This window comes from Pinus tabuliformis, chromosome 2_2 (assembly GCF_031772625.1).
Source record: "Pinus tabuliformis cultivar Carrire ecotype Pingquan chromosome 2_2, CPIR1, whole genome shotgun sequence".
NCBI classification, from domain to species: Eukaryota; Viridiplantae; Streptophyta; class Pinopsida; order Pinales; family Pinaceae; genus Pinus; species Pinus tabuliformis.
Window position 1 is genome coordinate 1,045,371,145 of NC_142300.1, and position 288,358 is coordinate 1,045,659,502.

The 288,358-nt window shown below is 39.3% G+C and overlaps 3 protein-coding genes across 3 annotated transcripts; all 3 read left to right on the plus strand.

Annotated features, from left to right (window-relative positions):
* The first annotated feature begins 31,332 nt into the window (after positions 1–31,332).
* LOC149196946 (uncharacterized) lies at positions 31,333–32,130 on the plus strand. Its single transcript, XM_089408503.1, has one exon. It carries the CDS (start codon positions 31,333–31,335, stop codon positions 32,128–32,130), a length of 798 nt encoding a protein of 265 aa, XP_089264629.1.
* Positions 32,131–105,006: 72,876 nt separating this feature from the next.
* Positions 105,007–108,562, plus strand: LOC149196947 (putative nucleoredoxin 1). The gene is made up of 4 exons (XM_089408504.1): positions 105,007–105,333; positions 105,868–106,015; positions 106,633–106,780; positions 108,169–108,562. The coding sequence occupies exons 1-4, from the start codon at positions 105,007–105,009 to the stop codon at positions 108,560–108,562; spliced, it is 1,017 nt and encodes a 338-aa protein (XP_089264630.1).
* An 8,018-nt stretch (positions 108,563–116,580) lies between these two features.
* LOC149196948 (cysteine synthase-like) lies at positions 116,581–225,181 on the plus strand. Its single transcript, XM_089405691.1, has 10 exons — positions 116,581–117,173; positions 129,445–129,554; positions 129,646–129,703; positions 129,989–130,252; positions 130,604–130,741; positions 167,112–167,163; positions 167,318–167,397; positions 174,979–175,038; positions 175,137–175,217; positions 224,759–225,181. Exons 1-10 carry the CDS (start codon positions 116,904–116,906, stop codon positions 224,849–224,851), a joined length of 1,206 nt encoding a protein of 401 aa, XP_089261817.1. The 5' UTR covers positions 116,581–116,903; the 3' UTR covers positions 224,852–225,181.
* Positions 225,182–288,358: the final 63,177 nt, after the last annotated feature.

Below are 288,358 nucleotides of genomic sequence, written 5' to 3' on the forward strand. Positions count from 1 at the left end.
AGGATGTCGTCTCCGCAGATTCGTAGGGCTTTTATCTGTTCCCTCGAGACCTGAGCCTTGACCAATCTGCCTAGACCTTCTGCAGCTAGGATGAAGAGGAAGGGAGACAGGGGCTCTCCCTGCCTGAGCCCATGGGAGGGAGTGAAGGCTTCAGAGGGGCAACCATTTAGCAGAATTGACATGACTGGAGTGCCAACCATATACAGGATCCAATTTATCCATCTTTGGTCAAATCCATAGGCTTTAAGGATGCCTGCTAGATATTTCCAGCTAAGCCGGTCAAACGCCTTGGCCAGGTCCAGTTTGATAAGCATGCCAGGGGCACGGGAGCTTTTCAAGGAGTGGATCACTTCCTGGGCCACTATGATGCCATCGGTGATCTGTCGTCCTTTGACAAAGCCAGTTTGCTCTGGGGAAATGAGATCTGGCAGGATCGGCTTGAGCCTGTTTACCATGATAGTTGCAAGGATTTTGTAGACAACGTTACAAAGGAAAATGGGCCTGAAACCCTGCGGTTCATCCGAACAGCCATTCTTCGGGATCAGAGCCAGGAAGGTGGCATTCAAGCCCTGGTGCATGCGCTTGGAGCACTTGGATTCCTCCACAAGATCTAGCAGATCATTCCCCATGAAGCTCCAAGTCGCCTGATAAAATTCAATGGTGAAGCCGTCGGGGCCCGGGGCCTTATTTTTTGACATTTTGCTAATTGTCTCCTCAAGTTCCTCCTTGGTGATTACCCTGAGAAGGGCCAGGTTTTGATCTCTAGAGACTTTCTTAGGAATAAGGTGGCAGATTTTATCTATGTCCTTAGATCGGTTGACATTTGGTTCGGAGAGAATTCCTTTGAAGTGCTCCACCAAGAGATGTTCTATTTCATCCTGCTGAGTCACTCTGTTTCCCTCCTTGTCTTTCAAGGAGAAGATTTTGTTGTGTTGGCGATGGTTCAGCATGGCCTTGTGGAAGAACTTGGAGATTTTGTCTCCTTCTTTTAGCCATTGGATCCGGGATTTCTGCTTCCACGGGATTTCCTCTTGTTTTCGCCTTTCCTCCAATTGGATGATTACTCTGCCTTCCTCCTCGTCCAGATCTTGACTTCGTCCATCCGAGATGATTTGCTGCTGGATTCTTTCTAATCTGGACTGGAGTTTGCCTTGCTCCTGCTGGATGTTGCTGAATTCTTCCCTGTTCCACTTCTTGATTTTGCTCTTGATTTCTTTGAGTCTTAGCTGGAATGAGTGCATTTTACTGCGGCCTTCCTTTCCATTTTTGTTGTCCTGCCACCAACCTCTTATTTTGTCTAGGAAGTCAGGGGCACGAAGCCAAAAGGACTCGAACCGGAAGGGTCTCTTTTTGTTTTGGTCATTTAAGGCTATTTCCAGTTTTATTGGCCAGTGGTCCGACCCTGTTGAGGGTAGGATAGAGGCCTCATAGAAGATATCCAGCCCAATGATGTGCTCTGAGATGAGGAATCTGTCTAATCTTGAAGCGATCTGTTTAGATCCGCCTCTTCTGTTATTCCAGGTGAATTTCCCGTTTATGGTTGGGATATCAACCACCCTTAATTCTGTCTGCACTTCTCTGAATCTTTCCATTTCCGGGTCTTCTCTGCTTATTCCACCTCTTTTCTCTTCTCGAGAAGTGATTAGGTTGAAGTCGCCTGCTAGGATCCATCTCTGCTCCTGGTGCATACTTCAAAGCTTGGTCAGCTGATTGAGAAACAGGTCTCTATCTGCACGGGTGTGGGGTCCATAGACAGCCGAGATTACCACCCCTTCGATTTGTCCTATTAGTCTGAATCTCCCCGTGAGGATTCGAGGCATTCCTATCCACCAGTCAATTAGGACTTTTGCTGGGTTCCAGAGAATTGCTATCCCTCCTGCACTCCCTTTGGCATCTATAGTTACTTGTTCGTATCTCGGTTTTATTTTATTGAGAATTTCCTCCATTTTATGACCTGGGATTTTAGTTTCTTGGAGTAGCATAATCTGAGGTTTGTCTTTTTTGAGTCTTGCTGCCAAATGTCTCTGTTTTCCTTTGCTATTTAAGCCTCTAATATTCCACGATGTCAAAATCATTGGTTAACTTGGGATAGGTTTTGAAACACCGCTGATAGTGGGACCACTCTCCCAGTATTGACTAACATTTCTCCCATGAGTTGGATGGAATCCTTGAGGTTTTTTCTTCCTCTTTTTTTCCCCCCTTTTGCTATGTCCATTCTGATCTGGTCTACTTTCCTTTTGAGTCTCTTGTTCTTCTTCTGGTGATGCTTTGCCTTTTTCTAGTTTGGTTTTATATTGTTGGAAGGTTTCAGTATACAGCCTCTTTTGTTCTTCTGGAATAAACCTCTCATCCAGGTTCTTCCATTCGTTCAGCAGTTTTCTCAATACTTCCTCTTCCTGGCTTAGGTCCTCCCTACTGGTCTCCTGTTCTGTCTCCATCTGTTCAGTTTGTTCGTCTGTTTCCTTATCTTTTTCTGGTGTCTCACTCAGGGCTTTCCTTTTATCTAGGTTTCTTTCGCGGGTCTCACTGCAGTCCGAGCCTTTATCCTCCCGATTTTCCATGGGTTGATCTTCCTCATCTTCCTCTACCTCCAGTATTGCAAAACTGTTTGTATTCACTGTGACAGATTGTTTTCCGTTCTAATATTTCTGGGGGGGGTCCTTGTTGGCTTTCCTTTTGTTTCTCACCTCTTGGAATTCCTCCTGGTCTTGCTCTTTCTTTTTTCAGGGGCCCTCTACTTTCTTCTTCCTCCCTGGTTATCAGACATTCCCTTGCTAGGTGGCCGTGGGTATGGCACCGGCGACACCTAAATGGGATGTGTTCATAATCTATGTTCTGCTACCAAACTTCTTCATGCTATTCAAGCTCTATTGTGTCAGGGATGGGGTTTGCAAGGTTCATGTAAACACAGATCTTGGCATACGAGGTGTATCTACCTTTCTTTGTTGTTTCTGCTATTTTCACGAAGCTTCCTATTGAGTTTCCTATCCCTTCTAAGGTGTCCGGGTCCCAAAAGTCTATGGGGAGCCCAAATAAGCAGACCCAGACAGGCGCAGCCAGAAAGGTTTATTTGTCAGGGTTATAGCAATCTTCCCAGAAACGCATGAACAGAACAACATTATAATAGAAATACGAGCCATTTTCAAATACCTTTTCTCTATCTTGCAGGTTAAAGAAGATTACCGTAAAGAAGCCTTTCGCTCCCAGCTTGAGCTCGATGTGGCCTTGGGGCTGCCATTTTTGCTGAATCCACTTGGTGAGGTCTCTTTCCGACAGCCAGACTCCTACGAACTTGCAGATGAGGGCGTGATCCCCCATATAGCTTCTGTACTTTTCCAGTTTGTTCGCTGGGATCACATATCTGGGTTTCTCCACTATACATGGCAGGCACTTTCCTCTGCGTCCTGTTTGCCAGGTAGTTCCTAGCACCGGGCCCGTGTTCTTCCGTTCCTCTGTCTCCTGACTGCGCTGTCCGTCTCCTGCCACCGTATCTCGGTAGGAGGCGATCTCTCCCCTCCTGACATTTTCTCTCATACTTTGTTGCTTTGGCCGCTGACAGTTCCTGCTGGACTGGGTTGTTGATGGTCTTCCTCACTTCCTTCGCTTTGCTCCTAGGTTTTCACCTCCTTGCCGCCATTAGGGTTTGAGTTGCAGAACTTCCAAGTCATTTTTGAAAAATCAAGGCTTTTTGGAGATAAAGCTCCAAAATGGTCTTCAACATTTAAAAATAATTATAATTCTTCGCTTGTAAATATTCTTAGCTTATTTAATTATTATAGAATGGTTTTAGAAAAGATATGGATAGGAGAGATATTTTCCATAAGGAAAAAGTTAATTCACTGAGAGATTTCGTGAATAAATCATGAGAGCTTTGTGGAATAAATCATGAGAGATTTAGGGAATAAATCATGGAGTGATTTATGGATGTAGAAAAATCTATTTTTCTTGGAACTTTGTATTTAATCATTTAAGCCTACGGGCAAATCTAATGGCCAAATGAATGTGAAATCGGGCCACAGAGAGTGAATAGAGAGAAACTATGTTTTTTAGTATTCACATGTACAGGATTTGTTGAATGAAGTGGATCAAAAGCATCCTTATGTTCATGATTATCTTTGTGTGCTTGCGAATGAAGAATTCCATCATCTGTGTATAATCTGGAATTAAGGGAGAGGAAAATGTTTTGTGCATGTGTATTTGTTTTGCAGGACAGATGGGAGAAATATTTGTATAAGAAGAGTGGGAATTAACTCAAGTCAAATTATTTGAGGAAGGCTCTTATGAGTAAAAGAACCCTATAGGACAAGGAGAAGATGCCTTATCAAAATAGGCATATGAATATGTCCATAAGATAGTAAATGTTATGAGGCTTCACAAATTTATTAATGAAGCATTCTACGTTGCGACTTATATGAATGAGAATATACATGATCCTAAGATTGAAATTGTATTGTACATGGAGTGGCTTGAAATCTTGGTATAGAATTAACCTGGATTTTTATTAACATAAGTAAATTAATGTGAAGCACTAGTTTGTTAATGATTGGTCATGTGTGTAATATGATCATAAATAAATTTAAGGTTTGTTGGGTTTTGAACATATGTTTATTATATAATATGTTGTGTGAGTGAACTATGCATGAAAAGTTAGATTTTCCTGCTATCAAGTGGTATCAGAGCTAGAAAACTCTTGGTGGGAGGATTAGAGAATGACATAGCTTGCAAAACTTACATAGTATCAGATTTGGTAAAATCTGATAGGTGAAGCTTTAATGTTTTAATTAATTTGAGCAGGGAGGAATATTTGCAAGTTTAGCTCTTTGGAGGATAAATTCAAATATTGCAGCATCAAAGGTTTGAAAAATCTAATTGAGGTAAATTGTTTTGTTTACAATTTCTATTGACGACTATATGAATCAAAATTTTATGCAAAAAGAACACTGAAGTTATTTGGAAGGAAATATACTTGGATAAAAGTAGAATGGATTTGAATTTGAAATAAATATGGAGAAGAATGTTCTTTGGATGATGAATAACAGTGAAGGACTGCAACAAATGAGACAACATAAGGATTGAATATTGCAAGAGTAGCATGCATGTTCGAATGAGCTCAATAAACAGGTAAAGTGGTCCTATATTTTCAATGAATTTGTGAGGTATATTGTTGATTACATATCGCAGTGATGAGGATGATTACAGCAGGAGCACTCTAACCAAGAATGGAGGAAGTTCTTAAAGAATTGTGGCAAAGAACCTTTATAATTTCCAGCTGAGGTTGGAAGGAGAAGGACAAAGAAGGATAGTTGGATGTTCTCAGACGAAGTGAAGATTTGCATAAGCCAAAAAAGAGAGGAGAGGCTCAAGAGATTCTAGAGGAGACAACCAAGTATACAAAGAGGCTAGGCTCAGAGATAGATTTTTGAGTTATTGTAACAGATTAAGGAGTAACTTGTTATTGTATAGGTTAGGGTGCAGTCTATTAGTGGACAAGGTAAAGTTAACAAAGGAAGAAGGAAGATGACTATTGATAGCCATGTCATGGGTTCAGAGAGAAGCCACAATAGAAGAAAGAAAGATTCCAAAACAAATGGCATAAAGAGAAGAATCAGTCAAGAGAAAGTTGATTGAGAAATTGTTGAGATAAAAGTACAATTGAATGTACTAATGGAACTGCTACAAGAAGGTGAGGAAGACCAAAGATGCAGATGGATTATGTGGAAGAAATTAAAGTGGCACAAGTTGTATGTGGAACTGAAGCACAAGTTTTGTGCGTGGTTGAAGAGATAACTTAGGGCAGCAAAGATGAAATTTCACTATTGTTTACCTGAATAAGGACCTATCCTTGGTGAAGACAATGATGAAGGAGCTAACGAGATCCAAGGATCTCATGATTTTAAAACTAATGAAATGTTTATGAATACAAGTCATCTAGTTGTAGATGATGGAGAGTTTCCTCGTGAGGGAAATATTGAATAAATTCCAATTAATGGAATTGTGGATGAAATTCTTACACCAAAACAAGGAGACATCCTTGGAGAGGAGGATGAAGAGAATGAGAGACTTATTGCAAGTATCATGAACTATTTGGGAAGTTCAAATCAACATGAGAATTTGATGCCTAAGGCATCAAATAAGGCCAAAAATCCTTATGATTTTAAAGCTAATGATTTTTGTATGTTTGTAGGTTGAAAAGATAGGGGAGAAAGATAGTCATCTTAAGTTGTCATGAAGATTAATGAGGATGATAGAAATATTCTTTGAAAAAGCATAACTGAAGAACATAATCATAATTTTATTACTAGAGGATATGAAGCAAAATCTTCTGTTAAAGACAATTAGATTGAATATCGTGTACAATTCATAAATGAAATTGTTGATAAGCAATTGCAAGGACCTATCAGTGCAGGTAACAGGGAAAATTTGACTAGTGAAGATAGTCAAAGGAGAAAGAAGAAAAATCATTAAGATGCAATGCTTGAGAGACATGAAAAAGAATTAGAGTTGTTGGAAAATTTGTTAAGAGGACCTGATCCAAGAGAAGATATTACAACCAGAGATGAAACATGTTCACAAGTGCCTAGCAATGAAAGGATGCTTACAACATCTAAAGAACCAAAGGTAAATTTTAATTTTAAAATTGATTATGAGGTTGTAGGAAGTGTTGATGAACATGAAAATGTGGTTAAAGAAATAGAACCTGAACTATTTCTAGAAGGTTAAATTGAGCCTCAAATACAACATTTAAAGTAAATGTTTAGAGATTTTGAGGAAGAGATGAGAATTTTAGAGAAATTGTTGGTAAGAGATACAAGTAATGAGGGTTGTGTTAACACCCAGGTTGTTCCCTTTGACTCCCAAGGGAATACGGCCGGGGTAACCACTAACCAATCTTTGAATTACAGCTTCTAGCCAAACTGTAATCAGAGAGGGCTCTCTCTTTAAGGTTTGTCTATGTTTTGTGAAAATTTTAGGCTAGTTATGATGTTCAAGGTTTTGTTTTTAGAATGTGTTTGGTGATGACTCCAGTCAATATATATGTGTGCTTACTAGTGTGTTCTAGTCCATTGGGCATGGAGTCAGTGGTCCTTTAGCTTGTCTGATATGCTGTGTTGATACAGTAGTGATGCTGCAGAGCCAGATTAGTGTCTGAGAAACAATGTTCTGAAATTGTGATTGAGTGTGGTGTATCCAGTCTATGGAAGGCAATTAAGAATCTTCCAATAAACTGCTGAAGAAAACAGTGAGAGTATTATTCTAGAAGCAGTGAAGAATTTCTAGATAACATTCATATTTATAGAATTAATAGAAACATGAGCAATTAAGAATTCATGTCCATGGTTAATTCTGAAGACTAACATTTACAGCAGTAAAAATTGAGCACAAGGTGTAACAAAACAAATCCTGCACTATTCTTTTTCTCTACTGCTAGTTTAGTGAAACATGAGTATGATTTAATAAACATAAGAAGACAAAACAGAGATTGAGGGAAAACTTGTTATTTCATCAGACAGCACAGGAATTCTGCATCAGCACGCATAGCATCATCCAGACATCAAAGTTTCAGGAAATCACTGAGCTGGTCCAGCTCTTTGTATTAGATAAACTGAAAGTATACAATAGATTTGCCTTAGAGTCAAAATTACCAACCCCTCATACGTTATTAGGGGAGGTATATATACAAAATTTACATAAGAAAATATCTGGATGAAGAGTAAATGTTTCATTGATGTCATGCCAACTCCTGGAGCGTAGTAGCTGAGGGAGTGAATGCTGCAATAACTCTTTAGTGCCTTAGCTGTCAAAAATGGTCAGAAGATATTGACTTTATGGCTGTTGGAGTCGGCTGAGGATGCGCTGTCCAAAACTTGCATAATTTTTATCCTTTGGGCTAGCTGTCGTTGTCCATGTGCTGAGTCACCTTTCAGCTGCTTTTAATACTGACTTTATTCTGCTGTTTGTCTTGTAGTGAGTTGGAGCTGGCAGTGACCGAGCAGCTGAGGCTACCGTGGCAAAATTTGAAGCATTGCTTGCCACCAATCCTCCTTAGGCATTTGATGTCTCCGAATCTTTATCAAAGTCTCATCGGCCTCTGTATATCTATAAAAGTTAGGAGGAGTTTCAAAAAGATGATTTACCTCATTTTCAATAAAGAACAGGCCTTCAAGTTTATCATATAAGCTCTGTCCTGTGGGAGGCCCTGTTTGCTCAGATATACTGCCAGATGCAGTAATCTGATTTTCAATGTAGGTTGCCATTCTGTTGGCAAATTGATCTCGGGAGATCAGTCTTCCTGCACCGCTTAGGAGGCTGGGCAGGCCTTTTGCTTGCAGCACTGCCATCTTGACTTTATATTCCTCCACATCAGCTTGTATCTCATAGCACTTCCTCTCCACAGTTTGTACATAGTTCCTGAGAGTTAGTACCTTCTTGGCAGTGAGGACAGCCTCTGTTCTGTTGGCAATGCCTATGGCTGCCAGTTCCTCCTTTTCTTGCCTGTTCAGGAAGTCTATCATTCTGTTGGCCTGTTCAGGTCTGTCTCCCAGTAATGTTTTGGCCTTATGGATTTCTGCTTGTGCTTGGCCCATTAAGTCCATCTGCTCATGTATTGTTTTGATTGACCTCCATTGTTGAGTGATGGATTGGCCAATTTTGGCCCATAGAATCCTTTTTATGTCGGCCATGGCAGTCTCTAGATTCAGCTCTTTCTCTAAGGCCTTTATCTTTTCTTTTAGGGCCTTTATTTCTCTGCTTTGCTCTGCCACAGTCACTTTTGATTTATCATACTTGGCATCCAGTTCTGCCAATTTTTCCTTGGCCTTCCTTATTTCATTTGCCTGGAGCTCCATTTCTTTGATGGCTTTAGTCAATTCTTCTACGCTTGTGCTGGAATCTGGAGCTGTTGTTGTTGCTGCTGCTTCTGTTGTGGGGGCCACTGCTGCCTCTGTAGTTGTTGCTGTTGTTGAAGTAGTTGGAGGAGCTTGGGATGTGGACTCTCCCTGTTTATCTTGTAATTCTCCTTCCATCTCTTTCTCCAAATCCAGGACCTTCTGGTTTTGCTGCATTATGAGGTCCAGTTGGTCATCAACCTGCTTTTCCTTTTGTAGCTCTGTTGTTTGAGGGTGCTCTATGGGCAGTAGCTTTAACCTCTTCTTTAATGCATTGAGGTCATCTTCTTTTTTCTTCATAAGGGCCTTTACTCCCTTTGGATCACTAGGATCATGCCCTAGATCAATTATGATGTCCTCAAGTGATTTTATTCTGTTGTCTTTGGCTAGGGAGGACATCCTCTCGAAATCCAACTGAGTGTTGGTATTCTTCAGTGACTCTTTTAGTTCATGGGCCATGGTTGCCTTGTCCACCAAGGTTGCATAAACCATCTCTCCAGCTTGCTTGTGGAGTTCAATTTGGTCCATGGGATGGATGTCTTTGGCCATGACCTCCACCCTTGTCCTCACAAAATCTGCAGCTGACTTAGGCTGCGGCACTGTAGGCTTAAAGTGACTGAGGATCATTTTTTCCTCTTTAATGTCATACACAAACATTAGGCTTTCTTGCTGGGCTGGTGTTGCATCTAGAAATTGTTTGTAGACCTCTACCCTCAGCAGATCATTCTGAGCCTTTATTTGTTTGAAAGAAGCCTTAGTGCTCTTGGGCTTCTTGCTCTGCTGGGAGGAGGAGTACACCTCCAAACCAAGTTGTAATCCTTGCTCCTGCTGAAAGGAGCTTGTACCTGTATGCTGGTTTCCCTCCCTGTCTTTCCTTGCACTGTCAAGGACGTCTTCAGTGATGTCTTCAACCTCTGGGGAGTCTACCCTTTGCCTTTTGGCTCCTGGTTGTTGGGAGGATCCACTAACAGGAGTGGACTCTTCTCTATCCCTTTTCATGCCCCTCTCCTCATGTGCTGGGGTCTGCAAAATTGGAGCTATGAGTGGCTCAGTCTGTGGAGGGGGAGTCTGCATTACTGGAGCTGCTGGTAGCTCAGTCTGTGGAAGGACAGTTTGCCCTTGTTGCTGCTCATTTGAAGGGGCAGGCTTTTCTTTCACTGTTTCTTCTTCTGCACCCATTATCCCTTTGCCTTTGTCCGTGCCTGGTGCTGTTGTAGAGGGTATCCGTGTAGTTGGTGCAGCTGTTGAGGCTGAGGTCCCTTCTCCTGCTGAGTGCGGTCGTTTGAAGGGTACCTGAAAAACGAGCACGGAATGCCTTCGGGCTGAACAATGGGAGCTTACTGCAACTGAATTGCCAAGTTACGGTGGTCGCAGCTTCGAATTTGATGGCTGGAGGCAGTTTCGCGGCAAGCAGGTTGACAACGGCTTCGTCTTCTTCGCGCGAAAATGACCGCAAACGGCTAGTTTGGGCGTTTTTAACGACAAATTTGGTCGAAAAGGGTCATTGGCGCTTTTTCCACCAATGACGTCAGCATGACGTCATGGCAGGCCCGGGTACGGAGGGTGACGTGGAGGACACGGTGGCAGGCGAATGCAGTGGCAGGGCGACGTGGAGGGCCACGGGGCGCGGGGGCGGACGGAATGGCGCGACGTCAGTGTGACATGGGCGCTGACGTAGGAGGGGTGGTAACGGGGAGGCGGTAAGCGGTCTCCCCGCACCGCTTTTGGCGAGAGGCGGTATCGGGGAGGGGGGCTCCGAACAACCCCCGCGCCTGCCACGCATCCCGGGTACGGCGCCCAATACCACCCTTCCCCGGACGTTAAAGGGAGGCAGGTCTGGGAGTGAAAACGACCGCCCACCGTTGGATCGGGGCAGCGGAGATCGGACGGCTGGCGGGTACTGCCGTCGGTCGCGCAGGTTGGGTTGGGTCCCGCCCGACCATTAAAATATTTAATTTAATAATTGGTCGCGGAACTTAGGATTTAAGGGTTTTGTGGGTTTTTTCGGGGTTTTTTTTTTTGGATTAATCTACAGGAAAAGGGGTTAAGAGTGGGTTTTGGTAGAGGGAAAAGGGGTTTTTTGTGGAATTTTTGGAACAGAGGAAAGGTGAGGGCTTAGAGGGAGGTTATTACCCCAACCAGAGGTCAGAGCAATCCCATGACAGGGTTGACCATAGTCCCTGGTGGACTAATGTCTCCCTTAACAAACTTATTTAGCTATAGTGCTAAGAAAGGAGGATATTTATACATTACTTGGGATTTTAGACACCATGGTGTTATAGTAGTAGGGGGAAGGGAAACATAAGGGATTTAGATAATAAGAAGTTAGGGGTTAATATGAGTGAGAAAAGTGAATGAGGAGTGATATCACTAAGTTTATATGAAAACAACTTAGATTAGGGAGTAGATCAAAATGAAAAGAATTTTAGACAAGAAATGTGGCTTTTACAGGAACAAGAACCAACATAAAACCTTGAATTCTTTCATGAATACAACTGATGAAGGGATGTTAATAATGAATGTGAAAAAGGGGGAAAAAGGAAGTTAGTCATGCTCCTTTGCTTTGCTGCAACATGATGGAGAAGAGGAGCTTCTCCATTCACTGATATTCCTTTGCAAACATGTTATCAAACACTCACTTGAAAGGAATGACATTTCTGCAACCCCATTTACTTACCCATCTATTTCCTAGCATTTTTTGTTACTTCCTGGAGGGTGCACTTAGACTTGCAAACCCTTAGATGCCTTTTCTTTTCTTTGGCTTTTCCCTTTGATCTTCTATCTAAGGCTACCCTTATTGCTTCCAAGGTCCCAGATTAAACAGTTGGGAACCTTACTTCTCTACCTAGCTACTGGTCTGCCAAGATTGAACAGTTTGGTCAGACTTCTTTTTCTCTATTCTACAACAAAAAATTGAAACATGGCATGATCCAGATTAGGCTATTGGACCATCCATCAAAATTAAGTCAACATCAAGCTATGTACACATGTTTTCTCTTGGAAATATGGGATCTTTGCATCACCAAAGCAGAGCATATTTGGACCTTTCTTTGCCAATCATGAAATATGAAACCTATTGGTATAGGTAGCTAACAGTGGCTCCACTTGGGGATGGTTTTTCCATTTGAAAGACCAAGAACAACAGGTCAGAGTGCCCTGGCCCTGGGTCTGTTTTCACCAACATTTGGAAATTCTCTCTTGTATTTCAAAACTAGAGGCTATTACTTCTGTGGAATTTCTGGCATGTAAAGCCCCTTTCTACTGATTTACAGTGACTTCTCAAACTGAACTATTTATCTGCTGAAAGAAAATATATACAGCTGATTATGTACAAGGGAAAATTAGGCTGCACTCATGGATGGTAGTCAAAATAGTGCTTTAGCATCCTGCCATTCACAGGACCTTCACCTAAGTCAGTGCCCTCCAAATTTTCCAAAAAATAAGTGTTATTTCCCTGTATTGCTTGTATGACAAAAGGCCCTCTCCAAAGGGAGTCAAATTTGCCATGCTTACCCTTGTCTTCTCTTCTTGAATCCCACTTGAGGACTTTGTCTCCAATGTTGAAATCTTCTGCCTTAGTTCTTCTGTCAAAGGCCTTTTTTAGCTTTTCTTGTAGGATTTGAACTCTGTTGTACACTTGATCCCTAGTTTGCTGCAAACATATTATCTGATTGATCCTTCTTTGCATATCATTTGGCTCAGCTTGGATTTCTTGAAGTAGTCTCATCACAGGAACTCCTAGTGATGAAGGGAATTTGGCTTCTAATCCATAGACTAACTCATATGGGCTGACCCCAATTGATCTCTTAGTTGTTAGTCTATCTGCCCATACGGCATTCACAAGTTTCTTGTGCCAATTCTTCTTATTTTCTTCTAACACCTTCTTTATGATGTTTACTAGGCTTTTATTTGATGATTCAGCCAGGCCATTACCTTGGGGATAGTATGCAGTAGAATGGCCCAAAGTAATATGAAATTTGTGGCAGAAGTTTACCATCTTCTTGGATCTAAAAGCAGCAGCATTGTCTGTTATTATTTTGTTGGGGCAGCCAAATCTAGACAATATGTTAATCTCCAAAAACTGAATGATTGTTGAATCATTTGCCTGTCTACATGGGATGGCTTCAATCCATTTAGTAAAGTAATCTGTAGCTGTTAGAATCCATCTATGCTGGCCTGAGGATGAGGGATGAATTTCCCCAATGAAATCCAAGCCCCATTGCTGAAAAGGTGTCTCTGTTGCAATAGGCCTCAAAGGGAGTGGCAGTAACTTTTTCTTTCCCTCAAATATTTGACATTTGTGGCATGAGGTAGAAAATTTTTTAACATCAAAGAACAAGGTGGGCCAATAGTAACCAGCCCTCAGTATTTTATCTACAGTGGACTTCCAATACAAGTGTCCACCACAGTCACCTGCATGTAATTCTTTCATGATATTGTTAGTCTCATTCTCCATCAAGCAGTTTAACAATATACCTTCATGGTTTTTCCAAAGCAAATTACCATCCATAACACAAAATCTTGAGGCTTTCATTTTTAAGAACCTACATTTAGTTCTGAACAATCCTGGGGGAGCACACAGGTTTTGTAACACATAACAGATGTCAGAGTACCAAGGGGATTGTTCAAAGGCTACATTGATCTTTGGAGTTGCCAGCTCCGGTTCATTGTCCAGCTGGTTGATGTCTAAGGCTTGGAAGTTTGCTTCTGTCATTAATTTAGCCAAACCTTGCCCTTTTGTCAGTTTTGTAGGTTTGATTTCAATATCAAATTCCAAAATGTTGGCAATCCATTTTCCTCTTCTGCCCTCCAAGTTTTCTTGAGTGAGTATGTCTTTTACAATAGGACTTGGCACATAGGCTATAACATGGGAATAATGTAAATCCTAAAGTCTTTAATGGCCTTGACCAAAGCATAAGCTTGCTTTTCCATGATTTGATATTTCAGAGGTGCATCTCTAAGAGCTCTACTAAAGAAAGCAATGGGCTTCTCATTCCCTTGGTCATCTTTCTGTAACAAGACAGCAGCAATAGTATGCTAGGAGGCAAAAGAGAAAATGATAAATTCTCTATCAAATTGAGGATTTGTTAAGACCGGGCTTTGGGTAAGGGCCAATTTTATACCCTCAAAGGCTTGATTTGCTTCAACTGTCCATTTCACTTTTGAATCCTTCTTCAGCATGTTATTCAGTAATCTGATCAGTTCTGCTAAGTTTGGGATAAACCTTCTCAAGAAGTTGATTTTTCCCAAGAATGCTTGCAATTCTTTGATATTTCTTGGGTGGGGCATTTGTAAGATAGCTTGTATTCTATCTGGGTCAATTCTTATGCCATCCTTTGAAATGATGTGTCCTAACAGCTTACCTTCTTCCAAACCAAACAGAGACTTCTTGGGATTCAAGGAAATTCCATATTTCCTGCATGTTAAGAAGATCTGCCTTAGATGTTTCAAATGTTCTTGATCAGATTTTGAGAAAGGTGTAAGGTCATCTAAATAGATGACTAGAAAGTCATGAATCTCCTTGGCAAAAGCAATATCCATTGCTCTTTGAAATGTTGCCCCTGCATTTTTCAATCCAAAAGGCATTTTTACATATTTGAAAGTTCCCCATGGGGTTGTGAATGCAGTTTTGTCTTGATCATCAGGGTGTACTAGGATTTGATTAAAGCCTGAGAATCCATCAAGTAGTGAGATCCTTGAGGCTCCTACCACTCTTTGGAGAATGTGATCCATCTTAGGTAAGGGATAGTTATCTTTCAGGGACACTTGATTTAGATTTCTTAGATCCACACAAAGCCTTATTTCACCAGTTTTCTTTCTTGTAGGGACCAAATTTGAAATCCAATCAGAAAACCTGATTGGTGCTATGATGCCAGCTTTAAACATTTTTTGCAGCTCTTTTTCAATTGAAGGGAGAAGCATGGGATTGATCCTTCTCAATTTCTGCTTGAATGGCTTTTGATTAGGCTTGAGAGGGATAGTATGCTGGATAACAGAGGTATCATAGGATTTTAGATCCTCATAGCCCCATGCAAAGACATCCTGAAACTCTTTGAAAAGGTCAATGTATTTGGGTTTTTGATCAGGAGGTAAAGATGCAGACAACTTTATTATTTTGGGCTTGTCAATAGTACCAATGTTGCATTCTTCAATGGCCACATTTAAGGGTTGCATTTTTGGTTTTCTAGGGATATCATTTGAATCAAAGATGTCCTCTAATGGAGTTAGGCCTGTTGGAAGAAAATTGTCTTTCAGCTCTATGATTTCAGCCTCTGTAACAGGCATTTCTTCATAATTGGTTTGTTGAATTTGTTGTATGTTTTCCTTGTTGAAAATGGTTGGATGAAGCATTTGTTTTGCTATTCTGGGTGATATTGGGTGGTCATTCTGTTCGAACTGTATTTGTGATTGACTTGCTCTATCAGTGTCAATGTTTAATCCTGCAAATTATTGCTGCAAAGTCAAAAAATTGTTTATTTGTGTATCATCCTCAAATACTTGCCAATCTTTAACATTGTTTGGAATGGAGGGTCTGTGTTTTATCTCGGCTGTGAAACAATTGTTAGGTTCCAAAGGTAATTTGCAGGTACTTGCAAATGTGGCCAAACTATGAGCATGAAGATTATGGGTCCTAGAAATTTTAGTGATTTGGAATTCAGTGAAGGAGTTTAGTATTTCAGCAACAGCAGACCTATAAGACCTCAATCTTTTGTCATTGGTGACAAAATTTCCCTTTACTTGTTGGATGACTAAATCTGAATCTCCCATAATTGAGACTTTTGTGGCTTGTAAGAACTTTACTAGCTTTAGGTCTAGTAAGAGAGCTTCATACTCTGCCATGTTATTAGTGCACCTGAAATTTAGTCTATAGGCTCGGCCTTCTGTGTGACTGTTTTGTCTATTGTGTATCCAAACTCCAGCTCCTACCCCTAATTTGTTGACTGACCCATCAAATTCAAGGAACCATAGGATCTCTTGTTCTAGGGGAGACTTAATGACCTCTCTGTGTGATGGAATTGTAAGTTGAAGTTCTGGTTTTTCATTTAGTTTGTCTTTTAGGACAGTCTCATCACTTGATTGGATCAATTTGACTTCTAGGGCAGCAGTTTTGTTTAATGATTGCTTAACCATTCTTTCTGGGGTAGCAGTTTGTTCATTAATGTCCTGCTCTTGTTTGAGTGTCTTGGTTTCAACATCATTATTTGTAAGACCTGTATTATCATTGAAAAGAATGTATGAGTCTATGTCCGAATGGATAGCATATATGGGAAAATTTTGAGGTTTTTCTTCACTGCTGACCATGTACTTCATTAATGTTTCTCTGTATAGTCTCTTTGGTTGTCCAAAGACAGATATAGTGGCATATGACATGTCTAACTGCAGTGAACCTTGAAGTTTAGCCCCCCATGATCTAGATAACAACATTCCATACTTAGGTGGGATATCAGCAACAACAACATCCATGAGGATTGTTTTATTGGGGTATTGGACCAGTGACACACACAAGTCTTTTATTAACCCTAGACACTTAACTTGGCTGGAGTCAAACGAAAATAGGTCCTTATATGGTCTTGTAATATCCAGATTCAATCTTTCCATGACTGCTTTTGGCATGAGGTTGTGAGAGGCACCTGAGTCAAACATTGCATTGTGTAATATCTTATCATGAACATGTAAACTGACATAAAAAGGTAAGATCCTTGTGACTACTGTTTTTCCATCAACTTCTGGACCGAACAACAATTCTGGGGTATCATCCAACACATTGACATCATCTTTGTTATTAGTAAGTTGAAGGGACTTCTTGATTTGTTGTTTATAAATGTCATGCTTGGCTAGTTCTGAAAGAGGAATAGCTACCTTCAATTTGCCAATTTCAGTTTCTAGGTCAAAGGGTTTTTCAGATTGGGTCTTAGGGTTGTGGATGACAATCCTTTCCTTGTTCACTAACTCTTCTTCTTGATTCTTATCTTGATCTTGAGGCTTGTCCTTCTTACTCATCTCTTGAAGTGTGATACTTGGATGAGGGTGCAAGGATGATGTAGCCATGGGCTGCTGTTTTGAAGAAAATGGTTCAGTGACTTCTTCAATGGTTACTTCTTTTGCAAGTGAATCCGTTGTGTCATTTGGCTCTGTGACTATGGCTCTTTTGGGCTGCTGGTTATCCTTTATCTTTTCAGGCTGTGTTACATTTACAGTTCTGCTCCTTAGCTTGTATTGTTTATGGACTTCATAAACAGCTGTGTCATAGCCTTGTTTAAAGTCAAATGACTCACCTGATTTGGTTTGGAATAGCTTGATTTCATCATCCTCATGATCTTCTTGTGTTAAAAAGACTTGACTTTCACCATCCAAACCCATTAAATTAATGTGAGGATCTTCATTGGGTTCGCTTGATGTGGAAGTTTCAGCATAATTCTCTTGGAAAGGGGGTCTTATGTCTGGGTCAAAACTGGCCTTGCCAACATTTGGGTTTTGAGTTCTCCTAAAATTTGGATTCCTAGGAGGGTTATTTTGGGGTGCTTCCCATGATGACTTTCTCTCAACTAATTCCACTCTATCACCCAATCTCTTCATCCCAGTGAGTATTGCATCCAGTTTTTGGTCAAAGGCTGAGGGTTCTTCTTTGAAGGTGGTTCTCTTTTCCAACCTTGCTCTGTTTCTTTTGGCAATCAGGTTAGCTTCCACTGTGACAGCAACCTTTTGGGCATCTGCAAGGGTTTCAGGAGCTCTCTCCTTCAACTGATAGGCCATATCAGGGTCAAAACCATCAGGAAATTTGTATAAGGCTAAATCAGGAGGGGGTCTTAAATTTTGTGGGATTGCGTTATATACATTGTTGAATCTAGCACAATACTCCAGAACGGTCTCTTGAGGACCTCGCTTGATAGTGTCATATTCACCAAGTATGTGCAGAGGATATTTCTTTTTCTCCCATCTGTTAGTAAAGGCTTGATAAAGCTCATCGGGAGTTGTGATGGAATTTGCATTCAGGGATCTAAACCAAGTTCTCACATCCCCAGTCAGACTTTGAACAAACATCCTCATTCTCACACTGTCATCATCTATTTCATAGTTCTCAAAATGGTCTTGCATCTTTTTGGCGTGCTGAATAGCTGTGAAAGGGCCAGTGGAGTCAAAATATGAGATCTTAGATTGGTAGTCTTGGGGTAGAGCTGCAGCATTGGCAGGTAACTGCAAGGGTGCATACCTATTGGCCATACTTGCAGGGCTTATGGGATTGACAGGGATAAATGGGATAACAGGGACGATGGGTATTACAGGGTTGATGGGACCGGCAGAAACTAGAGTGTTGGTCAAGGGAATATGTGCAGTGGATGAAGGTGTGAAAGGAGGGGTTTGAGATGTAGAGGGGGAACTGGGGGAAACAGGGGTAGACCGAAATAGAACTTTGATTGGAGTTGGAACTGGTTCAGGGTGAGCTGTCTCAGGACTGAAATCACTAGGATTTTCCTGCCTTTGCTGTTTCCTGACAATTTTAGGGATTGTATTAGGATTTTCAAAAACAGCTAGTGGATCTGGGTCAGGGTTTGACCTAGTGTGTCTAGTTTTCCTTTTAGGAGCCAGCTTCTAAAGTTCTTTTTGGTATTTTTCAGGATATTTTAGGGCTGTTTCAAGGGACTGCTCAAGCTTTTAGAACCACTGTCTTAGGACAGACAACAGTTGAAAAATAGTATGCTTTTTCCCCAGCGGAGTCGCCAATTATGTTAACACCCAGGTTGTTCCCTTTGACTCCCAAGGGAATACAGCTGGGGTAACCACTAACCAATCTTTGGATTACAGCTTCTAGCCAAACTGTAATCAGAGAGGGCTCTCTCTTTAAGGTTTGTCTCTGTTTTGTGAAAATTTTAGGCTAGTTATGATGTTCAAGGTTTTTTTTTTAGAATGTGTTTGGTGATGACTCCAATCAATATATATGTGTGCTTACTAGTGTGTTCTTGTCCATTGGGGATGGAGTCAGTGGTCCTTTAGCTTGTCTAATATGCTGTGTTGATACAGTAGTGATGCTGCAGAGCCAGGTTAGTGTCTGAGAAACAATGTTCTGAAATTGTGATTGAGTGTGATGTATCCAGTCTATGGAAGGCAATTAAGAATCTTCCAATAAACTGCTGAAGAAAACAGTGAGAGTATACCTTGCTCTGTTTCTTTTGGCAATCAGGTTAGCTTCCACTGTGACAGCAACCTTTTGGGCATCTGCAAGGGTTTCAGGAGCTCTCTCCTTCAACTGATAGGCCATATCAGGGTCAAAACCATCAGGAAATTTGTATAAGGCTAAATCAGGAGGGGGTCTTAAATTTTGTGGGATTGCGTTATATACATTGTTGAATCTAGCACAATACTCCAGAACGGTCTCTTGAGGACCTCGCTTGATAGTGTCATATTCACCAAGTATGTGCAGAGGATCTTTCTTTTTCTCCCATCTGTTAGTAAAGGCTTGATAAAGCTCATCAGGAGTTGTGATGGAATTTGCATTCAGGGATCTAAACCAAGTTCTCACATCCCCAGTCAGACTTTGAACAAACATCCTCATTCTCACACTGTCATCATCTATTTCATAGTTCTCAAAATGGTCTTGCATCTTTTTGGCGTGCTGAATAGCTGTGAAAGGGCCAGTGGAGTCAAAATATGAGATCTTAGATTGGTAGTCTTGGGGTAGAGCTGCAGCATTGGCAGGTAACTGCAAGGGTGCATACCTATTGGCCATACTTGCAGGGCTTATGGGATTGACAGGGATAAATGGGATAACAGGGACGATGGGTATTACAGGGTTGATGGGACCGGCAGAAACTAGAGTGTTGGTCAAGGGAATATGTGCAGTGGATGAAGGTGTGAAAGGAGGGGTTTGAGATGTAGAGGGGGAACTGGGGGAAACAGGGGTAGACCGAAATAGAACTTTGATTGGAGTTGGAACTGGTTCAGGGTGAGCTGTCTCAGGACTGAAATCACTAGGATTTTCCTGCCTTTGCTGTTTCCTGACAATTTTAGGGATTGTATTAGGATTTTCAAAAACAGCTAGTGGATCTGGGTCAGGGTTTGACCTAGTGTGTCTAGTTTTCCTTTTAGGAGCCAGCTTCTAAAGTTCTTTTTGGTATTTTTCAGGATATTTTAGGGTTGTTTCAAGGGACTGCTCAAGCTTTTAGAACCACTGTCTTAGGACAGACAACAATTGAAAAATAGTATGCTTTTTCCCAGTGGAGTCGCCAATTATGTTAACACCCAGGTTGTTCCCTTTGACTCCCAAGGGAATACGGCCGGGGTAACCACTAACCAATCTTTGGATTACAGCTTCTAGCCAAACTGTAATCAGAGAGGGCTCTCTCTTTAAGGTTTGTCTCTGTTTTGTGAAAATTTTAGGCTAGTTATGATGTTCAAGGTTTTTTTTTTAGAATGTGTTTGGTGATGACTCCAGTCAATATATATGTGTGCTTACTAGTGTGTTCTAGTCCATTGGGGATGGAGTCAGTGGTCCTTTAGCTTGTCTAATATGCTGTGTTGATACAGTAGTGATGCTGCAGAGCCAGGTTAGTGTCTGAGAAACAATGTTCTGAAATTGTGATTGAGTGTGATGTATCCAGTCTATGGAAGGCAATTAAGAATCTTCCAATAAACTGCTGAAGAAAACAGTGAGAGTATTATTCTAGAAGCAGTGAAGAATTTCTAGATAACCTCCATATTTATAGAATTAGTAGAAACATGAGCAATTAAGAATTCATGTCCATGGTTGATTCTGAAGAATAACATTTACAGCAGTAAAAATTGAGCACAAGGTGTAACAAAACAAATCTTGCGCTATTCTTTTTCTCTGCTGCTAGTTTAGTGAAACATGAGTATGGTTTAATAAACATAAGAAGACAAAACAGAGATTGAGGGAAAACTTGTTATTTCATCAGACAGCACAGGAATTCTGCATCAGCACGTGTAGCATCATCCAGACATCAAAGTTTCAAGAAATCACTGAGCTGGTCTAGCTCTTTGTATTAGATAAACTGAAAGTATACAATAGATTTGCCTTTGAGTCAAAATTACCAACCCCTTATACGTTATTAGGGGAGGTATATATACAAAATTTACATAAGAAAATATCTGGATGAAGAGTAAAAGTTTCATTAATGTCATGCCAACTCCTGGAGCGTAGTAGCTGAGGGAGTGAATGCTGCAATAACTCTTTAGTGCCTTAGCTATCAAAAATGGTCAGAAGATATTGACTTTATGGCTGTTGGAGTTGGCTGAGGATGCGCTGTCCAAAACTTGCATAATTTTTATCCTTTGGGCTAGCTGTCGTTGTCCATGTGCTAAGTCACCTTTCAGCTGCTTTTAATACTGACTTTATTCTGCTGTTTGTCTTGTAGTGAGTTGGAGCTGGCAGTGACCGAGCAGCTGAGGCTACCGTGGCAAAATTTGAAGCATTGCTTGCCACCAATCCTCCTTAGGCATTTGATGTCTCCGAATCTTTATCAAAGTCTCCTCGGCCTCTGTATATCTATAAAAGTTAGGAGGAGTTTCAAAAAGATGATTTACCTCATTTTCAATAAAGAACAGGCCTTCAAGTTTATCATAGAAGCTCTGTCCTATGGGAGGCCCTGTTTGCTCAGATATACTGCCAGATGCAGTAATTTGATTTTCAATGTAGGTTGCCATTCTGTTGGAAAATTGATCTTGGGAGATCAGTCTTCCTACACCGCTTAGGAGGCTGGGGATGCCTTTTGCTTGCAGCACTGCCATCTTGACTTTATATTCCTCCACATCAGCTTGTATCTCATAGCACTTCCTCTCCACAGTTTGTACATAGTTCCTGAGAGTTAGTACCTTCTTGGCAGTGAGGACAGCCTCTGTTCTGTTGGCAATGCCTATGGCTGCTAGTTCCTCCTTTTCTTGCCTGTTCAGGAAGTCTATCATTCTGTTGGCCTGTTCAGGTCTGTCTCCCAGTAATGTTTTGGCCTTATGGATTTATGCTTGTGCTTGGCCCATTAAGTCCATCTGCTCATGTATTGTTTTGATTGACCTCCATTGTTGAGTGATGGATTGGCCAATTTTGGCCCATAGAATCCTTTTTATGTCGGCCATGGCAGTCTCTAGATTCAGCTCTTTCTCTAAGGCCTTTATCTTTTCTTTTAGGGCCTTTATTTCTCTGCTTTGCTCTGCCACAGTCACTTTTGATTTATCATACTTGGCATCCAGTTCTGCCAATTTTTCCTTGGCCTTCCTTATTTCATTTGCCTGGAGCTCCATTTCTTTGATGGCTTTAGTCAATTCTTCCGCGCTTGTGCTGGAATCTGGAGCTGTTGTTGTTGCTGCTGCTTCTGTTGTGGGGGCCACTGCTGCCTCTGTAGTTGTTGTTGTTGTTGAAGTAGTTGGAGGAGCTTGGGATGTGGACTCTCCCTGTTTATCTTGTAATGCTCCTTCCAGCTCTTTCTCCAAATCCAGGACCTTCTGGTTTAGCCGCATTATGAGGTCCAGTTGGTCATCAACCTGCTTTTCCTTTTGTAGCTCTGTTGTTTGAGGGTGCTCTGTGGGCAGCAGCTTTAACCTCTTCTTTAATGCATTGAGGTCATCTTCTTTTTTCTTCATAAGGGCCTTTACTCCCTTTGGATCACTAGGATCATGCCCTAGATCAATTATGATGTCCTCAAGTGATTTTATTCTGTTGTCTTTGGCTAGGGAGGACATCCTCTCGAAATCCAACTGAGTGTTGGTATTCTTCAGTGACTCTTTTAGTTCATGGGCCATGGTTGCCCTGTCCACCAAGGTTGCATAAACCATCTCTCCAGCTTGCTTGTGGAGTTCAATTTGGTCCATGGGATGGATGTCTTTGGCCATGACCTCCACCCTTGTCCTCACAAAATCTGCAGCTGACTTAGGCTGCGGCACTGTAGGCTTAAAGTGACTGAGGATCATTTTTTCCTCTTTAATGTCATACACAGACATTAGCCTTTCTTGCTGGGCTGGTGTTGCATCTAGAAATTGTTTGTAGACCTCTACCCTCAGCAGATCATTCTGAGCCTTTATTTGTTTGAAAGAAGCCTTAGTGCTCTTGGGCTTCTTGCTCTGCTGGGAGGAGGAGGACACCTCCAAACCAAGTTGTAATCCTTGCTCCTGCTGAAAGGAGCTTGTACCTGTATGCTGGCTGCCCTCCCTGTCTTTCCTTGCACTGTCAAGGACGTCTTCAGTGATGTCTTCAACCTCTGGGGAGTCTACCCTTTGCCTTTTGGCTCCTGGTTGTTGGGAGGATCCACTAACAGGAGTGGACTCTTCTCTATCCCTTTTCATGCCCCTCTCCTCATGTGCTGGGGTCTGCAAAATTGGAGCTATGAGTGGCTCAGTTTGTGGAGGGGGAGTCTGCATTGCTGGAGCTGCTGGTAGCTCAGTCTGTGGAAGGACAGTTTTCCCTTGTTGCTGTTCTGGTTGCTGCCCTTGTTGCTGCTCATTTGAAGGGGCAGGCTTTTCTTTCACTGTTTCTTCTTCTGCACCCATTATCCCTTTGCCTTTATCCGTGCCTGGGACTGTTGTAGAGGGTATCCGTGTAGTTGGTGCAGCTGTTGAGGCTGAGGTCCCTTCTCCTGCTGAGTGCGGTCGTTTGAAGGGTACCTGAAAAACGAGCTCGGAATGCCTTCGGGCTGAACAATGGGAGCTTACTGCAGCTGAATTGCCAAGTTACGGCGGTCGCAGCTTCGAATTTGATGGCTGGAGGCAGTTTCGCGGCAAGCAGGTTGACAACGGCTTCGTCTTCTTCGCGCGAAAATGACCGCAAACGGCTAGTTTGGGCGTTTTTAACGACAAATTTGGTCGAAAAGGGTCATTGGCGCTTTTTCTGCCAATGACGTCAGCATGACGTCATGGCGGGCCCGGGTACGGAGGGTGACGTGGAGGACACGGTGGCGGGCAAATGCAGTGGCAGGGCGACGTGGAGGGCCACGGGGCGCGGGGGCGGGCGGAATGACGCGACGTCAGTGTGACGTGGGCGCTGACGTAGGAGGGGTGGTAACGGGGAGGCGGTAAGCGGTCTCCCCGCACCGCTTTTGGCGACAGGCGGTATCGGGGAGGGGGGCTCCGAACAACCCCCGCGCCTGCCACGCGTCCCGGGTACGGCGCCCAATACCGCCCTTCCCCGGACGTTAAAGGGAGGCAGGTCGGGGAGTGAAAACGACCGCCCACCGTTAGATCGGGGCAGCGGAGATCGGACGGCTGGCGGGTACTGCCGTCGGTCGCGCAGCTTGGGTTGGGTCCCGCCCGACCATTAAAATATTTAATTTAATAATTGGTCGCGGAACTTAGGATTTAAGGGTTTTGTGGGTTTTTTCGGGGTTTTTTGGATTAATCTGCAGGAAAAGGGGGTTAAGAGTGGGTTTGGCAGAGGGAAAAGGGGTTTTTTGTGGAATTTTTGGAACAGAGGAAAGGTGAGGGCTTAGAGGGAGGTTATTACCCCAACCAGAGGTTAGAGCAATCCCATGACAGGGTTGACCATAGTCCCTGGTGGACTAATGTCTCCCTTAACAAACTTATTTAGCTATAGTGCTAAGAAAGGAGGATATTTATACATTACTTGGGATTTAGACACCATGGTGTTATAGTAGTAGGGGGAAGGGAAACATAAGGGATTTAGATAATAAGAAGTTAGGGGTTAATATGAGTGAGAAAAGTGAATGAGGAGTGATATCACTAAGTATATATGAAAACAACTTAGATTAGGGAGTAGATCAAAATGAAAATAATTTTAGACAAGAAATGTGGCTTTTACAGGAGCAAGAACCAACATAAAACCTTGAATTCTTTCATGCATACAACTGATGAAGGGATGTTAATAATGAATGTGAGAAAGGAGAAAAAGGAATTTAGTCATGCTCCTTTGCTTTGCTGCAACATGATGGAGAAGAGGAGCTTCTCCATTCACTGACATTCCTTTGCAAACATGTTATCACACACTCACTTGAAAGGAATGAGATTTCTGCAACCTCATTTACTTACCCATCTATTTCCTAGCATTTTTTGTTACTTCCTGGAGGGTGCACTTGGACTTGCAAACCCTTAGGTGCCTTTTCTTTTCTTTGGCTTTTCCCTTTGATCTTCTATCTAAGGCTACCCTTATTGCTTCCAAGGTCCTAGATTAAACAGTTGGGAACCTTACTTCTCTACCTAGCTGCTGGTCTGCCAAGATTGAACAGTTTGGTCAGACTTCTTTTTCTCTATTCTACAACAAAAAATTGAAACATGGCATGATCCAGATTAGGCTATTGGACCATCCACCAAAATTGAGTCAACATCAAGCTATGTACACATGTTTTTTTCTTGGAAATATGGGATCTTTGCATCACCAAAGCAGAGCATATTTGGACCTTTCTTTGCCAATCATGAAATATGAAACCTATTGGTATAGGTAGCTAACAGGTTACATAGAGTTTGCAAACTCTGATTTTGAGGAACAACATAGAGTGCCATATAATAGTGGCATGCATGTAAATAAAATGCAACAGTTGGTGAGCAACAACACATTTCAGCGAGAAGACAACAATATTTCTATTGTAAGACAACAAGGATGAATATGTTCAATTGTATTAAACGTATGTGGAAAGATGTATGCTAGGGAGGAGGAACAAGATAATAATTCTGAAATTCTTATGCAAAAGTTGAGAGAGGACAACAATGAATTTCCACTAACATCCAGATTGGATGTTGAAATAGAGAGGTTGCAGAAACTTATGATGAAAGTGTCAAAACAAGTGCACTTTGATGTAAGAAACGAAGTTAGAAGTAGGTGCTAAATGAATATACAAGAGTGCATCAATAAGGTTAACAGAAAGTTGCAAAACAAAGTTTGGAAGCCTGGGAATTAGAAGGTAACAACAAAATTATTAATTGAATAGGAGCATACAGAAACAGAAGATCAAATACAGTACAAGATTTTGGGTTGGTTATATTAAAGGCTTATGAGCAGGAGGTCATAAATTTTCTACCTTGGGGGTCTGATGTAGGAGCGTCTAAACTTCCAAGTCATTTTCGAAAAATCAAAGCTTTTAAAGATAAAGCTCCAAAAGGAGCTTCAACATTTAAAAAGAATTCTAATTCTTTGTTTGTAAATATTCTTAGTTTCTTTAATTATTATAGAATAGTTTTAGAAAAGTTATGGATAATACATATTTTTTCCATAACGCAAAAGCTAATTTACCTTGAAAAGCATGAGAGGTTTAGGGAATAAATCATGAGAGCTTCATGGAATAAATCATGATAGCTTTATGGAATAAATCATGGAGTGATTTATGGATGTAGAAAAAACTATTTTTCTTGTAAATTTGTATTTAATCATTATAAGCCTACAATGAAAACTAATGGCCAATTGAATGTGAAATCAGGCCATAAAGAGTGAATAGAGAGAAAACAATGTTTTTTAGTATTCACGTGTATAGGATTTGTTGAATGAAAGTGATTGAAAGCATCCTTATGCTTATGATTGTCTCTATGTATTTGTGAATGAAGAATTCCAGCATCTGTGTATAATGTGGAATTAAGTGAGAGGAAAATGTTTTGTGCTAGTGTATTTGTTTTGCAAGACAAGAGAAATATTTGTATAAACAAAGTTGGAAAAAATTAAAGTCAAAGAATTAAAAGAAGGCTCTGATGAGTAAATGAACCCTGTAAAAATAGGCATATGAATATATCCATAAGATAGTAAATTTTATGAGGCTTCACAAATTTGTTAATGAATTGTTCTTTGTTGTGACTTATCTGAATGAGAATATACTTGATCTCAAGATTGAAATTGTAATGTACATGGAGTGGCTTGAAATCTTGGTATAGAATTAACTTGGAGTTTTATTTACGGAAGTAAATTAATGGGAAAGCACCAGTATCTTAATGATTGGTCATGTGTGTAATATGATCATTTATGGTCAGTTGGATTTTGACCATATGATAATATGTTGTGTGAGTGAACTATGAATTTTTTTGTTATCAAAAAAATTTTACCAAATTTTGGACAAAATTGACTAGAAAAAGTGTTTGGATAAGAGTTATTTTGTCTATTAATTAGACTACAGGATTTACATATAGTTAAAATGCATTTGAATTTACATATTTTAAAATATCTCTCTCTCTCTCTCTCTCGATATATATATATATATATATACATATATATATACATATATATATATATATATATATATATATATATATATATATATATATATATATATATATATATATATATATATATATATATATATATGCTGAAGATATTGTTCTTTTCGCAAGGTGCCCATCTGATCTTGATAAGTAACTCAGGCTTCTTAAGGATTTCTGCTCTACCATGGGTATGACTGTTAACACTGACAAAACATAAATCCAAGAAGGACACTTACGCTAATTTTATTTATGACAATAATAACTTGGAGGAAGTGTATTCTTACAAGTACCTAGGAATTGACATTCATCACAAGCTCAACTAGAACCATAGCATTGAGAAAAGGATTAATGGGAGGTGGAAAGCTTATTTTGGTCTTGAAAATAATTGTAAAACTGCAAACCTAGTAATGTGGGATAAAAAGAAGTTCCTCTTCGAAGCTTTAGTCACTCCTGTTATCTTATATGGTTGTGAGGTTTTGGGTTGCAGCATCTCTAGAGAATTGTGGAGAAAGATTAAGCAAATCCAAAAGCGTTTTATAACGTATAACCTGAAAATTAAAAGTAATACACCCTATCCTATTCTCCTTATAGAAGCAGGTCTTTCCCCTATTGAGAGCCTAGCTATGAATAGGTTTCTGTTGTACAAGCACAAACTCAATAACATAGGCGATCATAGACTTCCTAAGCTAGCATTAAATTCCAACCAAAACCACCTAAGGCTCAAACGAGGGTGGCATAAAGACACAAGGGCCTAGTTAAACTATTGGGAGATCAATGAGAATGATGCATTGCAAAACATTAATAACATTAAAGATATTGTTACTTCTAAGTTCAAAAAAAAAAATGTGGTGTGAGAAATATTTAGCAGCTAAAAAAAAATTAAGTTATTATAAGAAGGTCATCAACCCCGCCCTAGAAGATCAAAAGTATCTCTCTACTTTAACTAGCTCAAAGAGGAAAATTAATATAGCAAAGATTAGAACAAATTCTCATGAGCTCCATAATGAAACAAGTCGTTGGGCAGTTCCTAAAACACCATGGATGGAAAGGATCTGCCATCTATGTAAGAATGGGAACGTCGAGGATGAAAACCACTTCCTCTTAGAGTGTCCCACATATAACCATATTAGATCTCAGTTTCACAATCTTTGTTACAATACTAACCTTCCTAGCCTTTTACAATGTCAAAATTATAGTGAGCTTGGGAGGCTTCTCTCCAAACTTTTTGAGCATAGGAATAAAATCTTAAATCAAAATAAATAATTTGTTTCTTTAGGTTCGATAGACCAATGTTTTGTCTCAGCGGACGTTAACCATCATCATCATCATCATCATCATCATATATATATATATACACACACACACACACACACAATCAATAAAAAAGTTTTTAGCATGAGTAAAAGGCACAAAAAAATAATAATAATAACGTAGAAATTTTCTTTTTATTATTTTAGTTTGGAGTTATTTTTATTTAACATAGGGTGGAGTTAATATGGATCTAGATTGGTTTTCCCCCTTTCAATAGGCTATATTCCACATGAATATATTGGGTCAATACCATGGGTTCTCATAAACCTAAAGCTCAAAATCCACTAGTAATCAAGTTTAACTAAACTACCCAACAAAAAATAATAAAAATACTAATAATAACTTAGAAATTTTCTTTTTATTATTTTAGTTTGGAGTTATTTTTATTTTAACATAGGGTGGAGTTAATATGGATCTAGATTGGTTTTCCCCCTTTAAATAGGTTATATGCCACATGAATATCTTGGGTCAATACCATGGGTTCTCATAAACCTAGAGCTCAAAATCCACTAGTAATCAAGTTTAACTTAACTACCCAACAAAAAAAATAAAAATACTAATAATAACGTAGAAATTTTCTTTTTATTATTTTAGTTTGGAGTTATTTTTATGTTTATTTAATTTTAACCAAGACAAAATATGTATGAGACATTACAACATTTCTACCATGTTGGTATTTACAAGACATTACTAGATTGAAACCTAAATAAAAAAATAACCAAATATTATTATTACTTCATAATTAAACATTATAGTCATGTGTATATAACTATATAAAAATAAAATATCATAATAATAAGGAAGGAATATATGTATATATATATATATATATATATATATATGAAATTTCAAGATTAAAGAAATAAAATTGAAATGGTAAATAAATAAAAAGATTAATAATAAAAATCAAAGAGAAAGGAAGGGATAAGAGAGAGAAATTGAAGTATTCATAAAAATAAACGCTCAACATAAATTAAAAAATGGATAACATATCAAATCAACAAAGAGTTGTAAAGATAAATGAAAGGACCAATGAGAGAGAATAAGAATCAAAAGAAGCTAGGAAGCAAATCTCGAAGTAAGGCTAAGAATGCAGTTATTGTTGATTTTCCAACCGTCATCTCTATTTAGATTGCTCGTTCCTTGTGAATCTCAAAGGCTTATGTGGATTTCTTATGATGGTAGTGACTAATTTTGCCAAGGACCTTGGAGTTTTCGATGCAAATGTTATGTTTAGTTTTCTTAGAGTGGTCTACTAGAGCTAAAGAACGAGATGACGATATTTGATGTCATCCACTTGTTCTTGAATTCTCAGCTTAATCATTACATATTTTTTTTAATTTATATATGTTTAACTCATATATTAACTCTTGTTATTATTATTATTATTATTTAATTTTTATGGTTTTTTATAAGTTTAATGGTGTGAGATATATCATGAGCTAAGTGCTTTGATGCCTATTAATGTTTACTAGTTATATAAATAATATGGTTGCACTTGTATGAATATTAATATTATTAATAATATAAACAAGTGCAACTTAATCCCAAGAAGTTAGAAAATACACAATGAATAGTGAAACTTAATATTATTAAATACAAATGCATATTCTTAGTCAAAATATGACTAAAATATATTTTTTTTCCCCAGCGCGCGCGGCCGGCTCCTCTACTCTCACGCTAGGGTTCTGCGATCTACAGCGCCGCCCAGGCTGCTGCGCCCCTGCGCACAGCCTCGCCCTCCACTCTGCAGCCAGATGGAGACTCCTGAGACCTCTGCCCCCCCAGCGGATCCGCCTCCTGAAGTCGCAGCTTTCAGAAATTTGATTGCAAATGGGACAAATCGCCCCCCTTCTGCATCTCAGCAGAAATTTATTAAAAGAATGGAGATGATACCCTCTGTTGCCCTGCCAGAGGAGGACACTTGCAAAGCTGCTCTGAACTTGGCAGAAAGAGGCCTCATAGGCCAGTTTACAGGCCTATGGCCCTCCCCCAAATCCGTGGAGGAATGGACCCAAAGAAACTGGAAACCTCTGATAAAAGACGGAGTGAAGAGTTATTTTGTTGGCAAAGGGTACTTCGTATTTGTATTTGAAAACAAGGAAGACAGAAGTTTAATATTTAGAAACGGTCCCTACTTCATGGGGCCACAGGGACTGTATCTAAATCAATGGAACCCAGACTTTGACCCCTCGCAAGACGTCCCATCTACTGTGCCGGTGTGGGTAAGGCTCCCTCACCTGCCCCTGCATTGCTGGAATCAAAAATCGTTTCAGACCATCGGGAACGCACTAGGTAAATATATTGATCAGGCTGTTAGAAAAGACCAATATTCTTGTGCGCATATCTGCGTCGAAGTGGACCTTGAAGAAGGATTGCCTGAAGCGATCAAGATCTCGGTGGCAGGGTGGACGCACATCCAAGAGCTCGACTATGAACAGCTCCCCTTTAAGTGCAGACATTGCCACGGTTACGGTCACTTTGCCAAGCATTGCAAGAAGAAAGCGGAGGAGCAGACCGAAAAACAGAATGGAGATCAATGGACCTTAGTCCAGAGAACAGTCCAAGCAAAGAAGGACGCAGGTAAAAGTGCAGCATCAGGGGACAGAAACATCAACATTCCAACTCAGGAAGAGGGAGAAAAAGCAAAAGGAACCGAGGAGACACAACCTGATCCACCGAACAAAGACCAGGACAAAGAGAACCATGAGGAAACCCCACATGCAAGCAAAAAGGGAGGGGGCGATCAAGGCAGCCCCTCTAACCCAACCTATGCAGAAATCATAAAGAAAAAGCTAGTGGAAAGCTCTGAGTCCTCAGAGGAAGAACTCTACGAGAGACCATTAAAAAGACCTGGAAGGAAATCCCGCAAGGAAAAAAGAGAAGAAGAAGCAGAAAGGCTCAAAACCCAAGGGAGCCAATCCACGATAGAAATGACAATCGGAAGAAGTAGCAGGCCCAGGTCATCCAAGGGCGGCTCCACCCCTATCATAGGTAAATAATGAAACTAGTCTCTTGGAATTGCAGAGGATTGGGGAACCCCGCAAAAATAGAAGCAGTAAAGGATCTTTTAAAGACGGAACCTACTGACATCCTCATGCTCCAAGAGACTAAGATAGCAGGACAAGCTCTGCTAGAAACCAGCAAATCAAAATGGAAGAAAAGTTCAGGCATAGCTGTCAGCGCTCGGGGCTCCTCGGGAGGTCTGGCAACTCTCTGGAACGAAGATCAATTTCAGCTGATCAACTCTCATGAGACCCTGCATTGGATATACACAGAAATAACCCACATTTCAAGTAAGTTATCTTTCTCTCTAGTCAATCTTTATGCACCTGTCAATTACTCTGAAAAAAGAGACTGTTGGAACTCTCTGGCAGAGTTTCTTGAGCAGGAATCCCCCACCAATATCATTCTCGCAAGGGATCTCAATATAGTTTTGAAAGCCAAAGAAAAAAGAGGAGGTACCAACACCAAGGACCCTATGGTGGGTGTTGTGGAGGAGCTTTCCCAGCAATGGGATCTGCAAGATTTCAACCCTATCCAAGGCTTATTCACTTGGTCAAACAACAGAACAGGAACAGAACATATCGTTGCTCGACTGGACCGATTTCTCGTGCAAACCTCCCTTCTCATGAACAAGAAAATCATAACAACAAAAATTCTGCCCAAGTTGTCCTCTGACCACAAGCCAATACAGCTCTGTTTAGAAGACGAGGAGGATTTGGGCCCCATCCCTTTTCGTTTTTCTCCTCAATGGATCGAAAGGGAAGGCTTTCTGGAGACTGTGAAAGCAGCTTAGGACACCACCATTTCAGGCTCCCCAAGCTTCGTTTGGGAGCAAAAACTGAAGCTCACCAAAAAAGCTTTGAAGGAGTGGATCAAGAAACCAGCTCCCAACCCCATCTCTCATAGAGTCGCAGCAGTCCAGGCTTTGCATTCACTGCAAAATGATATGGAAATCAAAAATATTAATGGAGAACTCTTGGATAAGGAAACAAAGGCGCAGAGAGAAGCCTACCAATCTTTTAGAAAAGAGGAAGAATATTGGAGATTAAAGTCCAGGAGCCTGTGGCTAAAAGCTGGGGATCGCAACACCTCTTTCTTCCACCGACAGTACAGGGCTAGACTGTCAAGGAATCATATAGCTGAAATAAAGACTTCGACGGGCCAAATCTGCAAAGGCTTTCAACAAGTCAAAGAAGCAGCAGAATTACACTTCCAAAATCTCTACAACCTGGATGCTCAAGGTGAAGAAGTGGACGAAGCAGATTTCCTCAATCACATTCCCTCCTTAATCTCTCCGGATGACAACATAGATCTATGCAAACCAGCTTCAGAGGAGGAAATAATCAAAGTTATTTGGTCTATGGACTCCGACAAGGCCCCCGGGCCGGACGGATTCACCATTCATTTCTACAAAGTATGCTGGGATATCATAAAATTCGATCTGCAAAAGATGATAAGGGGATTCATGACAAAAGCTAAAGTAGGTGGTAGCACCAACTCAACCTACTTAGCGCTGATTCCCAAAGACTCTAATCCGGAAACCTTTGCCAGATTCAGACCAATTTCGTTGTGCAATGCCTCCTATAAGATTTTGGCAAAGTTGTTAGCCAGCAGAATAAAGCCCTTGCTTCCCAGAATTATCTCTAACTCCCAAGGAGGCTTTGTGGAAGGTAGACACATTCTGAACAACGTCATCCAATTGCAGGAGACTATACACTCAAGCAAGCAGAGGAAAGAGAAAGGTATGCTCATAAAGTTAGATATGGCGAATGCGTTTGACAGAGTCAACAAAGCATTCCTCAGCAAAGTTTTTCTCTCCTTTGGTTTTTCAACTCAGTTTGTAAACTTATTAAAAGCCTGCATGAATAACCCATGGATTGCTCCCCTCATAAATGGCAGGCCTGCCAATTTCTTTAAAGCCAAGAGAGGCATCAGGCAGGGATGCCCGCTCTCCCCTTATCTTTACATCATATTGGCTGAAGCATTAAGCCGAAAACTTGAAGCTAAAAGATTGTCAGGATCCATTCCGGGCCTCAAACCCTCCAATAGAGTAAATCCCCTGAATCACGCTTTATTTGCAGATGACTCAATCCTGTTGGGGGGTGCCTCAACCAGAATAGCAAAAGCCTTCGACACGGTCATCAGGAACTATTGCAAAGTCTCAGGAGCTTTGGTAAACGAAAGAAAAAGCGAAGTCTACAGCTGGAATACAGATCAACAGGAGCTCAATAATATAGCCAATACACTCGGATTCAAAGGGCATTCCCAATGGGATAGAATCCAATACCTTGGGCTCCCCATAATCTCTGGGGTGAATAAGAGATCGCTATGGAGCGACATAATATGCAAATTCAAAACCAAGATCTCGAAATGGGGAGGATACTGGTTGACAAAAGGAGGCAAGGTCATTTTAATTAAATCTCATCTTTCATCCTTAATTATTTACCAAGCAGCCTTTCTGCTCGCTCCCAGAAATGTCATGGATCAAATCTCCTCTTTCCTCAGAGATTTTCTTTGGCAAGGAGGCAGGGGCAATGATAAGAAACAACATCTTGTAAATTGGGACACTGTCAAGAAGCCCATTGCTGAAGGAGGACTGCAAATTCGCGATCCTTCTCTGGTCAACCTCGCCTTAGGCAGCAAAATTCTGTGGAAAATGATTGAAGAACCAGGTCATCTTGTAAGTGCCATATTGCGGTCAAAGTACACAAATAAAATCGACTTGAGAAATCTCAAACTGGGATGCACAGCCAACAGCACGCTGTTGTGGAAGCTCTGTTATAAGAGCTGCAAATTCTTCAAACGACATGTCTATAGAATCCCAGGAAATGGCAAACAAACTCGTCTTTGGCAGGATCGCATTATGGGACAAAATCCTCTAAGCGAAAATGAGGAAATCACTGATCTAAGAGAATGGCTAATTTCTGTAGGGAAACTAAGCTTATTCGACATCTCCTCATGGGATCAGAGAGATGATTGGGCCGGTTGGGCAATCCCCGTGCCCCCTGCCCACCTGCGACTTCAAATGAACACATTTCTGAATCTGATCGAAGATGCTACACCGATACATCGTTCACTGCAAGATCGGTGGGGCTGGGGTCAATCAGGAGAATATTCAGCAACAGAAGGATACAAAGCATTTCAGACTTCGGGAAATAGTAAGTACAACGCCGAGTTCTGGAAAAACGTTTGGGAACCTCTAGCTCTCCCGAAAGTCAATTTTTTTTTCTGGACTCTGATCCATAACAAGATCTTAACCGGAGACAATCTTGCTAAAAGAAATTTCGCTGGCCCTCACCAGTGCGCACTTTGCAGAAGCAACGCCGAGACAGCCCAACATCTCTTCATCGACTGCCAGTTTGCAAAGGAAGTATGGGAATTAACGCTCCAAGATTTAAAAATAAGCTCTCCCGCTCAGATATCTGTCCCAGACCTCTTCGCAGATTGGAGACATCGCTACTCTCAACGCATTCCTCAAAAATCGACTTGGTTCAAAATCTGGAACGCCCTGCCCAAATTTGTCTGTTGGAAGATTTGGCTGGCCCGGAACCAGAAGATTTTTAAAGACCTCCATCTCAAGCCCTTGCAAGTAGCAGCTAAGGCCAGATCTCTTCTCCTAGAAGCGGCGCAGCAGCAGAACTATAAAGAGGACACATCGCTCCAGCAGGTAGAGAAGAGATGGCTGGGAAAGTTTGAATTTCAAAACAGGAAAAATCTCCTTGCTCCTCAAGCAGAGCCCCCAACCTGGAAAAAGAGAGACACAGATGAAACATTCCAGCGCTGGTGGAGAGCTCAAAAATCCCACACAATCTTCTTTGATGGGGCTTCCAAAGGAAACCCCGGCCCCTCGGGCGCCGGTGGGATCATCTATTCCCCTGAAGGGCTCTCCCGAGATTCTTTCTATTGGGGTCTTGGCCTGAAGACTAACAATCAAGCAGAGCTGCTCAGTCTTCTTAAAGCATGTCAAATAGCCAGAGAAAAAGGGATCAGAGACATTCAGGTTTTTGGAGATTCGGAGATCCTTATAAAGAAGCTGAATGCTGGAGAACTATTCAGAAATGCATGTCTTAATAGATCGCTGGAAAGACTGAAAAGAGTACTCTCCTCCTTTGCTTCCTACAGATTCTACCATATATTTAGAAGCTCAAACAGTGAAGCGGATTTGATGGCCAACAAAGGGGCTGCACTGGATAAAGGGTTGCTGTTCATAAATAAGGACAGATCTGTAGAAATTCCTTGCTAATTATTTAGATAGAACAGTCGATTTAGAAGTGCAAGCACGATGTAATCAGGGCTGCTTTTGCAAAGCCCCACTCTTTTTCCACTATAAATAATAAAAAAAAAAACATATCCGTTAAAGTTTAAAAAAAAAAAAAAATGACTAAAATAAGAAAAATAGTATTTACTTATAAAACTTTGTAAAAAAAAATTGAATCATTTATCTTAAGAGTAAAAGAAAATTTGAATTTTCACTAAATCGCAAATTGAAGGAGAAAAAAAAATAATTGAAAGGGAATTCCCCATTATGTTCTCAACAATTAGAAGCCCTGCATCTCACAAACATAGACCTGAAGTGGAAATGAACACATTTATCTTTCTCATGGATGAAATTCGGTCACTCAAAAATAAATTAACTCATTAGGATGATGAACTCTATGCATTGCCTAGGCAACTAAATGGATTGCAATTGCAAATGGAGACAAAAGATAAACTCCATACATTAATATAATGATGAATATAATTCTAACATATTATTAAACTCCATATATTATATATTTATTTTTAAATAAAGTTTCCGTATTTACATTATTTTTATTTTTTATATTATTAATTCTCTTAAAATTTTATATTATTATTATTATTTTAATAGAAATGAGAATTTTGTATTAATTTGCAAGTCTATGCCTAGATTGCAACAAATACATCAATAATCATAGAGATGTGTCTTCCATATTTCTTCTTGAGCCCTCTTAACTGTCAGAGTTTCAAGATCTTCCACAAAAAGTATATATTTTAAGACAAAAGTTAGGGTGTTGTAGTTATAAACCTTACAAAACTAACGCCTCCAAAAGGCAAATTTTACATATCATAATTTACTAATTAGTTACAAATATTTGATGACAATGGACATGTTCATATCTTGAGTAGGATCATTTAGATCCAGACATTTGACAGCAATAAGAATGCTTCAGTTGATTGTGTCATACACATTATTTGTCAATTTGTTGACTTACACCTTCAACTCCTTTAGCTATTGTCGAAGGGCTTCCACTTCATCATCTTGCCTACCTTTTTTATCCTTGATTTTCCAAAGTTTATCCATCGCATAAGAGGTTGTCGCCATATGTTCATTATGTTTCAAATTAACGGTAATCATATCTAATTCCAATTGCAGAGATTCTAACCTCTATGACAAATGGGTCAACAAGGCTTTGGGTGGCAGAGTTGTAGGTGGTTCTCTGTGAAGTTCTAGGTGATTGTTGAAGGTGACGTAATACATGGTGAAATCAATGTTTTGTTAAGTTAGATCACCTCCTCTCAAGTGTGAAGACAATAGAATTATGTTTGGTGGTGGGGGTTGTGCTCTTGCAGCCTCACTCTGAAGCTGAGTGGAGCTAAGTGGTGGCCTTTTTGTATGGTTTATTTTGTGGATTGTTGTTTGGTTTGAGTACTATGTAAAGGGAAAGGGAAACATGAGCTTTAGCCATAAAACATTATATTATTATTAAATTTTATCTAATATATATTTATTTTTGAATAGAGTTTTAGCATTTGCATTGTTTTATATTTTTACGAGTTAGATGTTGAAAAGTGTTAAAACACTTATTTATTTTTTAAAAATAATATTTAAATAAATTTATTTTTTTTAAATATAAGGTTAAGTTAATAATTTATAAATAGATTATACATATTCTATCAATTATCAATTCATTAAGGACAAATATATTGTAGAATTTGAATTTGAATGAAAAGGGTAACAATATTACTCACAACTATTTAAATTATAGTTCACTAACACATTTTTTTTATGATATACTTTGAAAAGCCCTAATCATTTTCCCTCCTTCCAAGGATGATATCTACTCCTAATTGCTAGTTTTTTATTGTTATTTAATGCCATGGTGAATCAGTAACTTGTTGGAGTAATTTGGACAATGCCCAAGATCAAACTTGGTTGTTGTCACTATAACACCAAGAACATGTCCAATAACTCATAAGCAAGATATACCAAGAATATATGACTTAGCAAAAGTCAAAACTCCACGAGAATAAGGGATCCTACTCTTTAAACCTTATCACAATAGCCAAAAATATCTCTCATAAAATTCGAAATCAAACAGAAAAAATAATATTAATTAATATCGTAAAACCATTAAACATATCCCTTTATTTTAAGAATAGCATTTGCCCAATTGACAAAAAAAAATTTAAAATATACATATCAAAAGTCTCTTCACACTGATAAATATGATTCTCTGCAATTCAAAACCATATCAATATGTTAGGCAAAATAAATTTAAATAAAATGAATAATAATCATTCGTTTTATTCATTTCAATTAAATCCAATTAAGCATTATTAATTTGCTTTTTACTCATTTCAATTATTTTCTGAAAACTACGTATTACGTATTCATATTTAAAAAGACAAACTCACTTCATTTCTTTGGAAACACGACGAAAGCAAACCTTTCGGAACCAATTCTATCAAAACATAATATATGATATCAAATAGAGGTCACCCATCAAGAACGTGGGCAACATCCAACAAATTTGTTCTTTATAGTGCACTTGATAAACATCGTGTAAGGTAAAGATCAAGTCAATATATTTTGCAAAGATACATTGAATCAAGACAACATATCTAACAAAGACGGACTTAGATGAGTTAATTTTTACTTTTCAAATACATGTTAAGGTGTCTATTTTTAATATTTGTATTGAGGCAAGATCAGATTTGGAAAGAATGCATTGAATTTAGACAATATATTGAATAAAAATGCATTGAATCTGAACAACATATTGAATAAAGATATTGGTGGAGTGAGATTATAATGAATTGAGATTTATTTTAAATTATTAAAAGATTATATTATTTAATAATTTTTTATGTTAATTTGATTGAGTAGAGACATTAGTGGACTGAGATTGAGATTGATTTTAAATGATTAAAAGATTATATTATTTAATAATTTTTTATATTTGATTTGAGTAGTTTGATAAGAGATAATTTTAGTTTGAAAATATGGATTTTTTTAATGTGTTTTGGAAAAAATTGGTTTTTTTTTTGGAAATTTAGGTTAAGTTGTCAAACTATAGAATTTTAGGTGCATGGGGTTGTTGAGAGTGTTGAATCTATTTCTACTTTTAAAATTTGGATTGGAACACATCTAAATCAAAATTTTACAAAATGAAAAATATTTGATTTCTAGTGAAAAAGTTATTGTCTAGGCAAAATTGTCGTCTCGTTAGACAAGGTCATTTGATATTAATTTACACTAATTTTGATATGTGTGTGTATTAGAGGAATCGATATTTGGGTTGATTTTTTACTCTCATGACAGGGAGTTGGTTCCGACCACTACCACTAGAATCTCTAGGTGAGTCCAGCGTGTCCTTAGCAAGCGACCATGAGCTAGAAAACCGAGGGATTTGAACATGGGACCTTGTACTCGCATTTACTCCAAGTAAACTCCCTAAAGGGGTCTTTATAACGGAAGGAAATAGGGATGAGCTTAATCCACTTATGTGTGCATAGATCACGAGATCATTTAATATAATCTCACTGGGTGAGATTCATTTAATTCTTAATTTTAATATGTGAGGAGTTTTTCACCATGGGTCAAGGTTCAATTCTCATGAGGGTCTCTTACTATATAAGTCATGGGACATCTTGAATTAGTGGTTGAATGTGTGGTTGCAACTTGCACAATATATATATATATATATATATATATATATATATATATGATCTCTTGACTTATACACAAATAAGTAGATCAAAACCTGTTATACGTCTTCCTTTTTTATGAAACTCGTATAATGTAGAACATTTGGTGATATATTATAATGTCAAGCCATTATAATAGTGGAAGGTTCAATTCTCATGAGGGTCGCTTACTATATAAGCCATGGGACATCTTGAAATAGTGGTTGAATGTGTGATTGCAACTTGCACACAAAAAAAAAAATTATATTAATGATCTCTTGACTTATGCACAAATAATTAGATCAAAGTCTGCTACACGTCTTCCTTTTTTATGAAACTTGTAGAATGTAGAACATTTGCTAATATATTATAATGTAAAGCCAGTATGTATTAAGAGTGTTGGTTCAAACTCTATAAATCTAAAAAATAAAATAAACAAAAAACTAATTTTAATAAATATTGTAAAGTTAACGGAGCAAGTCCACACAAGTTTAGGGTTGGTGTCCCCTCTTTGGAAGTTGGTTTGTTGTCAATTCCAGGTCATTCGATGTCTTTGCTTTTCTATGGACTTTGCTTTTCATTTTTGTTTTACTGTAGTTGGCTTTGATAAACAAAGTCAACATTTTTGTCACAGCTATCACAATAGCCTAAACACTAAGCATACTTTTGTTTTGATCAACATGCTTGTAAAGAAAAACCTATGTAATCTAAAACAACTAAGCTTGTGTTATTAAGTCAGTTTTTTATCTAGACAGCACATAACACAAAGCCATACTTTATATATCATTTTGCATCAATAATATAATGTCAAATATTACAAAAATATATATATATATATATATATATTAAATTTACCAATAACATAATTTATATTTATGTTTTTGTAACATGTTATATGCATAATATCAATAAAATATATTAATTTTTAATTATATTTATTGAAATTGGATTAAATTTCATTAATGTATTTTGAAAAAAACAATTATATATATATATATATATATATAAATTAAAATATGAAAAAAACAATTATATATATATATATATATATTAAAATGCAAATGGTTTAAGAAAGATACGTTGTTGATTTCACTTTTATATAAATTTATCTTTTAAATTTTAATGTATTAAAATTATATTTGGGTATGTGTTTGTTCGCTAAGTGAAGGATGTGAAATTTTGATTATTTTTTTTTGGTTAATGAGTAGAATTTATATTATTAAGATATTGCATAATATATAAAAAATTGTTAGTTTTATTGGTTTACCATAAGGGAAATTAGATTAATAAAAAAATAAGAGAGTTTTTGATATAATAAATTGTTTGAACTTGAAAATAAAATTGACAATATAATATAACTTTAATCTGTATGCTTTGATGTTAATAGAGGTACTAGCGTTCATCGCTAAACTTGCAGTCTTGCTATTGATATAAAGAAACGCAAAACTTAACTAAGAGACCATTTACTTGGACCACAAGTCAACCTCTATTGTATCAGGATGAGCCTTCCTTTCATCTGAAGTTGAGAACTCCAACTCAACTAGATTTTTTGTCATATTTGATATTCTACCATCGAGATTCTTTGTTTTCCTTTGAAGCTCATCTATACATAATAGAATTTCTTATTGTGTCTTGCCTCCATTTTAGCTTCTTGAATTTAAGCCTTGATAGTATGATCTGAAAAATGAAAACTTTGATCGTCCTCTGACACTTTGCAAGCCTGATAAACTTGGGTCTTTAAAAGTAAAATTAGTTTTACAACCTCTTCAAAGATGAGGGGTTAAGTTTTCACATAAACTTAAAAGTGAAAAAAAAATCATATGCAACTCAATATGATAATCATGTAGAGGAGAAAGCAACAAGTGATCATTGAGTTCACCCCTCATGGGCTATGTCTCCAAGCCCTACTCCAATGGCTAGGTCGCTTTATTGATCTCAACAACAAATGAGCACATTTCAAATTGTTGACTCTGGAGTGGCATTGTTTCTCCTACAAAGAAACATTCTTCTATAAGAATTCTCACTCAAAAATATGGCTTCCTACAGCAAGTCATGATTATGTCAATAGAAAAAAGGACTCTCTAACAATATGTCCTTGTACTCCTCCTGAAATCAAAAAGAATAAACATACAACTACTTCACAATGAAGTGTTGAAAAGGGCTTTTCCCATAACCACACTAAGAAAATATTGACTATAGTTCATCTATTGATGCAATAGTTGTTGTACATGCATCTAGAAAGTTTCAAAACCCCTGGCTAGGCTCTTTCCATGCTCAACAAAGTCTCCATATGCACCGAAAACAATCTTTGTCTATAACACTAAAGGACCTAACTATGCAAAAATTCCATCATACATTGCTTAAATCAAGAGTTTGATGCTATCATTGAGTTCTGGACACTCAAAAACCCCTATCTAGGCTCTTCTTCAGCTCAAAAAGGTTAAAAAATGAGCAAGATATGCTTCTTGGAACTAAGCTTTGTTATTTGTCCTGCAAATTGGCAAAAAAACTTCCTAATTGTGCAATGAATTCACCCTTTTGACAAACCTCCAGGCAACAATTTCGTCTGAGACCAGTGATGATTATGCCACAATCAGTGCAATTTTCCACCTCTTTAACCGTGCCCATAAGGCCTTAAGCACCGAGTTTTTAGCCCCGCTCTTGGGCATGTGGGCACCATGTGGCCAGGCCATGTGCCCTCCCCTCCGGCTTTAGCTCCCTCCTCTTCTGGTGATGGTCATATCGTGGCATGTAAGATTGGGGATCGAGGCTAATTACCCACCCCTGCTAGTTGAGCTCCTATTCTAGAGGTCGTGGTCATGTCATTAACAATATGGTCAAGGACTGGGGCTAACCACCCATCCCCGTCGGCTAAGCTCCTCCCTATTTTTCGGTGGTCACACATGTTTTGAGAACGGAGGGCTAGGTCTTATCTGCCCGCCCCCATCGGTTGAGCTCCCATCATGTTTGTGTTGAGGTAATGTGGTTTTTCCATGGAACTAGGGGCCAAGGCCTATTTGTCCACCCCCTCCACCATGCCCTCTGTTATGGTCACATTGGCCTTAATAGGATCGGGATCCAAGGCTAACTGCCCAACCCTGTCACTTCCACCTGTAGGTCGTATGGTGGCAACAAGACGAGGGGCTAGGGCTAATCGCCCAACCCCTTCCCCCAATCGAGCTCGAACATCAGTTCAAATATAATCGGAATTCACCATAGTTTAAGAAACAATGTTGCAGTGTGGAAATAGGTTGTGGTGTTGTTATGCAGGTGGTCTAAGAGTTGAACCCCCACCGAGGTCATTCGCTTATAAAAAAAAAAATCCAAACATAGAGGGCCACATGGCGCCCTCTCACTAGGCCATGTGGCGCCTCACCATTGGCTCAGTTCAAGCCAAACCAACCAATCAAATGTCACCACCTCAACTTGTATGACACTACCACATGTTAAACATGCATTGGTCCTCATGCCTATCATACACCCAATAAACATGTTGATGTCAGTTGTACGGTCTTCCCAATCAACAGCCCAGTCAACCCTATTGTTTGACTTTTTAGTTGTTTAGCCAAAACTTCATAACATTATAACTCTCTCATATGACGTTGTATTGAGGTGATTCAAGTGGAATTGGAATCAGGACAACAAACAATACAATATACCATTGGTTTTGGGAGATTGCGAGCACTTTCATTTTTGACCCTATTTTTTGATCTTTGGATCATACCTCCCCACTAGGAACTTTTGGACCTCCAAAATTATATCTACACTCAACAAATAAGTAAGGATATGGCTCCTTCATTTTCTTGATCTCAATCCTTCCTATTTTGTTTGAATTGGTGCCTTTGAGCCTCGTTCAAGGTACTTTGCGTTGTCTCAACATGAATTCCTTATCCTCTTGTCAAGGATTGTGGCTTGTTGTAATTCTTCTAAACATTAGCATAATCTTCAATGGATGGAATCTAAACATTCTCTTCATAATCATATTTCCTTGGCAGCTCATACGATCTTCATCTTGAAATTTATCCTTGTTGATACACAATCAAACTTGATCTTCCACATGGAAATCATGATCAAACTTATGCTTGATATGCCTTGCTTTGTGCATGGCCTTGCTTTTCTTAAGTTGTACTTGTACTCTTCGATGCACATCACTATGTTCATCTTCTCCAAAATATTTACCAGAGATAAAATCCAAAAAGTCTTTGGCAAATAGCACAAACTAGCTTCACACGAAAATACTTGTATAGATGAGTGCTTGACACAATTGTAGACACGTTGGATGAAATGAAAATGCTCATCCCAAAGTTCCATACAAATTCACTTAACAAAAATCAAAAATAGCATAACATGTCAAAGACATTTTTGCATATAAGTGATTTATACATGACATCACTTCAAAAATTACCCAAATGTTAATATACAACAAGTAATTACAATTTTACAAAGCAGTCTAATTGTACAAAATAGTCTACCCACTCTTTTCCTAACTAGGCTTATGGGTTCTCTTTCTGCACCCACTCTACTTCAAAGGTTGCTTTGATAACTACATCAGTTTCCACTTTGCCACATGTCACTTCCCTTGTAGGGGATCACATGACCTCTTTTTCCTTCTTGGGATGAAGTTCGAATGGAGTTTCCAATACTTTTCAATCTGGTGCCCATTCATGCTACAATGGGTACAAAAATGTTTGTGCTTGCCCATCGACAAGGAAGTCTTCATTCCTAGGATAGGTTCCTCATGTGTTGTCCCAATTATTTGCTCCATTTTTTTTACCATTACCTTACGTTTCTCACACTCAGCCACACAATGGTTAGATTCATCACAGAATGTACAAGGAAATATTTCCCATAAATTACCATAAGCACGAACATTTCTGGAATCCCCATGATGCTTATATATGTATTTTGGGTTGTGACTTTGACAAGGATAACTGGACTTGGCATTTCCTTTGGAATGTTCATCTCTCTATAGAGATAATTTTTCATTATCACTACCATCATGGTGTGTTGTATCGTCACTTCGTAGGAGCCCCTTTGGCATGAACTCCATACCTGATGATTTCTTTGCCTCGGTAATTTTGGAGCACCCTCCAATTTCTTCATGGCCATAACCCAATCCTTCATACTGTGGTCATTCCTTTACTTCGATAAGGTTAATGATGCCTTAGCCATTAAATCTAGGGCCCCTTCCATCATAACCCGTCTAAGTTAAAAGCTTCATACCAATACCCTTAGTATGCTTTTCAAAAGCTTCAAAAGATGTGTTATCAACATTAATTGAAGGAGTAGAACTAGAAATACTAATTACCTCCTTTGGCAAACAACCCATATTTTTCATTTCAGATGTTGATGAAGAAGTGGATGATATCTCTAGCCAACCACTTTTACCAACCAGAACATGGGGAGAATATTTCAGATGCTCGCAAAAATCGTAAGCACCATTCTCATCATATGATCCATTTCTTGTGTACTGACCATGCCCACAAATTGGTTTCACATTTGAGGGACTCTTTACTGCTTCCAGGATGGAACACTCACCAATTTGTTCCTCCACTATATGTTGCAACTACAAGTGCATTTTCCTTTTCTCCTCCTCTGCAGCTTCGAGTAATCTCCTTAGCTTGACATCCTCCATTCAAAGAGATATATTAATCTCCTTCAACTCTTTGAGTCTTTCACACTTTATTTTCTTACCCATACTTGAAATCTGGTCAGAACTTACTCTGATGCCACATGATCTTAAAAATGAAAACATTGATCATCCTCTGAAACTTTGCAAGTCTAATAAACTTGGGTCTTTAAATGTAAAATTAGTTTTACAACCTCTTTAAAGATGAGTGGTTAAGTTTTCACATGAACTTAAAGGTGAAACAAATTCATATACAACTCGATATGATAAACATGTATAGAAGAAACCAGTAAGGGATAACGGACTTCACCCCTCCTAGGCTATGTCTATGGGCCCTGCTCCAATGGCTAGGTTGCTTTATTTATCTCAGTAGCAAATGAGCATATTACAAATTGTTGACTCTAGAGTGGCATTGTTTCTCCTACAAATAATTATCACTCAAAAATATGACTCCCTACAGCAAGTCATGATTATGTCAATAGAAAAAGGACTCTCTCACAATAGGTCCTTGTACTCCACCTAAAATAAAAAATCATAAACATACAACTACTTCACAATGAAGTGTTGAAAAGGGATTTTCCTATAAGCACGCTAAGAAAATACTGAAGATACTTGCTCTACTGAAGTAACAGTTGTTGTAGATGCATCTGGAAAGTTTCAAAACCCCTGGCTAGGCTCTTTCCATGCTCAACAAAGTCTCCATATGGACTCAAAAAAATATATGTCTATAACATTAAAGGACTTTCTCCAAAAATTCCATCATACAGTGCTCAAATCAGAAATTTGATGCTACCATTGAGTTTGGGACACTCAAAAACCCCTATCTAGGCTCTTCTTGAGCTCAAAAAGGTTAAAAAATGAGCAATATATGCTTCTTGGAACCAAGCTCTGTTATATGTATTACAAATTGGCAAAAAAGCATCCTAATTGTGCGATGTGAATTTTCCCTTTTGACAGACCGCAAGGCGACAATTTCGCCTAGGACCAGTTCCAATTCTGCCATAATCAATGCAATTTGTCACCTCTTTAACCGCGCCCATAAGGCCTTAAGCACTGAGTTTTTAGCTCTGCTCTTGGGCATGTGGGCATCATGTGGCCATGGACTGGACCACGCACCTGCCCCTCTGGATTTAGCTCCCTCCTCTTCGGGTGTTGGTCATATTGTGGCATATTAGACCGAAGGTCGAGGTTAACGCCCGCTGTCGTTGGTTGAGCTCCCGCTACGGAGGTCATGGTCACGTTTTTAACAATATGGTCAAGGACTAGGGCTAACTGTTTTCCCCCACCAGCTAAGTTCCTCCTTGTTCTCCAGTGGTCAAAGTTGTTCCATGAACCAAAGGCTAAGGCTTATCCACCCACCCCCGTCAGTTGGGCTCTCGTTGTGTTTGCAATGTGGTCATGTGGTTTTTCCATGGAACTAGGGGTCAAGGCCTATCCAACTGCCCCCTCTATCATACCTTGTTTTATGGTCACGTTGGCCTCAATAGGACCGAGGTCCAATGATAACCAATCGGCCCCATCACTTCTGCCTATAAGTCATATGGTGGAAACAAGACCAAGGGCTAGGGCTAACCGCCTGACCCCTTCCCCCAAACGCGCCCGAACTTCAATTCAAATATAATCAGACTTCACCATAGATTAAGAAACAATAGTGTGGTGTGGTAATAGGTCGTGGTGTTGTCTTGCAGGTGCTCTAAGGGTTGAACCCCACCGAAGCCAGCTGGCCGTTATAAAAAAAATTGGCCAATCAGAGAGGGCCACATGGCACCCTCTCACTGGGCCAAGAGGCACCTCACCATTGGCTCAATTTAAACAAAACCAACCAATCAAAATTTTCCACCTCAACATGTACGGTACTGTCATGTGTCAAGCTCAGATTGGTCCTCCTGTCTTCCATATGCCCAGTCAGCATGCTAACATCAGCATGATGTCAAATGTACGGTATGCCTAGTCAACCATGTTGTTTGACATTTTAGTTGTTTAGCCAAAACTTGAGAACATCGTAACTCTCTCATATGATGTTGGATTGAGGTGATTCAAGCAGCATTGGAATCACGATGACCAACAATACAATCTAGTGTTAGTTTTAGGAGATTTCAAGCACTTTCATTTTTTAGCCTATTTTTTTACCTTTGGATCATAGTAGGGGGAATAGAATGAAGATATATCATTGTTAAATGCTTCACAAAGAACTATGCTCTAGAACTAGAGTAGAGAGGCCTATTTCATCTTCCCTCACAACCTCCATGATGCCTGAATCTAGGCATAGTGAAACAGTACAAATTGAAGTTGGGATTATAGGAAGCAAAGTGAAACAAAAGGGAGGGAGGTTATTTTTTATGCACAAGGTAGAGTGATATGGAGCCTAGAGGCAGGGAGAACAAAACCAAGGTTCCATGAGAAATTAAACACTTAGGACAGAGGGACAAAAATATCAAATAACTAGGAGAGAAACCTAGCCAAAGAGAGAACTAGGAACCTTTGTTAAAATGAATAGCCTCTAAATGAGAGAAGACATGAAAGAACAAGAAAAAAGAAGTCATAAAAAAGAGATGAAAAAAGCCCAACTTTCGAATTAACTAAGAAATTTCCACTTATCCTAAGGAAAAATCAAGGATAAACTTCGTTGTGAAAGAGGAAAAGGAGTGAATACAAACCTACAGAAGGGAGTACCATAACTATCCACCAAATCTGCCACGGTCAAGACTGACTCACGGCCCACTAGCACACTTAGAGAATGAACCCATCGCCAATAAACCCAAGTAATAATTTTGACCTAGAGGAACCAATTGCTAACAACAATTGAAAACTCAAACTCGTGCTTGAGTGGAAAGTTGGCATAATAATACCAAAGGGGCATTTTAAACCCAAAAAATAGGCATAACAAAAGACAATTGGAAACACAAAATTCTACCAATCTACCATTGTGAAGACACATGGAACCAATTACCCATAACCTAAAAATATTTCATGCAAAATTTATCCTGATCATATCTTGTTTTCTCATACTATTCCCATGAAATTCCATGAAGGTTTTTGTGTCTCTCATGAGTCTATTTTGAATACCAAACCAAATCTGACCTCTCACCATCTAGCTTCACCACCTTGAGTTATGCTTACTTCATTGTGCATTATTAAATACCATACCTTATTGATCACGTTGATGCTAGATGGGGGTTGTCGTTGTCTCCCAACTGCACATTGTCTTTCATCACCACTCACTCGAATTATTACCTTTCATGTTCACTCCCAGTGGGGGAAATTTTTTAACTAAATCATTGGGGGATAAAGGAGGAGATTCTTTTGCAAAATGAGGATATTATTAAAATATTATTATTTCAAAATCATGGAGAAATCGTGGGGTAATAAAGAGTTAGATGAAAAGAGGAAATTAAGATATTATAAGGAGGTGATCTGCCCCAATCTCAAAAATAAAAATATCTCTATGTCTTGACTAATGTTAAGAGGAAAATTAACATTGTTAAAATAAGAAAAAAGTATAATTATCTTTATAGTGAAACTAGGCATTGGTCAATTCCCAAAACACCATGGGATGAAAGAGTCTGTCACCTTTGCAACACTAAGAGGGTTGAAGATGAAAAACATTTTCTCTTAGATTTTTCCTCTTATACTCACATTCGATCTAAAATATTTGTCACACTACCAACCTTATTGACCTTTTGAGTTAGAAAAACTATGATGATCTTGGAACTTCATGCTTTTTGAGTATAGAAACAAAATGTTAAAGAATTACGAATAATGTCTTACTTTATTAAGGTCGAATAGATCATATCGATCTCAATGGATGTTTTTTTAAGAAGAACATGTATGTTGTATTAATCCAAAAAAGGAGTGAGGCTTGGAAGCCTGAGTACATAGATACAAAAGAGGGAGATGGATCCTAAGATAGAGTTTTTTTTTTGTAAGTCAATAGTAAATATTTATATTACTTCAACATAATCGCAATACAAAATGGCAATTGGTCTGTCATATTGGAAACCAGGTCAGCTATAGAAATAGATTGTTTTGATACATCCATTGTCTAATAAAGACAGTAAATTCTTTAGTCTCTTGTTCAACCCAAAATGCTTACTATTATTGCTAAAATCCCCACTAGGTCTGCCTAGATAATAATCAGTTTTACCAGACCTAAGATAAACAAAAAAATTGATTGTCGTCATACTAAAACTTATATCTAAGTATTCAACTAAGAAAAAAAACCCTACGAATAGAGTTATTGCATTCTCGGACCTCATTTAACTGGATCCTCACCAAGAAAAGTGCCCACAGGAGCTGCCATATGAGCCATCGTCGTTGAGTTGTTGTTGTAGGAGCCTGAGCCTCCAACCCCTCTTGCCTTAAAATTCCTTAGACACGTTGGTTCCCCTTTCACTTCCCCCAGATTAATGTCAATGTTATGGACATACTTCAAATAAATATTGAACATGTTATGAAAGTCACCTATGCGACCATCCTGAAGCTTCTCAATATTTACTAGCATCTTCACAATTGTTTCGATCCCTTCAAACTACTAACCAACTTGCAATCTTTGGCCCGGCTAATAGGAGAAGCAAAGTGGATCTTGGGAGGTGACTTTAACATGATCAGGTCTCTAACTAAAAGAAAAGGGAGGTGACAGAAGACTCAATGAAGAAGCCACTCAATTCAACTCCTTCATAGAGGATCACAAGTTGGTGGATATCCCTACTCCAAATGGCTCCCATACCTAGAACAATCGAAGGAGATGGGAAAATCAAGTGGCTTGTAGATTGGACCACTTCTTGGCATCAGAATCCCTATATTTGAAAAACTTAGGTGCATAAGCAATCATTCTTCCTAGCCACGGCTCTGACCATTGGCCAATTAGACTTATACTAAAATGGTCTTGCACACCCCCCAACAAGCCTTTTAGGTTTGAAGCATTCTGGCTTCGGCATCCAGAATTTACTTCAAACATGGAAAATTTGTGGTTGGAATCTTCAGCCCTGCAGGGAGGAATAATGTTCCGCTTTCAACAAAGGTTAAAATTCATCAAGAAAAAATTGAAAGCATGGAACATTGCAGACTTTGGGAACATCCAAGAAGCAAAAAGGAATATTGAGAATGACATGGAACAGGTGCAGCAAAGAATGATAGTAGAGAGAGGTACAAAAGAGCTTAAAGAAAAGGAAAAGGAATTAGCAGAGCAACATGGGGAAAGGCTACAGTAGGAGGAAATTCTGTATAAGCAAAAATCTAGAATAAAATGGCTACAAGAAGGTGAAAAAAATACAAAATTATTTCGTAGATCTATGATACAATATAGGCGGCAAAATAAGATCCATTTCATTCAAGATGAGTCTCAACAAATATTGGAAGAGCAGGATGAAATCTCAATAATGATGCACAATCACTTCCAAACTCTACTTATGGAACTGGTTAATGACAGAAGGACTGCAATTAATTAAATTCTTCAGCCTATCCCTAAATTGGTGTCGGAAGAGCAGAATGCACTCTTATCTCATGAAGTGTCCTTCAAGGAAGTAGAATATATTGTTATGATCATGCCAAAAAACAAGGCACCCGACCCTGATGGCTTAACAATTGAATTCTATCAGGCTTGTTGGCACATTTTGGGGTATGATGTATGGCAAATTGTGGAAAACTCTCATTGTACCTCTTATGTTCTCTCGGAATTCGATGCCACCTTCATCTCTCTTATGCCTAAATCTCATAAAGCAGCCTCTCCAGCAGATTATAGACCAATTTCTCTATGTAATGTAATCTATAAAATCATTTCTAAAACTATTGCAAATAGGTTGAAGTTGGTCTTGCCTACCATAATTTCCCCATAGAATACTGGATATGTGGAGGGGCATTAGATCTTAGGCAACTTAATTTTGGTTCAAGAGAATCGTCATACTCTAAAGGCCATGAAAACACTAGGGATGTTAATTAAAATTGACATGTCGAAAGCATTGGACAAAATTAGTTGGCAATTTATCTATCATATTCTCTCTGCTTTTGGATTTAATGAGTTTTAGATCCACTTGGTCATGTCTCTAATAGCCAAGGTCTTCTTATCTGTCCTTATAAATGGTGCTCCCTCCCCCACCTTCTTACCCACTAGAGGGATCCGGCAAGGGGATCATATCTCTTCTTATATCTTCCTTTTAGTTGCAGAAGGGATAGGTCAGTCTCTCAACCATGCCTTAGCCTCTAGTAAACTTTGAGGTCTCCTTCTGGGTTCTGATGCGGTTTGTTCCACCCATCAGCAAATTGTAGATGACACAATGTTAATTGGAAAACCCTCCCTTAAAGAAGAACTAGAATTCAAAAAACTTTTATATCTCTTCTTTGTAGCCTCTGGCACCTCTATCAATGGAACCAAATCCCAAATTTTCTTTTTCAATACCCCACTGGTAGTGCAAACCCATATTTCCCACCTTATGGGCTTCAAAATAGGTTCCATGCCTTCTACTTATCTGGGAGCTCCCTTAACTGCCAACCCCCTGAAACTTTCTATCTGGGAAAACCTTATCCTGAAATTTGAATCAAAACTCTCATCTTGGACCTTTAGGGCTCTTAATTTGGTAGGCAGGTTGACTATTATGGATTCAGTTTTGCAATCGATGCCCACTTATTTGCTCTTCACCTTGGCTTCTCCAAATGTAGTTGTCAACAAACTCTGAAGAAACCAACATTCATTCCTTTGGGGAGGTCTCAGCAGGGGAAAAAAATGGGCCTAAGTGGCTTGGGATAAGATATGTTTTCCCAAACACTACAGAGGATTGGGCCTTAGAGATCCACAAATTATGAGTCAAATGGTCTCTACCAAAATTTGGTGGAGATAAATAAAAGTCCCATCTTCTCAATGGGGGCAGTATTGGTCTAACAAGTATGCTCCTGGAATTACTTCTAATCAATTAGTTAAATTCTCCAATATAATTCCAGGCTCGCACATCTAGAACTCAGCATGTAACAACAGAACTCTGGTAGAGGAACACAGCTTCTTGGAGACATGCAATGGAAAATCAACCATTTTGGGAGGATTCCTGGAACCAGTGGCCAAAATCCTCTTCTTTTGCCCATATAAACTCTCTAAAAGATAATCTCACCAGCAGGGGAGCTATAGCATTGTGTGATTATTGGACTGAGTAGGACCCTCCCACTGAGTGGATAAAATGGAGTTATTTCACCCCACTCCTATGACCAGACCTCGTAGAGGCTTATAAATTGATCTCAGAACATTTAACCAATCGCAACATCAAGTTGCATGAGGGAAATGATGTGCTCAAGTGGAGATATCAACCTTCATGAAACTTCATCATTAAGGAAGCAAGCCAACTATTAATTAGAAATCTTCTCCCACAGGCTAGATATAAGTGGAAGCACTTGTGGAAACTCAATTATTGACCAAAAATTTCTATATTTCTTTGGCTTCTTATCAAACAAAAAATGCTCACCTGGATAGGTTGCAGAAGCGAGGATTCATAGGACCCTTGGTTTTCCATCTCTGCTTCTTTAAAGAGGAGAATTATTATCATCTATTTCTTGACTATGATTACGCAAAAGAAATTTGGATGCTTCTACACCGTGCCTTCGGCATTCCTCCTCAAGGTTGGGTGGGAATTAAGGAGCTTCTTGTCAATTGGTCAGTGCCTTCTTTCTCCACTCCTATTTTAAACAAGGCCTGGGCTTTGATGCCGAGTTTTATCCTTTCGTCCCTTTGGAAGGAAACGAACTACGGGATCTTCAAGGACTCCTCCAAAGGGCTAGGAGTATTTTGGGATCAAAATCTACAGATGTTGAATGAAACGATTTATCTTACCCTCTGGGATTCCAATCATTAGGAGTGTGCTGAGTCTTAAAAATTCATCTTATCCAACCTTGGGTTGAAGGCTTCAGAGACAAGGAAAACTAACAAGAAAGGTCAGGTAAGGAAGACAAGGCATGTTGATTGGTCCCTACCACCCCTTTGTTTTGTTAAACTGAATTTCGATGGAGCTTCTAAGGGCAACTGCGGGCCGGCTAGCTATGGATGTGCCTTCAGGAATGAGCAAGGAGCCATTTGTCATATTTATATGGGAAAATTAGGAGTTACTACAAAAAACACAGTGGAGCTCTAGGGATTATAACAAGGATTAAAATTAACCAACTAGCTTCACTTCAACTAGCTTGTAATCAAGGGGGACTCAAAGCTCATCATCACAATCCTAAAAAAAATCAATCTAGCACTCCTCTTCAAAAAATTGTCAATGGCTGGAGGCTTGAATGCAAGCTCAAGTGAGTGGTCAAGGCACTAGTGCAAATAGAGGGAACTCTTATGCTACATATTAAGCGTGAAGGGAACAAGTTGGCATATCTGCTGGCAAACAGAGGATTGGCCTTCAATACACCTTTCTGGGGAACTCAATGATCAAGGAACATCTCGAACCTGCTAAGGGCAGCGTGTGATGAAATCGTAGCTAATGATTGTCTCCCAATATCAAGGGAAGGAGAAGAAATTGAACCTCACCACCTATTGGAGGATTTGAGAGCTCTCACGTTCTCTTCTAATTGTTGAGTTGTTAATGCTTCAGGGTTGGGAAAGCCTGGACTGATGGTTTATAATTATACCAATTCGGAATCTGGAATGTTCTACATCAAATATTAGAGACTGGAAGGAGAGACGGGAATGTTCTTCATGTCAGATGGTCTTCTTAGGCTGATTTTGTATAATTTAAAGACAATACAAATGTACACATAGTCGGGATTCCCTGTTGACAGGCCAACTGTATCATCCCAAAGAATGTATCCTATCACTCTTCAATAATATCAAGACGAACTTTATACAAAAAAAAAGGTTTCTTCCTAGGTTTTCGCCCTCTCCTTAGATCCCTCCAAGGTTTGATGTGTCAGGTCATTTCCAGAGTTCGATCGTAAAGGGTCGCTCTTGTCTCTTTAGTACCCATGCAATAATCCATTCAAACTTCTCCTCAATTTTCCCATACCTTAACCACTTATTTTTCTTTTGGTGGGACAGTGGTGTGGAAATCCCATGTTGCTTCCTTTGTATCTATTTCCTTACGGGTTCATTTACAGCTACCCTCCCTATATTCCTTTGCCCTAGATCTCCCTTTAGGCCTCCCCCCAAAATATCTTTCTCTTCCCATCTTCCAATCTATTGCAGTAACTAACCTCTCACACTCAAAATCAACTCTTATCAACACTCTCTTGCTTCTGTAATGCGCATCTGCCTAACATAGCATGAAAGAAAGGAAATCAAGCCAATAATTTAAAGCCCTGATGGCTCAACTGCTCTATTTTTCGTGTTTTTTAGTAAATGCCATCGTAACCTTTGATGTTGTGGAGCTTATTTTTTATCTGTATGCAATAACATCATCTCCTCTTGTGAGCCTACCCCATACCTTCCTTTAATTATGATTTTTCTACAAATTTGACATAATCAACAAATGTGGTTTCCACCCCTCATACGTATCCCCTACAACTATCATACCATCCCACCTCTCATTCTCCTCTTCATCATTTATTACCCACCTTGCATACCAAACATCGATTTGGTTGTTCATATCAGCACATTCCTTAGTTGACACCTTTTCCATGTGATTAGTCATGTGTCCCTCCTTCTGTCTCTTTTCCTTATATAATATATGCATTAACTGATCATATGAGTAGGTGGTTCTTTGCCTGATCCCTGGCCCACCTCTACACTATGCTCCATTTCATCTATCATGGAGAAGTATTTTTCCACCATCTTCTGGCAATCGTCTTTTTGTTGTCCCTCCCTGAGCTTTGACCATAGCATGTCCTCATACATTTGCGAGCTAGTGGCCCCTTCATTGGTCATCTTGTTAGCCAATGTGTTTGTAAACCTATGGACTAAGCTCAATTCCACTGTCATTAAAATAGCGAGGTGTTGTTCAATTCACTAGGTTTATTATGCCAAGTGACAGTTTCTTATTACCTTACTTAACTACGTGCCACATTACAGCATCCTCATTGCTTGGATGGTAATCATTGAGTCCCCCTCTACTATAACATTTATCATCCTCTCTCACACCAAAATCTCCAGCCCTTGTTCCAGGGCATGAAATTATGCAGCATTGTTGGAAGCATTCCCAAGGTTGATGAAGAATACCTTGCAAATTTTCCCTTTCCAGTTTCTTATGTCTCCTCTTGCTCCCACATTCACAGGGTTTCCTTTTGAAGCTCCATCAAAGTTCAACTTAAAGAAACCTTGAGGGGTAGGAACCCAGATTGTTGAGTCCATTTGTATACAAGGTTCCCTGACTCGAGTTACTAGCATACTAGGATTTTCCAAATTTAGCAGTTTTAGGATTATCACCTCCTGCAGTGATGGTTGCTCATTAGAATTATTTATTATTTTGTTGATTACCATCTCCTTCATTTTTCCCTTAATTATTTCAACCAAAAAATCTATAGAGAGCTTCTCATTCTGGAAAATTCGTTGGTTTTGTTCCTTCCAAACATCCCAAATGACAAACCCGGGGCCAAGTGCCAAGTAAGATTTACCACCTCATTCTTTTTGTATTTCTCTCATAATTTTTTAATTGTGTCTTTTATATTATCCTTGTTCCTATCAGTTTTTCAAAAGACAAAGGTTACCCAATCCCATATACTAGAAGCATAGTTGTAGGTGTTGAGTAAATGGTCTATATTCTCCTCCTCGCATTCACAAAGGTAACACCATGAGGCCCAAATAAATCCCCTCTTCACCATATTTTCCCATGTCATGACTTTCTGATGAAGAACCAACCAAAGGAAAGTTTTTATCTTGGGCCATTGAGGTGATGACAATATTTTTTTTCTGTTCTAAGTTTGTTGCCTCACTCTGATGACCTTCAATATAAGTTATAGCCTCTTTGAGGTTAAATTATCCACATTATTTTTTCCCCATCTCAATTGGTCAATGTCATTTGCACAAAGAATTCTTCTCTTGCTCAATTCTCCTATTATTTCTTGGAACACTGCATCATTCTGATTAGGGCCCCGAATGATATTAATATTCCATCTTCTCGATTTCTTGCCTTTGATTTCTTGTTGTTAGTATTGGTGCACCTTTATTTTTCCTTGGCCCTTTGTTCACATTTGAATCGAGCGCCAACCTTACTTGCTTAGGTTGGGTTGTTGCTACAAGGTGTCTTCCCAAAACAAAGTCGATCTTCCATTTCTAATCTCCCAAAAGCAATGTTTTTGTATGATTTGCCTGTTGCTTTGGGCCAAATTCCAAATTGTCGATCCTTTAATTGTCCCCGACATATGGACAATGTCTTGCGGGTGCCAATTATGGGTGTATTTTGCCTTCCATAGCAGGGTCCAAGATGATGAACTTTCCTTTAACCAATGCCACCAAAGTTTAGCTCAACATGCTTTGCTGACATTCTTTGGGTCCTGTAAACCTAGGCCACTTAAAATTTTTGGTTTGCATACCTTGTCCTAGGCTACTAACACCCATTTCATAATTTATTCAACTCCTATCCATAGGAAATTCCTTTGGATCTCCCTTAGATTTTTCAAGACCCCTTTAGGAGTCGAGAGTATTGACAACATATACCTTGGAATCACTTGCAGCACTACCTTAGTCCAAACTAGCCTTCCCTCTAAGTTTAAGGCTTTATAGGTCTAGCATTTAACTTTATCCTCCAGATTTGACATTATCTTCTCCAAATTAGATTTCTTCCGAGCCCTAACTGTCAGAGGGATACCTAGATATTTTGAAGGAAGGTTCTTCCTTTGGAACCCTAAGATGGTTATCAAATTCCTATGTATAGAAATGTGTGTATTAAAAAAGAAAATAATGTATTTAGATTAGTTGATCTCCATACTTGATGCTTCAACAAAAGTGTCCAAGATAGTCTTGAATGTTCTAGCTTCCTTCACTGTAAAATACTATGTAACATGGTATCATCTACAAATTGTTGGTGTGTTGTTGTTGGGCACCCTTCATGTGGTTACAGGACCCTTATATTCCCTTTCCTGAAAACAACCTTGATCGCTCTACCTAGACCTTCCATCATTATAACAAACAAAAAAGGGGACATAGGGTCCCCTTAACAAATTCCTTGAGAAGGAAAAAAGGGTTTAGCAAGAGTCCCATTTAGTAAAATTGAAAAACTAGGAGAGGTGACCAGTGACATGATCCAACTGATCCACCGATTATCAAAACCAAAGGCCTTTAAAACTACTTCCATATACTCCTAGTTGGAATTATCTTATGCCTTAGATAGGTCTAGTTGTATTATCATTCCTGCCTCTCCCATACTTTTAAGTGAATGGGCTATCTCATGGGCATGGATAATATTATCCAATATTTGTATGCCTTCAACAAATCCACATTGTTCTTCTAACATCAAAATAGGAAGAACCATTTTAATGTGGTTGGCTACAACTTTCAATATAATCTTATATAAAACATTACATAGGGTTATCAGCCAAAACTTCTCTAGAGTACTAGCTTATTCCTCCTTCGGAATTAGAGGGATAAATGTGGAGTTCAAAGATTTAAGGATAGTGGTCGATTCACAGGAGTCTGCAACAACTTCAAAAACATCTTGTTTGACCACTTCCCAACAGGCTTTAAAAAAATCAATGGTAATCCATTAGGGTCAGGTGCCTTACCATTAGGCATCTCTTGGACAACTTGAGAAACTTCCCCCATGGAGATAGGTTTATTTAGATTTTGATTATTCTCCTTTGTTATCAGTCTTGGAATATGCCTAACAATTTTTTGAATGGCTTCTGATGTATTAATCAGGGGCTCCTTTGTCATTTTCTGGAACTATTGCACCAACACCTCCTCAATGTCCTGGTGAGATTCATAAGATTGTCCATATACATCCTTAATTATGAGGATTTTATTTGAGTTCTTGTGCTCGATTGTAGACCTGTGAAATAATTTGGTATTTTTTTCTCCTTCTTGAAGCCACAGGATTCTCGATTTCTACTTCCATAAAATTTCCTCTTATAATCATTTTTCGTCCCATTTCTTCAATGCCTCATGTTCCTCCTTCCTTCTCGCATCTGTATACCCCTCTTCCATAAGAAATTTTTGTAGTGCCTCCATTTTTAGCTCCAATTCTTTTTTTTCCTAAAAGATGTTACCAAACTTTGTTTATTCCAATTGTTTAGTTGGGTTTTAATATATCTCAACCTAGCCTGCATTTTGAAAATCTTGGTACCCCATATTGGGAGAGGATCCTTCCACCATTTCTTTATGTTCTCCATAAAGTAGGGGTGATTTATCCAAAAGGCCTCAAATCTAAATGGTCTATTTTTAGGAGTTCCCAACAATGCAACCATTAAAACCAGACCCCCGTAGGGGAGAATATTTTCCTCTATGTCCAAACCTTGCAGTAGCAGATCCTCACAAATTAGGAATCTATTTAATTTAGAAACTAATTGATGCTCCCCTCCTCTCTTATTATTCCAGGTAAAAATTCCATTACCTGTCTCCATATCTATCAAATTTTCCTCATCAATGAAAATATTAAAGGTCTTAGAGTCTCTATCTATTCATATTAGCCCCCCCTTCTTTTTTGCCGAGGAGGTGAGCATATTAAAATATCCCCCTAGAATCCAAGGGAGATTTTTCTTTCTTCCCCTAACGTCCTTCAAGTCCTGAATGAAGCCTAGTTTTTCATCAATCCTCTGCGGTCCATAGACATTAGTAAATAGAATGGACCCAGGAACACCTATTATCTTCATCTCTATAGAGAGGAAAAATCTAGTGGCTTCTGCAGTGAGCAGGTGCACTACCTGTGGATTCCACCAGGTGGCAAGTCCTCCTGCACTACTTTGAGCTTCAACTTATAAGTAACTAATTATTCTACCTAACTTCCTATCAACTTCCTTAATCTTATTTGTTGTACACTTCGTTTCCTGTAAAAAAATAGATATGATTTTTCCATTTTAATCTTCTTCTTCAACAATATTTGTTTCCTGAGGTTATTCATGCCTCTTGCATTCCAAGTTATAATTTTGATGATTAACTAAGGGGATTAGGGGGCGAGCTTAGAGTTTTCATCTTACCTAAGTTTATTAGCACTGTGCCAAGCTCTGGAAGGGCCACATTGTTCGACTTCGTTCCCCATTTCCTTATTGTTTTCTTCGGTACTGAAGGGATTTGGGATTTAGAAACCCTGGTACCCATGTCCACAAATTTCCACATGATCACTTCAACCCAGGAAGTTTTACATCCTCCCTCATTAGGTGGAGGTATTTAATCTAATCCAGCTGTTCAACTGGAATTGCATTTAGACCCTTCTTTCTCCATTGTTTTACCATATTCTGCAGGTTGATCCCTTCCCTCTCCACTATCTCCTTAAGATCGGGGTCCTTAGTACCCATCTAACTTGGTACCATTTTGAAATCCCCTTCAAAGTATTTCACCACATCCGGAATTTCCATGCCTTTCACAAGTTCTTCTGGTTCCTCCAATATGCCTTCCACTCTATTATCCTTCGAGTTTCCTATTTTATCTAATTCATTTCGATTTTCCTCTGGTGCCATTTCTAAGAGAACCTAGAAACTATTCTTTGATGTCGCTCCCCCTCCTTGATTTCCTTGTTGTTGTCTCCTATTGATGTGTCCTCTCGGATTTGGCTTTACAAAGCCCTCGTCATCTTTTTGCTCGTGTTCCTCGTGTTGATCCTCATATCTATTCAAAAGGTATTACCTAATCAAATGTCCATGCTCATGGCATCGCCTACACCTAAAGGGAATTTTTTCGTAGTCGACGGCCTATAGTTAGACTTCATCTCTGGATTCCAACCAAATCGCTTCCGGTAAGGCTCTAGAAATATCCATCTCCACACAAATCCTTACATACAAGATATATTTTCCCTGCAAAGTCTCATCTGAAATCCTTTCAAACTTCCCTAGGTTATCATCTATGAGCTTATGAGTCGATGGTAACCAATAATCCAAGGGTAAAGAGTATAACCTAACCCACATATGAACATTGGTTAATGTCTCTTTCTCTAATGTGAAATTCTCCTTCCAAAGCTGCATGTATAGTCCAGCAAAGGCAAAGAAATATGGGCCCCCATCAAACACTTGGTATCTGTCTTCAAAATTAGCAAATACCACTGTGAAAAAACCTTTTGACCCTAAGTGCAATTCTATCTCACAGTGCGGCTTCCAATGATGCTTTATCCAATCACATAAAGCTTTCTTTGTAGGCCACAATCCCATGAATTTGCATATGACCACATAAGTATGCTTACGGTCTCTGAACACCTCGGTTTCGGGGTCTATAATTACAACCTTTAGGATTATTATTGTTCTAGGCTCGCATGGGCCATTCCCATTAGCCCCCTTTGTCTTTTGATACTAATCTGATTGGTCCATTGTACTACCTATATCTCCACCTTTTTCCTAACCATTCAAGCCATGTTTACTTGCCTCACCTACTCCTTGACTCATACCTTCTGACCCTTCTACTAAAATTTTGAATCCTCCCTTGAAACCTTTCCCTTTGTCTACTACCACATTTTTATAGGAGGGAGCCTCGCTCCCTCCCTCTTGGGATGCCATTCGTATCAGAACCTTCCTGCAAGTTTTATGAAAACCCTAGCTTCTCTCTCCCTCTTTTTGAGAAGGAAATGTGTATTTGCATACAAAAAAGAATAATTTTCTACTACTTAGGTAGAGTTTTAACTTAACTACTACTATTCTCTATTAGACTATAATTTGTTTCTTCTATGTTGCTTGTGTAGAAGTATACATACTAAGACAACAAAAGTACATATTTTCATTTCATGACTAGAACCAAAATTGTTTTAAGAACTAGTTGTGAATTCTTACGATTTTTGTTTGTTCATCCTCATTCGGCATGATTGATGGACCTATCTTCTCTTATAGCATGATATTGATCTCTATTGTTTGATTCACTCGCATTTATGGTCTTCCACTCCAACACAATAATCATGTGTTCCATGGAAGCAATTTGATGGTGATGTGCAAAGACATTCTCTTGCAGTGAAGAGATTGCCTTCTTAAGATGCCTAAAGTTTTGTATGTTCATGTTGAGTGCCTCCCTGAGTGAGGTTGATTCTGCTTGGAGGCTCCCAGTTTTTGAAGTAAAGTCTTATTCACATTGGGAATTCAATTGTTGTTGGAGGTCTTTGGTTTGATCCATGTCTGCATAGAGGCCTTCGTATCATTTGCAAGAGCAGTCAGAGAATCCAGAGCGACCCATTCCAAAGGGAGAATGAATAGGGGGGAATAGGGGAATGAGGAGAAGTGAAAGGACATAGAGCGAATGTAAGAATGCCACCATGGAAGGGGGGATATGTAGCTCAACTTGATCAGCTTGTGCATGAACAGTGGGAACCTAAAGAGATTATAATCAGAATTTGAGATGATGTGAATCAAGGAGGAGGATTTCCTTGAGGATTTGATCTGAGCATATCGTCCTTTTGAATTTTTGGAGGAGATTTTTTGGACTCCTAAACATCATTTATTGAGAATGAAGCCTATAGATGCCAGATATGTATGTGATGATGTTTGGATTTTGTAAGGATAGAACAAGTTGCAACACAATGTTGACATTGAAACTCATAATCATGGAATAGGAATGAACTTTGTTTCAGCGTTTATCTAAGCTTTAACATGAAGTTTTTGGGATGCTCTATCTGACTATCTATTTTTTTCTTTCTTATTCCCTCTTAAAATGTTATAAAAGGAGACCCCATTGAGTCGAGTTAGGTGGTAACAGATGCGGATTAAAATTTTCTCTATCTATGCATTGCTGGAACTAGATCCTTTGATTAATTGACTTATAAGCAAGGTTGAATCGCCCAAAATTATACGGTGGGTCGCTTACTACTTTCAAATAATTATAACACCCAGAAGGAGGGCATAAGCCTATGCACATTTGTTTGTTTCTTTCCCAAGACCCAACTCAAAGGAAATTTATTCTTCCCCTCTAGAATTGGTGATGATCCCCCCTACTCAAGCCTTCCCTAGGTTATTTTTGGATGCTACGTCGAGGAAGAGGCAAGGTTTGCTTTGAGCTTTGATCTAGTTCTAAAATTCTTGTTTTTTAAACCAAATTTTCCACTTTGGCAGAGTAGATGATTCTTTTGGTTGACTAAGAATGTCATGGCTGAGTTTTGGTAGAACAAAGTGGAACCAATGTATATATGTTCTTGAATAATTTTTTAGTCCATCTATTTATTCCCTTTTGATAGTATAGCTTCGATTGTTAGGCCCCAGGCTTTGGCCGTGATCTTCCTTTGTTATTGCTTCCTTGACTCAAATATATTGTGTAGAAAATCCTTGAAACCTTGCAATTGCTAATGAGATCAAACTGATAACAAAAGACACAAGATTTCTCTACCAAAAAATTGAAAAAACAAAATACTGAATAAGAACACAATCACACAGAGAACACAAAATTTATCTGAGGAACCCAACTGGGGAAATCCCCTCTTGATTGTATTAAATCAACTAAGAAATCTGATCTATTACATAAAATCTACTTCAAGCTTGAAGCTCCCTGTAATATTGATCAACTCTCTACAAGACTTTTCCAACACTTAGGAAAATAAGGCTTGCTAGGAGTTCTTATTTCCTAGCATAATTATGTCCTTAAAAAATAGGAATCTCTCCTATTTCCTAGCACAATTATGTAACAACCCCACTTTAAAGTTTCATGTAATAAATGATAATAAAAGAAAAATAAGACCAAGGTCACGAGACATGTATTCCAAGTTGAATGTTGGCAAAACACTATAGTGGGCATCACTTTGGTTTATTTATGGCTATGGAAATTGGCAAAGGCAAAGATGCAATAATTGGCATTTATTTATGAAAATTAAAGAAAATAGGAGAAAGGAAGGTGAAGAGAAACAAGTATGCATGCAAAGGAAATTAGAGGAAAAATGAAGGAAAATGAAGAAAAGAGAGACATCAATGATAAAAAGGCATCAGAGACATTGTTCACAACTTTTTGTCAGTTTTGGCTTGGATTAGTTTGAGAGAGAGAGAGAGCTCCAAGAGGAGAAAGCAAGCAAGAAATCAAAGACAAGTAAAGGAAATAAAAGGAAGGAAAATGACAAGTAAATGAAGGAAAAGGACAAGAAAAGGAAAGCAAGGAGAAGGTTAGATCAACAGCTTCAGCAGGAGGATTTTGCAGTAACCAGATGCATGTGTAATTTCCTTGCTGAGGTGTGATTGCATGGTACATGCATTTGTTTACTTTGTTCATTTGTTGTAATTGGCATGGGTTTTTCCTGGTTTGACAGTGGTTTTAGCCTTGCCTTGCAATTTCCTAGATAGCCATGGTGTGATAGGATTCATTCTTGGTTGAGCTTTGGATTTCCGAAAGGTTTTAGAAATGGGTGAGGTGGTTTTAGGAAAATTCCCAAGGGTTGGGGGTGGAGATGGTTTTCTCTGAGAAGCCCTTGACATGTGGGTGTAGACAAGAAAATTCCTCAAGGTATGGTGAAGAAATTTTGAGGCATCCAAGCTCAGTTTTTTCTTGTGATCTTGGGACTGGTTTAGGTGAAATCACAGTAGCTTGAGGGTAGAGGTGGTTTAACCTCTGGAGTCCCTGGTTGATTATGTTTTGGTTTATCCCATGAGATCCCACATTCATGCTTGGAATATGGCATGGGGGTGATTGGATGAAAGAAAGATTTGGTTCAACTTAATCTATAGTTGGGTGGTACATGGAAGTCCCTGGCTTGGTTGGATTTTTCATAAAGTTAATAAGATTTATTTTCCTATTGCTATCTATGAGCACTTGCACTTGTTATTGTGTTTGATTTGATGGTTGATTTTTCATAGTTAATATTACGGTTATATGTTGTTTATAAGATCGATTCTATGATGTCCTATAGTTATGGTTCTTTCTCATGATTTGATAAGTATTTGAATGGTTGATGAATGCATGGGCTAACAAGTGTTGTTGCGGCTACTTGAGAGGGCATTATACCTTCTTGGTGATGCTCAAATGAAGTTCATAAATTAATGATCAAATACACATTCACGGCCTATAGCTTACATGTTTACCAAATGTTTGACAAAATGTCTATCATGTTCTAGGAAGTCTAGTTCAAGTTATGGCTTCAAGTTTGAATGTTTGGCATTTTCTTCATGTTAATAATGATTCTAGAAACTTACAGGGAATTCTGGGTAGTGGTCTAGAAGATATCCAGAAAAATTTGCTTAGATCTCAGAACTGCAAGCACTGAACTGGGGATTTTAGGTCATAACTGCTTGGAAGAAGGCTTGTGCATGAGGTTGGGGCCTCATAATCACACTCTTTCCTTATTGTGTGTGTTTTTAGGCTGTTAGGTCAGTGAAAAAAGGTTTCATCTCAAGGATTGATCACTATGAGTGGTTGTTTAGCTCTTGAGTGATTTGTAGTCCCTATAGGATGTCAATGAGTGATCATATGTAAGACCCACTTCCTCAATGTTGATGGTGATATACCTGCCAACATTCAAGGGATATCCCCGGTATGAAGTCCCAATTAGACCTCACACTGTTTGGTGTAGGATTCCCATCTAGAATACATCCTAGTTGTCGATACAATGGGTTTTAATGATGTGCCTTGGCTGCAATAACACGTAGAGTGGCATATGGTGACTTTGGTGGCAACAAGTGTGTGTGACTCTATGGAAAGTAAAGTGTAATGCATGAAGGTTCTAACATGTGAAGGGAAAGTGAGTGATTCCCTTAGAAGCCTATAATAGTATGCAGCTTGAAAGGAACACACGAGCATAAGTACATCACAAGCTATCATGCAAAATAGTTCACAAGTTAACCGTGATGGAAAAATACAATAGCATGCATTCAACAAGATTCGTACCAATGCAAACTAAATAGTTCATAAGCATAAGCGTAAGTGAAATAACATACATTGCAAACATAATAGTAATATTCCTACTATATTCACAACAAATGCATGAAAATGTGTCGGCTCTGAGATTTTATTAAAGTGAAAGTTCCAATCATACATATACCGTTAACGAGCCACTAGCCCCAATAGTGTAACATGAAGTCTACACCTAATCCTCCAAAGAAAGATACTCCCTCTATGCTACGGAGAATCCAAGGCTCTCACAAACTCCCAAGCTCTTGATTCTAAGCCTAAGCCTAGCCAAAAGCTTGACTCCCCAAAAACCTTTACATGAGTTATGAGGGTATATTTATAATAAAATGGGTGACTATTCACTTCCCCTTGTGACTCTTGGACTTCCCTCATGACTCTTAAACTTCTTTACAAGATGAATCTTCAACTTCATTACATCATGACTCTTCACATTCCACAATTGACACTTGGAATTCCACTTATAAATTAATTACAAAATAATATTATAATACACTCATACCCATATAGGAAAAAATTGGGTAGAGCCAACTAGACAGCCTAATAAGACAAAACAGTTAAGCTTGAGTTTGGGGAAACTCCAGCTCAGCAACTTCCACTTGATGTTTCTCAGTCATGTAACGATGCCAATCCTTGTACTGTGCAATGACATCCCCAAACTATGTGATGGTGTAAGGCTGGAAGTGAACTATAGCCTCCATGGAATCCGGGTACACCAATTTGGAACCGGTATGTGTTTCCTTCTTAAGCAGGAGCAACATTGTATTGATTTGGACAGGGCCACCAATGTACTTCTACATATTTTATCTGTTTACTTCAAGATCTTCCTTAATGGTGATCTATCTCTACTACTCTAAGTATTCTTCAATCTCTTGTCTGGCCTATTTTTTGTGCTTGGTCTCAGTGAGTTAGCCAACTGATGGGATCTCGTGCGATTTCACCAAGAAGTCCAAGTTGTTGTGCAATCATGCATATGACGCCTGAGTGTTGGAAATAAATGAGGTGAGCTATTTTTTATTCTGGATGAGTATTCGAGCCTTTGCTTTCTCCAACTCAGCCTCTTGCCTTATCTTCTTTCCTTCAAGTAGTGCCCCTTTGTATTGCATTGATCATTCATGCATGGTAGGAATAACTGATTATACATTAGGCTTGAGATTTTTGACATGATCTTTAGACTTTTGTTGCAACCCATGCAAGTGGTAATATTCCTTATGCACGATAACAAGCTCCTCATAAATATTTTGCAAGGTCTTTCCTAGTGTGGCCAACCATCTTGCTTGCCTAGCATCCAATTTGGGTTGCCCAAACAAGTACTTGAGATCACTATGGTCTATCATGAGTGTAAATTTTCTGCAAAGGAGGTAGTGCCTTCACATTTTCAAAGCATGAATGATGGCAACTAACTCTAAATCATGAGTTGCATAATTCACCTCATGTTCATTTAATTTCCTCGAATCATAGCATATTACCTGTCCTTCCTGGATTAATAATCCACCTAGCCCTTCCTTGCAAGAATCTGTGCATACCACAAAATCTTTGTTTGGATCTGTGATCCTCAACGCTGGTGCATTGTTGAGAAATTGTTTTAATTTCTCAAATATTTTTGCACATTGAATAGTCCACTCAATTCTCTTTGTTGTGATAGGATGGCCTATCTTGGAGAAATTTATGCTAAATCTCCTGCAATAACCTACCAATCCCATCAATGATTTGATCTCATCCACTTTCTTTGGGGTTGGCCACTCCATTATGGCCTTGATCTTCTTAGTTCAATGGATCAACTGATGTCCCTTCCTTGGAAACAATATGACCCAAAAAATGTATTTGTAACTTGAAAAAGTCACATTTGTTGAGCTTTGCATAGAGCTTATGCTCCCTCAACAATTGTAGCATTGCAACTAGATGCTTCTCATGCTCTTTCTCTATCCTTGAGTACACCAATATATCATCAACAAACACAATGACAAACTTGTCCAAATAAGGATGCAATACACTGGTCATTAAGCACATGAATGTGGAAGGGGCATTAGTAATCCCAAAGGGTAGCACTACAAACTCATTTTTCCCATATATTGTCTTCAAAGCAGTCTTGTGAATGTCCTCCTCCTTGATCCTTACTTGGTGATATCCTGATCTCAAGTCAATCTTGGAGAACATTCTTGCTTCCCTCATCTGATCAAAGAGATCATCAATCCTTGGCAATGGGTACTTGTTCTTTATGGTTAGATTTTTTAATCGCATGTAATCAATGTGTAATCTAAGGGTTCCATCCTTTTTTACAATAAATACAAGTTCTCCCCATGGAGACACACTCAACCTTATGTAGCCCTTGTCCAACATCTCCTTTAGCTTCAATTTCAGCTCCACCAATAATCATCCTGTATGTTGCTTTGGATGTTGGAGTTGCTTCAGGTAACAACTCAATGGATAAATATACTTCTCTATGAGGAGGTAATCCAAGAACCTCCATTGGAAATATGTCTGCATACTGCTACAAAACTGGTTATCATTTAAGCCGTCCACCTTCCTCATCCTTAATATCACTGCCAACTTTCTTATCACTAGAAACTTGTACTACAAACAATGTTCATCCCTTCCTACTGCTGCACTTGGCTTGCATATCAGTGAGCTACCTTAATGATGTAGGATTTCTCTTCCCCTATAGGACTCTTCTTCCTCCCTGCTCATCCAAGCATTCAATTTCCCTTTTAGAGCTATCCAACTTGATTCTATGCAAGTACAACAAGTTCATGCCCAATAAAATATTGCATGCACCCAATGGAAATACGTTAAGATGAGATTTTGTAGGCATGCCACTGAGCTCAAACGTGCATGATCTTACCTAGTGATCAATTTCTCTTTTGGTCCTAGTTGTGAATCGAACCATCCATGGTTCTTCATGCAACACCTTGACCAAATTGCATTATTCAACAAGTTCTGGGCTTATATAATTGTAAAGAACCTAGATCAATTAAAATAGAAATAATTTGGTTATGCAACTTACCTTCCACCTCAATGATGGATGCCTGGTGGTCTTCCTAGTGGTTTTTTACAGTTGCATAAATCATGGGCAAAATTTTAGCTAAATCACCCACAATGTGAGCCTCTTGGGAAATGTAAATATTTGGTCCAACATTTTGCTGATGTGGACAATCTCTTTTCCTATGGTTTTCACAACGTGTCCAACACTTTAGTGGCTCTCAGCCTTCAAGCTTAAACTTCCCTGCTACTGGTTGTTGCATATTTATTTTAACAACAATATTAGACATCTAATGAAATTGATTTGCAGGGGTAGGATGCTTACCTTCCCTCTTTTCTGACCTTTTCTTGGGACGACTCTTCTTATTTCTAGTGTTATTCCTCGCCTTCCAGTCACCCTTGATTTACGGTATGCATTTTGCTTTTTCATAGCAATGTTTTAGCTTCTTGATAGCATCTTTCAAATTCTAAGGTTCCAACAACTCAATTTTATATATGAATGTCATAGGTAGTCCACTAATAAATCTTTGGATCGTAGCTTTCTCATCTTTGAGATATGACACATAACTCAATAATTCTAGGAACTTGGTGACATATTCATCATATGATAATTGCCCCGTATTGAGTTCATAAAACTCTTTTCCCTTGCCATCATAATAACGTTCAGACAAATATTGGTCTCTAAAGAGCTTTTCAAATTTTGTCGAAGTCAATTCCTTCTCAACAATGCCTCTAACATTCTTCAAGTCTTCCCACCCTATGTTTGTTTTCCCTTCAAGTTGTATGTGGCAATTTTGGCTTTCATATTTTCAAAATAATCATGAATTCTGAAAAACTTCTTCATGCCAAGAAACCAAGCTTCTACCTCTTCTAATTTCTTCATATCCCCATCAAATGTGGGTGGCTTTCCTTTCTTAAACTCCTTAGGCGTGTATTGTTCCCTTACTTCCTGAGTGATGATGATGATAATAGTGACAGTGATGGTGGTGCCTCTTGGTAGCATAACTAGATGGTCTGCTAGAATGATGCACATGAGTGTTGGTTCGTCCTATTGGGATGCCTCATGGTATATTTCCTAGCACATTGTCCTCACTTTCAGGCCTATGCCTCCTCCTAGACCTACTACCATCTGGCCCATTTGTATTTTCTTCTGATTCGTGAAGGCTCTTTCTGTCTTTATGACTAGCCCTCATCCCAGGTCACCTCTATCTCTACAAATTTGAGAGACTTTTCACGATGAATGCATTTATCTCATCTTGTCTCTCTTGAGCTCTTACCAACCTCTCATTGTTTTCCTTGAAGATTCTAACTTGAGCCCTTAGGATCCTCAAAGTGTCCATCCAATCTAGAGAGTGATTCCCTCCCCCTTGGTCAATTAATATTTCCTCTTCATGAACCCTTATCCCTTCACTTCCAGGTTGTGTCTGATTTGAGCTATATTGCACCATTCCAGTCACCATTTCTATGTTATCTTTTTCTTATGTTGCATGTGATGTGTTTTCAATTACACACATAGTTAGATACCTTAGATAAATAAATAAATAAACACAATTATGACCATGAATTTCATACCTGTGGATTTGCCATGGTGATCCGCCTTGTGACAAGACAACCATATTAAAATACTCATAATTCAAGAAATTTACATAGTTAGTACATAATCAATAAAATAACAACTAATTAAACATAGGGTCCTCCTCTTACAAAGCTGCCATAACATTTTACCTACAACAAGATAACCATATTAGCACATAATTATAGCAAAACAACAATTTACCAACTGTAATATACATGCTTGTGGAATTCATAATTTATTACAGTGGTTAATCAATTAAGTCATGCCAACTGTTCAATTTTCTGCAAATTTTAATATATCACGAAGTGAATAATGCCAATTAGGTATATTATTAATTTATTTATACCTCGTTTTAACACCTAAACATTTGTTTTAGGTAATTTCTACAAATCAATGAGGCTTTTCCATGAGGATATCTCTCTCCTCACTTGATCATCATATAACCCATTCAGTCTAAGTGTTGAACCATGCTCTAATACCACCTATAACAACCACACCCAACTTACCCCATTGGAGTGGTTGCTCTGTTAATCCAACTCCTCTTGTACCTGGTGGGCTCCAGTATTGTAGCAATAATGCTACAACTCCTGGGGCTTCCTATCTCTAATTTTATCAACCCAGTAGTTCGTACAAACTTGGAAGCGACGGTGCTGTATGCACAAGTACTAGCTCTTGTCGCAGCTGTCACTTGGTCAGCTGGCACAAGTCCGCTAGGGCTCAAGCCAACTTCTATATGTTCTCAGAAGAAGCTTTCTAATTGATGAACGAACACTAGTTGAAAGGAAATGAAACTACTTTGCAAGAACGAACTGAAAAATAACCACGCATGGAAACCCTAGTAAACCCTAATCTGACTAGTCTAGTCCCTATAATGCAATGGTGCGAATGTAACTCTCTAAAAATGATGTCATTACTTCTAGTGATGTGAAATGCATGAACTTAAACTATTTTTATTGAAAAGAACATTGTTTTTGTGTTTTTGCTTAAGTGGTTGGAGTTGTTATGACCTTCTTTCTTATTAGGGTTTGGTTGTGCAGAGGTGGTGCAAAGGGAAGGAAAGCTTGGGAAAGGTCAGGGGGGCTAGGAGAGGTCCCAGGGGATCTCTAACAGCATCCCACCGAAGTTCCTCACGTTCAGATGCTCAGCAACCGAGTGTGCAGGCTTCTAGAGGATGTCTGCAGGGGATCCTACAGGAAGTCTCAGGAATTCTACAGGATGTTCTGAAACGAGGATTTTGGAGAATGGATGGAGGGAAAAAGGTGGACGAATGAGTATGGAGGTGAAATAGGGGTGTGAAGAGGCCTAGGACTTGGTGGATGAGGCTAAGGAGCGATTGGATTTGTTCAAGGATGGAGGAAGCGATGATGCACAAGAATGTAGTAATTAGGGCAAGGTGGGGAAAGTATGGCAAATGAAGGGTACGAATCATGGACTAAGGGTTGGAGCAGATTATCAGATGGATTATGGGTAGATAGAGAAGGATAACAGGTACTCTGCAAGTGGTTTTTCAAACTGGACAAACAAAGACATGCAAGAAAACAAAGATCTAGTTATGCTACCCTAATATGACCTAGCTAACAGTAACAAGAATGGACAGCAGCTTATTCAAAATGAAATGCATGAACTAACTTATGCCACTAAGAAATCATCAACTGAAGCATTTAACACTACTAATATTAGCATCTACAAATGAGGATTCCAACACTAAGAATTGCATGGCAAAGCAAAACAGCGTTTTTGTTGGCAGCAAAGTCACATTGGTCCCAGCTCATGATTCCACAAAGGGGGAGGTGAGATCCAAGGTGTTTGGCAGCCTTTTTCTGAAGATCTTCCCTGTGATTAACCTATCAAGCAAATCTGAACATTAAAAACCTTTTCTAATCATCAAAAGCAACCTAAACAACAACACAACATTTAAATCTAAATAGCAGATTTTATTATGAGAATGCAGCAAAGACACATAAAGATAAACAAAGGAGGTACTGGGCGCTTGAGATGGGCCCAAACCCAAGAGCTACAGCCTCCTAAGAAAGATTTAGAGCTGGTGCAAAGCTGGATTCATCCTTATTGATCAATAAATGAAAAGTTACATCAAAACTGTCCACAAGGAGAGTTTGAACATGAGCTGAAAGCAAAGCTAAGCTATTGCATAAAAATCGACCTACAAACTAGCTAACTAATGGCTAAAACAAAATGACTAACTGGCTACAAAATGACTAACCACTAGCTAACCCAAAATGAGGCCCCAAGCCTTCTTATTTATACAATTTGAGGACCCAACAGTCCTCCTAAAAGTTAGGGACTTGGCTGCCCAAGACTTGTAGTTAACAGCAGTCCTACTTGACTTGCTTGGCTGCCCTTGTGCTCATTTATTTGGTGGCCTTTGAACTCCGAGCTGATGGTGGAGAATTCGAGGTAAGGGCCCATAAATGAGGGGGACACCTTCCTACAAATCCTCTAGCTTGTTCTCCCACGAATTTGGCTACCAAGTGCTCATTAAGACCTTCCATTTTGTCTCCAAGTTGACCAAAAAGGCTACACAAAGCACCCATTAGACTTGTTGGCATAATTAATAACCAAATTCACTCTATTAACATAAAAATAATCAAAAACATGCAATAAACAAATGAGAATGGTGGACTAAGCCAAATTAGGAGGTTCAATGAGCCCAAATAATTGTACATTCTTGGGGCTCATCATCACCCCCCTACTGAAAGTGTTGCTCATCCTCTGAGCAACCAATCTCTCTCCTCGTCTTTGATGGCCCTGGTGGCTTCCTTGGCTAGCATCTCGGCCGATTTCTCCTTTGGCTTCCCTCTTTTCAAACTTTCCTGTAGAAACTGTTCGCTGGCTTCCTGTAGAAACAGTCCTCTGTTTTCCTGTAGAAACAGTCCTCTGTCTTCCTGTAGAAACAGACAGCACCACTGTATCTTGCTTGGCTGTGGGCGATTTTCCTTTCAGCTGGGTTGTGGCAGCCTTCATCTTCTCCTCCTTCCTGCTCTTCTTCCTCACTGCCTGTTGCTTGTAACTCTGAGCTAGTGTGATTTGATGGAGTAATATTTGAATGAGTGAGGATTTAATGAGGAGGATCTATCTCCTATAATCTCTCCTCCTTGTCTCATTCAAGTTTCTGCTCTGAATTACAATGGGTGAACAAGGAATCTGGATGGACTTGGATTGTGCTAGAGATCAAGAGGCGTGCATTTATCATAGCAGATATATAACACCAAGAACCCAAGATAATCTATGTAGCGTTGGGGACGTTAACTGGACAGGTGAAGGTGGCCAGCGATAATCATGAGTCCTCACACAAATTTTTTCTGCATGATGTGGACGAACAAAATAACCATCATGCCATATCAATTGGAAGCTAATTATTGCTACTGATTTGACCACATTTCAAATAGATTCATCACAAACCTTCATCTATGTGAGACTGGAGATTTGCTTATTTGTAAACAGAAAGGTATCTTGACCTTAAAGACCTAATTGCAGTGAGGATTTGATGAAGCCAAAACTTGTAACAATTTTGCTTTTGCTGCAGAGGATGACATAAATTGCACAAGTTAACAAACACTCTACGAAATCAAGCCTTCACGCCCATGTCTAGGTTCACCAGGCATTGCTGACTTCTAAGTTTTCTGCATGCATTGCTAACTTCTAAGTTTTCAGCTAGCATCTATTTTCACTCACATGGCATGAAAGAGTGGAAACTGAGAACACGGAAGTTATATGTTCTCCATATGTTCTCCATATGGTATATGCTCTCCAGACCATAGCAGATTTATGAATTGCCAATGTTTAAATTCAAAGCTGCTAGTTTGTTCTGCTATACATCTGTAAGTATCCCAATTCGTTTCCCCGAAGTTTGAACCCAATTATCAGATACCACTGTTGAAATCGGAAGATACCCAATGGGGACTTAAGCCTTCTTAATTGCTTGCATGAAGAGACTCTTCCCAAACCTTGGGCAGTAGACCATATGAGACAAGAAAAGTTGCAATCTCCTGACCACCAGTGAACTCTAGAGTTTTCGTTTCTGACTCCATGGCCTGCTATTGCTACTGGATTTATTCCACAATGGTGTCGGATCTCAGAGCTTCCTTCAAGCTTCAAACTGGATGAAGAACCTTAGGCCTCTCTGCTCTTGGAAGACTCTGTTGCGCTTTCCTGTAGAAGACCCCACCCGTTTCCTGTAGAACGTGATTCTGCCTTTGAGTGAGCCCGATGCACGAGTGAAATTCGAACCAGGTAGAAAACTCAGCGGAGGACAATAGGTTAAGTCGCTTGTGGAAGCAGAGGATGTATACTTCGAGTTAAACATGATGCAAGTGCAAGTTGACCAACCGCTGAGCGCTCAGATTTCTGCGTGATTTTTGGAGTGAGGTGGCACATACGTGTGCTGGCTTATGTGACTGTTTTGCAATCATGAACTGCAGTGGTCACTATTTGTTCTCTGCTTGAAATCTCATTGATTCAGTTGCACTGGAGTTAGACTGCCAATACTGTCCGTCTTTTTTACTTTCACGTGCATGGCTGACCCATGCATGCTGCGTGACTTGCTAGAGAACTGGACATCAAGTGAACCTTCCTAAATTCGTGGCTTAATTCCATCGCTCCATTCGTTCATGCAATTCTTGAATTAGATTCATGCAATAGAGGAATAGGTTTTGTCACGTACCTGAAGCCAAACGGCTGCTTGGGAAGCTTCTTGCTGTTGCATGCTCAGATTTTGCTTCTGCATGCTTGGATCCTTTGATTGCATGAGGCTTGGCTAATAATTTTTGATTGCTTTTCCTTGTGCAGGTGTCCTCTGGTCGGATCTGAGCTGCATGCAATCGTTTCCATGTTCAACTCTGCCCGTTCAAGCTGCTGCTGCTGCATGGTCACAAAACCAGAACTTCTTTTTGCCATTTCTCCCAAACGGTAGATCGGATTGATCTGAAACTTGGTGAGCATGTTCCCACCATCATTATGCATCTCCCATAGCAAAATCGTGATCAATGGATGCACGGATTTCGAGAAAAATGGAAAATGGCTGAATATTTCAGAGGTCGATTTCTTGGAAACTGTGCATCGGAATCGGCTGAAACTGCTTGGGTAGGCTACTATCACCCATGTGCATCTCCCCATGAAACAGGTTTTAAAACGGATGCACGGATATGGAGAAAATGCAAAAATGGCTGATGGTGATGGAGGCTGATTTCTTGGAAACCGTGCATCGGAATTGCATGAAACTGCTCAGGCATGTTGTCATCAACCTTGTACAATTCCCCATAAAACGGTTTGTCAAATGGATGCATGGTTTTCAAGTTATGGCATAAACAAATTCTGCTCTATGTGTTTTTGCTTCAAGGCACTTTGCATTTTGGTTGCATGGTATGACAAAATGAATTTTGGCTGTGATGCAGGTATGGAGATGATGGAGGAGGAGTTGGAAGATTGCATGAGGGCTTCTGAACCCTTGAGGAAGCTACCATGCTCGCCAAACCACTTTTTGAAATGCATGCCTAGTTTCCCACAATTTCTACAGGAAGTTCCTGTAGAAGCACAATGAGAAGCACAAGGAGGTGAAAAAAATGATGAAGAAAGGCAAGGGATGGACACACAAGTGCTTGTAGGCCTAATCAACAGATTCCCACCATTAGATTCACTTTTGAAATTGGATTTGGCTCGTCCAAAGGTTCTACAGGATGTTTCCTGTAGAATACAGAGCTTCCTGTAGAAGGCACACGAAAAATTACTTTGACCTTGATTTGAGTGCTCCTCCTGTCATGAAACGTCCTTCTTGCAACCTGCAATTAGCCAATGGAGATTAGTTTTATTTTTCTTTTCTTTTTCTCTTTTTTTTTTTTTGAAAAACAACTAGAGCGCCTCATGGAGGTTTTCACCCTAATTGCCTGCCTTGGGCGCCTCCAAGGGAGGTTTTCACCCAAAGATCTTATTGCCTTTTTATTTTATTTTCTTTCCAACCCATTGACCGCTTCATGGAGGTTTTCAATCAATGAGCCAATCTAAGGCACCTCCAAGGAGGTTTTCACCTTAGATTTTTATTTTTCTCTTATTTTCATTTTTTTTTTTTCTACCCTACCCTACTTGAAAAACAAAATCATTTTCAAGTATAAGAATACTTCCAATGGAGCCATGTGCACATCGAGATTAGAGAAAAAATGATGTGAAGGCTCGAAATGCATGCTTGGACAAGTATCCAGATCTCAGAGACCAAATGATCTGGCATTGAAGGGATCAAACAAAACTGAGGAAGAAAGTACTGCTGCAACTTAGTGACCTTCTGAAACCATATCTCAATATAGCTTTGATATCCTTGGTTCTTTTGCTGATCTGGATCATTCTTCATGTCACCTTCTATCATGACCTTCTGATCTTCCTCTTTTTGTTGATCTTTCTCTTGAATACATGGAAGATTTGATGGTAACCATGAATGAACTCTCTCGATCTCTGATTCTGATCTCTTCTCTTCATTAAGTGCAGCCCATGGTTCTTTGATCTCCTCTTTGGAATCTTCTTTTGCTTTTGGTCCTTCAATGTTGTCAATAGATTCTCTCTTTTGCAACACTCTTCCTGAGCTTTGGTGAACATCATTGAGCTCAAAAGGAGTCATTTGCACATGTTGTGCCTCAGCTTTGTAATTGGGTTGAGCTGCTCCATTGCATGGTTTTGGAAATGGAGGTACGGGTAGCTGAGTGGAGGTGTGAAATTGAGATGGAGATGGATGGCATTGTGGTTGGGTAGGCATTTGGGGTTGCCTTGGTGGAGGAGGAGGCGATGGTTGTGGATGAGCAGGTGGTGGAGGAAAATAAGCGGGATGAGAGTTGTACTGGGGCCTCCACTCCTGATAAGGTGCATTCCACTGAGGCTGTGGCTGAGCATAAGAGTGAAATGAATGAGCAGCTGGTTGGGCGTAATATGGATCTGTGAAGGAACAAGGAGGAGGTGTGAACCATGATGGGTGAGCAGGGGAACCCCAAGAGGGTATGAAGGTGGCTTGATAAGGGTCATAATAGGTCTCGGGTGCCCCTTGCAGCTCCTGCTGGTAAGATCTAGGTCCATGCGGCCAACTTTGGTTCATGTAATAGAGTGATTCAGTGGCTCCCTTGGCTCTTTGATATGCAGCTTTGATTCTGGGCAAGGAAGGGCACTGATCTGTAGGATGGTATTCTTCACAGATGAAACACACTTCTAGGGAGTGCATTGGACATTCGTTCCTAGGATGCTTTCTAGTGCACCTAGGACAAAAAATGGCCAAAGCCCTCTTGGCTTTTTCTTGCTTCTTTTGGATCCGCAAGGTATCCAGTTGCATGGCAAGAAACTGCCTCATATCGCTCATGAAATCTTCGATCTGATTTGCAAATTCATCTTTGGACAAGGGACTGCTCCCAACATTTCTGCTTGTAGCCATTTGCTTCAGAGGAATGTTTCTTCTTCTTCTCCCCTAGAGGTTCTTCAGATATGTCTTGATGTCCACCCAGGGGTTCTTTCATCACAGCCATCGAAGAAGAACGTTGGCTGTGTGAAGCAGTGGGGGCGTTGTGCAATCATTTTTCTAACTTATCTCTACTCCTACAAAGCATGAAATGAAATTTTTTTGGTTGATTTTTGTTCTTTTTTCTACTTCTACTTGCAAAACTGAAATAGATTGAACTGCAACTAACTATCTTGCTGAAATGAAAATGCGGAATTGAAATGAAAGCAGGAAAGGACTAATCTATTTTGCTCAAATGAAATTGCAAGAATGAAATGCTAGGCTACGCTTGCGAAATTGAAAGGCTAATCTACGCTTGCAGAAATGAAATTGCGGAATTGAAATGCTAATCTACGCTTGCAGAAATGAAATTGCGGAATTGAAATGCTAATCTACGCTTGTAGGAATGAAATTGCGGAATTGAAATGCTAATCTATGAAAGCAAGAAATGCTAATCTACTTTTGCATAAATGAAATTGCATAATGGAAATGAAATAAACTACTTAGCAGAAGGTTGTAGTAGAAAATAGAAGAATAGCAACAATCACCAATACTCTGCCGCTTCCCCGGCAACGGCGCCAAAAATATGGTGGGCTCCAGTATTGTAGCAATAATGCTACAACTTCTGGGGCTTCCTATCTCTAATTTTATCAACCCGGTAGTTTGTACAAACTTGGAAGCGACGGTACTGTATGCACAAGTACTAGCTCTTGTCGCAGCTGTCACTTGGTCAGCTGGCACAAGTCCGCTAGGGCTCAAGCCAACTTCTATATGTTCTCAGAAGAAGCTTTCTAATTGATGAACGAATACTAGTTGAAAGGAAATGAAACTACTTTGCAAGAACGAACTGAAAAACAACCACGCATGGAAACCCTAGTAAACCCTAATCTGACTAGTCTAGTCCCTATAATGCAATGGTGCGAATGTAACTCTCTAAAAATGATGTCATTACTTCTAGTGATGTGAAATGCATGAACTTAAGCTATTTTTATTGAAAAGAACATTGTTTTTTTGTTTTTGCTTAAGTGGTTGGAGTTGTTATGACCTTGTTTCTTATTAGGGTTTGGTTGTGCAGAGGTGGTGCAAAGGGAAGGAAAGCTTGGGAAAGGTCAGGGGGGCTAGGAGAGGTCCCAGGGGATCTCTAACATCATCCCACCGAAGTTCCTCACGTTCAGATGCTCAGCAACCGAGTGTGCAGGCTTCTACAGGATGTCTGCAGGGGATCCTACAGGAAGTCTCAGGAATTCTACAGGATGTTCTGAAACGAGGATTTTGGAGAATGGATGGAGGGAAAAAGGTGGATGAATGAGTATGGAGGTGAAATAGGGGTGTGAAGAGGCCTAGGACTTGGTGGATGAGGCTAAGGAGCGATTGGATTTGTTCAAGGATGGAGGAAGCGATGATGCACAAGAATGTAGTAATTAGGGCAAGGTGGGGAAAGTATGGCAAATGAAGGGTACGAATCATGGACTAAGGGTTGGAGCAGATTATCAGATGGATTATGGGTAGATAGAGAAGGATAACAGGTACTCTACAAGTGGTTTTTCAAACTGGACAAACAAAGACATGCAAGAAAACAAATATCTAGTTATGCTACCCTAATATGACCTAGCTAACAGTAACAAGAATGGACAGCAGCTTATTCAAAATGAAATGCATGAACTGACTTATGCCACTAAGAAATCATCAACTGAAGCATTTAACACTACTAATATTAACATCAACAAACGAGGATTCCAACACTAAGAATTGCATGGCAAAGCAAAACAGCGTTTTTGTTGGCAGCAAAGTCACATTGGTCCCAGCTCATGATTCCACAAAGGGGGAGGTGAGATCCAAGGTGTTTGGCAGCCTTTTTCTGAAGATCTTCCCTGTGATTAACCTATCAAGCAAATCTGAACATTAAAAACCTTTTCTAATCATCAAAAGCAACCTAAACAACAACACAACATTTAAATCTAAATAGCAGATTTTATTATGAAAATGGAGCAAAGACACATAAAGATAAACAAAGGAGGTACTGGGCGCTTGAGATGGGCCCAAACCCAAGAGCTACAGCCTCCTAAGAAAGATTTAGAGCTGGTGCAAAGCTGGATTCATCTTTATTGATCAAGAAATGAAAAGTTACATCAAAACTGTCCACAAGGAGAGTTTGAACATGAGCTGAAAGCAAAGCTAAGCTATTGCATAAAAATTGACCTACAAACTAGCTAACTAATGGCTAAAACAAAATGACTAACTGGCTACAAAATGACTAACCACTAGCTAACCCAAAATGAGGCCCCAAGCCTTCTTATTTATACAATTTGAGGACCCAACAGTCCTCCTAAAAGTTAGGGACTTGGCTGCCCAAGACTTGTAGTTAATAGCAGTCCTACTTGACTTGCTTGGCTGCCCTTGTGCTCATTGATTTGGTGGCCTTTGAACTCCGAGCTGATGGTGGAGAATTCGAGGTAAGGGCCCATAAATGAGGGGGACACCTTCCTACAAATCCTCTAGCTTGTTCTCCCACGAATTTGGCTGCCAAGTGCTCATTAAGACCTTCCATTTTGTCTCCAAGTTGACCAAAAAGGCTACACAAAGCACCCATTAGACTTGTTGGCATAATGACTAACCAAATTCACTCTATTAACATAAAAATAATCAAAAACATGCAATAAAAAAATGAGAATGGTGGACTAAGCCAAATTAGGAGGTTGAATGAGCCCAAATAATTGTACATTCTTGGGGCTCATCAGTACCATTAGAAGAATGGGACTTAATACTTTTTTTTGTCCTTTGTGTTCTATGCACTCTCCTATCCTCCTCTTCCTTTGTGAGGATTAAATAAATTTGATTCGGCTTATGGCTTCTCCTTTTTTTTCCCGAGTACAATGGCTCAACCTTGATGGCTTCCTTTGGTTTAATATAAGTGGTTATGCTACCATCTTTACACACATATATGTGTAATCATACACAAATCTTCATACGCGACATAACCATAGGCCGCTGGAAACATATACATGTAAACACAACCTATGTCATATTCGATAGGTCCCACCCATATATATATATATATATATATATATATATATATATATAAACATAAACATTTCTTTTTCTCATAGGAAAGAACTGAGCTGATCAACCCTGAAGGGGATCAAGCCCCGCGGCCTACTAGCTGAGCCTAACCCCAAGGGCGTAGAGGAGAATTGACCCTGTAACCTCCCAATCGGCAAGGTACTTTAATAATGGGGATTTGACCGGTCGAGCTAACCCTTGGGGCTTATATATATATATAAACATTTCTTCTTGGAACCACTAATAATTCTCCATGTCAACTCGCCCTGGCGAATTATTAGTGGTTCCTAAAAGTAATGTGTGTGTATACACACACACACACACACACACATTACTTTCAAGAACCACTACTAATTCGCCAAGTCACCCCACCCTGGTGGTCCCCACCATCCACCCGCTAGATCCAACGGCCATAATTGATCGGGGAGAATCGATAGTTTGCGTGGGGGGTGACCCTCCCGCTGACTTCACAAGAGGGGGAGCTCCACCAAGATCTAAATCATCCATGCCAACTCCTAAATCGACGGTAGCTACGATGGGTGCCCTCCTTTCTGACATCATAGGAGTAGGGTCACGCATGTCAATGATCTAAAGGTGATATATATCCATTATCCGATCAAGCGAGGTCCCACCATACACCAATCTGCTACCACGTCGCATAAAGGTCATGCAGGTCTCAGGCAGATTCCCACACATTTAAACGGTGGAGCCATCACACACTTATTCTGACAGGGTAACGTGCACGAGGGTTACAAGGGACGTCACCCCTTGGAATTGGGGGGGGTAAGGGAATACCATCGATCGTCAGATCAATGGCTCACAATCATTTCGGCACCCTCTCTCATGCTTTTTGGAACCACCTCAGGGGGTGTCGAAGTTAGTGGTATCGAGTTTTCAAACTCATTGATGGTTTTCACTAACAAATGTGTGACGTTAGGAGTGGACCCCTCTCCCCGACCGCCACATCATCCCACTCTGCCTCATCCCGACGCTCCCATCCACATTCTCCCTTACAACTCCAAGATGGGGCCTCCAGGACATGTCATCTCAATGCCTTCATCCCAATGACTCCTTTTTCTCCTTCTATGTGTGCCTCCGGGATGGAACCTCTAGGCCACGTCGCTAATGTGAGTCATTTCCTTCTGCATGCCATCGCTTCTGATTAACTCACATGGTTGCAGCACCACCTCATCCCTGTACATATCATCCTGATGTGCTCCTCTTTCATGCATCTCTTGAGCTTCTGGGGCAACCCTCCAGGACACCTGGGTCGGTAGGCCACACCCTCACACAACCCTTTCTCCCAATTGGTGCACAATGTGGCATTGCCACATCATCCTGTGCCAACTCACCCCACTCCCTTCCGCATGCACTCTTATGTATGCTTTGGGGTTAATCTACCGTGCAGACTTGTCAAATGTGTCCTCTCCGCACTAATCCTATTGTAGCTAGGGCTATGTGGAGGCCAACCTATCCCATCCCCACATTACCCGTGCCACGGTATAGTTCCTCTCATGAAACTTATGAGTATTTTAGCTGAAGGGATGAACTATCCTATGGGAACCACTTCCAACTAATATCGTAACTGCAGGGCCTGCATGTCTACCAACGCATCCTAGATGTCGTCACCCCGCCTACCCTTAGCACTACTAAACATGAACTCCCAAGATATTGCCCCCAGGCCACGTCAGCTCCCTTCGTCCTATAATGATAAGGGGAAAATCTTGACAACCAATATTTGACTACCACAACTAGGTTTTTCGTCCAACCTATCAGATAGGTTTATCCAAAAATATAATAAGTTGCCCCCCCTCCTGCCCAATTTTTCCACAATGCAAATCTGTGTAGAACTTCGTCATGGCTCGCTTTAAGAGGTCTTACGACATCATGAGTACACTACTCTATCTTAATTCCATGGGGAGGTTACCATGAATTTACAAATGTCTAGATCTGTGATAGCATTCTGTCGTGGTCACTATGGATTGCTAAGGCCCTCATCGAGGCTACCCCTCCTAAGCTTAAGATAGGGCCACTCCAATGAGTTCCTGGCCTTCAGACATTCCCCGCATCAAGATAGGGAATTCCAGGCATGCCCTCGCTAGTAAACTTGTGGCCGCCCTCTCCCAAGGAGTTATAGTGAACTCTTGAAGGACCTTCACCTCTCCCGCCACATGCCAGGAGCTCCATACTTCTGTGCAAGCCTAAAAGCAGCACTATGGTGCCACTCAAGAGTTACAAGGGAATTTGGATATTAGCAGGGACGCTCTAACATTCCCTTCTAGACAAAATACTGCTCATTAGACACCATGGATACTATTAGCCATCGAGGCAATAAATAGTCACATTCTCTTGTGTCTGAAATGCTAACTAGAATACACACAAATCCATTGGACTAGACCCAGGTCAGCGAATAATGTAGCCCACACCAGGCATTTAACCTAGTCACTAAGAGTCCCCCTAATGTAAAATCTCAACTTATGCACGATAAGGAGAAAGGATTTACCCAACATTATTCTGATGCTTCACAACGACACAAGGGGCTGCTAACCAACACCTTCAATACATTATCTATAGACCCTATCCAATAGGCAGTCTCCAATGTAATCTATTAACTGTAACAAAAGGGTTCTTATGTTAAACATTGTCATAGTTGGTTAGGTCCCCATGGGCTCTTTCAATTCTTTCATACTTTTCACATTATGTTCTTCATTCATGTGCTATTGGCAACACAGTCAAGCATTTCACATAGAACATTAATTCATTCCAAGAATGTAACTTAATCTTTGTTATCATGTAAGGTTTCGCATAGTATATCATGCAATAACATGATATTTGAATGTAAGCATAAAATTTTGCTCTGCAATGCCATTTTAACTAGAAATGAAACATAGATTAAATGCATTCATAATCACCACTTCAATTAAAAAATGCAACACCATTTCAACCAAAAATGCAACATAGATTCATTAACAGTTAAAACAAATACATAAGATTACTTATCTTATAATTTTCTAGGGAAACTGAGTCTGGTACAAGGACTCTCCACCCAACAACAGATAACTATAGCTAGCTTACTTGTAGTTATGAACCTCGAGCCAGATTCCAAAGACTAAGGGGCTTGCTTCAGGGATTAAAACACCAACTATAGCTAAAACAGGCACTCTAAAGGATCTCCTTCCTCCACCCACCAGCCACTTAGCAATCATGTAAACATAGGGAATCCAAATGCCAGATGCCTCCACCCAAAAATGCCAAGGGAATCCAGAGAGTAAATCTCCACCCATAAACTAAAACCCAATGGTTCCACCCTCTTTGGGAAATCCAAAACTCATTGTAATTTAACAATAAGAAGGTTTCAGAGGTTCTCCCTCGAGGAATTGTTAAATTGGAAACTATGGATAAACTCCATGTGGTTCAGCTTATTTATGGCAGTTGATATCTTTATTGGATCCCTCTCATCGAGAGGTGTAGGATTGATCTAAAGATCATCCGATTCCGATAAGTATTTATGAAGTTATGAATTTATTTATGTTATGGACAAATTGTTAAGTTAGGCAGCATCTCACGTAGGCCCAGAAGCCCAATAGACGTGTCTATTCATCATCTACGTTTTTAGTATAAATAAGTGTGGACTTGAAGTCATTTACACACACTCTTCATGTGATCTCCTCCTCACCACGTCTTGGGTTTTTGGTGAAGGAGACACACACAAGAAGATACATTGGATGATGCCCCAACTTATATGTGGATGATGCCCTAGCTTATACATTGTTCAAGAAGCCCTAACATCTGAACGCAGTCCTATAATGAAGTCACCTAGACTAAGGGAAGACATTCTTACATTGGAGATTATACACAGTTCACACATTGTCCATGATGGATTACATGTTGTACATGATGAGGAACGCAAACATGGAGACATTCATGCGATGTAATGGGATACGCTGTAACATACGCATATATATATGCGCAACACCTCACTCGCTAACATAAAGACACTAAGCAACGTAGCATAATGAAGGGGTCGCAGTTATATATGAAGCCACAGCCAAGAGCCGCAGTCATGGAAACTCAAAGTTGTTATGCATACGTTGTTATGTATACGCAAATACTGATATATAACGCAGTCATGGCATATGCTGTTATGTATACGCAGAGACTGATATCTAACGCAGTCATGGCATACGTTGTTATGTATACGCAGAGACTGATATCTAACACAATCATGGCATTAACATATACGTTGTTATGTATACGCAGAGACTGAAATATAACGCAGTCATGGCATACGCTATTATGTATACACAAAGACTGATATCTAACGCAGTCATGGCATACACTGTTATGTATACGCAGAGACTGATATCTAACACAGTCATGGCATTAACATTTACGATGCTATGTATACGCAAAGATTGATATATAACGCAATCATGGCATTAACATATATGCTGTTATGTATACGCAGAGACCGATATACGCATCATGGTATACGCACAACATGGATACTATACATGATATACGCGCAGACATAAACCCTAATCCGTTGTTAAAGATGACTGATATCTGCACCATGGTATAAGCACGGCATGGAGACTCTATACATGATGCATGATGTATATGGGCAGCATGATGTATGAGATCATGTGCATGGGCAGCACAATGATACATGAAGCATGGACAGCATCATGATGAATGTAATCATAAGCAAGGGTAGCTTGATGATGAATGAGATCATGGACATAAAGGGCAACATGACGATGAATGAGATCATGGACATAAAGGGTAGCATGATGATGCACTAGATCATGGTCATGGGCAGCATGATGATAATCATGATTAGTGCAGCATGGTGCAGTATGCAGTGGTGCAGCAAGTGGACCAGATGCAGCACTACGATAGGTGAAGTCGTCACCTTGGAGAATCAGTTGCAGTAGAATGTCTTCAACTGATCTCATCATTATACGAAATGATCTATGCTAGATCTAGATAAGTCAAAGTGTTGACTTCTATTGTAAATGTACTATCTCCCTCTCTCTCTTTCTCTGCTAAACTTTGAAGAACATAAAAGAAGAATTGATCAAGGGTTTCCCCACATTGTGGGGTTTGTCCCTGGCTGGCGCCACATCTTGTGTTCTCTTGTCTTGGCTTGTCTTCTGCAATTTATATTTATGTTCTATCTGCAGTTTACTTTAATGCTGATGCGATTGCTAACTGTGAAAATTTAAATAAATTGCTCTAGCATAGAACATACCTAAACTTGACAGGGTATCAGAGCTGAGGTGAAGACAATGCCCAAGCAAGAGTGAAAGAGAAATCACCAAAGACAATTGGGAAAGGACAAAAGGATCAATGGGATCATTATCCCTCTTCTCATTCACTAAGGTTGAAGTGGAAGTAGAGAATATTATCAGAATGGCGCAGCAGAATTTCTGATGGCCTACCTAAAGATCACTTCATTAGGAAGTTATAATCTAAGGGTGGAATGAAAGGCAGATGTCTTGGTTATAAGTTCGGCCCTTATGTGAAGGAGTGTCCGAATGGCAAAGATGCAGGTCATCAAGGACACGACCGACTCTTCAAAGAAAGCAAGGAACCCCAGAATCTCTTTTATGTACCTGATCACAAGAAGAACCTAGTGTCCATCTCGGAAATGGAAGTCAAAGGTTTCAGGATGGCACTCATCGATGGAAAGGTACGTGTTTGAAAATAGATTTTTCAAATATGTTTTTGAGTTCAGGGTTGTATCAAGTTGCAGGAAGTCCACTAGGGGACCATGTCCACTGACACAGAGCACCGGAGGTCTGTGAGTCAGATGGTGACAGGGATGCCTGAATTCAAAAAGAGCATGAAGGTACATGTCTGAGATGTACCGAAGGAAAATCTTATAAGGGGACCATCCCCCTCATGCCATACGTCCACGGGTTTGGAACAACCCGAGGAGTTTGAGATTCATGATCGGGAATCTCATGTATGCAGGTGGTAGAAAGCCCTCTATGGCTTGAAGCAAAACACCCTGGGCATAGTATAAGAGGATCAACAGCTGTTTGATGAAGCTGAGATTCACTAGGAGTGAAATCGATCCAAACCATTTGAAGGTTGTGAATGATAGACCTCTCATACCGGCACCTATGTCTGACAGGTGCAGACCCTCTCATTCGTAGAAGACAGAGGGAGTTGGATTCTGAATGTGGAAAGATAAACTGCAAGCCTATGACTACCTCGAGGATCTTAACTTTCAGAAGTTATACAGTAGTGATGTCGGACCAGATTTGGGAAAGTTCTTAGTGAACTTCCGTCCGGACATATGTTTTGCAGTTAGCACGGGGAGCTCATATTTGGTTGAACCTCACTAGATTGGTGCCAAGAATCTTCTAAGATGTCATCAGGGCGCAATCTCTCATGGATTGAGATACACTGCCGGAAATATGAAACTGCATGATTATTCGAATTCTGATTGGGCAGGCAGTGTGGAGGATCACTAGAGCTCTTTTCAGTGTTGGTTCTCCTTGGATTCTACTTCGATATCATGGATGAGCAGGAAGCAGAATTCAGTTGTTATAAGTACCACCGAGACCGGATACATAACTACAAGTATGACCTCGTATGAAGTTGCCTGGTTGTGGAAACTCTTCAGTGAGTACACATGGTGAATACCACTGTGATTCTCTATGACAACCAGACGTGGGATTCGATTATTGAGGAATCTTGTATTCAATGATTGCTCCAGCAGATAGACATCAGATACCACCTTATCTAGGATATGGTAAGTCGATGAGCAAGGAGGCTCCATCACACTGAGATGATGTACAGGTTGCTACACTTTGTCAGAACCCCGGGGAAAGATCAAATTTGTGATTTTCCTGAACGACTTGGAGTCGTTGAGAGACCATTGTAAAAGGGTCTTGCATGTTGCATACATTGAGCTCTGGGAGCTCTGGGGGCTTGCGGTTCTTACTAGAGACCACAAGGTGACTCACCCTCCCCTGGTGGTGCACATTGGGACAAGATGATTCGCTCTCTTGTGAGACAGGATGATTTGCTTTCCTATGGACAAGATGATTCGCTCTCCTATGAAACAAGATGATTTGTTCTCTTGTGGGACAAGATGATTCGCTCTCCTGTGGGACAGGATGATTCGCTCTCCTGTGTAGCAGGATGATTAGTTCTCTTGTGAGCTCTGGATGACGTGTTCTCCATGATGATTGTGTAGCAGGATGATTAGTTCTTCTGTGAGCTCTGGATGATGTGTTCTCCATGACGACTATGTAGTAGGATGATTAGTTCTCCTGTGAGGTCTGGATGATGTGTTCTCCATGATGATTATGTAGAAGGATGATTAGCTCTCCTATGAGGCCTGGATGATGTGTTCTCCATGGCGATTGTGTAGCAGGATGATGAGTTCTCCTGTGAGGACAGGATTGATTAAGTTCTCCTTTCGAGGCATCCTACCCATACAGTTTGGGACTCATGGGAAGTACCTCTCATCTGATCAATGAGTAGGGAAATGAGGATAGGGACCATAGTAGTACCGATGGACACATCGCTGTATCTACCATACTCCTTATGCTAGGATGACCTTCATTGATCTGGGATCAATGATACTGGTATGAGACCAGTTGTAGGAGTTGTACCTACTATGACGCTGACTTCAAGTTAGTTGAGACTAGTCTAGGACCAATGGTACATACTGTGAGACTGACTTCGGGTCAGTATAGGACTGGTCTAGGACTAGTGAGAGTGGTACGTACTATGACGCTAACTTCGGGTCAGTTGAGACTGGTCTGGGACTAGTGGTACACACTATGAGACTGATGATACTGGTCTAGGACTAGTGGAAGAGTGGTACCCACTATGATGATGACTTTGGGTCAGTTGAGACTGGTCTGGGACCAGTGGTACGCACTCTGAGACTGACTTTGGGTCAGTGGAGAATGGTATGAGACATTCTCAATCAATTCTTCTTCTTCATAGTACAGTAGAGTTGAGCAGAGCTAAGCGGAGCCAAGAGAGCCAGCAGAGCAGAGCTGAGCAGAGCAGAGTAGAGCCAATAGAGCTGAGCAGAGCAGAGTAGAGCCAGGAGAAACAGCAGAGCAAAGCAGAGCTGGGCAGAGCAGTGCAGGGCACTGATGGCAGAGATAGTACAGTCGGACATATGGATCAGTGGATGGAGCTCTCCCTAGTTGAGAGGGAGTGTTAAATTGGCAACTAGGGCCAAAATCCATGTGGGTCAGCTTATTTATGGTAGTTGATATTTTTATTGGATCCCTCTCATCGAGAGGTGTAGGATTGATCTAAAGATCATCCGATTCCGATAAGTATTTATGAAGTTATGAATTTATTTATGTTATGGACAAATTGTTAAGTCGGCCAGCATCTTACGTAGGCTCAGAAGCCCAATAAACGTGTCTATTCATCATCTACATTTTTAGTATAATTAAGTGTGGACTTGAAGTCATTTACACACACTTTTCATGTGATCTCCTCCTCACCACGTCTTGGGTTTTTGGTGAAGGAGAGACACACAAGAAGATACATTGGATGATGCCCCAGCTTATACGTCGATGATTCCCTAGCTTATACGTTGTTCAAGAAGCCCTAACATCTGAATGTAGTCCTGTAATGAAGTCACCTAGAGTAAGGGAAGACATTCTTACGTTGGAGATTATACACAATTCACACGTTGTCCATGATGGATTACACGTTGTACATGATGAGGAATGCAGACATGGAGACATTCATGCGATGTAATGGGATAAGCTGTAACATACGCATATATATACGCACAGCACCTCAGTCGCTGACATAAAGACACTAAGCAACGTAGCATAATGAAGGAACCGCAGTTATATATGAAGCCATAGCCAAGAGCTGTAGTCATGGAAACTCAATGCTATTATGCATACGATGTTATGTATACGCAGAGACTGATATATAATGTAGTCATGGCATACACTATTATGTATACGCAGAGACTGATATCTAATGCAGTCATGGCATACGCTATTATGTATACGCAGAGACTGATATCTAACGCAGTCATGGCATTAACATATACGTTGTTATGTACACGCATAGACTAATATATAACATAGTCATGGCATACGTTGTTATGTATACGCAGAGACTGATATCTAACGTAGTCATGGCATACGCTGTTATGTATACACAAAGACTGGTATCTAATGCAGTCATGGCATTAACATATATGTTGTTATGTATACGCAGAGATTGATATATAACGCAGTCATGGCATTAACATATACGCTATTATGTATATGCAGAGACTGATATACGCATCATGGTATACGCACAACATGGATACTAGACATGATATATGCACAGACATAAACCCTAATCTGTTTTCAAAGATGACTGATATCTGCACCATGGTATAAGCACAACATGGAGACTCTATACATGATGCATGACGTATATGGGCAGCATGATGTATGAGATCATGTGCATGGACATCACAATGATACATGGAGCATGGACAGCATCATGATGAATGTAATCATAAGCAAGGGCAAATTGATGATGAATGAGATCATGGACATAAAGGGCAACATGATGACGAATGAGATCATGGACATAAAGGGCAGCATGATGATGAACCAGATCATGGCCATGGGCAACATGATGATAATCATGATTAGTGCAACATGGTGCAATATGCAGTGGTGCAACAAGTGGACTAGATGCAACACTACGATAGGTGAAGCCATCACCTTGGAGAATCAGTTGAAGTAGAATGTCTTCAACTGATCTCATCGTTATACGAAATGATCTATGCTAGACCTAGATAAGTCAAAGTGTTGACTTCTGTTGTAAATGTACTATCTCTCTCTCTCTCTTTCTCTGTTGAACTTTGAAGAACATAAAAGAAGAATTGATCAAGGGTTTCCCCACATTGTGGGGTTTATCCCTAGCTGGCACCACATCTTGTGTCCTCTTGTCTTGGCTTGTCTTCTACGATTTATATTTATGTTCTATCTGCAGTTTACTTTAATGTTGATGTGATTGCTAACTATGGAAATTTAAATAAATTGCTCTAGCATAGAACATACCTAAACTTAACAGGAATCCAAGGACACAATCCTCCATCCACACCACTAAGGGAATCTAAAGAAATCCCATCTCCGCCCTCTGGCTTTACAAGGACTTGAGAGGCATTGCTCCTCGCCAAGGAGAAATCATCTGCATACCAACCTTGCCAATCAAATTTAGTTCAACGTTTTCCCTTCTCTTCAACAATACTTTCTCTTCTCTTCCCCTCTTATGCGATGTTCTCTACTGAATCTTGCTCGAATGGATCGATTTTCTTAAATGTATGAGTGAGAGATTCCCCCGCTCCTGAGGTCGAACCCCTTCTTTTTTGCTATGTTGTTGTCTCTTTCTACGATACATTTACTTCCCTATCCTTACTGCCTTGAAAAGTCTAATCTTCATAAATTTCTTGTCATTTTTTTTTCCTTATTGTGGTTCTCCAAAAACATGGGCCTGTGTACTTCTCCTTGCAACCCATTTAATTTAGGAACCAATTTCTATTAAAAACATGTACCAACTAGCGTTTAGTAGCTATTAAAAATAGTTCATATTTCCTACATAAGGAAAACTCACACATCCTAAGAAATCCACCTCCTCAGCCCTAGAATCAGTGTCCCTTTGATTCATCCCATCTTAATATATTTTTTGTAAAAAACATTTACCTTACATTTTCATCATGAAACCTAGGTTGGGGTTGTCACAACAATGGTCTAAGATAGGAAGAGTGAAGGGGAATCATCCTTCGTGTTGGTTGAGGGAGATGAAAAGCCCTAGAGTTGCATGCCTAAGAGGTTACGAATTAAATGATTGGCATATTTGGCATGGTGTAGGTGAAACTCCATATCCAACACGTTGCCCTCCAACATCACATTGATGTCCTCATGGTCCTTGAAGTGTGATCCAGGTGGATATTGGCGGGCACCTGCCAAGTCCACTTGGACCCCCACCATTGTTTCTTTCAGCTTTTTAGTTTCCTTAATTGTAGCCCAGTATACTAATTTTAGCAGTTTTTCAGGTCCTAAACTTCCGAAGCCGTTTTGAGGCCCTAAACGACATTTTTTGGGAAAACTAGGAGCAACATTGGTACATGGATCGATGTTGCTCTTCCCAAAGTTGTATTTATTGTATAGATCTTTCTAACGAGATACTAGGCATGTCAAATAGAGATTGTATGCCAAAGTTACAACCTCGGGAAGTTGATGTACCAATTTACCCAAACGGGGCCCACAGTTTGGCGTTTCATCTTCTAGGGTTAGGTTTTGGGATGTGAAGGGTTTTCCATTGTTTCTCAACAATAAAGAGGCCTTCGAGCCTCATTGTCACACAGTTCAAAGGCATGTAGCCGCCACATCTCTTCTTAGAGATAAGCTACCATCGCCCTAGCTGGTTTATTTCCAATTCTGTTTGTAATCATATTTCAGTATTTTACATTAATGAAATGAAGTATTATTTCCATTGCATCTCTGTGTTTATGGTTATCTATGTAATTTGTTGTGTTCCTGTTTAAATTTGAATCAGTGGTATCCGAGCGGTTTTCTTTTTCTTTGTTTTTCTTTGCATGTCCCAACGAGGTCGGGATATAAGGAGTTAGGGCTTGAGCTGGTCAAACCTTTGCAAGACCGGCCTCGCAAATCCCGATGGCCTCCCATGGAGGATGAAAAGAAAGACAACGGGGCAGGAGATCCTATCAAAATCTTACTCGAAGAATCCCTCGAGCGTCAAAGGAATGCGATGATGGACAGCTTTGCCCATATCCTTCAGCAGCTACCCAGGGGCGACGCATCGGCTTCCAACAGCTACTCTGGAAACACCACACCATTTAAGGTACAAGTAATGAAATCCCCATATTCGAGGATCAAATAGACACAGATGCCATCGATAAATGGTTAAATCCGTTAGAGGGTTACTTTTCTGTTCATGATTTTTCCAGTCGGGAAAAGATTATTTTCACTCTTCTCAAAGAAGCCCCCCACATCAATCACTGGTGGGAAACCTACTGCGAGCAGAAGGATGAAAGTACAAGCTCACTATTTTCAGCCGCACCTACTTGGGATTCATTCTGAGATGCCATCAAGGAGCAGTACTACCCTGTCGGAAGCTATGAAGATCAATACATAAAGTGGACCACGCTGCGGCAGGGAAGGGACCAAGATGTGCCGGAGTTTACCAATATTTTATGTACCCTTCGCATAAAGTTAGGTATCAAGGATTCGGAGCACCATTTGGTACTCAAATACCGTGGTTGCCTGCACAAGTACATCCAGGAAGAAATAGAATTTCTAAACATCTCCTCGCTCGGCACGGCATACTGATATGCCGTCAAGGTCGAACAAAAGTTTAAATAGAAGAAGTGAGACTTTGGATCTGCGAATCCAAAGCAAGGGAAAGGTGCCCCCAAACCATAGAACAAAGTACAAAGCCAAGGCGGAGCAGCCCAAGACAACCCACCAAAGCTGCAAGCAAAGAACAACGTCGTGAAGCCGAAAAAGGACACAGGAAAGTGGTGTGAGTTCCATAAGAGCTCCATTCACAACACCAGTGAGTGTCGGGCCAAGCAGTTACTGGTGGCCGAGCTAAAGGTTTCAAAATCATATGCATGTTTTGACTCTGAGTCAGAACCCGACAAGGGGAATGACAAAGGAAAACAAATTATCGATGCGGAGCCCAACGCCACCGTTGCCACCACGAAGATCCAGAAAGAGGAACCTAAAGATCCAGAGGAGGAGGAGCGTCTCTTCCACTCCCAAATGTGGGTAAAGGGCTCCCCACTATAGTTCATTGTCGACAGCGAGAGCCAAAAGAACCTCATTTCGGCAAAGGTCATGAAGCGGTTGGGCTTACCGACCACAACACATCCACAACCGTACACCATCGGGTTGGTTCACCAAGGACGGGATCTTCGCGTGAGCCAGTAATGTCACCTTCCATACAACATTAAGCCCTTCACGTATGAGGTATTGTGTGACATTGCTCCCCTTGAAGTTTGTGATTTATTAATAGGACAACCATACTTGTGGAAGCAACATGTTGTGTATGAATCAAGGCCCCATGCTATTATTGTTACTTTGGGAAATAAGTTGTACAGGATACCAGAGGTAGCACCGCCTACCACCATCTCTTTGATTACTACAAAACAATGCAATAAGCTTGTTTCCAAAACTAGGAAATTTGTTTTCCTGATCATACGCCCTCAAGGAAAGAAGAAGACAGTGGCCACAACCTCCAAACAGGGCCCCTCTGCACGACAACTACAGATGGACAAGGTCGTGGAGGAGTAAAAGGACATCTTCACCTCCCCCGCAGGGGTTCCTCTGCATTATCAGGTCAAGCACTCCATCGATCTGACCCCAGGTGCGCCACTACCCAATGGACCAATCTATCGGCGCTCCGTTTTGGAGAATGATGAAATCAAGAGGCAGATTCAGGAGCTGCTACAGAAAGGTCACATCCATCAAAGTTCATCGCCCTGTGGGAGCCCGATCGTGTTGGTACAGAAGAAGGATGGGACTTGGAGACTCTTTATTGACTATTAGGCGCTGAACAAGATCACTGTTCGTAATCGGTACCCCATCCCACAGATTGATGACCTCTTGGACCAACTGAAGGGGGCAAAATATTTCAGCAAGATCGATTTGAAGTTAGGATATCACCAGGTAGCAATCGAATCCTCCAATGTTTGGAAGACTGCCTTCAAAGCCAAGAAGGGCCTTTTCGAATGGTTGGTTATGCCTTTCAGATTGACGAATGCTCCTGCAACCTTCATGAGGCTAATGGATGACATCTTGCGGCCATTCACCAACTCATTTGTAGTGGTATATTTGGATGACATCCTGATCTTCAACCAGAGTTGGGAAGAGCACCTCCACCACATCCGACAGGTTCTCCAAACAGTGTGGCAACACAAGTTATGTGCCAATTTGGAGAAATGCACTTTTGGCATGATGCAGGTTCAGTATCTAGGATACATTATTGATGAACAGGGGGTGCATGTGGATCCATCCAAGATCCAAGTCATTTGAGATTTTCCATCTCTAACCACTCTGACAGAGCTCCACGGATTTCTAAGTCTTGCCAACTTCTACCGCAGGTTCGTGTTGGTATTTTCTCATATCACTTGGCCCTTGAGTCAAGTCACCAAGGGAGGAGCGAAAACAAAATTCTTTTGGTCTGAATCTCAACATAAGGCATTCACAGAGTTGAAAGATCGCCTTTGCACGGCACCAGTGCTCACATTACTAGACTTGCAACAACCATTTGAGGTCGAGATAGATGCCTTTGACTATGCTATTGGAGCAGTCCTTACTCAACACGGGCATCCAGTGGCATATCACAGTGAGACACTTTCAAACACAGTCCGGAAGTATCCCACTTATGACAAAGAGATGTATTCCATTGTGTAGGCTTACTGACAATGGAAGCATTACATTTTGGGGAAGGAAACGGTCATCCACACTGACCACCGACCCCTGCAGTTCATACAGAGCCAAGGGAAATTACAAAATGATCGCCATCAGAAATGGTCCACATACCTGCAATAATTCCATTTGAATATCAAGTATAAGAAGGACAGCACCAATAATGTTGCAGATTGCCTCAGTCGACCACCGATCATGGCGTTAACCACTGTGCTCAACTCGTGTGGGCACGAGACTTCTAACTGGCCACTTCTCTACAAAAGCGACCCAAAATTCAGCCACACATATTAGACACTCTTGGAGGGTCATCATGTTCCAGATTTTCACCTCCATGATGCCCTGTTATGCCACGTGGGTCGCCTTTGTGTTTCTTCAAGTGAGCATGCCAAGATGATTTGGGAAGCACACTACAGTCGAGCTGTTAGACATTTCGGGGTCGAGAAAACGATGGCAGTACTGCAGAAGTATTTCTATTGGCCGAATTTTCAACAGGATGTCGAGAAGTACATCAGATCATGCACTGCCTGTGCTATTGCCAAACCGACCATCAATAAGCAAGGCCTCTATACCCCACTACCTACCCCTAGTCAACCTTGGGAATCCATCTCCATGGATTACATGTCAGGCCTTACTTCCACCAAGCATGGAAATGACTGTGTTTTTTTGGTCATCAATAGGTTCTTGAAGATGGCCATTATGGCTACTTGAAAGAAGGAATATCACAACAAAAGCCACTACTAAACTCTTCTTTGAACGAGTGTGGGTACACTTTGAGATCCCACAGTCTATCATCTCAGATTGGGACAGCAGGTTCCTCAGTACATTTTGGTCCAGTCTCTGGTCGATGCTCGACACCAAACTGACTAAGTCCACAGCCTTCCATCCTCAAACTGATGGCTAGACAGAGGTTGTCAACATGACGATCGTACACATTCTGCGCATGTACAACTCAAAGCATCCACGCACATGGGACGAGAGCGTCCCCTATGTTCAGCACAGCTACAATCGGGCTCTCCACAGCTCGACTTGCCACAACCCTTTTCAGGTGGGCTTTGGATTCCAGCCACTATGTCCCATTGATGTGGCCATGCCATTTGCAGCTACTCACGCAGATTCGACTCATATCTAGTCTGAAACAGATAAGGCAAACAACTTCACTGAGCACATCCAACATATTCGCCAGCACGTCCATGACATTCTGGAGAAATCAAATGCCAAGTACAAGCAGCGACATGATCAACATCGAGTGCAACACAAGTTTCAGGTGGGCGACAAATTCTGGTTGCATTTGCAAAAGGAACGCCTTACCGAAGCCTATCGGAAACTCAGACCACTTCGATATGGTCCTTACACCATTACCAAGGATGTGGGAGACAATGCATTTTATCTCAGCATTCCCCCATTCCTTGGCCTGCACAGAGTGTTCAATGTGAATCGCCTTCGGCCATACTTTCCACCATTACTAAACACATTCGACATTGCAGAACAACTCACGCCCACAGAATTAAATCTAGATTTCATGGAACAAGCTGCAACTGATCGAATCATGGACACACAGATCAAGCACACTTGCCAACAGAATATCCAATTGTATCGAGTTGTCAAAGCAGGCCAACTCCTTCACCAGGGCAAGTGGCTCACCAAGGACCAAGTTCAGCAAAAGTTTCCTCATCTCGTGGAGGAACTCAACGTAGTGGGGACCATTGCTTCCTAAGGAGGGAGGAATGATCCAGGTGGATATTGGTGGCCACTTTCCAAGTCCACTTGGACCCCACCATTGTTTCTTTCAGCTTTTTAGTTTCCTTAATTGTAGCCCAGTTTACTATTTTTAGCAGTTTTTCGGGTCCTGAACTTCCGGAGCCGTTTTGAGGCCCTAAACGACGTTTTTTTGGGAAAAATAGGAGCAAGATAGGTCAATGGACCAATGTTTCTCTTCCCAAAGTTGTAATTCTCGGATAGATCTTTTTAACGAGATAATATGCACGTCAAACGAAGATCGTATGCCAAAGTTACGACCCCGGGAAGTTGATGTACCAATTTACCCAAACGGGGCCCACAGTTTGGCGTTTCATCTTCTAGGGTTAGGTTTTGGGATGTGAAGGGTTTTCCATTGTTTCTCAATAATAAATAGGCCTTCGAGCCTCATTGTAACATAGTTCAGAGGCATGTAGCCACCACATCTCTTCTCAGAGATAAGCTACCATCGCCCTAGCTGGTTTATTTCCAATTCTGTTTGTAAGCATATTTCAGTATTTTACATTAACGAAATGTATTATTTCCGCTGCATCTCTGTGTTTATGGTTATCTTTGTAATTTTTTGTGTTCCTGTTTAAATCTGGATCAAAGTGGTGGTCAAGGAGATTACATAATTCCCATAAGTAGTGTCCCATGACCCAAAGCTCCTGAGCTTTTGTGTCAACAACCATTATGCGGTAGTAATGGGGGATAATGCAATCAAAATGCTCGTCACCCTATTCATGGCAGGTTGGGAGGGGAGACCTTCCCCTTCACCTACCTCCTTTGTGGGAGTGACCTCGATCAATCACCATGTATGCACTTAGCTCTGTCTCAATCCCTATCACCTTAATTCCATCTCCATCTGCAAATTGCTATGGAAATGAATGACTTGTGCTCCTGGAGCCGAGCCTTGTAGTGTAGTGCTCATCTCACTAGATGATGGGACGAGTGTAACAAATCTACATGAACCATAAACACTGAGGGAGGGTAGGTTCTTTCTATCTCTATGACTAGCCCTCATCTCACGTTGCCTATATCTATGCAAATCTAGGAGACTTTGCAGGATGACTACATTTATCTCAACTTGTCTCTCTTGGGCTCTTACCAACCTCTCAATGTTTGCCTTGAAGCTTCTAACTTCAGCCCTTAGGCTCCTCAAAATGTCCATCCAATCTAGAGAGCGATTCCCTACCCCTTGGTCAACGAATATTTCCTCTTCATGAACCCTTATGTCTTCACTTCCATGTCGTCACTGATTCGAGCTATATTGCACCATTCCAGTCACCATTTATATGTTATCTTTGTCTTATGTTGCTTGTGATGTGTTGTCAATCACACACATAGCTAGATAACTCAGATAAATAAATAAATAAACACAATTATGACCATGAATTTCATACTCATGGAGTTGTCATGGTGATCCCTGTTGTGACAAGACAACCACATTAGCATACTCATAATGTTCAATATCTCACATGCATTAATTACAATTCAAGCAATCTAAAATGTTAGTACATAATCAATAAAATAACAACCAATTAAACATAGGGTCCCGCACTTACAGAGATGCCATAACATTTTGCCTGCAACAATATAAACATATTAGCACATAATTATAACAAAACAACAATTTACCAATTATAATATACATGTATGCATAATTCATAATTTATTACAGTGGTTAATCTATTAAGTCATGCCAACTGTTCAATTTTCTGCAAATTTTAATATATCACAAAGTGAATAATGCCAATTAGGGTTGTTATTAATTTATTTATACTTGATTTTAACACCTAAACATTTGTTTTAGGTAATTTATAAAAACCAATGAGGCTTTTCCATGAGGATACCTTTGTCCTCACTTGTTCATGATATAACCCATTCAGTCCAAGTGTTGAACCATGCTCTGATACCACCTGTAACAACCACACCCAACTTACCCCGTTGGGGTGGCTACTACTGCTAATCCAACTCCTCTTGTACTATTAGAAGAATGGGATTTAATACTTTTTTTTACTTTGTTTGGTATGCACACTCATATCCTCCTCTTCCTTTGCTAGGATTAAACAAATTTGATTAGGCTTATGGCTTCTCCTCCTTTTTTCCTGAGTACAATGGCTCGGCCTTGATGGTTTCCTTTGGTTTACTATAAGTGGTTATGCTACCATCTTTACACACATATGTGTAATCACACACACACACACATCTTCATTCACAGGATAACCATAAGGCGCTAACAACATATACATGTAAACACAACTTTCGGGAACCACTAATAATTCTCCAAGTCACCTCACCCTAGCAGTCCCCACCATCGACCCACTTGAACCGAAAACCATAGTTGATCAAGGAGAATCGTTAGTTTGCGCTGGGGGTGAACCTCCCACTGATGTCACAAGAGTGGGGGCTCCATTGAGATCTCAACCATCCATGCCAAATCCTAAATTGACGATAGGTGCGGGGGGTGCCCTCCTTTTTGACATCACAGGGGTAGGGTAGCGAAGGTTGTTGATATAAAGGTGATAGATCTCCATTGTCTTGACCAAGCAAGGTCCCACCTTACACCAATATGCTGCCACATCGCATAAAGGTCATGTAGATCCCGGTCAGATCCTTGCACATTTAAACGGTGGAGTCATCGCATGCTTATTCTGACAGGGTAACATGCACGAGGGTTATGAAGGGGGTCACCCCTTAAAATGGGTGGTAAGGGAATATCGTTGATCACCGAATCGATGACTCACAAGCATTTCAACACCCTCTCTCATTATTTTTGGATCCACCATAGGGGGTGCCGAAGTTAGTGGTATCATGTTTCCAAACATGTTGATGGTTTTCATTGATAGGTGCATGATGTTAAGAGTGGACCCTCTCCCCGACTGCCATGTCATCCCAATGCGCCTCATCCCGATGCTTCCATCCACATTCTCCCTTACAAATCCAAGATGGGGCCTCCAAGACATGTCATCTCGAAGCCTTCATCCTGACGACTCATCTTTTCCCTCCTAAGCGTACCTCCGAGATGGAACCTCTGGGCCACGTCACTAATGTGGATCATTCCCTTCCACATGCCAACACTTCTGATTGACCCATGTGGTTGTAATGCCACCTCATATAGGTACATATCATCCATGTGTGCTCCTTTATCATGCATCTCTTTAGCTTTCAGGGTGACCCTCCAAGACACCTGGGTCGGTAGGCCACACCCTCACACAACCCTTTCTCCCGGTTGGCACACAATGTGGCTCTGTTGCATCATCTTGTGCCAACTCACCCCACTCCCTTCCACATGCACTCTTATGTATGCTCTGGGGTTGATCTACCGTGAAAACGTGTCAAGTGGGTCCTCTCCGCACCAATCCCATTGCAGTCAGGGCTATCTGGAGGCCAAACTGTCCTAGCCCCACGTCATCCTGTGCCCCGCTATAGTTCCTCTTGTTAAACTTATGAGATTTTTAGCTGAAGGGATGAGTTGTCCTATGGGCACCACTTCCAACTAATAGAGGAACTGTGAGGCCTGTGTGTCTACCAATGCATCCTGATTGACGTCACCCTGCCTACCCTTAGCACTGCTAAACATGAACTCCCAAGATATTTCCCCCAAGCCATGTCATCTCCCTTTGTCGTGTAGCGATAAGGGGGCAATCTTGACAACCAATCCTTGATGACCACGACTAGGTCTTTCGTCCGACCTATCAGATAAATTTATCCAATTAGATTATAAGTTGGGCCTGTTGAAAAGTGTGCAACAAGAAATGCTAAATTTACAATGTGCTAAAAATAGGACTCCTAAAAATAGCATGTCTAAAAATAGCAGTTTGGCCAAGGAGGTCATTGGCCAACTTGGGTGAGAGGTGAAACTGCTAAAAATAGAAAGTTCTAAAAATAGCATTTATGGGTCCCTTCCTATTTTTAGCAATCCCTGGTCTAACTATAGGAAGTAAAAACGAATTTGGTCTTACGGGCAGTTTAAAATATTAATTAATTAATCTCCATGAGTTAATTAGTTATGGAAAATTAAACTTGAAGCCTTTGTGATCATGCAATTATTTTCTCTCTTGATTTAGGAATTTATCCCTTGATTAAAGGAGATAAGGTTCAGTTCTATATTGAGAGGATTAGTTGACTTAGTCTAACTTAGTCAAGTCCAGTTAGATTATTTAACAAGTTGTTAAATTTTCTATATTCAGTTTGTTAATGCTTGCATGCATGTGACAACTGATAACTGAGTATTTTCTCATGAATAACTGATGCATGGCAGTTTAGACAAAGATCCAGTTGAGATTAGATGAGGGACAGTGTACTATCAGATGCTAGGATATTTCTAGTAACTTTTCCTTGCATGAGGAAGAAATATATTTTCTTCTATGACTACGTGGGTGGACCTGAGGTGACAACAGGTATGATTAGGCCAATTTTCAACTTCTATATTGAGGCCTAGGTAGTCCATGATTTTCATCTTCTGATTGAAGATCATCAAGATCTTCTGATTACAGAGAGAGCTAGATAGCTATTGAGCTGATTCTTTTTGTATGTTTTTGAGGATCTACACTTGATTGATAATACAGAGTTGGGGTTTTATGCTGGTGCTTTCCCCAGTGATATATTATGTGTTATGTGATTGATTCCTTCTTATCACTTATATGTGTTCATGCTTGATGTTGCTCATGGTTGATTAGCTTTCGCAAAGTTTATGGTAGATGTAGATCTAGTATTATGCTTTAGTACATTGCATATATCAGTTTGATTTGCAGGTGAAATTTATACATGATATCAGTGAGCTAGCTGATTTGTAGAGAAAATTCTATTAGGATTTCGCCCAACTTCACCGCAAAGCAACTCTATGTAGGACTTCATCATGGATCACTTTAAGAGGTCCTGCAATATCATGAGTACGTCGCTTTGTCTTAAATCCATGGGGAGGCTACCATGGATTTACAAATGTCTGGGTCTGTGACAACATTTCACCATGGCCACTATGTTTTTCTAAGGCCCTCATCGATGCTACCCCTCCTGAGCTTAAGCTAGCGCCACTCCAACGAGTTCATGGAATTCGTACATTCCCTGCATCGGGATAGGGAATTCCAGGCATGTCCCCGCTAGTGAAAATTTGGCCTTCCTCTGCGAAGGACTTACAATGGACTCCTGAAGGGCCTTCACCTCTCCCGCCACATGCTGGGAGCTACATACTTCCGCGCGAGCCTACAAGCAACTCTATGGCACCACTCAAGAGTTCCAAGTGAATTTGGCTATTATTAGGGATGCTCTAACTTTCCCTTTTGGGAGAAATACTGCTCATCAAACGCCATAGCTACTATTAGCCATCAAGGCAATACATATGCATTCTCTTGTGTTCGAAATGCTAACCAGAATACACACAAATCCATTGGACTAGACCCAGGTCCGTGAATATTGTAGCCCACACTAGGGCATTTAGCCTAGTCACTAAGAGTCACCCTTATGTAAAATCTCAACTTATGCACGATAAGGAGAAAGGATTTACCCAACATTATTCTGACGCTTCAATACGACACAAGGGCTGATGACAAACACCTTCAATACATTATCTACATACCCTTTCCAATAAGCGGTCTCCATTGTAATCTATTGATTGTAACAAAAGGGTTCTTATGTTAAACATTATCATAGTTGTTTAGGTCCTCATGGACTCTTTCAATGCTTTCATACTTTGCACATTATGTTCTTCATTCATGTGTTATTAGCAACACAATCAAGCATTTCACACAAAACATTAATTCAGTCCAGGAATGTAACATAATCTTTGTTATCATGTAAGGCTTTGCACAATATATCATGCATTGCCATGATATTTGAATGTAAGCATAAAATGTTGCTCCACAATTCCATTTCAACCATAAATGCAACATAGATTCAATGCATTCACAATCACCACTTCAATTAAAAAATGCAACATCATTTCAACAAAAAATGCAACACCATTTCAACCAGAAATGCAACATAGATTCATAAACATTTAAAACAAATACATAAGAGTACTTATCTTATAGTTTTCCAGGGCAATTGGTTCTGGTACAAGGACTCTCCACCCAACCATAGATAATTATAGCTAGCTTACTTGCAGTTGTCAACACCGAGCTAGATTCCAGAGACCGAGGGGCTTACTTTAGGGATTAAAACACCAACTGCAGCTAAAATAAGCACTCTATAGGATCTCCTTTAGCAGTCAAGTAAACATAGGGAGTCCAGAGGCTAGTTGCCTCCACCCAAAAATGCCAAGGGCATCCATAGATTAAATCTCCACCATTAAACTAAAACCTAGTGGTTCCACCCTCTTTGGGGAATCCAAAACTCACTGTAATTTAAAAGTATGAAGGTTTAAGAGGTTCTCCCTCCAGGAATATAAGGATAGAGAAAGCCCATCTCCACCCTTTGGCTTTACAAGGACTCGAGAGGCATTGTTCCTCGCCAAGGAGAAACCATCTGCATACCAACCTTGCCAATCTAATTCAATTCAAATTTTTATCTTCTCTTCAACAATACTTGTTCTTCTCTTCCTCTCTTCTGCAGTGTTCTCTGTTGAATCCTGCTTGAATGGATCAATTTGCTTAAATGCATGAGTGAGAGATCCCCTGCCCTGAGGTCGAACCCCCTTCTTTTTTCCTATGTTGTTGTCTCTTTCTGCGTTGCATTTACTTCCCTATCCTTGTTGCCTTGTAAAGTCTAGTCTTCATAAATTTCTTGTCCTTTTTTTCCCTTGTTGCAGTTCTCAAGCAACATGGGCCTGTGTACTTCTCCTTGTAACCCATTTAATTCAAAAACCAATTCTTATTAAAAACATGTACCAACTAACCTTTAGTAGCTATTAAAAATAGTTCATATTTCCTACACAAGGAAACCTTACACATCCCAAGCAAGCCAATATTACGAATATAAAAATATAAAAAATAAATAAATATAAATATTGAATAATAAAAAATAATGATTATTCAAATAGTCATTAGTTAACTGAAAAGGCATGTCTAAAAGACATGCCCAATCATGAAAGGACACCTGCCTAGGTATATAAGCAGTTCCTCATTGTAACATTCAATCATCCTTGTACATTTCTTATATTAATAAAATATTATTTATAAATATATTTGAGTATTTTATATTAAAAGCACAACACTCTTAAGTTTTGTCTCTTCAATGGTATAAGAGCCATGCAAGCCTTTGGACGTTATCCGTTACACAATATTCCATTAAGTTTACGTCCTGAATTGATTGAGTAGTTAAGTGAAATTCAAGAATCGTTTCAACAATTAAAAAATCATGTGCATAAATTACAACATGTCTAAAGGAAGAATACATTGACATAAAAGGGACTAATGGTAAAGAATGTTTGAACCAAGGAAATGTTGTTGAACATGTTCCTCAAGGTGACATAGATAAGACCGTTGAAGAAGGTGATGAATCTACATAAATTATTCATGAAAAATCACTACATTTTGCATAAAATCAGAAAGAGGTTATGGAAATATGGATAATGAAAATGATAAAGATGACATTCCAAGCTTAGGAGAAACTATTAATGAACATGTTGATGACACTTTGATGGAGGTTGATATGCCAGATCTAGTGCAAAGTACAACAAATAGTAAGGTTGGGGATCATGTTGATGTTGAAACAGTTAACCAAAAGAATATTGGGTAACAAGAACAAATATAGGATTTGATGAGGGCTGAAATTGGCCAGTGTAATGTAGAGAAGCATGCTGAAAATGTTTCTTGCAAGAACATTATGTTAGTAGAAAAGCAAGGAATTTCATATTCCTAATTGGAGGAAGGTAATGAGCATGGTGGAGGGAAACATTTCATTGAGGCATCACCTGAGAGTCTTTCATAGACTTGTGATGATGAGCAAGAAAGAAATGGAGGTGTGGAAAGCATGCAGGACAGTGATAAAGATCTATAGGAAACTAGTGTGCCTTTACAAGAAAAGATCCATGCGCAGAAAAAAAAAAAAAAAAAAAGGACCAAAGACTGAAGGAAAGTGTTCAAGTGAGACTTTAATTAGAACTTGTAGTAAAAAGCATTATATTCAAGCGAAAAGGAGGGTTGCAAATTCTACCAAGTGTGCCATCGAGATGAAGATGAGGAAAAAGGAGGAAAGTAGTAAGCCAGTGTTTGAAAACAAGCAGAATGAAGTTGAAAAGCCACATATTTCTGCCACTGTTGGGTGGGAATTCTCTTGCATCCCAATGAATAAGAATTCAAAAGACAAGGTTCTAAAAAGAAAGCTTATGTATCAATTAGGAACATTTGTTAGACACTCCCAATTGATCAGTAGTGAAGAAGCAAAGGTGGATATCTTAAGAAATCGTTGAATTGAAAGAGAGATTGATTTTCCACATTATCAACCCTACACACCTTTTGCTAAAACCAAAACTACAAAAAACTTGATAAACAAGCCTCTTTTTTATTCCTCTAGCCAGAGGATTGGTACCTTGGGTGAGGCAGAAAGTGCAATATGTCATCAATGTCAGAAGAATGACAAAGTGAAGTTAGTTTGTTCTTTAAAATGCAAAAGAAAGTGTTACTCTTCTCCTGTATTGCTAACTGGTACCTTGAATATTCAAAAGTAGATATTGAAAAGGCTTGTCCATTTTGTCATGGGAATTGCAGTTGCAAGGCATGTTTACGTGGGAATGGCCAGGTACCAGTAGCAGAGCTTGTGGGGAAGACAATGTGTCTGTTTTTATCAAACCTCTATTGTGACTATCCTAGAGTTTTCATTTCAGACCTTGTGGAGATTTATAATAAGCTTTTGAGTAAAGGGGAGGCCTTTGAGATTGTGTTTCTCTTGTGTGATGACTCGAAGGGAGAATATAAAATGAGTTATGCAGAGATGCCATGGCTGGCTTTGCCATATGGAGACAAGATTGAAAGGAAATTGTCTCGCTACTTCAAAGTGAAGGGTATCCCAACCTTGGTTATTTTAGGTCTAGATGGGAAAATATTTACAAACTGATGTGGTGCCCTATATACGAGAATATGTAGACAAAGCTTACCCATTTACAAAAGAGTGGATGTATGAGCTTGAAGCTGAGGATAGAGTGAAACGAGAAGCACAAACCTTGGCATCACTCTTGGTTTTAGATGAGCGCAACTTTGTGATCAAACATGGAAGTGCCAAGGTCCTTGTATCTGAGCTTGTGGGCAAGACAATTGCCTTTTATTTCTCTACCCATGCTTGTGACTCTTGCGAAGAATTCACTGTAGAGCTTGTCGATGCATACAACAAACTAAAGGAAAGAGGAGAAGCATTTGAGATTGTTTTCATCTCCAGTGACAAAGATCAAGAGGCTTTTGAAAATTCCTACAAAAGCATGCCATGGTTGGATCTTCCATTTGGAGATAAAACTTAGAAGGATCTATTTTATCATTTCTGTGCCAGACACCTCGACCTCCCATAATTGGTTGTTGTTGTTCAAGATGGAAAAACTCTAACTGATCAAAGCGTGAGTGTAGTGAGGGCCCATGGAGTCGAGTCTTATCTCTTCACTGATTCTCATCTTGCAATAATCAGCGAGGAATTGAGAATAAGGGGGCACACACAATTGTGGAAGAAAATGTGAGAACCAGAGAAGAAGAAGAAGGAAAAGGAAGAAAGGCGGAAGAGGGAAATGAAAGAGCTTCTTAAGAAATCACCCAAGAAGTTAACATACAACCAATATGAACACCCCCTTGTATTGTCATGGATAGGTGCATTCAACAACTATGGTAGTTTCTCCGGGCATGGCAATGAGTGGTACTATTGTTACGAATTAGGTTGTTAGTACTATTTTCATGTGACTTGTGCTTTCAAGGATACACAGGATGTGAAGCAGGATGAGGGACAAGAAACACGGGGTGAGATTGATGACAGAGAGGGACATGACGAAGATGGTGAGATTAATGATGAAGATGTTTGTAATAGGGACGAAACAAAAACTCGAAATGATTGGGACTCGGAACGTCTGCCATAGTCGACTACCTCTGATTTATCATTGAAAGGTTCATCAGGTTTGTTATAAAGATGTGGAGATTTAGTGGAATTAATTTTATGAGTGAACATACAACAAAGGACACGACAATATGGATGTGTACGATGAACCTTGGGAAAACAATATATATATATATATATATAATATACATCAAAACCAAATAACTTTTATAATTGACATAACTTTGTAAATCTATTATTAAGTAACTTTATTAAAATTATAAAGTTATTTGTAATAAAAAATTTATAAAGTGATTTTAAATATAAATATTTAGAAATTAATATATATAATTAATTAAATTTTATAATAAATAAGTAAACCCAAAATTCCAAGGGAGTATCATTGATGAATTATACATGTCCCGATGACTGTCGAATTATACATGTCGAGATCACAAACTCAAGGTGAAGGAAATTGTCAGTGTTAAAGATTTAAGGACAAAGCTTTTTGAAGGAAGGGGCAATGTTACAAATATAAAATTATATAAAATAAATAAATATAAATAATGATTATTTAAATAGTCATTAGTTAACTGAAAAGGTGATGAATCTACAAAAATTATTCATGAATAATCATTACATTCTATAGAAAATCAGAAAGAGGTTATGCCAATTAAGGATAATGAAAATGATAAAGATGACATTCCAAGATTAGGAGAAATTGTTAAAGAATATGTTGCAGACGCTTCGATGGAGGTTGATATGCCAAATCCATTGCAAAGTACAAAAAAAATAAGGTTTGGGATCCTGTTGATGTTGAAACAATTAACCAAAAGAATATTGGGAAACTAAAACAAATATCATATTTGATGAGGGCTAAAATTGGTCAGTGTAATGTAGAGAAGCATGTTGAAAATGTTTCTTACAAGAACATTATGTTAGTAGAAAAGCAAGGAATTCTAGATTCCTCATTGGGGGAAGGTAATGAGCATGATGGAGGGAAACATTTCATTGAGGCATCATCTAAGATTCTTTCATAGACCTGTGATGATGAACAAGCAAAAAACGGTGGTGTGGAAAGCATGTAGGACAGTGATAAAGATATACAGGAAACTAGTGTGTCTTTACAAGAAAAGATCCATGCCCAGAAAGAAAATGGGCCAAAGACTGAAGGAAATTGTTCAGTTGAGAATTTAATTAGAACTTGTAGTAAAAATCATTATATTCAAGCGAAAAGGAGGGCTACAAATTTTGCGAAGCATGTCAGCAAGAAGATGATGAGGAAAAAGGAGGAAAGCAATGAGCCAATGTCTGAAAATAAGCAGAATGAAGTTGAAAAGCCACATATTTCTGCCACTACTAGTCGGGTGTTCTCAAGCATCCCAATGAATAAGAAATCAAAAGACAAGGTTCCAAAAAGCCAGCTTATGTGTCAGTCAAACACATCTATTCGACACTCCCAACTGATCAGTAGTGAAGAAGCCGAAGTGGATACCTTAAGAAACTGTGGAATTGAAAGAGAGATTGATTTTCCACAGTATCAATCCCACACAGCTTTTTCTAAAACCAAAACTGCAAAAAACTTGATAAACAAGCCTCTTTTTTATTCCTCTAGCAAGAGGACTGGTACCTTGGGTGAGGCAGAAAGTGGAATATGTCATAAATGTCAGAAGAATGACAAAGTGAAGTTAGTCTATTGTTTAAAATGCAAAAGAAAGTGTTACTGCTTCTCCTGTATTGTTAACTGGTACCCCGAATATTCAGAAGCATATATTGAAAAGGCTTGTCCATTTTGTCGTGGGAATTGGAGTTGCAAGGCATGTGTTGCATGGGAATGGTCAGGTACCAGTAGCAGAGCTTATGGGGAAGACAATGGGTCTATTTTTCTCAAGCCCCTATTGTGATTATCTTAGAGTTTTCATTTGAGACCTTGTGGAGATTTATAATAAGCCTTTGAGTAAAGGGGAGGCCTTTGAGATTGTGTTTCTCTCGCGTGGTGACTCGGAAGGAGAATATAAAATGAGTTATGCAGAGATGCCATGGTTGGCTTTGCCATATGGAGACAACACTGAAAGGAAATTGTCTCGCTACTTCCAAGTGAAGGGTATCCCAATCTTGGTTATTTTAGGTCTAGATGGGAAAACATTACAGATTGATGTGTTTCCCTATATACGAGAATATGCAGATGGAGCTCACCCATTTATGAAAGAGTGGAAGATGAGCTTGAAGTTGAGGATAGGGCGAAACGAGAAGCACAAACCCTGGCGTCACTCTTGGTTTCAGATGAGCACAACTTTGTGATCAAACGTGGAGGTTCCAAGGTCCTTGTATTTGAGCTTGTGGGCAAGACAGTTGCCTTTTATTTCTCTACCCATGCTTGCGACTCTTGTGAAGAATTCACTATAGAGCTTGTCGAGGCATACAACAAACTAAAGGAAAGGGAAGAAGCATTTGAGGTTGTTTTCATCTCCAATGACAAAGATCAAGAGGCTTTTGAAAATTCCTACAAAAGCATGCCATGGTTGGCTCTTCCATTTGGAGAAAACTTAAAAGGATCTCTTTTATCATTTTTGTGCTAGACACCTCGAGCTCCCATAATTGGTTGTTGTTGTTCAAGATGGAAAAACTCTAACCGATCAAGGCGTGAGTGTAGTGAGGGCCCATGGAGTCGAGGCTTATCCCTTCACTGATCCCCATCTTGCAATAATCGATGAGGAATTGAGAATAAGGGGTCACACACAATTGTGGAAGAAAATGCGAGAATCAGAGAAGAAGGAGAAGGAAAAGGAAGAAAGGCGGAAGAGGGAAATGAAAGAGCTTCTTAAGAAATCAGCCAAGAAGTTAACGGACAACCAACATGAACACCCCCTTGTATTATCACAGATAGGTGCATTTAACAACTGTGGTAGTTGCTCTGGGCATGGCAGTGAGTGGTACTATTGTTGAGAATTAGGTTGTCAGTATTATCTTCATGTGACTTGTGCTTTGAAGGATACACATGATGTGAAGTAGGACGAGGGACAAGAAACAAGGGGTGAGATTGATGATAGAGAGGGACATGATGGAGATGTTGAGATTCATGATGAAGATGTTTGTTACAGGGACAAAACAAAAACTCGAAGATGATTGGGACTCATAACGCCTGCCATAGTCGACTACCACTACTTTATCATGGAAGGTTCATTAGGTTTGTTGTCAAGATGTGGAGATTTAGTGGAATTAATTTTATGAGTGAACATACAACAAAGGACACGATCGTATGGATGTGTATGATGAATCTTGAGAAAACAATACACACACACACATCAAAACCAAATAACTTTTATAGATAACATAACTTTATAAATATATTATTAAGTAACTTTATTATAATTATAAAGTTATTTATAATAATAAAAATTGTAAATTGATTTTAGTTAATTAAATATAAATATATACAAATTAATATATATAATTAATTAAATTTTATAAAAAAAATAAATAATAAATAATTAAACCCAAAATTTGAAGGGAGTACCACTGAAGAATTATACATGTCCCGATGATTGACGAATTATACACGTTAAGATGACAAACAAAAGGTGAAGGAAATTGTGAGTGTTAACTCTTTGAAGATAAAGCTTTTTGAAGGAAGAGGCAATGTTACGAAAATAAAATTATATTAAATAAATAAATATACATAATGAATAATAAAAAATAATGATTATTTAAATAGTCATTAGTTAACTGAAAATGCATGTCTAAAAGACATGCCCAATCGTGAAAGGACACCTGCCTAGGTATATAAGTAAGTCCTCATTGTAACATTCGATCATCCTTGTACATTTCTTATATTAATAAAATATTATTTATAAATACATTTTAATATTTTATATTAAAAGCACAAACACTCTTAAGTTTTGTCGCTTCAACTACCTCCTCAGCCCTGGAATTCATGTCCCTTTGACTCAACCCATTTTAATATATTTTTTGTAAAAACATTTACATTGCATTTTCATTAAGAAACCTGGGTTGGGGTTGTCACAACAACGGTCTAAGCTAGGGAGAGTGAAGGGGAACCATCCGCCGTGTTGGTTTAGGGAGATGCAAAGCCCTAAAGCTGCATGCCCAAGAGGTTAGGAATTCAACGATTGGTAGCTTTGGTATGGTGTAAGTGAAACTCCATATCCAACACGTTGCCCTCCAACAACACATTGACGTCCTTCTGGTCCCTGAAGTGGCGGTCGAGGAGATTACACAATGCCCATAGGTGGTCTCCGGTGACCTAAAGCTCCTGAGCTTTCATGTCAACAACCATTTTGCGGTAGAAATGGGGGATATTGCTATCAAAATGCTCATCACCTTGTCCATGCCAGGGTAGGAGGGGAGGCCTACCCCTTCCCCTACCTCCTTTAGGGGGGCAACCTCGATCCCTCACAATGTCTGCACTTAGCTTTGTCTCAATGCCTGTCACCATAATTCCATCTCCGTCTGCAAGCTGCTATGGTAATGAAAGACTTGTGCTCTTGGAGCCAAGCCTTATAACGTGGTGCTCATCTTACTAGATGACATGACGAGTGTACCAAATCTCCATGAAACATAAACACAGAGGGAGGGTGGGCTTGCCATCGCATCCTTGTCTTAGACCCAACACACTGTGGAAGGTGTGCCAATAGCACCGCCCAATTCCCACGACATATGATCTATGGGTATCATTCATGAGGGCATTTATTGCCTCAGTTTTGCAATCCAACACCTGAATCTGAGGATAAAATAAAATTTAATTGTCTTTAAAAATAATTCAATTTGCTAAATGGTTTCTGAGTATTACTTAAATAATTCTTAAATTTAATACTATTACTACAACAAACTAAATCATTAATAACAATAACTTATTTAAGTAATATTCAATAAAATAAATTTTAAATATGCTACATGTTTTTTTAAATATAAATTTTAATTATCTTAAAAATAATTTAATTCTCACATAGTTATCTTAATATTTATTTAGATAATTTTTATATTTAACATTATTTTTATGATGATAATAATAATAATAGTAATAATCTAATTTGTGTAGGAGATTTTTTGTTAGTAGAATAAGGGATTAGACATTTACCTTCTTACAAAGATTTGACTATTAAAATCTACAAAGGCATATATTGTTTGTGTTTTTTAATTTAAACCTATATTTTTTCATGAAAAAACAAATATTTTCTGTATTCAAGCTTCTATGGTCCATAATGAATTAAAGAAACTCTTTCGGTAGAAATCACATGAGAGAATTTTTTGGCTGACGCGTTTCGAACCAACAAGTGTGGTTTATCATGAGGACCAGATGAAGAAGTAGACCATGGCAAAGGCTTAAATAGAGAGCAATGTAGAGACATAATAATTTCAAGTAACGACTATATTTGAACAATAATGTTTAAATTATAATATTAATTTATTAATATATTAAAAACAAATATTATTAAGTAACGACTATATTAAATGACTATTTTTTGGAAAAAATATTTAAATAATGATATTATTTCATTAATTTATTAAAAATATTATTAGGTAACGACTATATTAACAGTTAGTTTTTGAAAAATAATATTTAAATTAATTTATTAAAACCAAATATTACTAGTTCTTGAAAAATAATATTTAAATAATGATATTAGTTTATTAATTTATTAAAATATTAATATGTAACGACTATATTAAATGGCTAGTTTTTGAAAAATAATATTTAAATTAATTTATTAAAACCAAATATTACTAGTTTTTGAAAAATAATATTTAAACTGTGATATTAGTTTATTAATTTATTAAAAACAAATATTAATAAGTAACTGCTATTTCATATTTTTTTTTTAATCGGCTCGAAGAAAAAATCGAACTTTTTATTAAACAAAAATAAAAAGTTACATAGTATATGCAATAAAGCATTCATTTTAGCTGTATGATTGCAGATCATAGAGCCCACATGATGTAAAATATACAATCTTGCCAAAAAGAAAAAAAGCAAAATGAGCTGTTCCTGAAATCAGGAAAGCAAGAAGAAAAGAACCAAAACAGCTAGTTTTGAAAAATAATATTTAAACTATGAAATTAGTTTATTAATTTTTGAAAAAAAATATTAATAAGTAACTGTTTATATATAAATATATATATAATATAATTTTTATTTTTATTTTTATTTTTATTTTATTTTTTATTTTTTTTAGAGAAAAAATCGAACTTTTTATTAGACAAAAATAAAAAGCTAAAGCATTCATTTTAGCTGTATGATTGCAGATCATAGAGCCCACATGATGTAAAATATACAATCCTGCCAAAAAGAAAAAAAGCAAAATGGGTTGTTCCTGAAATCGGGAAAGCAAGAAGAAAAGAACCAAATAATCCAGTTGGCCTAAGCTTTCCTGCTCTTCTTCTTCTCCACTCTTCGCCAACCGTCAGTGTTGGGAGTGGAATCGATAGTGGCAAGCTAGTTTTCCATTGTGTTCGTTGGTTGTTCCTTGTCTGAGTCCGATCCTTCGGAGCCGTGAGTTCGTTTGATGCCACTTACTTCCAGTTGAAGTTCTTGTTCCTGTTCCAAATTGTTCTCTTTTTTCCTATTGTCCTGAATTTTTTGTTCATCTTCTTCTGCATTGTGTTCTACTTTCTCTGCTGTGGCTACCTTCATTACCGGAGTTTCTATATTTTGCCATCCTTTCGGCTTCCTTTGTTGCTGCTTACTCCTATTGGGGCTGGCACGTGGGCATGCACTGTGCAGGTGACCTGTTTGTTGACATCCACGACATCAAAATGTTGTGTTTTCATAGTCCAAGGGTTGTGTCCACTGTGTATTATTGAAATTCAGGATTATACTTTCTGGTAAGCCTTGGTTGAGGTCTAATTTAACACGTATTCTGGCAAAAGTAAATATTCCTTTTAGGTGTCTCTCTGCATTGTTCTTTATGTGTTTGCCCAAAGTATTTCCAATAGCAGTTAAAGCCTTTTGATGCCAAAAATGTAAAGGGAGGTTATGCAACCTAACCCAGACTGGCATCTTTGATACCACCATTGTATTGGCATCGAAATCTGGAAACCATGGGGTGATGAACAATCCAGCACTGCCTCAGAACCATGGCCCTTGGTTGAGGATTATGTCCATTTCCTCTTCTCTGTGAAATCTTACTATGAAAAACCCCTTGGGGTATAAGTAGATTTCGCATTTTTTTGTCCAGACTGTATGGATCCATTGATGCAATACGTCAAATCTGGGCCAAAAACCATTAAATCTGCAAATAACAACAGATGTGTGTAGATCTGAGTATATAGATTTTACCTCTGGTATATCGATGGTGAGAGATGGGCTCTCAAGTGTTTGATCTACAATGTAAGGCCCTAGGGGTTCAGTGGTTGCTGTGGGATTTGTATTCCCTTTGCCCTTGACTGCGTCCTTAAAAGACCCTGTGTTCTTCGAGCTAGTTCCATAACATCTCGCACCTCGTCGTAGTCTCATATTGAGTATGATTGTAGATCCTGGCTTGATATTGTAATCCTTCATGGTTCTGTAGTCCTGTAGCGATCTGCCCCCAGTTAATAGGTGTTGTTTCCCAGCCGGTAACCAATCTGAGTGGCAATGTTATTCTTCAAGTCTATAACACTATCATTATCATAAGTCCAGATCATGGTTTTTTTCCCCGTGGGCGATTTGACAAAGATTTGAAATCGATTGGGTATTATCCCATTGGAGCCAGAACTGGTAATCTAGGGCCGGGCACCAATCTAGAGGCCTTCCCTTTCTGCAAGAGTTCCTTCGACTGCGCCTACCCCAGTGGTCTTGCAGCGAACGGGTATGATCTTTACGATCAGAAACCTCTGCTTCCGGAATACGTATTCAGCCATCATCCAGAGATCCAATGCCTTGACTGCCTTTTGGTCTTCGTCGTGCTTCAATCCATCTGTCAAAATCCTGACTGGTTTCTCCAAATCTACAATGGCGATCCCCTCGACCCAAAAAAGAGTCTTTTTGATTGATTCCGCATCTTTCCTGTTGGCCAGATCCGAGCGAGACAACTCTGCAGCCGATCTAAGGAATAAGACCCGTCCTCGGCTCCATACCCTGGCTGTCGACAACTCTCCCTCATACCCTGTGCTGTTACAGCCTAGTTCTGCCTTGATCTCAAAATCGAGGCTGTGGTAATGCCATGCCTTGAGAAATCTAGCCACTTCTGGCCTGTAGAAAAAACGATCTGCGGCAGAAAAGTCAGATCTTATTCCAGGTTCAATCCATAGCACTGCCCGTGGGTTGTGAACAACTCTCCCTATTGCATGAGGGCTTCGATCTAATTCCGGGTAGTTCCCCTCCTCAGTTTGCAGAGTGTCGGCAGCAATGATCACAATTCTTGAAACCCTAGCCATGGCGCCTCCCTTCGAATTCCTCTTGTAAAACTTAATTGTTCTCCAAGTTCAGCTCAAGTAACTGCTATATTAAACAACTAGTTTTGAGAAATAATATTTAAAATAAATAAATAAATAAATAAATAAATAATCAAAGTCAAACTTTAAAGGAGGGGAGTCAAAAATTATAAAAACGAGGGAAGACCCTAATCGAGATAGGATCATTTGATAAATAAAATAACTAATGGAAATAAAATAAAATAAAAAAATAATTAATGGAAAAATAAATAAAATAAAACAAAAATATACACAAGTCAAAATAAATAAATAAATAAATATATATAATATAAATAAAATAAAAATAAATAAATAAAAACAGAAACATATATATATATATATCCAAAGAAAAAATAACCAATAAATAAAATGGGGTCAACAATAAAATATGGGCTAAGGCCCATTAAACAAATAACAAAAATTCTAAACGCAGTTAAGAACGAATAGGATGATAAAATACATAAAAAACACGAAGGATCAAGAAAATACTCTCTAATGAAGAATAAATCAACAACAAATACTATAAAAAGGATGCTAATACCTACATAGATAAACAAACAAACAAAATAAATCCCAAAATTTTATTTTTTAATAAAATTTTAAAAACTCATATTACTTAAATAATATACTAAATATTTTTGAAATTTAAATAAATAATTTGTATAATCTATTTTTAAAGCTTTAAAAGTGACATTGGAGTCCAACAAGATTGTATTTATCCCGTGTTCTTTTTGGTTTATATATTTATAAATTGGAAGAGTGGCTAAATCTACAAGGTGGGGATGGTGTTCAGTTGGGGGTGCTTGTGATAAAACTTCTTTTATATGCTAATGACATTGTATTGATTGCTAAATCGGCCCAAGGATTGCAAATGCACCTATATGACCTTGAGCATTTTTCTAAAGTAGCGGGGATGCAAGTCAATACTAGCAAGACCAAAATAATGATTTTCTCAAATAAAAGGAAGCAAAGCGAGCATACGTTCTTCTTTGAAGGCAACATTCTTGAAGAAGTAAATCAATACAAGTACCTCGAGATTGATTTCAACAATAAGTGTAATTGGGAGGACTGCAAAAAGGAGAATTTTAGGAGGGTGGAAAGCACTATATGCTCTTCAAAAAAGATGTAGAGAGGTAGAGTTATGAGATTGGAAAATGATTCAAGTGTTTTTTGGGCTCCTAGTTTGTCCAGTGATATTATATAGGTGTGAATTGTGGGCTAGCAACATCCTTATCTCAAAATGGAGGCAAATTGAGAAAATCCAAAAACTCTTGATCATGAGCAAGTTTAAAATAAAAAGTTTGGTTCCTTACGAGATAATGTTGAGTGGAACAGGAGTAGCTCCCATCGAAGCAATTGCTATGGTGCGTCTCATAAGGCATCTAAAAGGAATTGAGCAAATGGGAGAAGGTAGATGGCCTAAAGTTATCTTCAATGAAGGCATGAGTGAAAGAAAGAAATCATGGATGAGACAAAACAACAAATGGATGCAAAAATGAAATATTTACCTCAATGTCTGTCCCACAAGTAACAACGAGTTAAATATTTTGTTATGGAGGAGTTTCGTAAGTGTATATGGGGAAAAGAGTTGGGTAGAAAGAAGTACTATGTTCAGGGATTCAATCCCGCTTGTGATCTCCAGCAAAAAGAGTACATTGAAGGTAGCATTCCATGGAGAGCAAAGAACTAACTTGCATCAACTTCGGTGTGAAACGGGTCACTGGAAAAGACCTAAAGAAGCTTGGGAAGAACGGGTGTGTACTTTTTGCACATATAGGCCAGTGAAATCCGGAAAACCTTTCATTTTGGAATGTGATGCTTTCAGAGACATCAAAAAGAGTTACAACAGTTTGTTAACATGGATTCCTTGGCATTGTTTTTCAGTGAGGGGACTATTAAAATGTTGGTTTGACTCATCATCAATTTGAGTAATAAAAAGATTGAAGATCCCATAAACTATTTTTAATCTCGTAAATGTTAAAAATTTCATTTATCCATATATCAACTATCACAATAAATTTATTTTAAATTCACCAAAAAAAATCCATATAATTATTTTTCCCAATAACATAAATTTATTTCTATTCAATCTTTTTAAATAATCAAAATTTGTATATCAAATATAATGTTATTAAAATGTAAATAAATATATTCCGTTGTTTGCCTGAATTCTGAATTCAGGATATGCCAACCCGCCCTAATCAGCTTTTGTCCGCCTGAATTCTGAATTCAAGAAATGCCAACCCAGCCTTATCAGCTTTTGTCCGCAAATAAAACCCGATTGATTGATGAATATGTTAGTATAGTAGGGTTACAACTATAAACGGAATCTCGCCATATGAGTAATGATTAATCTCGCGAAATAAAAAAGAACGGTTTCCTCTCACGATCTCATCTCCAAGTCAACCACAAGCTCAGCATTGATCGGTTACCGTAGGCTCGTATTTTAGCATGCACAAATAGGATACTACAGAAAGAAGTTTGGGACCGGAGACATAGAGTGAGCAAATGACGACGATGAGCATGCAAACCCAATTTCAGTCCATTACTTCAGTCAGGCTTGGCCTTGGGATAGCCGAAGCTGCCCCAATTTCTAAGCGCAGCCCTATTGTTAACGGCTATCCAACCTACAAACCGGAGGCCAGGAAACAGCTGAGGCTGAAGGCAGCAGTGGGTGAAAATGGGAGGAAAAGGTTCACTATCCTGTGCAAGGCGGTTTCTTCTGTGGAACCTCAGATTGATGTGCAACCCCTCAATATTGCAGAAGATGTTACTCAGGTATGCAATTATGCCTCCTGATATTTTCATCTGATAAAAATAAGATACAATACCATCCTCTGCCTTCCACACATTGGGCTCAGCGAGAATTATATGTACTTAGAGGGCTGGAATAGGGTTTCCTGAATTGAGCTGTGATAATGGTATTTGAGAATTGAACTGTGAAATCTTATTGTGAAACAATAGGAACCTAAATATGAAATTTTTCGAGTCTATTGAATGTCATGCCAATTCATTAAAACCTCTTACCTTATGATCTATTAACAGCAATGCCATTGCAAAGAAAAAATTTCTATATGATTTAATTAATGTCCTCAATCTTCTTACTCTACGAGTCTTTAGATTTCGCATGAGAGGTCCATCTGTAAGTTACACAGAAAAGTTGGAAGAGACCCTGTGGTTAAATGGCGAAGTGGAGAATTTGCCAGTTGCAGATCTCATGCTCCGTCCTTGTCTGGCAAAATGACACTCTTGCGATGGCCAATAATGTGTTTTGTTATCATTTGGATCTCATTCTCGGAGGGTAATTGTAATTTTCAAGGCTAACCACCGTCCGGATTTCTGCGTGGATGGCTGCTATCGTCTTTCTTCTCAGCTACTTGTCATTGCTGTAGTTGCACCGAAAAATGCCAAGCAATCAATATCAACTTTGCAAGAGTTAACTTAGATAATTGTTTCTGTGTGAGATACCTAATCCTCAGCGATTGGATGAATAATTGTAAATATGTAAATAAAGGAAAAATGAACAGTTAGAATAGTAACTGATCCTGGAAGTTGAATCTCGAAGGTCGCACCTTGATGTTATAAATTCTGTTCATATTAATGCAATATCATCCAATTTTCAGGGGTTATCTCCTTTGCCTGACATGGTATCAGAGACAAAATTAGGCATTTCTGCGTGGCTTAACTCATTTGCCAATTCTTTGCCATCTTCGGCCTTGCGACGCCATTCTCCACTCCCTGTCTGCGGCCTAACAAGGCAGGCGTTATTTTGACATGCTCACTTGGAAGCTGAAATTCATAGTACGATGTTACTCTGACGGGCTAGTCGAAATTCACAGTATGACGTTACTCTAACGTGCTCAACTCTTTATACCTAGTCTCGTGGTTTATGCCATAGTCTTTCTGATAATGTATGACCAACGAAGAATCACCTTTGGCACTTTTCCTTAGCAGCTTGGGCAATCTTCATCAGTACCGTGCGTGATTATGCCTTGTTTTGATTGTTGTGTCATTCCTAAGGCTCACCTCCCATTTAGAGCAACACAACGGAAGGTGTGGGATTGTGCTCTTCATGAAATCATTCAGAAGATAGAGATCGAAAGGCATTCTTGATGGAAATTGAAGGATTATCTTCATTATTGAACTCTTGTGATTCTTTACCACTTTACCCTGACCTCATTTGATGTGGTTGTCTGGTAGATCACGCTTGTTGATATTTTTGTAGCATCTGGCAGACATTTTGCCATGGGGTCTTGCTGATTTGACTAGGGGAGAATGATACATTCACCCATGGGGCCATGTTGATTTGGCTAGGGGTAAATGGCCCAGGGCAGTCTTTCTCCCATTAGCCAAGGATTTTGGTTCAGGGAGATTGGCCCAAGTACTCATATTGCCTACTGTGGGATGGAGTGATCTATTTTTTTATAGAGCAGGGTTAATTTTGTGCTTGTTGATGTTTTTGCAACATCGGGTAAACATTCTCCCATGGGGTGCGGATTTGACTAGGGGAGAATGATACATTCACCCATGGGGCCATGTTGATTTGGCTGGGGGTGAATGGCCTGAGGCAGTCTTTCTCCCATTAGCCTTGGTGTTTGGCTTGGGTAGATTGGCCCACAGTACTCAGATTGCTTGCTTCAGGACGAAATGATCTATTTTTTATAGAGCAAGGTTGATTTGTTTATTTGATGGAGTTTTTCAACCACTAGTGGAATAAACAATTCTAGTCTAATGTTGAGTTGTAATGTAGGCTCAATAAGTGAAGGGGTCTCTTGTGTTGAGGGGCTTCTTATTGGGTCACCACTCAACATTAGAGCTCTATATGGATGTGCATGTGAGGAGACACTAATTAACACAACAAGCTCATTTTATGTTTTCTAGTGGAGGAGAAATCTTTAGCTAAGGAGAAATCTAATCATTTTTCATCCTTTTTCATCATTCACTTCTGCTTTTGGAGGCTGCATGTGTGAAGGTTTGACGAACTTTGACCAACGAATTGATTGTTCCATACAGTCACATGCATGAGGGTTTGATCGCAGCTTTAACGAATGAATTAAATGTTTTGAACAACAACACATGTGAGGGTTTGACTACAGTTGACCATAGTTTGACTAGCTACATGTGCGGTTTTGACTAGAGTTTGACCATTGACCACCGATTTCTAAGTTGAATTTTGATAGAGTTGACCAACATTGACTAGCAATAGCAATATGGTGCCCAGTGTTAGAGTAGAATATAGGTTGGATGGTGCTACAAATTACAGATGTTGGAAGACTAGAATACTCGTCTTTTATGAAAATGGGATTCAAAATTATCCAAAGGAAAATGTCCCAGAACCAGAGAGTACTGAGGAGAAAGCCAGGCATAATAGGAATGAAGCAAAGGCTAAGACGACCTTGATAGATTCCATAAAGGACCATTTGATTCCACATGTTGTTGAGTTGAAAACTGCAAAAGAAATGTATGGTGCCTTTGTGGGATTGTTCGAGAGTAAGAACACAAGCAGGAAATTAGCCTTAAGGCATCAACTCCATAGTACCATGATGTCTAGATTAGATTCAATTGTCACTTATCTCATGAGAGTCTCTGTTATGAAACCAACTCACAAAAATATAGAAAAGATAGTTGAATGCCTTAGAATTCAGCGTCTTCGAGGGGGCAACCTCCTTTACATTACACAAATGAACAATTCTTGGATGATACAAATGAAAATACCTCCTTTCTATATATAGGAGTCTAAGGGGTCATAATATAATCAGAGCCGACATAACAATAATAATGTAAGGGCACAATAATAACAATAGTGGGCTTCTATGGGGCACAATAGTAACAATATGGGCACTACATGGGTACATCAATATAATAAGGGGGTTGTACTAATAACAATAAGGGGTTACACTAGTAGTATAGGGGCCTAACATGCCCCTCTCCTTCAAAAAGTGTTGTCCTCAATGCTTGAGTAGTTCTTGATGCTTCTGTATAAAATTCTTGTCCTCCCATGTGGAATCTTCAGCGGGTAAGTTCTTCCACTTGATGAGATACTCTGAAATTGATCGATTTCGTAGTTGTCGGGTTCTTGTTTCTGTGACTGCTCCAGGTTCCAATATGATTTTTCCTTCCTCTTCAATTTCTAGAAATATTGTTTGAATTGGGATCTTTTGCAACTTTTGAATAAGTGGCCATACTTCTTCGTCCTTCTTCCATTCATCCCTTGCTTCGTTTATCCAATCTGGTTGGATAATAGAAATGGCACAAAATAATGCTTCCACATCCTCATCCTTTCTCGAGAGTGCATCTGCAACAAAATTTTGCTTCCATTTTCTATAGATGATGTCAAAGTCATAACCCAACATATTTGTGACACATTTTTTCTATTCTTCCAAAGATAATAGTTGTTCTAAAAAGTATTTAAGACTATAATGATCCATTTTTACGTTGAAGTGTCTTCCCATTCGGTAAGGTCGCCATTTCTTAAGTGCATGTAGTATTGCCAACATTTCCTTCTCATACATAGCTTGCTTGAGATGTAGCAGTAAAAATACCCAATCACCTACATCAAAACATTTTTCACTACGATGTTGATCTACCTGTTGTTTCATTCGATTTTGCATCAAAGTGGCGTTATCCTTTAAAAGTTGGAGAACTTCTTGTTGATGCTCGATGTGATCTTTCACTGCTGGAACCTTTTTCTTCTTGATATGTCCTTCTATCTTTAGAGTTTGAGGAGTGGTAATCTCTTCCAATCCATTACAAGATATGGTCGGATTCATTTCTTGATGCTCGATGTGATCTTTCACTTCTTGAACATTTTTCTTCTTGATATGTTCTTCTATCTGGATAGTTTGAGGAGTGGTAATTTCGACCAATGAATTACAAGATATGGTTGGATTCATTTCTTCTTTCTCGATTTGATCTTTCACTTCTTGCACCTTTTTCTTCTTGATATGTCCTTCTATCTTGAGAGTTTGAGGAGTGGTAATTCTTGCCAATGCTTTACAAGATATGGTCTGATTCAATTCTTCTTTTTCTGGGGTTGAGTCCTAGCGTATATCCTCTTCTTTTGATGTTTCTTGATCCTTTTCTTCCTCCTCTTCATACTCTATGTAAAACAATTTCTTCTCAGCACACTTATGACCTTTAGTGCATTTGCTATCACAATTATAACAAAGCCCTTTTTCTCTTTTTTTCTTCCAATTGTTGTGGTATAACCCTTGTAGGTTGTGGAAGGCTAGGAGAAACAACACTTCCATCTTTATAGTTGTGAGGGGTAGACTTCCTTGTTGCCATAATTTTATTTTCCACTATGTAACAAAGCCCTTTTACTCTTTCCAATTGTTGTGGTGTTGCTCGAAAGAAGGTGTTGCTCTTTGTATCCTCATAATGTTCTATCATTTCCTCCATGAAAATTGACCACGTAACAAGTTGTTTACGAGAACAAAGACCTTTATACCATAAAAATTGATCCGGTTCTAAATATGAAGATGCAATACATACCTTTTGTAACAGTGGTACACCATGTAGATCAAAATATTGCTCCATCTGAAGTGTCCAATTTACCGGATCCTTGCCATCAAACTTCCTCATATCGCATTTTCTTGATTTTAGGAGCTCGATCTTGAAATGACTATAACTCAGTAATTTCGGTTCTTCCAGTTCTGAAACTGCGACCTGCTGTAGCCCTCTGCGTCCTCTTTCCAATGCCACCAGTTTGATCAAATTTAGATTCTCCAAGAAAGAGTTATGAACAATCTCCCAAGATGACCTGATTATATACCTTTTCAGAAGATCGAACTTGTATGAAGTGCCATGTGTCACTGTGTTAACCTTAGGATCTGAAAAATATACACAGGAAACTACAGTTTGTCCTCTTTCTGTAACTTCTTACGAAATTTCAATCTGATGCTCAAAACAAAAGTTATGATGATTTTCCCTAGGTCACCTGTTTGGAATGTAATTCGGGAGTCTGCAAAAAGGCCAACTTACTCAGATCATATCTCCGTAAATATATTGTGAAAATCTCTGAAATTTAGACCCGAGCTTCAGCGTGATTTCGTCTCAAATGGTTTTTTCTTTTCGTTTCTGAAACGTCGCAAAAAAGAAGTTATAGCGAAAATGCCATGATGACCTATTTGGAGCAGCGAAACCCTAGAATCCAAAGCTCTGATACCAAATGTTATGGAACCAACTCACAAAATGATAGAAAAGATAGTTGAACGCCTTAGAATTCAGCCTCTTCGAGGGGACAACCTCCTTTACATTACACAAATGAACAATTCTTGGATGATACAAATGAAAATACCTCCTTTCTATATATAGGAGTCTAAGGTGTCATAATATAATCAGAGCCGACATAACAATAATAATGTAAGGGCACAACAATAACAATAGTGGGCTTCTATGGGACACAATAGTAATAATATGGGCACTACATGGGTACATCAATATAATAAGGGGGTTGTACTGATAACAATAAGGGGTTACACTAGTAGTATAGGGGTCTAACAGTCTTCCAGTTGAGAGATCAACTTAAAGCCATTGGAGATATCATCGATGATGTAGAGCTTGTTACAATGACTCTAAATGGATTTCGTTCATGGGATCCATTTGTATAGGGTATTTGTGCACGGGTTGACCTACCCAAGTTTGATAAACTTTGGACTGATTGTGTCCAAGAGGAGGCCAGATTGTTGTCCAAGAATAGCTTGCAGAGACCTCAGGATGAAGAAACCCAAGCCCTTGCAGCTCATGCAAGGAAAGGAAAAGGAAGAAGAAACGTTGATAAGAAAAATACAGGTGGAAGATCAACTCTAGTTCAAGATAAGAAGAAGAAGGATCTTTCAAAGATCAAGTAAATGTCATACATTTGGTCACTATGCCACCCAGTGTCCTCAAAAGAAAATGAAGGGAAAACAACGTGCATCAACAACTGATGTTGATGATGATGATGAGCATATACCACAAAAGAAGACAAATGAATTTAAACTTGATAAGATTGCAGATGGACTTCAAAAAGAGTATTTCTTTGTCTTTGCTCTTTGAGGCACTATTATAAACAATAGTGATATTTGGTTGTTGGACAGTGGTGCTTCTAGGCACATGATAGGTTCATGATATTCTCTCACAAATTTGACAAAGAAGGATTCAACATTGCAGGTGGAACTTGGAGATAATTCCAAGTATGCAGTAAAAGGAGTTGGGACAACATCATTTCAGTTGGAGTTTGAAGATTCTCTACACATGAGAGATGTATTGTTTGTACCAGGATTGAAGAAGAACTTGATCTCTATTTCAGCGTTGGAGGATAGAGGTTACATAGTTGCATTTGTAGATGGTCAGGTTCTTGTATGGCCTAAGGGCTCAAATATAGACTCAGCATGAGTGTTTAGTGTTCAAGAGGGAGGACTGTATAGATTGTTGAGACATCTAGCCTAGGCATTGGTACATGACAGTATCCATTTATGTGAGTTATGGCATCGAAGATTTGCTCACTTGCACTATAGGGCTTTGCCAACATTGAGGAAGATGGTTACAGGTCTTCCACAGCTCTAGGTAGGGCATGAGTGTGTTTGTAGGGGTTGTGCACTTCAAATGTATGTGTATCGATGATAGTATCATCTTTGGGTGGTTTCTTGTACTATGTGACATTCATTGATGATTTCTCCCAAAAGACATGGATCTACTTCATGAAGACCAAGGATGAGGTCTTCAGCAGGTTCCAGGAGTTCAGGGCTCAGGTAGAGAACTTGACAGGGAAGAAGATCAAGATTTTGAGGTTAGATAATGGAGGAGAGTATACTTCCAAGGACTTCAATGATTTCTGCAAGGAGGTAGGGATCAAGAGGGAGTTGATAGTTCCTTACAACCCTTAGTAGAATGGGGTTGTGGAAAGGAAGAACAAGTCCATTGTGGAGGCTGTCAAAGCAATGATTCATGATTAGGATTTACCCATGTTCTTATGGGCAGAGGCATCCAACACGACAATTTATGTTCAAAATAGGAGTCCTCACCGAATATTGGAGGACAAGACTCTTGAGGAGGCATTCGTAGGAGTGAAGCCAAAGGTTAGTCATTTGAGGATATTTGGTTGTCTAGTATACATCCACGTGTCCAAGGAGAAGAGGAAGAAGTTAGAACCTTTTGGGAAGAAGGGTAATTTTGTGGGATACAACAAGGCTTCAAAGGCCTACATGATCTACGTTCCAAGACAACGTTAGATTGAGGTTAGTCGGGATGTTACTTTTAATGAGGAGGTAGCCTTTAGGAGCTGTAGAGAGTCTCATATGGAGCTTGATAATGAGGAGCAAGAGGTTTCGAAGGATGTGGATACATATCCCTCAAGTCCAATTGTTCATCCTTTATATTATCAGGATTTCGTAGAGCCAGCAGTGGACCTGCCTAGAGATGTTGCAGAGGCCAGGAAGAAGCCAACATGGCTTCGTGACACTTTGCAGGATGCAAAGAGGCATGCAGCTCCCAGTGGTACTTTCAGGGAGAGTAGACGACCACAACGGTTCACGAGTTATATGGCATTGATGAGCCACATCAATGACTATAAGGGGGGAACTGATTATCCAATGCTTTTGGCGCAACATTGGGAAAATTGGGGTAAGTTGGGCAAAACTTGTGAAGGAAGCCAAAATTGGGGCTAAGTGGAGGAAACTTGTAACCCCAAAGGGGATCTATAAATAAGAGGGGTAAAATCATTTTCTCATCAAGGTTGATTGAACTTTTTTGCTTTGTGTGCAGAGTCTCTGAGGGTTTTAAGACCCCTTTTTCTTTTGATTGGTTTTGGTGGTGATGATCCCACCCTAGCTAGGCCCTTCTTTTCTCTCATCTGATTGGCACAATTTTCTAAGGCACTTTTGTTTGGTTTTTGGTAGTCAAGGAGAGACATTCGTTGGGCTTTAGGCTTGGAAAGTATTTTGTGGCTTTTGTGGCATGAACCTAGGGCAACGAGGCAGTTGGAGAAGCGATGAGCTGGGTTCAAACATTTTGATTGAGGTGGTGACCTCTTTTCCAACTTTGTCTGTGGCACCACAACTTGATTGAGGGCAGATGAGGACAACAAAGGTCATTTTGGTCATTTCTAGGGTAGTGACATCCTTGACTAAGCTATAGAGGGACTGTTCAGCGGAGTTAAGGACTGGTTAGGGCAGTTCCAGGGCAACAGAGCCATTCATTTGTCATCACAAGCTCTTTGAGTGACTTTTGTGACAATAAAGAAGCTTTTTAGGTTGAATTAGGACTGCGGTTTCATCATTAGAAAGACTATCAACAACAATCAAGCCCTTGTAACGACACTGAGATTTGTAGCTTGGCTATGGTAGCAAGTTAGTAATTGAGGTCCCAATTAGGTAGCGTCATCTTTCTAAAGTTTGGGCAAATAAACATTGGACAACGCAAGGTCAAACCCTGGTTGTTGGAAGGCTAATCCCTTTACCTGTGGCAACAATTATATTCAGTTGACTAGGGTAGTTGAGAAGCAAAAAAGAGACAACAAAGTTTGGCATTGAAGTTGATTGAAGGTTAGATTTAGGGCAATGGGAGTATTAGTAACTGTTGTGGACTTAAATTTGTAGTGTGAAATATTGGGTTTATAACCCCATTTTGTATTACTGGATTGGTATCATGTGCCTGAGTTATTGATGAAACTGAATGTGAATTTGTGAGTTATTAGTGTAATGATGTAATCCACTGTTTGCCTACGCTATTGTGCATTTAATATCATCACTGTCTAAGAATGAAATTAGATACAATAATCTTGGTAAAATCTGTCATATGTTCTTTAACCCTATTGTCGCAAGATTTAGCAGGCCTTAAAGGGAGAAATCCCACAAAGCATAAACTAGACCAAGAAGCAATAATAGGGTAGTGACCCATTGTCACCACAGCCAAAACCCCCCTGCTCTTTATGGATTTTCACCAATGGGAGGAGTCCCGGTCGAGAGAGATCACGATAGGTACTCTAAGGTTAAGGTATGAAATGATCTCGCTAGTAGCTCTTCAAGAAAGACTCAATTTAGGCTCAAGGCTTCACAAGGAAGCAATTTGCTTTCTATGATGAGACCTAGAAAGAGGGCACAAGACCTAGGGTTTGATAAATTAGGCGAGAGTTGGAGTATCCAAAGGTCAAGGCAAAGAGAAAAGGTTTCTCATGATGTGTAACAGCTAAGACAAGGCTCATGAAACCTTCAAGGAAGCCCTTAAGTCAAGGAAGGAGAACTAGGGGTTCCCTCTTAGGCAAACAACCAGGGCAATAAAATTTATGGTTGAAATTGAAGTGGATACCCACCAAAAGGATAGATTTTGTGGCAGATAGTATTTGCATGTGTGAAGCGGGCTGCTATATTTTTGCTGGAGAAAAATCCCAAGTTTTATTGTTTTATATTTCCTGTAATTCTATGGATCATTTTTCCTGGAAAGGGAGCCTATAATTTCTCTAAGAAAAATTTAATGAAGAGAGACTGGAGGGTTAAAATAATTGGTGTTCTTGTTTTTTTTGGCTCAATTTCTGAAATATTTTCTGCTGCTATTTGCTGAGTTAAAGCGCCAAAGAATTTTCTGTTTGTAGTTTTTAGATTTTCTTTATTCATTTACTAGGTAAAATAAGCTATGAGGGTAAAATAACTGCATGAGACATTAAACCTGAAACTGGCACTTGAAAAATAAGAACATGCCAAGCTCCAAGTGATATCATCATTGAGAATAGTGTTGTTAAAATCGCGATTTTTTCCCGAAGCCGATATTATCGCGAGTAATACTCGCATTTTTTTTTATACGCGATTTTTTTCCAAGTTATCGCCAAGGGTCGGGGCAGCGTGGTTTTATAAGGGATGCTAAATGTTCAAAATGCAATGTTTTTTGAAAGAAACAAATAATTTTTGAGTGGGGCAGCTTAATGATCAAGCCTAGGCCCTAGTATTGATATGCTATTCATGGTAATGTTAAATTCTTAAAGTAAAAGTGACATTCTCCTTAAAGGAGAATGTCACTTTTACTTAAATTTTTAACATTACCATGAAATGACTCAGGATGTTTGAGAGTGGTTCTGGCCTCATTGGATTTCATATGGAGAAAGTAGAATTTTAGATTTCATTCAAAATCCAGCGGACTTATCAGTTTTTCAGGATTTCAGGATTGGGAGATTGTAATGTTTCCAGGTGACGCCACCTGCTCGGGCTACCCTTGCCACCAGTAGAGGACGTGGTCTACCTCCTATAGCTCCTACTTCTAGTTCTTCAGCTTCTAGAGCACAACAGACTCCACTGCCAACTCCACCAGCACCAGCATCTACATCTAGAGGGAAAGGGAAAGCTGTGGCATTTTCTCGCAAGAGGGGCAGAGGAAATCAATAGGATTAGACTTTAGTTATTTTCTTCATTTTATTGTATATGACATTATGACATGATGAGATACATTATTATATTTTTGTTGATATTTTAGCACTAGAAATGATATTAAACATCTTATATATTAGTTCTTTTATCATATTTATGTGTCAATGTATTTATTTTATGTTGTAGATGGTTTAGATATTAAAAAAATTGAAAAAAAATGAAAAAAATGAATATTTTTGTACCAAACGATTTTTTCCCGATTATTTCCGATCATTTCCCGATAATTACGATTTTTTCCTCATGCCGATATTATCTCGATAACGATTAATGCAACATTGATTGAGAATGACTCCAAGGCATGAACATTCCATGAGATTGTGTCCAATGCTCTACCTCTACAAGCCTCCAAGGTTCCAATGCCTCTCCTCCATTTCCTCCAAGGCTCCAATGCTCCTCCAAAGCAGTATTCTTGTCCGGGGACTGCAACACATACATGACTGCTCCCTCAACCCAAGTTAGCTTAATTCAGGTACAAAACTCCATGTCAGTGATCCAAGTGTGTCCATTGTAGGAATTTTGTAAAATTGCAAGTTTAGAAATTTCACCTTTTTACTAGAGGTTTCTTGGATCCAATTCATGTGAATTATCTTCCTTGGGACTGGTCTAAAATATGATTGACAACAACAAAAAATGGACAATATTTCACTTCATTTCAGCCTCAATCAAGACAATCCAAGAGAAAATATACCAAATGTATGCCAACAAGTTTCAGCCCTCTAGGGCAATCTTATCAAGCGTAAATCAGATCTGAAATGTACTTTATGACACCAGTAAATCTGCCATATCTTCTTCAAGCACAATGTTAAAACCTTAGCAATTTCAACTGTAATTTATGTCAAATTAGTAATACAAGTGCTGGAATTTATCAAATCGTGAAGAGAATGATAGCTGAAAACCAAATTTGAAATAAGACAATTGTGGGCAGCTGAAAATTTTGTGTGTGTGTCTATATATATATATATATATATATAATAACATGATATAGTATATGACTGGCCATTAGATTGGATCCATGCCACACTATCAATTGGACACCCATATGTTCCTCAACTTGAGCGTTTGATTGCTAAAGCCCTTATGCAACGTGAGTCACCTTCACAGAAATGTCAGTGTAAAAGCTTAGAGAGGGAAACCTTTATGATTGCGAATTGGAAGAACCACAAGAGCATGTTCTCACCTATTGGGTTCTGTTGTGTGTGTATCTGTGATCAACTTATTCAATTAGTTTCTTAAGTGCAAGGCTCAATAGAAATGGATTTTAGCAGATCTTAACACTTTCCTTGTCAATGAATTACTATACTATGTATGTCCCTGTCCAGACTCCATGCCATGCCAACTGCAGACAATCTCAGATTTTGAGGTTGTTTATCATTGTTTGTATCTACGAGAATGTTTATTATTGTTTGCATGCAGAGTGAGGCACATGGAGTACAATGTTTGAAAGGGACAAATATCAACTCTAGGGAGATCAAAAGGATCGTTTTGAAGGCTCCCTACTTTTTTTCTTTCTAATATTGATATTTCAAATAATAATTGCCTGAAGATAGGAAATGGATCTTTGAAAGTGTAATTATTATGTTGCTCAGCTGGGGATGATTCATTGCGAGGTATATGATTATGATGCTAATTTTTTTGTATTCCAACTGCAACAGCTGATTGGAAAGACACCAATGGTGTATCTTAACAGTGTTGTGAAAGGATGCGTTGCAAACATTGCTGCAAAGCTTGAAATCATGGAGCCTTGCTGTAGTGTGAAGGACAGGCAAGTTCTTCGTTTGGCATCTTGATGATTGCAATGAGAAACGTTCATTTTAAGAAACTGTAGTAATGCTTATTCTTCTCATTCCTTGCAGAATAGGCTACAGTATGATAACTGATGCTGAAGCCAAGGGTGCCATTAGCCCTGGCAAGGTAAGGTTTTTTCATAGAAGGTCATTTGAGGCTGTCAACTTTCTGTTTAATTCCTATTCGTTTTTTCCTTCAACAAGTCAATTTCTAAGCGAGGCTGACTGTAAGGCTTAAGCTTATCGGTAACTTTAGTAGGACTGTATGTTAGCTAAATAATTAAAGAGACAGCTTCATTAGCATCTTTTAACTTGCGGGAAACATATGCATTTCACTTGAAAATCTATGTGCACGGGAGGAAACATTGCATATCTTTTTGCAAAGATTGTGAAGATGTGGTTTTATCTACAGAGCATTCTTGTAGAGCCAACTAGTGGGAATACAGGGATTGGTCTAGCATTTATTGCTGCAGCTAAGGGTTATAAACTTATCCTAACTATGCCGGCATCTATGAGTCTGGAACGGCGAGTACTACTAAGAGCTTTTGGAGCAGAGCTTGTTCTCACAGAAGCTGCTAAGGGCATGAAGGGAGCTGTTCAGAAAGCTGAGGAAATTTTGAATAAAACACCTAATGCATACATGCTTCAACAGTTTGACAATCCTGCAAATCCCAAGGTATGGTAGCCAACAATGACGAATCTTTATTTTTGCTTATTCATTGATTCAGACTGAATTTCTTTCATTACTCTTATAAATTATACAGTGTTTCATTACTTGCTTAGATTTTCAAACCCTTCTATTCCCTCTTTTTATCTTCCTGCAATGTTTCTAGCCTATATTTGTTACTGTTTTAAGAGATGCGCTAGGCACTCTTTATTTCGCTATTTGTACTTTTTTTGACTCTCCAGTTGCATAGAGTCTATACCTTTCTCTAGTCATGACTGTACATTAAAACAACTTTATTATCTTTTAGTCCAGTTAAGCTTAATGACCACTTAATATATCACCTTTCAATTGTTTTTGTAGGTCCATTATGAGACCACTGGACCTGAAATTTGGGAAGACACAAAGGGGAAGGTTGACATTTTGGTTGCTGGGATAGGAACTGGAGGGACAGTTACTGGTGTTGGTCGATATTTAAAAGGCAAAAATCCAAATATCAAGGTCTGTTTAGTCCTAAAAACTCCGATTTTATAGAAGTATTTTTTTCCCAAGATCACTGCATTTGATATTTCAGAGTTTGAAATCAAAATATACATTCAGCTGTCTTGTTCAGACTCAAGAGACTTAGCCTCAGAACTAGCATTTCACTGTCTGTACACTGTAAACGCAGTCCTATGACTACATAAGTACAGTCTTCTTAGTTTCCACAAGGACACCTTGGCAAGCCACTAAACAAAATCAGGACTCAATGACCCTATATTATCACCAGCTAAAACAAAAACAAGGTCTAATTTACACATCCAGCCTTTTCTGTCAGCAACTGAGGATTAATACAACTGTCTTTCTGAGACTGAAAGGAGAGTCTTCTCTCTGAATTCATCTTCAGTTAAGGCACCCTCCTGCAAGAGTGAATTTTCTTAAGACAATTAATTGGCATTAGTATTAAACTCTCTTTATACATGTGAGAAAGAAATGATATCCAAAGTACTTATCACCTCCTGTACCCTGTTCTTAATTGGCATTAGACATAAATTTTCAATTATGCATAACTGATTTGCCCAATCTATCCAGAGTTTGGAGTCTCCAAGTCAGTTTTATAGGAATTACTTCATATTTTGTTTTAATATTTATGAATACACACAGTGCTGTGATAGGGGTTTATTTCCTCTGTATTTAATATTTATGATATACCTATCCACAGTGCTGTTATAAGGGTTTATTTTAACAGCTAGGCAGATTTTGTTCATTCGACTGATTTACCAGTCACACGTATGTCCTAATATAATTGTTACACTTATCTGATATCTTTGGTTTAATTATTTACGAACTAATAAATTGGATTTCTTGCAACCGTACAATTTTCTTATGCAGTTATGGTTCGGAATGACTTAACACATTTCTGTTGCTTAATACTGCAATAACCTCATTGAAGAAATTAATTACCTACAAACAAGTTTGTATGGTGATTGCATTGATTCAGGTCAAATCAATGTTCCACCAAGACTCTGGGACGGGGAGATGCGAGTGTGGCACAGGGAGGATGTGGTGGGATACCCTGACATATATATATATATATATATACACCCTGACATCTCCCCATCCCCCCTAAGTTTCCTATACATATTCAAAATATATATTCAATAATGAAAGCATAAATATATTGATCCATACATAATTGAATTAAATAATGAAATACACTGATCCATCTTCATTGTTCATATTGGCACATACATCATTCATCCATACACCACGAGATTCAATGATGAAATACATTGATCCATATTCATCATTCATCATTCTAGAATCTAATTAGTACTAAGCAAAATAGACCATAGTAGATGCCAATGTTATCAGAACCAAACTGGTGATTAAACCGGAAAACCATCTGAACCAAGAACTGATTGGAACTTGACTGGAACTGGTAAAAATACCAGACCAAAAATCTAGTTGACCAAAAACACCTAAAATATTCAAATTTCAAATATATAGATATTCATGTGCATCCATATAAATCCAAACCATTTATACATAAATAAGCAAAAGTTTTCATTTATATAGTATGTAAGGGTGCACATAACCAAAATAGCACTGAGTGCAATCTGTCTCTGAACCAAAAATACATCAACAAACAGGCTCTATATGACCTCTAGCATCCAAAATAATCATGCTACAACAAATACCTACATATCATCAATATCATTACCTATATTGGGATCTTCGTCATCAATATCACCCTCTAAGTATTAAAAATAAGATAGAAAAAACGTAGCATGTCAAGTCAAGATTTTGTTTGAGTGATGGGTACAATTTTAGTAGGGTCATGATAGAGGAGTTCGACAACCAATGCCACTAACATCAATTTACACAAAGGGCTTGGTGCTCTTGATTAAATACTAGTTCTATACCCTCGTAAATGACAAAAGCCAAATGGAAATGTTGCAGTCCCCCTGATCCTAAAATCCCAAAAAACTGTTAAGGTTGCTGGATTTTGAGTGAAATCTAAAATTAAAATTTCTCCATATGAAATCCAATGAGGTCGAAACCACTCTCAAACATCCCGAGTCATTTCATGGTAATGTTAAAAATTTAAGTAGAAGGATGCACTTTTACTTTAAGAATTTAACATTTCCATGAATTGCATAGCAATAATAGGGCCACAAGCTTAAATATTAGGCGTCCCGATACAAAAATTCTTGAAACTCAAAAGGGGTGCTTGTGGGTGTCCCCCTTTTGAGGGGGTGCACCCAGAAGCACCTCTTTTGGGGAGATGCGTCCCCTACATTGGGGAAACGTTTCCCTCTGCGTCTTCCCACGAGTGGTCCAAGAATGTGAAGTCGGTTCCAGTATTTGAAAATAAACAACTAGGGTAAGACTGGAAGAATTGTCAGTGGTAGAGAATTGTGAAGTCACAAAAAGTTACAAAAAGTCACAAAAATGCAGTTGCAGATCCAGACAGAAAGGGGCAGGAAAACTTTGTCGCAATATTGAGAGCAGGAAAGAACATTTAAACATTGTGGTAAGGGCATGCCAGAAGCATAACACAAGCAAAATTGTAGACATAAGCCAGACATATGTGATGAATGTGGATGTCAGACTAAGAAGAGAAGCCACACCATTGCAGTAGAGCTAAAGATGCTAAACAAGGAAATAATCTTGTTAACAGTTGAAATAAAAATACCCAGAGAAGATGTCTGCAAGGTTGCATATTAATTTCTCTACAAGGTTTATAAAATTTGCACCATAGAAAAAATAGAATTGGGAGGAACATGCTAGTGTTATTGAAGACAAAAATGATGTCTACAATGTTCACAGAAATCGAACAACCTACAATAGAGAAGTGGGGACAAAAGAAATAAGATAGATATGTTGCAAACTCCACAAAAACTTGAGTAGAAGTAGAACTATGAGGGCAGACAAATGCCCAAGAGAAAATCAACCAGTACCCACGAACCAGATAGATAAATGTTTCCAGAATCCAAGCAGATTGACCATAGAGGGCATAAACTAAGAATAGAGGAAATTTGTCCAGACCAGGATGTGAGAACCCAGAAATGTAGATGTTGCAGACAAGAAAGACAAGTACAGAAATTAGTGACAGATGTGGTAGATGCAGTGTTGGACACCTAATCTTAAATGGGTTAGTGTGGAAGTTGAATGGACAAAAGCAGTCCAAGAGACCTTGGGATGTGAATCCCAACGGTCACATAATGTACTATAAATGTAAATCTCTTGTTAATAAAAATGTACTGCATGATTTATCTTTCATATTGTCTTTGTTTTCCATGTGTGTTTAACATGGTATCAGAGCAGGTGTATTCCTGCCCTGCATAATTACTGTGAGCCATTTGGTTTATGGCCTTTATGTGCAGGTTATTTCTGCCATGACTTGTGCATTTCATAAATATTTTCTCAGCTAAATTCTAGCTGCAACCTCTGTCAAATTTTCAGCCCTATTTTTAGAATTCCTAAAATTAATTGTAACTCCTTGACTGCGCCCTCTGCACTCCCTGGGCTGTGCATATTCCTTTCCTGTGTGCTGTCTGCACTGTCCATGAGCGTTTCATGATAATTACGCTGCTCCTGTAGCTGCTCCACCTGCATTTAATACGCTGCTCTCTGCATACGAAACGCTCCTTCACCCAACGCTATTTGTGCCATTCTTTACCTGCGCCCTCTGTCATTTACTGTCCTGACCTGGTATGAGAACAGATTATTTCTCAGATTGAAGCATCAAGGACGTTGGAAGGACATAGCCAATGTGTTTCTTCCGTTGTCTGGGTCGAAAAAGATACTATTTATTCTGCCTCTTGGGACCATTCAGTGCGGAGTTGGGATGTTGAAACTGGCGTTAATTCATTGACAGTGGGTTGCCGGAAAGCACTGCATTGTCTGAGTATCGGTGGTGAAGGCTCTTCACTAATTGCTGCAGGCAGGGCTGATTCTGTGCTTCGAATATGGGATCCGCGTATGCCAGGGACTTTTACTCCCATTCTTCAACTGTCATCGCACAAATCCTGCGGGGGAGACATGTCCTGGTATCGATATTGAATGGTAACCTTTGAATGCTGGGATGTAAGATGGTTAAAACCTTGAAGTCGAAGAGTTGAAACAATGGTTTGCAAATTTGAATCTTTGTGTTCAAATATTGGTGCGTTGGTTCATATATCTGATGTGAATGTATTCATGGTATGTTATATATCTTGATTGTTGGTGTATTGACAATTTTGATGGTATCACTGTGTTGCATAATACTGCGTTACCGTAACTGTTGCTTGGTTAACGCCTCTCCTTCCACACACCTTCTGCCTCTTTATGTTTCTGCATATGTGAAATAAGAAGTTTGAAAACAGTGTGAGTAACATCAGCCAAATGATTACTAATCTCACTCAAAAATCGTGGAATGACTGCATTTGATGTCTCTGCAAACATTTTACGGAGTAGCATTTTGACAAGAGAATCCCTGTCTTGCACCGTTGAAGACCACTTTGGAACAAGACGCATTATCCTATCAACATCCATGCCTGAACCTGAATGTGAAGCTGCGCTGCCAGAATACTTTAATGATTCTCCTACTTGTCGAGGATGCTTTGGAAGAGATGCATTCTGAACATTATCTCTAATACAGTCAAGAAGAACAGATATCACATTGCATGGATGTGCTTCCATAGAAGCTCGGTGCTGGTGGAGGGATTTTGTGCCAGATTTTGTTGTCCATAAATTTTATTATTTCTTGGTACTCTGAGAGTGTTGCTGTTTGATGCGGACGAGCCATGGGTAGAATAAAACAAAGCGCAAACACTTTGTGTGAAGACCGCTACCAATAAAGGTAGGCATTTGGGTCCAGTTATTCTAGGAAACAATTATATGTTGAACTATATGTTGAACCAACCTGTGATGGTTTAACATCAAGGCGGTGATCAATATCAATATTCCAATTATCACCGTAAACTTTTGGTACCACTCCACCCACCACAATTGCATTTGTTGGAGCCGCATTTCCTGTATTACTGCATCTGGCGGGTTTCGTCGTGGGCTGGGATTCCTGGTTCCCGAATTCTCCTTCGTGGCCCTCCATGAATCCACTTTAAGTACGGGGGATTCTTCTTCTTCGTCATAGATTTCGGGGGATTTCAGTTCTACCTCGTTCTCGTTTCCATGGGCTTCTCCCGCGATTGGATAATCACGCTCCATTGCAAAGGGTTCTTGTTTGAACCTGTACTCTAAAAGACGTTGGTCATTGCGTTTCTGACTTAGTTGGTAATGCAAATAACATGTTTCCTCCTCTAGCTTTGTAATGGTAATTTCCATCAGGCCATTCCTCTGAATTCGATACAGCTCAACACAGAAGAGCCAGTGATTTGGCGGCCCTCGGATTAAGAGAGATTGGAGCCTCCACGCAGGATCGTCGAGAGCTTGAATTTGCGAGTTGGAATTTCTGATGGGCATCCTGGCGGAGAGTTTAATTCTGTACTGTCATTACTGCAGGCTGCTGAAGCAACTCAGAGTCAAAATCATCTGACGGTGTTACTAAGGACGAAAGGAATACAACTTTTGGTTGGGTCAATTTGTTACTGTGCTTCAAGAGATGTACTCATCGAAAATTCTTTGACAGATAATATTTCCTCACTTTTTGAACATGTATCAATCAGAGTTTAATTTTCTGGGATGTATTTAGGTATTCCTTGCTATCAGCAGAGTTAGCTACTCGCTCATCAAAGTTGGATGCAATTGCAAGAAGCTGATGTGTTAAGGAAGGCCACAAACTTGGCAATTGTAAGGTATTATTGATATTCATTGCAACAACAGGTATGAATATTGAATAATATAATGAAAATCTGAGTATTAATAGTTGAATAGACCATTGTGAGTGAGCGATAGTGGCAACAAGAATATTTTTACCTCTTAGTATGAATAGTGCTGGAGGCTAGAAATCCTTCCAGCTCGAGGACCAGTGAATCAGGGAGTGAGGTGTTGAAAGGATCAACGAGCTTAGTGAAAGGACATTGGGTAGAAAAGGAGCGAAAAATTTATATGGTGTATGGTTGATAAAATATAGAAGCTAATCTCATTTCTGTTGGGGTCTTGTCATTGCTGGAAAAGAAGAGCTTGTGGGCTGCAAACCTGTCAAGCTGAAAATTATGTTAAGGCAGCAATATTGGACTTGCTGTGTAGAAATTGAGGCATAAGAAATTGTGAAGTGAGAACATGAGCAGACATAGTGCAAATTAATTCTTGTTGAGAAGTTGGCAAATTAATTTCCTAAAACCATTATTGTTTCTACAAGTACATTTTTTGGTCATTTATTGATTTGATTGTTTGAACAATGGAGAAAAATCATGGATTATTAGAGTTATTAAGCACTCTAATCTTATCTACTGATGGAAGTACAGTTGAAGTCAACAAAAACACTCTTAGAGATATTCAAAAATCTTTACAATATGCACAGGAAAAGATTGATTTTTTGCAGCTTGAGACAAAGCTACAACAAGAAGAATTACAGCAGTGGAGTCATCATTCTGAACCTGTTTCTGTTCGGAAAATTGAAACAGACTCCCATAAACAGCAAGACACTAATGTTGCAAATTCAGTGCCTAATACAACAACAGATTTACATGCAGATGCAGAAACTCAGTCTGCACTTCCCAAGCCCATCATCAGACCTTGGGAACAGCTTGTCCACAACAAGCACAAAACTGGTCTTGGATATGACAAGGACTTGTCCTTTCATATTCCAGACTACTCAAAGCCCATTCAGTTTTAGAGTGCTGGATTCATTCATGACAGTTCAGCTGCTCCTCATGACAGTTCACCTCCAGCTGTTCCAGACTCTTCCCCTCTTCCACATCAACAACAACAACAACAACAACAACAACAGATCGTGAAATGCCAACACTGTGACCGAGTTGGCCATCTGAAAGATCACTGTTTTGATCTTCATCCATGTAAGCACTGTCATAAAACCAGTCACTCTTCACACAGATGCTTCAGAAACAAACGTCCTGCAAGAACAAAGATTCATCTTGGATGGATCGCTTCTTGGCAATGGGCATCAACAGCCAAGAAGATATTCCAAACACATGTCAGAACTTGTTCCAGAATATTGAACAGTCTTGCAGTTGAGTTTTCTCCATCTTCTCACCTTGTATCTGACAGGGGGGAAATGATGGTCATCTACAAGCTTCAAAGTCACATCAAGCGAGCCTGAGCCACAACCTGCCACACCAGTTTCAGAGTTGTAGCCAGAGACAAAGATGCCCCTGAGCATGCCTTCAGTTGGCAATATGGGACACTTCCTCTAGCAGAAGACTTCAGCTTCTTGCCATTTTTGGAAGAGTTCCAGGAACAAAATTGAGAACACTTCCTCTAGCAGAAGACACCAGCTTCTTGCTAGCTTTGGAAGAGTTCCAGGAATTGCATTAAGCATTCCAGAGTTGTTGGTTATCCTTAAACCATCACAGAGTTGTTGGTTATCCTTAAACCATCACAGGTTGAGACTTCCCTTTTCAGGTTGAAGTTTTACCTTTTATGCGGGGTGAGACCTCCCTTTTATGGTTGAAGGTTTCCCTCTTTAAAACAATAGGATCACTTCCTCTAGCAGAAAATTTCAGTTTCTTGCCAGTTTTGGAAGAGTTCCGGGAACTGCACTAAGCGTTCCAGTGTTGGTGTTCATCCTTAAACCACCGCCCTTTATACCAACATTTCATAGAGCACATTCAGCCTAGTGCTGCCATGCATTTTTTGCACATTTTGTATTACAGCTCTCTTCTTGGACTCATACATAACCCTTCGGATTAAGGGGGGGAATGTTGGACACCTAATCCTAAATGGGTTAGTGTGGAAGTTGAATGGACAAAAGCAGTCCAAGAGACCTTGGGATGTGAATCCCAACGGTCACATAATGTACTATAAATGTAAATCTCTTGTTAATAAAAATGTACTGCATGATTTATCTTTCATATTGTCTCTGTTTTCCATGTGTGTTTAACATGCAGTAAGAAAAACTGCAAACGTGGATGCCCAATATTATTTCTTTCAGTCAATTGGAACAAAGGTATTTTCCTTTCTTCGTGTGAAGACATAAATGTTTAAAATATTGCGATGATGATTACATTTAAAATAACTGGACCAAGAAAAGAATTAGGAAAGTTGGAATGGGTCAGGTGCACAAGAGTCACAAGACATTCCCAGAACAAGAAGATGACCTTGTTGTGAAGTGCGAATTGACTCTAGGTCCTGAATGTTTGTAAGTATTTGGTTTGGTTGCATAAAAAAGTTAAAGGAAAAAGATGGAAGGTCTAGTTGATAAAATCAAAATGTGGTATTGGGCTTGGTATTAATTCTATAATGATGTTGTCCTTGTTGGAACTCGTTGTTCCAGCATAAAGTAAGATACTATTTCATATTAAAAAATGAAACGAGACAGTATGCATATACCCTTGGAAGACTTAAAAAAAGAGAGAGGGATGATGCCCATTCAAATATTATAAACCCTAAGAAAATGTTAAATCTGACAGCATTTCCAAGAATGAGATAACAAACATAAAGGTCGACATAGGAAATTCAGTGGCATCCTTAGACAACTTGCTTGTAGAGTCTGATGGAAATCTTGAGATAGAGGGGTGCTTAATCTGGTGATTATCTAATGACCAACAAATAGGGCAGTTCTACCCTTCAACATGAGATGATGGCCATCCAATGGAGCACCAGTGGTGGGTTTTGGAGACACAATTGTTGTCTGCAGATAACATATAAGTTTATAACTAAATTACCGTGATAGAGAACCAATGAGTGTCATTTATAGTTTACCCAAATGCCTTGGTGGATGAAGATGGACCTATATGCAATCGTTACATCATCAAATTTCGTAGTCTGGAGTTGTATTTCTCCATTATTTTTTTTATTTTTATTTTTATTTTGGTTGGAAGTTGCTTCCAAAGATACACCCCAAGGGGCTACCTTGCATAACAAGTCCTTTCAGCTTAGATGCTAGGTCTAAGGGGTAGCTGTTCTATCATATTCACCTGGGACCTACACCCAACCTCATCCCTTTTTAAAGTGACATTTGGGTTGGTTAGACAACAAGAAGAAGGAAACCTTCAGGCATAGTTTTCAGATTAGAAAATCATTAACCAGACCAGAATCAGGAAAAAATTCAGCCAACCAAAATATACATAAATTATTTAAATTTTGATATAAGTAATTCTATTTATGTACATGAATGCAGATCCAAACCATTATAGACAACGAATGCAAATTTTCTCATATATGTAGAATGAAGGTTGTATATAGAAAAATGGCACCAAGTGCAATACAATATAAGCCAAAATACATAAACATTGAGGCTCTAAATCACCTCTAGAGTCCAGAGAACATCATACTAGAGTCTGCAATCAAAGCATACTCCGTAAACACACAATTCTAAATCCTCTTCCTTTACAATCTCTATATAGGTTTGCCATTAGTTGATCTCTAAATCACTAGTTGATGGCCAATGTCACATGGTTCGGGTTCGAGTTCGGGTTCGACAATGATTGGGTTCGGTTTGAGTTCGAATTTTTTGATGAGGTTCGCTATTAGGTTCGTCTATATATATAAACATATATTAATTTAAAATGAATTATAGGATAAAATAGTAACAAATCAACATCAATAAACATAAAATATGCTATCACAAACTTGGAAACTGCAAGGATAAAATACAAGCTTGAGTTGTGACATGAAGTTATGAGTTTTGATCTATGGACTTGGTCATTGGCTATGAGGTTCGATGAGGTTCGTCGAACCTCAAAACATTTTTGAGGTTCGCCAAAATTCGAACCTCAAGGTTAAAGTTCGACGAACCTTGTGACATAGGTTGATGCCCTTGAACGTCCAACACCAATGTTCAGATTCTGTGGCAGTGGAAGTGCCTCGAAGTCCATCTACGATAAGTCATTGATTGCAAATGCTGTTGGTTGACAGTCTGCAACCCATTTTTAGGAGGGATTAATACCCTATAAGACTTTGGTTTCTAGATTAGGGGTATTTCAAGAATTGGTTGCATCTTGATCAAAGGTTGTATTGAACAAAGACCAAATTATGCAACCATTTTCTGTTCTGAACAAGTTCTCTTCCTAGCTTGTATATGTGCAATGATACTCTAGTTGCATTCACACCCAGAAGCATTATATGTGTGACTCAAAATTCAAATTGCAAACTTTTGCAATTTAGGGTGCAGACCACCAAATTTTTTCCACCAATAAGCTGCAATAAGAGTCAAGACAAATAAAATTCATGAATTAAGTTTCAAGCTTTCACTAGAATTTGTTTTGAAAAAATGCCTCATATTTGTATTAAGATACAAGAAATTGTTGAAATGATGATACAGTTCACTTGTGGTCATTTATGGCTAAGTGTGCACATTATTGTATCTCTTGGTTATGGCTTAAGAGCTGGTCTGGTTGTTAAGATTAGGTATGTTCTATGCTTAGAGCAATTTATTTCAATTTTCACTGGTTGTTAAGATTAGGTATGTTCTATGCTTAGAGCAATTTATTTCAATTTTCACAGTTAGCTCAATATCTTTTCCAGATTAGCAATCACATCAGCATTAAAGTAAACTGCAGATAGAACATAAACATAAATCATAGAAGACAAGCCAAGACAAGAGGACACAAGATGTGGCGCTAGCCAGGGACAAACCCCAATGTGGGGAAACCCTTGATCAATTCTTCTTATATGTTCTTCAATAGTTCAGCAGAGAGAGAGAGAGAGATAGTACATTTACAACATAAATCAACACTTTGACTTATCTAGATAAGAGCATAGATCATCTCTAAGAAGATGATACATGAGATCAATTGAAGACACGCTGCTTCAGCTGATTCTCCAAGATGACTCCTTCATCTATCATTGTGCTGCATCTCGTCATCATGCTGCACCTCACCGTGCTGCACCATGCTGCACCCATCATCACACTGCTGGACCTCATGACTGCTGCACCTTATGCTGCACTGCTGTCCCATGTACCATTGTTGAACCATGTTGTCATACAACATGTCTCATGTGCTTGCAGTACCATGCTTGCCACAGCTATCCATGTTGTCCACGCTTGCCAAGCTGCACGATGCTTGCCATGCTGGTCATGCTGCCATGCTGTCCATGCTTGCCATGCTGCACCATGGTTGCCACAACTATTCATGTTGTCCACACTTTCCATGCTGCATCATGCTTGTCATGCTGTCCATGCTTGCCACGCTGCACCATGCTTGCTGCTGTCATGCTTGCTGCTGTCATGTCACAGCTGCTGTCCCACTTTGCTGCCATGTCATAGCTGCTGTCCCACTTTGCAGCTACTGCACAATGTCACTGCTGTCCTATGTCATAGGGCTGTCCCATCATAGTTGCTGTCCATAATGACATTGCTGTCCCATCATTTTGGGCAGCACCATGTAGCCCAACCGTCCCATATATATTAGCACTGTTCTACTAGTTGTCTTGTTGTCCCATGCATCTATCCATCAGTCCACAAACAACCCTCAATTCAGCTGCATGCTACTGCTGATTTCTGCCTAGGGTTCTGTGCATGTACTAGTCTGGTTAGGGCACACCAACATAGCCTATCAGATAGGGAAAGTACCCCTGTTTGCCTTGCTGTCATTATAGGTGATTGCGGCTTGGTTAGGAGGTCCGTTCTAGGTCTCTCGGCCATCCAAACTTCATCTCCCAATTGCTGTTAGCAGTCCCTCACTGCGGCCCTATAAATGTGTCACTAAAACTGCCCACAAATCAGTCCTATGACTGCGGCTGCCCTTCCAACAGTCCTTTATTGCTGCGGCATGATAACAAGGGAACTTGACCCCTTCTCCAACACTTCGGACCCCTCCAAACAGCGGCTAAGACTCCTGCTCAATACGCTGTCCACACAACCCTTCCACGCTGTCTAGGGCAGCCTCCTAATGCTGCGGCTAGGGCATGGTAATGTCCTCCTTGACTGCGTTTTGGTAGGGACCAACGTATAGGGTTGTAGGCTTCCTTCTAGATAGCATTAGGGCTTCTCTTTCATGACTGCGTCCTCTAGATTAGGGCAGTGTATTCCTTCTTCTTGATTGCGGCTAGGGCGGCCTCTTTTCTTCCAGCGTCTAGGGTTTCCACTCTTAGATTTCTCTTCCACTAAAACCCAAGACAAGTGGAGGGAAATCAAGATAGAAATGTGTGTGGAATGACTCTCAAGTCATCTCCTTTTATATTAAAATGTTGAGCACATGTGGGGTTTATTTGGTTGCTGGCCGACCTTGACAAATTGTCTTATAACACAAATAAATTCATAACTCCATGAATATTTATCGGAATCAGATGATCTTTAGATCAATCCTACAGCTCTCGATGAGAGGGATCCAAGAAAAATATCAGTTGCCATAAGTAAGATGACCCACATGGAGTTTGGCCCTAGTTGCCAATTTTAACACTGGTCAACTCTATTTTATATCTTTCTGGGATGCTAACACTGACATTTATAAATGTGGGGCCATAACCCCCTCATGGGGGAAGGCACTTCACCTTATGAATTGTGTATGCATAGACAATTCATGCCCCATTTGTAAACATATTATTTCATTCATTGTTCATGTAATTTTTTTTGATTGTAGGCAACTTTAACTTTGTTGATGAATGCAAGTGTACTAAACCAATATTTGGGTCAACATGTCTCCATCAATGCTCCCTAGCTTGCCAAGATGCTAAGATGGATATTAATAAAGGTACTAGATCAAAGATCATTAAGGCCTGCTTGGAAGCCACATGGATTGAACTAGAAGGGCCCTGTTGTCACCCAAATTGTACAGGTAGATGTGACAATGACTCAGGACAGGGGCTGTCACTATGATCCCCGTCCTCTCCTTTCTAGCTGTCTCCCTATAGTAGGCTACGGGGGTAGTCCCTATGAAATGTGCGGATGAAAGACTTGTTGGGAACCAACAAATTCGAGAGACAGAACTGAATGGCCTAGCAACTTGGTTAATGATGAATAACAAGTTTAATTGTTAGCACGATTTAATTGGATTATTTGAGAGACCAGTTCCTTATGGGGTCAAATCACTTGCACAATATAAATTAGTTATCAAGCTACTAGATGAACAATTGCTACTTAGGATGCACACTATCCTATATGAGATGCGACACCTAAAACTAAGTGAAATACAAACTCTTGGTTAATTTTAGATTAGATGCCTATCTAAGTGGGTCTTTTCTCTCAATTGTTTTGAAGCTAGTCTCAAGTGTAGGTTATGGAGAGAAACCCAGGGGAAGATAGCAATGGCTATATTAACGATACCTTCCCTAGAGTTCTAACCACTCAAATACTTCCGGTGTTGCAGAGACTGTGGACTTGACGACTACAAGGTCATTGTATTAACCACAAGTGGGGGTCTAAACTTCGCAAGATGGGTGAGAAAGATGGTCCTATTGTCTTTCAACCAAGCTTATGGCTGGAGGTAAATTAATTAATGCACTACTATTCCTAAAATGCAAGCGCAAAATGAGTGATTAGCTTTAGGTGAGATTGTTAAATGTCTCAAGTACTTCGAGACAAATTATCCAAATAATATTTGATTTATAGCAATCAAGGAAAGTACTTAATTGCAAAGACAATCTTCACCAAAAGCAATGCTTAGTGAACTCTTTGAAAATATTATTCAGTGACAAGTGGAGAGTGTAAAGAAATTCGAGATTAGAAATCTCACAATGAACAATTACTTGATCAAATAACAATAAATGTAAAATGCACAAGTCCAATTTTCCTCTTAACAATATTAATGTGCCAATTAGACAATGTCAATCCTTCAACAAGATATTAACACAATTAGCAATTCTTGAGATTACTTATATGAATTCAAGATTACTCTTATCACAATATAAATATGGTGATCAATCAAGTGCTTTAAGAGTGAGTTGACTTCAATTATGATTCTTAGATGTGAAGCTCACTTGCAAAAAATGTGTTAGTGCACTTGTTACAAAAAAAAGGTAAACTCACAAGAAATGCTAATTATACAATAGCAATGTAGCCACTTATCCAATAGCCAATTTCTTTAGGCAACGATAACAATGACAACCACAAGTATTAGTATTCCTTTTAAAACCAATGTCACAAGAAATGCTAGCAATCCTCAACACAATGTACTAATGCTTTTCAATGTCAATGAAAAGGAGGAGAGCATAACATTCATTAATTTGATAACCAATGACATGTATGGAAACGCTCAATGGTGTTATTCTTTAATTGATGCTTATGTCATTAAGAGAGCAAGAGCAAACTTGAGAGCAGCAAGCTTATCTTATGTAAGAAATGCCAAATTAGTCTAAGGATACCAATTATCTTTTAGAAGATTAGTGAGTGCACATATCTATTGTCAATTAGATGAGATTGCTAACAGTGAACTACATATGAATGCAAGAATGCAATAGATGGCTGCAAGAGACCAATGATCACAACAGTAAATCAAGTCACTTTGCCAAAAACAAGATTATTACCAAAAAATGCAAGGGATGCTAAAAATGAATGCCCAACAATGCAAATGGTTTTCTAATGAGATGATATGACTATTAATTACTTTTTATGCCACTGTTATGTTGTATCTTAAGGCTGTAAAGAAATAGTGATGAGAATTAGAGGGTTAAGGACGCAAACCACTAGGCCTGGTGGCCTTGTTGGTGACTGGTTAGGCTTGTAGGAATCCTCCAATGAATATGTCTACTTGCAACCACCAATGTTAGCTCCAAAACCATTGCAAAACAAAATGTCAGTCCCAAAATACCAATGCTTATGATTAAGATGAGGCAAGGAGTGATAGATTAGGGCTGGAAGAGGGGTAGTGGTGAGGTAAAAAATGCCACGACTCAAGGAAACAAGGCTTGGAAGGGTCTGCGAAGGCAAGGGGAGAGGCCTGTAGTCAAGGAAAGAAAGGCCTAATGGCCTGCGACACTCAAAGAGAAGCCTCCTAGAGGTTGCTGAAAAGGAGATAAGCCCGAAAAGGGGTCACAGTAGGGGAAAAGAGGGTTCGACCCAAGGGTTCAGGGGCCCAAAGGCCTGCAACACACTGAAAAGAGGAAGGAGAGGGGTCTATGGGCCTACGACACCAAGGAAGAAGGGGAAACATGGCTGCAACTTCACCATATGAGGAGAATAGGGTTGTGGCAAGGGTAGAATATCCCTCAGCTAAGCCTTAGAGGCCTCAAAAAATTTGGACCCTTGCAAAAACACAAGAATGCTACAAAAACTCAAAAAAATTACCATGAAAAACCACCGAACTTACCTTGTAGGGCCTGCGGTCGTCTTTCCATGGCTGAGCATTGAGGTTCTAGGGCCTTAGGAGGCTAGATCTAGGCCTCTAGGGCTTGATTCAACCTTCCTCACTTGAACAAATTGGACAAAAAGGTTGGACGACTTCTCTTGGGTGGAGAAACCCCTGAAACCTTAGCCATAGGGCTAACTTCTTCACAAAAGAATTCGATAGAAAATCACCTGTACAAATGAAGAAAAATTCTCAAAACCCCATTATATACAAAAAAGACAAAAATCCCAAAACCCCAAGTGCTACAAAAATAAAAGAAGGGTCAGATTTAAAATTATTTTAGAAATATTCACAATATTTACAAAATTTAAATATTTTCTCTCATTAGCCGATTAAATCTTTATAGCACAAAATAAATAAAATTTTGAGGTTTTAGAGTAGATAATATGGATGAATAATTTTGAAAAATTACTGGCGAAAACCCTCCTACAAAACAATTCGTCAAAATGAAAGTCCATAGCTCAAACAAGGTTGATTCTTCTCCACAATCTGTGAACTTGGAGTCCAAGGGCTAGTGTACTTGTAGATCTCTATTTAATCTTAAAAATAACTGTTAGATCATGGGGTGAATCAGATCACCTAAGGTAAAGATAACCGTACCAATAGAATGTTCTTATCACTGACAATTGAAATAACAATTATGAATTTTAGCAAAATATAGAGCAAGAAAGAATAAAATATTGACACATACCACAGATTAGCAGATAGAAGAACACCATGAACTGAAACCTCAAAGTCTTTTTATTATGCGAAAAGTAATTCCAACAGAGCAAGGCTCAGCACATGCATTACAAAATTACATCATCCAAAGACCATCATCAAATGAGAAATCGGAGCTTGATAGTTTCCTTATAGAGAATGAGAGAGAAATAAACCACTCCAAGTGGAAATAACAACTAGTTGGTTTGATCCTTGTCAAAATAATCTCATCCGTTGAAAATATCTTGATCTTCTTTTGATCTCCACCGTTGATTTCTTACTTTTGAGGAAAAATTCGAATTTCTCTTAAAAACTTTTTTTTATTAATCCAAAAATTAATATTTTGGATTAATTTCCTAAAAAATTGGACTTTGCTTAACCACCAAGGTCCAAGGGGTCAATTTTTTTTTAAATATCCATTTTTCCCTTGGTGGAGGATCTCCAAATTTTTTTTTTTTTTGATCCACGAATTTTTGATTATTTTCTACTTGTAGAGTATTTAATTCTTCTCAAATTATTTTTGACTCAAAGTCAATTAATTTTTTGGCTAAGAATTTTTATTTTAATTTTGCCAAAAAAATTAATTAATTGGTTCTAGAGGGGATTAATTATTTTTCCACCCTCAAATATTTAAGCCATGGTGTCTAATTATGAGTAACCATGCACTAAAATATTTTTTACATCAAATTATTACAATATCAATCCTTAGAAGGGGAAAACACATTTAGACATAGACCCTCAAGACATTACCCAATTCTGCGACACAATATGATCTAATATGAAACCAAGTGTGACTATAATAAAATAATTTAGCCATGGTGTCTAATTTTTTTTTGTAAGTCAGATGTCTCCTCCCCGAGCGCGTGCTTAGCAGTCTGGTGAGGTTACCATGGTATTGGTGTCTAATTATGAGGGATTATGCACTAAAATTATTCCCAAACACACTTTTAAACTAGACTCGATAAACACGAGGACTCACCTAAGACATTGCCAAAGAATTCCACCCTAGCTTTGGGGTTATAGCTAGAAGAAAAGCTCTGTTGATTATTTGTGTTTACAAACACACATAATTTGGGGAGATTAAAAAACTTCCTAGGATGAAATCCTTTGACAAAAATCATAGGCTTACCTAGGTGCAATTACATGACTCGATGGTCATACTAGCATCATTTACAATAAACTTTGTAGAAATTGAGTTTACAATGATATAATTGGAAGCTAAATGATGACATTGATTTGAAAAAAAAATGATTTGTTGCTTTGTACTCTGCTTCTTGGACTGTTGACAAAGTGTGGTCAACAGGCTTGTAAACTCCAAAACGTTGTCACTACTTCCACATGTATGTGCACTTCAAAGACAACGTCATCTATACTCTTGGTTATACCAGATTATAGGTACGGTTGTTTTAAGATCCGGCTGGCTCGGAACCGACTCGGTCGAGTTGGTCCGAGCCGGGAAAAAAAAAATTTCAACCCGGCAGAAAATTCGGTTTGGTCGGCCGAGTTATCACTGACTTGGCCGAGTCATAGCATGACTTGGCCGAGTCAGTCATAACTCGGCCGACTCGGCCGGGTGGCTAGTGAACCATAAAAACACGCATTTTTTTGATTTTTTTTTAAATTTTTCTAAGTGTGGGGGACTCCAAAGGGGTTTATGAATTAGTTTGCTGGTCTTTGGGGTCCATTCCCCTCTCCCAAACCCTAGTATTTGATCATATTGCCCTACTAAGGCTATGCTATTCATGGTAATGTTAAATTCTTAAAGTAAAAGTGACATTCTCCTTAATCTTCATTTTCATCTTTTTACTTAAATTTTTAACATTACCATGAAATGATTCAGGATGTTTGAGAGTGGTTCCGGCCTCATTGGATTTCATATGGAGAAAGTAGAATTTTGGATTTCATTCAAAATCCAGTAGACTTATTGGTTTTTCAGGATTTCAGGATTGGGGGATTGCAATGTTTCCATTGAATTTTGTCATGTATTAGGGTATGGAACTCGTATTTAATCAAGAGCACCAATCCCTCTATGTACCTTGATGTTAGTGACATTGGTTGTCGAACTCCTCCTGGATTTGCTCCCAAAATGGGAGCTTCCGAAAATGTCGCTCCGTCTCCCGTTTTTGCTCCTGCTCCCAAGTAACACTAGGCCAGATGATGTTGGCAACTTTAGCAGTAGCCAGTAGTACTGGTCACAGACTTTTGTTGTAGAGGCCATTTCTAACCTCCTTGGTTATGTGTTTTTGTTTTGATCTCTATATCATCATAGTGTATGTATTGGACAGTGCACTTGGTGCCATTTTAATATAATGGATATATTCATGAGCCTACTTTGATCATATGTTGTCTTCTATCTATATTCTAATGCTGTGTGTTTGGAAACATGAATGAAAATCTTTAAAATTATGTGTTTTTATAAAAAATAAATATTTAATGTATCTTTTACAACGATTGAGTCATTGAAATCGAGTCAGCTGAGTCGATACCGAGTCGGAGTCGGAATCGGAGTCGACCCTCAACCGAGTCGGAGTTTTAAAACATCGATAGGTACCATATAGCCTAAGAGTCCCTCTAGCCCAGTGTATGGCGTGTTCCCATGAGTTACGTATGCAAACTTTTCAAAGGGAGCATCACACTAGTGGATTCTTGAAGTCCCCTATCATTATGAAATTTATGGTCGTTATAATTGCTTGTTCAAAGACTCTCATGGTTCCTTGAGGATTTTCACATAGTGCAAAGACTAGAGATCTATCCTCTTACTCCTTTATGAGATGCTTCACCTTTGGGACAAATCTCTTAGCATTGTATCCTCCCACATTGTTAATTACAAGACCTGTTACCCACCAAAAGTGGGTAATCCTATAGGAGAAATTTTGTCTCCTACTTTGGACAACCAGCTAGCCAACAACCCTACATTTACTCCCTATACAATGATATACCACATTCCTCTGCCATTTGCAACAGAGAAACACCTCTCACCATTTAACATTCCTCTTGAAGGAAGGTGGGTCATCACTTGGCAAGTACTTTATGTTGAAAATGTAGCTAGTATCGGTCTTCATGATTGTTGTCTAGCTCATGACATAATGTAATTCATATGTATTTGTTAAAATAAAATTATTGTAAGAATCAAAAGGAAATTTATTTTTATAAGCATGGGTTTCATGCTCATTTTATTTTGTTTCTAGGTCAAAGCACCCATTGAGTGCTTCTAGAATTTGTGTCATAAGTCATTGTCCTTGTCATTAAGTACTAGACCCTTCTTGGGCTTGTTATGTCAAAGAAAGAAAATTTATTCTATGTAAATTGGTCATGTATTACTCCTCCACCAAGTTGGCCTCATAAAGGGAATTCATCCACACAAAAATACTATTTATAAGCAGTGCATTTGACCTATTTGAGTACTCAACCAAGAAAAATTCGATCATCACATTTGAAGTTCTAGCGAAGGTACAAAACTGAGCTGAAGGTAAAAAATTGAGCTAAAGGTGCAGAATAGGCCGAAGGCACAAAACTGAGGTAACATGTCGAAGGTGCAAAACTGTTTTCTTGCTAGGTTGCTAGGTTGACTTGGTGGTTGGAGGAGGTCTTTGTGTTGGTCAAAGGGTCTTGGTTGTCTCATTTGATTTGGTTTTAAAGGAAGAGAAGAAAAAATTTGGGTTTTCCCCTAGAAGAGGGGTTTTGCCATGGTTGAGAGCCTATAATCTGTCTCCTTGTTGTTTTGATCTTCATGCATTTATGTTTTGGTAGTTGCTTGATAATAAGAAGATAAAAGAAGACACAAAAGAACAAAACTGAGGACTTTGAAGTCAAAGACTTATTCTATTAAGTCTTTGGGAATATTATGCCTTGTATTTCCTTTGCTTATAGTATAGGTTATTGTTTTTACTTTTTAGGTCTTGTAAAATTTCTCTTATGTTTGACTCTAGGATCAATCTTTCTTTTTGATTTCTAGGGTTTATAAATCTAATATGCTTTTGTTAGAAAGTTCTTGAGTTGTTTTGATAAGTTAAAGGAATCGCTCACCAGACTAGATTGATGCAAGATCAAGAGGGAGCTTTCATGTTGTTGATCACTCCATGTCAAATGACCCTATAGCAGTACTGTTAAAATTGGCAACTAGGGCCAAACTTCATGTGAGTCACCTTATTCATGGATGATAATATTTTTACTAGATTCCTCTTGTCGAGAGGTGTAGGATTGATCTAAAGATCATCCGATTCCGATAAGTATTTATGGAGATATGAATTTATTTTGATTATGGACTAATTGTCAAAGTCGGCCAGCAACTTATGTAGGCTCAGAAGCCCAACAGTCGCATCTATTCAACCCCAACGTTTTGCATATAAATACAAGGAGTATTCTCCTCATTTGCACACTTCACTCTCATCACATCTCTCTCTCTCCTGCGCAGAAAAGAGTCTCTTCTCTCTCCTGCGCAGAAAAGACTCTTCTCTCACACGTGTGGAAGGAAGGACGCAGATTTTAGGGCTGCAACTGCAGATTGGAAGTTTGACCAGCGTTGACCATCATTCTTTCTCTCTGGATTGCGCAGTAGGTGAACCTGACTCTCCTTGGAAGGCCGCATTTTTTTGGTGAAGGAATCGAGGTGATCCGACCGTCGGTTTGACAGATATTGACTGCCCTAGTTTAGGGCTGATGTCGCTGATGCTACTGATATAAATCAGACTTTTGTACTATTTCTCTCTACTGAATTATTGAAGATAAAAGAAGATTTGATCAAAGGGTTTCCCCATATTGGGGTTTGTCTCTGGCTAGCCGCCACATCTTGTGTCTCTTGTCTTGGCTTGTTTTCTGTCGATCGTTTAATGTTCTATCTGCACTTTACTTAATGTACATGTGATATCTGTGGCTAATAATAAGAAAAATAAGTAAATTGTTCTAAGTATAGAACATACCATAACTTAACATGGAATCAGAGCTGAGGTGAAGACAAAGCCCGAGCAAGAGCAAGAGCAATCACCGAAGAGAAAATTGGCAAGGCTATCCTAAAAGAACTATGGGGTGCTCAACACTCTTCCTCGCCGAAGACAAGCTCCGTGAGAAGTCTGACTATCACGGATGGAAGATGTCTCTCGATCTGGCTTTAGAAGATTAGGGAGTGTTGGACCATGTGAGAGGCAATATTGTTGAGCCTCAATCAAATGCACCTGCTGCTGCCAGGAACAAATGGAAATCCGGAGAAGTCAAAGCAAAGAAGATCATCTGGGGCTCTATCGACAAGCGCTTGGTGGCCTATGTTTCTGAGCTGAACACCTCCAAGGAAATCTACGAGAGACTGGTGAGATTATTTAAAGTTAATGATGCAAATCAAGTTCTGTTTCTTAGAAATAAGCTGAAGGAAATTAAGAAGGGTAAAGATGAAAATATGCAAGCATATTTCTTAAGAATCACTGAGATCAAGAACGATCTCCTATCTATTGGGGAAGTAATCCCTGACAGGGAAATGGCACTCACAACTTTTGGAGGACTACCATCTGAATGGTATATATTCAGGACTACTCTCCTCAACAATAATGTAATTCCTGGATTTGAGGAATTAATGGCTAGATGCATTCAAGAAGAAGCAAGAATGGAAGAACAAGAAATGCCCACACTTAAAGGTCATCCCACTGTCTTTTCTTCTCATGCTAAAAGAAGAAACAATTTCGAGGCTAAATCCAAAAGGAAGTCTAGACCAAAAGGTGGAAAAGGACGATGTTACCATTGCAATAAACCAGGTCATTATGCAAGGGAGTGTCCTGATAAAAGGAATTCACACTGGGATGATAATCAAAATCCCTCTCAAGGCAATCAAAGAAATTGCAGGTCAAATGGCCGAGGTAAAAGGAGTGCTGGAAATCAAGGAAGAGGACAACCATTCAAGAAGGCAAGAAATTCCAAGTATGAATCTAACACTGTTAACAATAAGCAGGATGAATATTATCTACCAGCTGCTCTATCTACCTTTGCTCCTCCAGACTCGCTGGGAAATTGGCTTATTGATAGTGGTGCCTCAAGGCACTTCACTGGTTACAAAAAAGTTCTCCATAATCTGATAGAGAAAGAAACCAACCTGGAAATTGTCCTTGGAGATAATATGAAATATCCCATGAAAGGTGTAGGCAATGTCTCTCTTAAATTGAATCAAGGTAATACAATCCACCTATAGGATGTATTATATGTACCTGATCTAAAAAAGAACCTGGTGTCCATTTCAGCAATGGAAGACAAAGGCTACAAGGTGGCTTTCAGCGATGGCAAGGTACGTGTATGGAAAAACAATATTAAAGATGCCTTCACTCTTGGGTTTCGAGTTGATTCATTATATCAGGTCGGAGGAAGTCCGCTAGGTGTCATGTCTTGTGACACATCTCTTCAGTCCGAACTATGGCATCGAAGGTTTGCTCACCTTCATTATAAAGCTCTACTTGATGTAAGAAAAATGGTGACCGGAATGCCCGAGTTCAGATTAGAGCAAGAAGGTGTATGTCCCGGATGTGCTGAAGGAAAGCTAAAAAGGGGACCATTCCCCTCAAGCCAAAGCAAGACCTCCGATATATTGCAGTTAGTTCACTCAGACATATCTGGTATGATGCCTGTGAACTCCTTGGGAGGATATTTATATTACCTCACTTTTACAGATGACTATTCTCGCAAGACTTGGATATACTTCTTGAAAAAGAAGGATGAAGTGTTCTCTTGGTTTCGACACTTCAAAGCCTTGATCGAGAATCAAACCGAAAAGAAGATCAAGATCTTAAGGACCGATAATGGGACTGAATATGAATCTAATGAGTTTCATGACTTTTGTAGAGAGGCTGGCATTAAGAGGGAGACTACTACACTATACACTCTTGAACAGAATGGTGTGGCGGAAAGGAAGAACCGTACGATTGTGGAAGCTGTCTGTGCTATGCTCCATGACCAAAGACTTCCAAAGTTTCTATGGGTCGAAGCTGCAAACACTGCCATATATGTACAAAACCAATGCCCCCATCAAGCATTGGATTCCAAAACTCCTGAAGAAATGTTCACTGGTAAGAAACCTGATGTATCTCATTTTAGAATTTTTGGAAGCCCTGTATATTTTCATGTGCTGAAAGAAAAAAGAAATAAATTGGGTGCATCTGGAAAGAAAGGAATCTTCATGGGCTATAGTGAAAATACTAAGGGCTATAGAATCTATGTAGTTGGTCAAAGGGAAGTCATGATTAGTCATGATGTCACCTTTGATGAAGATATGGCTCTTAGCAAGGTGAACAATCTTCCTACTGTGAGGAGCTCTCAAGAAGCTGACACCAGGGGACCGAAAGAAAAAGATGATGAAACAATGCCCGATGTGGAAGAACCCATTGATCCTATTGATCCTCCTCCACCTGAGCCTTCTAGGAAGAGGCCTTCATGGCTTAGGGGGACATTTGATGACGCTGAAGGACATGCTGCACCTTGAGGAACCTTCTGTGAAAGTAAGAAACCAAACAGGTATCAGGGATACCTGACCATCATGAGCACGATCATTCAAAATGAGCCTTCATCATTCTCAGATGCCGTCAAGCATCAAGTATGGAAGGATGTTATGACCGAAGAATATGAGTCTATTATGAAGAATGATGTCTGGGAAGTGGTTCCCAGACCCATGGACAAGACAATTGTCACTTCTAAATGGCTTTACAAGATAAAGCATGCAGCTGATGGAAGTACGAAAAAGTATAAGGCTCGTTTTGTCGCTCGTGGCTTTTCCTAGAAGAAAGGTATAGACTATGACGAAATATTTGCACTTGTTGCCAGATACACCACCATCCGCTCGGTCATAGCCCTTGCAGCCTCACAAGGATGGAACCTACATCAGATGGATGTTAAGACTGCGTTCTTGCATGGTTCGATCAAAGAAGAAGTATATGTGGAGCAACCCAAAGGATTTGAGATTTATGATCGAAAAATCTCATGTGTGTAGGTTGAAAAAGGCCCTCTATTGGCTGAAGCAAGCACCCTGAGCATGGTATGAGAGGATCGATAACTACTTGATGACGCTGGGATTCACTAGGAGTGAAGTCGATCCTAACCTTTACTTTAAGGTTGAAGATGACAGACCTCTCATACTGGTGCCGTATGTTGATGACCTCTTTCTAACAGGTGCAGAACCTCTCATTCACAAATGTAAGAGGGAGTTGGCTTCTGAATTTGAAATGAAGGACCTAGGACTGATGCACTATTTCCTAGGACTTGAAGTGTGGCAGAAGCCAGGGGAAATTTTCCTATCTCAAGGAAAATATGTGGTGAAGATATTGGAAAGATTCGGTATGGTGGACTGCAAGCCCGTAACTACTCCGATGGTGCTTGACTTCAAAAAGTTAAGCAGTAGTGCTGCTGGCCTTGTTTTATGAAATGCCACTGAGTATCGTCAACTCGTCGAAGCATTAATGTTCTTAGTGAACTCCCTTCTAGAGATATGCTTTGCAGTCAACACGTTGAGTCAACATATGGTTGAACCTCACCACATACATTGGATTGGTGCCAAGAATCTGTTGAAATATCTTCGTGGCACAATTACTTATGGGTTAAGATACACTGCCGAAGATGTGAGACTAATTGGATATACTGATGCTGATTGGGCAGGCAATGTGGTAGACTGTAAGAGCACTTTCGGGCACTATTTCTCCTTGGGATCTGCTTCGATATCCTGGATGAGCAAGAAGTAGAAGTCGGTGGCTTTGAACATCATTGAGGCAGAGTATATTACTGCTAGCATGGCCTTCTGTGAGGTAGTCTGGTTGCGAAAGCTCTTCAGTGCGCTGTTTGTATTTACATTGGATACCACAGTGATTCTATGTGACAACCAGAGTGGGATCCGTTTATAAGAAAATCCCGTATTTCATGATCGCTCCAAGCATATCGATATCAAGTACCACTATATTCGAGATATGGTGCAGCGAGGAGCAATAAGGCTCCAACATATCGGTACAGATGAACTGGTCGTCGACATTTTGACAAAGCCCCTAGGAAAGGTCAAATTCCCGACTTTCTGAGAACGACTTGGTGTCGTTCAGAGACCCTATGATGAGGGTCAAGTATGATGTACTAAGCTCTGGGAGCTCCAGGGGGGCGCGGGGTACTTCTTGGAGGGACATATGACCACAGGGTGACTCACCATCCCCTGTTGGTGCATTTGGTACAGGGTAAAAGGTTCAACCTTCTCCTGTGACACCCTGTGGCCACTATGGAACAGGATGATTAGTTCTCTTGTGGGCCTGGATGATGTATTCTTCATGGCGATTGTGGACAGGATGATTCGCTCTCCTGTGGACAAGATGATTCGCTCTCTTGTGGGACAGGATGATTTGCTCTCTTGTGGACAGGATGATTCGCTCCCTTGTGGACAAGATGATTCGCTCTCTTGTGGGACAGGATGATTCGCTCTCCTGTGGACAGGATGATTAGTTCTTTTGTTGAGGCATCCTACCCATGCAGTCTGCGACTCATGGGAAGTACCTCTCATCCGATCAATGAGGAGGGAAATGAGGATAGGGACCATAGTAGTACCGATGGATGCATTGTTGTATCGACCGTACTCCCTATGCTAGGATGACCTTCATTGATCTGGGATCAATGATACTGGTTTGGGACCAGTGAGAGTGGTACACACTCTGAGACTGACTTCGGGTCAGTGGAGGATGGTATGATACATCCTCGATCATTTCTTCTTCTTCATAATTCGAGCAAAGCAGAGCAGAGCAAAGCAGAGCAGAACCAAGCAGAGCAGAGCAAGAAGGGTCAAGCCATACAGGACAGTGCATTTGATGGATGGACAGTAATGATGGTCCGACAGATTGCAGATGAAGTTCTCCCTAGTTGAGAGGGAGTGTTAAAATTGGCAACTAGGGCCAAACTTCATGTGAGTCACCTTATTCATGGATGATAATATTTTTCCTAGATTCCTCTTGTCGAAAGGTGTAGGATTGATTTAAAGATCATCTGATTCTGATAAGTATTTATGGAGATATGAATTTATTTTGATTATGGACTAATTGTCAAAGTCGGCCAACAACTTATGTAGGCTCAGAAGCCCAGCAGTCGCATCTATTCAACCTCAACGTTTTGCATATAAATAGAAGGAGTATTCTCCTCATTTGCACACTTCATTCTCATCACATCTCTCTATCTCCTGCGCAGAAAAGAGTCTCTTCTCTCTCTTGCGCAGAAAAGACTTTTCTCACACGTGTGGAAGGATTGACGCAGATTTTAGGGCTGCAACTGCAGATCGGAAGTTTGACCAGCGTTGACCATCATTCTCTCTCACTGAACTGTGCAGTAGGTGAACTTGACTCTGCTCGGAAGGCCGCATTTTTTTGATGAAGGCATCGAGGTGATCCGACTGTTGGTTTGACATATATTGACTGCCCTAGTTTAGGGCTGATGCTGCTGATATAAATCAGACTTTTGTACTATTTCTTTGCTGAATTATTGAAGGTAAAAGAAGATTTGATCAAAGGGTTTCCCCATATTGAGGTTTGTCCCTGGCTAGTCGCCACATCTTGTGTCTCTTGTCTTGGCTTGTTTTCTGTCGATCATTTAATGTTCTATCTGCACTTTACTAAATTTACATGTGATATCTGTGGATAATAATAAGAAAAATAAGTAAACTTCTCTAAGCATAGAACATACCATAACTTAACAAGTACACCCCTTTTTTCGCAAAAGGGATTTCATTATTCAGATCATGCAGGATTCATCATCAGTCTTCAGTTTGTTAGAATTGTAAACCCATTTTGCAAGTTTATAATGTAAATGATCCTAGTAAGACCGCCTATGTATGTAACAACCTAGGTAAGCCTACCGTTTTGATGACGATTTCTATCCTAGGAGGTTTTTCGTCTCACTGATTCATGTGTGTTTCTAAACATGGATGATTGGAAAAGTTTTTCCCTTCAACCTCACCCCAAAGCTACGGTGGATTTTGTCGTCAAGATCTTAGGTAAGTCCTAGTGTTCTAGTCGAGTCTTATGTAAAGTAATTTGGGAGTAATTTAGGCTAATTGGCCAAATTGCTTTATTTACAAATTACTTGGGCTACTAGATCATATTTTTTATTGCAAAATTGGGTAAATGATTGAGGGTCTATAATGAATGGGTGTTCCCCCTTCATGAGTTAAATTGTAATATCTAGATGTAAAAATTATTTTAGTGCATAGTCCCTCATGTTTAGACACCATGGTTAAAATATTAGAGGGTTGGAAAAATTATTAATCCCTTCCTGAGTCAATTAATTAAATTTTATGGCAAAAATAAATTAAAATCTTAAGCCAAAAATTTAATTAATTTTGTGTCCTAGGAAAAATTAATTTTCCAAAAGGTAAAATTCATGGGTCCTAGAGAAATTAATTTTTGGAGGTCCCCGACCAAGGGAATATTGAAAATTTCAAGAGATTTTGGACCCTTGGGCCTTGGTAGTTAAGTCAGTCAATTTTTTAATTAATTTTGAGTTGATTAAAATTCAATTAAATGAAAAATTTGAATTTCCTCAAAACATAAAATAATTTCGACAAAGGAGATTAAAAAGATAATTAAATATTTTTAAAGGTCGAGATTACTTTGACAGGGATCAAACCAACTAGCCGTTGGAGAATTAATCTATAAATTAGAGGTCATTTGTCGTTTGAAATCATTTGATCATTGAATCGTGTACTAGCTCTGAAAGCTTTTGTAAACTTTTCTGGAATAATAAAACACAGAGTCTTTGGGGTTTTACTTGATAGCAATATTCTTCATATTCCTCTCCGGTATTTTATTTTAACTTGTATTTAAAGTTTTGCTGATCTTATTTATAAGCTGCTTGTTAATAGCTCTTGTAGATCAATCTATTACACAGGTATCTTGCTTAGGTTGTTGGGTTTTAAGATAACATTAAGATTTTTAATTGATTAGCAGGTATCTCTAATTCTTAAAGATTTAATAGTTATTTTATACCTCTATTGGTTTAACGACTTGTTTTATAAGCGTGCAAAAATCATTTGATTCAGAAATTTGGGCATTTGGGGAAGTTTTCGGTTGAACCAGCGGACTCCCAAAACTTAAGATCTGGGGAGCCTTTCGGATTAATTTTTTTAGATTATCTAACGAATTATATCTTGCAAGGGTGTCTTGGGCTAGTACTTAAAAAGAAATTATTTATCTTCAAAAGATTGTGCTAAATTGTTAGATCTGACTAGAAAGAGTCTCAAATCTATAGATCTAGGAGCGGAGTTGGACTCATACTCCTCAGATCCGATAGATCTGTAATGTATGTATATAGATCTGAAAAATTAAATTTTAGTTTTTTAACTTGGGATTTGGGTTTAATTTCGGATTTTTTGTACACGTATTGGGTCTTGGGTTTTTGTTTCTCACTTGTGCAGGAGCAAATATAAAGTTCTACAAGGATATTTTTCAAGATCTGAGACAGATCTAGGCCTTGGAGGGCAAGATCTTGTCTCAAAATCAATTTTTTGCAAGGAAAAGTTTTAGTCAAAATCTTCAAATTAAATTTTTCAGACCTGGGTTTTTCTCATAAAATAATTGAAGCAGAAATACACAGTTTGAGATAAATTTTTTTGAGATTTTTTTGAAATTTTTTAGGGCCCTTGGGCTACCATTTTTCCTCCCATCTGATGCTTTGAAGCTCCAACTATCTCCTCCTTTGCATTTTCGATTTTTTTCTCCCCTCATTTGCAAACCCTCTTCCAATCCCTGTGTTTTCCTTTGTCCCTTCACAGCCCCATACCCTCTCTGTGTTTTTTTTTTTCGTTGCTCCCTCTTCCCGCGTTTTTCCCTAACCCTCTTCTTCTTTGCTGCTCCCTCTTCCGCATTTCTTTCCCTCCTCCCGCGTCCTTATTCTCGCAACCCCTTTTCTCCTCTTCCTTGCAGCCAACTCTTCCTCTTCTCTTCAGCTCACAATTCGTCTCTTTTTGCACTCTGTCACCTTCTCTGTGCAACCCCAACTTCCTCTTCTCCATCGAGGTCTCCTCCTTCCTGCTCGTGACCTCTCCTTCTCTCCTCACCTGTTGCTCTTCTCCCCTTCGTGTCGACTCTCCCTTGCTCCTCGCTGCTCAGCCTCTCACGCGAGTTCCCTCTGCGTCCCTCGAGCTTGCTGCTTTCTCCGCAGACCCCTGCGTCACCTCCCCGACCTTCCATCGTCCTCCTTCTCCTGCGTGAGCTCATTGCTCTCCCTCCTCGCGTTCCTCCTTGTTCTATTGATCTGCATCCAAAGCATTCTCACATTTGATTTTTTTTTTTGAAGGTAAGCTTTGGGCCTTTAAAAAAGAATTAAACTTAAAATTTTTCATAAAGCACTCACCTTAACGCCTTCATTCAAATTTCATTTTGATTTTTGGTTTTGGCCGTCAAAAATTAAAATTTTCATTTCCTCACGCTATTTAAAAAAAGCTATTTTGATTTAAATTTTAAAAGTGGCCTTTGGCCCTTGTAAAATTTAAACTCTCACATTTACCACATTAAAGTTTGTTTATCACATTGATTTTCAAATCTAACTTTATCACATTAAATTTGCTAAAGTGTGACATGAGTTTTAATCTAAAGTTCATTTTTGAATTTTGTGTGATAAGGGTTTTGGGGCTTTTAAATCTTTTTTTAAAAAGATTTTTGTGGTAAACATTTAAATTTTTCCATAGTCAAAGTAACTTAAATTTAAATGATCTCTAAATTTGATTATAAGAGGAAAAATAAATATTTTCTGGATTGGAGTTATTTAAGAAAATCATCTAACTCCAGAATTATTTGAAGTGCTTATTCGATTGACATCTAAATTTCATGGTTTTTCTTGGTAATTAATTAGTGAAATTTAAGTGCCTAGGCTTTCATTATTTGCATGCTTTAGCTAAATTTGTGATCATTGATTTTAATGCTTAATATTTATTGAGGTCGCTCATTGTTTAAAAGGAAAATTAATTTTAAGTCTAGATTTATTTACTTGAATTATTGGATATTTCTTGCATATTTAGTTTTGGGATTTTTCAAGTAAGTGTAATCAACATTTTATTGAGTCCTTAACATCTCGTTTCATCTTGCATTTCATATAAGCAACGTTTGTCATCTTGTTACTTAGTGAATCATTTATCTTGCAAGTCTTTTATTTCTGAGCATTGTATTTAAAGGCATTGGTCTCATAACTTTAAATCTGGTTTGTTTAAATTTAATTGAATATCTTAAACATTGCTCAATTAATCTTGCTTGCATCTAATTTAAGTCAAGTTAATAAGATAGCTTTCAATGCATCTCCTAGGACTTGTTGGTTCCCAACGAGTTTTCCTTCATCATCCATCTTTTACCTCTTAGGGACTACCCCCCTAGCTTGCCTAGGAGATATCTAGAATGGAGTGGACAAAGTTTACAGTGACAGTCTTTGTCCTGAGCGTTGTGGCCCTTGGTGTACACTTTGAGCGATAATATACCTTTTCACAAAAGATAAGTATCTCGTTCTTTATTTCCTTTTCATTGTTGATTTCCTCTATATGTCGAGCTTCATTTTTGCTTGTTTATAATCCTTTCTCTTGTGTTTTCCTTGAAAATAAAATTTTGCAGGAATGTCGATAAAGAAAGGATTATGCCCTAAGTCACCTAACACGGGACACGAGGATTCGAGTGTCCGACACGGGCACGTTGACCCACTAGAACATGACACGTTATCTATATATATATATATATATATATATATATATATAAAAAATTAGATATTTCTTACACAAATTCTCATTCATGATACAAATTCGTTGATTCAAACATAGATTTTCATCTAGATGTAAGTTTTACAAAGTAACATTATGCATACAAATACAATTGTGACATATTCATCAATGATCCAATAGAATAAAAACAAGATACTACGATTTTCTCATTAAGTCATCAAAATCAAAATGTGTTACATAGGTAGTAGCAATGCCAATGGCAAATAGAAATAGAAAATACAAATCAAATACAAGCCTCAAGGCAGTAGGTAGATCATGAATCATGAATCATCATCATCAAAATCAACATCACTGTCATCATCATGGTCACCACTGCTCTCCTCTGCTGCATCCTCCTTCTCTGTATGCAATGTCATCTCTGCATTTGCTAGTGTGGAGGATGACTCCTCTACAATATCACCATCATTAAAAGTGACAGGCTCTAGCACTGGCTCATTAAGATCCAAGTTGGCCAATGCCAACTCAACATTGCTGTCCAAACCCATATAATCAGGAAAGACATCCCACTTCTTTGTCTTTCCCTTCAACCACTCATCCCTCTGCCTATAAATAAGACGAAGGTTGGTGTGCACATACACCATTGTCTCTGCCTTGGACTGCTCAAGCCTGCTTTTCTTGACACTATACAAATTCCCATATGTGCTCCAATTCCACTCGCAACAAGAGGATGAAGTCAACTAAGAGATGAGCCTCATGGCTTACTGCTGTAGAGGAGGGCTTGTTGCCCCGTGAGTTGCCCACCAAGAGTAGGGCTTCTTAGCTCCCCTATTTTTAATCACATCATATCTTGCAAATTGACCAGTGCTAGTGGAAAACTCTACAAAGGCATCCTCCACCTCATCAAGGGATGCTCTATCCTGAAAAATCTTCCTCAATGCATCCTTCCTCCCTTGTGAAATTTCACCATCCATATGAGGAGGGAATCTGCGGGAAGGTCCACCATTCAGCCACTCACGACTATAGTATTTTGGGTTCAATGAGTGAGCCAAACAATGTAAAGGTGTGCAAATTCTTGTCCCATCTGCTGACAAGAATATCATGTATGGTGGTGAAGAAGGCCTCTGATGATGTCTCATACTCGGGGCACTCACTCTATAAAATAATGCTCCTCATAGACTCAATCATGGAATATCATCCCTCATAAATCTCTCCTAGGATGGTTGGTCTGTATCTGCAAATCGTAGAAAAGAAATGATAGGATCCATGATCTTAATAAGTAGATCTACCCTCTCCCACCAAGCATCATCTAACATTGTGTCCTTCACTCATTTTAAGGCTGCTTGATCTGTCTTTCTTCAAAAATACCAAAACTCTGAAATAACCATGGCCCCAAGGGCAGTGTTGACCTCCCTCAATCTATTCAACATGATGAATGAAGAGGCAAACCGTGTATCTGCAATCTTCAACAATGATAGATGGGTGTATTCCTTGTAGATTGTGATTTTGTACAAAGTTGTGGATATGCCGTGCATCTTCAATAATACTTCCAATCCAAAGCACATCAAAAGCAATAGATTTAAGTGCTAAATTCAAGGAATGGACAATGCAAGGTGTCCAAAATACTTGTGGATATTTAGCTTCCACAATCATGTCAACAACCTTGCAAACAGGTGCATTATTTGTAATGATTTGCACACAAGAATCAACACCTACATCTTCAATAACTTTAATGAACAATTCACCCATATGTTGTGCATTCTTGTATTGTCCAAGTGCATCCAATGATTTCAAGAACATTGGACCATTCAAGGAAGAGACCATGAAGTTGATGAGTGGGTGGCTTGCTGGATCTATCCATCCATCATAAACAATACTAACCCCAGTTGTTGGCCATGCTGATTTAATAGGCTCAAGCATTTTGTCCACCTCTTTCTTTTCCTTAGTCAACAATGTGGTTCTAAGCTTCTTTGACCCAGGAGGCACATACCCTAATGGAGCCCCTTGATTTAGAGCTCGACACATATGAATAAATAAAGGTGAGCATGCGACATTAAAGGATATGAAGTTCCGATAGAAAATGAATGCAATGGTGAGATCAAGCTCTTCCCATATCTCTTTTTGAAAAATCTTGTCCATTGGACCAAGTGCCACTACCTTTCTTTTTGCTGCTTGTCCCCCACCAAAACTCTCAAATAGAAATTTGTCGCTACTTTTCCTCGAGAATGGAAGGGGATCATCATTCTTGGTTTTTTTAGATGTTGCCGCTACCTTTTCCATACCAACATTGGCCTCTTTTTCCATTTCTTTCCTCTTAGCTAAAGGCACCTGTGTACATGCTGCAATTCCACAACTTGGTAAAGCCAATAAATGAGATTTCACACGGTAATATGTGCTCATGAAATGATTGCTGCAATAGTTGCATTTCCAAGCAACATTGCCTCCTCCCTTCAACTCACTGCTTGGCCCTTGCTCTCTTGTGACATACTTCCACAAGGGATATTTGTTATCTTAAGCCTGCTGGCTTCCCTCAACATTTGAAGCTGCTGTTGCAACCCCACTTCCAATAGAGGGAACACTTGCAAACCCTGATGAAATTGGAAGAGGAGGGGCATCTCCAATGGGGACATTCTTCCCCCTCCTTTGTCCCCTCCCTGCTGCCCTTGATTGAGCCATGAATGTTGTAAAAAAATAAAGATAAAATGCACAAACTTGTACAAAAAATGCACATGCAAATTGTTGTAATAAAAATGCAAAAAAAATGGAAACAAATACACTTACCTATTGCTTGAATCGCCTCCAAAATGCTCCCTAACCCTTTGCTATTCGCTCCCACACACCCACAACAAGAGAGAAAGTGAAAAGTGATTGTGAAATGGGCCAAAACTGCCCTCTATGGGCTACGTGACACGCCAAACCTGGGGTGCGTGGATTTCTAACACATTTAGCTCGCGACGAATTGATTTAGGGCAGTTGTGGATGAGTGTTTGTGGGAATGAAACCCAGGTTTTATATTTGTGATCCTTTTAACTCAAAATCTAGCCTTTTGCATGGTATAACTTCCCCTTGGAGTGCTGACATCATCTTTACATAGATATTGTTGTGCCCTAGAAAGCCTAACCCTAGTAGGGCTTCAACTTGAGGCTTGATTGGAGGGTTTGCTATGTTACTTTGTTTATCTTACTATTTGGCAAACCCTTTCTTAGGCTCATATGTGCCTATGTATTCCTTTGTTGCTACATATCAAGAAACCCTAGGTCATGTTAGCCTTCGCTAGTCTTGGTGCATGATACACTATTCCTTATTAAAAAGTCTATCATTGAGTATCTCCACCTAGCCTATGCTTTTATCACCCTGAACCAATGTCACATGGTTTGAGTTTGACAACGATTAAGTTTGATTCAATTCGAATTTTTTTAATAAGGTTTGAATGAGGTTCTATATATATATATATATAACTTAAATAAAATTATTTTTAAATTATATAATTTGTTTCATATGCACTTTATGGATAATAAAAATAATGAATTTCTAACTATATAACATAAAGATACATGATACGTTAAAAGTATACAAATTTACTCTATATGATATTTGGAGTTTTGCTATGTTAATTTGTTTATCTTACTATTTGGCAAACCCTTTCTTACGCTCATATGTGCCTATGTATTCCTTGTTGCTACATATCAAGAAACCCTAGGTCATGTTAGCCTTCGCTAGTCTTGGTGCATGACACACTATTCCTTATTAAAAAGTCTCGAACCTTTGTCTTTCATTGAGTATCTCCACCTAGCCTATGCTTTTATCACCCTGAAGTTCAATGTCACATGGTTTGAGTTCGACAACGATTAAGTTCAATTCAATTCGAATTTTTTTAATAAGGTTTGAATTAGGTTCTATATATATATAACTTAAATAAAATTATTTTTAAATTATATAATTTATTTCATATGCACTTTATGAATAATAAAAAATAATGAATTTCTAACCATATAACATAAAGATATATGATACGTTAAAAGTATACAAATTTACTCTATATCATATTTGGAGGTCATCGAACACGTCCATTGTGTCAAGTTATATAAATAAAATTATTTATAAAGTATATGATTTAATTCATACACTCTTTATGAATAATAAAGACAATCAATTTCAACTATATAATATAAAGGTATGATATATTAGAAGATTAACGCATATGTATACAAATTTAATTCATATGATATTTGTGGTGCGATGTCCATCGAACACATTGAGCCATTATGTAAAGTTTTCTGGGCGAGAGTAGAAAACGACCCTAGGCTTTCCTCGAATAAAATAAGACAGCATTCTCCTTGAACCAGTGAAAAAAACATTAGAACGGACAATACCCATGGATTTTGGATTTTTCATCGAGGACAACAAAGCCTAAGAGCAATGCTAGGGTGCAGGTCAGAGGTAACAACAGTGGCAACGCTCCCCAAACTAAACAAAGAAAGCTTCAATCGAACCTGGGCCTATCTGAGTCGAATGTGAAGATTTTCTTGAGGTTCACCGAACTTCGAACCTCAAGGTTCGTGTTCGGCGAACCTTGTGACACTTCCCTGAAGCATATAACATAGAATATCCTCTTAGGTGATCATTGGAAAGCCTCCCTTGTGGTGAAATTCCACTAAAAAGCAAGAGGAAAATTGCTGAAGTGACGGTGGCAATCTACCTCATTGTTGTAACAAGGTCTGGTCCTTGTCTTGTGAGCCTTCTCACAAGACCTGCTAGATTTTTAGGCAATAGGATCATCACCTTATGCTTCTAGGTTCTAGATGGCTCTGGTCACAAGAGGAATCATGAGAAAATCTCTAATACCATGTTGGTCAGGTACTGCAAACTCTGGGGCAGACACCCAGTGGAGGACAGGAATATCATCACCCACTTCTTGCCCTTGAATGTTTGGAGATTTGATGGTTCATAACACTGTTGGTTTTGGGCTTCTTCCTTGATGCTGTTCAAACCGTCATCCATTTTGTTCTTTTGGGCTTCCTAGTGTTTGAGTGTATCCTTTTTAGCCTCACTCTGTACTCTTATTTCTCTTGCAGTTCCCTTGGAGATGCTTTAGCACTTCGAATGTTCACTCATCTTTCTACTTTGTAATAGTTTATATTGAACTATTATGGCCACTAGTGGATGCTAATATTTAAATTAATCCAAATTAAACTAAAATTTGAGAGAAAGATGTGCCATGATGGTCATATTTTATGTTACACGAGAGTGTGCATTATTGAATCTGAATTTGCATCTGTACATGTTGACAAATCCTCAAAACCTTAATCTGAGAGGTCTTCCTCATTTGCACCCAATTACCAACCATACTTGAATCCACACCCCTGCTTCGAGTAACCTTGATTTATGACACCTTTTACTGAGAGAAGATTCAATTTGTTTTTAACAGATATTAATTTAAATGCTATCGTGAAGTAGTATACTCTCTACTAGTGACTATTCTTGATGTTCATTTTGATTTAAGGTTGTATTGGTTATGTAGGCTTTTCATGGTATTCGTCATTCTCGCATGCTTGAGTGGTTCCTAGAAGCAGATTTACTTGGGGAGTTTCACTGCTTATTTCTGCATATGGCAGACTTTTTTCTTGAATTGTCTATGATGTTTTATTTATAATGTATGGTTCAGATTATTGGTGTGGAGCCAACTGAGAGCAACATACTGTCTGGGGGAAAACCAGGTTAATAATTATAACTTAATCACTTGCATCTAATATTTTGTTTTGTTACTGAAGTCATAATGTCTATCCTTCAGTTTTGCTGTAGAATGTAGCTTCCTTTGTTCTGCTTCTGTTTTCAAATGGGGAAGTGCTTATTCTCTTTGCAATTTTGCAGGTCCCCACAAAATTCAAGGCATTGGTGCAGGATTTATTCCACGTAATTTGGATGTAGACATACTTGATGAGGTCATACAGGTATGAGGTTTACAGTCTCCAAGTTCCATCCTATCTTTCCATCTCAGTGAATGGTACATGTCTTTTACACCATCTGAATCAACTAAAGGGCTAAGCTGCGAGGTAAATTGTTTCACACTACTTGAAGTAGTTATCCTTCAGTAAACCTATTCCTGACACTACCAAGCTTAATTAGTCTTTTCTCCCTCTGTTGTGAGGGATTTTATATCCCTTGCCTGGCAGGCAGTTGCTGAACACTCTGTGTAGCCTTTTGTTCAAATGAGCTTCCATTGTACATAGAATAACATGATTTGATCAATACTCATTTCAAGAGGCACTTCACCTGACTGACGGTCGATGCCAATGAGGGTTAGTGGTTTACATTTTTCAAGGTGCATCAAATCCTCTTTTCCACATAAAATGCATTTCTCAATTCCCATCTGTGGCCTCCTATTTAATCATTTTCTACTTAGTGGTCCTAAGCAAGGGAGAACTTCAACTCTCTTCAACCATGAAAGAAACACATATAGGATAATTTAATGTAAGATAAATTTATTAATGTCCAATGAATGAGCACAAAAGTAGTTAAATAGGACTCAAAAGTACATTCAATACAAACACATAGTGGGAGTGCAAAAACAGCTCCTATAACTTGTTAAATTTCCTTAAACTTAGCACTTGGTTAATTACTTCCTTGCAGATTACACAGATCTACTGAATAATAACACAGCAAGTGTTTTACATAAAAATAATCAGCGGAAACAAATTAAATCAGTCTCACAGTCACATGCACACAGATTTCTGCCCTTCAAATCAGTTTTTTATTCAAATAACTTTAGAACTTAGAAGGGCTCCCATCTTGGGATAATGGTCTGTTGGAAAATCAAAGTAGATGTAGGTCAGTGTTGATTTTCTTTAGCTTGATGATTACTTGTGAAGTATGTTGTCTTGTTATTAATTATTTTAGTTCTCTTTCATCAAGAAATTACCAAAAATGTAAATACAAGAGACAGAAAACACCAAATGTAGGCTTCACGCCAGGGCAAAACCCCACTTCTTGGGGAAAACCCAAACAATCTCCTTATAGAATCAGATCAAAAAATACTTCTCAATACCCAATGACCAAGACAAACCACCTTCTAGCTACAAGTCAACACTTCAAAAGGTCTTCTCAAGTCAACACCTCAAGATGCCTCCTTCTTCGGACTTCTGTCACTGTAATCTCGGCCTTGTGAACTGTCACTGTACTTTGTACTGCAAATTTCAGACCTTCTGAACTATTACTATGCTTCTCACTGCAATTTTCGACTTTCTGAAATGTTACAGTACCTTCCACTGCAATTTAGGATCTCACTGTAATCTTTACTGCAATTTTTCGACCTCTGAAATGCTACTGTACCTTCGGCCTGTGGTTGGATGGGTAACCTTGGTATATGCAGACTTCTCTTTATATGTTTTGGTTCTCCTTTCTTTTATATGCTTCTAGTTAGTCCTTCTATACTTCTTATCATGTGATCGAACTGCTGAATCCGAATTACTTATATATACTTTTCTCCTCCTGTCGAATAGCCAGGTTATGAGGCCGACTTGTACTGCTTTAGGCTGACTTGTAGTGCTTCTTTAGGTTGACTTGTAGCTAGAGGTCTAATTGACTTTTTGTAGACAATATGACAATATACCCAAGAGGGTCTTAGAAATTATATTGACTCTTCATGACAATTCCTATAGGCATGCAATGGATGCCTTGACCTATTTGACCAATGACACAAGCATGAAACCCATGCTTTATAAATAAATAAATTTTTTATGTTCTTTACATCATATTCATAATGAGAACTAGGACAATTATGAAGACGAAACCTAGTTACTTTTCCAACACTCCCTCTTAACTAGGGAGGTATTCATAATGACTCAACAGGTCTATCTCAAGTTGAAATATTCTCATAAAAAGGGATCCGGATTGATAAGCATAACTCATCATAGCTAGCATTGTCACATTACCGAAGGCCTTGACAGGTACACTCTATCTCTCACAAGATCAGAGCACAATGTTGGGAGGCATTCCATAGGACACCATACTGCCTCATCATGGTACATACTCCACCTAGGATACCCAGAGTAATCCTACCACTGGACCATTCTTATCCAAGTCCATGTGACTTAGGATCTTCATCCTAATCCATCACATTACATGACTCTAAGAATGTTTGTCCAAGATGCTTATTCAATCCAACATTCTCCTTATCCATGTCCATGTACTTGACTTAGGACATCAGTCCTGACTCCTAATCCATCATAGTGCCTGACACAAGGAGAACCAATCAAGTCATCATTCTCCCTATTCGTGATGCATGTACTAGAGTTACCACTGTTAGTCCTGGTCTAGTACATGACACAGGGAGAACCAGTGTCCAACCATACTCCCTCTCAATCAGGGAGGACATCCCTATTCTCCTTTTAATCAGAGAATAGATCTTGCTCCTATTCAAGGAGACTCCTTTTACTCCCTCTCAAACCTAGAGGAGATACTCGATTTCACAGCCACAAGTCCTCTTACTTATCTTTCATAAAAACACCAATTATCAGTTCTTTATTTCTTGATTGGCTCCCTCTTTCCTCTGCATATCACTGTACAAAACATGCTTTCTTTCATGGATCACGGAGCCATCTTCTCACGACATGTTGAAATATGTAACTAGGTTCGATTTTTCATAATGACATGTGTAATCATGATTCTATGTATTTGATGTAAATAGGAAAATAAAATTATTATTGTCATTCTCGAGGCATGGGATGCTTAAGATTTTTTCATCTATAGGTCAAACACCCATTGAATGCTTTAAGGGCTTGTCATTGAGTCAACAAGTCAATTGAGTCATTGTCATGTATGGAAGACCCCTTTTGGGCATGTTGTATATAGTAAAGAAAATTTACTTGAGTCAAAATTAGAGTCAAAGACCCTCCAAGACCTTGTGATAGTGCTACAACAAGTCAACCTTCAAAAGATGACTAGTCCTACCAAGAGGAACAAGTCGGCCTATTAGGGCACTCAAAGAAGCCTATAAATAGAAGCACTCAACCTTATTCAAAGGACAATCAATCAAGCAACAAGAAGTTCGATCAAAGGAAGGAAAAGTGACCTAAAGCCAGCAAAGGAAGAGAAGACTTCAAGGAAGGAGAATACAAATTTTTAAGGGCTGTTTTTAGGGCTGAAATTCATCACACGTGCGAAAAAGTCTAGGTATAATTTATTGCAGCAGAGACAAAATATTGCAGTCACAATAGGAGGCCGAAAAAAGTGAAAGAGGAACTATCTTGCAAGCGGAATTGCTGGAGAAGAAGCCACTATCCAAGGGAAGAAAAAAATAGAAGAAAAACACCATCTTGATCTCACACGTGCCAACTAGGGTTTCTGCAGTGAAGGCCGAAGATCTCAGTCGTGAAGTAACGAGCCGAAATTTTGAGGAGACGCTGAAATCTGAAGTATTGCAGCAAGTTTGACCAACGTTGACTTTGTAGAAGAAGAGTTGATCAAAGAAGTGACTTGCCTTGGTCTTAGAGGGGTCTTGGGTAAGGGTCATAGGTCTTGGAATTCGTCATTTGAAGTTCTATAAGAAGAAAAGAGTTCTTGTGGGTTTTCTTCTCAAGAGGAGAGGTTTTGGCCCTGGCTGATAGCCTATATCTTGTGTCCTCTTGTCTTATTGTTCTTTCATAGTTTGGTAGCTATTTGATGATGAAAACATAATAATAATCAAGTAAAATAAGAAAGCTAATTAAGCTAAAATACATCACAAGCAGTTATCAAAGCAAGAGAAATCACCCTAATCTAGCTGCCCTAGATTTCTCGACATGGTATCAGAGGTAAGGTGACAAGACAATAAAAGGCAACTTGAAGAAAGAATGTAAGGAGCATCAAGGAGGACTACCCATCTCATCTCAAGGATCATACCATCTAGAAGCAACAACAAGAAGAAGACCTCAAAGACTCTACTTTCAAGAAGGACCCTACCTCCACTCAAAGAAAGAAGGACTACACATTTGAAGCATCTTGAAGTCTCCATATTCTACACTTCTACATTCCAAGGAAGCAAGAAGAAGCATTGCCATCATCATCAAGGAAATCAAGGTGATCTCCCTCTCTTTGAAGAAAGGATCACATTTCAAGCATATTTGAAGAAGGACATCTCAAGAAGAAGAAGTATTGTCATCTTCAAGGAAGCAAACGTCATCAATCATCAAGAAAGGCATCAAGTTGAAGATATCATCCATCATCAAAGAAGCATCTTCATAAGTCTAGAATGAGGTATGTTTGGGTCTGTAACTATAGCCTAGTTGCTCTGCTAGGCTGCAAGCCATAGCAAGCAGCTGAGGCTGGTATGCATTTGCAACAAATTGGATGCTGTATGTTAAGTGCAGCATAAGTATTACAACAACATGGATGTATAGCAGCAACATGATATGAGTAGTGCAACAGCAAGAATGTATTGTAGCATGATGATGATGATGTATTGCAGTATGCATTGAGTGTATGATGGGTGCAACATAGTGCAATGAAGGGTACAACAAAGTGCAGCATGACAGTGGTGCAACACAGTGATGGTGATGAGTGCAGCATAGTGTAACAAAGTGCAATAGAGTGATGGGTGCAGCTTAGTGATGGGAGCAGCTCAGTGATGAGAACAACTCAGTGATGGGTGCAGCACTGTGATGGGTGTAGCATGGTGATGGAATCACCTTGGAGAATCAGTTGAAACAGTATGCCTTCACCTGAGTTCTGATCAGCTCTCATGTGTGATCTTTTTAGTGAAGATCTCTGCTCTTACTTTGTCAAGTCAAAATGTTGACTTCTGATGTATATGTACTATCTCTCTCTCTGCTGAACTATTGAAGAACATAAGAATAATTGATCAAGGGTTTCCCCACATTGGGGTTTGTCCCTGGCTGGCGCCACATCTTGTGTCCTCTTGTCTTGGCTTGTTTTCTGCAATTTATGTTTATGTTCTATCTGCATTTTACTATCATACTAAATGTGATTGCCAATCTGGAATTGATATTGAGCTAATATGGAAAATTGAAGTAAATTTTCCATATACATTTTTACATATATTTGTGTTGAAGAACATGTAAATAATGGTGGGCAGTAACTCCTAGTAAGTATATTTATTTACATCTTGTTCCTTATCCCATCTATTACGCAAATACTTGCTTAAATTATGGTGGGTATTAATTTATGGTAAATATGTTATTTATGTGAGTATGAGCTATGGTTTTGTTGATTTCCTTTCTTTTCTTTCTAATTTAAAATTTATTTTTCTTTTGTGTTTTTACATAGTATTATAAATATATCAAGAGTTATGAAGACCGACCATAGCTACTTTCTTCGACACTCCCTCTTAGCGAGGGAGGTATTCGTAATGTCTAACAAGATGTCAACAAGTTGAAAAGTTTTCTAAGGAAAGATCAAGACTAGATTAGCATCACTATCAAATCAATATCAACATCACCATCATCATCAAACAGCCAGTACCTCACAATCATGGTACTCATATACATAGTTTACCAAGGAGACATCAATCAAAGAAGCTCTCTCTAGAAAGAGATCTGAGCATGATGCTGGGAGGCTACAACTCAGCTTCTAGAACCATTCTCCTAATTCTGATCAATGTACTTGACACAGGGACAACATCCCGAATTTTGGTCACAGTGCATGATATAGGAAAATGTCTATCCACTAGAGTATTCTTCATAATTCTGGCCAATGTGCTTGACATAGGGATGACATCCCTAATTCTGGTCACAACACAGGACACAGGAGGAATCTCTATCTATGAAACAATTCTTTCTAATTCTAGTCAATTTGACATAGGGATAATATCCCTAATTCTGGTCAAGTGGCACAGGAAGAATAAAGCTGTTGTCTAATCTGTCAAAACATTCTTCCTAATTCTGGTCAACTTGGCATAGGGATAATATCCCTAATTCTGGTCAAGTGACACTGGAAGAACATCATCTCTCAAATCATTCTTCCTAATTCTGGTCAACTTGACACAGGGATGATATCCCTAATTCTGGTCAAGTGACACAAGAAGAACATCATCTCTCAAACCATTCTTCCTAATTCTAGTCAACTTGACACAAGGATGATATCCCTAATTCTGGTCAAGTGACACACAAAGAACATTTCTCAAACCATTCTTCCTAATTATGGTCAACTTGACACAGGGATGATATCCCTAATTCTGGTCAAGTGACACAGGAAGAGCATCATTTCTCAAACCATTCTTTCTAATTCTGGTCAACTTTACACAGGGATGATATCCCTAATTCTGGTCAAGTGACGGAAGAATATCATGATGCAGGAAAAATCACTGCTCCCTCTCAGCTAGAGAGGCATGCTCCACAAGTCCCAGCTTATCTCTGAAAAACACAAATCTCCCTCTGGAAAGAGGAAAGAGGTGTAGTCAGGACATCAGCTGTCTGCTCATTAGTGGAGATGTACTGAATCTTCGCTGCTCCCTTCTGCACCATGTCATGAATGTAGTGGTACTTGATACGAATTTTCTTCGACCTGCCATGCAGCTTTGACTGTCACAAAATATCATGGTCAATTCCAGCACCTGCTCAAACATTTTGGCAAGCAATTTTCGAAGCCAAACTGCTTCACAACAAACTGCACAGGTTGCCATATATTCAGCTTCAGCAGTACTAATTGCCACGGAAGACTGTTTCCTGCTCATCCAAGAAACCATTACTGAGCCCAACCAAAAACATCCGCTAGATGTACAACTGACCGGTTTGGATCTGCCTGAGGATTTGCCTAGATCTGTATCTAGCCTACTCGATATGAGATGTCAGAGGATCCTCTAAGCAAAAAGTAAAATTAAATTTAAAGAGAAAAGGAATGACAATTGTGTGGGCCCTAACACCTGAACTTTTTTTGATATGATTCTTCTGGATCCATTACAATGTGTTTTTTGAATCCACGTTTCGAGCCAGCAAGTGTGGCTCATCATCAGGATACTGATGAGAAATCTGCTCCAATCTCATTGAATAAATAGGTAAGAGATGCTGGGGGAGAAGATTGAAAAACAATCAAACAATGGATAAAGAATCCAATAACATTAGGTCAAATAAATATTTAAAAAAGTCGAAATAAAAAAAAGAAATGTTAGAATAAACCCTAGAAATAAGGAAAACCCCTTCCCCCATTCTAGAACACATAAATCTGATTGTTACTAGTAGAGTGATCACAGACGAGACATTTATTTTCTATATATGCAGCGTTTACATATCACAAGGTTAATATTAATGGCAACTCTATTTTTGCTTATATTTTCAAACAAACGAATGCTGTTTATTTTTATTTGTTATGAATGGTTTTGATTCTTGAAATCTGAATTTCTTTGTTTCTGGTTCGTGTTTATTTTGTTTGACTATATAAATATCTATATCTTTTTATATACGCCTTCTTCCATAACCATATCCTAACTTTTCCAAAAATCCGGCAGATCTGTATCTGTGTCTGGATGCAGATGCATATATGTTTCCATTTAACTTAGTTTAATATGCTAAATCCTAATATGTTGCTGTTATTGCGTTCAGGTATCTAGTGATGAAGCCGTTGAGATGGCAAAGCAATTGGCACTTCAGGAAGGCTTGATGGTAAGCAGACCAAGCTTAATTTTTTTAATTCTGCCAGGAACTTCGGATGCTCTAGAAATGTCATATCTTGATCTCACGTTTTTATGATATTTTTACAGGTTGGAATTTCATCGGGAGCTGCAGCAGCAGCAGCAATTGAAGTGGCAAAACGATCAGGGAACTCAGGGAAACTGATTGCAGTGAGTATCTCGTTTATGAAATATCAATAATGAGAATTCAATTATGTTTTAAACAAACTAAATTTGTGTCGTCAGGTAGACTTTATGTAGGTTTAATTATACAGGTCATTCCATGATGCATATTCATTAGTTAATAGGTTATTCCATGGTAGCTATTACTCTCAAATATTCAATGAAAACATTACCAAACGAGCACATAGGATTTAGAGTCATGCATAGATATTTATAAATAGATGTGACCAAATCTTGCTCTATTATGAGGGGAAAATCTTTTCACAGTCTAGAATTTGCACATTCACGTCATATAAAAATGAAGGATGTACATACATACATATGAAAGAAGCTACTGATACGTGAAGGTGTGTTAGTACAGATTCCAGAACCATCGGACAGGTATTGGTGCACATTTTACAAGCAAATATTTGCTTAACTGAGTTTCATTAACCACAGTTTGGATTTAAATTAGAACATAGAAGATTTTGACAAAAAGAGCCATAGTAAACGAAGCTTAGTAAAAGGTAAGAATGATATGGACATGTTGGCAAGGCTTGATGGTGGGTGTTGGTTAAATTAGCTTCATACTTGTCTGGCCCTGTAGGTAGATACCATTTAGATTGAATGTTGGTTAGGATGGTGTTCTAGGACATGGAATGGAATATGTGCTTTCATCATTATATTGTTCATTTTTCGTTCTTTTGACATGCATGATGAGTAATTGTTTTTTTGTGAAGTTATTAGATATTATAAATTAACATGGCCTTCTTTATGATGGCATTACATTTATGATGCATTTTTATATATTTCCATTTAGAAGGGCAACCTCCTATTATCTACCTCTATAGCAGGACTTGCTGAGTATGGCGAGTACTAAGTGGGTCAGCTTGAGAAACGTTTCAGTTAAAACTCACCCCATTGTAGTCAAACTTTGTGGAGTGAACAGAGTTGTTGCCATGTTTACCAAGTTTTGAAGTTTGGCAAGTTTGCGTTCCCAATTGTTTTTCTTGTTATCTTCCCTGATTTTCTAACAAGCCAAGTTCTGATGTTTTGCCAAATTGCTGAGTTGACTCTTGATTTAGATTTGTGGAGTTGTTGCAGAGTCCGAGTTGTTGAAAATGTAACTAGTATCGGTCTTCATAATTGTTGTCTAGTTCATGACATGATGCAATTCATTTGTATTTATAAAAAGAAGAAAAGAAAATTATTTTGAAGATCAAAGAAAATTATTTTTTATAAGCAGGGGTTCCATGCTCAATTTATTATGTTTATAGCTCAAAGCACCCATTGAGTGCTTCTAGGGTTTGTTTTGTTAAATTATGCAACTAGGGTCAAATTCCACTTTGGACAACTCATTTGATGGAGATAACCATTGCATTGAATTCCTCTTTTCGAGAGGAGGACCAAAATTGACCTAAAGTTCACTCAAATCAGACAAGGAGAAATGGATTTTTGAGGTTGTTGTCACTTACTACTTTATCAGTCATCAGTGGTTTCAAATGCCAAATAGCAGTGAAGTGTGATGCTAACTTTTGAGCCACAAAAGCTATCCGAGCTTAATCAGCGCCTTTTCATTGCCTAGTGCCTGGGAAGAGCTTTCCAACGGTATATGGAAGTCCAAAAATGGACTCCTAGAGCAGAAGTTAAAGCATTTTGAAGGTTACCCTTGAAAAGCCCAACAAGCAAAGGAAAAAACACCAAAGGAGCAAGGAAAATCGCAGTCCCACGATCCCCCCAGTCCCAGGGCATACACTTAAGGTTATTGGCGTTTCGCAGTGCCGAACGTCGATATCGCAGCCCATAGTCCCGCAATCCCGTAGGTCCCAAGACATACACTTAAGGTTATTGGCGGTACACGGTGCCGAATGCCAATATCACAGTTCCGCAATCCCGCAGGTCCCAAGGCATACACTTAAGGTTCTTGGCGGCTTGCAATGCCAAACACCGATATCGCAACCCGCAGTCCCGCGATCCCACAATCCCACGATATTGACGATCAGTGATTGGCGGGGTTTCGAACTAAAAAGATCTATAAACCGCTGATCCTGCGATATAGCAGTACATCGCCGGGGAGGCCGAAAAAAGTGTTTACAAAGGAAAAGCATGAAAAAACCAAGGCCAGTCCGCCCCCTTCTCTCTCCTCCCTGTGGCATCAGCGCATTGACATATCAGCGATGGGAAATCCCGCATTATCGGCGATCGCAAGAACAGAGGGGCTACCTCCCCAAAAACCCTTGTGGGGGCCGATTCTGCGATACAGTGTAAAAGTTCCAGGAAAGGCTGAAAACCAAATACAAAGGAAACCCATGCAAAAACAGGGTTGGGCAAAGCCATTTTCTCTCTCTTCCTGGGGGCCACATGGTGCAATATGATTGGTCCTGATGGCTGACATGGCAGCTGACGTTATAAATGACGTGGCAGTAGGAAGGACACATGTCAAGTAGTTTCAGCGTTTTCAGGGGTCCTATAGGCGCATTTCCGAGTAACACGTGTCACCACTCACAGTGTGACACGTGGCAATGATGACGTCATCTCGCATATCAACGATCGCAGTTGCCTAGGGGAGAAACTTAAGGAAAAGTGCATTCAGTGCCAGGATGCAGGATTTTGAGTAACAAAGAAAAAGGACCTCGGATGCAATGTTTCATAGGTCATATTTCATAAAGATTTCGCGTTCGGGATATCGGCCAATGCAGTGTAAGGGGCTATCAAAGGCGTTTCAAGTTATAAAGGAAAAATCCCTCGAGCAACAGTTGAAAGCCTTAGTACCCGAAGGACTAAGTGCTTGGTTCAAGCCCCCAATCACACGAAGGAAGAAGCACAAAGGGGCTGAAAGCATAAGGGCTTAAAGGGTAGTTGGGCTTGCCTGTTTCACGGTGTTCCTGTGTTTAAAAGCCTGCGCTCAGAGGTCGTCCTTATTACATCATAATACATGACATCGACTTTTCAAAGCTCCGGTAGTGTCTAGCAGAGTTTAAATGGGCAGATGTGTTGACAGCTAAAGACTTATGTGGAGCAGTACACGGGACTCAGGGAGATTAATGGCTCAGCATGGAGCCCCATCCCTCTACACAGAAAAGGACCTCTGGGGCACACGCCTTTCCCACTCTGCTCCCTACTACACCGAACAGGTTAGCGCCGAAGGCATTTAAGGGAGAATGGACAGTGAACCACCTCAACAGCAGAAAAGAACATGATGACAGAGACGTGGCTTGATCAAAAGCCTTCACAGGAACCGCAAAGGACCTCTTCCTCCGTCTTCCTCCTGTTCTTTTAATTATTTTCTGTAGTTTCTTATTTCCTAGAAAGGAAGCAAATCCCGATTGTAATGTTTGGGCAACAGAGCCTTACACTGGCTGAGACAGCTAGTCTAGCAGGACAACTGGAGGTTTGGCTAAGACATTTTTGTAACTGTAATCCAAGCTCCCCCCTCTTCTTATAAATAGGGGAAAGCAACACTTTAACAAGGGTTGGCTGGTTCTAGAATTTCTCACCCGAGGGGTCTGAACTCTGTGATACCAATTTGGCTCATAAATCTTCAAGAGAACGACTTGTATTTCAGACTGTATTACTTAATTTACTTTACACAGGCAGATCTTTCAGACTATCAAAGAATGGTGGTGATTCCCCCTTCTTAGTATTACAGTATGTTATCCTCCTGTTTAATTTCATTATGTTCATATTCTTCTCTGCATTCATGCTATAATAGCTGCTAGAAATTGTTTCATGCTTCCTTACAGATCCATGTGTGTTGATTTATTAATGCATAATGCATGTATGAAGGGCTGAAATTATATCTTCAAACTACTCTATATGAATCATAGCACCCATCCTTTCTTCAGTCCATCATCTCGGCTTGTAACTCAAACAAGTGTAGAATTTCCCACGGCTTGCAGCTCTATGTGTTCAATATAGAATTCTGGATGCTTTGGGCTCTATGTGATGAGTTATGCTTTCTCCTAATCCTCTGTCATTTACTCTACAGGTGTATTACGCTGTAAGACCCTTTGAAGTAATCGGCCTCCGCTATTTTATGTGATACTGTTGGGAATTGTGTGTGTGAGGAAGTACCTGAAATACATAACTCATACCTTTAGAGGAATGAACCGAGCTCCTTATTATCTTTCATTACGTGACAATTGGAGGGCAACTGAAACCCCATTCATAATCTTCCAATGCACTCCTCTATTTAAGATGTCCTAGCCACCGATCTACAATCAACCCAGAGGCTGTCTCTAGGATGCTTTCTATCTCCCCTGCAGCACTTGTGCCATAGGGTGCTAGATTTAGCTAGAACAGAGGTCAAGCGCACAAATTCAAAATTGTCAAGGTTGGCCTTGGGTCAACCGTCAAATGACACATCTCATGGACAAAATGGCACCCCTCAAGTTGCATATAAATATAAGTGCTCTCATGCCTCATTTGGACATCACACAACACATTCTTCTTTGCAATTTATTTGTTTGGTTCATATAGGTTAAAGACAACTCTATTCTTCTTCACATGTGCAAGGGTTTGGAGGCATCTTTGATTTCTCTCTTTGGCATTGTTACCCACAACCTATGGGTAGTGTGTATGGGAGAATTTTTTTCTCTTAGATGGTCCTTGGTCGACAACCAATAGCCCCTTGTAGCCACCATAATAGCTCAATGTGCCATTTTCTCCGCCACCTCAGCCGGTCATGTGGTCCCTCAACCACTTGTCATGAATGTATGTTTGAAGATGGGCCTTTTGATCCCAAAGGTATGGCTTTTCATTGGTATAGTTGAGTAATTTTCCTTACTTGTCATGGGCACTTTTGGACATAGATTGGTGGGGGGATTCGGCAGAATGAGTGGGTTAGGCTTATATTCTTGTCTACATTACCCAATTTCATGGTTACCCTTGTATCCTAGTCCTATGGGGTCTCCTTCACTGACCATTTGGCTTTTGGGTTGGCACTACATGAGAAATCCCGATTTTGGTTGCGTGGTCCCGCCTTCCGATACCACTTACATCACTCCTCTTCCACTTATTTTACCCCCATTCATCTATTTTCCTATCCGGGTCCACATGTTTCCACTGGGTCCACATAGGGTTAACCTCCCCCTCCCCTTGTCCACACCTTGGGTCGGGCCTGGAACGATGCCCTGGAGGTTGATGTAGCTAAAAAGAAAAGTAAAAGCATAATTTGGCCACTCTCAACAGGAAATGTACCACAAAATGCAAAAGATGGTTGGGACATACAAATTTAGCACGTGGGCAAAAGCCAAACATGAGCTCCACCCCTTACCCATGGCCATCACCCTGGTTCCTATGGGCCCTAGATGAGCCCCCTCTATTATTAAGGAACCCATGATTGTCCCAACCCTTGGTGGGCAATGAATTGCCCCACCTTAAGGGGTTATTCACTGCTATATCTCACACATCATGCTTTCCATCCCTGAAGCCCCAAGTAATTATGAAGAAAAAACAATAAAAGGCAAAAGACATATGAAGAAGGGTCGAAAAACAAAGGCCAGGGTAACTCATGTACCATGATCTGCTCCCTCCTGAACTTATATACCCAGGTATGGGCTTCCCTTGTTATAACTACCCTGGCATTTTGACATGTGGCCTGGATGTTGACCCTGATCCACTCTCCATTCCATTATTATATCATTTGCCACCTACCACTTTAAGGATGCACCATGGACATGTCACCCCCTTTAGAGGTTGAAACCACCTATTAGGGTCCTTGGCTAACCCCCTATTGAGCTTGGAGACACTTATACATACAAAAGCCCACTATGGAAGGGCATGCCACCATGAATTGCTCCACTCGTTCCATGACTTGTAAGTTCTTTTAATTGATTATTCTAATGATTTGTTGTATTGGAGGGCAAGGGGACACATTGGATCTTATGCAGGATTGCAGGTGGCTGCCATTTGGGGCTTTGTCTCCCCAGAGGGCCACATTGGCACTTGTAGGGTGAGCGTTGAGAGTTACGGGCCTCCACCATAGTCGAGATTACTTCATGGATCCCTAATAACGTTCGTTGATTGCTCCTATTCCACCTTTTGGATGAGAATGATGCATCTGGTTCACCCTGCCCAGTTGGCTCCACAGACACACCATACACTTGGTAGATGTTCCAGGATCTAGAGGATTGTTCCCCGCTGTAGAGGTAGGGCTTATGTCATCATTCCAACCCTTACCAATGGTCTACAGGAGCTTTCGATCCATTTGGAGACCCATGAGGATGACTTTGTGCCCCCCACACCCACTTGGGAGCACCACAGGTTTTTGCTTTGAAAACAAGGGGCCAACCCCTCGTCCACTATGTTGGGAGTCCATTTCTACATCATGGCACCCTTTGGACTTCATTAGGCCCTCCTCAAAGGCCCAACCCCTCGTCCACTATGTTGGGAGTCCATTTCTACATCATGGCACCCTTTGGACTTCATTAGGCCCTCCTCAAAGGCCCAACGACTCACTCAGTTGACCATTCGACCCTCTTGAGAGGCTTATTCATGTATTATTGAGCTATTTGGTGGGCTTGTCACCAAAATTCAGTGTTATTATGCACATTATTTTATTGTAGGGGCTAAATTAGGTCTAATTATCTAAATCGAATTCATTAGGAAGTGTATAAATAGAAGTGTGATGGAATCATTTGGTCATCATCTCTTGGATTTGGAATTAGTATCTCTTTGAAGTTTGGAGATTTTCGCTATCCTTCTTGGAGGACGAATTTTTGGAGCATGGAATGAATTTTGATGTTTGGATAATTTTCATCTCTTGGAGCTTCTTAATGGCAAGTTTTTGGATGGTTGGATATATTCTTATACATGTAAGTACATTTTAATGCTATTCTTTCTTTCCAATTTTGTCACATACATTGTTGCTGGGATTTCACTATATTAGGGCTTATTTGCTGCATCTCTTATGCAAAGTTGTGGAAATTTTGTTTCTAGATAGTGAATGCTTCATGTATGGGCCATGTATAATGAATGAAAGTTCCTAGGGATGTTTCCTTACTGAAATTAATCTTGACAAGCCATTTATCCTGCAAAACGAAGTATAAAGTCTTTGAAGTTGCTTTTGCTGCTGCCCTACTGCCAAGCGAAGTTGTCTTTGAGGCCTCCTTGACCTAGAAAATTCAAAGGTCCATAGTCATAATTCTACTTGACTCCAATCTCCCCAAAGGATTAGGCACTAGTCCACCCAAAGGTGATCACCTTAAACCTATTTTCCTTCTCCCCTTTCCTCTTCTTTAGGTCTAGTCCTCTAGGGCATCAATTATCTCATGATCTAGCCATCCAAATACTTCGATTTTTGGTCCACAATTGCATTGATGTGTCCTCAAGAAGCCCTCCAAATTCCATGAGATTCTGACAATGGGATCTTGAGATATCACAAGCCCTAGCTCGAAGACCAATTCTTGCCCTTGGTTTCCCTTAGGCTATAAATCTCATTGGGATCCTTGCATTACCTTTCATTGAAAATTCATTCCTTGATCCCTTTCCTCTCCCTAATTAGGTCAAGCATATCATTGGTTGCTAAATCCTATCCCTTTGACCAAACCTTGGGTCCACTCGGTCCTGTGTGGTCCCTTGCACTATCAAGGTTAATTCTTCAAAGATCACTGGAACCCAAGTTTCCACAAGAATTCTAGTGCTTAGAGATCTCCTTTATAAGATACATACTCAAAACCTAACCCTAGAAATTTTCCCCAAGCCCTTCCTAGAGAGCCTTCCATCTTGTCTTCCAAGATAAGCAGGCCAACTATTTGAGCCTCTCTTGTGAATAGGCTTTAGGATCACCCCTTGCCATATCATTGGTCCATCCGTTTCGTGATCCTTATCATAACAGGTCTCCTCCCATCAGTGAAAGTCCGTAAAAAGTAGGGAGCCTTAGCCGAGGTGACAGTGGGCTATCGCTTCATTATTACCCTTAGCCTAGTAATAACCCTTCAAGGATCCCCTTTTAGGACCCCTATTAGTTTGAGTGGTAACAAGCATCAATGACTTTTGATGGTTGGGCATTTGGTTTCGCTTGGTTTTCTTCGGTTTTGGATCTAATTAAGGAGGCCGAATTCAATGACGAAGGAAGGGCGAAATTTTGAAGCAGTTAGACCACCTTTGACCAACAATGACTTTTCTGCAGTTGAAGTTTGAGCAACATTGACCAAAGGTAAAAAGGAGACTTTTGACTTCGATTTTCTTAGAGAAGGTCTATCCCATCAGGCTGCATTTTTTGGCTCTAAGACCGAGGAATTTTGAGGAGTTTGACTGTTGTTGACTACATGTTTGACCATAGACCAGAGCTGTACTTTTTTTCTCTCCATTGACCAAGTTTGACCGAAGTTTTTGGAGCCGTTTTCACTGATCCTTGACGAACAAAATGTTGGGAAATCTATAAAGTAATGATGAGAGTGATTTCTCTTTACTTGATAATTGCTTGTGATGTCTTTTTACTTATTAGCTTTGTTACTTATTATTATGTGTGTGTATCATCAAACAACTACCAAAAACAAGAACAAGAACAAGAACACAAAATATAGGCTGCAATCCAGGGCCAAAACCTCTCCACAAGAGAGAAAAACTCACAAATCTCTTTTCTTCTTTATAGATTCTTCAATTGACGAATTCCAAGACCTTAAGGCTGATACCAATACCCTCCAAGACCAAGACCAACCTTTCCAGATGATGTGCTAAACTTGATCCAGTCAAACCCAGTTAAATCTCTTCCAATAGCACTTCTTCGACCTTTTGCTGCAGAATTTGTGGCCTCCACTACATATCTGAAATTTCAACCCCCCCAGCAGTTGCTGCTGCCATACATGTGAGCTTCGATCTGCCTTTTGAGCCTTCCTTTGATCTTCGCTTGCCTTTCCCCTACTTCTGGAGCTTGAGGATGATCCTTGATGACCTTCGCTTGACCTTCTTGCCTTATATTCTCCAAGATCGAACTTGTAGATAGAAACCCTAGGTCTGCTGCAAAAACCATAGTCGTCCTTAGCACGTGTGAAAGAGAAATAGCCCAAACAAAAGTATCCTTGGCCCTTTTCCTTCTTCGCTGCCTTCTTCTTTCTCTTTCTTCACTAAAATGAGTGATGGATGAATGTCTCTCAAGGAGGTCGAGTTTCCTCCTATATATAGGCTCTTCAAGGTGGACGTGGCTCTTTCTTTTAGGCCGACTTGCCAGCTGCTAGGCCGACTTGGTCTTGGAGGGTATTTTGACTCTTTTAATGACAAAAATAATTTTCTTTACAAGTTACAATGTGCCTGAAGGGGTCTTCAACTTATGACAATGACTCTTTTGACTTCTTGACCTAGGACAAACCCTAGAAGCACTCAATGGGTGCTTGACCTATAAAATAAAAGACCTTGAGCATGAAACCCATGCTCCAAAAATAATAATATTTTTCTTTCATTTTACAATTTACAAGAATCAAAAGTACATTTCATATTTATGAAGACCGAACCTAGTTACACATTTTTCAACACTCCCTCTTAACTAGGGAGGTATTCATAAATGGTACATGGACATTCTCAATATGAAGAGATCTCATAAGAAGAGTCAGATTGGTAACCCATCTGTTTAGCATCATACCAACCAGCATTGTCACATAGCAAGGCCTTGACTAACAACTCTATCTCTCCACAAGATCAGAGCACAATGCTGGCGAGACCAATGATTTATAGACACCATCATCATTGTCTCTCAAGGTACATACTCCACCTGGGTGTTCACAGAGTATGACCTTCTTTGGACTATTCTTATCTTGGATAACCAGTCTTCAAAGAATATCGGTCCATGACTACTCTCATCTTGGATGCCCTACCTCATCCTCAGAGAGTATTGGATGCCAAATGCTTACCCAATCCTCCATTTTGTCTTCCCAAGTGAATATAAGAATGATGTGCTTATATCTCCCTCTCAATTAGGGAGGATACATCAACCAAACCAAGCTTGTCTCTCAGATACACAAGCTTCTTATTAGGAAAAGATTTTGTCAATATGTCAGCTACTTGCGCATCAGTGGAGATAAACTGTAGCTGCAACACACTATCTTGTACTAGCTTCCGAATGTATTGATACTTGTTGTTGATATGCTTTGTCTTTCCATGAAACACTGGGTCTTCAGACAATCGTATACAACTGGTGTTATCACAATATATCACTGTAGGGTCCATTGGTCCTTCAAATAGGTTAGGTAGCAGCTTCCTCAACCAGAACGCTTCTCTGCTTACTTCACAGGCTGCAATATACTCTCCCTCAACGCTACTTAAAGAAACTGTTTCAACTTTCTTGCTTTCGGCTCATCCATGAGATCATGGAGGATCCCAAAATGAAACATCCTCCTGTAGTTCTCCTTCCGTCTTGCTCATTGCCTCCCTAGTTGGAATCTATATATCCAATTAGGTGGATATCATTCCTCCTATCGTACTTCAAGCAGTCGTGGATGGTTCCACGCAGATATCTCATAATATGTTTTGTTGCTATCCAATGATCATGCTTTAGCTCCACTTGGAATTGACCAAGAACATTTACTGCAAAGCATATATCTGGTTGAGTATTCACCAAGTACATCAGCGAGCCAATCGATTGTCTATACTTGGAAGGATCCATAGGGATCGATTCAAAACTCCTTAGTCTTTTCAAATTTGTGATCATCGGGGTTGTCATTGGTTTGCAATCCATCATGTCAAACCTCTTTAACATCTTGATCACATACTTTCCTTAACCTAACTAGACTTCCAATCCCAAATAGTAATGCATTAGCCCTAGATCCTTCATGTCAAATTCTGTTGTTAGTTGCTTCTTGCATTCTTTAATTTGACCTTCTACACCTGTCAAGAGAAGATCATTCACATACAAAAGAATGATTACCGATTCACCCTTCATAAAACTTAATATAAAGGTTCGGATCAACAAAACTCTTTGTGAAGCCTAATCTATGAAGGTATGCATCCATCCTAGCATACCATGCCCTTGGTGCTTGCTTGAGGCCATATAATGCCTTCTTCAATATGCAAACAAATGCCTTTCTATCTTTAACTTCAAATCCAAAGGGTTGTTCTACTTAGACTTCTTCATCAATTGTGCCATTCAGAAATGCAGTCTTGACATCCATTTGATGGATGTTCCATCCCAGCGATGCCGCCAAAGAGACCAACGAATGTATAGTTGTATACCTTGCTATTGGAGCAAATGTCTCTTCATAGTCATTGCCTTCTAGTTGAGAGAAACCCCTTGCCATAAAGCTTGCCTTATACTTGTCAATACTTCCATCTGCTGCATGTTTGATCTTATAAATCCATTTGGAAGTTACCACAGATTTGTCTTCGGGCCTAGCCACGATCTCCCAAACTCCATTCTTCATTATAGATTGATATTCTTCATTCATGGCATCCTTGACAGCTTCTTCAAAAGTGGATGGCTCTGTTTCTATTAGTTTTGTCATGTATGTTGCATACCCAGAATATTGTTTGGGCTTCTTGCTTTCCCTGAATGTGCCTTGTGATGCTCCATGACCCTCTGCATCAAGTACTGTAGACTTTAACCAGTTAGGTCTCTTTCTTGATTCGAGGATGACCACAAGTTCAATAGGTTCACTGGGACCTTCATCTTCATGATTATATTCTTCTTCTTCCCTGGTGACTTCTTCATCAAATACTATATGTTCTTCATCATCAAAGTCCATAGGGAGTTCCTTAGATTTCTTGAATGCGATGCTTTCATCAAATATAACATCTCGACTTACTTCTATATGGTGTCCTTCCTTTATGTAGATCCTATAGGCCTTAGAGGAGTTACTATAGCCAACACATGTTCCTCTCATTCTTGAAGGGTCCATCTTCTTTCTTTTGTCCTTCAGTATATGAGTATATATAGGACAACCAAAGATTCGGAGATGATCCATAGATGGTTGCTTCTTAGTGAATACTTCATTGGGAGTTTTGCTATCTAGTGACCTGTGGAGATTTCGATTTTGAATATATACAACTGTCTTTGTGGCTTCTCCCTGTTGAGAAATCTAGGGCATCAAGTATTAGGTGATTTCTCTTCTTATGATAACTGCTTATGAATGCTTTTTACTTTCTTAGATTAGGAGCTTCTCTTTCTTAGATTATTAGTGTTCTTCTTCATTAAACAACTACCAATGCATAAACCATAAAGAGACAAGAGACATAGAATATAGGCTATCAGCCAGGGCCAAAACCTCTCCCACTTGAGAGGAAAACCCAAACAAATTCTTCTTCTTATAGAGACTTCGATTGACAAATACCAAGACCAAGACCCTTGACCTATTTGCCTCTCCAAGACCAAGTCACATGCCTTTCTTGATGAGATCCTTCCTTGAATCAAACTGATGGCTCTTTCCTCCTCCTTTGGTCAACGCAAGTCAAACTGTTTGCACTTCTGAAATTTCGGTCTCTTTCCACAAAACTGTAGTTCGTACTTCTGTAGTTTCACACATGTGAGGAGAGAAAACAAACTTGGAGATGCCTTCCTTCCTTCGCTATTCTTGAGGACTCTTCTAGGTGAACTCGACTAGAAGTGGAGTTGATAAGAAGACCCTTTTTGGAGACTCTTTCTTGGACTAATATGGTACTGCAGAAACCCTAGTTTTCTGCCATATATGTGAAGATATTAGCCCAAAGACAAACCCAAACAATTCAGTCTTCCTTTCTTCCTTCTCGCTGATTATAGTGCTGCTCTCCTTGACTCTTCACACTCCTTCTAACTGCATACCATTACTGAATTACTTCTCTGAAATTCTGCCTTCAAATGAAATCCAAACTGCCCTATTTATAGTTGTTGGAGCCTGTAATAAGCCGACTTGAAGAGGGTGAACCGACATGTCTCTTTGTGTAGATTATTTACTCCATCTTGTAGCCGACTTGAAGGAGAGGTCTTGTGCTTGTCTTGGAGGGATTTCATACTTATTTAATGACTCATACAAATGTGTAACATGCCCAAGAAGGGTCCTTCATACATGACATAGACTCAAATTGACTTTTATGACTAGATGACAAATCCTAAAGGCTCACAATGGGAGCCATCACTAAAAATAAAATTCCTTGCTCATGAAACCCATGAGACAAGCATTACAAAAATAATTTTATTTTTCTTCTTTACATCAACTACAGAAAATAACAATTACATGTCATTATGAAGACCAAACCTAGTTACAATTTTCAAAACTCCCCTCAAAAATTTCGGTAGATCTTGATCATGCAACATTGCTTTTACACTTTCTTCAATGGATTGGTTCTTTCGTTTTGCAACTCTATTTTGTTCCGTATTATATGGGACTATTAACTCCCTCTTAATCCCAGAATCCTTACAGAAGGCTATGATTTCATTGGATGTATACTCTCCTCCATTATCGTACCTTAGTATCTTCAGTCTCCTTTCTGTAAGGTTTTCTACTTTAGCTTTGAATTCTTGAAATTTGGTAAATACTTCATCCTTGGATTTCATTAGGTAAACCCAAGTTTTTCTTAAGTGATCATCTATAAATGTGACATGATATAGATGACCTCCAAGTGATTTTGGAGTCATAGGACCACAAACATCGGAATAAATAAGATCCAAGATTTCTTTTGACCATGAAACACTGCTTCCAAATGGTATCTTGGTGTTCTTACCCAATGCACATCCTTTGCATACTCCTTTGTGATCTTATTTCAATTCAGGGATTCCATCTACTATAGAACTTAGAGTTGGAAGGATTTTGAAATGGAGATGACCAAATCTTTTATGCCAGAGTTCACATGGACTGATTTCAGTGTGAACCAAATCTTGTGCAAGAGGAGATATCAACTTGTAAAGTCTTCCTTCACGAATACCAATTACTCTAGCATTCTCTATGCTTGAGTTCTTACTCCATATTACAACTTTTCCATCAATGAAAGCTACTCTATCCAATGTTGCATTAATCGTTATCGGGATATTATCGGCGAGGGAAAAAATCGTAAAAATCAGGAAAAAATCGGTAAAAATGGGGAAAAAATCGTAATATACAAAAATATTCATCATTTTTCATTTTTTTAATATCTAAAGCATCTACAACATAAAATAAATACATTGACACATAAATATGATAAAAGAACTAATATATAAGATGTGTAATATCATTTCTACTGTTACATCACACATAACAGTGAATCATGTCCTGAATAGTAAGTCCTGACTCCTGAGTCCCAAGTCAGCCTCAAAATATCAACAAAAAATATAATAATGTATCTCATATCATGAGTCATAATGTCATATACAATGAAATGAACCAAATAACTAAAGTCTAATACTACTGATTTCCTTTGCCCCTCTAGATGTATATTTCAATGGAGTTGGCCGTGGACTCTGCTGTGCTCTAGAAGTTGAAGAACTAGGAGCTACAGGAGGTAGACCACGTCCTCTACTGGTGACAGGGGTAGCTTGGGTAGGTTGTGTCCCCTCCTCCTCATATATATATATATATATATTTTTTGTTTCCCGTGATTTTTTTCCAGAAAATCCCGATTTTTACGAAAAAATCGCCATAAAAAATTTGTTGTATTTATCGGGCGATAATATCGCCAGTTTCAAAAAACCGCGATTTTACGATAAAATCGCGATTAGTGCAACATTGACTCTATCACCCTTATCTTCTAGACTTGAAATGGAAAGTTCTTATGCAAACCTGGAACAAATAGGATGTTGTTGAGATGAATGTTGCTTCCTTTTTCCAGCTCTATAGAGGTTGATCCAATTCCTCTTACATGATAGTTCTTATTATCTCCATGTTCCACTAAGTAAGAAGATTTTCCCTTTGATAATATCTTCAGTTGTTTGTGATGACCAGTCATGTGTCTTGGTGCACCACTATCGATTACCCAAATGCTCTGTCTTGGAATGTGCTAGTAAGTATTGAGAAGAGACCTTCATCCTTTATCTTGATTACTTCCTTCTTTGTAGTAAATAGAAGATTCCATGCTTCCTTGATGCCTTTCTTGAAATGACTTGCTACCTTTGAACACTTCTTGAGGAACTTCTTCAATGTAGTGGAGATCTTCATAATGCCCTTAGCCAACCTTAGCTCTGATACCGTGATGAGAAATCTATAGGGCAACAATGAGAGTGATTTCTCTTTACTTGATAACTGCGTGTGATGTCTTTCTACTTATTAGCTTTGTTACTTATTATTATGTGTGTGTATCATCAAACAACTACCAAAAACAAGAAGAACAGGAACACAGAATATACGCTGCAAGCCAGGGCTAAAACCTCTCTGCTTGAGGAAAACCCACAAATCTCCTCTTTGTTATAGATTCTTCAATTGATGAATTCCAAGACCTTAAGACTGATACCAATACCCTCCAAGACCAAGACCAACCTCTCCGGATGATGTGCTAACCTTGATCTAGTCAAACCGAGTCAAATCTCATCCAATAACACTTCTTCGACCTTCTGCTGCAGAATTTTCGGCGCCCACTGTAGATTTGAAATCCCCCCCTAGCTGTTGCTGCTACCACATGTGTGAGCTTCGATTTGCCTTCTCAGCCTTCATTTGACCTTCGCTTGCCTTTCCTCGACTTCTGGAGCTTGAGGATGACCCTTGGTGACCTTCGCTTAACCTTCTTGCCTTCTTTTCTCCAAGATCAACTTGTAGATAGAAACTCTAGATCTGTTGCAGAAGTCGCAGTCCTCCTTAGCATGTGTGAGAGAGAAATAGCCCAAACAAAAGTCTCCTTCGTCCTTTTCCTTCTTCACTACCTTCTTCCTCTTTCTTCGCTAGAATGGGTGATGGATGAATGTCTCTTAAGGAGGTCGATTTTCCTCCTATATATAGGCTCTTCAAGGTGGACGTGGCTCTTTCTTTTAGGTCGACTTGCCAGCTGCTAGGTTGACTTGGTCTCAGAGGGTATTTTAACTTTTTTAATGACAAATAGTTTTCTTTACAAGTTACGATGTGCCCGAAGGGATCTTCAACTTATGACAATGACTCTTTTGACTTCTTGACCTAGGACAAACCCTAGAAGCATTCAATGGGTGCTTGACCTATAAAATAAAAGGCCTTGAGCATTAAACCCATGCCCCAAAAACAATAATAATAATTTTCTTTCATTTTACAATTTACAAGAATCAAAAGTACATTTCATATTTATGAAGATTGAACCTAGTTACACATTTTTCGACACAAAAGAGGCTGCATAGACTGGCTTTGATCGAATTAAATAGAAGCAGATTTGACCATGATTTGATTGTTGTTGACTTGTCTGGTTAGGGAAGTCAACTGTTGTTGACTTTTTGTAGATTCAATAGTTGACTAGATTTGAATCTTCCTCATCATTTTGACATTGGTATATTAATTTGACATAAGATTGAATATTGGATATTATTTTGGATATTGGCTAGTCAAAGTTTGAATTTGACTCTTGGATGATGTACTTTTCTGTCAAACATTTGAAGACAATCTAATAGAATAAGATTTGCAAGGGTTTTCCCCCTAGTGGGGTTTTTCCCTGGTCATTGACCAAATATTGTGTCTCTTGTCTCTTGGCTGTCTTTCATTGTGCATTGGAATAATTGTTCTATCTACTGTCATTGGTTAAATTGAAGAAGTGGAAATTGTTAAATTGGATGCTATTGGATATTGTTGAAGTAATAGTTGCAACATAGAACAATTGATGAAACATTAACATGTTTAGAGTCATAGTCCTTGTCGTCATATAATAGACCCTTATTGGGCTTTTTGTATCATAGAAGTGTTGAAAAATGTAACTAGTGTCGGTCTTCATAATTGTATTTGAATCATGATGTAGTGTATTTACCAAAAGAAAGAAAAAAGAATTTATTATAAAATAAATTGACTTATTAAAGCATGAGTTTCATGCTTGGGTCAATGTTTTTAGGTCAAAGCCTCCATTATAGGCTTCTAGGGTTTATGTCTAGAGTCCTTGTCCTTGTCAATATGTAAAAGACCCTTCTTGGGCTTTATCTATTAAAGAAGAAATTTATTTTTATGTAAAATAGGTCATTTAGGCCTCCTCCACCAAGTCAGAATCAACCTGGACAAGTCGACCTATTTGAGTGGCATAATCTACTATATAAAAGCAGCGACTCAACCTCATTTGATACACATTACCAACGAGTTCGATCGCAGTTGCCGGAGACAAAAAAGGGTGCGAAATTCAAGGAAAGGAAAGGAAACCCTAGCGAAGAAGAAGGAAGTCTTTGTCAAGCATAAGAAGTTGAATTTTTCTCTCTTTATCTCACACGCGCGAAGTTGCTGGGTTGCTGGAAAGGCCGAAATTGCAGTACTGTAGATGGGTCGAAATTATGGAGTTGCTGGGGTCGAAATTCTGGGTTGTTGTTGAGCTATAGCTGCTGGACAAAAAGAGACTACTGAAGGTCGTTGAATCATCTTGGAAGGTTGACTTGGTGGAAGAGGAATGTCATTTGGTTTGGTCTAAGGTCTTGGTCTATCTCAATTTGATTAGTGGAAGAGTTTGACTGGGTTTTCCCCTAGTGAGGGGTTTTAGCCGTGACTGAGTGCTTACATCTGGTGTCGTTGATCTTCATGTTTTTGATTTGATGATTGGTTGATGAAAATAAGATAAAAGAAGAACATAAAGAAGATAATAAGAATATAAGAATAACACAAGTAATTATCAACATAAGAAAATCTTTCTTCCTTTCTGATTTTCTAACATGGTATCAGAGCTAAGGTGAAGAAAGAAGGAAAAGGAAACTTGAAGGTCAATTGAAAAAACGGTTAAGGAGGAAGGAACAAAAGAAGGTCATTAAGGAAAGCATCATAGAAGTGTTAGAGAATCATAAAGGTAGAAATATTTTCTTATGTTGATAATTACTTGCAATATTATTATGTTCTTATTAACTTCTTTATGTTATTTCTTTATCTTCTCATCAAGCAATCATCAAAGCAAAAACATGAAGATTGGGGACACCAAAAGTAGGCACTTGGCCAGGGCTAAAAGCCCTTTATAGGGGAAAACCTAGTCAAAACTCTTCCTTCAGTAATTTCAAGTTGAGATAGACCAAGACCTTAGACCAGAGACCTTCCTCCTCCACCAAGTCAGCCTTCCAATAAGATACAACAACCTTCAATAGCCTCTTCTTGTCCAACAGCGGCAGCCCAATATCAACCTAGAAATTTCGGCCCTAACTTCACCAGAATTTCTACCTAGCTTCAGATTTTCGGCCTCCCAACTACTGCAAAATTTCTGTCAGGCCAGGCAGTAACTCCAATAGGCAGTAAAACTGATTCAATTGATTTCATTAGGTATGCTATTGTTATATACAAAAGGATGTGACTGCTCAGTTCATCTCCTGATGACTGTTCACATTCCTAATTTAACTATTTACATAAATTCACCCAATCGTGAGGATTAGGTGTCAACATTCCCCCCCTTAATCTGAAGGGATGTTGGTGAGTCCAAGCATCATTCTGAATCTTTCAAGTTTTTCTCTTCCAAGCGCTTTGGTGAAGATGTCTGCAATTTGCTCATTTGTGGAACAATGACAGAGATGGATTGTTTTGGCCTCAACATGATGTCGGATCAGATGATATTTAGTATTGATGTGCTTTGTTCGATCATGGAACTTTGGGTTCTTGGCCAACTTTATTGCAGATGTGTTGTCAATCATAAGTGGAGTTGATTGTACTTGTTTTACCTACAAATCTTCAAGAATTTTCCTGAGCCACACAATTTCTTTTGTTGCTTCAGTTGCTGCCACGTATTCTGCTTCTGTTGTGGAATCTGCTGGAACTGATTGTTTGCGTGATCTCCAAGAGACAGCTCCTGATCCAAGACTCATAGCATATCCTGAAGTAGATACCCTAGTTTCTTTGTCTCCATTGAAGTCTGAATCAGAGTATCCGATCAAACTGAAGTCATCCACCTATGTGTACTTGATTCCAAAGTCTTGAGTTCCCTTCAAGTACTTTAGAACTCTTTTTGCAGCAGATCAATGTCCCTCACAAGGTTTTTGCATAAACCTGGAGAGGATTCCTACAGCAAATGAAATGTCTGGTCTGGTAGTAGTAAGGTAGTTGAGACTTCCTACAAGCGGTCTATACTTTGTTGCATCCTCAAATTCTTTTCCTTCAATAGATGTGAGCTTTAAGTTTTGTTCCATTGGAGTAGTAAGAGGATTGCACTCTTTCATGCCAAATTTGTTTAACAAATCTCCAATGTATTTCTTTTGAGAAAGAAATATGGACTTTGGATGTTGGGTTACTTCAATGCCAAGATAGTAATGAACATAGCCCAAATCAGTCATTTCAAAACTTTTCCCCAATTCCTTCTTTATGGATGCAATGTAGCTTTCATTGTTCCCTGTCATTAGAAGATCATCTACATATACCACAAGATATACAACTGTTTTCCAACTTTCTTGACAAATAAAGTTGTATCATCAAGATCAAAATGATTGAAGTTGAGTTTTAGAAGATGCTCAGTTAGTTTTTCATACCAGGTTCGCGGTGCTTGTTTGAGGCTATACAAGGACTTCACAAGTTTGCATACTTTATGTTCATGTCCTTTCACAACAAATCCTTCAGGCTGGGACATAAAAACATTCTCTTTTAGATCTCCATTCAAGAAGGCAGTTTTTACATCCATTTGATGGACTTTCCAACCGTTTTGAGCTGCTAGTGTAAAGAGTGTCCGGATGGTGGCCCATTTTGCTGTGGGGGCAAAAGTTTCCTCATAGTCGACCCCTTCCTTCTGTGCAAAACCTTTTGCCACAAGCCTAGCTTTGTGCTTGTCAAGTGAGCCATAAGCTTTGTACTTGTTCTTGTAGACCTTCTTGCAGCGAATTGGTTTGGTTCCAAATGGAGGATCAACCAGCTTCCAAGTGCCATTCTTTATGAGGGCATCATACTCCTTTTGCATTGCTTCTTTCCATTCATCATGAGAAGCAACTTCTTTAAAGGAAGTTGGTTCAAAATCTGTAGACAGGTTCAATTCACAATCATAAGAAACATCCATATCAACAGGTGAATTAGAGTCATCTACATCACCTCCATTTTGTCGGTTTGAATTTCTGGTTCCTGTTTTTCCAATTTCATTAGGATGAACACTTTCAAGTGTCTTCGTCAGCCACTTTGGGGGACCTTTCTGAGATGGTCCAGGCTGCTCTGTTGATTGAGTTGGGACTGAATCAAGATTGAGTCTCCCAATTCTATCAATTACATCACTTAAAGCATCATCCGTTGTTGGAGTTTCATTCGGGGGAGAGTGTTCTTCAGAAGAAGATTCCACATGTTGATCTAGAATAGGAATCCGCCCTTCAAGATGTGGAATCTGATTATCAAATTCTTGAAATGATTTTGTTTTTGCGAATCTATCCAAGCGATCAAGTTGCCGCTCAACAACATTGTCAGATTTGGATGATTCAAGAAAAATTACATCTCTAGATATAACAAACTTTTTATTTACTTCATCATAGAGGCGGTATGCTTTGGAAGTGTTTGAATACCCCAGGAAGATACACTTACGACTTCTAGCACCAAGTTTGTTTCTATGTACCTTTGGTATCAAAGCATAACAGGTGGAACCAAAGACCCTGAGATGTTTTACCGAAGGAACATGTCCATACCACAATTCATAAGGAGTCTTGTTTCTTATAGCATTAGATGGGCATCTATTCTTTATATATGCAGCACATAGAACAACATCAACCCAAAACATTATCTTTACATTTTTGAAGAAAAGCATGGATCGTACCATATTCAAGATTGTTCTATTCATTATTTCAGCTACACCATTCTGTTGGGGATTATAAGGCACAGTTGTTTGATGTTTGATCCCATGTTGGCGAAGATAGTTTTCAAATTCATTTGATGTATATTCTTTTCCATTATCAGTGCGAATAGACCCAATATGAGATTGTGCATCATTTTCAATCCATTTATGAAAATTCTTGAATGTTTGAAAAGCATCAGATTTGTTCTTCAATAAATAAACCCAACACATTCTGGTGTAGTCATCAATAAATGTCATGATATATTTATTTCCATTTGTAGAAGGAACGGGCATTGGACCACATAAATTTGAATGAATAAGTTCAAGCTTCCTATGTGCTCTTGAATGTGAATCATGAAAAGACTGTTTGCTATGCTTTCCTAGAATGCAAACATCACATTGCTTAAGTTTTCTAGGAATTGTAGGCAAACCAGCAACACCATTTTTCTTCAATAAGCGGAGACTGTCATAGTTTAAATGTCCAAATCTAGCATGCCATAATAAACTTGATGGAAGTGTACCTTCTTCATGATGAGAATTGTATGAGAAATGTTGTGCATGAGCAGATGTTCTTTGCAGCTTAAGAAGCCTTTCTTCTTCTATTCCCCTCATGACAAGTGAGTGGTCAGATGCTTTTCTTACCTCAAGCTTGCCATCAAACATATGAATGGAGTGACCTTGCTGGCGGATGTGGACCAAGGACAACAAGTTTCTCTTGAGCTGTGGGAGATATAGAACATGATACAGAAGAAAGTCTGGAAGATCAAGCAGTTTAAGCCTGATTGTGCCAAGCCCTGATGGCTTGATTTTTGATTGATCTGCAAAGTATACTGCTCCATCAACATTGTCAGTGAAATCTTCAAAAAAATCTTTTCTGAGTCATGTGACAGGTTGCTCTTGAATCAAGCAACCAATCATTTTTCCAGGAAGTGAAGCATTAAACAAATCTTCATTTACTCCAATGTTACATTGCGCCTCAACATAGTGAGCGGATTCAGGTGCTTTACCTTTGTCTGTATCATCAGTTTTACCTTTCTGTTGGTTTCTTTTCTGCTCAATTTTGTGCCATGGTAGCTTGCATGTAGAGGCATCATGTGATCCATTTCTTTTGCAGCGAATGCAATGCAGATCTGCCTTTTCTCCTTGAGAATGTCTGCCCCCCCTGCCTCTGAAATATCTTCCTCTTCCTCTTCGTCCACCTCTTCCTCTTGTAGAATCTTGAGCATGATGCTTTTCTTTATGAGCAAGGCACACAGTCTCTTCAGAAGACTCAGGGGTTGTCTTCTTTCCAAAAGCTTTCTCTCTTTCAACAAACTTTTTCACAAGACAGTCAAAGGTTATATCTTTGAGATTTCCATTTGCTTGCAAAGACTCAAGATAATTGGAGTAAGTAGGATAAAGTGCCTTGAGAAAAGCAATAAGAGGGATATCCAACTCAACCTTAGTAGATTTGATATCATGCATTATAGACTTTACTTCAGATGCAAGAGCAAGAGGATCATTATTTTGCAGTTCAAGAGTGAAGAGTTTAATCATGAGTTGGACAACTTCAAGTGCAGAATGTGAGTCATAGAGTTCTTTCAGTTTTTGTAGGGCTTCAAAGGCAGTTGAATATGACGAAATATGGAGATGATTGAATGCATTTTGTAAGAAAAGAAATTACTTCTACTGATAGAAAACAATATATATGTTATACCTTCCACTTCTCAACCATATAACATATCGTCATAAAAAAACTTAATAAAATTTCATTCCACGCTCACCGCATCAATGTTTTTACATGAAACAGCAGCGTTTGAAAATGTATTTGAAACCATTCACCATACAACAATTTCACACCTTTGTCATTCAATATATTGACCAGACTTAAAAAGAAAGAAGTATGGCAACATATTATTCAATCCAAAGAGAATATTTCGACCAATTTTTAAAAAGGAAGTATCGCAACTTAGTCCTCCAGTGCACTGAAAATACCAATTCAGTGGACACCATTAATTGAACATCCATCGGCTGTCGTAGTGCCAAGTTTTAATAGCAGCTTCAAAACTTATTCAGGGCGCACACACCATTTCGCTGAGACCACTGAGCGCAACACGAATACGCCTTTTAAATCCAGTTGGAGATGAAAGCATGTCTATCAAGTGAGGAACGAACAATGAACATGGTGAGATACAGCACATCCGTGGTTGCTTCCTTTATGCGTCCACTCTGCTGAGCTTGGACGCTACTGGAAATTATCACCAATACGATGGGACCCTCTGCTTCCTATCGATTGGGTTCTGGCAACGAAGATGCTTGTTCAGCGGTACAGATTATTCAGAAAACACAACTCTCCGAAAGTGATTGATTGCTTAGTGGAATCAAACTGGAAAATGTTATTCACCTTTAAGCAGCATCGACCCTTTTTCAACTTGCATTTAGAAAGATGTCACTCAATCACAAACTTCTGCAGTAGCTTACCACTAGATTTCCTTAAACGAGAAGTTCAAATACAAGTACTGTGTGGATAGTAACCAAATCGATTCATGACGGTTAACTCCCACACGACCAGCAACTGTAAGAAACCCGCAAAGAACCAATGCAGAAACAACTGGGAAAGGAGAAAATTCTCAACACGAATACACAGTCAATCCAACAATGTTTTCATTTCAATTCGGCGCATACAATAATGCAGTAAACACAATACAGTTAAACGCATCATCATAGAGGATAGAGGACAGCGCGCATACAATAATACAGTTAAACGCATACCAATTCACTGAAAAAAACGCAGAGGACAGAGGCGTCAGAACAGTGCTCAGGTCAGAACGATAAAGAACAGCATTCAGTGGACAATGCTCAGACCAGCGTACAGCCCACAGTAGCAAAAATGAAGGGAGTTACAACTTATTTTGAGAACTGGCTCTGATACCATGTCAGGCCAGGCAGTAACTCCAATAGGCAGTAAAACTGATTCAATTGATTTCATTAGGTATGCTATTGTTATATACAAAAGGATGTGACTGCTCAGTTCATCTCCTGATGACTGTTCACATTCCTAATTTAACTATTTACATAAATTCACCCAATCGTGAGGAGTAGGTGTCAACAATTTCGGCCCCTTGCAACACTCCAGAACTTCACACGTGTGGGATAGGAGAGAGAAAATTTTGTTTCTTTTGTAAGATGATGACCTCCTTCGCTAGAATTTTCCTTCTTCTCCCTAGAATTTCACACCTTTTCCTTGCCTAGAAGTTGCAGATCGAACTTGATGAGATGATGCTCTAAATGAGGTTGAGCTGCTGCCTTTATATAGATGATTTTGCCCCTCAGTTAGGCTGACTTGTCCTTCTTTGAGGCCGACTAGGTGGAGGCCTAGAAGACCTAATTTACATTAAAATAATTTTCTTCTTTAACAAATTAAGCCCAATAAAGGTCTTTTACATTATGACATGAACAAGGACACTTGACATAAACCCTAGAAGCCTACAATGGATGCTTTTGTTCGGTCTTCATAAGTATGAAATTTATTCTTGTAAATTATAAAATGAAAAGAAATTATTATTATTGGAGCATTGGTTTCATGCTCAAAAGTTCTTTTATGTTATAGGTCAGGCACCCATTGAGTGCTTCTAGGGGTTGTCCTAGGTCTAAGAGTCATTGTCATATACTGAAGACTCCAATGGGCACATTGTATCTTGTAAAGAAAAAATATTTTTGTCTTTAAAGTGTCGCAATGCCATCCAAGATCAAGTTGGCCTAGAAGCTATCAAGTCAGCCTAAGTTATCAAGTCAGCCTAAGTGAAGAGCCATGTCTACCCCTTGAAGAGGACTATATAAAGAGAAGAACTCATCCTCCAAAGGATCACTCACTCATCTCTCATTCTATGTGAAGAAGAGGACGAAGAAAAGGTTGAAGGACAAGATGAAGAATAGGACGAAGGAAGTCGAAGAAGAGGACGAAGAAAAGTTCGAAGGGCAGGACGAAGAAGAGGACAAAGGAAGTCGAAGTATTTGGGCTAGTTTTGTCTCTCACGTGCAAGTCAAAGCTAGGGTTTCTGCGCAAGGGTCATGTTGGACACAGATTGTCATTGATGTCAATATGGAAATATTCAAGAGGAGGAGACAGAGCCATCAGAGGAGCAGACGGAGCCAAGAGGAGCAAATGGAGCCAAGATGAGTAGACCAAGCCAGAGGAGCCACATAGGAGCAAAGAGGAGCTATAGGAGGAGCCACATATATATATGCCATATATATGCCAAGAGAGGAGCTATCGGAGCATATCGGAGCAAGAGGAGCCATCGGAGGAGCAAATGAAGCAATACAATAATATATGCATGCATCAACATTATCGGGAGTTGTTCGGGCGATCAAAACCCATATATGCCTTCATTAATACTATCGGGAGTTGATCGGGCCATGAAAACCCACATATGCATGTATTAATGTGTTTCGGCACATATGGACCCGATGGCATACATATATATATATATTTTGCCATATCGGTGCATCGGGGTTTCGGCTAAGTGACCCGATGGCATATCGCAATGGACCCGATTACAATGGACCCGATGGCATTTCATATTTGGTTTATAATATATCGCATCCGCAGCATAAAGGGTCGCCCACCCCAAATCCTCCGATTGCGATAAGTGGTGGTGGACCCGATGGAAGCTTTAAAGGGAATATATATTAACATTGCATCCGCGGAGGACTTGTATCATTTCGGAGGTAGCGATCAGCGAAATCGCCGAAGGACCCGGAGCCGAAATCTTATAGAGCAGAATATACAGCCACATCGGGTCCGCAGAACCCTTACAGCGCATCGGAGCAGCGGAGGTAGCGATTAGCGAAATCACCGAAATCATCTGGAGCCGAAATTATATAGAGGATGGTTGAATGGGAGATCGGGTCCGCGTTACATCGGAGGAATGGGTCTATTGTTTACAGCGAACGCCGATGTTCATCGGACCCGAAACAATATTAAAGGGAGTCTAAAGCCATATCGGGTCCGCACCTCGTCGGAGGTCTGGGCTTAAGAGTTATTGCGATCGTCGAAATCCGGACCCGTCGATAATTGTAAAGGCGGGTGCATAATAATTGAAGTCCGGCATTTGAATTAGAGCGGGGGTTTATAATGTTTTCCGTGTATTATATGATACATGGCCGCGGGGTTAAGGTATATATTAAAACCTGTGCGATGGTTGATAAAGCCTGTGTGATGGTTGATTAATGGCTCGGGTGGTGGCTTCCGATGGTTGATAAAACGCTTGGGTGGTGGCTTCCGATGGGTGATTAAAACGCTCGGGTGGTGGCTTCAGATGGTTGATTAAAACGCTCGGGTGGTGGCTTCCGATGGGTGATTAAACGCCTCCGATAAAGCCTGTAAGGTATTAACCACAGGTCAAGGGGCGAGTTTTATTTAAGAAAGGGGAGTTTGGGTTTTTCTACTCAGATTTTGGAACACTTGTATAGATAGAAGAAGCAAAGGAATGGAAGCCGAAGTGTCAAGCGATCAAGTGAGGAGGAAGCCAAAGAGCCAGCATGTAAGAGGAAACGAATGGACAGGGGCATGGAGCATATAAAAGCAGCAAAAACAGAGAACTGAAGTTGTTGTTGGTAGATGGGATAACCTGAGCATGAGATAGTGGAAGCAGGAGAAGCAAAGGGGGCAGCAGATGCAGTGGAAGCTGAAAAGAGTGCAGCAGCACACCAGTGTATACCAAAGAGGTTGGAGCCTCTGAATTAAACAGGATTGAAGTCCTTGGGAGTTGGTGCTCCTAAGTCCAAGATTGGTGTCTTGGCAAAATAGAGTTGGTGCTCTGGAGGTTGGAGCCTCACCAAAGTCCAAGTTGGAGCTTGGCAACAGATTGTGACCATCTATTTATTGTATTTATTTTACTGCACAGTTATATGAATAAAAGCATTTATTCCTGCTGTTTATTTTGTGTTCTGAACATATATGTTTTTAACTAGTAAAACAATAGTGAAAAATAAGAAATACTGATTCACCCCCCCTCTCAGTATTTCCAACAATTGGTATCAGAGCAGGCTTCTTCATACTAGCCTAACAGCTTGAAGAAGGATCAGCAGCCATGATGAGAAATCATGAAGCATCAGGAAAACCTCCTCTGTTCGATGGCACTAACTTTGGGTTCTGGAAGAAAAGAATGACTTACTACTTAATGTCCCTTGGACCTGAAGTCTGGCATTTTTGTCAAACTGAATACCAAGCGACTTCCACTCTTCCAACAGACCAAGACGAGAGGAAAGCCTACATTGCAAATGCAAAGGCCATGAACTCTATCACTAGTGGAATCACTGATTCCGAATTTACAAAAATCATGCACTGTAACTCTGCCAAAGAAATGTGGGAGAAGCTAGTTGGCTTGTAAGATGGAGACTCAAAAGTCAAAAAGGCAAAGCTTCAAACTCACAGAAGACAGTTTGAAAGCTTGAAGATGGAAGATGAAGAAGACATTGCCGCATACCTCCTCTGAGTAGCTGAAGTGGTAAATTCCCTGAAAGGATTGGACGAAAAAGTTGAAGAAAGTACCATTGTTCAAAAGGTATTAAGGTCTCTTCCAGACAGATTTGACTCCAAAATAAGTGCTATAGAAGAATCAAAGGATCTTGACACCCTTAAAATGGATGAACTCCATGGAATTCTCACTGCCTATGAAATGAGGAAAGGTGGTCCTAGCTCCAAAGATGCAGCATTCAAGGCCTCAAAGTCAAAGAAAGGGAAAGAAAGGAATGATTGTAGTGATGAGTCAGATGTGGAATCAGAATTGGCTCAATATGTACGAAAGCTGAAGAGAGGATCTAAGCTTAAAGGCAAGTATCCTCTTATCTGTTTTAAATGTGGTAAAATAGGTCATTATGTGGCAAAATGTCCTCATAAGCATGACAGTGATGATGAAGGAAATCCTAAAAGAATGACACACAAAAAGAAAGGGTTCAATAAGAAAAACCTCCTCTCCAAGCAAGATGAGTCTGATGAGGATGAGTTTATGGTCATCAAAAAGAAATCAGATGAGGAAAGCGATCATGATGAAAGCCAAGAAGCATTATTCATGGCACTCACAGATGATGATGACTCGGGGCCAGAAGGAAATGTGGATGAACTATTAATAAGTGCCATTGAAGAGAACGAGAAACTACAGAACAAAATTATCTCTCTCAAAGTGGAAAACGAGGAAATAAGGAGAGAAGATCTCTTGGAAACAAAGCTTAAGGAAAAAGAAGAGACTTGTGAAGAACGTGAGGCCAAAGTAGTATCTCTGAGAAAGGAGTTGGAGCAAATTAAAAAGGGCTGTAAAAGCTCTCAAATACTTGATACTATTCTGAAAAATCAAAAACCTCAACATGATAAGTCTGGAATAGGTTTCAAAGGAGAATCCTCAAGCACTAAGAATAGTGCGAAAAGCTATGCTGATGCACTTTCCTGCAACCCAAAAGATGAAAAAGTATCTTATCAAAGTGCATCCCAGATTCCAAGAATAAAGAAAGAGTTACTGCAAAGAAGAATGTGGAGTCAAATCATGGACACTACAGCAAATACAAACCTGTACTCCACCAAGGGCCCATCAAAAATCCAAAGGACGAGGGAGGAGTAATTCTCAGAAAGGAAAGCGAATTAAGCCGTGGTTGCTTCAAAACCATATTTCTTGGACACTGTTTTCACTGTAAAAACTTCGGTCACCAAGCTAGACACTGTATGGCTCGCAGAAGTGAAAAGACAACTCAAAAGGATCGAATAATCAACTCATATGCTCCCAAAAGACAGGGACAAATCAAAACCTTCAATTCATTCGATCCCTTGACTAAATTTGATCTGACTTGCTCTTTTTGCTACAATAATGGACACTATGAACAAAACTGCCCACTCAAAGGAAGAAAGACGAATAGCAAGATCTCTGCAATGGACAAATGCGGCCTGGCTCTATTTGCGCAAAATAATGGAAACTAGTGGTTTGTGGATAGTGGATGCTCCATACACATGACAGGAGACAAAAGGAAATTTATCTCACTGAGCAAAAAGGAAGGGAATGTGTCCTTTGGAAGCGGAACTGGCAAAATTGCAGGAAGAGGAACAGTTACTCTGATCAATGGAAAAGGAAAAGCTCAAGATGCTCTGCTGGTTGACGGACTCAAACACAACCTTCTGAGTGTCAGCCAAATTTGTGATCAAGGACATAAGGTTGTTTTCAGCACCAAAGACTATGAAATAAGGAACTCTGCCTCAGGGAAACTTGTGGCAAAAGGAGTGAGAACACCAGACAATATTTACGTTCTGAACAAAATTCAGGAAAACAAATGCTACTTGAGTCAGGCAGATGAGAGTTGGTTGTGGCACAAGAGACTTGGACATACCAGCTTCGAAAATCTGGTCAATATCAGCAAGATCAAAGCTGTACAAGACATCCCAAGGTTGTCCAAACCAAAGCAAGCAGTGTGTGGTCCATGTCAACATGGAAAACAGACCAGAACCAGCCACAAGACAAAGGAACACTGTACATCAAAGCCCTTGGAGATCATCCATGCTGATGTGTGTGGGCCAACTAGAAATCAAGCACTCCAAGGAGAAAGGTACTTTGTGTTATTTGTTGATGATTATACTAGAATGATGTGGATATATTTCATAAAGTATAAATCTGAAACCTTTGAGTGTTTTAAGAATCTAAAAGCCCTTATAGAAAACGAAAAAGATTCAAAAATTAAGTGTCTCAGAACAGACAGAGGAGGAGAATTGACATCAAACGAGTTCAGTGAGTTCTGCAATATTCGTGGAATTAAAAGGGAATTCTCGGCTGCCAGAACACCTCAGCAAAATGGAGTAGTTGAAAGACGAAACCGAACTGTCCAAGAAATGGCAAGAACCATGCTGTTAGCAGCAGACCTACAGCCTAAATTCTGGAGGGAAGCAGTAGGGACAACTGTCTATACATTGAATCGGACTCAATTAAGACCAAATTGTGACAAAACTCCTTATGAGCTATGGAAAGGGAGACCTGCATCGGTGAACTATTTCAAAATATTTGGAAGCAAGTGCTTCATAAAAATAAATGATGGTTCACCTGGAAAATTTGATTCTCGGGTTGATGAGGGGATATTTCTTGGATACTCTCCACGGAGCAAAGCTTACAAGTGCTACAATTTTCGACTGAAGAAAATAGTGGAAAGCATCGATGTAAAGGTTGATGAAGATCTTCCAGAAAAGGAAACTGAAGAACAAGAAGATGACTTCCTCATTGAAGAAGAAGAACCTAAAGAAGAAGAGATAGATGATGAAGAAGGAGAAGAGGAAAGAGAACCATCCCATACCCCATCAAAGATGAAGTATGTAGAAAGATACCATCCAGAAGAACAAATCATTGGCGATAAAGATGAAGGTGTGTAGACCAGAAGAAGGATAACCACCTCACCCAAGAGAAAAGCCATTGCCCTCCTATCTATGATAGAACCAGAAACATTCACAGAAGCAAGTAAGGATCCTCATTGGGTAAAAGCAATGGAAGAAGAAATGTCCCAAATTGAGAAGAACAAGACATGGGAGCTGGTACCTCGTTCGAAGGACAAAAACATAATAGGAACCAAATGGGTGTTCAAAAATAAAATGAATGAGGAAGGACAGGTTATAAGAAACAAGGCAAGACTTGTTTGCAAAGGCTATTCACAAATTGAAGGAATTGACTTTGAAGAGACGTTTGCACCAGTGGCCCGTATGGAAGCTATCAGGATGTTTTTAGCATTTGCTTGCTCGAAAGGATTCAAAATCTATCAAATGGACGTGAAATCAGCATTTCTAAATGGGGAACTCAAGGAGGAAGTCTACATGGAGCAGCCAGAAGGTTTTGATCTGACAACAGGAAAGGACCTAGTCTGTAAGTTGAAAAAGGCTTTGTATGGGTTGAAACAAGCTCCTAGAGCTTGGTATGCAAGATTGGATAACTATCTCCAACAACAAGGCTTCAAAAAGGGAGTGGCTGGAAGCAATCTATACATAAAGACAGATCAAGGTAAGTTACTAGTTGCTCTTGTTTATGTCGATGATCTGCTTTTTGCTAGTAATAATGATGAAATGAGCCATGAATTTTCTCAAAGCATGGCAAAAGAATTTGAGATGTCAATGATAGGAGAACTGTCCCACTTCCTTGGACTTCAAGTATCTCAAACCAGAACAGGATTGTATATATCTCAAGCCAAATATCTAAAAGACATGCTCAAAAAATATGGAATGGAGGACTGTGCACCCATGAGCACTCCCATGACCACAAACTGCAAGCTGAGCAAAGATGATGACTCCCCTCTAGTAGATGCAACTCATTACATGTCAATGATTGGAGCCCTCCTATACTTAACAGCTACACGATCGGACATAATGCAAGCAGTAGGAATGGTGGGAAGATTTCAATCGGCTCCCAAACAATCCCATTTATTAGCCGTAAAAAGAATCCTCAGATATCTGAAGGGAACTTCAGATTTTGGTCTCTGGTACCCAAAGAGTTCAACATTGACTGTAACTGCATACACCGATGCTGATTGGGCTGGAAATATAGATGATCGGAAAAGTACTAGTGGAAATGCATTCTTCCTAGGAGACTGTTTGGTATCCTGGCTCAGCAAAAAACAGTCATCCATATCATTATCCACAACCGAAGCCGAGTATATTGCTGCAGCAGACTGTTGTACTCAGATACTATGGATGAAGGAAGCGCTAAAGGATGTAAACATATGTACAGATCAACCAATTACTGTCTATTGTGATAACACTAGTGCTATCAGTCTCAGTAAAAATCCAGTGATGCACTCGAGAACCAAACATATACCAATCAAGTATCATTTCCTCCGTGAGCAAGTAGCTGAACAAAACATCACTCTGGAATATATAAGTACTAAGGAGCAGATAGCTGATATTTTCACTAAACCTCTTCCTCGGGAAGCATTTGAACATCTGCGACAAAAGATGGGGGTTATTTCTTTATCATCACTCAAGTTCATTCATAAAGATGCAGCAGGACAGGGGGAGCAGTTTGACAAGGGGAGTTCGTATGCATTCCTTTGCCATTGATGTCAAAGGGGGAGAGAGCAGAAGAATATTGCCATCAATAACAAAGGGGGAGATTGTTGGACACAGATTGTCATTGATGTCAATATGGCAATATTCAAGAGGAGGAGACAGAGCCATCAGAGGAGCAGACGGAGCCAAGAGGAGCAAATGGAGCCAAGAGGAGTAGACCAAGCCAGAGGAGCCACATTGGAGCAAAGAGGAGCTATAGGAGGAGCCACATATATATATGCCATATATATGCCAAAGAAGAGGAGCTATCGGAGCATATCGGAGCAAGAGGAGCCATCGGAGGAGCAAATGAAGCAATACAATAATATATGCATGCATCAACATTATCGGGAGTTGTTCGGGCGATCAAAACCCATATATGCCTTCATTAATACTATTGGGAGTTGTTCGGGCAATGAAAACCCACATATGCATGTATTAATGTGTTTCGGCACATATGGACCCGATGGCATACATATATATATATATATATATATTTTGCCATATCGTCGCATCGGGGTTTCGGCTAAGTGACCCGATGGCATATCGCAATGGACCCGATTACAATGGACCCGATGGAATTTCATATTTGGTTTATAATATATTGCATCCGCAAAATAAAGGGTCGCCCACCCCAAATCCTCCGATTGCGATAAGTGGTGGCAGAACCGATGGAAGCTTTAAAGGGAATATATATTAACATCGCATCCGCGGAGGACTTGTATCATTTCGGAGGTAGCGATCAGCAAAATCGCCGAAGGACTCGGAGCCGAAATCTTATAGAGCAGAATATACAGCCACATTGGGTCTGCAGAACCCTTACAGCGCATCGGAGCAGCGGAGGTAGTGATTAGCGAAATCGCCGAAATCATCTGGAGTCGAAATTATATAGAGGATGGTTGAATGGGAGATCGGGTCCACGTTACATCGGAGGAATGGGTCTATTGTTTACAGCGAACGCCGATGTTCATCGGACCCGAAACAATATTAAAGGGAGTCTAAAGCCATATCGGGTCCACACCTCGTCAGAGGTCTAGGCTTAAGAGTTATTGCGATCGCCGAAATCCGGACCCGCCGATAATTGTAAAGGCGGGTGCATAATAATTGAAGTCCGGCATTTGAATTAGAGCGGGGGCTTATAATGTTTTCCGTGTATTATATGATACATGGCCGCGGGGTTAAGGTATATATTAAAACCTGTGCAATGGTTGATAAAGCCTATGTGATGGTTGATTAATGGCTCGGGTGGTGGCTTCCGATGGTTGATAAAACGCTCGGGTGGTGGCTTCCGATGGGTGATTAAAACGCTCGGGTGGTGGCTTCAGATGGTTGATTAAAACGCTCGGGTGGTGGCTTCCGATGGGTGATTAAACGCCTCCGATAAAGCCTGTAAGGTATTAACCACAGGTCAAGGGCCGAGTTTTATTTAAGAAAGGGGAGTTTGGGTTTTTCTACTCAGATTTTGGAACACTTGTATAGATAGAAGAAGCAAAGGAATGGAAGCCGAAGTGTCAAGCGATCAAGTGAGGAGGAAGCCAAAGAGCCAGCATGTAAGAGGAAACGAATGGACAGGGGCATGGAGCATATAAAAGCAGCAAAAACAGAGAACTGAAGTTGTTGTTGGTAGATGGGATAACCTGAGCATGAGATAGTGGAAGCAAGAAAAGAAAAGGGGGCAGCAGATGCAGTGGAAGCTGAAAAGAGTGCAGCAACACACCAGTGTATACCAAAGAGGTTGGAGCCTCTGAATTAAACAAGATTGAAGTCCTTGGGAGTTGGTGCTCCTAAGTCCAAGATTGGTGTCTTGGCAAAATAGAGTTGGTGCTCTGGAGGTTGGAGCCTCACCAAAGTCCAAGTTGGAGCTTGGCAACAGATTGTGACCATCTATTTATTGTATTTATTTTACTGCACAGTTATATGAATAAAAGCATTTATTCTTGCTGTTTATTTTTGTGTTCTGAACATATATGTTTTTAACTAGTAAAACAATAGTTAAAAATAAGAAATACTAATTCACCCCCCCTCTCAGTATTTCCAACAGGTCATCTATGGTTCGATCTTGGAAGGAGAGGAAAGAAGTCAACCGAAGGTTACTTAGGGCATCTCTCTAGCTCTAAGTCTCAAGGAAAGGAAAGCGAAGGGAAGAGGAAGGCTACTAGAAGAAGATCGAAGTTTTCTAGTGTGGCAACAACAATTGCCGGGGAGACAAAATTTCGGATTTGCAGTAGGAGGTCGAAGTTCTTGCAGTAGGAGGCTGAGTTAGTGGTTGATCTTGATCTTGGAGGGTATTTGTCTGAGTCACTAGGTCTTGGTATTCGTCAATTGAAGGATCTATAAGAAGAGAAGAGATTTAAGGGTTTTCCCCTCAAGAGGAGGGGTTTTGGCCTTGGCTTGCAGCCTATATACTGTGTCACTATTCTTATTGTTTTGGTAGTTGTTTGATGTATCTCACATTATAATAATAAGGAACAAAGCTAATAAGGAAAAGGGTAACACAAGCAGTTATCAAGTTAAAGAGAATTAACATATTCATTGCCCTATTGAATTCTCAACATGGTATCAGAGCTAAGGTTGGCAAAGGGCATCATGAAGATCTCCTCTACAATGAGGAAGTTCATCAAGAAGTGTTTCAAGATAGCAAGCCATCTCAAGGAAGGTATCAAGAAAGCATGGAGTCTATGAAGGTCTCTTCTCAGCTCTCTCTGGCACATTTCAAGATGAAGACATTTGGGTAATTGATAGTGGTTCATCAAGACACATGACTGACCATTCCAAAAAATTGAAGACCTTATTGAAAGGAAAATCCACTTATTCAGTGGAACTTGGAGATAATAAGAGCTATCTTGTAAAAGGTATTGGATCAACATCTATAAAGCTGGAGAATGGAAGCAACATCCACCTCAACAACATTCTATTTGTTCCAGGTTTGCATAAGAACTTACTTTCCATTTCAAGCTTAGAAGATAAGGGTGATAGAGTAGCTTTCATTGATGGAAGGGTTGTTGTATGGAATAAAGACTCAAGTATAGAACAAGCTAAAGTCATTGGCATTCGAGAAGGAAGACTCTACAAACTAATATCTCCTGTGGCCCAAGCCCTAGTTCACATTGAAATTAGCCCGTGTGAACTCTGGCATAGAAGATTTGGTCATCTACATTTCAAGATCCTTCCAACTCTAAGTTCCATAGTAGATGGAATACCTGAACTGAAGGAAGATCATGAAGGAGTATGTAAGGGATGTGCATTGGGTAAGAATACCAAGAGACCATTTGGAAGCAGTGCTTCACGGTCAAAAGAAATCTTGGATCTCATTCACTCTGATGTATGTGGCCCTATGACTCCTAAATCACTTGGAGGTCATCTATATTATGTCACATTTATAGATGATCATTCAAAAAAGACCTAGGTTTACTTAATGAAAACCAAGGACGAAGTATTTACAAAATTTCAAGAATTCAAAGCTGAAGTGGAAAACCTTACAGAAAGAAGAATCAAGATACTAAGATCTGATAATGGAGGAGAATATACATCCAAAGAGATTATAGCATTCTGTAAGGAGTCTGGGATTAAGAGGGAGCTGATAGTCCCATATAATCCTGAGCAAAATGGAGTTGCAGAACGAAAGAATAGATCCATTGAAGAAAGTGTAAAAGAAATGTTACATAATCAGGATCTACCTAATTTTTTGTGGGGAGAAGCCACAAAGACAACTGTTTACATTCAAAATCGAAGTCCCCACAGGTCCCTAGACAACAAAACTCTGGAGGAAGTGTTCATTGGAAAGAAGCCATCTGTAGATCATCTCCAGATCTTTGGGTGTCCTGTATATATCCATATACCAAAGGACAAAAGAAAGAAGCTGGATCCATCAGGCATGAAGGGAACATTTGTTAGGTACAACAACTCATCGAAAGCCTATAGGATCTACATAAAGGAAGGACATCACATAGAAGTTAGTCGAGATGTCATATTTGATGAAAGCATAGCATTCAAGAAATCAAAAGAACTTTCCATAGACTCTAATGATGAAGAATTTCCGGTCTTTGAAGAAGAAGTTGACAAGGGAGAAGAAGAATCACACCATGAAGAAGAAGGTCCTAGTGAACTTGTTCAACCTGTGGGCATCCCCGAAACAAGAAAAAGACCTAATCTGGTGAAATCTACACTACTTGATGCAGAATGTCATGGGGCAGCGAAAGGCTCATTTAGAGAAAGCAAGAAACCCAAGAGATACTCCGGATGTGCTGCATACATGACAAAACTAATAGAAGTAAAACCATCCACTTTTGAAGAGGCTGTAAATAATCAAGAATGGAAAGATGCCATGAATGAAGAATATCAATCTATAATGAAGAATGGAGTCTGGGAGATCATACCTTGGCTCGAAGACAAATCTATGGTAACTTCCAAGTGGATTTATAAGATCAAACATGCGGCAGATGGAAGTATAGACAAATATAAGGCAATATTTGTGGCTAGAGGCTTCTCTCAATTAGAAGGCATCGACTACGAAGAGACATTTTCTCTAACAACAAGATATACAACGATTTGTTCATTAGTCTCTCTGGCAGCATTGATGGGATGGAACATGCACCAAATGGATGTCAAGACTGCTTTTCTGAATGGCACAATAGATGAAAAAGTCTATATAGAGCAACCCTTGGGATTCGAAGTTAAAGATAGGAAGGCATATGTTTGCAGATTGAAGAAAGCATTATATGGCCTCAAGCAAGCACCAAGGGCATGGTATGCTAGAATGGATGCATACTTGCAAAGAATAGGCTTCACAAAAAGTTATGCTGATCCGAACCTTTATATCAAGGTTGTAGATGGAGAACCTGTAATCATTCTTCTGTATGTAGATGATCTTCTCTTGACAGGTGTAGAAGGTCGAATTGAAGAATGTAAGAAGCAACTAGTAGCAAAATTTGACATGAAGGATCTTGGGCTGATGCATTACTATTTGGGACTAGAAGTCTAGCAAGGACTTGATGAAGTTTATTTGGGTCAAGGAAAATACGTGATCAAGATGCTGAAGAGGTTTGACATGATGGATTGCAAACCTATGACCACTCCGATGATCACAAACTTGAAGAGACTAAGGAGTTCCAAATCGAGCCCTGCAGATCGTTCCAAGTATAGACAACTTATTGGCCCACTGATGTACTTGGTGAATACTCGACCAGACATATGCTTTGTAGTAAATGTTCTCAATCAATTCCAAGTGGAGCCGAAGCATGATCATTGGATAACAACAAAACATATTCTGAGATATCTGCGATGAACCATCCACTATTGTTTGAAGTATGATAGAAGGAATGATGTCCAACTGATTGGATATACAGATTTCGATCGGGGATGCAGTGAGCAAGATGGAAGGAGCACTATAGGAGGATGCTTCAGTTTGGGATCCTCCATGGTCTCATGGATGAGCAGAAAGCAAGACACAGTGGCTTTGAGTAGTGCTGAGGCTGAACATGTTGCAGCCTGTGAAGTAAGTAGGGAAGCGGTTTGGCTGAGGAAGCTGCTATCCGACCTGTTTGAAGGACTGATGAACCCTACAGTGATACTTTGTGATAACACCAATTGTATATGTTTGTTTGAAGATCCAGTGTTTCATGGAAAGACAACATATAAACAACAAGTAACACTATATTCGAGAGCTAGTACATAATGGTGTGCTGCAACTACAATATATTCATTGATGAGCAGGTAGCTGACATATTGACAAAGTCACTTCTGAACAAGAAGCTTGTGTACTTAAGAGACAAGCTTGGTTTGGTTGATGTATCCTCCCTAATTGAGAGGGAGAGATAAACACTACATTCTTGTCTTAACTTGGGAAGAAAGAATGGAGGATTGGGTAAACCATCTGGCATTCGATACTCTTTAAGAATGTGTTAGGGCATTCAAAACAAGAGTAGTTGTGGACCGATATTCTTTGAGGACTAGCTATCCAAGATAAGAATAGTCCAAAGAAGGTCATACTCGGTGAACACCCGGGTGGAGTATGTACCTTGAGAGACAATGTTGATGGTGTCTATAAATTATTGGTCTCGCCAGCATTGTGCTTTGATCTTGTGGAGAGATGGAGCTGCTAGTCAAGGCCTTGCTATGTGACAATGCTGGTTAATATGATGCTAGACAGATGGGTTACCAATTCGACTCTTTTTTATGAGATCTTTTCAGATTCAGAATGACCATGTACCTCTTATGAATACCTCCCTAGTTAAGAGTGAGTGTTGAAAAATGTGTAACTAGGTTCGGTCTTCATAAATATGAAATGCATTCTTGTAAATTATAAAATGAAAAGAAATTATTATTATTGGAGCATGGGTTTCATGCTCAAGTTCTTTTATTTTATAGGTCAAGCACCCATTGAGTGCTTCTAGGGTTTGTCTTAGGTCTAAGAGTCATTGTCATATATTGAAGACCCCAATGGGCACATTGTATCTTGTAAAGAAAAAATATTTTTGTCTTTAAAGTGTCGAAATGCCCTCCAAGATCAAGTCGGCCTAAGTGAAGAGCCATGTCTACCCCTTGAAGAGGCCTATATAAAGAGAGGAACTCATCCTCCAAAGGATCACTCACTCATCTCTCATTCTATGCGAAGAAGAGGACGAAGAAGAGGTTGAAGGAGAGGACGAAGAAGAGGATGAAGGAAGTCGAAGTGTTTGGGCTAATTCTCTCTCCCACGTGCAAGTCGAAGCTAGGGTTTTTGCACAAGGGTCATCTCTAGTTCGATCTTGGAAGGAGGAGAGGAAAGAAGTCAAGCGAAGGTTACTTAGGGCATCTCTCTAGCCCTAAGTCTCAAGGAAAGGCAAGCGAAGGGAAGAGGAAGGTTACTAGAAGAAGATCAAAGTTTTCTAGTGTGGCAGCAACAATTGTCGGGGAGACAAAATTTTGGATTTGCAGTAGGAGGTCGAAGTTCTTGTAGCAGGAGGCCGATTTAGTGGTTGATCTTGATCTTGGAGGGTATTTGTCTGAGTCACTAGGTCTTGGTATTCGTCAATTGAAGGATCTATAAGAAGAGAAGAGATATAAGGGTTTTCCCCTCAAGAGGAGGCGTTTTGGCCTTGGCTTGTAGCCTATATACTGTGTCACTGTTCTTATTGTTTTGGCAGCGGTTTGATGTATTAATAATAAGGAACAAAGCTAATAAGGAAAAAGGTAACACAAGCAGTATTCAAGTTAAAGAGAATTAACATACTCATTGCCCTATTGAATTCTCAACAACTTTGACCTATAAACAATTGACCCAAGCATGAAATCCATGCTTTAATAAGTCAATTTTATTTATAATAAAATTTCTTTTTCTTTCTCTTGACAAATACAATACATTAGGAATGAAATACAATTATGAAGACCGACACTAGTTACATTCTTCAATAATAAGAATATAAGAAACTATGTCAACCACAATGAAGACAAAAAAACAAGCTAGAGGGAGCCTCCAACTATAGGGTGTTAGCGCTCAGAATTTTTCCTAGGCTGTAAAGGAAAACACCTAAGAGAACTCTTTCAAACAAATCTTTAGGGCCACAGGCTAGCCCATTCAACCCGGAGAGGGCTTTCTCCTTTACAGTGCAACTACCCAGTGTCACCTCAACAATTGGCTGTGTCTTTTAGCACAGTGGCTAGATCATGAGTCTAGTAGGGTTTGAAAAGTGCATCCTTGGGCATGGAGTCGTAGTAAATTCAAATCAATCAACAATGACTAGGATGCCAAATGTAGTGACAGAGACTAAGAGAAGGTAGTTGATTTATCCTTAGACAGTTGCTGTTGAGAGTGGTAGGAGGAAACAACAAAAACTGTTTAAAACAGAGCATCAAATAGAAGAATCCTGTTCAGTTTAGGTAAGAAAGGTGATACTTAAATGGTAAAGATAGAGCATGTAAATCAAACATGAATTCCACTTTAATACCTTCATCCAAGTATAAGGAAGATAAACATTTAACGAAATAACAGAGGTAAACATACCTATCAAGAAACTGACTGGAATAGATCAACACATGAATTCTCAGCCTGAAACACCACGCTATTCTGATCACTAGTCACCTAGGATTAACCAACAAAAACAAAGCACATACACAGATTACAATTTTTCTCAAATTTTGAACCATTGGTTTTTAGTCATTATCAACTTTATAGAGTACTTGCAAAACCATAAGCATGTTTTTAGAAATGCCTTAATTACAACAATCTCAAAATAGCCAAGTAAATCTCTAATTAGACTAAGTACATTACATCATTTCAATTATGAAAACAAGATGATCATATTCTATATCTGAGAAAAATGTTACTGTTGAAAACCTGGCTGAAGCTAAGGGTCAAAACTAATTATTGATATTCTGCCCAGATTTTCTGAAAACCTTGCTTCATCATCATTCTTGGTATAGCAATTCTTTCCTTGAAATCTGGTCTTGATCCACAAAAAAGGAATTTTGGTATGTAAATCTTTCCTTCAGGGATGTATTCACTCCTAACTGCTCCTTGTTGCCTTCAAAAATGATCCTTCCCTGAGCGCTGACAGATTAACTGGCATACCTCAAATCGGGAGAAAAACTAGGCACCGCTGACAACTTAAATGTCAGCACTATCTCAAAAAAGAGGCAAATTCGCGCTGACAATCTAACTGTCATTGCTTATCCAAAATGAGGCAAAAATAGTGCTGACGGCATAACAGTGTGTGCTACCTTAAAATGTTCCCAAGGACTGCTGGCAAAACCAAACTCTGCACTGTAGATGTTTCATTTGAGTATGCTAGCTGCTTCCAAAAATATCAACTTCACTCTGTCTCCTTTTCCTAGTATTCTTGGCTTTAGTAGCAGGCCCTTTGCTTTGATTTTTAGGCTTCCTAGAACTAGCAGGCTTCTCTTTGTTTATGACCATATATCTCTGAGGTGTGTTATCTACCTCAATGACTTGTTGTGTCAGGCTAGGGTTTTGCTTGAGCTTGAATTTCAACCTCAATTTATTCAGTGGTCTAGTGTGCAACCTTCTTCCCCCATAGATCTCAACTAACGTAGGCTCCTTAACAACCTCTGTTTTCTCTGTCTCAGGTTCAAGCTTTTGTTTCCTCTGTCTCAGGTTCAACAACTTTTGCATGTTCAGGAGATGGCAGATGAGGAGGGGACAAGGCTTTCTTTTCCAGAAGTTTCCTACTTCTTCTCATGTAGACTTTTTCCAACTTAGGAACCAGAGGAGGAGGTTCAATCATCTCGTTTTTCCTTTGACTCCTAGTTTGAATAGATGAGGTCCCTTGCTCTAAGGTTTGGGGTGATTTAACAGACTTCTTACTCCTTTTCCTTTTACTGATAGCTTTAGGTTTTGGTGAAACAGACTCTAGAAACACCCCCTAGAAAAGAAAGTGCTCCCATGTTCTGTTAATCTTCCTTAAATTGTTTTCAATTAGTAGCTTGATCAGGCTTTTGTGATAAATGAAGTGGTATGATGCATTAGGTTTAGCTCTCACTCTTACTAACATCTGTTTGAGACTCATCAGTAAAAAGAAAGGAGCATTCATTCTTACCTGTCCAGCAATGTGGGAAAGAAAACGAAAATGATATAGATTGAGTTTGTTGAAGCGCCCTTCACAAGTGAAATAAGACTGAGTGATCCTGAGGAGCAGGGTCCATTCACCCTTCAAACAAGATCTCTGTACTTCCAAATGCCATGGTCTGTCCTCCGTAAAACCCCACAAGGGGGAAAACCCAACAACAATCCTTCTCTTGTAGAATCGAATCAAAATGAGATATCCAACACCAAGAACAGTCCAAAAACTGCCACCAAAACTTCAAGTTATAGCCCTCCTCCAAGTCACCTCCACTTGCAAAGTCAACATAGGTCAAACTACATAAAATCTGGTCAAACTATTCCACTTTCTGAAATTTCCACCCCTGAAATTTTGGGCCTTCCTGAAATCTTGCTCCTGCAATTTCGGGCCTACAATTAGATGAAAACTTCATCCTTTCCTCACAGAATTTATTCCACATGTGCGAGCTCTTCCTTCCCTTCTACTTTGTCCTTTTCTTGTCCTTTTCTTCATTGGATAGGTGTAGAAGATATTTATGATGATGGTGATCAAGTGTACTCCAAAATGAACGAACTGTCCTCTATATATATCTGTCTGGGAGGTCGAATGGGTGGCTCTTGGAAGCCCAGGCTGACTTCTTCCCAAGGAGGGCTGACTTGACACTTTTGGTGGACTTCGACTCAATATAAAAATTCCTTTTTCTTTTTATTTACAAAAGTCGAAATGGGCTTGACTCAAATACATTTCTTTTGACTCTTTTTGACCCTATAAGCATGGAGAACATGCTTTGACTAAAATAAAATAATAATAATGAATATAATCAATGATAAAAACTACATTTTATTACATTATGAAGACCGAGACTAATTACATTTTCAACACTCCTTAACTAGGGAGGTATTCATAATGACTCAATAGGACAATCTCAAGTTGAAATATTCATATAAGAAAGGATCCAGATTAATAAGGATCAATGATGATTTTTCACCATCATAACCAACATTGTCAAAAAGGCAAGGCCTTGACTTACAAGCTCTATCTCTCCATTAGATCGGAGCACAATGTTGAGATGCATAAATTTGGACACCACCAGCTCTAGGCACATACCCCATTCGGATGTTCACCAGGTATGTCCTCACCGGTCTATTTCCTAATCCATTGTCACAATATTTGACACCAGGAAATATCAGTCCTTGGGACTATTCTTATCTTGGATTAATGTACTTGACTTATGGTGGTTAGTCCTGATCAAACCACAAATCCTCAAAGAATATCGGTCCCATATGCTTATCCATTCCACCATTATCCCTATTAGTGCCTTTACTAGGCTCACGATTGTTAGTCCTAGCCATAGTACATGACACATGGAGAATATGGTGTCCACCCTTACCCCTCTCAACTAGGGAGGAGATCCTCATTCCCTCTTAAATAGGGAGAAATAACCACAAGCCTAAGCTTGTCTCAAAAATATTCATCAATGTGTCGACTACCTATTCTCTCGTGGAGATTTGTTTGTAGCTTCTTGGATCCTATTTGCATCCCATCATGATGAGCTTCGACCTTCCTGGTTTTCTGACAATTGTCATATTGAATCCAACATGTTATCAAATAGTTCATCAAACGCCATATGGAGCCAAACTTCTTCATAGCTAATTTGCACAAGTTTTCACGTCTTTTTTTTTGTATTGCAATAGGATTTTGCTTTATGTTCTTCAAGAAATCATCAGCTCCCAATTATCAGGAGTATTTCTATCAATATCAATATTGTCACAATCAATGTGTTCCTGAATCAAACCAATTAGAGCTCTGTCTTTTCGGTTGAGGTAGGTTGAAGCAACAAGATTGTTACTGAAGCATCAAAAGTAATAACTTGTTGACTTAATGTAAAAATACACGAGGTATTTTGTAATAATAAGTTATTATATAATAAAATGTATAAGTGATGAATGTTACAATGAGGAACCACATATATATACCTAAGCAAGTGTCCTTTTGTGACTGGGCATGTCTTTTAGACATGCCTTTTCACTTAACTTAATGACTATTTAACATAATCAATATTTGATTATTTAATATTTATATTTATTTTATTTATTTACTTGTTATGAATTATATTCATAACATAGGTGAACTTCTTTTGTGCTGCCATCTAATCGACTTCTTCTTCCTCCTTAATCTTCATGCTTTGCCATGTTCTTCCAATTCTTCCATTTGCTAATCTAAATCAAGCTTAGATAGATATTGTCTTGACCTGCAACCTTTATTAGAAGACTAAGAAAGAACAAAAGGCAAAATATAAAGATAATAGCAATAGTAATAATCAAGGAGATGTAGAGTACTTATCTTTTTGAAGATGGTTAGCTCCCTCTTAATCTTGGATTTGTTCACCAATATTGTTCCCACATCAATATGATGTCATTCTTGTCATTCTCAAAAGCTAGGTTTTCTTTCTACAATGGAAATGATTAATTAGGGTTTTCATTTCTAGGGTTTTCTAACTCAAACCTTTTCTAGGGTTTACAAACCCTAGATTCCAAAGTCCTCAAGGTTTATCATTTAAGAATTGTAAATTCTACAAACATACTAATGGGTTAGCTATAAACCCTAGAAAAATCATTAACAAACTCTGTGTGAGATGAAATTCATTTCATTCCTAGTCTTTATATGTAAGGACTTCAAATGCTAATATCAGTGATCTTTAAAGTATATCTACACAAACCCTTTTTATGATGCATTAATATCTACCCAGAGATCATTATCTTAGCATTATATGCACTATAATTGACATGGGTAATTAACAAAGTTTATACATACCTTTTTCAACCTTACCTATCCATCATTGCAGAGATCTAGTCCTATTTCTTCATGTGTCGACTTCATTGTCTATAGAGGAGGCTTTAGTCTCTCCATAACCTTCAGTCTCAGACTTCAATATTAGACAGGTTGGCTTCATGGTAGAATTCATCCTCCTTTCAAGTATAAGTCTCGATAACATAGTTGCTTCTCATAATTGTGTCACGGATATAAGCCTTATAAACCTTCATATATCTTGTTACAGTTCTCCACAGAGTTTGCAAGGTCTCGGTCTTCTAATTGTTTTGGTTTCTACAGCAAGGTGACTTACGTATGGGTCACAAATTTTTCAGGAACTTGTATGCAATCACAGTGCCTTATAAATGCATATAGTGCCACAAAAATCACATTTTTCCACAAAGAAGAATTCCTGGACTTGACAATTTTGGGTGTCTTTCTTAATGTCATCATAGATGCTTTGACTCTTAGAAGTATGTTGCTTCATTGAATTTGGTCAACAGTAATGATCAATGCTTTTCTATGGGGTCTTGGATGAAGTAGAGGAGTTAATTGTTTGTTGTTATACTGGTTTAAAGTGTAAAATATGCAACAAATAAATGTGAACCAACACGATAAATCACTCAAAATTAAAGATACATTGCATGTAAATAGCTCAGATGAGTTCACAATTAATATAGTAACCAAATCTATGAGTGTTGCTTTGTTTTTGTTGAGAAATCGAAATTCAAGTAATAGTGAGGATTTCTCTTACTTGATAATTATTTGTGAATTCACTATTGACTTATTATTATTATATTTCATCAAAGAATTACCAAAATGCAAAAATATGAAGATCACAAAAACAAGAGACACAAGATATAGGCTCCAAGCCATGGCAAAAACCCCACAAGGGGGAAAACTCAGAAAAATCTCCTTTTCTTAAGAATCAAATCAAAGTGAGATATTCAAGATCCAAGACCAGGTACAAGAAACCAAGTTAGCACTAACTGCTACCTCCTTGAAAAGAATTGTCACCCATCTTTCTTAGGATCTAAGTCATAGGAAATGTCCCTCAGGGCCACGTGTCCCATATTTCACGTGTCGGACACTAAACGTGCCCTAAAACATGTCGAAAACGTTTTTTTTCGTGTCCTCCAATCGAGACACGTGTTTTGGACATGGTGAAAATGTGCCCTAATGTTTTTGGCTCTTAGGACACGTGTCCCACAAAGAGTGACATTTAAAACTGCGACCTGTTTTATTTTTGGGTTTTTCTGTCATTGTTCACTGCCAAAATCAAATTTGTTGTGTAGTGTGAGGAATTCCGCGGGATGACTAATGAGATTGACCATGTTTTTGCCAACTTATTGTCAAGTCCATGTCATACTCTCACTTTCCAACTTCACTGAATTGTTTGTTGTCATGTCTTGGATCATTATTTTGTAATAGAATTTGATATGATTTTGTATTTACTTTATTTTTTTTAAAAGTTTAATGAACATGATTTTGTTGATGTCATCATTTATCTTTGTTTTACTAATATTGTATCATACATATAGATTTTGTGTTCATATCTGAATACATATGCATAAGCACATGTCGGAATGTGTATCTACATATATGTATGTAGATGTAAAGCACTCTGAGTTTTTCAGAAATTAAAAAGTGGGATAAATCAGTGGTTTCTCCATTGTGACTCTATGGAAGATCCAATTGGACTGCCTGCCTGTGATTTGGATATCCTCACGAAAATTGCATCTCTAATTTCAAATCGCTGCATCAGAAGAAACCCCTAGAATAGCAAGAGATCAATTTCAAAAATATCACCATAAATCATGCGATGAATCTACTTGTATTTAACAAATTCGCCATTCTACTGTTTATCCATTATGCTATTTAGTATTGATGTACTTCTATCTACTCATTTTTATGAAATTGTTTTCACCCTCTTACTTGAAACAAAGAGATGCTAGTATTTTTCTAGATTTTGATACTTGTAAAATTGGGAGCACTATTTAGCGTCCCATTATTATTGTTTTCAGCAAAAACAAGCAAAATGATATATGAAAAGAACAATGGAAAATAATCTCAACCAACATGATGTCATCATAAGGCAAGAAGTTTGAGAGAGTAGATTATTGATAGTTGTCTATGGGAAGAATAAGCTACTAATCGTTAGAGCTTGTCAACCAGATTATATGTTTTCTTCTTGATGAATGCATATCTTTGTACTAAATACTAAATAGATATCATCATGATTCTTATTTGTAGATGTTCTAATTTCTAAAAAATATGGATCAAGCACTATATTTCAGTGTTATATATATATATATATATATATATATCGTGTCCCTCGTGTCCTGTTTTGGGGTTGTTGTGTATTGTGTTGAATATTCATATTTACATGTCCTCGTGTCATGTGACTTAGGTTAGGATGCTATCATAGCATCTGAAACCTCTAAAGAACACTGATCACCTATGAATTTGAAGGAACATAACCTTAGATCACATGCTACAAACTTGACCCCATCATCTCTCAAGTTTGCATCTCAAGTCAAAATTTTTTGACACCACATCATGAGTTGCTTAAGACAAGCTACAAAGATAATCAAATCTCCATGCAAAACCAAGAAAAGTGAATCATATCTATTAGTGATAAAAATAGAAATATGCCAAGTAAACTCATTGTACCAAGCTCATGGTCTAGGTAACAACACATGTGGGGCTACCAAAAATCTATGAACATGAGAATCCCTCTCATGCACCTCAAACCCTCATGCAACTCATTAGAGAAATTTTGAGGTATAAAATGGGTTTGCTAAGGAATATTATAAAATAATAGTGGAAATAATAAAAGAAGATTAGATTACATCATCAAATTTGAGAGTGAAAAAGAAAACTATTTTTTCAACTTATCTCCCTATTGTTTTACTCAAATTTCAAGTGGGAGCACTCATTGGATGCAAAATTTAGTTCCTCATCCAATGAGTACCCATGTTGCATACTTTCGATGGACCCTCCTACATGAAAAATGAGAAATACATGAAAAAACATGATTGCAATCACTTTTGTCATTTATTTCTAATTTTTCGTATAATAGGGTCCATTGAAAATATGCAACATGGGTACTCCGTGGATGAGGAATTAAATTCCGCATTTAACAAGTGCTCCCACTCGAAATTTGAGTAAAACAGTAGGGAGATAAGTTGAAAATATGAGTTGAAAAAGTAGTTTTATTTTATTTTTTACTCCAAAAATGGTGAATCATCCCCCATGGTTGACATCATCATCTTGAATCCTATTGGTTTTTATAAAGTTGTTTTTGGTTGTACATTTTTGTTTTGAGGACCATTTTTGACCTCAAAATTTCTATAATAAAACAACATGAACTAGGTCAACTCCCTCATCATAAAAGAATACTGAAGCAAGAGTAATGTCATTGTCAACTCCCTTTGTTCGAGAGAATCCAATAACCTTGTCCCTATACAATATTCTCATCAACAACAAACATGAAGTCAATCCCAACATTATCCTCCATCAAGGTATCACACCTCTCCTCCTCAAGACAAATGGAAGGCTCACAAATGGAAAGAAATAAATGAAATATAGCTCGCATATCTCCTAGGAGGTATACTTGCCCTCATTGGAGATATGGGTGTTCTTATATGCTCTCAAACCTCCTCAAAACTAGAAGGCTCATTAAACCTATCACTGGAATGTACCATCTTGAATCCTATTGGTTTTTATAAAGTTGTTTTTGGTTGTACATTTTTGTTTTGAGGCCCATTTTTGACCTCAAAATTTCTATAATAAAACAACCTGAACTAGGTCAACTTCCTCATCATAAAAGAACACTGAAACAAGAGTAATGTCATGGTCAACTCCCTCTGTTTGAGAGAACCCAATAACCTTGTCCCTATACAGTATTCCCATCAACAACAAACATGAAGTCAATCCCAACGTTATCCTCCATCAAGTTATCACACCTCTCCTCCTCAAGACAAATGGAAGGCTCACAAATGGAAAGAAATAAATGCAATATAGCTAGCATATCTCATAGGAGGTATACTTGCCCTCAGTGGAGATATGGGTGCTCCTATATGCTCTCAAACCTCCTCAAAACTAGAAGGCTTATTAAACCTATCACTGGAATGTACAAGTCCTACTAGATCAATAAGTAACCTATAAAAGCCACCCTCTCTCAACCCTCTAGCCAAAGTCCTTAGACTAGCTAGACTACAATCACCAAGGGTGCATTGTTGACCCTCAAAAGAAACTCTCCACTGTACATCTATCATATAAGAAACTGAAAAAAGATTCTTCTTCGAACCAAGAATAAATAGAACATTACTCAACTCAAGAACATCACCTGAAAGCATCTAAAAGGAAATGGAACCAACTCTCATGGGGTAAGTAGCATCATCGCTAAGCTTCATACTCATGCCTCTCTCTTGCTTCTAAAATATACTAAATGTAGACCAGCAATGCCATGTCTCAAAGCTCCACTATCCATAGACCATCCAACACTAGACACCATGTTAAAGGAAAAACAAGAGGCCATGAAAAGGATAGTCTCACACTGAGAGGGATTCTCCTCTACACCTAATATAGTCCTACCCACAACCTATTCCACTCCCTATACCTTCTTCTTCAATGGACACTGGGTAGTATAATGTCCCATATCATGACAAAAAAAAACACATTACCTTGCTCAATTCCTTTTTTCCTATATTTGTGGCTTCCTTCTTGTATCCTTTTTAACTACCCTTCTTTGTCTTCTTGACAAGAAAAATTGCACTTCTTCCCCTTATTGTCCTGAACAAGACTGTAATCCATTTTCTTCCTACACAAGATCAATACGAAGTTTTGCGAACTTTGGCAAGGTCTCTCGAGCAAAAGGACCTTGAATGAAATGCATCCAGGAAGGAACAAGTCCATTCAAAGTAATGGACACGAACTCCCATCCTCCATCTATGTTCCAATGCCAGAGTCTGAATTTTGGACGTTGCCACCACAAGCAAGTAAATTATACTGAAGCAAAAGGGATCATAGCTCAAAGATCTAAACAACTGCACTTTCAATAAGCTAGGAAGTGAATATGTATATTTCGAATTTACATTGACATGAAAAGCAGTTAGTGGTGTCCTCAAGGCAGTCATCCGCATTTGATGCATATCATGCATCTACTTTGAGGACTAGCAGTTTAGGCATCGGTGAAGGCTCACTGCAATCTGCTTCTATAACTGTGCCTTTTTGTTGGCTTGTTTATATCAGCATACGTAGTAAATTTTAGAAGTTATAACCAATGGCCCCAATCAAGGCTGCAGAAGTACATTTGGATGGTAAAATGTAAAACAACCATGAAATTTGAGCTATTTGTTGATTTGATTAGTTTCTTATGTAGAGTCATCTCAAGTTGGAAATCTCATGATCTATATTCGATGTGACAGGTTGTATTTCCAAGTTTTGGTGAGCGATATCTGTCAATTGTTTTGTTCCAGTCCATACGGGAGGAATGCGAGAAGATGCAACCAGAAGCATGATGTTTCCAAGCAGTAATTCTTAAGTGTGTCAGAATGCATTCCTTGGGTTAATTCTTTGTTAGCAATGGTTGCTGGAAGGAAAGTCATTCTAAGAACAGTGGGCATTATCAGGAGTTCATAATAGAAAAATTAGGTGGGCATTCGTTCTTTGTTTAACGGATGATTTTTTTCTCTTATTTATGAACACAGTAATTGCAAGCTTACATTATGAGAAGTCATTGTGAATCCTCGACCTTGGGCATGTGCAAAATTTCCCAATAAATGATGCATGTCTTGTAATTAGCAAACTATTTTTCTTAATCTTCATCTTGCATATGGTTTTTCCTTGCATCTCTTTAATGTCTTTCCTACTTTTCCCTTATTATTATCCTTCTTCGGCATGCACCATTGTTTTGTGAAATTGTACTCTTGTGTCAAGAATACTTGTGCGTATAGTATCTTGGAAATTTTCTTGGTTATTTTCCTTTTAATATAGGTAACTGCAAATATTCACATACGAAATATGGAGTTATATGGTATGATTGCCTGATAATTGTGTTATAGGTTATGTATGTATATTTGTTTGTATGCCATGTAATGATAGAAATATTATTTTGTAGAAATGAAATTTGCTTATTGCGTCAAGAGTAATTTACTGTTCTTTTTCTTGTTGAGAGTCAAAGGATTATTCGATATATCACCTGACATGTATATATTTCGGCGGATTGAGTCAACAAGAGAGTGAGAATTAAAGAAGACTCAGGTTCCTGCTTACAATTTTGGGCAGTGGAAGACTGGCCAGCTAATCTGAATGATGAGCTACCTATCAAGACTAGTTGTTAGGTCACTTGACCTATACATTTCCAAATTTCTTGTAAGTTGTGTGATGAATGTATTAAACATGGTACTGTAGATTTGTGTTGTAAATGGTGTTTTGTGCTTCCTGCAACAAGGTTAGCAAAAACACTACTCTAGTGGTTGCAACTAGATTACAGACAAATAATGAAAGATTAAACCTTAGAGCAAGATCTTTTTACTGATTTACTTTTATCTTAGATGAAAAATGCTGCAAAGGAAAACTAACAAATAAAAACAGATTTACACTGCACTAGTGTTACTTGGGAGCAGGAGCGAAAACGGGAGCGGGAGCGAGCGACATTTTCAGAAGCTCCCAGTTTGGGAGCGAATCCTAGAGTGTTATATATATATATATATATATATATATATATATATATTTTTTTTTTTTTTTTTAATATTTTGATATATATATGTCAACAAAAACATGTAGAATAATGAATTATATATAAAAAATATAAAAAAACATAGATTGAAGTTTTGAACCATATAACGACAATCATCTAGAAGTTATAATCTTCATCAACCACATCCACAAGTTAGTAACATAGTAATATACAACATATTGAGTCTCATGATTCATCAATCTTAAAGTTTCAAGCTTTCAAAATTCAATATATAACATTTATCATCATTGATCACCAAAGTTGTACTTGTAAGCTAAGGGTAACCATTACAACAAATAATATCTAACATGAAATGAAATGTTATAAAATGAAATGAAATGAAACAACTTTCAACTTTCATGAAGCATCATATTCATAATTCATTATTAATGAGTTATAAGTGCCAACTTCAAACTTAAATTGTCATATATTGTTTAAAAAAATATCATAATAAATATGAAAGAGTTAATAGTTATAAAAGCTACCAGAAACTAGAAAAGAGAAGTAAATCTATTATCTATTTCTTATACTTGGGCCTCTTGCCACCACGAGAAATGTCTAATTTTTTAGTCTTGTTGGAAAATCAGGATCTTTGTCATTAATATCACCTTCTAAGCATTAATATCCAGAGGTATCTTTGTCATTACCTCTGTATCTGTATAAGGATCTTTGTCATTAATATCACCCTCTAAGCATTAACATAAGATGGAACAAGCATAACATGTCAAGTCAAGATTTTGTTTGAGTGATGCGTACATTTTTAGGAGTGTCATGATAGAGGAGTTCGACAACCAATGTCACTAACATCAAGGTACATAGAGGGATTAGTGCTCTTGATTAAATATGAGTTCCATACCTTAATACATGACAAAATTCAATGGAAACATTACAATTGCCCAATCCTGAAATCCTGAAAAACTGATAAGTCTGCTGGATTTTGAATGAAATCTAAAATTCTACTTTCTCCATATGAAATCCAATGAGGATGGAACCACTCTTAAACATCCTGAGTCATTTCATGGTAATGTTAAAAATTTAAGTAAAATGATGAAAATGATGATCAAGGAGAATGTCACTTTTACTTTAAGAATTTAACATTACCATGAATAACATATCAATACTAAGGCCTAGACTTGATCATTAAGTTTCCCTACTCAAAAATTATTTGTTTCTTTAAAAAAAATTGCATTTCGAACATTACTACAAAAAAAAATTGCAAAAAAGGCAAAATGTTCTAAAAAATGCTCTCGAAAAGGCAGGCAGCGAAATTTTTTTTAGGGAGCGCACTCCCGAGTCGCTCCTGCCCGGAGCGCAGATTGGGAGCAGGATCGCGAGGGGGGGGGGGGGCTGGCTCCCTCGCAACACTGCACTGCATACCCAAAAAAATAAGATTTTTATTGTCTGTTTTAACACTTGAGAGTTGGTTGGAGATGTGTGGTTCTTGTGCCTCCTCGTAGGAGGGTTCTTTGTAGTCCTGTGTTGGTGTTGATTTATCCTTTCTGTGGATATTCAGGATTAATTCTGATGGTTGAATCACTGGTTTGCTCCTAAGCGAAAATGTGACAAAGACGATAAAAGGTGTTTTAACAATGTGAGAAAGACAATAAAAGGTTGAATCACTGGTTTGCTCCTAAGGGAAAATGTGACGAAGACGATAAAAGGTTGAATCACTGGTTTGCTCCTAAGGGAGAATGTGACAAAGACGATAAAAGGTTAGCAAAAACACTACTCTAGTGGTTGCAACTAGATTACAGAGAAATAATGAAAGATTAAGCCCTAGAGCAAGATCTTTTTACTGATTTACTTTTATCATAGATGACAAATGCTGCAAAGAAAAACTAACAAATAAAAACAGATTTACACTGCACACACCCAAAAAAAAAAGTTTTTTATTGTCTGTTTTAACACTTGAGATTTGGTTGGAGATGTGTGGTTCTTGGGCCTCCTCGCGGGAGGGTTCTTTGTAGTCATGTATTGGTGCTGATTTATCCTTTCTGTGGATATTCAGGATTAAATGTGATGGTTGAATCACTGGTTTGCTCCTAAGGGAAAATGTGACAAAGACGATAAAATGTGTTTTAACACTTGAGAGTTGGTTGGAGATGTGTGGTTCTTGGGCCTCCTCACGGGAAGGTTCTTTGTAGTCCTGTATTGGTGGTGATTTATCCTTTCTGTGGATATTCAGGATTAAATGTGATGGTTGAATCACTGGCTTGCTCCTAAGGGAAAATGTGACAAATACGATAAAAGGTAATGGGAAAGGAAAAATATCAAAATAAGAGTGATTTGAAATGGTTATCATAAGGAGCAAGAGAGAAAACTCTCCATGTTTATACCAAAATAGTGATTAAAGTTGATATGGTCCAAATAATAAAATATGATTATTGAACCAAATGAAGATTAACCATCGTTGATTTTTTATTATTTTATTTTTTGGTTAAACATGAGAGGAAAAAGTCGTGAAGTGGTTTATGACCTTTATTATGTGTAATTAGCTCGATAGAATGATTTGTCAAAGTTAATTTAATGAAAATGATACATAAATAATGATTTTTTTGAATTAATTTTATAAGAATGGGTCAAATGGATGAAAATAATTCAAAATTATTGAATTTTTTTTTTGGTATTTCACATAAATGGGTAAAATTGATAAAAATAATTTAGAGAACGTGATTCCTTGGGCTATTTTCATGGATTGATGATGTGAAAATGGGTTTTAATGTGCTACTTTGATAATCCTAGCAATTTTGGCTAGGTGATCTCTTTTTGTGTGTCAACAAATAATATTATAATCTAATGGTTCATGTGAACACAAGAGACAACCTTTTCACAGGATATTATGGAGAATATTTGTAATTTCCGAGCATTGAGTTGAACATGGTTTTTAGATGATGGGTTATTTTCTTTACACTTCCAGTTGGTAACCTGGGGTGCTCTCTTGTGATTTTTGTCTCGATTGTCCAACCTTATGACATACCTTCTATGTTGGGAGAGAATATAGTGCATTTTAAGTCACTATGTACTAAATCTATAGTAGATAGTTGACGAAAGAAAAAAATAAGTAGAATGTGATTTTTCTTAAAAAAAATGTCTATTAGAAACAACTCAATAGCTTTGAATGTATTTTGTCCTTCTAAAATTAATATGTGATCAAGTTTTATTTTATTATTTTTTAATGACCAAGTGCGTCACAAGCCTTATAATACATAAAGGGTCCATGAGATATGGCCAAGGAGTCATAAGTCTTACGTAAATAGAGTGGATAAAACCAAGCTATTCTTAATAGAATAGCAATTGGTTTAATGAGCCATATGTAGTTTCATAGTATGAACTGGTTTATACTTATATATGCATGGTGTAATCTTTGAGACAAGCATATGGCCACTAGTTGGATGAATTGAGTAACCGTCAAATCTCAACACTAAAATAAATATGTAGAAATGTGTAAGGATAGGTGTCTATTAGACTTCAATTATGTAAAATGTGTCTTAGTATATGTATATTCTTCGATTATGTGTAGTGTATATTTAACAATAGTAACATGTGACCAAGTTATAATTAAGGTTTGGATGTTAAGTCATTGTAATTACTTTTGGACGTTGTAAATGATGTAATGTGAGGTGATGTATTCGAGAGATTGTGGTATGCGTGTTATATGGGGGGCCTATGTTAATGTTCCTTATGATGTATGTTGATTGCAATAGTGATATATTGTTTCATATTTTCTTCACTCATGTTTATCTTGTATGAACATGTAGTGCTTTAAATCTAAATTGGTATTCCAGAAGGCAAAGATCAAGGTTGATGAAGATGTCAAGATGAAGGATGTTAAGAGAATGGTATACATTTCACTTTCATCTAGGGGAAACATCATAGTGTAATAATTATTGTATATATTTCTAGGATTGGTTAATGCTGACTTAGTCAATGTAGGCCCATAACCTTGGTTAGAAGAAACATCTTACTTGAGTTGTGTATGTATATACAACCCTCATTTGTAATTTTGAATATATTGTGTGACCATTCATTTATTCTTTGAAATGATTTAGCCTATGTGCCATAAAGTGTTAGGTTCCATTGTCTGTGGGTTGTTGTTCTTCCTAGTTTCTCTAGTGCATTTGTGTTGGTTCATCTTTACTCTAATGAGGAATTCATGTTTGCTAGTTGGCTACATTCGATCCTTGTTACAAATACTAAGAGGGGGGTTGGGGTGAACAAGTATTTCATCCAATTATTAATTTTGCTAGTGAAAATATGCCACAATTACAAAATATAAACCATGCCAGGACACAACACTTTAAAAAGAAAAATCACTTGAATATTTTAATGATGAGGACACCAAACCTCCTTTACCAATTTAGGCTCCAACCTGTCAAATAAGGACACCAATCTTTTTGTACAAGCCTAGGCACCAACTTGGAAAGAGAATGAGGACACCAATCCTCTTGAACAAGCGTAGGCACCAACCTAGCAATAGAATCATGACATCGATCCTATTTAGTAATCAACCCATCCAAACTTCTCCAAAATAGGCTCCAAGATTGGTTATAAAATAGCTCCAAAGTAGCCCCAAAAACAAGCTCCAAGAATACGCTGAGGCTAGGGTTGCAAAGGGCGAAAGTTGAGGTTCTTATTAGGGCGAGAATGAGGCTGTCACATGCTGAGTTTAAGGCTGTCACAGGGTTGATTCTAGGATGTTACATGAATGAGCCTATGGTAGCTATAGGGCCGAAGTTAGAGGTAATTGCAGGGCTGAAGTCTGTCGCTATTTGTGACTGCAACAGGGTTGAAAATGTGGCTAAATTAGACCAAAATAATGCTACAATAGGCCCGAGTTAGTTCTTAGATCAAGGTCGAATTTCTTCCACAATTGATGTAGCATTTTTTGGTTTTGGTAAGTTAAAATAAATTAGTCCAAAAAATGAAAATATTTTTCAAAAAATGTTAAGCTAGGATATGGACAAAAAGAATACTGAATAAAATGCTAGGAAATATTTTGATAAATATGTCCATACCAAAGAAAATGTTAGAATAGATGCCTTAAAAAATGAAGGAAAAAATAATATGTTATGTTAGAGAGAAAAGCAAAAAACAATAAACCTTGAAAGTGTTGCAAATCTAAATGCCACTACTTTTACTCTAATTCACTTTTGAAAATAATAGTTGTGTGCAGTTTGTTTAGATGTCACGCTAGTTTATTTAATCCAATTATACAGTTTAATCATAATTGGATTTGTTTTAAATTGATTGTCATAGGTAGAAAATACAATTGGCTCAACAGTTTAATCTGAGTCAATGGAGAAAATAAGGTATAGAGGTAGACTATTCATGAAAAGAAATATTGGGTTGCTAGTTTAAATGCACCCAAGTAGGTGAAGAAAAATGTTAGGGGTAAGTAAAGGGTAGGTAGAAGAAAGGTTGCAGAAGTACAAGGTTGGTGAAGCATAATCACATTTATCATGCTTGATCCAATGTTTTAGTGTGTAGGAGCAGTTATGAAAGTGAAAGGATGTTCACAAGCTGATTTAATTAACTTCCCTCTCATTTCATTTCATCCCCCACTACATACTAATTTCCCATTATCCCATCATTTCTTATGAAAATACCCTTTTCCCTTCATTTTCACCCTTGCCCTTTGGTTTCACGCATTTTCTTAGCAAATTACCCTTTAAAGGTTATTTCCCTACCCAAAACCCCTTTTCCCTAATGTGGAACCCATTCCCTTTTGAAGAAATCACTTTCCCCTTATTAATTTCCCTTTTTCACCTAAAAAACCCACAAAACCCCTTTAGCCTAAGTTTTGTCTCCCCCTGCTTTATTTTAATTAACTTTGCAATTCACCATTTTCCTGATAAAAATCCTTTTAACCCACCACCCTTGGTGCGGTTAATAAACCTCCGCTATATTTTAACCCTGGTCCCACTGTATTGAACCCACGCATTATACTTTTAACCCCGTTTTATATTATTACATAATTACAAATCATTTGTAATTATCCCTCAGGCCCCGCTAATCTTCGCCTGATTGCCCTCCGTGCAACTCCGCTGCGCGATAGCCGTTAGATCTTGCACCCCCAGATCTAATGACCCACATCCATATCATATGCTCCCGATGTCTGACAATTAAAAGCCGAGAGCACGCGAGATTCGTGGTTTTGCTCAGGCCCCTTTTGGCTACGTGGCAACACCTGGTGAATTGGCGTGTTCTCATGAAAAAACCGCCTGAGTGCCAAAAGCGGTGCGATGAACCTTAATACTGCCTCCCTGCGTAGGCCGAAACCATCCACTGTTCATTTATCGATTTCCGCACCAAATTTTAAACATTACCCGTTTCAACGCCGAAGACCCTCGTTTTCACTCTTTTTGCTTGTTTTTCACTAAATGCTGCCTAACCCTTCCTGCGCCACCCTAAACCTCTGAAACCCAATTTGACCTTTGATTACCTTCCAAACACTGCCAGGACTCTGTCCACACACTTTCCTGTTCCCTGAAACCATTATCACCTCCCTGCCAACCTGTGTTTTTATTAACTATTGGTTTATTTTTGCAGGTGATCATATAAGACCTGGACAAACAATTTTTATACTAGTTAAAAACCTGTTTGTTCCAGATTCTCAAGAAATGAATTCAGATGATTTTCCTTAACAAAATATTCTAGGAGATAGAGTAGAGGGAAGTCATTTACACAGAAGGAAACAATTTACACAGTAAATGTTAAAACAGAGGAGGCAGATAAAGAAATACAGTTAAAAGACAAACAGATGAAATATACAGAAAGGTGATCAATGTCCAATTACCAAAAGCCAAGACATGGGAAAAACTAAATGATTTACTGTTGAAATAAACAGTAAAAATTTGAAATGCATAGTAAAAGTAAAAAGCACAATAAAGGATATTGATAAGTCAACAAAGTCAGAGGGTATCAGATGAAAATGTATCAGATGAAAGGTCATAAGTAAATATGACATCCAGCATGAAAATCGAACAACATTAAGCTTTTGGAGGAACAATAAGCCAGCTTCAACAATTTTCAGTTTTTTTTAGTGATAGTCACCAACAACTCAACATCAAAATAGTGCCAGATCAACTAGCAATCATTATTTTGATTTTATAATAATCTATTTTTGTAAAAATAGTGTAGGATATTTTTTTAGTTCTACTGTTGTATAAATAACTCTCTTCACGAGTTATTAAGGTTGCACCCTTGATGAAGCATTTGAAAACATTTGATGTACTTGAATTTTATGGACCCTTAATACAAAGCAAAGGATTTTGAATTTTGTTTTACACAGTTTGTGTTTCCTGTAAGTTTTTCTAGTATTACTCATTATGTTTTTTTTTTCATATTCTTATGTCTTACAGAGATAACTAGGTAGGAATAATTGAATTCCAATCTATTCCTATAAGCCTCTGAAGTGATAATCTATAAAGAGAATGAATTAATGGACTGTTTGTTTAATTAATTCCCTCTGAATCAATAAATCATCATCTTTTGTAAGTGTAAGCATATTCTCTTAAACCTTCTAAACATAGTTTAGAGGTTTTCATACTTATGATTATTTAATTTTCAATTTGAAAACTGTGATAATCATATTATTTCTTTGTTTCTATTCACCACCATACAAGCTATATCACTGTGTGAAATTTTATAGCAGCCCTCTGCTTTGATATTAATATTATTCAAAAGGTTAAGCATTACAATGTTACATCTGTTTTATTCATTGGTCCTCCAAATTAAAACAAAACCTCCAAAACAATTATCTTAGATGCTCTGGCATGATAGCTGACCATTATCATCTCAGAGATACAACAAATCCAAACAACTGCTTCAAAAATTGATTAAAAAAATAGTTTCAAGAATGCCCTAGCCAGAAACAAGAAAAGCCTTCAAAATTATCCCTTCAACCTTGCTTAACTTAGTTCATGAGGTATGAACCTTGTCTAATTTGCTCCTCAATAGGTCCGAATTTCTCTTTTGTACTTTATTGAGTTCCTTGGACGAAATGAGTGAGGGGACTACGCATTTATATACTTTTTTAAATCCCCAAACAAGGTTGAATTGACCTCAAGTGGGGTCGACTTGTTCCTTAATAAGGCTGAGTTCACTAGGGCCCAAATTCCATCTCGTCTTAAAAAATTCATATCTCCTCAATTGAGAGGAGCTACACGGTGAGCCATACCTTGTTGTGTTGGAAAATCCATAGGTTACACAGTTTAAACTCTTTTCTTTTCAATGACATTAACTTGTGTTATTTTCATTATTAGTATTTGATCTCTAAATTATCTATTCTTATCATCAAGATTAATTCCAAGCAACATATAGAAAAGAACACAAGATATATGCATGCTGCTAGGGAAAATCCCCCTTGAGGGGAAAACTGAGTCATAAATTCTTCCTTCAGTAGATTCAAGATGAAACGATCAAGACCATTACAAACTAGACTAGAGACTCCTCCATCTTGTTCTTCCATTCACAATGTCTACATACCAAGATTTACGTCATTGTGTGAGCACCAAATTCTTGTCACGCTCAAACATCGTCACTGTGAGACCTTATCACTGTAAGGTCGCCGAACTGTGATACCACCGATCTAAAATGTCACCTTTTTCTCCTAGTTGTGATGTCACCGAAACTGTGAGACTCTTCTCACTAAGATAACACTGAACTATGAGGCATCCTTCGAACTGTGATAGATCCATCACTCCGAATTGTAATGGCATCCTTCTCATTGTGATTACATTGAACCCTTAACACTGTGGGAGCACTAAGCCCTCAACACTGTGATAGCACCAAGCTCACAATATTGTAATAACACTGAGCCCATAATTTTGTAATAGCACCGAAACTGAAATGGCACTGAACCTGTAATCACTGTGATGACCGAAACATGTCTTCTGAGATAACATCGAGAGCATTTATGTGATTTTCGAATTACAAAGATAATCTGAACTTCTGTGATTGTGATTTGAGTGAAGGTTATACTCCTTTATATAGTTGTTCGACCATATAAATGAGCCAACATGACATATATGAAGAGATGCATCTATTATATTAGGCCGACATGAATATATTGAGGTAAACTGACTTGTAGATAACTTATTTGAGGCCGACTTGAAGAATTTGCTGGAGATGATGACAAATGGAGGAGTACAAACATTAAATTGACTTTGACTCAATCCTATAGCTTATGATGGAGACTTGACCTATAACCATTGACCCAAGCATGAAACCCATGCTTTAATAGGTCAATTAAATTAATAATAAAATTATTTTCATTACATTTTGACTTCAAGTACAATTATGAATATCGAACCTAGTTACATTTTCCAACACGTTAGAAAGGCCTTGGGATGTTCTTTAAGCCTATATAATTATTTTCTTCAACTGGATAGCCTTTGTCATCAATAAAAACCAATTTTTTAATGGCTCCCCCTTTTTATTGATGGCAACATTTCGACGACTACTTCCCTTCGTTATATGCTACTCTCCCTGACTTCTTGTTGTTGAAGAATCTAGGGAAAAGTAGTGTAGTGTGATTCTTCGTTACTTGACAACAATTTTCAGAGTCTTTTTACTTTTCTTGTTAGCTTAATCTTCTTCTTCTTCTTATTAATGCATGTGCGTTTACTTCATCAAACTGCTACCAAAACATAAAAACAAGAACACAAGATGTTGGCTCTCTGCCAGGGCCAAAACCTCTTTTCTCTTGAGAGGAAAACCCTTTAGTGAATTTATTTTATTGAAGCTTCTATTGATCAATGCCAAACCCTAGACCCTTGACAAAGAGATCCTCCAAGCACAAGTCAAGTCTTCACTCCCTTCTGCACCTTATACCTTGACACTTCTTCTGGCACTTTGTCTTCCAACACTTTGTCTTCCAATTAGAGTCCTTTCACCTTAGAGAGATGGGCTCCTTCGCTAGGCTTGGGAGTCCTTGTAGGATTGATCTCTCACTCAAACAATGGAATGTTAGTTGCTGTTATGGTTCAGACATACCCTTACTACACCTCGCACGTGTGAATGTCTCTAGCCCTAGAAACTGTCCTTTATACTTCAGTTTTCTACTTCTTCACTTCGCTTGAGAGTCCTTCTTCCATGCTTGGGTAGGAGGCATTGTAGGCCTATTTTTATCCCCAAACAAAGTGAGATATGCAACTGTGATCTTAATGTTGTGATAGCTGCAGGTTGTCCTTCATTTCCTCACACATGTGGTTGTGTATGCCCTAGGAAACAATCTCTTAACCTTTGATGTTTCTCCTCCTTTCTTCACTGCCTTAATAAATATTTTTCCACAACTTCTTTTCTTCTTGTCTCCTCTTTTCTTGTGGATTTCAGAGCTTGAGTAATGCGTTTTAATTGGAGTGGACAACCTCTATAAATAGAGGACTGTCCCTCCATTTAAGCCGACTTGTAGGCCGAATTGAATGTTTTCTTGTAGGTCGACTTTGAGGGCTATTTGTAGGCCGACTTTGAGAGCCGTTTGGTGGCTGATTTGTTGCGCAGACTTAAGATATTTTCCATGGTGTTGTAGCATGCTTGAAGGAGCTTCTTGGAGGTGCCATTGCATAGGAGTAGACTTGAATTTTCTTGGAGGTTTTCCCTTTGACTTTAATACATATTTATACATGGCGTAACATAACCTTAAGGCCTTCAATATTTTTCTCTTGACTATTTGACTCACCTATAGCACTTTGACATGTGCTAGACCTACTTCAATGAGCAAGAAACTCATTAAAATATATTATAAAAATATTTTCTTTTCTTGAATAAGTACAAATATCAAAAGTACATTTATGAAGACCGAACCTAGTTACACTTCCTTCAACACTCCCTCTTAACTAGGGAGGTATTCATACAATATTACAAGGTGTTTGTCTATTATCAATATTGAAGAATTCACATAAGAGAAACCAGATTAGCAATCCATCTGTTATAGCATCATATCCATCAACATTGTCATAATGCAAGGCCTTGACTAACAATTCCATCTCTTTATGAGACCATGAGCTACAATGCTGGCGAGATCAATGATTATAGACACCTTCATCATTGTCTCTCAAGGTACATACCCACCCGGGTGTTCTCCAAGTATGACCTTCTAGGACTATGCTTATCTTGGGTTCCCATCCCTCAAAGAATATTAGTCCTCTTGCCTACTCTTGTCTTGGATTCCTTACACATCATCAAAGAGTATCGGATGCCAGATGATTACCTAATCCTCCCATTCTTTCTTCCCAAGTGAAGACAAGAATGTTGTGTCTATCTTGTGTCTACATTTCCATTCGTGGCCTTCATCTAGACTTACGGCTATTAGTCCTGGTCTAGTGCATGACCTGTTAGGCCCCTATAATACTAGTGATTCCCCCATTACTATTATAATTGTATCCCTTATTGTTATTATTGTGCCCCTATTGTCCCCATGCTGTTATCAATATGCCCCATAGAAACCCACTATTGTTATTTTTGTGCCCTTATGTTATCACTGTTATGTCGGCTTGATTATATTGTGACCCCTTAGACTCCTATATATAGAAGGGAGGTTTAGTCATTTATATCATCCAATAATTGCTCATTTGTGTAATGTAAAGGAGGTTTCCCCCTTGAAGAGTCTGAATTATAAGGCGTTGATCTATCTTTTCTATCTTTTTGTGAGCTGGTTTCCTAACATTTGATATCAGAGCTTTGGATTCTAGGGTTTCGATGCTCCAAACAGGTCATCGTGGAATTTTCGCTATAATATATATATATATATTATTATTATTTATTTATTTATTTTGCAATGTTTTAGAAGCTATCAAAAAAACCCATGTGAGCCGAAATCATTCTGAACTTTGGGTCCGAATTTTAGAGCTTGTCTCGCTATATTTGCGGAGATATGATCTGAGGACGTTAGGGTTTTTGCAGACTCCCGAATTACATTCCAAACAGGTTACCTGGGGAAAATTGTCATAACTTTTGTTTTGAGCATCAGATTGAAATTTCGTAAGAATTTTCAGAAAGAGGACAGCCTGTAGTTTTCTGTGTATCCGTTTCAAGTACTAAGGTCGAAAAAGTGACATGTGGCACGTCATACAAGTTCGCTCTACTAAACTAGTCTATAATCACGTCACCGTGGGAGATTTGACATAATTCTTACTTGGAGAATCCAATATTGATCAGACTTGCGAGGTTAGAAAGAGGACTAAAAGGGGTACCGCAAGACAAGATTTTAGATATTCAAGATCCGCAGTTATAGAGATACAACATATTCACTATCGAGCTATTACAAAGTGAAAAAAAAGGTGTGTAGTCTTTAATTTTTTTTCATAAGAATGGTTTGAAAATTAGTTTGAAGGAATTCAAAGGGAATAGTGAAGAATTATTAACATTAATTAATGCCCCAAAGAAAGAAAATGAAAACACCTAGTAAGCAATCTGAAAGCTCTAGCATGGCTCATGAAGAAGAGGAAGAAATGCAACATGATATATCAAAATTACAAGACCAAGTACAACCCATTTCACTCTCACTAAAGGTAAATGAAGCCAAGATGAATGGCGTGGAAGCTAATATGAATGGAATGCAAGTTAAGATGGATGGCATGGAAGATAAGATGAATGACATGGACAATAAGATGGAAGAATTGAAGATAAATTTGAATAAGTTGCTACAAGAAATGGTCACTAATGGTGAAAAGGTAGTAAAGGAAACTCATGATGAGAACAAAAGAAATGTTAATCATGATTTCATAGACTCTAATGTTGGATTGAAGACCCACCATGTTCAAAAAATCGATATGAGGAAGTTTGATGGCAAGGATTCTGGAACATGGATACTACAGATGGAGCAATTGTTCAATCTCCATAATGTGCAAAACACACAAAAGGTACATATTGCAAATTTATATTTGGAACCAAATCAGTTTGTATGGTATCGATGGCTTTGCTCTCGTAAACAAATTGTCACTTGGGCAATTTTTACAGAAGAAATGATAGCACATTATGAATACAAAAAGCAACACCTTTCTTAACCAATTGATAAATCTCAAACAAAAGGGTTCAATGATGGAGCACATTGAGGGCTTCCAAAAATTGAACATAAGGGTAAAAGATATTCTAGAGGAGCATAGGATTGACGTGTTCATAGGGACTTTAAAGGATAATATCCAAAATGAGGTTCGCCTTTGGGAACCTGATTCATTGGAGAAGGCATTCAGGTTAGCAAGAAAAATAGAAAGCAAAATTATGGCAACCAGGAAGCCTACCACTCACAACTATAAAGATGGAAGTTTTGTTGCCTCTAGCCTTCCAAAACCTACAAGGTTGACACCACAACAATTGGAAGAAAAATGAGCAAAATGGCTTTGTTACAGTTGTGATAGAAAATACACTAAAGGTCGTAAGTGTGCCGAGAATAAATTATTCTACATAGATTGTGAAGAGGAGGAAGAAAAGGAACAAGAAATGCCAAAAGAAGAGGATATACTCCATGAACAAACCTTAGATAAAGAAGAAATGAATCTGACCATATCTTGTATTGCATTTGCTGGAATTACCACTCCTCAAACTATTAAGATAGAAGGACATATCAAGAAGAAAAAGGTAATAGTGTTGATTGATTCGGGAAGTACCCATAATTTTGTTCATTGTAAGATAGCAAAGGAATTGAATTGCTTCCTATATCTAGCACCAGAGTGTCAAGTGATGGTTGCAAGTGGAGGAACCATAAATTGCTTGGGAAAGTTCTATAATATCAAGCTATCCATGGGAGAATATGTATTGAATATCCCAATGCTTTCCATTCCAATGGGTGGTGTTGATGTTGTACTAGGAGTCCAATGGCTACAATCCTTGGGTACAATAGCTTTTAATTTTCAAGAACTTTTCATGAAATTCTGTGTGGAAGGAAAGGAATTTGAATTAAGGGGTATTGTAGGGAAACCGGGAAAGATAATCAACTCTAACAGTATGAGAAAGCTTCTAAAGAAGGAACAACGGGGTGTAATTGCACAATTATGTTCGCTAGAGGTTCCCACATCGAAATCATCTATTTCTCCAGATCTCCAAAATGTCTTCGACAATCATTCCAAGGTATTTGAGACTCCCAAAGGTCTCCCACTTATTCGTGATCATGATTATGCTATTCACTTGATTCCAGGAAGTTTTCCTCCAAACATCAGGCCGTACAGATATCCCTATGCCCAAAAGAGTAAAATTGAACGTATGGTTGCAGAAATGCTATAGGCTGGTATAATTCAACCTAGTCAAAGTTCTTTCTCTGCTCTAGTAGTATTGGTGCAAAAGAAGGATGAATCATGGCGCATGTGTCTGGATTATAGGGAGCTCAACAATCTCACTATTAAAGATAAATTTCCCATTCCTTTTATTGATGAATTATTAGATGAATTGCATGGATCAATTTACTTCCAAGTTGGATCTTCGTTCAGGATATCATCAAATCAGAATGAAAACTGAAGACATTCTGAAAACAACATTTAGAACTCATGAGGGCCATTATGAATTTTTGGTCATGCCTTTTGGCCTTACCAATGCACCTTCTACATTTCAAGGTTTGATGAATTCCATTTTCAAACCCTTCCTTAGAAAATTTATGTTAGTATTTTTTGATGATATACTAATCTACATCAAGTGTTGGAAGGATCATGTTGAACATGTTGACAAGGTGCTCAAACTATTGGAAGAGAAACAATTATATGCAAAAAGCTTCAAATGTTTCTTTGGAGTACAAGAGGTGGAATATCTGGGTCATATTGTATCTCATGAAGATGTTAAGGTAGACCCTAGCAAAATTAAAGCCATTAAGGAATGGAAAATCCCCACATCCATAAAGCATCTGCAAGGATTTCTCGAGTTGACAGGGTATTATCACAAGTTTGTTAAGAATTATGGGAGAATAGAAGCACCTCTAACAACATTATCGAAGAAAGATGCATTTTCATGGACTCCATAAGCAACAAAGGCCTTTGAACATCTTAAAGAGGCAATGTGCCAAGCACCGGTCTTAGCTACGCCAGACTTCACAAAAACTTTTATTGTGGAATCTTAGGCTTCAGGAAATGGAATTGGTGCTATTTTAATGCAAGATGAAAGACCCATTTCTTTCGAAATTCGTCGAATCAAGGGAAAGTATTTACACAAAGCTATTTATAAGAAGGAAATGCTGGCAATACTATATGCACTTAAGAAATGACGACCCTACCTAATGGGAAGACACTTCAAGGTAAAAACAGATCATGATAGTCTTAAATACTTTTTTTTTTTTTTTTAATTACACCATGTTTGACGTTTATAACTAACTATAAAAAAAATTTATAATTTTTTTTTCATAAAAAGTAATTTTAATTTAATTCATTTTATTTTTTCAACATATTTGAATTTATTGATTTTCTTATTAGTAATTTTAATTTTAAAAGAAAATATTTATAATAATAATAGGTTTGATATGTATAACTAACTATTAAAATTTTAAAAAGTGATTCATTTTATATAATTTAATTCATTTTAATTTTTTCAACATATTTAAAATTATTAATTTTGATTTACTTATTATCAATTTTAATTTTAAAAGAAAATATTTTTAATAATAATAATATTATTATTATTAATTTCCCTTTATCTCGGTCAAACTAACCGTTATCATTTTCTAGCTGTTATTTTTTAGCCGTTGAGTCATGGATTCTCTGCCCTGTCTATTTAATGTGCTAAATGAGATCTGCTCATTCAACTTGTCCTGATGATGAACCGCACTGGAAGGTTCGAAACGCGTCGACATAAGTTTTTCTATGTGATTTTCGCCGAAGATTCTTCATAAAAATTGATATGGATCACAAAAGTCTCAGTTCAATAAAAGATTATCCTCTCAAGGTAAACAAAAATGGGTCACAAAGATGTTGGGTTATGACTTTGAAATAATCTAAAAAAATGGGAAGAAAAATGTTGTGGCAGATGCACTCTCAAGAAAGGATGAGGATGTGGAAGCATTGTTGCGCGCCATTTCTATTATTCAACGAGATTGGGTAAACGAAGCAAGGGAGGAATGTAATAATGATGAAGAATTGTGGGCACTCATTCGAAAGTTACAAGAAATTCCTAGTACATCTGATACATTTAGCTGGAAAAATGATTCGTTAGGGTACAAAGATCGTTTATACCTATGTAAGAATTCCCAACTCAAACAAAAGATTCTTATGGATTGCACACTTCTCCCTTAGGAGGGAACTCGGGATTTTTAAAAACTTACCACAGGGTTAAGAAGGAATTTTTGGGGATGGCCTTAAATCGGATATGTAAAAGTTTGTGGCGGAATGTTTGGTTTGCCAACAAAATAAAGTTGAAACAATTAAGACCCCAGGTCTATTACAACCTTTATCCATTCCAAGCCAACGTTGGGAGGAGGTTTCAATGGATTTTATCACAGGTTTACTCGAGTCCGAAGGAAAAAGTGTCATCATGGTGGTAGTTGACAAAATTACCAAGTATGCACACTTTTGTGCATTATCACATCCATTTAAAGCCAATACAATTTCTACTGCATTAATGGAAACAATTCAAAAGATGCATGGAAACCCAAAGATTATTGTAAGCGACAGAGATCCCATTTTCACTGGAAATTTTTGGACAAAATTATTTTCTTGTCTGGGTACTCAGTTAGCTCATAGCTCATCTTATCATCCTCAATCTGATGGGAAAATTGAGATAGTAAACAAATTTTTGGAAGGATATCTTCGTTGCTTTGTATCTGATAAACAGACACAATGGGTCAAATGGTTGCCTTTGGCTGAATGGTGGTATAACACTTCCTTCCATATTGTAGCAAAAATGACCCCATTTATGGCACTTTATGGATATCATCCACCATCTATCACATCATATTTAAGAGAAAATTATAAGGTTCAATAGTGGAACATCACATCAAGCATCAACAAAAAATTCTCCAACCCTTAAAGGATAACCTCACGTTGGCGCAGAATAGAATGAAACAACAGGTAGATTAACATCACAACGAAAGAAGTTTTGATGTAGGTGACTGGGTATTCCTACGGCTACAACCATATAAACAAATGTCCCTCAAGCAAGCTAAGAAAGATAATAAATTATCACCAAAGTATTATGGTCCGTACAAGGTGTTGCAAAAGATTGGTACTATGACATACAAATTGGAGCTTCTTGCAGCTTCCCGAGTGCGCCTAGTTTTCCATGTTACATGTTTAAAGAAGGTTATAGGTGAAAAGCTCCCAATTTAAACAATATTGCCAGAACTTAATGAGGAAGGAAAAATCATACTGGAACTGGAAGCAGTCACAGAAAAAAGAACTCGACAACTACGAAATCAATCAATTTCGGAGTATCTCATCAAGTGGAAGAACTTATCCACTGAAGATTCCACATGGGAGGATGAGAATTTTATACAAAAGCATCCATAACTACTCAAGCATTGAGGACAATGATTTTCGGAAGGAGAGGGGCATGTTAGGCCCCTATAATAATAGTGATTCCCCCATTACTATTGTCATTGTATCCCTTATTGTTATTATTGTGCCCCTATTGTCCCCATATTGTTATTAGTATGCCCCATAGAAACCCACTATTGTTATTTTTGTGCCCTTATGTTATTACTATTATGTTGGCTTGATTATATTGTGACCCCTTAGACTCCTATATATAGAAGGGAGGTTTAGCCATTTGTATAATCCAATAATTGTTCATTTGTGTAATGTAAAGGAGATTTCCCTCTCGAAGAGGCTGAATTCTAAGGCGTTGATCTATCTTTTCTATCTTTTTGTGAGCTGGTTTCCTAACATGAACCATGAAATGGAAAACACAATTGTCACTCTGTAATCAAGGGTGATCCAAAACTCCCTCTTGATTAGGGACCTGTTAGAGCTCCCTCTTAACTGGGGACTCTTTCCTTTATCCACAACTTCTTCTTCGTGGGTCCTTCAGCTGCTTGATCTCCTTCCTTTCTTGATGTTATGAAGTCTTTGTTTGAACTTCTTCTAGGTAGGGCACCATCCATTGATCACTTTCCTTCTTGGTTTGTCATGTCATTGCTTCATGGAAAGTGACAATCGGGTTTTTCTTGTCATCTTGGCTACTCCTTTGTCATCTTGTCCATGCTTCAGAATACTCTTCTCATGGATGCTTCATTGTACTTTCTTGTTTACATGCTTCAACCTAGTAGCCCATCATGACTTCATCTTAATATTTCCTTAACATTGCCTTTTGTTGGATGGTTTCTTCATCACGACATCTCTGTAGAATAGAATCAATTATCTGCACCTTTTGTATCTTCAAGGCCTTCATAGGTGTCAAGGGTCCTTTCTTCCTTTATCAGAGTTGTCCTTCCTTCTTTCAGGAGATATCTTCAAGGAATTTTGTCAGATAATGATTCTCGATGATCATGGTGCTCTTCACGTGCTTGATATATTTCTTCATTTGTTTCTTCTTTGATAGATAGGTCAACCATCTAATGCTTCTTGTGAGAGCATTCCTTCATTGCTTGATTTCTGGACTTGTCATCATTTCTTATTGCTTCTTAGTCAACAATCTTATGCTCCTTATGTGAGCATATTCATTTGTTGACCTTCATTGCATTGTGGTACATGTCTTCAAGCATATTCTTGATGAAATATATTCTTTCATGCTAGATCATTTTATAGAACTATACCCATGACTCAATAATATGCAAATGATAACATGAATAAACTTAGCTTCTTGCTTCATCTTAGATTTCCTTTTTAGCTTTCCTTCAATAATGGTGTGGCCCTTCTTGCTCCATCTTATCTTGCCTGTATATCATCCTTTTCTTGAATCCCATGAATGGGATTCCTAATGAGACATCTGCCTTTGTTCATGAACCTTATTTTGAAGATTCCATCATAGGATCTTAAAGATCATATCCTCGCAAATGTTTCTTTTCCTTTGATGATGGAGGTCTTCTAAGATACTTAATCACGATCAATTTTTCTTTCATCACATATGAGGTCCTATACTAGGTATGCTTCTTCTACATGAATATCTTGAGCTATATCTGCCACGCTCCTATATTCTAGAAGATATTTTTACTTATGCATTTTTGTTCTTATCATAAACGCTACATCTACATGAGTATATAGAACTCTATGTACATCATGCTTCTATATTATAGAGGATGTTTCTAGCCATGCAATCTTAATATTATTCCTACATGCTCCTATCCTACTCAAAACTTTGAAAGAAGTCTAGAAATAAAGAGTTTGACCTAGTCACAGTAGAGATCAGAGGATCTTTCTTCTTTTGCTTCTTTCCTTCTTCTTTCATCTCTTGAGTTATGTGAGCTTCTTCCCTCTTCCTTTTGTTGTTGTTGTCCTTATTATGTTTAGGACAATTTATTTTGTAATGTCCATATTCTTGGCATCCAAAGCATTGGATCTTGGACATGTCTTTGTTGTTTCTTCTTCGTGGACCAAACTTGCCAAATTTACCCTTTCTTTTGGCCATGGTAGCAAATGCTTGCTCCTTTTATCCCACATCTTCTTTTTCCTTAATTCTAGTTTCCTCTGTTATGCATAGAGACCACATTTCAATGAGAGTGGTTGCTTCCTTCTTGACATATATGCTTGATGTGAAGTTTCCCCACGCCTCAGGTGGAGCATTGAGTACTACAGTTGTCATCTCTCTATCAGACATGACTTCCCCAAGCTCTTGAAGTTGATATCTCATTTAAGACATTTTCATGAAGTAGGGAGCTATTCCTTCTTTTGTTATCTTCATTTTGTATAATTCATTTCTCAAAGATATTACTTCTCCGGTTGTGGATATTGAGAATAGTTCTACTAGATTATCATATATTAATTTTGATGTCTCAAACTTGGAGACATAAGGAATGAGAGAGTCTTTGATTGATTCTATCAGAATCCTTTGAGCTCTTGTCTCATCCTTATTGTACTTGTCTAAGGCTTGAGTCTGTTCCTTAGCAGGGATAGTGCTATTACCTTTGATATGCTATAGGAGTTCATTCTACTTGAGTAGTAGATCAATCCTCTTCTTCCATTCAAGAAATTTATTGGTTCCTACCAATTTATTGCTTTCCTTACAAAAAGACATTGATATATATTCAGAAGGGGACATGTACTTACTTGATAGATTTTGTGTTAGGCCCCTATACTACTAGTGTAACCCCTTATTGTTATTAGTATAACCCACTTATTATATTGATGTACCCATGTAGTGCCCATATTGTTACTATTGTGCCCCATAGAAGCCCACTATTGTTATTATTGTGCCCTTACATTATTATTGTTATGTCGGCTCTGATTATGTTATGACCCCTTAGACTCCTATATATAGAAAGGAGGTCTTTTCATTTGTATCATGGAAGAATTGTTCATTTATGTAATGTAAAGGAGGTTGCCCCCTCGAAGAGGCTGAATTCTAAGGCGTTGATCTATCTTTTCTATCTTTTCTTGAGCTGGTTTCATAACATTTGGTATCAGAGCTTCCGATTCTAGGGTTTCGCTGCTCCAAACAGGTCATCGTGGCATTTTCGCTATAACTTTTTTTTCTGTGACGTTTTAGAAGTCGCAAAAAAAACCCATTTGAGAAGAAATTGTGCTGAACCTTGGGTCCGAATTTCAGAGCTTTGCGCACGATATTTGGGGAGATATGATCTGAGGAAGTTGGTCTTTTTGTAGACTCCTGAATTACATTCAAAACAGGTGACCTGGGGAAAATCATCATAACTTTCTCTCTGGGGATCAGATTGAAATTTCGTAAGAAGGTACAGAAAGAGGACAAACTGTAGTTTCTTTTAAGCATTTTTCAGATCCAAAGGTTGAAACAGTGACTCGTGGCACGTCGTACAAGTTCGCTCTACTGAACTAGTCTATAATCAGGTCATCTTGGGAGATTGTGCATAACTCTTTCTTGGAGAATCCAATTTGGATCAGACTGGTGGCATTGGAAAGAGGACACAGAGGGATACTACAGGTCACAATTTTAGAACTTAAAGATCTGAAAGTACAGAGTTACAGTCGTTTCAAGGTAGAGCTCCTAAAATCAAGAAAAAACAAGATGAGGAAGTTTGATGGCAAGGATCCGGTAAATTGGATACTTCAGATGGAGCAATATTTTGATATACATGGTGTACAACTGTTACAAAAGGTATGTATTGCATCTTCATATTTAGAACCAGATCAATTTTTATGGTACAAAGGGCTTTGTTCTCGTAAACAACTTGTTACTTGGTCAATTTTCACGGAGGAAATGATAGCACATTATGAGGATACAAAGAGCAACACCTTCTTTAGAGCAACACCACAACAATTGGAAAGAGTAAAAGGGCTTTGTGACATAGGGGAAAGAAAAATTATGGAAACCAGGAAGTGTACCCCTCACAACTATAAAGATGGAAGTGTTGTTTCTCCTAGCCTTCCAGAACCTACAAGGGTTACACCACAACAATTAGAAGAAAAAAGAGAAAAAGGGCTTTGTTACAATTGTGATAGAAAATGCACTAAAGGTCATAAGTGTGCTGAGAAGAAATTATTTTACATAGAATATGAAGAGGAGGAAGAAAAGGATCAAGAAACAACAAAAGAAGAAGATATACGCCAGGACCCCACCCCAGAGAAAGAAGAAATGAATCAGACCATATCTTGTAAAGCATTGGCAAGAATTACCACTCCTCAAACTCTCAAGATAGAAGGACATATCAAGAAGAAAAAGGTGCAAGAAGTGAAAGATCACATCGAGAAAGAAGAAATGAATCCAACCATATATTGTAATTCATTGTTCGAAATTACCACTCCTCAAACTATCAAGATAGAAGGACATATAAAGAAGAAAAATGTTCAAGAAGTGAAAGATCACATCGAGCATCAAGAAATAAATCCGACCATATCTTGTAAAGGATTGGAAGAAATTACCACTCCTCAAACTCTAGAGATAGAAGGACATATCAAGAAGAAAAAGGTTCAAGCAGTGAAAGATTACATCGAGCATCAACAACAAGTTCTCCAACTTTTAAAGGATAACACCACTCCGGTGCAAAATCAAACGAAACAACAGGCACTTAAAAAATGGCGACCTTACCGAATGGGAAGACTCTTCAAGGATGAGGATGTGGAAGCATTGTTTTGTGCTATTTATATTATCCAACCAGATTGGATAAACAAAGCAAGGGATGAATGGAAGAAGGACGAAGAAGTATGGCCACTTATTCAAAAGTTGCAAAAGATCCCAATTCAAACAATATTGCCAGAAATTAAAGAGGAAGGAAAAATCATATTGGAACCTGGAGCAGTCACAGAAACAAGAACCCGACAGCTACGAAATCGATCAATTTTAGAGTATCTCATCAAGTGGAAGAACTTACCCACTGAATATTCCACATGGGAGGACAAGAATTTTATACAGAAGCATCAAGAACTACTCAAGCGTTGAGGACAACGCTTTTTGAAGGAGAGGGGCATGTTAGGCCCCTATACTACTAGTGTAACCCCTTATTGTTATTAGTATAACCCACTTATTATATTGATGTACCCATGTAGTGCCCATATTGTTACTATTGTGCCCCATAGAAGCCCACTATTGTTATTATTGTGCCCTTACATTATTATTGTTATGTCGGCTCTGATTATGTTATGACCCCTTAGACTCCTATATATAGAAAGGAGGTCTTTTCATTTGTATCATGGAAGAATTGTTCATTTATGTAATGTAAAGGAGGTTGCCCCCTCGAAGAGGCTGAATTCTAAGGCGTTGATCTATCTTTTCTATCTTTTCTTGAGCTGGTTTCATAACATTTTGATATGTAATGGATTTTATTCCTCCTTGAAGGCTTGATGGCTTGTCTTCCCTGGATCTTGAAGTTCTTCAAGTTGCCTTCTTCAAGTGGACTTGCTTGGTGATGAGGTTTGCTTGAAGACTTGTAGCTTGATGTAGGTCATGCTTCAATCTTCTATTCTTTGTAGGTGCCTTTATATAAGGCTCTTCTTCTAGCTTTGTAGACCTCCTTAATGATTGATAGATTGTATACCATTCTTTTCCTTGAAGTGATTGAAACTTCTAGGCTTGATGCTTCAACTTTGTAGATGCTTCTCCTTAATGAGTGTTCTTGAGTTTCCCTTTCCTTGATGTGTCACCTTAGCTCTGAAACCATGTTGAAGAATCTAGGGAAAAGTAGTGTAGTGTGATTCTTCATTTCTTGATAACAATTTGTGGAATCTTTTTACTTTTGTTGTTAGCTTAATATTCTTCTTCTTATTATTAATGCATGTGTGTGTACTTCATCAAACTGCTACGAAAACATAAAAACAAGAACACAAGATGTTGGGTCTCTTCCAGGGCCAAAACCTCTCTTCTCTTGAGAGGAAAACCCTTTAGTGAATTTCTCTTATTGAAGCTTCTGTTGATCAATGCCAAACCCTAGACACCTGACAAAGAGATCCTCCAAGCACAAGTCAAGTCTTCACTCCTTTCTGCACCTTATATCTCGGCACTTCTTCCGACACTTTGTTTTCCACCACTTCATCTTCCAATTAGAGTCCTTTCACCATAGAGAGATGGGCTCCTTCGTTAGGCATGGGATTCATTGTAGGCTTGATCTCTTACCCAAACAGTGGATCGTTAGATGTTATTATGGTTCAGACATACCCTTACTGCACCTCACACATGTGACTGTTTCTAGCCCTAGAAAGAGTCCTTTATACTTTGGTTTTCTGCTTCCTTACTTCGCTTGAGAGTCCTTCTTCCACGCTGAAGTAGGAGGCCTTGTAGGCCCAGTTTTAGCCCCAAACAGAGTGAAATATGCAACTGTGATCTTACTGCCATGATAATTGCAGGCTGTCCTTCTTTTCCTCACATGTGTGGCTTTGTATGCCCTAAGAAACAATCTCTTAACCTTCGTTGTTTCTCCTCTCTTCGCTTCCCTAATAGATCTTTTTCCACAACTTCTTTTCTTCTTGTCTCCTCTTTTCTTATGGATTTCAAAGATTGAGTAATGCATTTTAATTGTAATGGAAAACCTCTGTAAATAGAGGTATGTTCCTCCATTTAAGCTGACTTGTAGGCTTAATTTGAGGGCCATTTGTAGGCCGACTTTGAGGGAAATTTGGTGGCTGATTTGTTGAGCAGACTTCAGATATTTTCCATGGTGTTGTAGCATGCTTGAAGGAGCTTCTTGGATGTGCCATTGCATAGGAGTAGACTTGACTTTGCTTGGAGGTTTTCCCTTTCACTTTAATACATATTTATACATGGTGTAACAAGCCCTTAAGGCCTTCAATATTTTTCTCTTGATTATTTGACTCACCTATAGCACTTTGACATGTGCTAGACCTACTTCAATGAGCAAGAAACTCATTGACATATATTATAAAAATAATATTTCTTTTCTTGAATAAATACAAATATCAAAAGTACATTTATGAAGACCGGACCTAGCTACACTTCCTTCAATACTTGTCACTCTCCCCTTTTGACATCAATAGTAAAGGGGTGATATAATGAGATGCAAGAGATATGATGCCTAACTTCTGCTAAAGATATTCAAATGGTTTGCAAGGCAGAGGTTTAGTGAAGATGTCTGCGATATGTTCCTGGTCAGGATTTAAACGGGAACTCAACAAATTATAGATATAACCATAAATACAGAGATTCAGCAGGAATAATACTTCATTTCCTTAATGTAAAATACTGAAATATGCTTACAAACAGAGATGGAAATAAACTAGCTAGGGCAATGGTAGCTTATCTCTGAGAAGAGATGTGGCGGCTACATGCCTATGAACTATCTTACAATGAGGTTCGAAGACCTATTTATTGTTGAGAAACAATGGAAAACCCTAAACATGCAAAAACCTAACCCTAGGAGATGAAGTGCCAAATTATGGGCCCTGTTTGGGTAAACTGGTACATCAACTTCCCGGGGTCGTAACTTTGGCATACGATCACAATTTGACGCACACAATACCTCGTTAGAAAGATCTATCCAAGGAATACAACTTTGGGATGAGAAACATCAAATTGTGTGGTCCATAGTCCGATGTTGCTCCCAGTTTTCCCAAAAAACATCGTTTAGGGTCTCAAAATGGCTCCAAAAGTTCAGTTCCCGAAAAACTGCTAAAAATAGTAAACTTGCTACAATTAAGTAAAATGAAAAACTGAAAGTGATAGTTGTGAGGGTCCAAGTGGGATAGGTAGGTGGCCACCAAAATCTATCTGGATCATTCCTCCCCGCTTAGGAAGCAATGGTCCCCATTGTGTTGAGTTCCTCCATGAAATGAGGAAACTTCTGCTGAACTTGGTCCCTGGTGAGTTGTTCTGCAACCTCTCATGTGTCCAATAACGATGGGTAGCATGGTCAAGGGCGGTCCACATTGACCACTCAGTGCAAGTGAAGGAATGGGGGAATGCTGTGCTCCAAAGCATTATTTTCCACAACCTTGGTAATGGTGTAAGGACCATATCGGAGTGGTCTGAGCTTTTGATGGGCTCTTGTAAGGCGTTATTTATGCAAATGCAACCAGACTTTGTCTCCGACTTGAAACTTGTGTGGTACCTGATGTTGATCATGTCGCTGCTTGTACTTGGCTTTTTCTAGAATGGAGTGGTGATAGATCGACCCGTTGGGTAGAGGGGCTCTAGGAGTCAGATCGAATGAGTGCTTGACTTGGCAGTGCAACGGTACCCTTGTGGGTGAGGAGAAGATGTCCCTGTATTCTTTCATGATCGTATCCACTTGCTTCTGCTGCGTGGAGGAACCCTTCCCGGGGGACATGGATATGGCTACGATCTTCCCGTTACTTTGAGAGCGAACCAAAAAGAAAATACATTTCCTAGTTTGGGAGATGATCTTACTACATTTCTTAGTAGAGATCAAAGAGGTGGCGGTAGGTGGGGCTATCTCCGGTATCCTGTATAATGAATTACACAAGGAAATAATAACAGCATGAGGCCTTGACTCATACACAACATGCCTCTTCCACAAGTATGGTTGGCCTAATAATACATCACAAACATCAAGTGGTGTAGCATCATACAATACCTCATCTGTGAAGGGCTTGATAATGTAGGGAAGGCGACACTGCTCGCGGACTCGGAGATCTCATACTTGGTGCTGCCACCCGCTGCTGTACGGTTGCAGGTGTGGTATGGTTGGTAGTCCCAGTCGCTTCACGACCTCTGCTGAAATGAGGTTCTTTTGGCTGCCACTATTGAAAATGAATTGCAGCGACAAACCCTTTACCCACATTTGTGAGTGGAAAAGGAACTCCACCTCCTCTGGATCTTCGGGCTCATTCTTCTAGACCTTGACAGTGGCCATAGTGGCGCTGGGCTCTGCATCAATGATTTGCTTCTCTTTTTCATTCTGCTTGTCGAGTTCTGACTTAGGGTCGGAACATGCATATGATTCTGAAGCCTTCAACTCGGCCATGAGTGACTGCTTGGTCTGACACTCACTTGTGTTTTGAGTGGGGCTCTTATGGAACTCACACCACTTCCCTGTGTCCTTCTTTGACTTCGTGGTGTTGTTCTTCTCTTGCGGCTTCGATGGGTTGTCTTGGGTCACTCCGCCTTGGCTTTGTCCTTTGTTCTTCGAATTCACAGATCCAAAGTCTTGCTTCTTTTGTTTAAACTTCTGCTCGATCTTGACAACATATCGGTATGTCGTGCCGAGCAAGGAGATGTTCAGGAACTCCATATTGTCTTGGATGTACCTATGTAGGTAGCTGTGGTATTTGAGTAACAAATGCAACTCAAAATCCTTGATACCCAACTTTGTGCGAAGGGTATGAAAAATATTTGTGAACTCCAGCACATCTTGGTCCCTTTCTTGCCGCAGTGCAGTCCACTTTATGTATTTGTCCTAATAGCTCTTGAAAGGGTAGTACTGCTCCTTGATGGCGTCCTGGAATGAATTCCAAGTGGGTGCAGCTGAAAATAGTGAGCCCGTAATTTCATCCTTTTGCTCGCAGTAGGTTTCTCACCAATCTTTGACGTGGGGGACTGCTTTGAGAAGAGCGAAAGTAATCTTTTCCTGGCTGAAAAAATCATGAACATAAAAATAACCCTCTAGCAGATTTAACCATTTATCTATGGCATCTGCATCTATCTGAGCCTCGAATATGGGGATTTCAAAGTTAACTTGTACCTTAAATGGTGTGGCATTTCTAGAGTAGCTGTTGGATGCAGATGCATCGCCCCTGGGTAGCCGCTGAAGGATCTGGGCAAAGTTGTCCATCATCGCGTTCCTTTGTCGCTCGATGGCTTCTTCGAGCAAGATTTTAATAGGATCTCCTGCCCCCTCATATTTATTTTCATCCACAATGGGAAGCCGTTGATATTTGCGAGGTTGGTCTTGCAAAGGTTCGGCTAGTTCAAGCCCTAACTCATTATATCCCGACCGCATTGGGGATATGCAAAGAAAAACAGAGAAAGAGTAGACCGCTGTGATACCACTGATCCAGATTTAAACAGGAATGCAAAAAATTACATATATGACCATAAATATAGAGATGCAACAGGAATAATACTTCATTTCATTAATGTAAAATACTAAAGTATGCTTACGAATAAAGATGGAAATAAACCAGCTAGGGTGATGATAGCCTATCTCTGAGAAGAGATGTGGCGGCTACATGCCTCTGAACTGTCTTACAATGAGGATCGAAGGCCTATTTATTGTTGAGAAACAATGGAAAACCCTAAACATCCAAAATCCTAACCCTTGGAGATGAAACACTAAACTATGGGCCCCGTTTGGGTAAATTGGTTCATCAACTTCCCGGGGTCGTAACTTTGGCATACAATCTTCATTTGACACACACAATACCTTGCTAGAAAGATCTCTCCGAGGACTATAACTTTGCGATGAGAAACATCGGACCATGGACCCATGTTTCTCCCAATTTTCCCAAAAAATGTCAGTTAGGGCCTTAAAACAGCTCCGGAAGTTCAGGACCTGAAAAACTGCTAAAAATAGTAAACCGCGCTACAAGTAAGGAAACTGAAAAACTAAAAGAGACAATTGTGGGGGTACAAGTGGGATAGGAGGGTGGCCACCAACATCCACCTGGATCATTCCTCCTCCCTTAGGAAGCAATGGTCCCCATTGCGTTGAGTTCCTCCATGAGATGAGGAAACTTCTACTGAACTTGGTCCTTGGTGAGCTGTTCTGCAACCTTTGATGTGTCCAGTAACGATGGGAAGCATGGTCGAGGGCGGTCCACATTGAACACTCAGTGCAACCGAAGGAATGGGGGAATGCGAGGTTCCAAATCATTGTTTCCCACAACCTTGGTAATTGTGTAAGGACGATATCAGAGTGGTCTGAGCTTCTGATGGGCTCTCTTGTAAGGCGTTCTTTATGCAGACACAACAAGACTTTGTCACCCACTTGAAAATTGTGTGGTACCTGATGCTGATCATGTCACTGCTTTTACTTGGCTTTTTCCAGAATGGAGTGGCAATAGATCGGCCCGTCGGGTGGAGGTGCTCTGGGAGTCAGATCAAATGAATTCTCAACCTGACAGTGCAATGATACCCCTGTGGGTGAGGAGAAGATGTCCCTGTCTTCTTTCATGACTGTATCCACTTGCTTCTGCTGCATGGAGGAACCCTTCCTAGGGGCCATGGATGTCACTATGATCTTCCCGTTACTTTAAGAGTGAACCAGAAAGAAAATAAATTTCCTAGTCTGGGAGATGATCTTACTGCATTTCTTAGTAGAGATCAAAGAGGTGGCGGTAGGTGGGGCTACCTTCGGTATCCTGTATAATGAATTACACAAAGAAATAATAACAATGCAAGGCCTTGACTCATACACAACATGCCACTTTCACAAGTATGGTTGGCCTAATAGTACATAACAAACATCAAGTGGTGCAACATCACACAACACCTCATCTGTGAAGGGCTTGATAATGTAGGGAAGGAGGCACTGCTGCCAGACTTAGAGATCTCGTCCTTGGTGAAGCCACCTGATGCTGTATGGTTGCGGGTGTGGTATGGTTAGTAGTCCCAGCCACTTCACGACCTCTGCTAAAATGAGGTTCTTGTGGCTGCCACTGTTGACAATGAATTGCAGCGGCGAACCCTTCACCCACATTTGTGAGTGGAAAAGACGCTCCCCCTCCTCTGGATATTTAGGCTCATTCTTCTAGACCTTGGCAATGCCCATAGTGGCGTTGGGCTCCGCATCAATGATTTGCTTCCCTTTGTTATTCCCCTTGTCAAGTTATGGCTCAAGGTCAGAACATGCATCTAATTTTGAAGCATTCAACTCGGCCACCAATGACTGCTTGGTCCGACACCCACTTGTGTTGTGAGTGGGGCTCTTATGGAATTCACACCACTTTCCTGCATCCTTTTTTGACTTCATGGTGTTGTTATTTTCTTGCGGCTTCAACGGGTTGTCTTTGGTCAACCCGCCTTGGCTTTTTCCTTTGTTCTTCAGATTCACAGATCCAAGGTCTTGCTTCTTTTGTTTAAACTTTTGCTCGATCTTGACTACATATCGGTATGCCGTGCCAAGTGAGGAGATGTTCAAGAACTCCATATCATCCGGGATGTACCTGTGTAGGCAACCACAGTATTTGAGTACCAAATTCATCTCAGAATTCTTGATATCCAACTTGGTGCGAAGGGTATGAAAAATATTTGTGAACTCCGGCACATCTTGGTCCCTTCCCTGCCGCAATGTGGTCAACTATATGTATTTGTACTCATAGCTCTTGACAGGGTAATACTACTCCTTGATGGCATCCCAGAATGAATTCCAAGTGGGTGCGACTGAAAATAGTGAGCCTGTACTTTCATCTTTATGCTCGCAGTAGGTTTCCCACCAGTCTTTGATGTGGGGGGCTACTTTGAGAAGAGCGAACGTAATATTTTCCTGGCTGGAAAAATCATGAATAGAAAAATATCCCTCTAGCAGATTTAGCCATTTATCTATGACATATGCATCTATTTGACCCTTGAATATGGGGATTTCAAAGTTAACTTGTACCTTAAAGGGTGTGGAGTTTCCATAGTCGCTGTTGGAAGCAGATGCGTCGCCCCTGGGTAGCCGCTGAAGTATCTGGGCAAAGTTGTCCATCATCACGTTCCTTTGTCGCTCGAGGGCTTCTTCGAGCAATATTTTGATAGGATCTCTTGCCCCCTTGTCTTTATTTTCATCTGCCATGGAAGGCCATTGGGATTTGTGAGGTTGGTGGCCACCAACATCCACCTGGATCATTCCTCCCCCCTTAGGAAGAAATGGTCCCCATTGCGTTGAGTTCATCCATGAGATGAGGAAAATTTTGCTGAACTTGGTCCTTGGTGAGCTGTTCTGCAACCTCTCATGTGTCTAGAAATGGTGGGAAGCATGGTCGAGGGTGGTCCACATGGAACACTTGGTGCAAGCGAAGGAATGGGGGAATGTTGTGCTCCAAAGCATTTTTTCCCACAACCTTGGTAATGGTATAAGGATCATATCAAAGTGGTTTGAGCTTCTGATGGTCTCTTGTAAGGTGTTCTTTATGCAGATGCAACAAGACTTTGTCGCTCACTTGAAACTTGTGTGGTACTTGATGCTGATCATGTCGCTGCTTGTACTTGGATTTTTCCAGAATGGAGTGGCGATAAATAGGCCCGTCAGGTAGAGGTGCTCTAGGAGTTAGATCGAATGAATGCTTGACCTGGTAGTGAAACGGTACCCCTGTGGGTGAGGAGAAGATGTCCCTGTAATCTTTCATGACTGTGTCCACCTGCTTTTGTTGTGTGGAGGAACCCTTCCCAGGGGCCATGGATGTGGCTACGATCTTCCCCTTACTTTGAGAGCGAACCAGAAAGAAAATAAATTTCCTAGTCTAGGAGATGATCTTACTGCATTCTTAGTAGATATCAAAGAGGTGGCGGTGGGTGGGGCTACCTCCGGTATCCTGTATAATGAATTACAAAAAGAAATATTAACAACGCGAGGCCTTGAGTCATACACAACATGCCACTTTCACAAGTATGGTTGCCTAATAATACATCACAAACATGAAGTGGTGCAACATCACACAATACATCATCTGTGAAGGACTTGATACTGTAGGGAAGGTGGCACTGCCAGTGGACTCGGAGATCTCATCCTTGGTGAAGCCACTGGTTTCTGTACGGTTGTGGGTGTGGTATGGTTGGTAGTCCCAGCCGCTTCACGACCTCTGCTGAAATCAAGTTCTTTTGGCTACCACTGTCGACAATGAATTGCAGCGGCGAACGCTTCACCCACATTTGTGAGTGGAAAAAATGCTCCCCCTCCTCTGGTTCTTTGGGCTCATTCTTCTGGACCTTGGTAGTGGCCACAGTGGCGCTGGGCTCTACATCAATGATTTTCTTCCCTTTGTCATTCCCCTTGTCGGGTTCTGACTCAGGGTTGGAACATGCATATGATTCTGAAGCCTTCAACTCGGCCACCATCGGCTGGCTGGTCTGACACTCAATTGTGTTGTGAGTGGGGCTCTTATGGAACACACACGACTTTCCTATGTCCTTATTTGACTTCGTGTTGTCGTTATTTTCTTGCGGCTTCGAAGGTTTTCTTGGGTCACCCCGCCTTGACTTTGTCCTTTGTTCTTCAGTTTCGCAGATACAAAGTCTCGCTTATTTTGTTTAAACTTATGCTCCATCTTGACAACATATCGGTATACTGTGTCGAGCGAGGAGATGTTCAAGAACTCCATATCTTCTTGGATGTACCTGTGTAGGCAGCCATAGTATTTGAGTACCAAATGCAGCTTAGAATCCTTGATACCCAACTTTGTGCGAAGGGTATGAAAAATATTTGTGAACTTCGACACATCATGGTCCCTTCCCTGCTGCAACGTGGTCAACTTTATGTATTTGTCCTCATAGCTCCTGACAGGGTAGTACTGCTCCTTGATGGCATCCTGGAATGAATTCGAAGTGGGTGTGGCTGGAAATAGTGAGCCTGTACTTTCATCCTTCTGCTCGCAGTAGGTTTCCCACAAGTGTTTGACGTGGGGGGCTGCTTTGAGAAAAGCAAAAGTAATCTTTTCCCGACTGGAAAAATCATGAACATAAAAATAACCCTCTAGCAGATTTAACCATTTATCTATGGCATCTGCATCTATTTGACCCTCGAATATGGGGATTTCAAAGTTAACTTGTACCTTAAAGGGTGTGGCATTTCTAGAGTAGCCGTTGGAAGCAGATGCATTGCCCTTGGGTAGCCGCTGAAGGATCTGGGCAAAGTTGTCCATCATCACGTTCCTTTGTCGCTCAAGGGATTCTCTGAGCAAGATTTTCCTAGAATATCCTATCCCCTCGTCTTTTGTTTCATCCTCCATGGGAGGCCGTCAGGATTTGTGAGGCTGGTCTTGCAAAGGTTCGACCAATTCAAGCCCTAACTCCTTATATCCCGATATCATTTGGGACATGCAAAGAAAAACAAAGAAAGAGAAGACCACTCTGATACCACTGATCCGGATTTAAATAGGAATGTAAAAAATTGTGTATATATAACCATAAATATAGAGATGAAACATGAATAATACTTCATTTCATTAATGTAAAATACTAAAATATGCTTACAAACAGAGATGGAAATAAAACAGCTAGGGCAAAGGTAGCTTATCTCTGAGAAGAGATGTCGCGGTTACATGCCTCTGAACTATCTTACAATTAGGCTTGAAGGCCTATTTTTTGTTGAGAAACAATGGAAAACCCTAAACATCCAAAAACTGGACCCTAGGAGATGAAGGAACAAAATGTGGGCCCTGTTTGGGTAAACTGGTACATCAACTTCCTGGGGTTGTAACTTTGGCATACGATCTCCGTTTGACGCACACAATACTTTGTTAGAAAGATCTATCCGAGGAATACAAGTTTGGGATGAGAAACATTGGTCTGTGGACCCATGTTTCTCCCAAGTTTCCCAAATTACCTCGTTGAGGGCCTCAAAACGGCTCCGGAAGTTCAGGACCCGAAAAATTGCTAAAAATAGCAAACTGTGCTACAATTAAGGAAACTAAAAAATTGAAAGAGATAGTTATGGGGGTCTAAGTGGGATAGGTGGGTGGCTACCAACATCTACCTGGATCATTCCTGCCCCCTTAGGAAGCAATGGTCCCCAATGCGTTGAGTTCCTCCATGAGATGAGGAAACTTCTGCTGAACTTGGTCCTTGGTGAGTTGTTCTGCAACCTCTGATGTGTCTAGTAATGGTGGGAAGCATGGTCGAGGGTAGTCCAAATTGAACACTCGGTGCAAGCGAAGGAATGAGGGAATGTTGTGGTCCAAAGCATTGTTTCCCACAACCTTGATAATGGTGTAAGGACCATATCAGAGTGGTCTAAGCTTCTGATGGTTTGTTGTAAGGCGTTCTTTATGCAGATGCAACCAGGCTTTGTCACCCACTTGAAACTTGTGTGGTACCTGATGCTGATCATGTCGCTGCTTGTACTTGGCTTTTTCTAGAATGGAGTGGCGATAGATAGGCTCGTCAGGTAGAGGTGCTCTAGGAGTCAGATCGAATGAATGCTTGACCTGGCAGTGCAATGACACCCCTGTGGGTGAGGAGAAGATGTCCCTGTCTTCTTTCATGACCGTATCCACCTTCTTTTTCTGCGTGGAGGAAACCTTCCCGGGGGCCATGGATGTGGTTATGATCCTCCCCTTACTTTAAGAGCGAACCAGAAAGAAAATAAATTTCCTAGTCTGGGAGATTATCTTACTGCATTTCTTAGTAGAGATCAAAGAGGTGGCGGTAGGTGGGGCTACCTACAGTATTGTGTATAATGAATTACACAAAGAAATAATAATAGTGTGAGGCCTTGACTCATACATAGCATGTCGCTTCCACAAGTATGGTTGGCCTAATAGTACATCTCAAACATTAAGTGGTGCAACATCACACAATACCTCATCTGTGAAGGGCTTGATACTATAGGGAAGGCGACACTCCTGGCAGAATCAAAGATGTTGTCCTTGGTGAAGCCAGCTGGTGCTGTACGGTTGCAGCTGTGGTATGTTTGGTAGTCCTAGCTGCTTGACGACCTCTGCTGAAATGAGGTTCTTTTAGTTGCCACTGTCGACAGTGAATTGCAACAGTAGACACTTCACCCACATTTGTGAGTGGAAAAGACACTCCCCCTCCTCTGGATCTTCAGGCTCATTATTCTGGACCTTGGTAGTGACCATAGTGGTGCTAGGCTCCGCATCAATGATTTGCTTCCCTTTATCATTCCCCTTGTCAGGTTCTGACTCAGGGTCGGAACATGCATCTGATTCTGAAGCCTTCAACTCGGCCACCAACGACTGCTTGGTATGACACTCACTTGTGTTGTGAGTGGGGCTCTTATGGAACTCACACCACTTTCTTGTGTCCTTCTTTGACTTCATGGTGTTGTTATTTTCCTGTAGCTTCAATGGGTTTTCTTGGGTTACACCACCTTGGCTTTGTCCTTTGTTCTTTGGATTCGAAGATCTAAAGTCTCGCTTCTTTTGTTTAAACTTTTGCTCGATCTTGACAACATATCGATATGCTGTGCCAACCGAGGAGATGTTCAAAAACTCATATAGTCCTAGATGTACTTGTGTAGGAAGCTGCGGTATCTGAGTACCAAATGCAGTGTAGAATCCTTGATACCAAACTTTGTGGGAAGGGTATGAAAAATATTTGTGAACTCCGGCTCATCATGGTCCCTTCCCTGCCGCAACGTGGTCTAATTTATGTATTTTTCCTCATAGCTCTTGACAAGGTAGTACTGCTCATTGATGGCATCCTGGAATAAATTCCAAGTGGGTGCGGCTGAAAATAGTGAAACTGTACTTTCATCCTTCTACTCGCAGTAGGTTAGCCGCTTAAGGATCTGGGCAAAGTTGTCAATCATCGCGTTCCTTTGTCGCTCAGGGGCTTCTTCGAGAAAGATTTTGATAAGATCTCCTACCCCCTTGCCTTTATTTTCATCTGCCATGGGAGGTTGTCCAGATTTGCGAGGCTACTCTTGCAAAGGTTTGACCAGTTCAAGCCCTAACTCCTTATATCTCGACCTCATCGAGGACATGCAAAGAAGAACAAAGAAAGAGTAGACCGCTCTGATACCACTGATCCGGATTTAAACAGGAACACAAAAAATCATAGATATAACCATAAACACAGAGATGAAATAGGAATAATAATCCATTTCATTAATGTAAAATACATAAATATGCTTACAAATAGATATGGAAATAAACCAACTAGGGCGATGGTAGCTTATCTCTGAGAAGAGATGTGGCAGCTACATGCCTCTGAACTATCTTACAATGAGGCTCAAAGGACTATTTATTGTTGAGAAACAATGGAAAACCCTAAACATCCAAAAACCTAACCCTAGGAGATGAATCGCCAAACTATGGGCCTCGTTTGGGTAAATTGGTACATCAACTTTCCGGGATCGTAAATTTGGCATACGATATCCATTTGACGCGCACAATACCTTGTTAGAAATATGTATCCAAGGAATGCAACTTTGGGATGAGAAACATTGGTCAATGGCCCCATGTGTTGTTCCCAGGTTTTTCAAAAAACGTTGTTTAGGGCCTCAAAATGGCTCTGGAAGTTTAGGACCCAAAAAATGCTAAAAATAGTAAACTGTGCTACAATTAATGAAACTAAAAAACTGAAAGAAACAATTGTGGGGGTCCAAGTGGGATAGGCGAGTGGCAACAAACATCCACCTGGATCATTCCTCCCCCCTTAGGAAGCAATGGTCCCCATTGCGTTGAGTTCCTCTATGAGATGAGGAAACCTCTACTGAACTTGGTCCCTGGTGAGCTGTTCTGCAACCTTTGATGTGTCCAGTGACGGTGGGAAGCATGGGCGAGTGCGGTCCACATTGAACAGTCAATGCAAGTGAAGGAATGGGGGAATGTTGTGCCCCAAAGCATTGTTTCGTACAACCTTAGTAATGGTGTAGGGACCATATCAGAGTGGTCTGAGCTTCTGATGGGCTCTTGTAAGGCATTCTTTATGCAAATGCAACTAGACTTTGTTACCCACTTCAAACTTGTGTGGTACCTGATGCTGATCGTGTCACTGCTTGTCCTTTTCTTTTTCTAGAATGAAGTGGCGATAGACAGGCCCATTGGGTAGAGGTGCTCTAGAAGTCAGATCGAATGAATGCTTGACTTGGCAGTGCAACAACACCCCTGTGGGTGAGGAGAAGATGTCCCTGTCTTCTTTCATGTCCGTATCCACCTGCTTCTGCTGTGTGGAGGAACCCTCTCCAAGGGCCATGGATGTGGCTATGGTCTTCCCCTTACTTTGAGAGCGAACCAAAAAGAAAATAAATTTCCTAGTCTGGGAGACGATCTTACTGCAATTCTTATCTGCGATCAAAGAGGTGGCGGTAGGTGGGGCTACCTTTGATATGATGTATAATGAATTACACAAAGAAATGATAACAATGCGAGGCCTTGACTCATACACAACATGCCGCTTCCACAAGTATGGTTGGCCTAATAATACATCACAAACATCAAGTGGTGCAACATCACACAATACCTCATCTGTGAAGGGCTTGATACTGTAGGGAAGGCGAAACTACTAGAAGACTCGGATATCTCATCCTTGGCGAAGCCACCCGATGCTATACGGTTTTGGGTGTGGTATGGTTGGTAGTACTAGTCGCTTCACAACCTCCACTAAAATGAGGTTCTTTTGGATGCCACTGTCGACAATGAATTGCAACGGCGGACCCTTCACCCACATTTGTGAGTGGAAAAGATGCCCCCCCTCCTTTGGATCTTTGGGCTCATTATTCTGGACCTTGGTAGTGACCATAGTGGCATTGGGTTCCCCATCAATGATTTGCTTCCCTTTGTCATTCCCCTTGTTGGGTTCTAACTCAGGGTTGGAACATGCATCTAATTCTAAAGACTTCAACTTGACCATCGACGACTGCTTCGTCCGACACTCACTTGTGTTGTGAGTGGGGCTCTTATGGAATTCACACCACTTTCCTATGTCCTTATTTGACTTCATGGTGTTGTTATTTTCTTGCGGCTTCGATGGGTTATCTTGGGTCACCCCGCCTTGGCTTTGTCCTTTGTTCTTCAGATTCACAGGTCCAAAGTCTCGCTTCTTTTTTTAAACTTATGCTCGATCTCGACAGCATATCCGTATGTCGTGCCGAGTGAGGAGATGTTCATGAACTCCATATCATCCTGGATGTACTTGTGTAGGCAACCCTGGTATTTGAGTACCAAATGCAGCTCAGAATCGTTCATACCCAACTTTGTGCGAAGGGTATGAAAAATATTTGTGAATTCCGTCACATCATGGTCCCTTCCCGGCGTGGTCCACTTTATGTATTTGTCCTCATAGCTCTTGACATGGTAGTACTGCTCCTTGATGGCATCCATGAATGAATTCCAAGTGGGTGCGGCTCAAAATAGTGAGCCCGTACTTTCATCCTTCTGCTGGCAATAGGTTTCCCACCAGTCTTTGACGTGGGGGGCCGCTTTGAGAAGAGCGAAAGTAATATTTTCTTGGCTAGAGAAATTATGAATAGAAAAATAACCCTCTAGCATATTTAACCATTTATCTCCAACATCTACATCTATCTGACCCTCGAATATGGGGATTTCACAGTTAACTTGTACTTTAAAGGGTGTGGCATTTCCAGAGTAGCTGTTGGAAGCAGATGCGTCGCCCCTAGGTAGCCAATGAAGGATCTGGGAAAAGTTGTCCATCATCGCATTCCTTTGTCACTCGAGGGCTTCTTTGAGCAATATTTTGATAGGATCTCTTGCCTCCTTGTCTTTCTTTTCATTCACCATGGGAGGTTGTCGGGATTTGTGACGCTGGTCTTGTAAATGTTCGACCAATTCAAGCCCTAACTCCTTATATCCCGACATCGTTGGGGACATGTAAAGAAAAACAAAGAAAGAGAAAACCGATCTGATACCACTGATATGGTTTTAAACAGGAATGCAAAAAATTACAGATATAACCATAAATACAAAGATGGAACATGAATAATACTTCATTTCATTAATGTAAAATACTGAAATATGCTTACAAACAGAGATGGAAATAAACCATCTAGGGCGTTGGTAGCTTATCTCTGAGAAGAGATGTGGTGGTTATATGCCTCTGAACTATCTTAAAATGAGGCTCAAAGGCCCATTTATTGTTGACAAACAATGGAAAACCCTAAACATCCAAAAACCTAACCCTAGGAAATGAAGGCGCAAACTATGGACCCTGTTTGGGTAAATTGGTACATCAACTTCCCGGGGTCATAACTTTGGCATACGATCTCCGTTTGACACATATAATACCTCGTTAGAAAGATCTATTTGAGGACTACAACTTTGGGATGAGAAACATTGGTATGTGGACTCATGTTGCTCGCAGGTTTCCCAGAAAACCTCGTTTAGGGCCTCAAAATGGCTCTGGGAAGTTCAGGACCCAAAAAACTGCTAAAATAGTAAACTGTGCTACAATTAAGGAAAATTAAAAACTAAAAGAGACAGTTATGGGGGTCCAAGTGGGATAGGTGGGTGGCTATCAACATCCACCTGGATCATTCCTCCCCCCTTAGGAATCAATGGTCCCCATTATGTTGAGTTCCTCCATGAGATGAGGAAACTTCTGCTGAACTTGGTCCCTGGTGAGCTGTTCTACAACCTTTGATGTGTCTAGTAACAATGGGAAGCATGGTTGAGGACGGTCCACATTTAACACTCGGTGCAAGTGAAGGAATGAGGGAATGCTGTGCTCCAAAGCATTGTTTCCCACAACCTTGATAATGGTGTAAGAACCATATCGAAGTGGTTTAAGCTACTGATGGGCTATTGTAAGGTGTTCTTTATGTAGATTCAACCAAACTTTGTCACCCACTTGAAACTTGTGTGGTACCTGATGCTGTTCATGTCACTTCTTGTACTTGACGTTTTCTAGAATGGAGAAATAGATCGACCTGTCAGGTACAGGTGCTTTAGAAGTCAGATCGAATGAATGCTTGACCTGGCAGTGCAATGGTACTCCCGTGGGTGAGGAGAAGATGTCCCTGTCTTGTTTCATTACCGTATCCACTTGCTTCCGCTGCGTGGAGGAACCCTCCCCAGGGGCCATGTATGTGGATATGAACTTCCCCTTACCTTGAGAGCAAGCAGAAAGAAAATAAATTTCCTAGTTTGGGAGATGATCTTACTGCATTTCTTAGTAGAGATCAAAGAGGTGGCAGTAGGTGGGGCTACCTCCGGTATACTGTATAATGAATTACACAAAGAAATAATAACAACGCGAGGCCTTGACTCATACATAGCATGCCACTTCCACAAGTATGGTTGGCCTAATAATACATCACAAACATAAAGTGGTGCAACATCACACAATACCTCATTTGTGAAGGGCTTGATACTGTAGGGAAGGCAACAATTCTGGCAGACTCAGATATCTCGTCCTTGGTGAAGCCACCCAATACTGTACGGTTGCCGGTGTGGTATGATTGGTAGTCCCAACAGCTTCACTACCTCTGCTAAAATGAGGTTCTTTTGGTTTCCACTGTTGACAATGAATTGCAACGATGAACCCTTCACACAAATTTGTGAGTGGAAAAGATGCTCCCCCTCCTCTGGATCTTCAGGCTCATTCTTTTGGACCGTGGTAGTGGCCACAGTGGCGTTGGGTTATGCATTAATGATTTGCTTCCCTTTTTAATTCCCCTTGTCTGTTTTTGACTCAGGGTCGAAACAAGCATCTGATTCTGAAGCCTTCAACTCGGCCACCAGCGACTGCTTGGTCTGACACTCATTTATGTTGTGAGTGGGGCTCTTATGGAAATCACACCACTTTCCTGTGTCCTTCTTTGACTTCATGGTGTTTTGATTTTCTTACGGCTTCGATAGGTTGTCTTGGTTCACCCCGCCTTGGCTTTGTCCTTTGTTCTTTAGATTCGCAAATCCAAAGTCTCGTTTCTTTTGTTTAAACTTCTGCTTCATCTTGACTACCTATCGGGATGTAGTGCTGAGCGAGGAGATGTTCAGGAACTCCATATCATCCTGGATGTATGTGTGTAGGCAGCCGCTGTATTTGAGTACCAAATGTAGCTTAGAATCCTTGATACCCAACTTTGTGCGAAGGGTATGAAAAATATTTGTGAACTCTGGCACATCTTGGTCCCTTCCCTGTCGCAGCGTAGTCCACTTTATGTATTTTTCCTCATAGCTATTGACAGGGTAGTACTGCTCCTTGATGGCATCCAAGAATGAATTCCAAGTGGGTGTGGCTGAAAATAGTCAGCTCGTACTTTAATCCTTCTGCTCGGAGTAGGTTTCCCACTAGTCTTTGACGTGGGGGGCTGCTTTGAGAAGAGTGAATGTAATCTTTTCCCAGCTGGAAAAATCATGAACAAAAAAATAACCCTCTAGCATATTTAACCATTTATCTATGGCATCTGCATCTATCTGAACCTTGAATATGGGGATTTCAAAGTTAACTTGTACCTTAAAGGGTGTGGTGTTTCCAGAGTAGCTGTTGGAAGCAAATGCGTTTCCCCTAGGTCGCCGCTGAAGGATCTGGGCAAAGTTGTCCATCATCGCGTTCCTTTTTCGCTCAAGGGCTTCTTCAAGCAAGATTTTGATAGGATCTCTTGCCCCCTCATCTTTCTTTTCATCTGCCATGGGAGGTCGTCGGGATTTTCGAGGCTAGTCTTGCAAAGGTTCGACTAGTTCAAGCCCTAACTCCTTATATCCCAACCTCATTGGGGATATGCAAAGAAAAACAGAGAAAGAGAAAACTGCTCTGATACCACTGAACTGGATTTAAACAAGAACGCAAAAAATTATAGATATAACCATAAATATAGAGATGCAGCAGGAATAATACTTCATTTCATTAATCTAAAATACTAAAATATGCTTACAAACAGAGATGGAAATAAACCAGCTAGGGTGATGGTAGCTTATCTCTGAGAAGAGACGGGGCAGCTACATGCCTCTGAACTGTCTTACAATGAGGCTCAAAGGCCTATTTTTTTTGAGAAACAATGGAAAACCCTAAATATCCAAAAGCCTAACCATAGGAGATGAAGTGCCAAACTATGGGCACTGTTTGGGTAAATTGGTACATCAACTTCTCGGGGTTGTAACTTTGGCATATGATTTCTGTTTAACGTGCAAAATACCTCGTTAGAAATATCTATCCGAGGGATACAACTTTGGGATGAGCAACATTTGTCCTTAAACCCATGTTGTTCCCAGTTTTCCCAAAAAACGTTGTTTAGGGCCTCAAAACGGCTTGGGAATTTTAGGACCCAAAAAATCGTTAAAATAGTAAACTCTGCTACAATTAAGGAAACTAAAAAACTGAAAGAGATAGTTGTGGGGGTCCAAGTGGGATAGGCGGGTGGCCACCAAAATCCACCTGGATCATTCCTCCCCCCTTAGGAAGCAAAGGACCCCATTGCGTTGCGTTCCTCCATGAGATGAGGAAACTTTTGCTAAAATTAGTCCTTGGTGAGCTATTCTGCAACCTCTGATGTTTCCAGTAATAGTGGGAAGCATGGTCGAGGGTGGTCCACGTTGAACACTTGGTGCAAGCGAAGGAATGGGGGAATGATGTGCTACAAAGTATTGTTTCCCACAACCTTGGTAATGGTGTAAGGACCATATTGGAGTGGTCTGAGCTTCTGATGTGCTCTTGTAAGGCATTCTTTATGCAAATGCAACCAGAATATGTCACCCACTTGAAACTTGTGTGGTACTTGATGCTGATCATGTCGCTGCTGTACTTGGATTTTTCCTGAATGGAGTTGCGATAGATCGACCCGTCGGGTAGAGGTGATCTAGGAGTTAGATCAAATGAATGCTTGACCTAGTAGTGTAATGGTACCCCTGTGGGTGAGGAGAAGATATCCCTGTATTCTTTTATGACCGTATCCACTTACTTCTGCTGCGTGGAGGAACCCTTCCAGGGGCCATGGATGTGGTTATGATTTTCCCCTTACTTTGAGAGTGAACCAGAAAGAAAATAAATTTCCTAGTTTCCGAGATGATCTTACTGCATTTCTTAGTAGAGATCAAAGAGCTGGAGGTAGGTGGGGCTACCTCTGATATCCTATATAATGAATTACACAAAGAAATAATAACAGCATGAGGCCTTGACTCATACACAGCATGTCGCTTCCACAAGTATGGTTGGCCTAATAATACATCACAAACATGAAGTGGTGTGGTATCACACCATACCTCATCTGTGACGGGCTTGATATTGTAGGGAAGGCAGCAATCCTGGCGGACTCGAAGATCTCGGCCTTGGTGAAGCCACACGATGTTGTATAGTTGCGGGTGTGGTATGGTTGGTAGTCCTAGCCGCTTCATGACCTCTGTTGAAATGAGGTTCTTTTGGCTGCCATTTTCGACAATGAATTGCAGCGGCGAACCCTTCACCCACATTTGTGAGCGGAAAAGATGCTTCCCCTCCTTTGGATCTTTGGGCTCATTCTTCTGGACCTTGGCAGTGGCCACAGTGGCGCTGGGCTCCACATCAATGATTTTCTTCCCTTTGTCATTACCCTTGTCAGGTTTTGACTCAGGGTCGAAACATGCATCTGATTATGAAGCCTTCAACTCGACCACCATCGACTGCTTGGTCTGACACTCACTTGTGTTTTGAGTGGGGCTCTTATGGAACTCACCACTTTCCTATGTCCTTCTTTGACTTTGTGGTGTTGTTATTTTCTTACGGCTTTGATGGGTTGTCTTGGGTGACCCTGCTTTAGCTTTTTCCTTTGTTCTTCGGATTCACTGATCCAAAGTCTCGCTTCTTTTGTGTAAAATTCTGCTCGATCTTGACAACTACCGAGCGAGGAGATGTTTAGGAACTCCATCTCGTCCTGGATGTACCTGTGTGGGCAGTCGTAGTATTTGAGTACCAAATGCAGCTCAGAATCCTTGATACCCAACTTTGTGCGAAGGGTATGAAAAATATTTGTGAACTCCGACACATCTTGGTCCCTTTCCTACCACAGCATGGTCCACTTTATCTATTTGTCCTCATAGCTTTGACAGGGTAGTATTGATCCTTGATGGCATCTTGGAATGAATTCCAAGTGGGTGCGGCTAAAAATAGTGAGCTCATACTTTCATCCTTTTACTTGTAGTAGGTTTCCCACCAGTCTTTGACGTTGGGTGCTGCTTTGAGAAGAGAGAAATAAATCTTTTCCCGGCTGGAAAAATATTGAACAAAAAAATAACTCTCTAGTAGATTTAAGCATTTATCTACAACATCTGTATCTATCTGAGCCTCAAATATGGGGGTTTCACAGTTAACTTGTACCTTAAAGGGTGTGGCGTTTCCAGAGTAGCTGTTGGAAGCAGATGCGTCGCCCTTGGGTAGTCACTGAAGGATCTGGGAAAATTTGTCCATCATCGCGTTCCTTTATCGCTTGAGGGCTTCTTCGAGCAAGATTTTGATAGGATCTCTTGCCCCCTCGTCTTTCTTTTCATCTGCCATGGGAGGCCGTCAGGATTTGTGAGGCTGGTCTTGCAAAGGTTCGACCAGTTCAAGCCCTAACTCCTTATATACTGACCTTGTTGGGGACATACAAAGAAAAACAGAGAAAGAGTAGATTGCTTTGATACAATTGATCCAGATTTAAACAGGAATGCAACAAATTATAGATATAACCATAAATACAGAGATGTAGTAGGAATAATACTTCATTTCATTAATGTAAAATACTGAGATATGCTTACAAACAGAAATGGAAGTAAACCAACTAGGGCAATTGTAGCTTATCTCTGAGAAGAGATTTGGCGGCTACATGCCTCTGAACTATCTTACAATGAGGATCGAAAGCCTATTTATTGTTGAGAAACAATGGAAAACCCTAAACATCCAAAAACCTAACTGTAGGAGATGAAGCACCAAACTATGGGCCTCGTTTGGGTAAATTGGTACATGAACTTCCCGAGGTCGTAACTGTGGCATGTGATCTCCATTTGCCGTGCACAATACCTCGTTAGAAATATCTATCCGAGGACTACAACTTTGGGATGAGCAACATCAGCCGATGGACCCATTTTACTCCCAGTTTTCCCAAAAAACGTTGTTTAAGGCCTCAAAACAACTCCAAAAGTTTAGGACCTGTTGTGGCCAGCAACAACCCCCCTTCTTATTGAGTGTTATTCCTAATACTAAATAAGAGGGGACCCTTAGTTAAAAATCTAAAAAATCAAAATAGTGGTTAAATTTACTTTTCAAATAAACTTACCATCATAAGCTTAGGAAACCCCCCCTCTTGGAAAATCCAAAAAGGCTAAGTTTTATGATAAGGTAAAATAAAATCTTTCCTTAGGAAATATCGCATCGCATAAGATAGTAGGATGCCACCTTACAAGCACAATTCCAACATTTGTGAGATCGTGATATGCGATAATAAATGAATATCGCATCGCATTCAACATAACTTACATGAAACACTTTAAAATTTGCCGATATGCGATAACGCCGATCGCAAGATCGCATCTCGCAGGAAACAGGTTAACGAAGTTTGTCATACATAACATTCCTGCGATCTGCGATATTGCGATTTCGCGATGTCGCGATCAAGTGATAATGCGATGTCATAAGCAATCAACATTGCGATTTTGCGATGTTGCGAAGCAAATCGCAAAATCGCTCCATCGCAGATCTCTCGGGCGCGTTATTCAAGAAAAGTATTTTCCTTAAGCTGACACCTGGTTATGCGCTTTAATGCTAATAAATGAGGTAGTTGCCAGTTATAATGGAATATGGGTGCGTGCTTTTCAATGCATAATTTCATGTAAGGTGGTATGCTTGATATGTCTGTGGCATTTAAAACTTTTCCCATCACCCTTCCCTGTCATTCATTTTCGTTTCACTTGTGAATTGCAGGAACGGAAAACAAAGGTCGATACAAAGCATTACGCAGGTTGAAATGGGAAAGAAAAGCAAAGCCCCAAGCTCAGGAGAAAAGGAAATGGCGCCCTTATAAACAGACACGGCCTGTAACAAAGACGCGAGAATAAATACGTGGGAAGGCATGTATAATCTGCTCGAAGAGGAGAATCCCAGAGTAATGGAAGTAGTTGCTAGCGCGGGCTCAAATGGTTCTTCTGAAGCATCCCTTTCAGAGCTAGCCTTCTCATTCTTACACCAGATAGCAACAAGACCCTAAGTTCTTCCATATACAGACATGGTGAAGTGGATACTGGACAACGTTGAGATCAGAAATAGACAGTTTAAGACTCAAAGTCAAGAGTTCACAGAAGTATTATTTTACAAATTTTGAACTTTATATCTGTTGGAAGGAAAAAAGTGCAAAAGGTGAAAAACGCATCAAGGAAACCTGGATCAAGAAACGAAGGTAGTTTCCGATGCGTGATTAGTGCCTAGCGCTAATCGCGCATTGCTGAGAAATTTTTTTCGAAAAGGCAAGCTGCTAATTGCCCAGTCACCTACAAACTACGAAAATTGCAAGAAAACAAAACTACAGGCAGATTGGAAACAAAGAGCTCAAGAAAAGACAAAAGCAATTCAAGGGTTAACCAAGTTGAACTGGGATTATTACTAGGCTTACTTGGTAAAGCCACATAGCCAGTGGATGACTGTTAAGTGTATCATCAATTCAGCCGAAAAGATGGTGCCAGCTCTTGTCAATTCTGTTTTCTTAGCTCAGCTAAAAGCGGAAGTCAGGCAACCTACTCTTCTCAAACAGACACTGCATGCGTGCGATTTCAAGGACCAAATACAGAAGTAGTTTAATGTTAGATTTAATCTTAGCTTTAATTTTGTTTTATTTTCCTAAAAAAAGGACGGTCATTTAAACCGCATCCTACATTTTTGTAATAATTTATTTTTAAATTTTAGTTAGTAGTATTTAAACCCTTCTCATGCATTTAGAGAGGGGTCCTGAAATTTATCAAAAACTTATCCCCAGAACATGCACTTCTGTACCCTCTGAGGAGGTTTTGACGAATGAATGGAACATGATTTATTAATGTTTGCATTTGATATCTGCTACTGATGTTGCACTTCTGTACTCTTAGTAGATATTTTATCAAGGAGAGATAAATCGTGATCACTTGAAGCTCATGAGTAGGACTAGTTATAAATGGTATTTCTATCTCTTAACTATTTCTGCCTTGTGTTAGAGTGATTTCCAGTTCAATTATTTATATATTAATGTATGAATGCCTGAGTTATCATTTGGTACTTTTGTATGATGATAGCTATTTATTTATGCTTAGTGTATGAATAGCTCATTATGCGATATGTTTTGCACAACTGTTTCATCTAACTTTTTATACGAAGTGGTTCATCTGTACTGAATTCCTTTCTCATAACAGCTGAATAATCTTTATTACCAGTTGTTGTTTGAAATCATTTTAGATCGCATAGAAGAAAGATTACACCCTAGGTTAGTGTAGATTTACATATTTCTGTCATTAGAATAATAATTTCCTTATTATTAGATTAGAAGTATTCCATTTAGAAACTGTTAGAAACATAAATATTCATCTTTCTCACACACACACTGAAATTGGGAAACTAGTCCCATATCCCCAGTCGGACCCGCTATACAAAATGGAAAAGGAGCTGCCAACCAAGGTTCGGACCGGGCGGGTATCCCCCTTGTTGTAGACCCGATTTTCGGGGCTTCAACATATTTGGCTGTAGAAGGAGGGACTCTGAACTGTGAATGGCAAGCAAATCCAAATCTAAATACCATTCTGAGAGTAAATTGCCCTCACCATCTCCTCCGACTTCTCCATTGCATTCAGAAACCTTAAATCTAGAGTTAGAAGTCGCTGGATCAACAGCCGCTGCTACAAACCCTGACTTTTTAGAACAATCTACTATTGAACCTCCTGAAGTTCAATCTTTGATTCACAAACTTCAGCGATTTTCTATATCTCCTCAAAAATCTGATAAATCTCAAGGCAGTGTGACTTCGCAATACAACCCTGCTCATCCTCTCACCAGATTAAAGAGCGAAAAGTTTGGTGTTCAGCAACCGAATTACCTCTACCTTCTAGGAAGAGAGCAAGGAGGTCTCCTAAAGGATCCAATAGCGAGACTCTTTTATCATCATCATCCATCTCAACCTCTTCACCGCGAAGTCAACCATCCACTCCTCCACTTTAGATCATCGTCCATCAACCTATTGCAACTTCCTCAACTCCTTCTCAAACATCTGGAGTTATAATATCCTCATCTTCTCAACCGCAAGGATCATCTTCTGCACTTTCCTCTGTTAGTAGTTCAGCAATGGCCCAATCTCCATGGAATAACCCAGGGGCAGTCTTAATGCCTGCACCCTTGAGTCAGATACCGACCCATCCTGAAAAATGGCTACCTAAGTTTAACCCTGAGGCAGGCATGCTAGCAGAAGAACATATAAATAACTTTATGCTGTCCATAAATCTCAATGGAGTTGTTAATGAGGATGCTGTTGTTCGACTTTTCCCTTATACTTTGCAAGGAATAGCCGGATCATGGTATTTCTCGTTACCATCTGGATCTATTACTAGTTGGGACATATTCCAAGAACAATTCTTGACCAAGTTTGGTGATGACAGGTCTACAACGACACTGATCAATGACTTGTCTAACCTTAGGGCCAAGTCAAGAGAACCTATCAAAGATTTCAATTTACGTTTCAATAAAATCCTAAACAAAATACCTACTACTTCTCAGCCTAGTGAAGAAGTGTGAAATGAATGGTATATTACTGCTTTACCATCAAACTTAGCAATCCTTGTTGATAGGGCTAACAAAACAACCTTAGTTGAAAATATGAAAGAAGCAATAGCAGTAGAGAAATGTATTAAGGCCTTAGAAAAGAAAAATGCGATGGAAGAACGGAAATCTAAGAAGGTCTCTTTCAAAGAAGATCCCAAGAAAAAACAACCCAAAGATCCATTTGATTTAGAAGGATTACAAAAAGTTTTGAAGACCATGTCTAACGAAATGGTCGACATCAAGAAACAAGTGGGAGAAACTTCTTCTAAAAAGCCATACAAGCCTTTTAAAAGAAATCCTTCAACTGATTCCAAACCCCCTAACGCTATTTCAAATGCTGAATCAAAAGAACAAGAAGAGGAAAACGCTACTGAAGATCATACCGATGAAGAAGAAGTTGTAGAATTACAAGGTATGTGGGATTTCATCCTCCCAAATGAAGAAGATCAAGAGGTATTCCCAGTTAGTACTCGTAGCAGAAATCAGCTTGATCCTCCTCAACCTACACCTAAGCCAAAGAGTGCAAGCTCGATGACTAAGGATAAAGTCGCAGCCAAGAAAACATCACCTAAAGCGACTCAAACCAGCCCATTCCAAACAGACACATCTACTCCATCTAAAATGCTAATCGTTTCGGATGAAATGGAGTATAACATCGTTGAAGACATGAAAAAGACTAGGGCCAATATTACTCGTTTTGAATTGAGCAAGTTAAAACACCAGCAGAAAGTACTTTTGTAATAATTACATGCTGTGCCAGTTGCGCCTTTACCAGATGCTGTAATCTCTCAAGCTTCCCATGATATGGGAAGACCTCCAACTAATACGATAAATAAAGTTGATCCAAACGATATCACATTAATTGGAGGAAGATTGAGATCGCATACTCCCCCATTTCTCCTTACTTATGAAATTTTCAATAAAAATGTGCATAATTGCTTAGTGGATTATGGAGCTTCATCAAATATTTTGCCAAGATCAATTTGTGCAAAATTGAATGCTCAACCACAGAAATCCGCTGTGCGCATAGTTCAGCTAGATCGCTCGCAAGTTGAAGTGATTGGCGAGTTAAATCAGGTTACCATAAGGTTGTCATCCAATCCAAAGGTATGTCAAGTTATCGACATTTTAGCTGCTGATATTCTTGAATTTTATGGCTTAATTCTTAGCAGAGATTGGTCAGAAAAACTTCATGGATACTTTGCAAAATACATAGTAACAGAACTCGAGGGAGAAAATGAACCAGTAGCATATAATTCTAACATCATTGGCAACTATTCAGTAGATTCTTTCTTAGGAAATTTTAATGCTCATACTTCACCTTACTTAGAACATTCTGTTTTGTCTCAAGTAGAATTTTTTTCTCAAACAGATAGTTCTAAATGCATTAATTTTTTAGATAGTCCTGTAAATAAATCTTTGTTTTGGAAACTATTTTTTGATGGTTCTAAGTCTAATGAAGGATCAGGAGCAGGATGTGTGTTAGTAAGCTGAGAGGGAGATAAAACCATGTTAACTTGCAGACTCGAATTCGAGTGCACCAACAATACCGCAAAATACGAATCTCTAGTCTAAGGCTTGTACAAGGCAATCAGATTAGGCGTCAAATACCTGCAAGTTTTCAGAGATTCTGAAATAATAATAAGACAGGTACGTAATACTATACACTATTTATCAGGTCAATTAAAGCATTACCAATCTTTAGTTCAAGATCTGACTGAACATTTTATAGCATTTAATATCTCGTCAATTCCCAGACTCCAGAATGCTAGTGCAGACCTCTTAGCCAACGTAGCTTCCAAGCTCATTCCTTCAGAAGATTTTAGCCCTGACCGATTTTCAATTGAGTTAATTTTTAGACCATCTATTCCTGATAACATCACCAATTGGAGGATTTTCAATGACGATCTTGATATTGTGAGTTTTCTCACATCTGAAGGATCCTACACCAATAAAATAATTGAGGAAGACCAAAAGAAACAGGGCAAGGTTGGAAAAGAGGACTGTTTTCAAAGAGGAGCCCTCTGCTTTTGATCAAAAGCTAGATGCAATACTCAATGGAATGAAAAGATTGGGTGATAGAGTGGAATCGGTTGAAAGAAAATCATCATGGGAACCACCACAAAACAACCCTCCTAGGAATCCAAATTTTAGGAGAACTCAAAACCCAAATGTTGGCAAGGCCAATGCTGACCAAGACATAAGGCCCCCTTTCCAAGAAAATTATGCAGAAACTTCCACATCAATAGAGCCCAATGAAGACCCTGAGATTAATTTAATGGGTCTAGATGGTGTAAGTCAAGTTTTCTTAACACAAGAAGATCATGAGGATGATGAAATGAAACTGTTCCAAACTAAATCAGGTGAATCCTTTGACTTCAAACAAGGCTATGACACTATTGTTTATGAAGTCCATAAACAATACAAGCTGAGGAGCAGAACTGTGAATGTTAACCAGCCTAAAAAGATAAAGGATAATCATCAGCCTGAAAGAGTCATAGTCACAAAGCCTAATGACAAAACAAATTCACCTGCAGAAGAAGTGATTATTGAAGAGATCACTGAACCACTGTCCTTAAAACAGCAGCCTGTGGCCACTTCACCTTCTCATCCTAATTTAAATGTTACTCCCCAAGAGATGAGTAAAAGAGGCAAGTCCCAAAGTCAAGATAAAAATCAAGAAGAAGATTTAATGAACAAGGAAAGGACTGTTATCTATAACCCCAAAACCCAATCTGAAAAACCCTTTGACCTAGAAACTGAACTTGGCAAACTAAAGATAGCTATTCCTCTTTTAGAACTAGCCAAGCATGACATCTATAAGCTACAGATCAAGAAGTCCCTTCAACTCACTAGCAACAAAGATGATGTCAATGTGCTGGATGACACCCCAGAACTCCTGTTTGGCCCAGAAGTAGATGGAAAAACGGTAGTCACAGGGGTATTACCTTTCTATGTCAGCTTACATATACATGACAAAATACTACATAATGCAATGTTTGACTCAGGTGCCTCTCACAACCTCATGCCAAAAGCAGTCATGGAAAGATTGAATTTGGATATCACAAGACCATACAAAGACCTGTTCTCCTTTGACTCCAGCCAAGTCAAGTGTTTAGGTCTCATAAAAGATTTATGTGTGTCTCTGGTTCAATACCCAAACAAAACAATCCTAATGGATGTGGTAGTTGCTGATATCCCACCTAAGTATGGGATGCTGTTATCAAGATCATGGGGAGCTAAACTCCAAGGTTCCCTACAATTAGACATGTCATATGCCACCATCTCTGTTTTTGGGCAACCAAAAAGATTATACAGGGAAACACTCATGAAATACATGGTCAGCAGTGAAGAAAAACCTCAAAACTTTCCCATATATGCTGTCCATTCAGACATAGACTCATACATTCTCTTCAATGACAGCACAACTCCCTCAAAAGGTGAGATTGAAACCAAGATACTCATACAGGAGGAAGACTCAAATGAAAGAATTACTACCCATGAAACAACAGTCAATCAAACACAAGATACTGCTGCTGTTCTAAATATCAAGCATACCCAATCAAATGATGAAACTGTCCTAGAAGACAAGCTAGGGGAAAAACCACAACTTCTACTCACATTGCCAGCCCATGAACAGATCATTGTATCTCCTTCCCAACAGGATATTCTATGGTTCCTTGAATTTGATGGCTCAGTCAACAAGTTAGGGGCAGGAGCTGGAGTTTGGGTACACAATAAAGAAAACAGTCATGCAGAAGGCAGAGCTTATAGATTAAATTTCAGATGTACCAATAACATGGCAGAATATGAAGCCCTTTTACTAGGCCTCAAGTTAGTAAGGTCCTTACAAACTGCCAGGGTTTCAATCATGGGAGATTCTGATCTGGTCATTCAACAAGTGAAAGGAAATTTTGTCACCAATGACAAAAGGTTGAGGTCTTATAGGTCTGCTGTGACTGAAATACTAAACTCCTTCTCTGAATTCCAAATCACCAAAATTTCCAGGACTCACAATCTCCATGCACATAGCTTGGCAACATTTGCTAGCACTTGCAAATTACCTTTGGAACCCAACAACTGTTTTACAGCTGAAATAAAACACAGACCCTCTATTCCAAACAATATCAAAGATTGGCAAGTATTTGAGGATGATATGCAAATAAACAATTTTTTAACTTTACAACAAGAATTTGCAGGGTTAAATATTGACACTGACAGAGCAAGTCAATCACAAATACTTGATAGAGCAAGTCAATCACAACTACAGTTACAACAGATTGTTCACCCAATATCACCTAGAACAGCAAAACAAATGCTCAATCCAACCATTTTCAACAAGGAAAACATTCAGAAAATTCAACCAATCAGTTGTGAAGAGGTGGCCAATGCTGAAGCTGAAATCATAGAACTGAAAGACAATTTTCTTCCAATAGGCCTAACTCCATTAGAGGACATCTTTGATTCAAATGATATCCCTAGGAAGCCAAAAATGCAGCCCTTAAATGCAGCCATTGAAGAATGCAACATTGGCACAATTGACAAGCCCAAAATAATAAAATTGTCTGCTGCCTTGCCCCCTGACCAAAAACCCAAATACATTGACCTTTTCAAAGAATTTCAGGATGTTTTTGCATGGGGCTATGAGGATCTAAAGTCCTATGATACCTCAGTCATCCAGCATACTATTCCCCTCAAGCCTAACCAAAAACCTTTCAAACAAAAATTGAGAAGGATCAATCCCATGCTCCTCCCTTCAATTGAAAAGGAATTGCAAAAAATGTTTAAAGCTGGCATTATAGCACCAATCAGGTTCTTTGATTGGATTTCAAACCTAGTCCCTACAAGAAAGAAAACTGGTGAGATAAGGCTTTGTGTGGACCTAAGGAATCTAAATCAAGCATCACTCAAAGATAATTACCCCTTACCCAAGATGGATCACATTCTCCAAAGAGTGGTAGGGGCCTCAAGGATCTCACTTCTTGATGGATTCTCAGGCTTTAATCAAATTCTGGTACACCCTGATGACCAAGATAAAACTGATTTACAACCCCATGGGGAACTTTCAAATATGTAAAAATGCCTTTTGGATTAAAAGATGCAGGGGCCACATTTCAAAGAGCAATGGACATTGCTTTTGCAAAGGAGATTCATGACTTCTTAGTCATTTACTTAGATGACCTTACACCTTTTTCAAAATCTGACCAAGAACATATAAAACATTTGAGACAGATCTTCCTAAAATGCAGAAAATATGGAATTTCCTTGAATCCCAAGAAATCCCTGTTTGGTTTAGAGGAGGGTAAACTGTTAGGACACATCATCTCAAAGGATGGCATTAGAATTGACCCAGATAGGATACAGGCTATCCTACAAATGCCCCACCCAAGGAATGTCAAAGAGTTACAAGGATTCTTGGGAAAAATCAATTTCTTGAGAAGGTTTACCCCAAACTTAGCAGAACTAATCAGATTATTAAATAACATGCTAAAGAAAGATTCAAAAGTCAAATGGACTGTTGAAGCCAATCAAGCCTTTGAAGGTATAAAATTGGCCCTTACTCAAACCCCAGTGTTGACCAATCCTCAGTTTGACAGAGAATTTATCATTTTCTCTTTTGCCTCCCAGCATACTATTGCTGCTGTTTTGTTACAAAAAGATGACCAAGGGAATGAGAAACCTATTGCTTTCTTTAGCAGAGCTCTTAGGGATGCACCTCTAAAATATCAAATCATGGAGAAACAAGCCTATGCCTTGGTCAAAGCAATTAAGGACTTTAGGATCTATATCCTTTACTCCCATGTTGTAGCATATGTGCCAAGCCCTATTGTAAAAGACATACTCACTCAAGAAAACCTAGAGGGCAGAAGAGGAAAATGGATTGCCAACATCTTGGAATTTGATATTGAAATAAAACCTACAAAACTGGTAAAAGGGCAAGGTTTGGCCAAGATAATGACAGAAGCAAACTTCCAAGCCCTAGACATTAATCAGCTGGACAGTGAACCGGAGCTAGCGACTCCAAAGATCAATGTAGCCTTTGAACAATCCCCCTGGTATTCTGATATCTGTTATGTGTTACAAAACCTGTGTGCTCCCCCAGGATTGTCCAGAACTAAGTGTAGGTTCTTAAAAATGAAAACCTCAAGATTTTGTGTGATGGATGGCAATTTGTTTTGGAAAAACTATGAAGGTATATTGCTGCACTGTTTAATTGAAAATGAAACTAACAATATCATAAAAGAATTCCATGCAGGTGACTGTGGTGGACACTTGTACTGGAAGTCCACTGTGGATAAGATACTAAGGGCTGGGTACTACTGGCCCACCATGTTCTCTGATGTCAAAAAATTCACTACATCATGTCACAAATGTCAAGTGTTTGAGGGAAAGAGACAGTTGCTGCCACTTCCCTTGAGGCCTATTGCAACAGAAAGACCTTTTCAACAATGGGGCTTGGATTTCATTGGGGAAATTCACCCCTCATCCTCAGGCCAACATAGATGGATCTTGACAGCCACAGACTACTTCACTAAGTGGATTGAAGCTGCCCCATGCAGACAAGCAAATGATTCAATAATTATTCAGTTCTTGGAGAACAATATATTGGCTAGATTTGGCTGCCCTGATAAAATAATCACAGACAATGCTGCTGCTTTCAGATCCAAAAAGATGGTGAACTTCTGCCATAAATTTCACATTACATTGGGCCATTCTACTGCTTACTATCCCCAAGGAAATGGCCTTGCTGAATCATCAAACAAAAGCCTTGTAAACATCATAAAGAAAGTGCTGGAAGAAAATAAGAAGAATTGGCATAAGAAATTGGTCAATGCCTTATGGGCAGATAGACTAACAACTAAAAGATCAATTGGGACCAGCCCATATGAGTTGGTTTATGGACTAGAAGCCAAGTTTCCCTCATCACTAGGAGTGCCTGTTATGAAACTTCTTCAAGAAAGCCAAGCTGAACCAAATGATATGCAGAGAAGGATCAATCAGATCATATGTCTGCAGCAAACTAGAGATCAAGTTTTCAGCAGAGTTCAAGTGTTGCAAGAAAAGCTAAAGAAGGCCTTTGACAGAAGAACCAAGGCAGAAGATTTTAATGTTGGGGACAAAGTCCTCAAGTGGGATGCAAGGAGAGAAGACAAAGGAAAACATGGAAAATTTGATTCCTTATGGAGAGGACCATTTGCTATCCAAGCAGTGCAAGGTAACAACACTTATTTCCTCAAAAGTCTTAATGAAACTGACTTGGATGAAGGTCCTGTGAATGGCAGGATGCTGAAGCACTATTTTGACTATTACCCATGAGTGCGACCTGAGGTTCCCTTGTATATATGCAAATGTATATATTATTTTCTATTTAGATTGTAAAAATGCAGTTTTTCAAGTTCATGGACTGTCAGCTAAAGGCACATAGATTCAGTGATATACCAAGGAGAAAAAGCACAATTTTGACATTTCAAAGCAGCATACTTCAAAGTTTTTGGGTGAAACATGCCAAGGGCCAAGGCAATCTGACCTGCTGTTCTTGGTCTTTCAAATGAAAAACCATCCCCATGTGGAGCCACTGTTAGCTACCTATACCAATAGGTTTCATATTTCATGATTGGCTATGAAAAGGTCCAAATATGCTCTGCTTTGGTTATGCAAAGATCTCATATTTCCTAGAGAAGACAAGGTATGTAAAAAGATTGTTCTTGTTCCAATTTTGATGGATGATTCAACAGTTTAATCTGGGTCAGGCCATGGTTTGAATTTCCAGTTGTAGAATAGAGAAAAAGGTCTGTCCAAACTGTTTAATCTTGGCAGACAAGTAGTTCAGGTAGAGAAAAAAAGGCTCCCAACAGCTTAATCTGGGACCTTGGAAGAAATAAGGGTGGAAGTAGATAGAAAAACAAAAGAAAAGCCAAAGAAAAGAAAAGTCAAGTAAGGGTCTGCAAGCCTAAGTGCACCCCCCAAGAAGAAACAAAAAATGCTAGGCAAAGTAGCTGGGTAAGTAAATGGGGTTGCAGAAGTGGTATTCATTTCAGATTTAACCTTGATGGTCAAGATAAGAAAAGAAAAGAAAAGGAGCATGTCTAACCTCCCCTCTTCCCCTTTTCATGTCATTTACTAACATTCCCTTCTAATGCTGAGATTCATGGAAGAGATTATGGTTTCATGGTGGTTTTTTTAAACTTTTTAGAAGCCACATTTCTTGTCTAAAACTCTTTTCATTTTGATCTACTCCCTAAACTAAGTAAGTCTCAAATAAACTTAGTGATTTTCCCCTTCATTCACATTTTCCCCCATATTAACTCTAACTCTACTATGTAAATCCCCTATATTACCTTTCCCCTAATATTATTAACACCATGGTGTATAAACCCCAAATTTTGTATAAATATCCCTCCCCTTGGCATTATAGCCAATGAGTTCTATATCAGGGATCAAATTGGCATCTGGTCAGTTTGATTAGCCTAAACCTTACCCCTCTTCCTTCTTTGAAGTCATCCCACTCATTTAAACCTCATTTGCTAAGAAAAACCTTGTAAAAACCCCTCCTACCCATAACCCCTTTGAAAATTATGAAAAAACCCAAAAACCCACCCTTTGCCGCTTATCCAAAGTTTCGGCGCACATGTTTTTCCAAAAAAAATACACTGTGAAACTTTACAAAAAACCCATATTCTATAGTTCTCCGCCAAACACAGATCCCAAAACAAATAATAAATTAAACCCGCCCCCCCTCCGTATTGGTCGATTACATTGCCCTTCCGCCCACCGTCGGATCGGACCCATATGATCCGACGGTCTTCATTGATATCGGAGCCGCCCCCATGACCGACAATTAGCGCCCGAGAAAGTGACGAAGGGTTACGTCATTCCTCGGCCACGCGTCACCCTTTCAGGTCTCTCGGAGCGGCCTCTGACAAAACCAGGGCCGTATCCTAACCGCTCCGAGAAACCGTAACCGCTCCGAGAAACCGTAACGGCTAGTGCACTTACCGCCCGATGCTGGTCCCACGTCATGCCCACGTCAGCGCCACGTCGCCGCCACCTCGCCGTTGCATCACCTCATTCGCCCGTCCCTTTGCCGACCTGTCCACCACTTCAGCACATCCATGGACCAACCAGGACCTGCCACATCACCCGGTGACATCATGCTGACGTCATCCGACTCCGACCCCACCCGATGACGTCATGCTGACGTCATCCCAAAAGCGCGCCAATATTGCCAAAAATCTATTTTTAAGCCAAAATTCCGCATTTTTTCTACTTTTGCCGAAAGAGACTGTTGTCGCTCCTGCATGAATATAACGACCATATCAGCGCCAACCTGCACAGTTCGACTCTGAAACCGCGGGCGCCTCCGCCGTACCTGCACCTGCAACTATCAGTGACAATTCGCAAGGTATTTTTCGAAATTATCCTCTGCACCTGGTTTTTATCCAAATTTCTGCAAACAAACCGTTAGGGGAGTGATAAAACACTAAATTCACCGTCTAGTATCCCGTAACCTGTGCCTATTTCCCTCTGGCAAGGCAACAATCAGTTTAAAAAACCTGCATTTAACTGAAACAACCTGAATTCACGGGTAGCTCGCGCAAACGTGAGCTAGAAACCTCTGCTGGATAAATTCACCATTGAAAAGTTCTGGTCAACCCTGCTACTTATCTTTATCAATCTGTCAAACAATATTCCAATTGCTGTATGCTCATTTCACCCTCTGGTCCCTGAAATTCACACTTTCATTGTAAGGAATCACCTCTCTGTTGTTCTGCTTACTCCAACCAGTTCACCTGCAAGTCAGAAGCTTAATAGACCATGGAAACTCCAATTGCACTAAACATCAATCCTCTCAATGCCCCTCACCAGGAGTTAGAATGGAAAGCTCTGGGAGATATGGATTATCAAATGTTGGATTCGTTTCCATTAGGCTCTAAATACAATCTTCAACTGCTAAATGAGTTGAAAGCCCAGCACCTTAGTGGAGCTGATATCCTAGGGATTTGGGATTCAAATTTGCCCATCTACAACCTCCCTCAGGTCAATCATATGCCAGAATTGATTCACAGATGCCAGGAGTGCTATGATCCATGCCAAAGAGCTGTCCTCAGCCCCACAGGCTCAATTCTGTTCCATATCACCCCAGAGAGCATAAATGAGATGCTGCATTTCCACACTGCAAAACCATTGACCCCCCTCTACATACAGAACTTGATAAAGAAGGGGACTAAGTTGTCAAATGACCAGATCATCAAAATCAACCAGCTGTTTGTACAACCAGGCTCTGAAGCCATCAGAACTCCTCTTATTGGATATGAATACTTAAATAAATTGGGCAGAATGCTAGTGGATTTGATCAGCTATGTCCTAGGGTTCAAGGGAGTGGAGGATGTGGATGATAGTATAATGGAAATGCTGTCTATATTCTCTCCTGGAAAGCCTCCAGCTGTACATTATGACTATGCCACATATATTGCAGATAGGATCCATGACCAGCTGATGAATCTGCAAAGGGAAAGACTGTTCAGATACACTTCATACATTTACCATCTATTCTTGTTTTATCAACCAGGCAGCTTCCTCATTCCCCTGAAGCAAGTTAATGCCCAGGGGAATCCAAGGTCAGTTGTGTTTTGGACCTCTGTTTTTCATTGCACCTCTGTATCACCATACACATACTGTGAGTTCATAGACTTGTTCATTCATCCAGCTATGACAATATTGTATGGTGTTCCTCCTCCAAGGTTAATTGATGACATGAGAAGAATTCTCCATCTAAACAAAACCTACAGCATTGGTAATTGGTACTTTTACCAAGACCACACAGTCATCAGAGTATATGGCTGTGAGTTGAAGCCTTATAGGCTGCCAAGGTATGTCCCTATGAGACTTTTTGCCCTAGAATATTTCAGGCAATTTGGGAATGCCGACTACCTCCACTTCCAAAGTAAGAACAAGAAGGCACAGTTGAAGGTAAGGAGCCAGCTGGGCCCTTTCCTATATAACAAAAAAGAGGAGGGATGGAAAGAGGCAGATAGGATCCTAGAGGGCCTCAAACTGCAAACTAGTTTTGAGTGGATACCCTATGACCCCAATCATTTTGTTTCCCTCAGGAGGATAAGATACAAATTGGGTACCTATTCACATATGAGGCTGCCTGATATTGAGCAGTACGCCAATGCATTGAGCTGGGAAGAGGGCACCCTAGAAGAGGAAATTACTAGTGAAGAGCTGCTAGAAAGAGAGGCTAGAAATATTCAAAAAGAAGTTGACTTAGAAACTTGTGGACAGGTCCCCCTCTCATATAAAAGACAAATTGGAGCAGCTGCCTCATCCTCAACAACACAACAACAAGCTGCCATGAATGCTCCACAGACATCCAACAAAGGCAAAGAAAAGCAGGTGGAACAGCCACCTCCTATGACAGAAGAGCAAATGGAAACCCTAGTGCAGCAACAAGAAGAGATGGAGCAGCAGGGAGAAGTGCAGCAGCAAGAAGAATAGCAACAACAGGAAGAACAAAGGCAGGAACAGCCTGTCCAGCAAGAGAAAACAGTGGAAGCCCCTAAGTCCACTGAACAAACTGTGCCTCCAAGACAACAAACTTCAGCTGAGGCATCAAACCTCCAAACTCCACAAAAGGAGGATACAACCAGGAAAAGGGATAGAGAGACTCCCCTTACAACATCAGCAACTCATGGGGAGAAGAGACAGAGAATCAATCCCTTCTCAGAGGAAGAAATGCCAATAGGACATACTTCTGGTATGGTCCCACCCAGCAGGGAAGCATCAGCAAGTTCCTTTCAACAGGAACAGGATAGAGCAATGGGAGGAGAAGTGAGTTCCTCAAGTTAGCAAAGGGAAGGTGAACTCAGCATTAAACAGCAGTTCATCAACATCAAGAGGAAAAATGAGCCCATCAGGATACAGCTGTATAACCATCTGTTAAACATGGCTCCCACCAATCAACAAAGACTCATGTCTGCATATGATGTGCAGGAAGGTAAAATGATCATGAGTCATTTTTTGCCAACAGCAGTGCAGCCCCAATCTGCCTCTGACTACTTGAGGACTAACCTGGAAGTCCTTGCCAAGGATATCCACCCAATGGACAAGATAGAACTGCATAAGCAAACGGGTGAGATGGTCTATGCTTCCTTTGCAGACCAAACATTGGATAACTACAGGCTACAAAATAGCCTTAACCATACAGCCTCTCAACTTGAGTTGGAAAGGGCATCATCACAGGCTAAGGACAACAGAATTAGGTCCTTAGAAGATATAATTATTGAGATTGGGCATGATCCCAAAGACATCAAGGGCATCCAGGAGATATTGAAGTTAAGGGATGCAGACATGGCTGCCTTGAGGAGAAAGATCAAACTCCCAGCCACAATTCATCCTCAAACAGATGATGTTGCCCAGCAAAGACATGATCAAGAGGCCACAACCTTGTTGATATCTCTGTACAAGCAGCTAATCCAAACTCAGGAAAAGCTGGGAGAATCGGAGGCTGCAAAAGCAGCACTACAGGCAGCCTTGGAACAAAGAGAAGAAGGGCAAACCTCCAAGCCTCCTCCTGAAGTGATCAACCTTGAAGAAGCTGCTCCAACCACTGCCCCTCCTCATCAGCAAACAGGACCTACAGCACCAACTACATCGACAGCTGCACCAACAACAGAGCAGACTCATAGTCTGGATATGCAGAAGCTTCAAAATGAGATTAAAGTCCTGGAAGCTCAAATGTCAGAGCTTAATCAAACCAAAGAAGCTTTGGCTAAAGTAAAGGAAAGACATGATAAGAGCAAACAGAATGTGGCTGAGAAGGAAAGAGATATAAAGGCTCTCAAAAAGAGAATAACTGAGCTTGAGAAAGAGCTCACACTGGATAAGGTGACAGCAGAGCTCAAAACAGTCTTGTGGGCCAATATTGGCCAGTCCATTACCAATCAGTGGCAGTTCATTGAGACCATAGATGAGCAGTCAGCGCTCATTACAAAGGCAAATAGGGAGATACACAGAGCAAGAGCAAGCCTTGGCAACATGCCTGATGCGGCCAAGAGGATGATCGACATATTAAATAACAGGACAAGCTCTCAACTGACCACCATGGGAATTGCTCACAGGACTGAGACAATCTCAATGATTAAACGGGTCCTGACATTAAGAAACCTGGTTGGAACACTAGAAAGGAGAACCCAAGATATGCAGACCGAAATCAACAAGTTCATGGACAGGTTTCAGGCATTACAAAACAGAGGCCTCCCCAGCATACTAAGCAGTGTGGGAAGACTGCTTACCCATGAAAACTATGCTAAAAGGGTCAATGCCTTTGCTGCAAGTCAAATTGCAGAACAGCCCAACACTTCAGCAGAATCAGGGCCAGCATCAGGGCAGAATCTCTACAATAGGGTGGAAAACCTGTTTTTTATCATGAACGAGATCAATCATCTGTTTGATGTGCCTCCAAATTTCTATAAATATACAGAAGCAGATGAAACCATAGAGGCAATTGTGAAGCACCAATTGCCCACACAGGAAGTCTGGAATAGATTGACACAGATAATATTATCAAGCCAGAACCTGTAAATGTCAAATTTTTGCAAATTTATAAGTGATCACGCACAGAGAAAATTTTGGTAGATCAGCATACAAAGGAAAGATGAAAGGCTGAGCCAACTCAGCAGGGCTATTCGGTCACCACAGCAGCAAACACAGTCACAGGTGGCAAGGCCGAGAAGATACAGCGTAGCAAACGTAAAGGCACATTTTCTAGCATAAAAGCAAAGCGTTCCAACCGACTCAGTGACCTCCAAAGGTCAAAATATCCTCTGACAGACTTAATGAGCAGTTATGTTGCATTCAAAGCTGCAATAAATTCTTTTCTACTTTTCTATACGAAGTAATGAAGATATTTCTCTCTCAGATGACTCAATGCCTGAGATATTTTGTATAAATTTTTCTATAAAGTCCCCTTCGCATGAGTTTGCAAGGGTCGTTGTTGATTTCATTTCTATACTTCTGTTGCTGTATAACTCTCAGAGAAATAAATACAAAAGGTGGATGGAATTTCCAAAGCTCTGTGTTCCTTGATGCACTGTGGTGGCTGGCTGAATGTTACAGGATTCCTGCATGTTTCGTAGCACAATAAGTCTTCTTTTAACCTCTGTGTTATGTGTTTTCTACTCTTTTATGTTCTTTCATGTTTCTGTGCATTACACTTAATGGAAAAGTAAAAGAATAGTTCCAGGATTTAATCACAGATTACCCTGAACTCAATCTAAGCTGTTATAAATGTTTTCTTCCAGATAGAGTAAATAAGGTGTAATTCTTAATTGCTACACTTTCAGGCTATATCTCTCACTGGGATAAATATTTTCAGGAATTCAAGTTTGCTCCTGAGGCATCTATCTCTCTCCCACACCCCAGCTTAGTGAAAAATTCTTGGATGCTTTTCACTGGTTGTTCACATGTCACCATCATAAATCTAACTTTGTTATATGAAGTATTTAACTGGCCCTGTAACTTCAGTAAATCATCTCAAGGTTTCTAAACACTTGCA

Coding starts and splice junctions, on each gene's coding strand:
- LOC149196946 (XM_089408503.1), top strand. CDS start 31,333: ATGAAACTAGTCTCTTGGAATTGCAGAGGATTGGGGAACCCCGCAAAA.
- LOC149196947 (XM_089408504.1), top strand. CDS start 105,007: ATGGGAAAATATTTACAAACTGATGTGGTGCCCTATATACGAGAATAT. Junction 105,334..105,867: donor GAGGAGAAGCATTTGAGATT/GTTTTCATCTCC, acceptor TGTGCTTTCAAG/GATACACAGGATGTGAAGCA. Junction 106,016..106,632: donor AAATGATTGGGACTCGGAAC/GTCTGCCATAGT, acceptor TACATTCTATAG/AAAATCAGAAAGAGGTTATG.
- LOC149196948 (XM_089405691.1), top strand. CDS start 116,904: ATGACGACGATGAGCATGCAAACCCAATTTCAGTCCATTACTTCAGTC. Junction 117,174..129,444: donor TTGCAGAAGATGTTACTCAG/GTATGCAATTAT, acceptor CAACTGCAACAG/CTGATTGGAAAGACACCAAT. Junction 167,164..167,317: donor ACTGTCTGGGGGAAAACCAG/GTTAATAATTAT, acceptor GCAATTTTGCAG/GTCCCCACAAAATTCAAGGC.